The sequence below is a fragment of the Ciconia boyciana genome, chromosome 21 (genome assembly GCF_034638445.1).
Source record: "Ciconia boyciana chromosome 21, ASM3463844v1, whole genome shotgun sequence".
In the NCBI taxonomy this organism is placed as follows: domain Eukaryota; kingdom Metazoa; phylum Chordata; class Aves; order Ciconiiformes; family Ciconiidae; genus Ciconia; species Ciconia boyciana.
Window position 1 is genome coordinate 5,098 of NC_132954.1, and position 288,358 is coordinate 293,455.

The following is a 288,358-nucleotide window of genomic DNA, read 5'->3' on the forward strand; positions in this document are numbered from 1 at the left end:
ATATCAATGTTATTTCAATAAGGATCACCCAGATTAATGAAGAATGAACTTTGATGAAAACCAAGCAAAGTGCAGTGGTGATGGAACCAGAACTGGCTTCAGCATGCAACAATCCAACACCACACACCATCTCTCCCGCCCTGAGGGACTGTTATGACAGATGGAGCCCGAAGTCATGGACTAAATGAACTTAACAAACATTTTAGAAGGATGGCCCATAGACCAAGGGAATGATAGCTGTGTGTATATATATATCAAGAGACAGGAAAAGTGGTGGTGATTAATTGTATTAGAAAGGGTAGAACCTGGGCATGACGTAAATAGTATAGAATAAGGGGTGGGTACTGTCCTGGTTTCAGCTGGGATAGAGTTAATTTTCTTCCTAGTAGCTGGTATAGTGCTGTGGTTTGCATTTTAGTATGAGAATAATATTGATAACACACTGATATTTTGGTGTTGTTAAGCAGTGTTTACATTAGCCAAGGACTTTTTCAGCTTCCCATGCTCTGCCAGGTGCACAAGAAATGGGAGGGGGCACAGCCAGGATAGTTGATCCAAACTGACCAAAGGGCTATTCCATAACATATGATGTCATGCCCAGTCTATAAACTGGGGGGAGTTGGCCGGGGGGTAGCAGTCACTGATCAGGGACTGGCTGGGCGTCGGTCAGCGGGTGGTGAGCGGTTGTATCTTTTTTTCCTTTTCTTTTCTTTTCCCTCCCTTGGGTTTTGTTCCTCTCTCTCTCTCTTGTTGTTTTCCTTCTCATTACAATTCACTATTATTTTGTTCCAATTATTAACCTGTTCTTATCTCAACCCACGAATTTTCTTACTTTTGCTCTTCCCATTCTCTCCCCCATCCCACCGGGGGGAGTGAGCGAGCGGCTGCGTGGTGCTTAGCTGCTGGCTGGGGCTAAAGCACGACACCTAGCTTCGTCAGGGTGCAACACTGTGTACCTCACTCCTGCACAGCCCAGCTGCCAAATTCGAAACGTCCAGCAATTGCGCCCACACGAAAGCTGCCAGCACCGAAAGCTGTAGCTGGTTCTCACTGTCCCTTGGAACTGCATTCGCTGCCGCACAGACATTCGCACTCTGCACTTGCTTAGCTTCGTCAGGGTGTAACACTGTGTATTTCACCCTCGCAGAGCACAGCTGCCAAATGCAAATATCCAGCGATTGCGCCCACATGAAAGGTGCCAGCACTGAAAGCTGGAGCTGGTCCTCACTGTCCCTTGGAACTGCATTCATTGCCCCACAAACACTCAGACTCTGCACTTGCTTAGCTTTGTAAGGGTGCAACATTCTGTAGCTCACTCCCAGAGAGCCCAGTTGCAAAATCTGAAACGTCCAGCAATTGCGCCCACATGAAAGGTGCCAGCACTGAAAGCTGTTACGGGTCCTCACTGTCCCTTGGAACCGCATAAACTGTGCTACAAACGTTGCGGTTCTGCACTTGCCTAGCTGCCTAAGAGTGTAACACTGTGCATCTACTATCGACAGAGCCCAGCTCTGAAGTTCTATCGTCCAGCAATTGCGCCCACACAAAAGGGGCCAGCACTGAAAGCTGGAGCTTGTTCTCACTGTCTCCTGGAACTGCATTCACTGCCATACAGACACTTGGGCTCTGACAAAGCTTTGGTTCGTAAGGGGGCAACACTGTGTATCTCACCCTCGCAGAGCTCAGCTGCAAAACTCGAAACGTCCAGCGATTGCGCCCACACGAAAGCTGCCAGCACCGAAAGCTGTAGTTGGTTCTCACTGTCCCTTGGAACTGCATTCACTGCCACACAGACACTCAGGCTCTCCACTTGCTTAGCTTCATCAGGGTGCAACACTTTGTATCACACTCTCGCAGGGCCAAGCTTCGAAATGCTAAAGATCCAGCGATTGCTCCCACACAAAAGGTGCCAGCACTGAAAAGTTGTTGCTGGTCCTCACTGTTTCTTGGAACTGCATTCACTGCTGCAGACACTTGGGCTCTGCAATTCCTTAGCTTTGAAACAGTGCAACACTGTGTATCTCACTCTTGCCAGAGCCCAGCTCTGACATTTGAAACGTCCAGTGATTGCACCCACACGAAAGATGCCAGGACTGAAAGCTGTTGCAGGTCCTCACTGTCCCTTGCAACCGCCTTCAGTGCCCCACAAACAATGGGGTCTGCACTTGCCTAGCATCCTACAGGGCCAACACTGTGTATCCTGTTTAAAGAGGAAACTTTCCGTCCAACACTGTCAAAGAGCAAACTTTCAGTTGTTTGTATTGGGATGGGATTCATGGGCAACTGCCCTCAGGGATAAAGGATAGGAACAGAGCTGCCAGCTCTTTATGGACGTTTTTGCTAAAGAGCAAGAGCTCTCAATTCCCAGGTATAAGAAATAAGGAAAGGAAGGCAGGAGATCGGCATGGCTGAGTAAGGACCTTCTGGTCAAATTATAGTGTAAGAAGGAAATGCAAAGGCACTGGAACCAGGGACATGTATCCTGGCAAGAATTATAGGGATGTTGACAGATGTGTAGGGAGGGGATCAGGAAAGCTAAGCCACAGTTGGAGTTCTATTTGGCGAGGGATGTGAAGAATAATAAGGCCTTCTACAGGTACATTTGTCAGAAAAGGAATATTAAAGAAAATTTAACACCCCACCCCAATAAATAAGACAGGAGAACTAGTGATAACTGGCATGGAGAAGGCTGAGGTACTCAACAGTGTTTTGGCCTCAGTTTTCAATAGTAACCTCTCTTCCCCCATCTCTCAAGCCCCTGAACCTCAAGGCAGGGTCTGGGGGAACAACATTGTAAATGAAGATCAGGTTTGAGACCACCTGAGGAATCTGAACATACAGAAGTCCATGGGACCTGATGAGATGCATCCCAGAGTCCTGAGGGAATTGACTGATGTAGTTGCCAGGCCACTCTCCATCATATTTGAAAAGCTGTGGCAGTGAGGTGAAGTCCCCAGTGACTGGAAAAAGGAAAACACCACGCCCATTTTTAAAAAGGGTGGAAAGGAGGACCCTGGGAACTACCAACCAGGCAGCCTCACCTCCATGTCCGCTAAGATCATGGAACAGATCCTCCTGGAAAACATGTCAAAACCTATGGAAGTCAGGGAGGTGACTAGAGACAGCCAAAATGGCTTCACCAAGGGCAAATCATGCCTGACTATTCTAGTGGCCTTCTATGACAGAGTGACTGCATCAGTGAACAAGGGAAGAGCTATGGATGTCATCTACCTGGACTACTCTAAGGCCTTTGATACAGTCCCACACAACATTCTTGCCACTAAATTGGAGAGATATGGGTTCGATGGATGAACTATTAGATGGATAAGGAACTGGCTGAATGGCCACTTCCAAAGAGTTACAGTCAATGGTTCCATGTCCAAGTAGTAACAAGTGGTGTCCCCCAAGGATCTGTACTGGGACCAATATTATTTAGTATCTTCATCAGTGACGTAGATAGTGGGATTGAGTGCGCCCTCAGCAAGTTTGCAGATGACACCAAGCTCAGTGGTGCAGTTGATACGCAAGAGGGAAGGGGTGCCATCCAGGGCCACCTCGACAGGCTTGAGGAGTGGGCCCGTGCAAACCTCATGAACTTTAACAATGCGAAGTGCAAGGTCCTGCACCTGCGTCAGGGCAATCCCCAGTATCAGTACAGACTGGGGGATGAACTGATTGAGCGCAGCCCTGCAGAGAAGGACTTGGGGATACTGGCTGATGAAAGTATATGAGAAGATATATATATATCCTATATATATATAAAGGATATGAGCTGGCAATGTGTGCTTGCAGCCCAGAAAGCCAACCATATCCGGGGATGCACCAAAAGAAGCGTGGCCAGCAGGTGGAGGGAGGTGATTCTGCCCCTCTACCCTGCTCTCATGAGGCCCCACCTGGAGTACTGCATTCAGCTGTGGTGTCCCCAGTACAAGGAAGACATGGACCTGTTAGAGGGAGTACAGCGGCGGCCACAAGTACAGAGTACAACCTTCACGCCTATGGTCTCATGAAACACATTAGAACGCTTTATTTGGGCATTGTTTCTTCTAGAAATGTTATTTGCAGGTTTTTATGGGGTAGAAAAACTGCAATTTCTTTTTAGACCACTGATCGTCCAGCTCATTGGTCAAAGTATAAGGGCCTTTCAGTTGTGCCTTGAGGGTAAAACATTGCTGACAGAAAGACTCAAAGAGAAGGGCAAAGAGAGAATGAGAACTAGTCACCCCTCAGGAAAAAAAAAAAAAAAAAAGGGCTGAGATTCATACTGCATGCAGTTGCATTCCTGTGGCTCACCAGGGAATATGCCACCATCATTGGCAGTAGCAGCAAAGAAACTTCTGGGCTTCTGTGCCTGCAGATACACAGAAGAAAGGAACTGATGAAAGAAAAAAAATAGCAAAAGAGGCAGAAAGCAATCAAAAATGGAAACATCATTCAAACAAACAGTATCTTATACTTTGGCTTTTCCTGCCTGTGAGACATGAGTTAGGTGACTTTCCAGCAGCAGGCCATTGGTGTTATTGGATACCTACCGGAATGTCCAACCCTGATGGTAGCTCCCTGCATGGCATACAGATTCCTGACTCTTCAGCTGTACTCCTCTGGCAATGCACACTCCTGATTTTTAAAAGACTTTCTTAATGGTTGTGGTACTCTGTGCATAAGTGAATGAGTGCATATCTGGTTTTCTTCCCACTCGACCACACGTTTCTTCTCTAAAATCTTTTTGAAGCTAAATATCCATGACTGATGACAGAAGCAGACAACTGAAATTCTAGTTGTGGCATAACAGCCTGAAGTTAAAGTGAGCATAATTCCAAAAAGTCTGTAAATTCATACACGTTTTTCTTGCCACCACCTCGTGCCAGTGAAACACATATCACTAGACTGCTTTTAGCAGAGTAGGAGTAGGGAGGGAGGTTGGTTGGGCCTCTTGGTTACACTTACAGATGGGTCTCTCCTTTGGATGAACAAGGGTTGAGTGGGGGTCCCTTGATTTGTCTCACAGGACTGGCCCTTTGCCCTGCTCCCTCTTCAATGCACACTCACCCCAGACCTATTAAAGCTTCTGTGGCAGACTTGTAGAAAAGGTGGCCAATGAAGCCACACTTTATTTTTATATAATTTTCTTTCAGTGAATGTTTGCCACGGTTAGAGGGAACAGGTGCCAGCGAGGGCACTCAGCCTGTGTCTCTCAGATGTGCAGGGTACGCTGGGGCACAGCTGAAGTCAAACAGAGTTGAGCTAGGGGATACTGAGGCAATAGGAGCCAAGGGGGAAATGCCAGTGAAACACCTCAAAGCACACAAGGGGTGTTCTTCTATGAAGGAGACACAGACGACAGCCCAGCTGAAGTGCCTCTACACCGATGCACGCAGCATGGGCAACAAGCAGAAGGAGTTGGAAGCCATTGTACATCAGGAAAACTATGATATGGTTGCCATCACGGAAACATGGTGGGATGACTCGCACAACTGGAGTGTGGCGACGGATGGCTATACACTCTTCAGGAGGGATAGGCGAGGCAAGAGAAGTGGTGGGGTAGCCCTATACGTTAGGGAGTGTCTGGATAGTTTAGAGCTTAATGATGGTGACGATAGGGTGGAGTGTCTATGGGTAAGAATCAGGGGGAAGGCCAACAAGGCAGATATTGTGGTGGGAGTCTGTTACAGACCACCCAACCAGGATGAGGAGACTGACGAACTATTCTATAAGCAGCTGGGAGAAGCCTCACGATTGCTAGCCCTTGTTCTTGTGGGGGACTTCAACCTACCGGCTGTCTGCTGGAAATACAATACAGCAGAGAGGAAACAGTCTAGGAGGTTCCTGGAGCATGTGGCAGAGAACTTCCTGACACAGCTGGTGAGTGAGCCAACTAGGGAAGGGGCCCCGCTGGACCTCTTGTTCACGAACAGAGAAGGACTTGTGAGCCATGTGATTGTTGGAGGCCATCTTGGGCAGAGTGATCACGAAATGATAGAGTTTTTGATACATGGAGAAGTGGCGAGGGGAGTCAGCAAAACTGCCACCTTAGACTTCCAGAGGGCAGACTTCGGCCTGTTTAGGAGACTGGTCGACAGAGTCCCCTGGGAGGCAGCCCTAATGGGCAAAGGAGCCCAGGAAGGCTGGACATTCTTTAAGGAGGAAGTCCTAAAGGCACAAGAGCAGGCTTTCCCCAGGTGCCGAAAGACAAGATGGTGGGGAAGAAGACCGGCCTGGCTGAATAGAGAGCTCTGGCTCAAACTCAGGAAAAAGAGGAGAGTCTATGACCTCTGGAAGAAGGGGCAGGCAACTCAGGAGGACTACAAAGGTGTAGCAAGGCTGTGCAGGGAGAAAATTAGAAGGGACAAAGCTGAGCTAGAGCTCAATTTGGCTGCTGCTGTAAAAGACAACAAAAAATACTTCTTCAAATACACTAGCAGCAAAAGGAGAGCTAAGGAGAATCTCCAGCCCCTAGTAGATGGGGGAGGGAACACAGTGACCAAGGATGAGGAAAAGGCTGAGGTACTTAATGCCTTCTTTGCCTCAGTCTTTAATAGCAGGGCCAATTGTTCTCTGGGTATCCAGCCCCCGGAGTTGGAAGATAGGGACGGGGACCAGAATGGAGCCCCCATAATCCAGGGGGAAATGGTTAGTGACCTGCTGCACCACTTAGACACTCACAACCTGATGAGATCCACCCGAGAGTACTGAAGGAACTGGCAGATATGCTTACCAAGCCCCTTTCCATCATTTACCAGCAGTCCTGGCTAACTGGGGAGGTCCCTGCTGACTGGAGATTGGCAAATGTGACGCCCATCTACAAGAAGGGCCGGAAGGAGGACCCGGGGAACTACAGGCCTGTCAGCCTGACCTTGGTACCGGGGAAGCTGACGGAGCAGATCATCCTGAGTGCCATCACACGGCATGTAGAGAATAACCAAGGGATCAAGCCCAGCCAGCATGGGTTCAGGAAAGGTAGGTCCTGCTTGACCAACCTGATCTCCTTCTACGACAAGGTGACCCGCCTAGTGGATGAGGGAAAGGCTGTGGATGTTGTCTATCTAAACTTCAGTAAAGCCTTTGACACGGTTTCCCACAGCATTCTCCTAGAGAAACTGGCTGCTCATGGCTTGGACAGGTATACTCTTCGCTGGGTTAAAAACTGGCTGGATGGCCGGGCCCAAAGAGTGGTGGTGAATGGAGTTTACTCCAGTTGGCGGCCAGTCACAAGCGGTGTTCCCCAGGGCTCTGTGTTGGGGCCAGTCCTGTTTACTATCTTTATCAATGATCTGGATGAAGGGATCGAGTGCACCCTCAGTCAGTTTGCAGATGACACCAAGTTGTGTGGGAGTGTTGATCTGCTGGAGGGGAGGAAGGCTCTACAGAGGGACCTGGACAGGCTGGATCGATGGGCCGAGGTCAATTGTATGAGGTTCAACAAGGTTTAGTGCAAGGTCCTGCACTTGGGTCACAACAACCCCATGCAACGCTACAGGCTTGGGGAAGAGTGGCTGGAAAGCTGCCTGGCAGAGAAGGACCTGGGCGTGTTGGTTGACAGCTGGCTGAATATGAGCCAGCAGTGTGCCCAGGTGGCCAAGAAAGCCAATGGCATCCTGGCTTGTATCAAAAACAGCGTGGCCAGCAGGACTAGGGAAGTGATCGTGCCCCTGCACTCAGCACTGGTGAGGCTGCACCTCGAATACTGTGTTCAGTTTTGGGCCCCTCACTACAAAAGAGACATTGAGGTGCTGGAGCGTGTCCAGAGAAAGGCAACGAAGCTGGTGAAGGGTCTGGAGCACAAGTCTTATGAGGAGCGGCTGAGGGAACTGGGATTGTTTAGTTTGGAGAAGCAGAGGCTGAGGGAGACCTTATCGCTCTCTACAACTACCTGAAAGGAGGTTGTAGAGAAGTGGGGGTCGGTCTCTTCTCCCAGGTAACAAGTGATAGGATGAGAGGAAATGGCCTCAAGTTGCACCAGGGGAGGTTTAGACTGGGTATTAGGAAATTTTACTTAACTGAAAGGGTTATCAAGCATTGGAACAGGCTGCCCAGGGAAGTGGTTGAGTCGCCATCCCTGGAAGTATTTAAAAGACGTTTGGATGAGGTGCTTAGGGACATGGTGTAGTGGTGGTCTTGGTAGTGTTAGGTTTATGGTTGGACTCAATGATCTTAAAGGTCTTTTCCAACCTATACGAGTCTGTGATTCTGTTTAAAACTTACAATTAATTCCATTATCTCTCATTAAAAAACAACAACCAGTGAAACCTTTTATACCTTTTTATGTGTGTATATATATATATAAGTAGCTATACTATAAAAAGTGCATGTAAACAAAAAGGTTGGACTTCAGCTGGCAACCAGTGGCAAGGAGTTGTTAAATCCCAGGTACCCCTTGTGGGACAGAACATGGGCTAAGGACAATGTCCTGTCCCTAAGGGCCTTTAATGTTTCTCCAGGGTAAAGGAAAAGCTTTATCTTCCAACTACTTCAATGGTTCTCATACACATATATAAGTATAAACATATACTTTATCTATCCATATATATGTATGCATTTAAACTTGTATAACTAACACACACATATGAAGGTGTACAAACACATATAAAATGTATTTATCTCTCTTATATATACGGATATACATATAAATACTCCACTATCGTCCTCTACCGCCCTCCGTGCAATGTCTGCTATTCGCCTCCAGGTGTACTCAGATCCCTACTTCTTCCTCTGCGTGTCTTCAGTGCTCCGTCCTGCTGCTGGAGGATGAAATGCAGAGGCTTCCCTCTGCCCCAGCCTCACTTCAACAGGAGAGCAGAATTAAGACCCGGGGAGAGGGAAGAAGGTTAAAAACACCGGAGAGGAGGGATGGAAAAGAGGCCTTTCTACAAGGATCTGTCCTGCTCCCTCCTTTCCTAATAGCTGCTGGGAGACAGATAAGGCTCAAAGTTGTACGTACTGGCTCTCAGGTTGGCTCTTTGCTGCAGGTGCTCCATGTAATGGATGTCCTGCAGGATCACACAGTTGGCCACTCTCCCCCAGTGCCCAGGGGTGATGGGTGGGAGAGCTGCCATCATGCAGAGGGCCAGGCAGCAGGCTATGGTGGCCAAGTTAACAGAGAGAGTCAGATGTGCTAGGTCAAGTGTGCCTGGCAGGCTGCTGTGGTTCTCTCCTGAGCATGGTCTAAGAGAGAAACCAAGGACTAACATTCCCCAGGGGCCTAGGGGCCATCACAAGCCAGCCAGCTCTACCAGCTGATTCGATGATCTGGTCACTCTTTGTTGACTTTGTGGATCTGCCATGAGGAGTCCATTCTGGCCTACCCCACTGCCAGAAGAGGTGTCTGCATTGACAGTGCAGGCCTGGTAAATGTCCAGGGTCAAGGCCCCTTCCAGCTGAGAGGAAGGACAGCAGGACACGAGCAAGCTTAGAGGGGAGGAGGACAACCTCTCTGGCCATGTGCTCACCTTCTTGTGCTCCCGGCCCAGGACTCTGTACCAAACTAAAAAATGTCAGTAAAATGACAGAATAATTCCAGTTGGAAGGGACCCCGGGAGGTTTCTAGTCCAACTTCCTACTCAAACCAGGGTCAGCTATGAGGTCAGGTGAGGCTGCTCAGAGCTTTACCCAGTCTTGTCTTGGACACCTCTAAGAGCAGAGACTGCACAAGCTTTCTTGGCACCCTACTCCACTGCTTGGCCATCCTCACAGTTAAAAAGTTTTTCCTTATATCCATGGCCCCATATAACATCTTGTGCAAGGAGGGGACTTTTCCAGATTTTGGAAAGGGGGAAGGGTCCATTCTAAAGGGGGAACAATAGCCCCTCCCCAGCAGTAGATTCCTCATACTTAAAGACTGTTCACCCTACCATGCAATCCAGACTGGTGTGTAGGAGACACCCTCTCCCAACAGGAAAACTACAGAACCTTTTAACTTGTAGGAGAATAATGGGGATGTGCAAAAGCTCATGGGCAGATCTGTGGCCCAGGAGCTCCAGGCTCTTGTTTTACATCTCTTCTCTCCTTCCCAGGATACCTCTTAAGGCCCCCTTTGGATTTCAATCTGCAGGAGGATAGTTTTGCTATTCCTAACCCATCTTTTAGTATTTACCCATCTCTCCAAACATTAAGCATTCCACTTGCTTCATACCACAAAGCTATGAGCTGAAATCATACAACTTGCTTGCAACTAGGGAAAGCTTCCCAAATGGTTCCATGTAAATTCACCCCAGGTCTTCCTGACTTCTCCACTCCTCTCCCTTTCTCATTTGCCTTGCAGAGACTGAAGTGGAAAAAAGCAGGTCATTCTTACCAGGTGGACAGAGACATGTTTCCCTCCCACTGTTCATGCCTGATTAGGCAGAGTATGAAAAGGCAAAAGAGAGATTCCCATCTCACTCGAGGGTAGAAACCCCAACCATATGCTCATAAACAAGCCAGGGGCCTCCCTGACCTAAATTCTCAAATCAAAAAAGGAAATAGCACGCCTTTGAGCTACCCAGACTAAAACCAAAGGAAAACATTTTGTTTGTTGGCTTTTGGTTGTGCAGTTGTTTTATTTTTTTTTCTGCCGAAAGAGCTAGGACTTCACCCCGCCTCCTTCCTAAGCAAGACAAATGAAGGAAGCCAAAATGCTGGTCAGCAGATTTCTGGCCTGGGAGTTCCAGGCAACTGCACACCATTTCAGCCTCTACTTCTGGGTGGACTTCAGGGATTCCCTTTGCTGTCAGATGTGGTAAAAGCAAGCTTTACTGGCACTGATCGCTTCCTGCAAGGTTTCAGAACCTCTACTCCTGGGCTTGCCCTCCTGTTTTTTCACCCTGGCAGGTCAACTTGTCAACCAGAGGGCTCCATGGCAATGCACTGCAGAACTTCCTGACCACGGGCGTACCATCTTATTTCATGGGACATGCTGCAAGTTCTTTGTAAAAGCTATTTACTGTTCTCCCAGTTCCCATGTTTGGCTAGGCATCGGACCCTCCAGGGCTTTCCTCAGTTCACGAATGTTGTGCTTTCAACAACGTACTTTTAAACAAGATTAAAATAAACGCAATCTAAGTTAAAAAGGTGACTCTCACCGGTGTCCATCATTATCTTTCGGTAACCTTGCTCTGCAATTACCTTTATAACACATGGGTACCTATTGGCGCTAGTTCTGGGACCAGCAGTGGGCTGAAAACTTCCAGGCCCTCTCGGTGACCTTCTGCCAAAGCGTCGGAGGAACACCGGTGCCAACGACCACCGGGGTGGTGCGGCGTTTCCGCGTCGTAGCGAGGCAAGGAGGAGCGCCCGGGGAGACGCCCCAAGAAGCCCCGCTCCACAGACCACGCGGAGAGCCAGGCTCAAGCGACAGCCGGGCTCGCCCGCTCCCTGCCCGCACCGCCGCCGCCGCTGCCGCCTCGCCCCTCCCCTGCGCTCGCGTGCACGCCGCCTGCCAGGACGCCCCTCGCCAGCGCCGGAGCCGGAGCCGGCAGCGCCGCGCGGGCGGCTCCCAGAAGCGCGGCTGCCCCGGGCCCTGGCGCGGGGGCCCCGGCGCGGGAGCCCTGAGGCGGGCGGAGCGCGCGGCGGCAGCCGGCGGGAGACGAACAGCCCCGCCCCCGCCCCCTCCTCCCCGCCGGAGACCCGCGCGCACGCGCGCTTGCGGCGGGCTCCCGTCGCGTCATGTGACGCCACTCGGCAGGAGGAGTCCTCCCACTGCCCCAGATGGCGGGTCGCGTGGACAGCGTGGACAGGCGCGCCCTGTCACGTGGGCGTCACGTGACGCCGTCCCGGGACGATGAGGTCAGTGGAAGCGAGTCACGTGATCCTTGCCTACGCGCAGTGGGGCCGAGCGCAGATGGCGGACGCTGAGGCCGAGGCGGCTCCGCGGCCCGAGATGCAGCGGCTGGTGGCGGCGCTCCGAGCCCGCCTCTGGCAGCTGCAGACGGAGCTGCGCGAGCAGGAGGTGTCGGAGGCTTCGTCCCGGGCCTACTGCCGGGGCTTCTGCCAGGTAGGGGCCGGGCAGGGATGGGCCGCGGCGCGGGCTTGCAGGCCGGGTGCCGGACGGCGGGGATGGGGCCGGGGCGGGCCCGACCCGCCGGGCCTCCCCGCCGGGCCTCCCCGCCGCGGTGCGCGCCCAGCGCCGCCGGCAGCAAGGAGCTCCCGTTCCGGAGGCTCCGCTCGTTCCTCCGGAGCTGCCGCGCTGCGGCGCGGGGCTCGCGGCGGCGTGCGCTGCTGCCGAGTGGGGACGTGCGCGCCCTGCCCGAGGGGCGCCCCCGTGGGCGCTGCGCTGCCAGCCTGGGGCCGGGCCCGTTGCACCGAGGGCGCCGCTCGCCTTTGGGCTGCGGCAGCGCCTCGGGCCTGGACAGCTGGTAGCCCCTGGGAGGTTCTCTGGGGCAGGCGGGCCGCACCGCGTTTTCTCAGCGCGGTCTTGGCTAGGTTCCTAGACCTCCGCTTTTCTGTTCTTTACCTGCCTCGGGATCAAAACTACGTGTTCCACCTTGGTTGAGATCTGCCGTGGAATAAGCAATGCTTGCTGGTTTGTGAAGGCCTGCAGTTCACTTGAGTCACTGAATGAGCTTCTGTGGTCCAGCAATCTTGTCTGAATACTTGCTTAATGCAGTTCAGGCTAAGGATCAGCAATTTCTGAATCGAGACAAAAACTTCCAGAAGAAGAGCTGAACTTGATTAAAGTTGAGTGATGGAGATAACTTATTCTTAAATAAACTCTTTCAATGATTAATTAGTTTTTGCTTCCCTCACAGCATCATTTGCTGTGAGCTGTAAGGTTGAATAATTGTTGGTAGGTTGCTGGGTTGGGGAGCCATCCCTGTTGAATCTGAAGATATTGTGGTTTCTAAAATAAAAAATAAAAATTAAAAAGTCTGTTTTACAAGCTAGTTTAACCACACCTCAGCTGGTACACCCACTGTATTTGAATGGTGAAAAATCAGATGCCAAATGAGACCAAAAAATCCCACCAGTGTGTTATAGATAAGTGATATTACCCTTCACAGTTTTCCATTTGGCATCCACAGGTTGTGTACTTTGCCATACCGTTCTGGGAGGATGTTTAGCTCATCACTTACCGAAACAACAGAAGGAGTTTATTTGTTAGGTTTCAAAACTTGCTTCTTAAACTGCAGGATGCTGCTGCTGCATACTGCTATGTACGTCCCAAGTTAAGCATACTGTTAAGATCTGTGACCTTGCATTTATATAGAGCCCAGTACAATGCATGTGACTTTCTCCATGTTTCAGGTTTTGCTAAAATTGTTTCCAGTGGAATTAATTGTGTCAGAACATTGAAACAAATATTCAGCTAACGCTTAGTAGAGGTGGTCAAGATTATCAGTATATGTAGAGGTCCAGTTCCCCAGGTTAGTTTGGTACAGATAAAGCTTTAGAGGTACTTGATCAATGGAGTTTGATGGAAGACAGTTCTGTTACTTAAAAAACAAACAAAAAAAAAAACCCCAAACCCTGTCCCACAAAAAATGTAGACCTCTTTAGGTCTTTGTGCTGTTATTGGACGGTAGTCTTGTTTTAGAACACTGTGATAGATAGCACAGATAAAAATGAAAAAGATCTGTCTTGGGTTGCCATCAGTTTGCGACATTTCTGATTGTCATGACTATACACCAAGAGATACAGTGAAAACCATGAAATTGCTAGTCTGTCATGCAGCGACTTCGATAGAGTACGAATTTGTGATGTCATTGTGCAATCAAACCACTGTGCTTGGATGTAATTTTACATTTTGGTTTCCCCTTCTGACTGGGGATGTTTGTTGCACAGAGTTTCAGTGATAAAACTTAAAAATAACTTAAGGTCTGCCCCTAAGTGAAATTTAAGGAGCTCAACTTAACTTTGTATTAGTGACTTGGAGGGTACCACTGGTATCTTGTCATAAGCTTATTAAGCTACAGTAGAACATGCCTAGAGAGAAGCTGAATTTAACTGGGCTTAAATATGATCTTGGGAAGTAGCTGTGATGAGAGTAGCCGAAATGTTTTAGGGCAGCGATGGATTCACCATCCTGTGTGTACATCTGTGGCACAGTCCTGAAAGGTGCTCTGTTTTGCTGTGGAAGTTACCAAGGCTGTTGGGACACAACAAACTGTGAACCAAATTAGTAGCTTTCCTATGCTTTGAGCTGTCTGCATGTTATGTTTTACTACATGTAAACTTGTGCTGCCACGTGCAGCTTTCCAGCAGCTCTTCCTGGGAGTGGTGCTGGATGGCATGATTTCCTTGAAGATCCCTATTTTTGAGCAGGGGAGTAAGGTTGGTGTCCAGGATAACACAACAAAGAAACTCATGAAGCCTAAATAGTGGGTTGATTCTGCAACTTAATATTGTACAAGCGTGAATGCTTTTCATATTCACCTTAGGAAAAACATGTCTGTTGGGGAGCTCAATATATACCCAAACAGCCAACTAGAATGAACAGTGTGTCTGTGTTTGAGGTTGTGTTATTGTGAATATGAAGAACAGTTATCAGTAAAGCAGAGGTTGTAGGACATCAAAGCATCCCATCTGCCAATACCCAGAACCTGTTGGCTTTCTGAAATTATTAAAGGTGACACAGTTGAGGACTGTCAATTGCAATCAGGTATGTTTAAGAAGAGGTGGAAGTTTTTTTCTTAAACAGAGACTTAAAGCTGTAATAACAGGTCAGGTGACTTGGACATGTTTAAATTGGTTCTGAGAAAAAAAAAGATGCTTCAGAAGAAATGCAGCTAAGCAGGTATTCCAGCATTGCAGGACATGAGAATCTATGCAGTGTCAAGGACCTAGACTGGTCTGTAGATTACGTGGTAGGTGGATGTGCATGGCCTCTGCTCTTCTCACCCCACTTGCCAATTAGATATGTTATTGTAGTCAAAGGAAGGAGGAAAGTCAAAGGAGTGTAAGTGGATGTGTGTTAACCAGACTTAAAATGTTTGAATACTCTTTTCAGGTAATTAGACTCAAAGGTAGTAATTGCTTATAAAATTGTTACTTAACTGTTTGTTAAGCATGTAGATTATATATTTCTGACAAGTTAAAAATTGTCTAATTTTATCTTGTATATAGAATGCCAGGAAAAGTCTATAGTGGGCTACTAAAACTTCTACTTATATTGCTTGTGAAATAGCAGAAGGGCTTTTAAGAGCTTCTGTAATACAGTTACTGCATTTTGCTTATTTGTCAGTATGCTAATACTAATAGCATAATAATGTTCAAAACTACATATCTTTGAAGTTCAAGCTATTAATAAGTCTCTTGCCTTGAATCTCTTACACACTGAAACCATCATTGCTCATCTATTTGGGGAGAATTTTCTGATAAATGGCTACTCAAGAAATTGCTAATATTAGCTGTAAGACTTTGATCTCAGCGCTAGGATTGCACTCCAGCAAGGGTGCAGTGTTTCCTAGCAAATTTATTTAATCTTAGGAAATATTCTACCATGTTTTATGGTTTACACAGACCAGATAACTTATGATCTAAGTGTCTGTCAAAATAATTGAATACTAAATTTGGCTTTTTTAATATATTGGTTTTAATTGATGTATTTTTAGAAAAGTGCAGAGATTTGTATGTTTGATCTTCTATTTCTGTAGTCGCTATGATGATAGTGTTACTGCTGGATTTACTGAACAGTTGACTTTATGATAGTCATCAGTTGAGTATCTCTAGGGATTACAGCTTGACAGCCTTTGAAAGTAATTTAATGCTTCTAATGCCATATATAATTTGAGTTATATTATCAAATCCTTCATTAATCTGTTAGAGAAGCACTTAGACTGGTTAGTTACTACTCATTCATTTCTTCTGCTAATGGTCTTTGTGCTGTGTTTAAAGATGATTTCTGTAAACTTTCAGTCTTCCCTTCCCCCACCCTCCTATAAATAGTCTTTATAACTATTAATATTGTGTCATTTTTTGGTGAGTTTGTAACTTTCATTCACCTAGGATTTATATTACTAAGTTCTAAGAGAATAATCTACAAAACAGTCCTGATTTTTACTAATTCTCAGATTGTATTTTTAATAGACTTTTTTTTTTCTTAAATATCACACGTGGTTGTGCCAGTGTAGTGGATGTCTGCTTTTTTTTTTTGGCCCTAGGACTATTATTGTGTATTTAGATCACTGACATAACACTGGATAGTTCGCAAAATGGTGTGTAGCTGGCCACTTATTTCTTTCTGTGTTGGAAGTTAGGCTTCATCTTAGAAGTTTCTGGCCATTATAATGACTACACTTGGTTTTAGTAAGCTCATTGTAGGGTCTGTTCAGTAGTGTCCTCCTTCCAGTCATAATCTGATGCGATCATGTTTTTGTTTAAGGTGTTAAAATAAATTGTTTTTTCAGAGTCCCAACTTGAAGTGAAGTAATTTGAAGCCTGATAAGACCTGATCATCCTCTTAGGACAATTTGGCTTGTACTGCATTACAGTGTGGGGTACTCTGAACTTTTTTCCATGCAGTCTTGGCCCTAAGGGTTCCACAAAGCACAGGTGTTTTCATTGTTTTTTGTTTTCTTCACAGCCGGCCTTAATCAAGATTGATACTTTGTTTGGTGTAGGGAGGGTGCAACATGAGAGAGGGATTGTGACTGGTAAGAACACAAGCATAACTGGTCTGGAGTTGTAGGAGGGTGTGCAAACAGAGAAGGAATGTTACTTGTGAAGCAAGCTGTCAGTAGAGCTAGAGTGTCCTTAGCTCAGTGCCCTGCTTGCTCTTGATATTACTTTATAACCTGCAGGAAAATAACATGGTAACGTAGTGAAGTTTTAAAAAGGTTGGGAGATACTACTATTGTCCCTGTGCTGATTTTTGAAACTTACTGTGATTTCTCTTAAAACTGGCTAGATTTTACATTGCTTCTTCAGTACTATGCCTGGATAATGTAGGGTTGCTATGGTCAAGTAATAAAATCTAGGATAATTTTGCATTTGAAAAATGACTATGTAATGGTCTGATCTGGGTTTTGTATCCCCTTCTAATGGCATCATGTTTGCTGTATGGGTAATACATGTATCTTTAAAATACTACAGCTGGAATAATGTTCTTAATCTTGAACTTCTTGCCTATTTTTCTGCATTCTCACTAGTAATAAAGATTCCATTGCATATGTGGTTCTGTCTCCATGGCAGTTGTACAAAAGAAGCTGAGTGCAGAACTTCTCCCTGAATTTTAAACTTAACAGTTCACGTTTCTGCCAATTGCATCTAGCTTGCTCCTCAGTAGAAATTCTGATAACTTTATCAAAATAATAAAACAAATGAGAATATTTTTAAATCAAAAGGAGAACTTCTGTTGAAGAGAAAAGCTATCATTTTTAAATCTCCTTCAGAGTAAAACGTTCTTGCTTCCAGAATTCTTCCACTGTATATGCTTGATATTGCATATTTATATTTGTTTTTTAGACAAAAATGTGTTATGAGAACTTCTAATGATAACCTCATTTTCTTTCAGACACTACTTCAGTATGCTGGCAGTCGGGGTGCATCGGAACATATTTTACCTTTTTTGGAAGTATATCGAATCTCCATCCAAAGCTTTGCTAATGCACGACCTTACTTGACTACAGAATGTGAAGATGTTCTTTTGGTACTTGGCAGGCTAGTGCTGTAAGTTTTAAGTTGGTACATTAATATTAAAAACAAAAAAACAAAAAAAAAAACCCCAAAACCCCTGTACTCTATAAATGAAAGGGCAAGTTGTTGAAATAGTGTAATACCTAATTTGACAACTGTATTTGATTATTATCTATTAAATGTCTTTAGTACTTTTTTAATCATACCACAAAAATGTACTTGAGCATTTTGTTAATTAATGTGAACAAGTGGTAAGGCTTTGTTCTCTGTTTGGATAATCGTGCTGGTATTAGGAAGGTTCTGTTCTTCCTTCAACATTCTGTAAATTATTATTTTCTGTAGAAAAAGCTTAGTGTGGTCCTCATAAAACAGAACCTTTAATATTAGACCTTCATGCATGGATTAATAAACCTGTATCACTTGTTCTGCAGTTGCTGTTTTCATATGTCCTCTCACCTGTAATGCAGGGTAGTTCTGAACATGTCCCTTTCTGAAGAGGATAAGCTGTTCTGTATTTATGGCAATCTAAGTTGTATGTGGGGGTTGTTGCTATAGGATAACAACACAGAGTAGAGTGATTCAACCTGAGCTCTTCGACTAGCATCTGCAGACATGACTTAAAGCACAGCAATTCTTCAAACAAAAGAGAGGACTATTTTACAGTCCATCAGCTAAGTTGGAGTGACTTGTAGTTCCTCAAAGTCTGTTTTAAGTGCAAAGCAGCTATTTGTAATTGAAGAGTGTAGCCTGAGGGCTTTCGCACACATTGGAGTATAATCGGTTACTACCCTTAGCCTGAGAACGATAACTTGATGTGTTGGTCATTCCTTGCTGGTAAGGTTTCATTCGAGGGGGGAGGGTGAAGATCTAGAACCTTGAATATAAAGATCATCGTAGAATAAAAGTAATTCTGTGACAGTTTTTCAACGGGCTATTTTTTCTTTGTTATCAGTAGCTTACTTGCTTTGTGATCTGAAGTCGTGTTCTTTTCTAGAAGGATTTTGTAATGAACTCCTGGGTCAAATGCTTTTTTTGTAACGTACTAACTTGCAATATGAATCAACAGCACAGAACCAGTTATCTCCATGTGATGCCTTGAAATTTTTTTGGAGTTATGAGAAATATGTGAACTAGGAGTGATTTTTTTTTTTTTTAAAACCTTCTGTCAAGAAGAGAAAATGCATGAAATAGGAAAAGTCTGTCTTAACTTCTTAATATGGAAACTGAAGACTTTAAACTGCTACATCACTTACCTGGTACATAATACATATAATTTTGGCAAAATATCTTAATTGCTTTTGCAGACTGTCCCTTTATGGATAGAGTATTCTTATCTTCATCTTATTATCATCAATTAGCTTCTGTATTCTGCTGTTTCCTACTCCTGTCACTTAAAGTTTGCTTTTCACTGTCTTTGTATGCAGGTCATCCATAACTGGAGAACTTGATATATATCTTGCCGCTGTTATATACTTTGGGGCGGGAATCTCAATACTGTGTCAGAATTGCTTGTCAGAATTGCTTATCAAAATTGCTTTTCCCTTGTTGAGAAAAATCAGAATATTCCACTTCTGCTAATATGGTTTCTTCCGTCTTTCGGTGTGAGGAGTTTGTTTGCTGTTGCTTGTGTATTCAGAAAACCTTGTGGTGGAGGACAGTAGAGAGGCTGACTTCCTGGAATCTTCCCTGTTCTTGTTATGATTACATTTGAGAGGAATCTAAAGAATGAGAGACAATGAGTGAAGTCGCAGATACAGTGAGGTAAATGGCATACCTAACTGAACTCTCCCACGTTTTTCTTTTACATAAGAGTTTCCAAGGGAGGGAGAGAGAAGTTAGAGCAGGGAATTAAAGCTAAAAATTAAGTTCCATGAGGGAGGAAGACTATTACCTTGTTAGGGATGTGAAAGCGTACTGTTCCCATGTAACTGTGATTTTTGGGGAGACAATTGGGTTACCCGCAGCCGTTGTACACATTATGTATTTTCAGACTTGAACCCTGAGGAGAAATGAAAGGAGCACACTTCCTGTTTTAAAGCAAAAGTGCTCTACTTACTACTGAAATCCTCCTTCCTTTCCAACATCCCTCCTGGAGAAGGGGGGAAAGAACTTCTTCCTCCTGACATCCTTCTCAGCAGGATGAGCCAGTAACACCAAAACTCAGTATACTGTGGCTTTCCCTGCCACCTGACCAGGTCAATTGTGTGTTCACGATAAATCTGACATGTAGAGACTGCGCCCCCCCCCATAAGAAACATGATGCTGATGCAGTGTGAGACCTTGTTGGTCCACTATCTAACCTTGGGAAATAAAGGAAAGCTTGGAGTGGTTGCTCTTGTAGCTTACAGATTTGGCAAATGATTGTCAGGGAACAGGAATGTTCTTGGCCATGGCCATGAAAGGACATACCTGCTTTGGTCAAGTAGAACTCAGACTGCTTGTTTCCACAGCCACAAAGCACAACACATTCCCCACGCCCCCCAATATTACTATACCAAAGGTATTGCCTCTCTAGAAGAATTAATAAAGAATTAGCCATATCAAAGGTGTCTTTCATCAATATTTGGTTAGCTGGCTAGCCTCGTGAATCTTAGGAAGCCCTTGAAGCTGATTGTTCACTTGAGCTTCTGTGAGTGCTTTTCTTCTGAGGGTACTGGGTGAGGGGGAAGGTGCCATTCATGTTACCATCAGTATGAAAATTTTACTTCCATATGAAAATGGTTTATATGATCCTAAGATTAATAGATTAAAGTTAAAAAAGTAGAAAGAATGATTCCTAGTTCACACTGTGTTTGCCAGTAGCTAATATTTGACTGCGTTCTACTTTATCCTGTTTGCTATGATGACACTGGTCTGAAAGGGAGTTTACCATTTCTGTATCTTCGAGAAGGTATTTATATGCTTTTTCAACCATAAAAAGAGAAAGGAGATCTGGATGTCATCTGGTCTAAATAGCAAAACTGGATTCAATTGATAAGACCAGTCTACCTCAAACTTCTTGAACTGTATCTCACCTACTGGTTGTACTTACTGAGTCTAACACATGTTGCTTCCAGGAAGAGTGTGCTTACTTTCCATAATGCCTCTGTGAGGAGGCACATGTGACAGCTCCCTGCTTTGTCTATCTAACAAAGCATTTCTCAACCTTAATAAACTGTTGTAATTTGATTCGCTAACTTGCATTTACCACTCTGCTGTCTTATCGTTAAGAGCTAACTCAACTCTTAACAAATGCAGGACAATTCCTGGCAACAAGTGCACTGTTCCTGCTGATAATCTGATGTATAATTAGTCACCTTTTTAACTCTTTAAGAAGCTTAGGATAAGAAAAGTTTTCTAATACAATCTAAAGATGAACACAATTCTGAAAGCTTTTAAAATGTACTTTAAAAAATTTCTTTCTTAAAACAATAGTGAATGAGGTATAAAGTGATTACAGAATAATTGTATGCAAATACTATGTTGATTTTTGCCTAGTTATTCCTTCCAAAATAAAGAAATTCAAATCTAGGAGACCTTCTCCTAAAAGATGTTTTGAAGTTGAGTTTGAAATGAATGATTTTTTTAATAGTGGAAGCATTCAAGCACCCATTAGAGTTTATTTGCAAAAATAGTGATTAAAGTTTGGAATTGAGTTTTGTGTAGGTAGGTATTGTGGTGATACTGGTAGAGTGGGGTAGAAAGGCTTGACTTCATGAAGTGATCCTGGTATTTTGATTTGTGGTCTTAGCCATGATACCTAAATTCCGTTTAGTTGCATTACAATAAAGAAGGAAATGGGCTTTCAGGGTTAGAGGTGTGTTTTGAAGTGTTGTGTAATAAGGACCAAAAAGAAGAATTAAGCTAAACGGCCATTCCTCCCCCTTGCCAGTAGGGAAGGCTGGCTAGTGTTTATGCAGCTGTGTATTTGAGTCAATTCTTATAACAAAAATTTAGGCAATTGACTTAGAATTCTAATTATTTTTCTGCCAAGGAAATTGTAATTGGAATATCCTAGATATTACTTTTGCAGTTGTGCTGTAAGTTGTTTTACGTGGTAGCTATACACCTGGAGCCCCAGATTTCTCATGGAGTGATTTCCAAACTAGAGTGCTTGGGAAAGACTGAGAAAGACTTAAGGACTTGCAACAAAAGAATTTTCAGGACTTGGTTCAGCTCAGTCCTGTGTTACAACAACAGGCGATAACTCTTGAGGCATAAATTCAGCCCTCTTGTCCTCATAGACTGTCATCTCATTCTGTATACACAGTGCTTTGAAAATCTAATTTCAGATTTTGTAGAGTGTCCAAGTACCACCTTAAGGGTTAAGTACAGAAGAATGATTTGTAAAACCTTGCTTTGCCATTTTGTTTAAACCTGATATTTTATATAACCAATAGCATATATATATGAAAAAGTAATATTCTAGAAAAAGTATTTCCAGGAATTAGAATAGATAGGATTGGTTGACTTTGTTTAAGTCTGAAAAATGAGGTGTGCCCCAAAAGACTTTTCAAAAAGCACATTGACCATGAAGTTTGCAAATGTTTTATTTGATCAAAAGAGTATCTGTATGACATGCATGAAAACCGGATACACACCTAGTGATTTTTTTGGTTGGGGTTTTGGGGTTTTTTGTTGTTTATGTTAAAATAGAGTTCAGCTGCTGTGAGACTTTGTAAAGTTGTTTTTGATAGTCTAGTAGCAATCACCTGGATCTAGACATCTGGACCAGTAAATTAACTTGTATTGCCAGGCTTGAGTACAAGGCAAAAGTAAGTCCTGATTTTGTAACATTGAGACTTACGACAGTTGGAATATCTGATGATCCTGTTGCCCACTTTTTCATGGGCATGGTAATGATTGAAATTCCAGTGCCTGATGATGTGAATAATTACTGAATGACAGTGATGAAGGCTATTGTATTTTCTGCCTGCCTAATAGAAGTGTTTAGAGCTTTTGCAGGTCTAAGCCTCTATTTAAAGGAACAGGATTGGGCAGTGAAGGCAAACTTCTGCAATGTGAAAAGGATGGCCAGATGATAATTCAGTATTTTTCCATTTGATTTTTTTATATGTATGTGACTACTGAATCTGGCTAAAAGCTGATTAGGCATAGCATTTTGCAGGTAACTGTTTGATGTATTTATCAAAAGTCAGGAGGAAGGGGGAAAGGAAAGTAATTTTACTTGGGTACTAAGCAATTTTGAAACTCATGTTTGCTTTATGGTCATCTCTTCCTTTTCCCCTTCCCCAAGCTCAGCTCTTCTAGCTATGGTAAGACTGAATGTGTTGTCCTGTCATTCTTCTATTTAATATTTGGGAGTGGAGGTTTTGAAGAAAAAATAGCATGAGTTGGAACTATCTAACAATGTAGGTGTAGCTTATAGCAATTATTCAGTGCATTTATTATATGTGGAGTTTTAAACCAATTTTCTTTCCTTATATTCTCATGATTTATGAGAACACTTTTGCTGTATGTAAATCTTGTGAATCTGTAGACAGACTGTCATAGTTAACGCATTTAGTTTGATTAGGTCAGTTCCGTGCAGCAGTTGGCATGAACAATATAGGCAGTAGTTGTGCCATTGCTTTGTCTCCTAGAAAACGGTGATTCCTGTTCTCCAAGTCTTTTCCCTGAAATGAGATGGGTGTGCTAAATACATGCAGTTGTTTCCTTTTTGTTTCTGAAAAGGGATAGCATTGACCTGATGGTCTAAATGAGGGAATGTCAAGTAGGTATTGCTTCCCCCTCGTTCTGTATTTGGAATCTGAACTTACGCATGGAATATATAGGCCTCAAATTTGCTGGATATTTCAGAGATGTTAAAACTTTCTGAACCCTTCCCACTTCCCTGAATTTTCATTTGGAAGACATGATACACAGCAGAAGTTCACATGCCACTGTGATGGGGATGATTCATACTAACATTAAGCGTTGATACAGTTGAAAATGGGATGTAACAAACTTTCTTGGGTATAAAATCAAGACTGGGTAACTAGTGTCCTATTTTTAAGCAGGGCCTTGGCTTAATGAAAAAAAGGGGATGTTCTCCACCTGTGTTGTGTAGGTAACTGAGCTACACAAATACAGGAGCTCCCTGAATTAACAAACTGGGAATTTTACAATCTGATCTGTTTAACTCTGACTTTAATCTGAACAGCTTTGATATGCATATCAATGTGGGTGGGGTTTTTTTGGTTTGGTAAGCTCTTGAGCTTGTTGCAGTCTGCACCATGGGTATTTGAATGCTTACGCCCTTGCCATCAAAGACTCATAAGGTGTTTCTAGAAATCTATTCTGCGTGTCCATTTCTGTGCTGATGCACCTCTTGACATAGCTTGTCAGTCTGTTGCTTTTAGGATAGTTAGGGATCCATTTTCTAGGTCTGTTTCTGTGCTGATGCATGTGTCGTCTTCTGTCACGCTGTTCTTCTTTAGTTTTATTTTCTTACATATGTCAGCACTGCAACTTTAAATTAGGTAAAGCTGGCTTTCATTTTCACTCTAGGCAAAGACACCATGCTGGGTTCAAATGAGTTTTATTCAGAATAGATATTAGGATTCCCTTATGAGAGGAAAGAGCAGAAATTCTGTAATGCAACGTTCCTGAGCCACATTGAACACACTATCTTGGATTATAATAGTAGCTGCAATCGTATCCTAGCAAGATTGTGCATAGTAAAAGGAGCACTCTTACTATATGATGACTCATGCCTGATTCTGGGGCTTTCTGGCCTTTAACTAATTTGTGCAGTCAAACATGTTTCAATGTTACTATCATTTCTTATCTGAATGCTAAGTAATATGTGCCACAAATGTTATTTAATGTAACAACAGAATGTGTTCAGGTAGCTTGCTTACTTGCCTCTTACTTTTCCAGGAGTTGTTTTGAGCTACTGCTTTCAATTCCTGAAAGTGAATTGCCGCATGAGGTGTGGTTAGGATTCCATCAGTCCATACAGGTAAGTGTTCTGAATTTTTTTCCAATTTACTTTTTTTAAAAAAAAAAAAAAGGCTGCTGCTGTGCTCCTCTTCTTCTGCTCTTCTCCGGAATTCCACCTGTCCTGCCTTGCTGTTATCTAGGCAGCAATAATTTCTGAGCAGCAAAAGACTAACTGCAACAACAGTATTGTTGCAGTTAGGCCCAACAGCAGATTTATAACTACACGATCAATGGCAACTGCAGCAAGAGAACCGTAGCAAATCTTGAGCTGTCTAATGGTTTGTGCAAGAGAAAGACTGAGTGAGATGGAGTGATACTTCAGTAACAGCTCTGAAGTATTACTCTGAAGATGACTAAAAAAGTTTTTGTGGACATCTGAGTGGCAAGTTAGTGTCTATACCTGATTTGAGAGGGATGAAAATAGTAGGACAGGTGGTTCCTAGAAGTGTTTGTTCTGAGGTGGTGCTGAAATAAGCTCATACTACTACTATTCCTACGCTCAAATGAAGATGGCTACTGTAGACTATGTATCAGGAAGAGATGTTTTCAATGTTTTAGTCTGGAGGTAGTACCTAGTTGTCTGCAAGGACTTCTGTTCCTCGTGCTGAAAGACAGGAGTGGTAGTCTTGCTGTGTTTATACTAATAGACCCTTCCAGGACCAGGGACTGATCTGTTGCTGCTATTGCCTGTTCTGGCTTTAACTGTGACTGAAGTTGGAAGCTAATATCGGTTGTTACTGAAGTGAAGACTTTGGCAGGAAGTAGTTGGAAGGAAGTGAACTTAGACCTTGCAGCTGTCCTTGTGCAGACCTTATCACTTATACCCCTATGACTGGGGATTTCCTCAGTCCCTGAGGCTTGGCGGCTGCTGATGCTGCTGCAGTAGCTCTGAAGATGCAGGTGTAGAGGTTCTGAAGGAACTTCTTTTGTTTCACCTGCAGTCAGGGAAATTGCAGGTGTGGAAACTCTTCAGTAGACTGAAGATGAATAAACCTGGTACTTTAAACTGGGAGAAACAAACTAGTAGAGCTTTGTAGTCCTGCTGGTAGTGGAAGGGACAGAGGTGGTCTGTGACTGGTGACTTCAGGTGTGGACAGACCTCCTTTTCCTGAAATACCATGGATACTTACTGTCATGGCAACCCTAAAAACAGTTGGGTGTGGCAGGTACTTGGCAGTAGAAAGAAGTGCAGTAGGTGCAGTTTAAATCCTATGGTCTTAGTGGTGTCAAAGATTTGTCCTTTATTTTGAGTGCTGGTGCATAAGTCCTGTGACTCCCTTAGTGACTACAGCAGATCATAGTGGACATTGCAGCACCCCAGAAACAAGTTTGAAGGTGTATCAGTTTATTTTGACAATACCCAGCTATGCCATCTGTTACACATAATGTGTAGCTAGCCATGGTGTTGCAGAGGCTAGGTCTGTGCTCCCAACCCATTCATTTGTGGGGATGCCACAAATAAGGGTGGTCAGCCACAGGTTCATCTTTTGTGTAAGGGCTGATGGAAGAACTTGAAACTTGCTGTTTCCAAGGTAGCTCTTAAATTTGCTAATCTAGTCATCATTGAATAAAGAGGGGTGAATCATAGAATACCAGGTTGGAAGGGACCTCAAGGATGATGTGGTCCAACCTTTCTTGGCAAAAGCATGGTCTAGGCAAGATGGCCCAGCACCCATCCAGCCGAATCTTAAAAAAGTATCCAATGTTGGGGAATCCACCAATTCCCTGGGGAGATTATTCCAGTGGCTGATTGTTCTTATTGTGGAAAAATTTTCCTCTTGTGTCTAATCAGAATCTCCGCAGGAGTCACTTGTATCCATTACCCCGCTCTTTTCCGTGTGACTCCTTGTAAAAAGGGAGTCTCCATCTTCTTTGTAGCCACCCTTTAAGTACTGGAACAGGGTGATAAGGTCTCCCTAAGCCTTACAAGCTTATCATACACTAAAAGACATATAATAAGTTTGTAAATGAGATGGTCTAGACCTGAAACAAGATGTTATCTCTTATTCAGAGTATGGGAGGGCATATACAGGCTTTTTCCCATTATAGCAGAGGTATAAAGCAGCTCTAGGATTTCCTAGCTTTTAACTGTAGGGATCTGCAAGGAGAATTCTTGTTACCAAGTAGAATAATTTCTATGATGTAACAAGCATGTGTGTTTCTAGGTTTCTGAAGCAAGTGATTGAGCTTGGATACTTCTGTCAATAGAGAGCAAGTTTTTGGTCAGATGAGATAACTTTATTCAGGCTGAATATGTTGGAAGGAAACTATTACATTCCAGGGTTAGAAGGGTGACAGAAGCCCGGATCTCTTATGTCAACTTTTAGAACTAAGGGAAAATTCAAGATGTGCTGCTGCCAGGTGTAGTAATATACTTGGCTTTTGTACTGACTTTTTTGAAACTGTGGCTTCCAGGTTTAGCACTCATCTAACACTCCCCATAGTTCAGATAGTACAAGATTTGGGCAAAGCTTATTAAACATGGTAGTACTCTGAAACCTTGCTGAAGAGGTTTGTGGACTTTTATAAACAGGTGCTTCTAATGAGATTTTTGAAGTAGCACTCTTGCAGAAATATGAGAATGAGAACATTTGTACCCTGTCCTGGAATACAGTAGGAACCCACTTGTCATCGGAGAAGAAGAGAGTAACAGACAAGGAGCATGCAGTCATACAGAGGGCAATACAGACCTTTAGACAGGAATCATTCATAGGCCCTCATGTGAGGACTTGTAGGTTTAAAGCCTGTGACCATGTTAATGTGCCAACCTCCAGGCAAATCCAGTAGCAAAGCAAAATTATGTATTAGCACATGCCCCAGATGGACAGATGTGAATGTGCTTATTCCTTTCCTAACAAAAGGGGCGAGTGTGGCTGATGAGGAATATAACTCCAAATGTAACTGGTAGTTGCAGCAAATATGGGACAGAGGTATTTCTTTCAGATCTGCCTGCAGTAATTGTTGCTCTATAACGATCTGCACAGGTAGTGAGAGTCAGTGAAACTTCAAATAAATTTTAGTCCCAGGAGTGAAAAAGGTAAGGGCTTGCATTTCAAACCAGCAAGGTGTGGGGACTGTTCTAAAGCTGAAAATGGAGTGTCACTGAGGTCCAGCTTGTATACAAAATGCTATCAAAAGCTTTATTTGGCGTCTGAACCAGTTTGCTCTTTCATCCTAAATAACAGTAGTTATGCCCTGCAGTCCCCCATGAGTCCAGTTTTCCTTATCTCTAAGCAAGACCAGAGGCAGCCTGTGCAAAATGAAAACAATATGTGAGATTGTGTGGCAGGAGTCTCAGCACAGATTTTATACAGTGTCAGCAGGCAAAAGGATGTAGGCACAGGTGGGGAAATGCTGTAAATAAAATACAAGTGAAAGGATGGGGGCAGAATTAAAACAAGGCCCTTGATACAGGTGAACTCAATTAATCTGGGGGAGGAACTCAGTGGAGAGGTGCTGTGGGGATGGATGTAATCTGGCTGGTTGAGGAAGATAAAACAGTGCATACAAAGGTGGCTTTAGTGGGAGTAGAGATGTATTGTCGTGGGAATTGAATATGGATTGCGGAACAGGGTTCCCTTCAGGCCTTACAAAGAGCATGAATGCTTTCTTTAGAAAAGTTGTGTATTGAGGGTGAACATAAAATGAAAACTTTTGTGACACTGTAGTAGTTGCTGATTGCTTTAAATTGCCAGGACTAAAAAATCCTGGTATCTTCAGTAAATTGTTCCAAGGATTGTATTTCTCTTTAACTTTGTCCTTAGGCTCTTACTATATTATCCTTTCCTGACTTCATCTAGAATGAAATGCTTTGTGTCCCTCTCCTCAGGACCTGCTTATGGTGATGTCCTAACTTAAGGAGATCTGTATACTTAAATTTTGCATTAGATTTCTTCAAAGACTCTTGAAGCATTTGTAGTAGATTTTCATAAATATTTCCATTAATATTAGCCATATATTCTTCAGGAGGTCCAATAACGAATGGTTCAGCTAAGCATCTAGAATAGAGGTGGAGTGTATTGTCAGGAGTTAGTTACTTATGCTACATATGTTGGTGAATTTCATGTTTGGTATTTCAGTATTGATACCCTGAATTGCAAACACAGTGCTGACTCAGCAAATCAGTTGACTTGTATGATAGGCCCCTTCTTTCTCTCTTTCTAAGGTGGTTCTTTCAGCCCTTAATACAAAGGTGCTGAAATGTGAATGACCCTCATAATTGAACTGGGCTCTGCTAGCTCTGTACTGCTTCCTGAAGCCCTCAGATTAGGGAGGAGTTGCTGTTGGGAAAACATTGTTTACATTGCATGTCTGGATCACAGAATGTCATAATCTGAGGGACAGCAGCCTTTTCAGTAGCAGTAGTACCTCACCCTTGTCCAAGTTGTATGATTATTTTTTTTTGTCAGCTACGTCATTCTGGCGGTGGCAGCAGATAGGTGGTTTATTCTGTCTTTCTCTGAGGCAGTGGCTTCTAGCTCCTCAGAACATGTAGCTCGGTAGCAGAGGAACTTGGGATAAGTATCCCTAAGAGGCAACAAATCTCAGCTAGTGTAATGTGCCATTACAAAATCTGCTTGTATGGTCTTTGGCACTTGTTGGTTGGCAAGTGCTTGCTGGGGCCAGGATGTGTATAACCCTGTCCTGTCAATAGAGAGGGTGAATTCACACAACCAGGAGGTGGTGTTTCCTGTTCTTTGCCTATCAGAACTGTGCAGAGCTGAAAATCCTGTTTGTAATTCAACCTTCTTCACTGGTAAATATCTTGGAGTTTCTGGAACATATTTGAGTGACACCACTATATGTAATATGTGCTGAGAGCTCTCTCTGGCTTTGTAAAGCTATGGCTCTTGCAGTACTGCAGTACATTTAAGTACAGTAAAGCACTGGCAATTTAAGAGGTGATTCTTTGTCTCATGTTTGTTAAACTATTTCTCAACAGTAAGACCTGGGAATGTCTGAGTTATATGCTTTTATTTAAATGATGCCAGGAAATGGCATAAATTCTCAAGACTTGCAGTAAAATGGTTAAATTTTTATTGATTATTAATGCTTTGTTGAAGCTCTTTGTGAAGAATCTGAACATACAAACAGTACCCTCAAAGGAAATGTAGGCTGATTACCAAAGGTCTTCTGATAATGAGAACTCTTCTGATTCGGCTGCTGTTTTTCTTCAAGAAAACATGCTGTTTAAAAGATGTGGTGTCCTTTCTCTTCTTACAAGTCATAACTGTGAGGAACCTGGCACTTCTTGCCTTTATTTGATACAAACTGATTGGAAGGGCTTTGCTGGTCAGTTCCACCTCTTTCCAAGGTGTAACACATGCTGAATGGCCTCACAGAATGCTGTAGCTCAGTAAAGCTTATGGAGTTCAGTCTTCCAGGTGAAATTTGAAGTCATAGGCTGTTAAATGCTGATGGCTTTTTGGACTTAGTCTTTGACCTGATCTATGACCTGATCTACACTTGAGACTGATACAGGTTAAAGCTGTAATGTTAGTATATGGGAGGGGAATGCACAATGGATGCTCTGGCACCCTATTGTATTGAAAATACTTAATGCATGGTGCTGTACAGTTGAGAGAGGTCAAAAGTAGAGGTTGTCAAAATGGGCTTGTAGTTATTTTGTGGGTAACATACAGTATCCCTTCTATCTGTACACCAGTAATTGTTTTCTTAATCACCCAAGTCTGAGGATAAAATGATTTACATAGACTTCCTATATGATCATAACTGCCATGTACGGAAACTCTGGACTGTGGTTGCATACTTCATAGATATAAATTCAGATCAGCTTGTGTTTTCCACTGACTTTTTTTTAAAGCTGTCCTGAGGCTATAACTTGAGCATCTTTTGGCAGCAGCACTGACTTAAGCATTAAGTCTGTCATTCACCTGCCTGATTCTACTGGCATGCCATTTAGCTGTGTGTAAAGTGGGGAATTGGTCATGCTTTAATTTTTAAAAACAAAAACCCCCACTCCTTCCCTGAGGCTTTCTCCTGAATTTGGTTTCCTGATCAACTCACACAGGAAGGAAAGACTTGAGAGGAGGAACAGCTGTGTGAGCGTAAGGATTGCTTAAGTGATATTTTCAAATGCTTAAATACAGCCTGAAACCTTTGTGTGTTGTACCTCATGTATTAGTCTCTCAGTGCTGTTAGTTAAGAGCAGCTTGAGCTCTAGTTAAGAATATATAAAGTCACTTGCATTGTCACGGTGCAGCTGTGACACTCCAAATTTTTTTTCTTTGACCTTGTGAGCCATTTCAGGCTCAAGGCCAGAAATCAATCATTGTAAGCATCATACTTGATTATCTTTGCCTCTGCATATTAGCATCAACTCTTGTACTGATATCAACAACTGATTTTGAGGTGGTCTCACTGATAGGTCACTTGCTAGTTTTACTTTCTTTATAGTCATTTTTAGAAGTAGCTTAGTCTTTAACAATTGATTTTAGTTAGCAGGTATGCTAGGAGCTAAGACTTGGAACACAGTTACAGTAGTTCTCTAAAAATAAAATCAACCTTTGGGCAATAATTGCAGAAAATCTTGGGTACTGCTAAGGAAGATGAGATGGTTAACATTATCAAAACTGCTTGATTGTTGCATTCAGCTATGAAGCTTTTAACTTTGGTGCTCCTTAGAAGGTGGAAGACTGCACTACGGTTCTGCGTTTGGGAAGAGCTCCTAATGCGTGCTTTTTCACTCACTTGTGATGTTAGTTTGGTTTTGTTCTTGCAGTTGGAGAAGAGCTAATGTAGGGCAGAAGCACTGACTCCCACTAAGTGTGCTTTCAGTATGTCTAGTAAATGCATTGAATATGCAGTGCTCTGAAGGTGTCTATTGTGGAAGAATCATGAGGTAGCTGGAGCTGGAAGGTAGCTCAAGTTACCTGATCCACCTCTTCACTCAGAGTAAGGGCTATCTTGAATAAGGTTGCTTAGGGTCCTGCCCCACCAAGTTCTAAGTGTCTCTAAGAATGGAGATTGCACGAACTTTGGGTAGCCCTTTCAAAGTGAGGGTATTTAAACATTGATACACTTCCCACACACACTTTACAGAAGTTCCTTTTGTGTGACTTGTCTATTGACTCACTCACTAGTCAGAACGAAGAGTCCAGCTCCAACTACCTACTGGGGAGTATAGCGAAGATAAAGACAGCTCTAAAATATCCCTCCTCACCCTCTCTTCCTAGGGTTTGGGCCTAGGAGGAGTCTCTTCCTAAGACTGTACAGGCCCTCTGACGGCCTTTGCTGGACTTGCTCCGCTATGGCAAACGAGCCACAAACTTGAGTGTTGTACTCCAGTGGAGTCTCAAAAGTACCAAACAGAGGGGAATAAACACTTCACCAGCCTCCTGGTTATGCTCTGTTTTATGCTCTGTGCGGCATAGTTTGCCTTGCTTGCAGTAAGGGCTCACTGCTGACCTACGCTTAAATTGCAGACCCTAGAGGCCTGTTGTGCCAAACTGGAACCTAGCCAGCTGGTCACCAGCCTCTACTGATACTTGGGGTTGTGCCAGGTGCAGCAGCACTTTGCATTTGCCTATGTTGAACTTCAGTGAGTCCCTGTCAGCAATGTTCTGTGGCCTGTTGAATGTCTTTCAGAATGGCAGCCCTGCCTTCCAGTGTCAGCTGCTCTCCAAGTTCTGTATGAGCTATGCACTGGCAGAGAATGTGCTTTGTCTCATTATTCAGACAATTAATAAAGATGTTAAAAGTATCACCTCAGTGTTGACCCCTGAAAAGTCCTACTAGGAGACAGCTGCCAGTTGTTTTTTGTACAGTTGGTCACAAGCCTTCTGAGCCTGGCAGTAGAGCTGATTTTTCCACCCGCATTATTGTCCATTTTTCCATATTTTAACAATTTGGTTTTAAAGATAGTATGGGAGACTGTCAGAAGCCTTGCTAAGTCTGACTACTCTAATGTCATCTGTAGCCTGTTAATCACAGAAGGTAGTCAGGTTGATAAAACGTGACTTGTACTTGGCAAATCCTGGCTGTTCCCAGTCACGTTTTTGTTCTTCAGGTGCCTGGATGTGGTTTCCAGGAGAATTTGCCCCATAGTCTTTCTGGTTATGCTGACTGGCCTGTAGTTCCCCAGGGTCTCGTCCCCTTGGTCTTCAAAATGGGCATGGTGGTTTCTTCCAGTCACCAGGAACCTTTGCCCCGTGGCTGTGACATTTCAGAGCTAGTATTGGTCTTGCAGTGACATCTGTGATCTCCATCAACACCCTTGGCTTCTGTTTGGTACCATGGATGCTAACATGATTGTCTTATCTCATCTGTTGTGCTGCTTCATGCCTCTTCCTTGCCCCCAACTCTGCCACTAGTCATAGGGACCAGGAAGGCCAGAGTGCAGAGCTTAACAGTAAGACTTGAGGCAAAGTTATTGAGTACCTTAGCTTCTTCAGTGTCCTCGGTTGCTTGGTGCCCTGTCCTGTTGAGCTGTTCTCACACTATCCTTGGCCTTCCTTTTGCTTTCAGTCTTATATTTTCCTCAGCAAAGTGAAGAAAACAGATGGATGCTTGTGTCCTTCAGCTTGGCCCCCAGAGTCTTGCATTTACTCTGGATGTGCAGTGTGATTGGTGTCCCAGTGTGTGAGCGGCAAGTGGTGATAGTCTGAGGACAAACCTTGGCAGCTTTTCTGCAATATCCCAGATATAACTCCCTGTCCAGCACCAAACCCTGTGAGACATGAAGTCTGATTAGCAGCTGAAGTTGGTGAATGCTTAGTTAGGATTTTAACAATGGCAAGTGATAACTTGCTTTGTTTCATTCCTCCTTTCCCATCTTGCCTATTACATTAAAGACTGGTTATAGCTGGAAATCCTGTTTATTTAAAGGTTAGTCAGGACATCATGTTACTTTAATGTCATGATTAGTATAGGAAGAAGATTAGCCTAGCTGTGGAGTACAGTAATACCAGTTTCTGGAATCAGGAATACATTTTGTGCTATCTTACCAGCTTACACAGAAACGTACAAAATATGCTTTACTTTTTCCTTTACTTCCCTGTGCTTCTTGTAACAACATCTCCTACACATACTTAACACCTGCGGTGCAGAACACCACCCAGTGTTCTTGCTCATCCTCTAAACTTTCACAATTCATTGTCTGCTAGATGAGTAGGAAGGTGGTTGCTATAATGAGCTTTGTAGGAGTATATACATTTCTGTGGTCCCCTTTTGATTGTTGGAATCTTCACTTGGTATTTGCTGGGTATTATTTTCTCCTAAACTTGCCTGTGTTCTCAGTTTAGTGAAAGAATGCTCCAAGGAGCCTATGCATCCAGATGACTTTGAAGAGCCCTATACACTTAGTTTCATATTCTAGAGACTGACAGACTATCCAGGGGATGAGTAGATCTGTATAAACTTGCCACTGGACACAGACTTCAGTGGTGAAGTTAATACTCAAGTTTATTCCATATAGTACACAAGTATGCTATGGTACACTTGGAGCAGATACGTGTAATCAGGCAGCGAGGAGGGAAGAACCCTGTGTTAGCTATACTTCACTTTAATTTGGGATTTACCAAGTACCATGTCTGATAGTATGGTTTCATAGTTATTTGAGAGGAGTCCTTTAAGAAAGTTCTGAGACTATTACTTACGACAGCTATGGATCAATGTAAATGAAACCTTCACTGCAAGAATGTAGTTTTCCCCTTGTGAATCTTTTGCTGGGAGTAAAGCTTCACTCTTTAGTGGGTAGTTGCTTTGCCCAAGAGTTAAATCCAAGTTCTCCTGTGCAGAGATTTATGGAGTGCAGTTTGCTGCAGTATTAGAAAGGAAATAGATAGTTATATCAAAACATCAGTTGGTCTGAAATTAGCATCTGATATTGAACATCAGTATCCAATTTATTAAAAGGCATCTAATAATTAAATGCAAAGATGCCTTTTATTGCGAATGGTCAATGGGAAAGTCTTGGGTATTTTCATAGCAGATTCATTTGGTTATAGAAGGTAACTCAGGAACTTGAAAAAACACATCTTGTGTGTTGCAGTGTGGAATGAAGTTTATTGCTGTCTTTTGACAGCCCATGATACAAGGCTCTTTGGGAATCAATCCCAGAGTAGCCAGTGGTCATAGCATTAGCCCCATTTAATTCTGATAATTGTGAACATGGAATTGATTCTGAACATGGTATATAGAGAGGATACAACAGAGACTATCGAAAACAAACCTGAGGTTAGTAATAGTGTTAAAAGTGCTACTGACTTAAAACACAGCTCACTGTAACTAGGGGACATTGTCATGTAGCAAACTAATTCTTAAACTTAAGACGTGTTGTGACTGTTGTGAGAAGTGTTTTTACTGAACGTGTAGCAACAAATTGCCTGCAGTTAGTTGGCTTCAGTTTGTCAGTGTTCTGCGTGGTGATATTTTTACTTTTTCAGTACAAGTCACCCTAGATCGGTTTTCCTGCTGGGGACATTAAGTGCTGGAATCTGTTTCCAGTTGCTTTTTCTTCTGCGTTAGACTCTAGACTTCTTTCCATGTGTAATGTATAATTTTTTTTCTTCCCTCCTCAGATTTCCAGAATTACAAGCAGTAGGGCCTTGATTGCTCTGAGTATTGTGCTATGTATACAGGTTTGGTGGATAAACTTCATCTGGAGACCCATTCAGTGTGGAGGGTCTCTGGATCAGCTCTCACAGCATGTCAGGATCAGAAATCCCTGGATCTTAGAGTAAATGCACTGAACAAGGATTAATTTCTAAGCAAATAGTGTATCTGTATCCAGTAGAAGGGTGTTTTCATCTTAATAAAGGAAATTATTCATGATCCAGTTTGGTCTGGATTGTGAGTGTTGTACAGCAGTCTCTGCTGTGTATATTGTGTTCTGCTTTCTCTTTCTTAAGTTCCTGGAGATCTCTTCTTGTATCTCTAACCACAAGGAAACCTGCATCTTCATATGACCCCAATCTCACCCTTTTGGTAGATGAGTGTCCTTTTTGAGCCTGTCCCATTGCACTGCTTCTTATGTAGCTTAAGGATGTCCCTCCTCTCCGTCCGCCCTCCCCTTTCCTCAGACTAGTGAGTGACAGCTTTAATAATGCTCAGAGAAGTGAATTGACTGGCTCATCTCACTAGTGCTAGCACTAAATGTAAAATTTTTCACTCTCGGTGTTTTGTTATTAATTTTGAAAACTATTTAGTCTTCATTCCAGTTTCTTAAATTACACTAAATGCTTTGATACAAAATCATCCTTTGTCTTTTATACAATAATTTCTGTAATTTCATTTCTATGTACATGCGTACATGGAGAAACATAAAAATTGCAGAAGAGTTATAACTGCAGAATAGAATTTTTGAGTTAAGCCATTTCAGTTAACTTTCAGTACTTTGAAATTGGGAAGTTTTGCTGTAGGATTAGAGAAGTGAAAGGATATTGTACTGGTAAAATCCCAATGCAAACACATCAAAACAGTAATGACTTAGAAGAATGCTGTGAAATTATTAGAATACAGTCAAATATTAGGACAGATAATGTAAAATTACATTGGTTTAATTTTTAGCAAAGACTTTTTATGACTTTTTTTACATTTTGTAGGATTCACATGATGCGTTACTGGAATTTGGGAATAACAACCTCCAAATATTGGTGGATATCACAAGGGAAGGAGTATGGAAAAATCCAGTTCTTCTTAAAATTCTATCCCAGCAACCAGTAGAAACTGAGGAAGGTAAGAATGTGATTGTAGAGATTATATATGGTTATTAAGAAATTACTTGGTGCAGTTTTGGTGGGGAACCAGTGATTTGAAGTCAGAAGAGTTGTATTTTAAATTGCATTGTGCAGTAGTATTCATATGTTGGTAAACAGTATTTATGATGAAACTGTCTCACTGGCACTCTGAATAATGCGTCCTTGCTAATGCATCTCTGCCTGACCTATACTATCCATCAGTTTGAATATTTTGAAACTCCATTTTAAAAAATAATTATTTCTTTTTTTCTATCATAAAAAATACGGAAATTTTGCTCCCTGAGGTGGTTTGTTCTTCGTAACTCTGTGCTTTCAAATGTTTTCCTGAATGCGTCACAGGGAGCAATTGTGTCTGTCCACACCTTTCAGAGGCATAAAAGATGCATGTGGAGGTTTACTTTTATTAAGCTCTGGACTGGGAAGCTCACTGTTTTTAGACTATGGAAATAAGACCTTGAATCAGAAAATGTTAAGAGGTGAGGAAAAGGAGGTTTTAGTATCACTTTATATGATTTTTTAAATGTCTTCTCTTAAACTCTCTTCCTTTACTCACTGAAATTTTTTTGTATCTATTAGTGGTACCATTAAGTACCTGCAGGTATTTCTTAACTGTTCCATTAACAGTACATGAGACTGCAGTTTACCTCAGTGGTAATCTAAAGTTAAAAATAATATAGAGGGGAAGAGCAGCTTAAAATATTTTCTTAAAAATTAAAGGAGCACAAAATGCGATTTTAAGTCAAGCTTTCTTCCATAGCAGAATCCTTCTTTCTGGCTTTGGGTAGCCTCTCTTTGAGTTGTGGTGTTAGTACTTTTTGATAAATAAATGAGAAACATATTAGCTTCTTGAGAGGATATGTTGCTTCCCTTTGCTAGAAAGCATTAAAAAAAAGCAGCCAAGGGTGGACTGCAGTCTTTGCTAGCCTTCACTTCAGGTATTCAATAGTATGGCAGAAACATTTGAACTCTAAACAGCATTTAATCCCATCTCCAACATGTCTTGAAAAGAATTGCATTCCATACTAACATCCTGCCTTGGAGTCTTTCGTTTATAATATTGTTACGCCATCAAGTTGCACCGTTGCTGCTCTTAGTGCATTTCTACTCAAAAGGACTTGCATTTTAAAATTGGTCCATATTACTGAAAACCTTCAGCTATTGAAGAATCCCTTACTTGGAGAGTGGTATACTGGTGAGGGCTAATGATTAGCTAGCTTTGAAAACTCCCGTTACCTGTGGCAAGCCAAGAGCTGTTCTGGAGGATTGGTGTGAATTCCAGCAGGAGTGATTTCCTCATATATGTCTGTGTGGACTCCATTATAGATTACTTGCTTCTTACACACGACTGGTTTTATCAATGGTTGTATTACTAAATGCTGCTACACTTCTTTGTTCCACTGCAGGAGGACCTTGACATGTTTCAGACTACCTCTTGACTTCAGTAATGGGATAGAACTAGTTTGTTCAGTCCTTCTGGCTTTTAATTTGGGTTGACATTTCTGCTGACAAACTGATTGACTGACACATCTCTGACCATGTTGAACTGGGCTGAGTGTAGGTTCCCATTTCTGAGGTCACATGGTAACCTTGGAACTATTGATTTCTTAGTGTTCTTTATTTAGTACGTATTTGTCTGTTTGGCTAGATCTGAATACATACCCAGAAGAGTTGTCTTCACTGGTGTTTCTTTCATGTGGTGCAACAGGACGTTCATTGGAGCTTGTCTGGAAATTTTGTAACTGCACAAGTGCATTCTCATATAGTCTGGAGTAGTCCACAGGCGTGCTTAAACAGTCTGAATGTGACTTTGGAATCCCTTATTAGACCAGTCTGTCAAAGGAAGGTTTCTCAAATCATAAGGTAAAGAGTTAGATATTTTAAATAAAGGGCAGTTCTAAGAAGCCAAATATCTGCCTAAAACGTTGCTTCTTACCAAGTGTCTTGCTTTTGTGGCAGTCTTGGAAACCTTGGTTTGGTTTGGTTTTTTGCTTGCTTTCAGGGTATCAAAGAGCAGATAAACTGAGAAAAGTGTCATCCTTGTGGCCTGTTGACATGCAACATAGCTGCTTAGACATATCTAAAAGATCTTTCTACGAGCTTTCCAAGCTGTCTGAATGTGTCATCTTAGCACCCAAGCAAGATGTTTTAGATATTGGTTGAGTGCTTTCAACTGGCAATGCAGGGAACAGTAAGTAGTAGTAGAGCTTGTGTGGTATCTGTTGACATGTAGAAAGATGGCGAGAGCACCACGTGGGAGTGCTCTCCTGTTCCTGCTGTTCTGGTTTTCAGCAAATACTGTGAAAGTGGTAGATCAAAGTAGTAGCATTATTAGTAATGGAAATGAGAAAATAGCGAGAGGGGGAATGGGGATATTTAATAGCTACAAATACTATAAAATAATGCTTCAGTAGTTAAATAATTCTGTGCACTTACATTACAGAGGATGGAGGGCTTTTTATTTGGTTGGTTTTGTCCTTGTTAGCCTCTTGGGAGACTAAGAGCATGTTGAACAGGTATTGAAGATTTGCAGGGGATTGTAGGAGAGAGCGTAAAGTCAGGAAAGACAATGTAGGGCGTAGGATTCAGTCTCCTGTAATTGTTGCCAGCTATTCAGTAACATTTCCAAGAAATCAAAATAATGCATATTGTGAGTCACTGTGAGTCATAAAAATCTAAAATGTTACAGGAAGAGAGAAGTAGACTGAGGGCATACGTAAATTTACTCTTCTCAGAAGGCAAGATGAATGTGCCAGATTTGTATATCCTACACTGGTGCAAGGCAAAATGAAACTTAAAGAAATCCTACTCTCTATGCCAACAAATTATGGCGTGGAAAATCTTTTGACTCCTGAATTGTGCTGCTGATGTAACTGGTTTATCTTCTTGACCTTATTAGACAAGTGTAATTCAGTGACTGCAGAAGTTACTGCTGAAATACCAACTGATCCATGAAGCTGTATCATACCATGTGTTATGATTAGTAAAATCTTGTTGGCTGTGTTTTACTTCCATTTCTTTGTTCAGTCCGTTCTTTCCTCTGAGCTAGGAATTCAGATGCTGCTGTAATATCTTTTGGCTTGCAGAAGGTCTGTCTGGGTAGTGGAATCACTCTTTTGGCCTTGTGTAGGACATGGTTAGAGCTGGAATTAAGCAACTATCTCTAGATGTCTACTGGATTAACATAATCCTTTTTTACCTTCAGAATCATATCAGGTAAATGCTTATAGCTGCAGTAGGAGATCGTAAGTCACTGATTAGTTATCAGGTTTGTCTTTCTTCTTTTACTTGTGTCACTTTTTTGATCTCTGTGATGTCCTCTTCTGACTACCAGGCTTCATTTGATAGAAATAGCAGGAATCAGAATGTGCTTTCTACAGGTGACAGCAGGGATGACAGTTCTGCTGTTAAGCACATTGAGTAAGGGCTGCAGAAAGAGCTCTAGCACAATGGTTTTTCAGTTAATTTAGTCGAACTGCTACTTTGTCCTTCAGTACACCCAACGGTTTCACAGAGTATCTTCTGAAGTGGTGTTGTAAATGGATGCTATTTCAGTCATCTAAAACTTAGTTTCTTCGAATAGCTTGTGTTTAGTGCTTTTTGGCTTTTTATGGGGCGTGTCTGAAAAGCATTCCTAGTTTTTGCTGTTGTGGGCCACTGGTAAGCCAGATGTGAGAGTAGCTCAATGTGCCAAGCTGGAGCTTTGTTTTGTGAACTGGTAGTTCATGTTAATGATAATCAGATGCTTACTTGAATTGAAGATCCTGAAAATGTGACATGTTCTTGTCTCTCTTGATTAGAGTTCTTAATTTTTTTAATGTTTTTTTTTTAATGCACTGGCCCTGAAGAGGAACTGACATCAACTGTAAATATGGCTTCCCAAATTTGTGCCAGCAAAAGTTTCATAGCAGCTTAGATTCTGTCTGCTGCTTCTATGGCTGTTAATAAATTAAACTGCCATGTGTCTAGGGTGGTTGTTGCTGTTTTGTGCTGCTCAAGGTGGTTGTTTTGGGCATGAATATTTGCTTGAGGAAAGGACCACAAAAAATCATTGCTGCTTATGCCTTTTAGATTGCTAAATTAAATGAGCATCCCAAAGTGAACATAATAGATGCTGTTCGGCAGTCTTGACCTCTGATGTTCTTATATGCCTAAGGAAGCTAGCTTTAGTACTCTTATTTCAAGATTATTTTTTTTTGGCTTAACAAATACCATCATTCAGGAAGAACAAAGAGGTTAGGGTGAGCTTGTTGCTATGTGCAGCAGATGAATACCAACGTGTTGGTATGTCTCTATTGACATGAGCTGATTTGTAGGAAAGCTGGGAGAACTCTCCACCACACTGCTATTGTAAAATATACAGACCTCATTGTTGTTTGTGCATACTTAACATACTTTACTGCACTTAAGCACATTGTTGTCCTGTTCCAGAGGTACTTTCAGTGGAAATGCTCACCCAAGATGCTGTTTCTCTTGAACATTTCTCATAGTGACCCCAGTCTTTTCATGCCTTAGTGCCATCCATGCTTTATAAAGGTTGTATTCACAATATTGTGGTATAACTTGAATTCATCTTATACTGCAAGTGTTTTGGGTGAGAGGGGAATCTCTTATCCTTACTTTGTGGTCCTGGGATAAGAGAGCCCTTTAGATAGGTACAGAGTTTGAAACTGCACTGACCTTTTACTAGTCTAAAGGGCTTGGAGGAGGGAAGGGTTTGCAAGGTGTCTTTGCATTGATTTTTATAGCAAGCTGGTTTAGTCCTGTGATGCTTGGTAGAACACTGGGTCAGAACAGACAACGGCAGGAGGTCTAGAAAGAGAAGGAACAAGAAAATATGTTCATGGACATGTTTGGAAACATAGCAGATTTAGGACTGAGTACAAAATTAGGTTCTCTGAGGGGAAAGCAACTGTTCTGAGGAATAGGCAGCACAATGAGTTTTTGTTCCCTTTTCAGGGAAAGGGAGGTCGTTGCAGGCAGGCTGCTGGAAAAGAATAGATGCTTCAGAGGACAACTGAGTACTAAGATAGAAATAATTCACTAGTCAGATATCTAACTTTTGCTCCTACCTTCATCACTTACATCTGCATGACAGAGCAGCACAGTTTGTCATTTGCCTCCTTTGCAGCAGTTCCATACGCTTGGGTGTGGAAGAATTGGCCCAGGGGCACAGGCCTTCCACCCTTGGGGGAGGAGGGGGGTGCACATGCTTACTGGCCACTCCCAAAGATTGCAGCAAGTTGAGACCCTTTTGTCCATACCAGTAGTGAGTCCACCTCCTGTATTTCATTAGCAAGTTTCTCAACTGTGCTTAAAGGTAAAAGTGTGACCTGAAAATACTGAATTTGTCTGGCTGACTGCAGGTACTCTTCAAACACTTCCCATGTCTTGACTAGATGGCTCTGACATGTCAGTAAAAACTTCATTTGAGTAATTGCTAAGTGCGTGTCTAGCTGTGTAATAAAAAACAAGGGGAGTCTAAATCATTCTTGAGTAGGTAAATAGAATATCTTATTTTTTCCTAGTATTTCTTTTATTCTTCTCATGGACCTGAAAAACATTTTTAATTCTGTGGGCCAAGAGCTGCAGAAACAGGGACTACAGAGCTGCTTTGAATGCTTGTGGGCACTAAAAACCATTACTGACATGCCTATGAATAGTATGCTTCACCTGGATAGATTACTTCATTCTGGTATTGAGTAAGCAAGACTTCTTAGAGTTCTTCCTTAACAGTGATCTCTTGGCCACCTTGTTATGGTAGCAGTCTCTTGCATCCAATAGGATGGATATTGAAGCACTGTTAGTTTTCCTTGATAAATTTTCAAGCACAGTGTCATATATAGATGTAATTTTTAAGAAAGAGAGGAGGCTTGTTTCCTAGCAACTGGAGATCTTACTGCAGACTGTCTCTTGGTCAGCCAGCTTTTTTTACCTTCTCCGTTGAAGTCACTTTAATGTGAAGTGTCAGCGTCAGCTATGCCAAGAGTTTACTGCTCAGAGGTTTTCCCTGTGAATAATGGAAACCAGTACCATAGACTTGAATCTTAAAATGACCTCTAGTGGGCCGCTAAGCAAACTCTGCAGAATACTAGTAAGCCTCACTACAAGCATGTAGTATGTACTTGGCCCCTGAAATGAGTTTTCTGTTTAGGTGCACATTGTAAGCCTTCTGCCAACTAGTGTAGTGTCTGTTAGAACATGTTCTTTTCCTGTTTGGACAATAATTTAAGTGCAGAAAGCATGATAATTTTCTTGTTTTGTATTACATACAATCCTCTCTTTCAGAAATTTATATACTTCTGGTTTCTTAGCTACCCATCTCACATAGTAATAATAAGATACTAACATAGTGAAAATTTTTTTATGCAATGGCTCTTCCAATAAGTTGTTATTCTAAAGCAAACGTTCTTTTTTGACTAATCCAGAGTCTCTTGCAGGCTTTACAGGTAGCTGGTTGACTACAGCTGCTGCAGAACACCGGTTCTAGTATGTGTTTTATCAGCACATCTCAGGCATTTCCATAATTTCTTCTACAAATCATCAGACAGTTTGTTCCTTGGTTGATATGTATTATTGCATGCAGTAGAAGAATGTAGAACTCCTCTTTCTTAATTCTCAAGGGTCTTTTGAAATATGTACAAATCTGGAGACTGGTATCAAGCCTTTCTGTAGATATTTACGTTAAGCTGGAAATAGCACCATAGCTGTCTTGAAGCATACTATTTTGTCAGCTAAGGCAAAGTACATGTACTTTAGCAAAGCTTTTGATGCTGTCTCTCACAGTATCCCTCTGGATAAAATGTCCAGCGTACAGCTAGACGAGTCCATAATACATTGCGTGAGCAATCAGCTGCTGGGTCGGGCTCAAATAGTTACAGTAAATGAGGTTACATCAGGCTGGCGGCCAGTCACCAGTGGGGTTCCCCAGGGCTCATTTTTAGGGCCAGTGCTCTTTAATGTTTTTATAAATGATCTGGGTGCAGGAGTCAAATGTACATTAAGTAAGTTGGCCAATGATACTACATTAGGACAAGCTGTGGACTCCTTTGAGGGTGAAGAGGCCTTACAGGGAGATCTGGATAGACTAGAGAGCTGGGCAATCACCAACCGTATGAAATTTAACAAGAGCAAGTGCAGGATTCTCCACCTGGAACGGGGTAATCCTGGTTATACGTACAAATTGGGGGATGAGGGGCTGGAGAGCAGCCCCACAGAAAGAGATCTGGGGATTTGGGTTGATGGCGAGTTGAATATGAGTCAACAGTGTGCCCTGGCAGCCCAAAGGGCCAACCGTGTCCTAGGGTGCATCAAGCACAGTATAGCTAGCCAGTCGAGGGAGGTGATTGTCCCACTCTACACTGCGCTGGTGTGGCCCCACCTCGAGTACTGTGCGCAGTTTTTGGCACCTCAATACAAGAAGGACATCAACTTACTTAAGTGTGTCCAGAGGAGGGTGACCAAGATGGTGAAAGGCCTCGAAGGCAAGACTTAAGAGGAGCGGCTGAGGTCACTTGACTTCTTCAGCTTGGAGAAGAGAAGGCTTGCTGAGGTGCGACCTCATCACTGAGGGGTGACCTCATCGCGGTCTACAACTTCCTCAAGGGGGGCAGCAGAGGGGGAGGTGCTGATCTCCTCTCTCTGGTGACCAGTGACAGGACATGAGGGAATGGAATGAAGCTGTGTCAGGGGAAGTTCAGGATTGGACATTAGAAAAAGGTTCTTCAGTGAGAGGGTGATTGGTCCCTGGAACAGGCTCCCCAGGGAAGTGGTCACAGCACCAATCCTGTCAGAGTTCAAGGAGCATCTGCATGACCCTCTTAGTCATATGGTTTAGTTTTAGGTCGTCCTGTGAGGAGCACTTACCCGGGAAGAGAATCAAACTAAATCTGTGAGGTTTTCAGTTGGATTAAGTAAATTTTGCTAACTACTGACAAAAATAACTGAAGTTACATTTTTACTATTGAATTAGTTCATCAAGTCTCATAATGATTAGTTGTATTTGGTTGATCTAGAGCATAAGCCTAGAGTGTCTTAAACGCAATTCTTCCAAAGTACCACAAAGATAACATTTTCACCCTCAACTTCATTTTGTATATTTTGGCATTATGTGGGGTTTTAACAACTTGGGTGGGAAAATCTCTGGTTGAAAAGTACGTAATGCTTTGTTTGAAAATTTTTTTTGTTCTTTGGAATATGAAGCTACAATTAAAAGTTGAAGATTTTGAATCTCAGCTAAACTACTGGTATCTTGTTCAAAATATACGGTCTGTGTGGTCTTTAGCCACTGCTGTGGCATACTTCCTTATTGTGCTAATGGATACTGTCTTTTGGGGGGGTGGGGGGTGTCTGTTTTCTATAGCCCAACATTCTCTCCCTACACAGTTGGTCTGAATTTGTTTGGGAGAAAATATTCCATTTATTGCTGTCACTTTTTATCACACCTAGAGTTTCCTAAGAAAGCTGACCATACTTACACAAGTTTGTAATAAAATAAAGTGTGAATGCAGTGAGACAATTTTAAGTGTCAGCTGTGAATTAGTGTATTCTCAAAGGCTTTTTTCTTTTCCTAGCTAATAAATTGATTACACGAGAAGGGCCTTCCTTTCTGCAGATGCGAATAAAACATTTGATGAAGTCAAACTGCATCCCACAAGCCACTTTCTTGTCAAAATTGTGTGCAGATTCTCCAGAAATTGCAAATGTTTCATCTTTTCGCCAAGCCTACATCACATGTGTGTGTTCTATGCTGCCTAATGAAGACTCCATTAAGGAGGTTAGTAACCCATAGTCCCTTTTTAATGTATATTTATCAAGCATTTTAGAATTATTTCTGCGATACTAAGAACTGAAGCTGAAGAGTGAAACTGTTGCAGCAGCGTTCCGAAAGAGAAATGATCTGTTGCATACTGCAATAGGAAGGAATATTTGTATTAACTGCTGGTGTAGATGGGTATGTATTACATGCTTGCATTCGAGGTTAGATGTGTTTGAAAGCTTAAAATAAAGCTTGTAACTTCAGTTCCCCTTGTAAGCAAAATATAATTGGAAAGCTGTCTTTTCTGACTCAAATACTAGTACTAGAGCAGTTACTTCTCTTCTAGTTGTTCTGACCTAGGAAAGAGAAGCTTAAACAAACAAAAAGAACCAAACCAAAACAAAAAAAACACCAAACAAAAACCTCTTTAGAGTTGTTGCTCCAGAACTCTAAACTTGTATTTAGCAGTTAGTCTTCCTCTTACAGTAACATAGTAATGATTTGTGCTAACACATTGCAGTTGTTAACAGTGGTCATACAACTCTTGCCTCTGTTGCCTCTTGATCTCACGCATCTGTTATTTTATCAATCTCACTGTTCTTATTAGAGTTGTATAGGTTTGGTGTAGTTCTGAATGTGAGACACGAACATTTTGAGTAAGCCTCTGTGAAACTGGGGGAAGCTTCACATTTTAAAAAAAAAAAGCAACTCCATCTGCACTTCCTGAGTGATTGGCAGACTTGTTTGGAGTGTTCTTGTAATACATTTAAACTATTTAAAAGCATTTCTTTAAAAATACTTTTGAAAAAAAAAATATTTGGATAGGTATACACTCAGACAGTCTCTTCAGTCTGAGCCAGATTCCCCTCAGTTTGCTGTACTGTAGGAGCAATTAATGCATTTAACAGCCCACTGCAGACACGATCTGTGTACTGGAGGCGTTGGGGATATATGGGTAACTTGCAACATGTTCTTTGGTTGGATTGGCTACTAATGATGAATGGCATAGAAATCACATTAAACTGTGTTCAGTTTTTAGTTTCATTTAAGAGTTGCGAAGTGTAGCTGTACCTGTTTTACCTAGATACTCGCAAAAGTCTTTGCTTGCCAGTCAAGTGTAAAAGCTAGAACACTGATTGATTGAATTGAATCAAATTATGGTAATCACTTCATTAAACCTTTTATGGGAAAATGAAGCCACTAAGCATCAAAGCAGTATCTTAAAACAGTATGTGTTTTTGACTTAACTGGACCTGTAGCCAACACTGTGAAAAGTGTAAAGTCAGTGGTGTTACAGTGCCAGAAAGTTGACGTAAATAATTGGCAATATGAGGATTTGCATGTAATTTGCATGCTTGGTCACAGGTATTGTGTAGTTGGCACTCTTTACAGAATTGCTGAAATTTGAGACTTTTGAAACACTTTTATTTCCACCTTTGTTTTCAGAAGGCGAGAATTTTGTTCTATCTTCATGTTGTGTATCGTCTTCCTCAGGTAGAAAGTTATCAGGTCTAATGACAAGTGGGGAAAAGAGATGGAAAAATGATGAAGAACTCAAAGAATGGCAGCTGTTGGAGAACAAGAGCTGGCAATGACCAAAAACCCAGCAGGTGGAGAGGGAATTAACTGTAATAGTAGAAACAAGGGTTAAGTGAAATTTGAAGTTCAGAGTAGGATGGGGTAGATGGAGGAACAGCTAAGAAAGTAAATGTTACAAAAATGTGAATATGAGTGAAGATAGCTTGGGGAGGACTGGAGAGAAAAAATTTGTTTTGGAAGATTAGACAATGTATGGTCATCCTGTTCCAGGAACTGGAAGTGATTGGAATGGCTAGGTCAGGCTTGGAAGTTAAATTGCTAAACTCCTAAAAGTTAAGGCTGGTGAACTACTTCTATCTATATCTATAGGTAATAACGTACATATGTGTGTGTGTGTATGTATGTACAGATATATATACACATATGTACATACATACATGTGTGTGTACATAGATATATATACACATATGTACATACATACATGGGTGTGTATATATGGTTATAACTCTGTGTGTGTATATACACTATATATAAAGTTGTCCCTTGCATTTCTGGTACCTTCTGGTAGCTTGAATTGATCCTAAGGCACACATGTAACAAATAATATGACTATGTAATTACTTGTTCACAAGAATCTCGTGGTACTCTGTGAGACACAGAAAGTAGCAGAACTAAGAATTGCTGTCTGGCTTACTGATTCCAATGTTTGGCTTGAATTTGCCAATTTTATTGAACCAACTAAAATGCTAATTAAAGAGGTTGTCCTACACAGTAGTTAACAAGTAGTTAATAACACTCTTTACTATTGCAAAAACCATGAAGCCCCAAATATTCTCTAAGATGGCTTTCTCTGCAAGGTAAGTGCCAGTGACATGGAGCAATAAAACAGGGTTTTCAAATTAAAAAACCACTTAAAGCCAGATTGATTGTTTTACAATTTACACTTACAGACTCAAAGAGTATGTTGTCCCAACTCAGCCAGTGGGAATTTACAGTCTCTGAGCTAAAACTAAATTGCTTTTAGGTGAATGGTATATCTCTAGCTCCTGAAAGGGAGGGTGAGTCTCCCTAGATAAGCAGGTTGTGTGTCCCTTTTTTAAGGAGTATTAACATGATGTCCTACTAAAAAACTGGTAGAAGGCTTAGATTAATGGTAGGAAATCTTTATGATGACATAAAAAATGAAATATCATTGTAATATTGAAACTTTTTTTCCAAATTAAAATTATATGGAAGATAAAGACAAGATAAATCTTACATGGTTGTAAGTTCCATGGAATAACTTTGAGAAGTAAACTGGCATCCTTCTTGTTAATGGAACGTGGGGAGGATGAGAGCATTTTTCAGCAATTCTAATTTAAAATATCTTAGTACTGTTCATTCTGTCTCTGAACTTTCATTCAGCTGTTGGTCTTGTTGGGATTCTAACAGAATAACAGAAGCACACTTTCATTGAATAAATGTCTGTTTTTTCACTTAAGTGACTGACTGGATATTGCTGGATGATTTCAAGCTGTGCATTTGGACTTTTTGTCTTAAATAGTATTAAAAAGAAAAAAACAAAACAAAAAAAACCCCCAAGGTCTGAAACAAGATGGATCATTGACAAAGTTTGAAATAAACAGGACTTGAAAACAAATTGCCTTGTTGCTTTACTCAGTAGTTAATATCCTGAATATGAGTGAGTTTGGCCAAAAAGAATCAAATTTCTATGTGAGAAGGAGAGTGAATCCATCGTGCTCTGTGACTGTGGGCCGGTCCTAATGTGACAGTTGCCTGTTGCTGGAGCTGATGTTTGTGCTGTTCATGCTGGTCCAGCGCACAGCAGAAGTTCCAGGTCTTGTTACAGTGTGAGTCTGACTGAGGAGTAATTGATGGCTATTAAAAATGTGGGTTTTATCATTCTATAGCCTAAGAAACCCTAGTAAGTAGGTTTTAAGTTTGTAGTTTTTAAAACACTGGTAGTGTTGTTCAGTGATTGTTCCTTTAATGGAACAGGGAAACCGAGCATGGTCTCTGTCAACTGTTGCCTGGCCACGTAGATCATAGATAGGCGGCCATGTTGTCTTCAGATTTGTGGAGGAAACATATCCCATATTTACATACACTGACAGTTTTTGTTTTTCTAAAAACCAAGACCTGGAAGATCAGGCTTGTATCAAACCACTGCAGGCAGCCTCTTGCGTTATTTAAGAATGTTTCTGCAGTATTGAGGAGATGGCAGTGTATAATTGTGGAAATTATCAAAGACAAAAGTTTGGGTCACTTAGCTTTGTTTTCCTAATTTGCTTTATAAAATGGGCCCATGGAAATTGTAATCTATAAAGAATAAGAATAACTGAGTGGAGAGGGGTGGTAGAATACTCTGAGAAGACTGGAGTTGCCCAGCTATTGGACATGTACTCAACGAGGCTTTCCACACAAGCTGAAAGCCTGTGTGCCTGTAAGTACTGAAGGTAGATGAGAGCATAAGAAAGGTACTGCTGGCAAAGGATGTTGGAGGGAAATGGTATGCAGCAGTATCATTTTTTTTTATTTGTAAGCTAGAATAGCCGTGTTCTCTCCTGTGCAGTGATGAACACCTTCAAAATTCTTTCATGTGGCCATTGGTATGGGCTTGGTTTTTCATCTTCCCCAACCTGATGGAGGTGGCACTTGATTTGCAGATATTGTAAGTTCTTATTATCTCTGACATGCAAGGAGCAATGATGTCTGTCCCCTTAGTTAGCAAAGCATTGTCATTTAAATCAGTTCTTGAGGTTTCTCTCTTGCCAGAGGTGAGTCAGTGACAAAACCCTCAGACCAAAATAATCTGCTACATTTTACCTTTTTCAAATGTAAAACTGACACATCTGCAAGCACTTGCAGCTTATGAGTTGCTCTGAAAATGTCTGCTGCAAAAGGTCCATCACAGGTCTCAAATTGAACACAAAAAGTCAGTGGACCCCAGTTTATAGTAGCAACAGCTGATTAAAGTAGATGTTGCTTTAGTGCAACGTCTGTTCTATGAAGTGGAATAGATCTGGTGGAAAAAATGTATTAAAAATAGTGTTGTCTTAACAGTAAAAGCACTTCATAATTAGTGTTTGTGGTCTAAAATACTGGGCTTATAACTAAGGTAATGCCCTGTTTTGATACATGGATAGGTACTGCCTTTAAGTAGGCTTTCCAGAACTTCCATGGGATTTGTCTCTCCTCTAAATACTTCTATTTTTAACATCATGCTTTGGAGTATGATTGTTCAGAATCAGCACTTATGGCTGAAGAGGACAAGAGACTGGCTTTTTCAAGTGTCTTGACCTTTTTGGATCTGGATTTTAATTTTCAAAAGGAAAACAGGGATGCCTGCAAGTGCACAGAAGGAATGGGAAGTTTTAGATAGACTGTTGCCTGTGTATAAGTATTTTGCTAAGCTGCCCAAAATCGAAGATGGTCCCAAAGAAACCTTAATACTGAGAAGGGATCAGAATTAACATATGTGAACTTCTCATGCCATTCTGTAGCTGAAAGGTGTGGTATGAACTCTGAGTATTAAAAGGAGACATAGTGTTTTGTTCATGTGTTTGTGAGACCATTTCCTTTGATACAGTAAACATGCATTTCTTTTGTAAACATGCTCAGAATAAAGTGCCTTTTCTTTTAATTTTTTTTTCTTTAAGATTGCAAAGGTGGATTGCAAAGAAGTACTGGACATCATATGTAATCTGGAATCTGAGGGACAAGAAAACACTGCATTTATTCTTTGTACAACATACCTTACTCATCAGCTTCAAACAGCAAATGTGTATTGCTCTTGGTAAGTAATAATTACTACTGCTACTCCTAAGTGTTCCTCACTGGCTTCAGTGCAAGAGAATTGAGCTAATATAGTACAAAAATGTGTGGAGAAAGTGGATATATCTTTAACTTGAGAAGTACATCAGACTGAAGTACTTTCTAGATAACTTGTGTCAAAATAAATAAGGACTCATCTTGCTACAGTAACAGAGCAGTTAGAGAAAAGTAATGTTTAAATAATTTAAAAGTGAAACAGCACTCATATTGTTGGCATTAACAGTAATGCTTCAACAATATAGTAGCTCTGTAAGTAGTCCTGGATCAGTGCTGTCTGGGTTGATACTAAACCCCTAACCTTTGTGGTTCCACAAAGTATGTTGTAATTCAGTTCTTTGCTCTTGAACACTTAGACCCATGAGAGTTTAATGCCTTTTTTCACTTATTCCACAGAGATGCAAGTAGTAGGAATGTGCAGAGGCAGCATCCTTTAACTTCCACACGCACACACACACCCTCCGAGAGCCTTTTTATATTTTTGTAATTTTTATAACTGAGAATTGTAGTACTAGATCTTGGCCAAATTGTGACTATAAAACTTCTTTTCTCTCTTAAGTGGCTGGAGATACAAAACTTTTTGCATCTCTCTTTCAGCAGTGGCAAACTGGTAGAGCCAAAGCAGGGAAGCTGTTTTCTGCCCCTTACAAAATGGGTTTGTAGTTTGGGCTTTCAAAGCATGGCTAAATTTGTAGTTTTCTCCTGTTTAAACGCTGATCTGGATAAAACTTTACATTACCAGACATCTGAAGTATATCTTGGGAATTTGGATTTGGTCAGCTGTGGCATTGTTCATTTACTCCACATTTTAAAGCCATTAAGAAAAGTTTTCATAGCACTTAAGTGTCAGTAGGATGATTCATAGTTCAGCCTGGACCAATCATCTGTACCAAAAGGCCAGAAATTTTTGAGCAAAAGCATACCTTATAGAGAGAAATGAACTTGTGGAAGACTCAAGAGGGGAGAGTCCACCACACTTGGAAGTTCTAGAGGCTGACTGTTTTTTCACTACCAGAATGCGTCATTAGACATTAGAGTAGAGCCATGTCCAAAGAGATACGAGGCTGAAGTCCATCCCGTGATTTCTTTTTAAAGAAAAAATAAAAGAAACAAAAAAACCAACCAAACCCCAACAACTAACATTCTTTCAGGGTGAAATAAATGATTTGCTGTTGTCCAAGGAGACTTGTTAAGCAGTTCTATCTGAAAGCTGTATCCCTAGGGTGCAAATGAAGAGGGCTGGACTTCATCTGTAGCTGAGACTTTCAAACTTTTGGGACTGGGGAACAGACTTCAGTGATGTAGCATTTATTGTTACAGAATAACATCTTTTTTTTTTTTGTGACAACAGCTGTGGGGAGATTTTTTTTGCTTGCAGTACGAAGTCTGAACTGAAACTAGTTAGAATTTGAATGAAACTTTCAGGCCTGTAACTCTGTCTAACATACATTTTCTCTTGACTTGTTAGTCAGGAGAGATCAATTAGAGCTGTAGATTTCTCATCTCCATGCCAGTCTGGCCCATGATGGGGCCTGCCTAAGGCTAAGTCTACCCAAAACATGGTGCAGCTGTAACATGAGTAGGTACTTCCCCATCAGCTTTAAAATTGGTTAGCCTAGGTGACAAGCAGTGAAGGCTTGAAGATACAAGTGTTATCACAGTCTAGCAACACACGTATGTTCCTACTTACAGAAGATGTTAGCAGGTTTGTGTCATTCATGCTGAAGTCGTGTCATTATGTCTACACTGTTGTTAGTGGTTGTTCACATGAAAGGTGCTGGTTCAAACTGTGCTGCTATGTCCATGCATGCCACAGTTGCCCTCTCTGCTGCTGTCTGGTCAAAATCCTCAAGGTCCAGCTGCCTTCCCCCAGGGACAAGACAGGAGAATGAAGTCTTCTGTCTAACACTGAAATTGTATAGGTGTGTAATTCAAATTCTAGTACTGTACATAGCACTCCTTGAACAACAGAATTGCACGCAACTGATGTGGTCTGTACCTACCGAAGAGCGAAGCATCCGGGGTGCTGAAGCCCAGATTGAAGAAGTTTATCTTCTGATGGACTCTTGTCTTGTGAAACCGGTGTAATACTTCTTGACCATCAGATTACTTTCTCACTTTGAGGCTGTACCTCTAAGTCTGTTTAAAAAGTACAGTTGCTTGAAAATAAGGATGCCTTGCTCATCTAATGGTGAACTGCTGTTTGATGGAGTGGCCTTTTTTATTGACCTCCACCTGCTTTCCTTGTTGGCAGATGCAGATCTAGTGATTATTTAGCCACAAGATAGGTGAAGTCAAGTGGCTGATATGACAAAACTTTTAATTTGGAGGATTGCTTTTGTCAGATCAGCCAGCTTAACTGATGAGGCGTGAGATTACACACTACAGATGCAGTGGATATTATGGCTCACAAAAAATGAGGAGGCCTCTGCTCCATAAAAACTGTGGTGATCATTGAAATCATTGCGGAGCTGATTTGAATCAGTGCCTTGGAAAAGAGATAAGGTAATGTTGCTTTCTCTGCATTAGTAAGTTGAGCTCAGTCAAAAGCGTGACAAATGTCAGAGTTGGCTAGAAGGACAGGAAATGTTAAGATGGACTTGGTGCAATATGCATGTTTAGCCTAATCCTACAGCTAAAACTAATATGGATGAATCACATGCTAGAGGTTGCTTGCTAGCCATTATATTGGCTTAAGTACAGCATAAATATACACTTAAAATATTTAGTCAAATTGAATACATAAATTGAGATGTACTCCTTTCTGTGACTAACTGGTTTTAAGGGGTAGCGATTGCTTAATTCACTTCAAAGAAGGTCCTGTCTGGTTCAAAAAGACAGGATTGTAGTTGAAAGGTTATTTTACTCTGTGATGCTTGATCTACTGATGATTTGGACTCTACTTACAATTTTTCTAGCAATGTCATTAAACCTTTTGGATTTTGATTGTTAATAATGTAACTACTTCTTGTGTGTATTTAATCATAAGCCTGCATAATGGTGTTTCAAGCCAATAAATGATTTAAGCTTTAATCAGTTTTCATAGTGCACTTCTGGTGCATTATGTAATTTGATAGACCAGAACTGAGTGGTGACTAAAACACTTACTAAAGATCTTTGAGAGGAGAGCAGGGAGTAAGAAGAGCAGAGACCGTCTGGTACAGTGTCATTTGCAGGTCAGCTTCCCTTTATGGTGTTATGGATTCGGTTCAACAGGCAAGCCCTAGCATATGTCCTTGGAAATGTTCCACTCACCTGTAGAATCCTTAAATAAAATTGTTTCCTGCAGAATTTTCTGGATCATGTCCTTCTTGATTTTTAGCGTTGCAGTACATTGATGAAGCATTTTCTGCTAGCCCCTGGCTGGCCTTTAACAGACACTGTAAGCAAGCAGTGTTGTCCAATGCAATCCTGCTTGTTGCCAGCCACTCATTCCCATTATTCTGCTCCATATCTTGCTTTATGCAGTGTCAGAGTGAACCAGCATAAGTGATCCAGATTGAAAGTATTCTGGTTTAGATGGGAAAAGACCTGTTGACAGCTGTGAACAGCAGGTGAAAGTGAGGATGCTTTTGAGACTCTGTTAGTGTGGATGAATGTCTTACATAGTGGATGAAGATGGAGCTTTGGTGCCATACTCATACTTGAGCCAGTCCTAACAATTTGCTGCTGCTGAAAAGTGGAAGATAAATTCTTGCCATATTGTGGTGCTAGCTGCACAGGTCTGCCTTGTCTGTTGTTCTGGCTCTGGGCTCATCTGACCTGTAGTGAGCACATTCATCTAACCCAGCCAAAACTGTGTATAGCTTTCTACAGATTAATGCTTGATTAGTTTACCACGTGGTCAGACAAGCACCAGTGAAGAAGTGCAATGCTTATGCTTCTGGAAGTTGTAAGCTGTTAAACCTGTTCAGCTGTAACATCACTCTCAGTCTAGAAAGGGAAAATCTAACTCCCTTCCCTCCTGTCTTCACTGCTCTAGCATCTGCCTGATGGCACAGTGCTAACTCTCCAACCCAGCACAAACCTCATATTATTATTCTTGCATATTTTGAGAGGTTAAGATATTTCATTAGCTTAGCTCAGCTCATCCTGTAGCCTCAAGACTGTACCTCCAAGAGAAGATGAGTAAACCATGTATGTATGTGAATTGGTGCTGTTGGTGTGAAGCTTCGTTTCACAGCTGAAGATTAAAGCAAACTTAGGTTTGTATATGTTACTCCTCACCAAAATGGGAAGATTTTGCAATTATTGTTGCTGATAATCATAAAATAATGTGTAATGCTACTTTAAGACTGGAGGTATCTGCCGTGTTTGGAACTTTATCTAAGAAGTAGTGCTGCTCTGGGCAGTAATTCTGAGCTAGCTGATTGCCTTAGTCTCCAAGGAGTCAGGCAATTCATCAGTCCATAAAATAATGTAATCTTTAGCATTAACACAAGTGGCATTAAATATGAACTGTAGCTAAGCACAACTTCAAAAAACTTCTCTCTGGTCTGATATGCTAGTAAGATTTTTTTTTTTAACACTTCTAAGTATTAATAGTTATCTGTCTGTCTGGAGTTCTTTCTGTTCTCTGCACTGCCTCACATCAGTTTTGAAATGGAAAATTGCCTAAATACCGAGTTGTCCTTTCTTGCCTTCCCATATGTGCGAAGATTTTCTGAGGAACATAATCTACATCACCATCCTTGAGGACCCCTTCCAACAACATACTTTAGCTTTGCAGAAGGAAGGGGTGGGATGAGAAAGAGAACGGGGCAAACACTGAAAACTTTTTGCTCTGCCAAAAACTCTTAGCAATAAGGGATTATCCAGAGTGAAGCCCTCTGTCACTATTCTTCTGACTCCCAACTATGTAAATGTGCTCAATAGACAGACAAAATGACTGATGTCTTGCTAAACTACTTTTCAAGTTTGTTTTGTTTCTTTTGTGGTGATGCTGAGTTAAAATTTTTTTGTAATACTTTTTTTTAATATATATATTCTGTGCCTGCCTTGTGTAAGCTTCCCTTCATACAATTCTTCTATGTTAGTCATCCTGATGTTCAATTAAATTTTACCTTTTGTCAGTTTCTTGGGGCTAAAGGGCAGTAGAAAAAGTTGCTGATATTCTGGGTGTCTGTCTTTTTTTTCCTCTCTAGTTCTGTTTTAGGATTTAAAATTAAAACACTAGGCCTATCTAGCTTCTCAGCTATCTCTTCCTGACTATGAAAGGCTGTTAACTGCATTTCTAGACCTTTAAACAAAATGGACAAAAAACCCTAAACAAACAAAAACTGTAGAAAAACTGTTACCAGTAAATATCGTCCATTTTTGTGTCCCAGGTCAGATCCATAACAAGGCCTCATTCCCTTTCACTTGGCCTAGGGTTCAAGAGTAGGATTGCAATAATTCAAAGGAAAAACCTTGCCAATATTCGATGTAAAGTCTGCCTAGGTGTGTTCTCTTGATTTTTGGTTCTAGAGGCTATGACTGACCTTGCATCTAGAAACCTATATGTATAATTGGATGCACAGAGTGGTTAAGTTAGCAAAGGTGAAGCTTGCTCTACTAAAGGAACAGAAGAAAAACTTTTTTCAAGTGATAGAAAAGATATCCTATCACTCTGCTGATTTCTGTTTCTGCTGCACTCATTGTGATGGCAAAGCAACACAAAGTGACAGCTTGCATCATTCAATGGCTGCGTTGCCTTGGTTATAATAAATTGCATAACAGAACAGCTCTGTGCTCAGATGGTACGAGCAGTAGAGCAGATAACTGCTCAAAGACAGTAGACAAAGCCCTCAGCTTACATACCCCTTATGTAACACTTTGCGAAGTGTGTTCTGTAGAGGTGTCTTTTAAAGCACTGAGTGGCAGTTACATCATTTGAATGCAGGTGTCAACATCTGAGCTACTTGCCTAGTGGGAGAGAAGGGGCTACTTTACATTATGATTCATCTTACCTATTTTGAATTTCTATGTGAAAAGTTAAGGCTCTGCAAGCATGGGTTTTTTTGCTTGTTTAGAAGGGAAGTCTATGTAGCTATAGATGCATTAAGCAAGATGAATCCCATTGCTAATGTCTTTCCCCATTAAATAACAGGAGATACACTGTGTTTTGATCTGATGCTTGTTTAGGAGTAAGGCACAGCAACAGTTCTCTTCAGCATCTCTCAGAGATGGAGACCTGATTGAAGTGTGTGCTGTTTTTTAATAACACTTAAATTGTTGTGGCGTCAGCTCTGAACTAAAGTGTGTAGACTCTGGACATATTGTGCATATCTGCAATGTTCTTACATTCTGCTTTCAACTCTTTGCAGGGAACTAACACTTTTCTGGAGCAAACTGCAGAGAAGAATAGATCCTTCTTTAGATTCCTTTTTGGAGAGATGTCGTCAGTTTGGCATCATTGCCAAGACACTACAGCATTTATTTTTCTTGATAAGAGTCATACAATCAGAAGTAAGTAAGCTGCAGTCCAGAGTCTTCGGATACAGCCAGAACTGTTTACATTAATTTATTGTTTTCTTAATACTTCTACTGAAGTGATATGAAATATAGCTTATTTCATTATTCATACTTTCTGATTAAGTGCCTAATAATTTACTAATAAAAATCTCTGAAAAATGCCTGCCATTGTAGCTTTGTGTCGGCTTGACACATTGAAGTGACCTTCAATCTTTGTGGAATGGTTTGTTTGTTACTCTGAAAATACAGTATGACAGCATTTTGCAAACAAAGCATAGCTATGTTTTGATCTGATGCCTCTTTAGATATGAGGCACAGCAACAATTTTCTGCAGCATCTCTAAGAGATGGAAACTTGGCTGAAATGTCTCATATTTTTGTATTCTGAGAAAATACCTTTTCCTCAAAAATATGTGATACAATCACATCTGGACTTCTACCTTCTGTTCTGATGCCTATCTTTAGAAAGTTGCAGAAAGGTTCAAGAGATGCTTAACAGCAATTTTATAAACTTATAATCTCTGTTTCAGGAGTAATGGAAAGACTTTAATTGATCCATCTATCCAGGAGGCAAATCTAGCATGCTTTTCATAAGCAGAGCAGAAGGAGATAGCTATGGTTAATCTGGGTAGTTGCTCAATAGGATGTTTCTGTCTTCCTTTGATAGCTACTCTGACTCTTGGAATTGGTTAGACTGAAATTTCCTGTGTCTGGTTACTATATGAGAGTAGATTTGTGGAGGGCAATTATGAATAAAAATGAATCAGGCACACTTTAACGGAGGAAAAATAAGATAGCTGATAACAACAGGATTTTAACTGTTTTAATAACAGTATTACACGGATCATGGACCTTAAATTAGATACAGGATTTTCCCTTAGAAGTGTCACCATTTCCAAAAGATTTCAGATATTTCTTCCTGAAAAACAACATAGTTTTGCACAAGTAGAGTAGAATTTGCCACGTGAACTTCAGTTTTATGAATGATTCAATTAACAGTACCCTCCCAAATTTGCTCATCTTTTTGCATTCTTATATGGACATGAGTTAATTCAGAGTTAAGGAAGGCATCAAATGGATTATGGATAAAACAGACAAGGTTCATTTTTTCAATTAAATTTCTCTCCAGCTTCAGGTTTGTTTGCCTGGGAGTCTCTTTCACTGAGTAGAGTTAATCCTGTGAACCAAATGAGTCATCAAGTGTGATTTGATAAGAGAAGAGCAAGTATCAGAGCCCTGTTTTAGGGTCAAAGTAGAGATCAGAAACGTTACATGATTTACCTTTCGACAGATCATAGAGGAGAGTCCAGAACTCTAATTTGGCAAAGATTAATTCCGGTAGTGATTGCACAGAGAAATGTTTGCCCCTAGTTTCTCTAAAGTTGGCCTATTTCTACTTTTAAAATGTGCGTGAATGTGCACTTTATATATAAAGCATAATTGTTATTATGTTTGTTATTATGCACATTATTAACTATATACCAGTTCTTTCTGTGTTTCCTGCTAAACCGTGTTAAAATTTATTCTCTTGGGGAGATAGCTTTTGTATTGCTGTCTAGCAAATTAACACTGTTATTGAATAGGCGGTGCACAGTGAGTATAAGAGCTTGCTAATTCTTTTAACTTGTTCTTAGTTCTTTTGGATCTTTACCATCTGAGCTGGTGTGGATGTGGTTGTTAGCCACGTGTCATCTCTCTACACGATTCATAAATATCTTGACTGTTAACTTATGTTTACCAATAATGACTAAATAGTTACTTCATGCATTCAGATTCTTTATGGTGGAAAGTGTGCTTTTGGAACAAGGTAACTTTTCATTTTGTCCATGTAGAATTTGGAATATATTATTTTTTAAAATCAGTATGTGAATAATATTTGTAGGTATCTTTCTGATACTATTGAGCAGCACCTCAAAGTTGCATAGACTCCCCAGAAAATGTTTGGAAGTGAAATGCCAGTTATCTTCATCAAGAATCATTTCTGCTACTGTACTGCTTATGCTGTTGAAGGTTATTTTGTTTCAGGGTGTGAATTTACATTAATTTCCTTATTACACAGTACTGGATGTTCTGAATTAATATCCTGTGTGGATGCTGCAGGAGGAATGTATATGGAAGATTTACACCATTCTCTTTTAGACATCTGAGTTATGATTGAGAGTCACTCAATGAAGAGAGAGATGAGTTAGAAAGATGTTTTGCAACATCTAATGCCTAAACTAGTTTGTGTGACTCCTCCACAGAGCACACTAAATGTGCAGTGGCTCACCTCGCTTGAAGAGTAGAAGAGGTTCCTCACATAAAATAAACTACAACTTTTTTAGAGTATGCTCAGTGACTCAGGCACTTAGCACTCAGAAGCCTGAATACATTCTGAATGGGCTGTAGTCTGTTGGATGCCCTCCTTGCACGTTTTTTTCATAGAACAGTTCTAGAGAGAATGTACTTATCAAAGAAAAGTAACATTTGTTTTGTGGCTGTTTGTTGTTTGTTTTATTTTTTTTTAAACAGGCAGAAGAAGCAGGACTTGCTGTGTCTGTTTTGTTATGCGTGAGAGCCCTTCAGATCAGATCAAACGGAAGCGATGAAATGAAGACATCAGTATGTAAAACAATTGCATGCCTTTTACCAGAAGACCTTGAAGTTAGAAGAGCTTGTCAGCTCACAGAATTTTTACTTGAGCCAACTTTGAGTGGATTTAATGTGTTGGAAGAGCTTTATATGCAACCAGATCAAAAATTTGATGAAGAAAATGCACTGGTTCCAAATTCACTCCGTTGTGAGCTGCTGTTAGCTTTAAAAGCATATTGGCCGTTTGATCCTGAATTTTGGGACTGGAAGACTTTAAAGCGACATTGCCTTAAACTGTTAGGGAAAGTAGCTTCTGATTCTGAGGATGATGCAAGTTGTAATATGTCAATCAATGAAACTGACATGTTAGAAACTTTCTTTAGTGACTATGATGAAACAAAAGAACATAAATACTATGATGGAAAAGACACAATGAACCACCCTAAAGAAAAAGCAAGAGTAAAAAAACCAATTGGTTCCTCAGAAAGATACCAGAGATGGCTTCAATACAAATTTTTTTGTGTGCTCTGCAAAAGGGAGTGTATAGAGGCTAGAATACTGCATCATTCTAAGATGCATATGGAAGATGGTGTTTATACGTGTCCAGTGTGTACAAAAAAGTTCAAGAGAAAGGAATTTTTTGTACCACATGTAATGGAACATGTTAAAATGCCACCTAGTAGAACACACAGACCTAAAAAGAAAATAATACTGAAAAAAGAGAGATCCCCACAAAAGACAACAGCTTCCAGCAGCCCACCTCGAGCATTTCAGGAAAAGTCACATCAGCCACAGCTGCCTGAAAACTTTGACAATGACACACATGAATATGTCACATTTAGCCAACTGGAAAATTGCCAGCTACAAGACAGAGACATCTATCCATGTCCCGGAACGGATTGTTCTAGAGTATTTAAACAGTTTAAATACTTAAGTGTACATCTGAAAGCTGAACATCAAAACAATGATGAGAATGCAAAACACTACTTGGATATGAAAAACAGGAGAGAGAAGTGTGCTTTCTGTCGCCGACACTTCATGACATCCTTTCATTTGCGGGAGCATGAACGCGTGCACTGTGGACCTCAGCCGTATATGTGCGTGTCAATGGATTGTTATGCTAGATTTGGGTCAGTTAATGAGCTTCTCAATCACAAACAAACACATGATGATCTTCGTTATAAATGTGAGCTAAATGGCTGTAATATTGTTTTTAGTGACTTAGGGCAACTTTACCATCACGAGGCACAGCACTTCAGAGATGCATCGTACACCTGCAACTTCTTTGGTTGTAAAAAGTTTTATTATTCAAAAACTGAATTTCAGAATCACCTTGCAGTGCATAATATTGAAGTGTCAAATGGGGAAGTGAAGCAAACACTAAAACTTGAAGAGTCCGTTTCAAAAGACAAATGCAGTTATCTTCCAGAGTCTCAGCTGCTTGAACAATCTGAAAATTCCAGTCTGAATGATAACTTGGATCCCTCAGGCTCTCAGGAAATACCACAGATTAAGGAAGAAGCTCTCTCTGACAGTGAAGATCTAGACAGTGAAAGTAATTGCAGTCTTCATTGTGGGGACCACAGCACAGATGCTGCAGTAAACCAAGGCCAGGTGTCTCCTCTACTGATTGAAACAATGGCTCACAATCAATCAGTTCCAGGTTTTCTCATGTCCCAGGAAGGAGTCTTCCATCCAGCAGATGTGAAACAACAGTGTTCTAATGTGTCAGTTTGCTTTGATGAAAAAAAGCTTTCCTGTGGTTTTGAAGGCTGCTGTTCCACACACAAAAATTCCAGGAGTATGCAAAAACACCTTCGCAGGGTCCATCCATATAACTTTAAAGGTAAAAAAAATATGGAGGTGAAAACTAAAGACTTTCTCGATCTGTTGAGTGATGCTCAGGACAGTAAATCCCCTACAGACATTAGTACAGAGTTAGGTCATAATTCAGATACAAATGCTGACTCTCCAGAAAGCTTGTATTGTACTATAGATGCTAAAGGAAGCAATGGCCTGAAGGAAGAAACTTGTCCTTCTTCCCCAGAAACATCTTTTTATGACAGTTCTAAAGAATCAAATATTGAAGATAACATGTTGGAACTAATGTTAGGTTTGAAACATCTAAGCTTAAAAAATTCTAACATTCAGAATTCTTCAAGACACAAGCCTTTTTTGGGCTCTTTACAGTCCTATTCATCTAGGGATGCCAAGTGCCCTGAGTCAGTAGATGAAACTACCTCAAAATTTCAGCTTCAAGAGCAACAAGATAATTTACCCAGCCAGTACCTTACTCAACTGGCAGCTAAACCATTTTTCTGTGAATGTCAAGGATGTACATGTGAGTTTGTGACCAGAGAAGCTCTCTTAATGCATTATGTTAAAAAGCATAACTATTCAAAGGAAATGGTTCTTCAGTTAAATATGTTCCAGCATCGGTACTCACCATTTAAGTGTCATATTTGCCAAAGATCGTTTACAAGAAAAACACACCTTAGAATTCACTATAGAAACAAACATCAAATTGGCTGTGAGAGGGTAGCTCACAAGGTATGTTCTAATGAAAAATTTGATCATGTAAGTTTATGTACAGATGACATGCGTAAAAATAGCACTGTTCCAACACCTGTTTGTGCAACCAATGTTGAATTCATTGAACATTCAAACCACTCTGAACAGCTGTGTCATCCTAAAAAGGAAGACTGCAGTTCTGAGACCGATTTGGAGTCCAGTGAAGAGACAGACAATAATGTAACAAGAAAAACATCTAACATAGCTTCTCTGGACAGTCATAGGGAAGAACTGGAAGCAAGACAGGGAAGAGGAAGCAAAAGAACAGTTGCCAAAGGAAACTTATGTTATATATTGCATAAGTACCACAAACCATTTCATTGTATACATAAAAGTTGCAACTCTGCATTTACCAACCAGAAAGGTTTGATTCGCCATTATAGAACTGTTCATCAGTATAATAAGGAACAGCTCTGCTTAGAAAAAGACAAAGCAAGAACAAAAAGGGAACTTGTCAAATGTAAAAAAATATTTGCATGCAAATACAAAGAGTGTGGTAAGCGTTTTTTGTGTTCTAAAGCTCTTGCTAAGCATTGTAGTGACTTCCACAATGAACACTTAGAGGATCAAAAACTGCTTTCTGAAGCTGAATCTGCAAGATTTGCTTGTAACCAAGCCCAGTGCCCTGCTGTATTTTATACCTTTAATAAGCTTAAACAGCACCTAATAGAAGAACATGCCAATGAAGAAAAATTAAACAAAGATTTTGAAATCCATTGTGACCTTAATGGCTGTGATCGAATTTTCACAAATTACAGTCACTACTCTCAACATGTATATTTCCGACATAGTGAATATTATGATAGTCTCTTTGGAAATCAGAAAGAGGAGGAAGATAATCAAGATAAAGATAAAAGTGAACAAAGTTATTTGAAAGACAGTTTTGACGTAAGCAAGCAGAATGGGAAGCAGTTAAAAGAAAAATCTAAAAGGATTAGCAGAAGTAGAGAAAAGCATTTGATAAATTTCAAAACAAAAGAGGAAGCCCTACAAATGTGCAAAGAGACGTCTAACCAGACCCAGTACCCTTGCATGGTTCAGGGATGTTTGTCTGTTGTCAAATTGGAAAGCAGTATAGTGAGGCACTATAAGCGCACACATCAGATGACCAATATGTATATAGAGCAACGGATTCAGAAACTTGTTGTTTGTGTTAAATGTGGCATAATGATTGAAAAACAGTCCTGCTCTGAACCAGCTTTAGACTTGGATAAAAAAGGTGTAAAAGTTAAAGAGGATAAATCAGCTAATCCTGAGTATGTGCAGGAAAGTGAAAAACCTCTTGTTCCAAATACTGACTGTGATCCTCAAGATGTGAGCAATGAAGACCAAAAAAGATGTGCATCGAGTAGCGTGAGTTTTGATGCGAGTGCCTTCATGTATTCAGGCACTTTAAAATATAACCACAGTTCAAAGAACACCTGTTTTGAAGAGCATAACATCAGGGAGACAGTTATGTGTAAAACTGAAGGTTTTTCTGAAAATAGCGAAAGAGAGAATAGCTCTTACTTCTCCAGTTTACAGTTAGAGTTGCCAAGAGAGAGAGACCCAGAAGGATGTCAACATAGTGCAGTTAATCAAAATGTGAAAAGAAATGTACTTTGTGCTACAAAAGACAAATTTCAGAAGCCTCCAGTCTCCAAACCATTTGATTTAAAGACATATAAACCAATGGGATTTGAGTCTTCATTTTTAAAATTTATTCAGGAAAGTGAGGGAAAAGATGACGACGATGATGATGATTTTGATGAGGTAGTAGAATGGGACTCTCCTGAGCAGTTGCCAGTAGATAAAACCTTGCAAAAAGAGGGAGACGGTCAAGGGGATACACCAGTAAACAACTTAGTAAATGACAAAAATGTAATTGTAACCCAAAACAATCATGGGCAGCTAACAGAAATCCAGCCCTTGTTGTCAGAATCGTCATCTGCCCCTTCTTTAGAAAATTTGAGGGCGATCTTGGACAAGGCACTAACGGACTGTGGAGACCTTGCCTTAAAACAGCTTCATTACTTAAGACCAGTAGTTGTTCTTGAAAGATCCAAGTTTTCCACACCCCTCATAGACTTATTTCCAACAAAAAAGGCAGATGAGCTTTGTGTAGGAAGTACGTAAGTAGTTTTGCTTAGAGCAGATTGCCTCCACTACTGCTATATGGGGAGAACTTCAAATTAGAACAGTAATTGTTACAGTACACACTGTTTAGGTTAGTTTAGACTGTTTAATTCCATGAATGTATAATATCTGTCAAAAGTATTGGCCGAGTTAATTTAGCTCCCCATTTTTTTCAATGGACTATGCTGATTTGGTGCTATTTAACACATCAGAATACTGGGGGCTTCCTCTTGAAGAGTAAGTGTGCATGATTGTATATGGAACAAGTACTAGGGTACCAGGGTTTGGGGGGCGATGGAGTTATTACTTGACTTGAATGTGCACCCTAGGGTGCTTTGTGTAACATATTGTACACTACAGCATCTTATATTTTTTGAGTTATGAGTTTCAATAAATTACAGTTTTTCACCCATTTGTTTACTGTACAGTAAATCTTCAATGTGGTTTACTTGTAATTGAATTTGGGACCATTCTGAGTGCACTGGACAATGTTGCTTAAGTCTTACTCATTTGTAGATAATTTATCAGACTGATGAAACAATATAGATACAGAAAAGTAAAGTATTACATTTAATTTTATAATATTCTCTGTGCTTTTTTCAGACTTGAAAGAATTATGATTAGTACAGGCAGAAAGCACTTGCCACTTAGAGATGAGAAAGACCTAGTTATCTTTCCCTTTAAGGGAAGAAGATGCTTCTGAGAGTTTATGGAACAACATAAGTGTTTGAAGAGCGTTGCCAGACTTCCAAGAGAGTTGTGTCACATGAAAGTATCAGTGCATATTTTGGGTTCCCTGGTTAGCTTTTTCAATAATGAATAAAACTTAGCTGGAAGATTCACCAGAAGAGTAATCTAATATTTTAAGATCTGTTTCTTGTTCTTCTGTGTCTCATTTCTTGCCGTACTTCTGGATACATCATGAGGCCCAGAATCTGTTTCCCCTGTGAGTGGCATTTCCCAGTCTCTGTGAGGATGCTAATGAGCAAGCAGCAATCACAGCTTCTTACTGATTGAGGGCTTGGGTTTTGTTGGGGTGTTTTGGGTTTTATACTGTGATCTGAAGAGTAGCAGTGGAAAGGAAATGGAGAAGACTTTGGGAAATGTTGTTTAAAACACACCATGAATATTGGCTGGGTGCAGGAATGAAGAAGGCTATCTAAAAAACTATCTGAAGAACTGTGTTATGACCAAAACTAGGCAGAAATGGCATCTTTATACTACACTTAGAAAAGTTATTTGGGCATCCTTAAAATAAAAGTTAGATTAAAAGTCGTACACCAAGCAGAAGTGTAGTTTATTGCATATCTTTTCCTGTAATTTCCTTTCTCTAAACTATAAGCTTCTTGTAATGAAAGGAATATGGTGCATGAATCTTCTCACTAACTTTTTAAAATGGAAGTAAGTTAGGGTCAAAAGGTTAAATACTGCAACAGGGCCAGACACCTGAAGTAGCTAAAGTGTGTTCCAAAGTGATTTTTGTCTCTTTTTAAAAAAAAAAAGTCTACCTTTTAATGTCAAGTTTGTGTCATGTTCAAACATACTTGAATCTTCAGGATCTCAAAACAGGAAAAGAGATTAACTGCAAACTTAATAAACATGTGATGACTGCTTCAGGTAATGTGCCTGGAGAGGTAGCAGTACACTACTGTGTTTTTTGAGTATCCCACAAAGCAATCTGTCCCCTTCAGTGCCTAGAGAAAGAAAACTGGTCAGCATGAATAGTAAATTCATTCAGGTTTTGAGTCTTCAGTTTCGGGTCAAGCAGCTGTATTTCCACTAGATAACCAGAGCTTCCAATATGACAGCATTAAAGAATTCAAGCATTTAAAATACTTTGAATGAGAGAAATTAGATGAGAATGCAGGAATGAAATGAGATGGAAAATATGTATATATGCCACACACCAGAGAAGTGGTGAGACAAAGGCAGTGTGCAGGCTTTTGCTTTGTGTAGTCCTAAAAATGTACCAGATCTTTTAAAAAGTAGTTTTGATGTCATTGATTGCTTCCTACAACTTAAAATGCTGTGAGTACAGCCAGGAAAATGGAAATGATTAAATGCAAGACTAATACTAATGTGGTGATAAATTAGGTGAGTCGTAAGAGACCAGTAAAGATCTTTCTACATGGGGAGTAGCAAAGAGAAATAGATTCCACCAAAGCAAGTATCTGCAGACTTAAAAGGTAGGAGACAATTTTGTGATGACTCCTTAGGCTAGCTGAGTCCTCTTTGAAGGTAACAAAATTGTATGTTCCTGAGACAATTGCATCATATCTGATGCTGACTGCCACTTCCATCCATGAGCACACACTGATGGAAAGCTACTCTGTGCAAGGACCTGAAGTTACCTTGAGTGACCTGGGGACAAACTGGTTTTCATAAGAAATTTGGAAGGTAATACTCCTACATGTTTACACAAGCCAGAAACCAGAAGAAAATTTAAAAATTAAAAATGAGATTTATTTCCATCTGCTTTATGATGTAGATGCAGCCTTTGGTAAATGGGGTATTTAAGGTAGTATGTTGCAAATAATGTAATATTACAGGTTTTTTTTTTTTATAGTAGTTTTGGAATAGTGACAATGTCTTTGCAAACCTGAAGGCATTTAAACACAGACTTTTCGCTTTCTGTTTTCATTGGGTTAGTTGACAGTTGCTTAGCTGACAGATGGAAATTTGTTTAACTGGGGTAACAGTTCAGTGTGATCTTTTTACCTATATACACAAGAAAACTTTCCAGAGAAGTTTGCATTTATTCTTTTAGACTTCATTCACACATCATTCGCTAGACCTTCCTCTAATGAATGCTTGAGGTTCTTGGAGAATAGACACATTACTGGTTTTAGAAATGCCACACATGGTACAGCTCCAATGGCAGATCTGAGCTTCTCCCCCCATTGCCCATGCTATATTTTGCACATATTGTAACCTGAAGCTGGATAAGATTTCACGTTAACTCTGTGATCACAGGTTCCTTCTCTTTCTTTTTACACTTGACTGGTAGTCAAGTTTGATTGTACTTAAACTTTCTTCAAGTTGTTTTCTTTCTTTTCTGTGGTTGCCTCTTGGAGTCGGCACTAGTAACTTTCTGCTTAATAGGAAGCTATGATCACAGATTCCCAGTGAACAACCTTATGGAGTTTGTGAATTAATTCTTTTTATACTTAAAAAGATTCTGGGACCACAGAAGTTGTCCAGAAATAAGGAACAAAAGAGTTTCTGCCTGGCATGGGTGAAGCTTTTCTGTGTAAAAGATAAAAACTTTCCAAGAGTTTGCCTAAGACTGCTGGATAAATTACCACATGAATGAAGGCTTATTGCAAACATCCATCTTCTCCAGTGTAACTTGCAGTGGATCTGTCTACCTGTTCTGACATGAACGTAGGAATGAATGGGTTCACTTACAATTCACTGTCAAAAGCAACAATTCAAAGTGCAGGCTGTTTGGAGGTACCATGTGTCCTTGCAGTGTGACTAATGAACAAAATAAAATACCCAGTGGTGCAGCCTTGCCTTTCCCTTTGGAGCATAGCTTCCTACTTCCTTCTGTCAAGCTCCCAAGTTACGGATCATTTTAAAACTATGACTTTGAATGAGTTTGCATTTCTTGTATACTGTTCATATAAGCTCTGCTGCAAACTTGCCACCAAAGAACTACAAGATCATACAGAATCACCTTTATACAATCCTACTGTGTTTAAGCTGTGTATTAAAGTTCTTCAGCGTTCAGCTGTAGTTCCGTAATCCCACAGAAGAGTCATGTGTGAAACTTTTAATTCCTTGAAGGTATTGCTCATACCAAATAAGAGTTACTGCACATGTGTAAATTACCACCACTATACACAGGGGAAGCTTTTACAAATTACATCTCTGAAGTATTTTATAGATCCTGTTGAGTAGGCTGCTGCTGTTAACTTAAATTACTACTATTTCCATAGGCTTGAATGTAATGCAGGACAAGATAAAGAGACAGACATTGTTTCTGTCTGTCAGGTGTGGAGACAGGTCCTGCAATATTCTTCAGTCCAATAATTGTATTTGGAAAGTGGTGAGTGGGTTTTCCTCAGTGGTCGTATATGAGCACCTTGGAGGCATTTTCCTCTGGTGATGTGGCATGCCATGCGCTACTGGGATTTTTAATACTGTGGTCTCGAGTTGTATTCATACTTCTGTTGAAAGGTACCAATGTCACAGTGGTCTATCAGCTGCTTCCTAGTTATAGAAATAATGTGTTACCCATTTCAGATACCGACTGTGTTTCAGTCTTTGAACTCCACTTCTTTATAATCTACAAAATGCACTACTATCTCAGCGAGGTAATAGATGTTGCACCATCAAAACTATACAGTTTGAATCCCTATCCTGATCCTGATTTCTTCTTGGGCTTGTTTATCTGATCTTTCTAATTGCCTAGCACTGGTGGGTATCAGGGAAGGAGGCCACAAAAGGGTAAAGGTCTGAAGTTCAGAGTTTTTACTGTCTATTTCTGTTTTCATATCATTGAGTAGGCCATCATTTTTCCTTCCAAGTGCTACCAGAACTTGTCTTAGAGAGAAGATGTAACACTTCCAGCTTCTTGCTTTCAAACATACGGGAGAAACATTTTGTTCTGCGGTAAAGGACCACCATCACGTTGACTTGCTAAAAAAGGATTCTTACTGTAAACACTAGATACCTGAGAAAAAGTAGCAGCAAGTTCATAATCATGGTATGTTGCTTCCATTTTTTAAATTATTGTCTTCAGGTGTGTGGATTTTGTAGGAAAACAACATGTTTATTGGTTGTGCATGACTAAATTCCCCAAGGCTGTGGGCTGCCCTGCCATGTTCCCATGGGTAGTAAAAAAATGCAAATACCATTAGAGACCACCTAGGCTGACTTCTCTACTTCTGGCAGGGCTCTCGGCAGAGTGAACAGGTTAGTTCAGTGTTTTCACTTGTCTGTTTTCTGGCTATCTTTGTTCATGCAAGATCTTTGAATTTTATGATGCTGATACAGCCTTGTGACACTGTATTTCACAAATTCTGCATCTTGGCAGCAGTGAATTATTTGAGGGAAATTAAATTTCCAGTTAAGTCCTAGCATGTCTTGTCAAGAATCTGAACATGGTTATGGCAGAGAGCAGGGGAGGCTTAAATGAAACCACCTTGCCTTTGTCTGGCCCTGTCAGGTGCTAAACCTGTTCTCCCTCTCCCCTAAAGTTTACAGCTGGTGCCTTGAGCCCTTTGGCTCTTCTGACTCCCCACAGCAGTATTCCCCCAATTTTTTTTCCCTATGCCCACATGAGTTTGGAGGGGGTGAGGGTGGGATAAGAGAGCTGTTGCTCTTCCTTGAAAATGTCTTAAGATTTACGTTTATAGGGAAGGAAGTAGGTAAGGGATTGGTCAGGATGCAGTGCAGTGCTGGGGAGGGATTTGGCTTGGCCAGCTTCGATGAATTGCTAGAGCTTCCTCTAGGAAAGGAGAAAAGTGACGGCCAGTAACAGAGCTCAGCGAGAGGAGCACTGCCTTGTCTTTCATGGCAGTTGGCAGGGATAGTATTTCTTCTGGGGGGACATACCAGCTTACAGAAAAGATAACGCTGTTCTTTAAGTTATTTGATGAGTCATTCTGCCAAATAGTTACAAATGGTAACTGATAGAAAATGAGAAAATTAAGCTGGCATTATTTTATGAAAAGTCAATGATTAAAAATCCACAAACAAGTTCTGTTGTACTTTTGACGTAGAAATAAGATAGATGAATGATACTAAAATGCTGTCTCAAGAACTGGCTAAAAAGGAGCATTCATTAACAGCCCTCTTACTGTGTCTCTATCAAGTTAGATGTTCAATTGTGCTCTGCATGGTATGTGTGTCCCCAGTACTGCTGTAGCAAGCTCTGTGCATTTCAGCAGCACCTATGGTGTCTTCACTTAACATTACAGATACCAAATATGAAGAGAGTGTTTTGACTCTAAATAAATATTTGATTCCTTGTAGGGCTCTGTAACTTCATATTTCCCAAAATATTTTTGTTTTTTTCTGGTTCAGAAAGGAGGGGACCGGCTTACATTCAGAATTAACTGGCTTAGGCAAAAACCATGACAAGAAAGGCTTAAAGTATTTCAACACTGATGAGTTCTTCAGTCCTTACTACAAAACCATGTAAATGTGTGAGCACAGGAAGTGAGAGAGGAAGAGAAGGGGGCTGGTGCTCTGCTTTTGATGGCAGTGCTGATACAAGTCAGCTTCAAATGCTCACAGAGATGAGTGGGGCAGTACCTGTCTCATTGCTACCAAGAGGAGTCTCTGCTTCTCCTGCTCCCAGCTGTGATCTCCTGCTGTTTCCTTTGCGCCAGCTCCAGCACTTCTCTGAATTTATTTAACTCCTTGAAATGTTAGAAAACAAAGCCAGCAACAGTAACATACAATTCAATACCTTTCTACCATTATAGTGCAAGGAAATAGGGCTGCAACTCAGAGAAACAAGTTACTAATGCTATTGGGGCTACAGTTAATGTGAGAGATTCATGGCCCATTTGGATGCCCTTACATCCTTGCTCAGGCCTGCTGTTCAGTTGAAGTAGCGTGCCATCTCTCATTACCCCACTTTCCCAAACTCGCTATCCCAGTCCTCTAAGCAGGCTTCCCCTCTTCTGTACTCTGGTCTCTGTACTCCTTTCTTCCTGTGCTATAATCCATCTTGTCTTCCTTTACAAGAGTAAACCCAAGCTTCGTCTCCTTAACCAGAAGTGCAAGTCTCTTTGCTCACTCAGTGAGAATGGAATCACCAAAAAATAACAGTTCAGACTCTGGAATTGCAGCCTTCCTAATGTGAACATGCCTGGCTGTGCTCTGCAACGGTCCCCTTTACCCCCAGTTTCTTCCACTATCATGGTCCTTCACATGACTGAATTACTGTTGTGTACCAAGTTATTGCTAGCGCAGCTCATCTCCAGGGATGGTCTGTAGCAGCTGCTTGTCTCTGTGGCAGATCTCTGGTGGCTTGACCGGGAGGGGCCAATTACCTTGAATTCTTCCCCATTTTTAAAAAGGAAAGAACCCACATTCTGGAAATTCCCCTGCAGCAATATCTGTCTGTCTGCAATGGGGAGTCCCAGAGCAAGCAGCCAAACAAATGACTTTATGGAACATGTGTTGTGCCAGCCTGCTTTATTTTAAAAAGGACTTAACAGAGCTTACTCTAGTAGAATTAGAGTCAATGATACTGCATTGCAAGGAGAAAAAAAGCAGCTGTTAGGAGACAGTCAAGGAACTGCTTGCAATATATACCAGGGGAGAAAACCAGTCAAATACTCGTTTAGTCAGTATTAATTTTTGCACTTCCCTTCTCTTAGTGTGGCTGTGAAAGGATTTGAACAAGTACTAGTGAGTCTTCATATGCATTATTGTGTGCAGTCTGGGTAACTTGTACTGAAGAAAAATAATTTAAACATCTTGTGTACAGACTGCAGTACCTGGGGAATGAAAAGTCTAGTGGATGAAGAAAAACTAATGGCCCTTGGATTGGTCAGCAAATGCATGCTGAGGAGGAGTGCCTCTCCTGTCTTCCCCTCATGTAACACAGAGAAGCTGTGTGAGCTTACAGGGCACTGCACAGAGCAAATCAACAGGAACACTGTACTGGAAATCAGAAAAAAAAGTTGCAAATTCTTAGAGCAGTTCTGGAAGACCTTTTCTGTAGAAACAGTGAGGAAAGAGACCTCTGTGAGCTTGTGAAAGGACAGAACAGAGATGACCAGCCTCAGTAGCAAAAGTTGCATCCATCCAATAATAAAGGAACACCCTTCAATCTGTATGCTAAAGCAAGAGAGAGAAGATGTGTGACAGTCAGGAGTTTACTCTTTCGCATTTTAGGTCGCTAAAACTCCCTGCTTATACAAGCAGGCCTTCTGCTGAAATCCTTAGTTTTACTGGGGAGCAGGGCAGGCAGGAAGGAGTATGAACAGAGAAGCAGCAACATTGTGTTTGGGAAAGGTAATTCAGCTCTAGCGTGTAAGTTCATGTTGTGCAATACTGGGAAGAATGGCAGATGTAAATGGATGCAGCCAAGGATTGCTGAGTAGCAGCAGCAGGAACCAGCAGAAACTATCAAATAGCAAAGACTGGTGGAAAATATCCTAATGTTATCAGATGGAGCCAGTATTTGGGAGAGGTGGAGCTGGAGATAGGGCAGGATTTCAGATCTGTGCAGGGTAAACAATGCAACGTGAAAAAGATATTTTGATTTCATAGGATCTGAAATTGGAGACAACAATGAAATGGATAAGGCTTTGTATCAATTTCAGCACGAGATGTGCTTGTGTCAGAATAATACCCAGAAAACATTGAGTGGAATAAGGGATTCCAGATTCATAGTTACAGGAGGAGCAAAACTAGGCAAAGATAAAAACGTACAGCTACTGTACTCTCATCTGTGATGAGCACAAGTTGCTGCATGGCACTGCTGGCACAAGTGTCAGTACTGCCCAGGAGTCCTCAGGAGCACCGCAGGGTAATTGTTGCTAAACAGTACAGATGTAGGATGAGTTTTCTCTGGAGCCTTGTGCACCTCTTCCTTCAGAAGGGAGGGTGTTGTGTCATGTTCCTGCAGGACGTACACCATGGTCCAGTCACTGAACTCGGCTGTCTCTAAGGGTATAATGACCCTGCTTTTCCCCAGCCTATTGCCTTTGGGTTGCCAAGGTTATACCAGGTCACCTGCTGGATCTTTGGGACTGTGAGAAAACCTGATTAATTAACCTCATTACTGCCTGTGCCCTGATGCCAGAACCAGAAGAAGTGCAATTCCAACTATGCTTTCCTTGATGGTCTGGTTAACACTATGTTGATGGATTTGGGGCTGATGCAGAAGGGAGTAAGGCACCCTTTCTCTCCAGAGTTCATTTGCCAAACCTGTGAGAACAGGCTCCCCATAGTCACAGAATGGTTTAGGTTGGAAGAGACCTCTTGAGATCATCTCCCTCGCCCGTACCTGCTGCTCAAGCACGATCAGTGAGAGCAGGTTGCCCAGGACCATGTCCAGATGGCTTTTGAATATCTCCAAAGATGGAATATTTCCACAACCTCTCTGGACAATCTGTCCCAGTGTTTGACCACTCTCACAGTAAAAAAGTGTTTTCTTGTGTTCAGATGGAATTTAATGGTTTTTAATTTGTGCCCATTGCATCTTGTCCTGCCAGGGGGCACTGCTGAGAAGAGTCTGGCTCCCTCGTCTTCATTCTCTCACATTACATATTTACACACATTGATAAGGTTCCCCTGAGCCTTCTCTTCTCCAGGCTGAACAGTCTCAGCTCTCCCAGCCTTTCCTCATATGAAAGGTGCTCCAGTCCCTTCATCATCTTCATAGTCCTTCACTGGACTCACTCCAGTAGCTCCATGTCTATCTTGGGGGCCCAGCACAAGAGGGTCACTCCAGGTGTGGCCCCACCAGTGCTGAGTAGAAGGGAAGGATCACCTCCCTCGACCTGCTGGCACCAGAGATCCCCATGGATATAACTCCCCCCTCACTATGTCTGAGCTCAGGATCCCTCCTGTGTACATCTCCTAACAACTCTTCAGACATCAGTGGGCTGACATCAAGTTATACTGCACTTTCTAGAGCATCCTTGGTCCAAAACTCACCACTTTCTGGGTCACGTTTGCAGCCAATAATGTGCTGCTCCTGTTGTGCAGGGGTGGGGGCTGCCCAAGCAGGGACACCTCTGCACCCTACAGACTTGGTACCCAATATTGCTCCTGAGCGCAGACTGTAAGATCACTGTGAAGGCTATCTCAGTGACCTAGATCTGTGCTAGGCAACATGATCCCTCCTGACCAGACCTAGGTGGTCCCAGGTTGGAGCATCTTAGACAGCTGATTCACAACTTGCTCCACTTAGTACATGGTGCCAGTCTGTTCTTTGCCCTGTAGCAAAGACATCTGATAGGGAGGGACGACAGCTACCCCATGGGAAAACTGCAGGAGTTTGGCTTTGACCTCCACTATGTAAGGTTCCCATGGACGCTACATGTGGCTAGAAAGTGCTTGGGCAAGTTCAGAATTGTATTGACCTAGCTGATCAGACTCATTTGGGAATTGTATTAAGTTTGCCCTTGCCCAACCAATTCTGCTCCATTGCTATCAAGCCACTCCTCTGCCTCTTCTGGAGGAAGATGATGGGGTTGGTGCTCCACAAAGTGGGCCTGTTGGTGTACACTGTCAATGTTCTCTCTATGATTCAGGACATCTGGTGCATGTGGAAGCCCACAAAAAAATCTTCTCGGGGTCCTCCTCCACCTTGATCAAGGTGTGTCCTCATGGTTGGAGTCAGGTGGAGACAAACTTTTTCCTGCCTGTACTGCCCATCACTGAGTGGGCCCTGGCCTACTGCTGTCTCTGGGTACCTATGTGATCCCCTTTGGCTGAGTCAAACTGGAGGCTGGGGTGCCAGAATGGCTGCACAGATGCGACAGAACTCCTAAAGGGTCTTTTCCTTTGGAGGGATCACTGTTCACCTGGTCTTGTTCACGCTGTGCCCCTCAACATCCTTTGCCCCAGCCTTGCAGCCCTGGCCAGCCTCCAGAAGAAATAAATTTGTTGTGATCACAGCTACAGTTGGGTTTCTGAGTGGGCCTTGAGATTCACTCTGGAGAGCAGGGAAACCATGGCTTGCTCAGCACCACAGCTCAGTGTTAATGAAAATTTGCAAGTGGCCTGTGCCAACTGAGGAGAGATCAGAATGGAAAGTATAGAATTACAAGGGTAAATATTTATCCGTGCTTATGAGGTGCTTGACCCAGCCAAATTGGGACACCCCAAATGTGGTTTTACACAGGGTTCTTATACCCTTCAAATGTTCAGGTACAAGACGATCTGACGAGTCACTAACACCCACGATACCGATTACTAATCATAATAAAACTTTGCAAAGCAACTCTATTTCTGCAGCATTCTTGCTCCTTGTCTATTGATCCGGACGTCCCTGGAGTCAGTCTTGCTAGTTACTTATGTCCAGATGGTACTGGGATACTATGCCAGATGATGCTGGGAGGGTTTTAGGGGTTGTCCACAGGTATCCTTTATCCTTCATAGACAGCTCTAAGCCTCCAAGAAGTAAAGTCCTTACTTCCAGGGCTGGGCTGTCCTTTAGTTTGTTTTACTTAAGCATGTACAATACCAAAGTCTCTAGTAAAATTCCACTACCTCATCGCATTGCAGTGAACTAATGTATATATTAACAAAGTTAATACACTTTCATACTATAAAGACTGATTGATATAATAGTTAGGGAAGGCAATTTCCATAACATCAGTCCCTGCATCTTTGCACCTGAGCATGAGGAGAGGCTTCTGCGCAGTGTAAGGCATCCAGCATGAACACGCTGGCCGGTGCCCTCCTTGCTGCCGCCGCCACCTCCCGATGCTACCAGCAGCCCCTAACAGCTCTCCTCCGCCTTGTCAAAGTGCCCGCAGGAGCAGCGGGTCCACCAGGGCTACCCCGGGGAGTCTCCTTGCCAGGCCTCCCCTCACACGACGCTTTCCCAGCAGCAGACTTGGCCCAGTCCTGCGGGCTTCTGACCGGGACGTCAACCGGGGTGGTCGCCTTTCCTCCTCCCGCTGCTCCCCGGGGAGAGGAGCCCACCCCGCGGCTCCCGCGGGGAGGCCGCCCTCGCCGCCCTGCCCTGCCCTACTCCGCGGCGGGGCTCCGTGCACCGGAGCTACCCGGGGCGGCGGAGGAGCTCCGCGCTAGCAGGGGCCGGCTGACACGGAGCCCCGGCCGGTCCCGCTGCCAGAGCCGCCGCTCCTCCGCCCGCCTGCCCTCAGGGCCCGCCCCGCCCCGCCCCCGCCCCTCCCGCGGCTCCTCCGGGCGCCAGGCGGCGCCGCAGCGCGGGCGGCGGAAGGAAGCGCGGGAGCGGCGCGGGGCCATGGCGCTGCCCGGCGAGCTGTGGGCAGAGCTGCCGGCCGAGAAGCGCATCTTCTGCTCCGTGCTGCTCTTCTCCTGGGCCGTCTACCTCTGGGAGGCCTTCCTGGCGCACCGGCAGGTCGGCGGGGGCTCCGGCGGGAACAGGCGCCACCAGGCCGGGGGCTGTGCCGGGCCCGGCGCGGCCCGGCCTCACGTGGGGGGCGGCGGGCGGCTGTCCGGGCGCGGAGCGGCGCGGGGGCCGGGTTAGTCTGTCGCCTGCCTGGGGACGGCTTGGCCCTGTCGCGGCCGAGGCAGCGGCGCTGGGGCGCGGTGTCAGCCCTGCTCGCCCGCGACCTGTGGGGGGAAGTGGTTTGCCGCCGGCAGGCTGCGAGAGCGGTCTGAGAGGGGAAGGGACTTGCCGTGTCCGTCTGTGCACCCCGTGTGGGGGTTCGGAGCCCCAGCCGAGCCGAGGTCTGCCGAGCGGGGTCCTGCCCCACTCGGGCCTGCGTCTGCTCACACTTGCTCCTGCTCTGGAGCACGGCTCATCTTCTGTGGACCGGCTGCGCTGCCTCAGACGAGCCAAGGCACTGTACTCCGCTTGTTTTAGCGGGGTGCTGGGGACACTCACTGTCACGTCAGTGAGCTAGGTGAGTTCCTAGGAGGATCTGAAAAGTGCGGGTGCAGTGGGGTAACCAGCCGCCCAGCACCCACCCAGCAGCTCGATCCTCCTCCCCCAGGACAGGTGAGAGAGCAGGAAAAGCAAAACCGAGAAAACTCATGAGTCGAAGTAAAGACAGTTTAATAAGTGAAGGAAAGGGGGGCGGAAACCCATAAGAGCTGCAAAGGCAATTGCTCACCACCTCCCACAAACAGGCTGATGCCTGGCCAGTCTCCAAGGAACAGCCACCTTGGAAAGCAAACCCTCTACCCCCCCTTTCTTCTTCCTCTGCTTCAGTTTTTATTGCTGAGTATAACGTTATACAGCATGGAATATCTCTTTGGTCAGATCAGGTCAGCTGTCCTGGCTGTGTTGCCTCCCAGCCTGTTGTCCACCCCCAGCCTGCTCGCTGGGGAAGAGAGGGAAAGCCTTGACACTGTTCCGTAGTAGCCAGAACACTGGTGCGTTATCAGCGCTGCTTTGGCCACAAATGCAAAGCATACCACCATGCAAACTGCTATGAAAAAATTAACTCCATTCCAGCCGGACCCCGCACAGCTGGGGAGAAGGCTGCCAGGAGGGCAGGAAGCAATGCTGCATACTCTTGTGAGCCGTTGGATCAGCTAAGCCATCTGTGAGACTGCAGCCTGATACCCCGGTCAGAGGAAGAATATATTCTGAAGTGACAAAGGGTAGGAGCTTTTCCTTTCAGAAGGGATAAATATACTGAAACAAGACAAGGCAGTGGCTGGAATAAGGACTTCTAGTCTTTAAAAATTTTGAAGTGGTGAGTTCTCTACTGAAAATGAAATAGCACCTCATTTATGCAGCCACATCATAGATACGTTTTCTGAAGTGAAGTTGCATGGTTTGCATGGGAGGATATGGTGTTTAGTTTCAAACTCTGCTTAGTCGTTACTGTAGTGCAGTAAGCCATATCCTGTGGAAAAATGAGTTTGTGTGATCTTTATATAGTAACTATATTGGAAATAAATTAATAAGTAGGCAACTCAGTTTCTGGTTATAACATAACAATTATGCTTTATATTTGGGACTTGATAGAAAAAAGGAATTAAGGAATATTTGTTATTTTGTGGTTTGTTTCTTTTTTTCTAACCTTTCTGTAGCGGCCCATGGGATCATGTTATGTGTTACTTTTAAATCTTATTTATCTCCTTAAAAATATTGGACTTTAAGTTTTTTTTTCAATTTTTCAGAGACGGGTGTATAGAACAACAACACATGTACCACAGGAATTGGGACAGATCATGGATTCAGAAACATTTGAAAAATCTCGTCTGTATCAGCTGGACAAAAGTACTTTCAGCTTTTGGTCAGGCCTGTATTCAGAGGTTGAGGGCACTGTAAGTACCTGAGCTGCTCTAGCATTCATATGGTACCTTTCATGTACTTAACCTGTGAAATACTTTGATTCTTAGTCATCCCGTGCAGCTGCACTGTTGGCATTCTGGCGTCTTACGTCAAACACTGAAATTTGGAAGGCCCAGGATTCTGTGTTTCTTGTTTGGGGCTGTATTTGCCATATAAAAAGAAGGAATTATTCAGATGGCACACAATTTCTCTGTGCAGTGCTGAGTCATACTGCACAACTACAATGTATGTTATATTATTATGTTTTAGTGGCACAGCTGACCTATTATGTTTTCCACTGCCAAATAATTAAGCAACATTAGAATTATTTTAAATTGCTACAAATACAGGCCTTTTTCTGTGTTTGGAGGGATGCAACTACTTTCATTTTTAGATAAAATTTAAGTAGAAGGTAGAAAGAAAAGCCTGTGAGAACAGGAAGAGTACCAGTGGATACTTAAGCATAAGAACAATTACACTGGCCAAGTAATGTTCGCATATATGAAAAACCAGAGCCATTGAGTTAGAACAAAGTATTTACATGTGTGATATCAAACAGTCTTTAGAGAAACCTTTTCTGACTTACCGCTGAAATGCACTGCTCATCAGTAGCACAACTGGGTCAAAAAGCAATCCTGAAATGCCTGGCATTGCAAAACGTAATTAGAGTATGATCTACTACATGATGAACTTAAGGAAGCAAAAAGGTCAATTATGAAAGATAATGAAAATAGTGTTGTAAGATAGTGTAAGTCATGTAACTGTGTAACTACAATGCAAAACCAGTACTTAAGAATTGTGACCCCTCTTAACTTTCACATTTCCTGATCTCTTTTGTGCAGCCTAACGTGTACATTGTTTCATTTTGTATGAACTTGTAAAAATGTTGTTATACATGTGTCAGTATAGCTGTTATATTCTTCTTGTTGGGCTTTTTGGTATGCGGAGTAGAACTCAAGACAATTTTTGTGTGAATTTGAAAAGCTTCTATTTTTTTGACTGACTTTAGAGGCAGTATTTAATTTGAAAAATGAAGCTATCTTCCAACAGTGCATTAGTGGACAGGGTGAGATGGTACTACCTAGCAAGTGCAACAAGTCAAAAGGTTATGAAGCTTTCTCTTGATTTCATGAGGTTTAGCCAAAACAGCTTCCCTTGTTGTTTTTGAGGAAAATATACATGATTGGAATGAGCCTCTTTTGCCGCTGAATTTAGTGCCCAGCTAAACAAAGAGCTGTATCAGCAGTCTGTGCTTATCTTTACCCAGGCCTACTAGTGTTATGGTCCCCCACAACATTCTAGCTGCTAAATTGGAGAGATACGGGTTTGACAGATGGACTGTTAGATGGATAAAGAACTGGCTGGATGGCTACGTCCAAAGAGTTATAGCCAGTGGCTCAGTGTCCAAGTGGAAACCAGTGGTGTCCCTCAAGGGTCCATACTTGGATGAATGTTGCTTCATATCTTCATCAACAACATAGATAGTGGGACTGAGTGCACCCTTAGCAAGTTTGCAGATGACACCAAGCTCAGTGGTGCAGTTGATACGCAAGAGGGAAGGGGTGCCATCCAGGGAGACCTTGACAGGCTTGAGGAGTGGGCCTGGGCAAAACTCACAAAGTTCAACAAGGCCAAGTCCAAGGTCCTGCACCTGGGTCGGGGCAATCCCCAGTATCAATACAGACTGGGGATGAATGGATTGAGAGCAGCCCTGCAGAGAAGGACTTGGGGATACTGGTGGACGAAAAATTGGATGTGAGCCGGCAATGTGTGCTTGCAGCCCAGGAAGCCAACTATATCCTGGGCTGCATCAAAAGAAGTGTGACCAGCAGGTGGAGGGAGGTGATTCTCCCCCTCTACTTCGCTCTGGCGAGAGCCCACCTGGAGTACTGCGTCCAGCTCTGGGGTCTCCATTGCAAGAAAGATATGGACCTGCCAGAGCAGGTCCAGAGGAGGGCCACAAAAATGGTCAGAGGGCTGAAACACCTCTCCTGTGAAGAAAGAATGAGAGAGTTGGGGTGGTTCAGCCTGGAGAAGAAAAGGCTCCGAGGAGACCTTCTTGTGGCCTTTCCAATACTTAAAGGAGGCTTATAGAAAAGATGGAGAGAGACTGTTTACCAAGGCCTGTAGTAACAGGACAAGGGGTGACGGTTTCAAACTGAAAGAGGGTAGGTTTAGATTGGACATAAGGAACATATTTTTTTACAACGAGGGTGGTGAGGCACTGGAACAGATTGCCCAGAGAAGTTGTGGATACCCCATCATTGGAAGTGTTCAAGGTCAGGTTGGACGGAGCTTTGAGCAACCTGATCTAGTGAAAGATGCCCATGGGAGGGGGGTTGGACCAGGTGATCTTTAAAGGTCCCTTTTGACCAAACCATTCTGTGATTCTGTGATTGTGCCTGTGTAGGAAAAGCACAGCCTTTGCTTTCTCTCATTACCTTTTCTTTCTATTCTGTCCCTGTTACTGTAATAACAGGTCCACAATGATTTTGGCAGCTGATGGATCTGTTAAAGAAATTACTGTATCCAGCTGTCTTCCACAACTGGGCCACAAAACCCAGGCTATGGTGGTGCTTCCTAAACAGCGATCAAAACCAGTTATTAAGTCAAGCATTTTAGCTTATATGTTGTTCCATTGTTTCAGCTGCAATGGTGATAAACAGCTGCAAACGGTTGCGTCTCAAACTGCTGCTGCTGTTATCAAATTGATTGCGGTGCTCTGCTTTTTGTGTTGCAGTGACATTGATGAACAAAAGCCAAGGAAAAAAACATGGATTATGTGAGGTAAAGCTCCCAGCTAATTAATTGAGCACTGGCCTGAATAAGTAGGTCTCAGAGCAGTCAGCTGAGATACTGTATGCCCATATTCTACTAGTATTGTCAGTCGTTTTCATCTTCTGAATAAGAAGTTAGTGTTCCTACTTGGGCTTGATGGGTTGTATTCTTGGTATTCTGTATCCCAGAACTTCTTGAGTTTGGGATTGGGAGTGAGCTGTCCCAGGAGGGTTGCTAATGGGCCTGCAAGCTATTAGATGTCCAAGCTTTGCCTGCATTTGCAGATTTGCTGCAGAGGTTGCAGAGCTTTGTGGAAGCAAGGTAATGCTTGCAAGTCCAGTGGCTCCTAAATCTCATTTCTTCATTATGGCTCCACTAATATAAGTTTTGCTTAGCTAGACCTAAATAATCTACAACCATATAGTATCCCTGATACCCAGTCACCGCTGCAGCAGGGTTACTTCATCAAGTTCTGTAGATCATTTTACATTACTTCTCTTGGTGCTGAGCATTGGCTGGGCACTTCCTTTTTGCAGCATTGCCATAGACTTTTGAAAGGCTGCTGTTGGTAGAGTTTCTCTGATGAATTTTATGTTAAAGTTGCAAAATTTGTGTTTGTGGTTGAATACTCAGGTCCCATTTGGAATGATGTAAGGGAAGTATATCGTAGCCAGCTGTGAGCTTTGGAAGATCTCCACAGCTAGTCCTCTCTACTGCCCTTGTGTTTAGAATTCCTGTCCTTTAAAATTGTGTTCCTTGTCAACACACTTCTTATCTTCCCTTCTCCCTAGGAAAGCACACCCTTGGGTCTCTCTGATTATTTTGTTCCCGCAAAGGGAAAATTACACTTGAATGGAAATTTCACCCCCTCACCCCCCCAGTCCATTGCCATCCCAGGACAAGAGGTTTTCTTGGAAAACTGAGTTAGAAAACATCCTTATGGTACCTTTTTTTTGGTATGTTTTAAAGATCAGAAAAACATATAGGTAATAGCACTTTCCCAGCTGCAGTAACCGGTCTAAAAAAAATAGACAATCTTGGAGGCATACAAAGCTGCTTCTGGTCAGTAATGTCAACTATACACTGAAAAGAATACAAGCTTGGAATAAAGTTCAGAGCTGAATTAGTTAGCAGCTGGAGCACTTTGAGTGATAAAGTAGTCATTACCTTTGGAGTAGTCCAAATGGTAGGGACAGAGAACTAGGGTGATTATTTTTTGAGATAATAGCTTGTGAAACATTGAGAACTTCCAGCTGTGTACCATGGACTTAGCAGAGACACTGAGTATCCAGCTCACTCTAATCTTCCGTCTGCTGCTGCTAACACCTCTAGACTTGATACACATCTTCTTAGATTTTGAGAACTTGTTCTCAGTTGTATTGCAGTCTGCTGGCTTTACTTCAGACTTGAAGAAGAGTTTCTGTTTCCAAAAAAACCTGCCTGCTTGTTCCACTTACTGTGATCAACCTAATAAAAAACAGACATAATGTAAAAACATTTCCCTGCATACGCTTACGCTGTCATGGCTGCAGTGTGTTTCCTAATAGGGAAAATACCTCTGGTCTGAAGGCTGCAGCAATGGTATGGTTGTAACTAAAGCCATTATTGCTCGTTATATTTCAGACAGCTTCTTCGTACATTGCTCATTCCCGAGGTGAACTGTATGAGATACAACAAGGCTCGGTGCCGGGTCCTGCACTTGGGTCACAGCAACCCCATGCAACGCTACAGGCTTGGGGAAGAGTGGCTGGAAAGCTGCCCACTGGAAAAGGACCTAGGGGTGCTGGCTGACAGTTGCCTGAATGTGAGCCGGCAGTGTGCCCAGGTAGCCAAGAAGGCCAACAGCATCCTGGCTTGTATCAGAAATAGCGTGGCCAGCAGGAGTAGGGAAGTGATCGTGTCCCTGTACTCAGCGCTGGTGAGGCCGCACCTCGAATACTGTGTTCAGTTTTGGGCCCCTCACTACAAGAAAGACATTGAGGTGCTGGAGCCTGTCCAAAGAAGAGCAACAAAGCTGGTGAGGGGTCTGGAGCACAAGTCTTAGAGGAGCAGCTGAGGGAACTGGGGTTGTTTAGCCTGGAGAAGCAGAGGCTGAGGGGAGACCTTATCGCTCTCTACAACTACCTGAAAGGAGGTTGTAGAGAGGTGGGGGTCGGTCTTTTCTCCCAAGTAACAAGTGATAGAAAGAGAGGAAATGACCTCAAGTTGCTCCAGGGGAGGTTTAGACTGGATATTAGGAAAAATTTCTTCACTAAAAGGGCTGTCAAGCATTGGAACAGGCTGCCCAGGGGAGCGGTTGAGTCACCATCCCTGGAGGTATTTAAAAGATGTGTAGATGTGATGCTTAGGGACAGGGTTTAGTGGTGGCCTTGGCAGTGTTAGGTTAGCAGCTGGACTTGATCTTAAAGGTTTGTTGCAACCTAAATGATTCTATGATTCTATTCTACAATCAAGCTGATACCCCTGATGTGTAGGGTATGTGCAGCTTCTTCTCTACATGTATGTGATGATGAGTTATTGCTCCTTTCTGTGATGTTGAGCTGTGTCTTTCTGTTTCTCAGAATCTGTCCTGGGATTATCAGATTCCAGCAGAGCTAAAGTGAGGTGGCCTCTACTATCTGGGTTTGCCACTTCCTTAGAGCGTAAACTGCATCCTTTATTGGCTTTGGGAACTGCCTGAACTTGAAAGAGGCTGTTTTGGCCAAAGGTTATGAAGTTGGATGTTCGCAACATTTTGCTTTTAGTAGGTAGAAGTATGATTCATTAACCTAGCAAGTTAATTGAAGGGGAGATGCTGTATTAGAATTACTAGTATGCTTTGATTTATTTCAGCCATTAATTATGTGGGTTTCTTTTTAACTAATAAGTAGTATCAACTTCATGCTAATAGCTGTCTTTGTTCAGGGATTGGTACCTCTGGGATTTCAAGCTCTGAAACTTGCAGGTAGCCTGCAAAGCAGAAACAAGCTTGCTTTGGTCCTTGCCATCTCCTGCAGACACTCAAAATGCACCCTAACAGTTAGGTTATAAGAGTAAGCCTTTTAAAAATAAGTAAGTAAAAACCTGGTACTGTCCATACTGGAAGGTTGCCTACTTGAAAACTGATTTTTATATATATAGTGATGCATCACGTGCTAAGAAAGTAAATGTGAAACGTTTGGAAGTCAAGCTGTTTAAAAAGCACTACTAGCCCCTGCCTTGAACTACAGTTATCACTTGCTTCAATAGCTCTGTCTCAAGCATTTCTTTGATGACGGTGTGTCCCGAGTAGTCCATTCCCTATTCCTTAGCAACCTGTATGGCAGGAGACATTGCGAGGCAGGCGGAAGGAGGTGAGCTTGAAGCTTTCTTAAAATCGTTGAAGCAGCACTAATACTAAAAGTGAAATTACAGCCTTATCCTGAATGCCTTTCTCTTGGTAGGGAATGCAGGCGACACTGTCCCAGTGTAGTCAAGTTACTGAATCTTGCATACCCCTCCTGGAGATGGTATGTTATACAACCACAGGGCAAATGAGTTTTAAGGTCTTCTGAATAATATACGTTATATCTATTAATGTATAAGCCAATATAGCAGCAAAGTCTACAGTAAATAGGCTTGGAAATATGCTAGTGTTTCCCAGGCAAAAAAAAAAAGCTTGACCTGATCTTTACCTCTGTAAAGTAAAAATGAACCGTTGCCAAATATTCCAGGCATTCTGTATGCACTGCTAAGGTCAGAGGGGGACAAAAAGCCTAATTATAAAACTTTTCTCATTCACCCTTAAAAGGTCCTTATCGTGCTGAAATTTTAGTAGAATAAGATGACAGTCTGTTTCATATTGCCTCTGGTATGTATTTTTGTTTTCAAGATGATTCTCCTCTGTGGAGGAATTCCTTTTCTTTGGAATCTGTCTGGTCAGATCTCTGGTCGTGCTGGGTTTGGACCAGAATATGAGGTAAGCAGTCTTTAAATTTTAGTGAAACGTTTGGTCCATGAACTATACTGTTATAATAATTTTTATTTTTAAGCTTGCATTTACTTAAAGTGGGATTTAGCTACAGGTACAATATAGTAAAAATAACAGATATTTTCTGGTGAACACAGTGATTGGGTGAGTCTGAGAACCGATAACAGTACATGACTTCTAAATTAGCTTACTAATTAAAATAGTCTTGTATGTTAAAAACATACAAGTCTCAAAGCTACTTGGGTCAAACAAGGTGATGCGTTGGGTTTTTGGGGGCGTTTTGTTTGGGTGTTGTCTTTTTACTAATCCTCGATGTGATCTTCCTGCACAGTTAAAGGGTAAGAAATTTGAGGCTACTGCTTATGTTTTCTTTGTGCTGTGGATGAGGCATCTATCCAAATTCTTGTCCCAAATCCTTAATTTTTATTTAAATCTGTTTCATCAGTATATCTTTTTCTTTCTTTAACATAGTAAGCTATTCCAGTGATCAGTAATCTAATCATCACAAATGTGATTTTTTTATTTCTGTGAATTTGTCTACCTCCATCTTCTAACCAGTTTCAGTTAAACCACTGACATAAAATCCATTTTTAATGTCCAGAATATTAATGTTAGTACAGGTCAGTAAATATCAGATTTTTTTTTTTTTTTTTAGATTGTTCAGTCATTGGTATTTCTGCTGCTTGCAACACTCTTCAGTGCAGTGACTGGTCTCCCATGGAGTTTATATAACACATTTGTCATAGAAGAGAAACATGGCTTCAATCAACAGGTATTGTAGATAGCACTTATACTGACCTAACGTCTTCAGTAGGTATGGTTGGTTAGATGGACTGGTATATCCATATCTGTGCCAAAGATCATTAGTTTTAGGAACATTTCTACTCACACTGCATAAAAATAAGAGCAATGACCATTTGTGACTGTTGCAGAAGTACCCATGCTGCACCAGAATGTCTTTGTGTGAGCCCATGCCTCTGAGCAAAGAGAAGTGCATATTCTAGCAGTGGGACAAAGAACATTTCATACCTCAGCTGTTCATTTTTGGATGGACTATTCTTTGCCTTTCACATGCCCTTCCTGAGAAGTCTGGATCACTGCTTGACAGGGGTAGTTCTGATTCATGGGCACTGAACAGATGAAACAAAACTGATAAATTACTTTCCTCCTCATTTTGTTTCACTTATTGATGTCTTGTATCAGCCTTTACTAAATTAGAGAATTCAGCTCTTCATTTGCACTTCTGTTAGGTACTCGCTTGATATCAGCCCTGGCTTTCTTAATTTCTCTCAGCAACTTAGTTTAATCTGTTTCAGTATCAGTTTCTCATGGGATCAGATTTTCCTTTTGGGAGAGAAACCTCAATCTGGGACACGTCATTAGCCATTTCATGCCAGAGCATAAGACTTGTTTTCTGCTTTTGGACCCAGCTAGTGTTGTCTACAGTACTTTCTGTTCCAGGTCTATTAGGAACGTGTTTTTCTACAGTAGAATGAAATTTGGATGGGTAGCAGATGCAGGACAAAGCTGTTTGGCTCATTTTAATAAGGGTATTTGCCAGTTTCATCTTTCAGTTTCTATGGAGGCAGGAAGACTGAGCTAGACCTCAAGAAGTGGCATCAGTTTGTTTCTAAATTAATTATATTCCTGGTAAATTGATAAATTGATGTTTCTTATTCCTTTTTATAAAGCAAGTAAGAAAACAAGTGAGAAAAAATGCTCTATATGCAGTGATACAGTTTGTACCCTCTCTCAAACATCTTTAAAACAGAAGTGCGTAGATCCTGACACATCCTGTATTATTTTGGTTCACATCAATTATTTAGTGGCATACTATTTTCTTTCCAGGGAAGCCCAGCTATGAAAATTCTCACTGCACAGTTTTGCCTTGACATCTCTCTGTATTCCCGGAAACTGCAAGGCTTGTTTTATTCACCCCCTGCCCCCGATGTTTGGATACTGTGCCAATGGCAGCTCCTGCTCCAGTCTTTGGGAAGCAAATCTGAAGATTGTTCTAGTTAGTCGTAAGCCTTGAGCTTGTGACCAACTCAGAACTCTTTTTATACTCCATATAGCTCTCTAGTCTTACAAAAAAACCTTGTGCTTCTAAAAACATATGTGTAACTTCTAATGATCACTTTTTTCTCTCACCAGCAAGTAAATACTCGTTGTCAGAATGATGGCGCGCACGGCTATTCATATGCTAGGTGATTCTGATCCGTGGTCCTGGAGATCCCTTTCCCTTCTGCAGACTTTACAGTGAGCATACTGGCAGGTTGAAGTCCTGCTCCTATCAAGGGAGGAAGGAATGTTCCCATGTTTCCAGAACATGAGTCAAGCAATCTTTTATTCAGGGAAATACCTATTTGATGTATTTCGTTTGTTCTCTGACTATCACTTCTGTTCTGTAGTCCTCAAAAATTGTAAGGGCTGGCAAAGCCCTAATTCTTGCAATGTGCTTATGCTCCAGCCTAGCCTAGACATCCTTTTGACATTCAGAATCCTTAAATATGCATCAAAACCCATCTTTCACTGTTGTCTCTCATGTCAATCCTGAGTAGTCGCATCAGGCCTGCACCTTGATTGTCTCTCCTACCTTAGTGAGGAGTAAGTTCCATCTTGGTGCAGATCTACAAGCCCTTTATGACCCGGACACAAAAGTCTAAAGACTGTCAGTATTGGGACTGGTAAAGCAGTAGAATTAGAGCAAACGGGCAGACTAGCTGATGGATGGAGAGCTTGACTTGATCAGGCCCTACCTCTGTGCAGAAGAAGCAGAGGGTCGAATACTGAACTTAGCAGCTTGGGCTTCTTTAAAACTGTCTTGAGAGCTTGCAGAATCCATGTGGTTTCTTTGGTATGCTTTAGGGAGGGTAAGGAGGATTCTGTGTATATCCTCCGAACATTTTCTCCTTGGAGCTGTGCTCTCTGGGTGCTTCACTGTTGTCAATGCAAGCATTGTCCCTAATCAAATGAGAAAAGGAAGACTTGGCACTGACACCTTGATTGAGCTACCTGCATGATGGCTTTTACAAGGTTTTTTTCACCGCAGTGGTCCTCATGCCAAGAACTGAAGGCTGAGTCCAGCTGCAATCCAATTTGAGGTACCAAATGTCTTAAAAACACAGTCAAATCTCCATCTTTCATTTCAGACTGATGAGTTGGGTCCTTTAGTGAATGAGCCAAATTCACACCTGGTACCAGCCCAGACTTTGGAACTTCTAGCAGTGATTCTCAAATGATCTTCAGATAGACACTTTCTTCCATGGGAGTGGCTTGCTGAAAATGAGGATTTCTCTTGAAGTCACATCTGCCTTAGAAGGCAGGGAAGATGTGGGGCAAAGATGAAAGACACCATGAAATTTTATAGCTCTACTCCTCCTAGATTGTGGAGCTGGAAGTAAAGAAAGAGTTAAAATGAAAACTTGAGCTAAATGGATTGTAGTTGACAGTTTCAGAAAGCCCAGTGGAAACCACTGGCAGCACGCTTCTGTTAAGAGTTATTTTAGGTTATATTAAGTGACTGTTTCTTCAGCTGTTTACTAAGCTAAGAAATGAAAAAGCTATATAACAGGCCTTTTTTCTGGCTGAGCTGAGGACGTAATAAAGGAGGAAAGCACTGTTGTGTATTTTGTTTTCTCTCCTGGCCTTGTGCCAGTTTGAGAGTCTTGATCAAACAGAAACAGTTTTTCCTTTGTCCAGGATGACCCACAGAGTTTCTTTCATGCTTCTCCATACCATTTTCAGGAATGAAGTACTGCTTAATGTGAATGACAGCCACAAGTCTTGCTTTTCTAGTTACAGAACTGTTTTGCTGGAAAAGGTAGATCACACTACCTGGGAATATTAAAGGCAGGCAAGGAACAGTATCTTCTGGAGTGCTCCATTTGTGTGGGCATGTGTCTATACAGTCGTGTTACTCCTGATACTAATGGTCGCTTAGCAAGAATATATCACCAGAGTGCTCACTGTGTGACCAGAGTGAATATGTCTACCTAAAGAATAGTCTAAAATTGTGGGTTTATGTCTGATTTGTGTTTCCTATAGTCATGGAAGTCTGAGGCGTCTATCCAAATTCTTGCCCCAAATCCTTAGTTTTTATTTAAATCTGTTTCACTAGTATTTTTTTTCTTTCCAGACGAGTTTCATATCTTTAACATAGTATGGGCTTTTTAATACAACCTTGTGGGAAGGATCTTTACATAATAACCCCCTTACTTCTGTGCCTTGCAGATAGCTGTAAGAACTGAAGTAACAATTCCTGAAAGAGCTAGTTGGGTGTCTGTTGTGGTTTAGCCCCAGCCGGCAGCTAAGCACCACGCAGCCGCTTGCTCACTCCCCCCCGGTGGGATGGGGGAGAGAATCGGAAGAGCAAAAGTAAGAAAACTCGAGGGTCTAATCTCGAGGTCTAATCATGTTGCAGAGTCACTAGATCAGATTCATTCAGGTAGAGGCCTTTGAAATTTCTATTGCTTCTGTTAAAGTTATGCTAATTTTAAAACCTGAGACAGCTGCATGAGTAGTAACTGCATGTCAGTGGAAGCTTGGAGTAAAATGCCCAATATATATCTAAAAATCTTTAATAGGACTTCTGTATATTTCCAGTTAAGACAATCAGCTTAGTGGTAACTGAAAGTTAAGATGAATGGAGGCAACTGTTCAGAGACAAAATATTTTACAGTAGCTGTGTTTCTTTAAGAGTTTCTTGTTCTCTAAAAATCCCATAATGTCTAGGATATAGATTGGTAAAGGAATTAAGGGACAAATAAACTTCAATTTTTCTTTGCTCCTTTAATGAAGAATATATGTGCCACACAAAATAAGGGCTTGGGTCAGATCTTGCTAAGGAAGAATGCATCTGCATGGGCTTGGAGTCTGTGTGGATGTGAAGAGCCACAGCTACCAGGAGAGGAGGTAAAAAGGTTCTTCCACCTTTTCTTAACTGACTCTGATTTCCTTATCACATTGGTGTTGCTGTTTTGCTATTTGTCTTATTTTGTTTCTGTGCATCCACTGAAGGGATCAGTTAATTAACCACTGTGGCACATCAATATTTACATTTAAAATATCACTGATATCCTTTCTTTACAGACACTGGGATTTTTTTTTAAGGATGCTATCAAGAAGTTTATCGTGACTCAGTGTATTCTGTTGCCAGTGACATCCCTTCTGCTTTACATTATTAAAATAGGGGGAGACTACTTCTTCATCTATGCCTGGCTCTTCACATTAGTTGTTTCCTTGGTGAGTATGAAAATATGTTTGGGTTTCTTCCAAATGCTAGTTTACTTGCATGGCTCAGTGTGCTGAGGTTTAAAAACATAACTGAAAGGAAATGGAGAAAAATCTAAATCTCCTGGGAATTTTAGTGTCTACAAACTTTAACAGTGTGTCTTGCTCTCAGTGTACTTGTTCAGGATTTGGGTCAATCAATCCCTAATTCTTGTGTCAAGTTCAGACTTTCTGGTTGAACTGGAGTGCATCATCAAGAAAATTTTTAGGAATACCTGGGTAGGAAATCATGATTGTTTTCTTTCTTAAGCTTCTCTTTCATGACTTAAGTAAGTGTTACTTTTTTTTTTTTCCCTTCTCCGCACTGCTTCTAGATTCAGCTCACTTTTATAGCTTTCTTGGACTTTCCATTTGTCACCTTCCTTTCTAAAGTACAGGCATTGGCTGGCCACATTTGTACAAGAACGTGATCATAATGCTACATGGGAGGCCATTGCAATTAACGCAGGAAAATCTGATTTCACACTTACATATCCAGTAGCTTCATTGACTTTCTCAGACATGGCAACATGGAAGGAATTGTGGCTCAGTTTAAACCGTGACTGCAAAGTCTTTTCATGATCCTGTGTTTATGGCATACAGATCTCATTATCTGAATTGTATTTGTTGCTTGCTTGTATTTTTGCTTCACTAATGCCTAACATGTAACTGAAGTAAAACCCGTGTGGATTAGTGGATTTCTGTATGGCCACTAATTCTGCCATAGTGCAGTTACTAGTGATGTGTTTTGACGACAATAGTATAGTAGCAGAAGTGCCCCACTTACGTGGTAAGTCTAGCTTACAATTACTACTTTGAGTTCTTTCAAGCTTTTTTTTTTTGTTTGTTGGCTTAATTATACAGTGTTTCCTGTTGTTTTGTTGTCCTGGCTCCTGCTTTCTGTAGTCCGGGTGTCCTTCTGCTCTGACATCTTCCCTTTTTTTGTCTCTGAATGTATTCTGAAAAGTCAGTGTTAGGTCTCAAAAATGTCAGTTCACGTGTATTGAAATTACTGTTACAGAAAGATTTGTGCAGACTGTGATCAGTACTTCTTAAAGAATTGTTCTTTTTCTTTCAACCTTTGATCAGCAGTATACTCTTAAATCATAATTCAGCATTTGAGCTACTGCTCTGTCGACCTGAGTGAAACAGTCCATAATTACAGATTATTCTAGTGTAGCCTTATTATTTACAAAACTGGGGAGATATTAGTTCCTCATTTGATATCCAGTTCATATTTTAAGTCTTTAGTCTTAAAGGCTTTAAAGACTTGCTTTTTCATGGAAGGATTAAGCTGAAATTTTCAAAGAACTGGTAGTTTCAGGATTGAAAGAAGATACAGGATTTTCTGAACTGGCCTGCCCTCATTTTTATACCAAAAGTGAATTTTTTTTTTCCTTAGCTTCCTTTATACCAGTCATTTGACTGCTTTTATTCTTGCTATCTTTTCTTTAAAATATATATTGTAAAAATGTTGTGTGATCTCATATGAGAAACTTTCTGAGTGTCCATTTTATAATCTTTTATCAAGCAAGTTTAGTAGAAAGAAGAGATGTAGGTGAATAGTACCTAACACTAAATTTCAAGGTGAGAACCAGAACATATTCAGCTGATACCACATTTCTTTCTCTATCACTTTCCTATCACTAGTATTTTGTTTTTGCTTTGCCTGCCCCTTCCAATTGAGCTGTCCATGCAGACATTTTTTTCCCTGAGATTTTACAGCTACTTTAGAAACTCATAAAAACATGGGTTGGCTTATCGCTTACACAACAAAAGCTGGAAAATAAAACGTGTCCTGTCAGAGCTACAGACTTCCATACTGAAAGATTATGTAGCAAGACTGAGTGGCTCACTCTTCCCCCTACTACCCCCCCCCACCTTCTTTTTATTTTTTCCTGAGGGGTAAGTGCACACCCAGACAATTGGTGCTTTTTAGGTGTCTTGCAATGTCACTGCAGCTTTACAGGGTGTTGATCATGGTTTGAGGCCTTAATGTGTGGGTTCGAACAGTCTTTGACATGCAAAATAACCTTAAGAGGTGTTAGATTTACCCTTTAGAGTTCAGTTTAGGGAAAAATTCCAGTTGTAATCACATTCCATAACTGTGTAGTCATAGTTAGAGTTGCATCCTTCTACCAGTCTGTTATGCCTGCTGATATCAAGGGATTACATAAAGATCAGAGATAAAAACTTAAAATTAGTCCACACATACTACATGGTCTGAGACACTTGTCTGGTCTGAAAGAGACAGCTGATTTCTGCTCTATAAAATACCCTCCTGCACTTGCTGAAGAATATCTGCAGAGGTTTAAACCCTTGTCTTAACAGCTACAGTAATGAAAATAACTTTTATTTTCTAGTGGTGTTTCATACTGATGCCCTCACTTGCTGTGACTTTGGAAAATTCAGTTTCCCTAGTTATAGATTTCACTGGACTTTTTCAACAGTGCACACCCTTTCAAAAGTCAAGGTACTTGTTTCAGTGGGGAAAAAAACCTGTCAAGATAACTTCAAAGTTAATGTTGATGTTCATTTGCCTCTCATGTTCTGTTCCTTTTTTGCTACCAGAATTTAAACTTTTCTGCAGTCCTTTCCTTTAAAATAAATAAATAAAAATCACTTTGTGAAGGTCCAGAGTGTGAGGGAAGGCAGTTCAGCTTTCCTTCCTGTCACCGAAATCGGGAATCAAACTCCTTAACACCAACGTAGTATTAAGAAGCAGGCATTCTTTATTACAGCGCCGGATGCACGGGGGATCGTTCCACCTAGCATGCATACTGCAGGTTGCATCAACCAAAACTTATATTCTTCAATTACATACATATGCATCAAATTTCCTGGAATGATCATGCATATTCATTATATTTCCTGGAACTAATTATCATATTTGCATGGTCACTACGCATGCGTCCTTGAGCTCCGAGGGGCTTCTGTGGGGGTCTCTGGTGGTCCTTGGTGGCCATACAGGTGTGTCCTTTAGTTGACCTCTTCTTCTGGACGTGCGCAATCCCACCTTGCTTAGGTAACACGTTTTCTTTCTTCATGGTGCCTGGTCCCTAACAATGATTTGGCACCCTTAACACAAACCAATTATTCTAACTACCCTCGACTCGTTGTCAAGATGGGCTGGGGCTGTACTGGGAACATAGCAGCATGTCCGTACTACTCCTTGTCCAATTGTCTTTGGGCATAGTAGCATATCCATAGCCATAGATGTACAAACACAACATTAAAGTATTGTCTACCCCGCTCCTATCTCTATGTTGCTTAGTTACAAAAGAACGAACTAATCATTTTGGTTACGCCTGGTTACATTCCCATCACAATGTTATTCCACTCCTGGCTTTCTCATCTGGGCTGCATCTGCCGCCAGTTTGAAGAGATGCAGGTGCATTGTAGTGATTTTTGGGACATGGCTGTTAATCGCTGTGGACCAGAGGCATCAGGCAGTTCCTTAGCCCTGCATACAACTGGGAGAAGGGGAAGGAAATAGGGGACATGAAATTTCTTGCCTGTTTTAGGCTGTGGCTTTGCAAGTTAGCAGGAATTTGAAGAAGTGGGACTATCTCCTGGTTTCAGTTGGCTCTGCTGCTCATTATGAAACACTTCAGAGCTTTCCAGTATTGGTGAAATGGGTGAGAGTGACAGCCTGTCACTGAAAAGACCACTGCTATCAGCTGTCCTAGTGGCACTGCCTTCTGGGGTTTGATCTGTCAGAGCAAAAGCACTGTTTACAGTAATTCTGCTGAGGACTGTAGATTGTAGATTAACCTGCCCCCACCCCCATCTTGCTGTTGAATTGCTGACTGTCAACAGACTAAGTAGTCTTCGTAGATGGGATGACCCATTGAGAGCCTTGCTATAGGTCACACTTCATACAGGGCTCTGCCTTATCAAGTGTTTTTTCTGAAATCATGCCCTCTTTTTGTACTTACTCATGCTCCACCTTTAGTACTAAACACACATTTGTATGCCTTGTTTTTAATATCTGTATATGTTTGCAGGTGCTTGTTACAATCTATGCAGACTATATTGCACCTTTGTTTGATAAATTCATTCCGCTTCCTGAGGGAGAGCTCAAGCAACAAATTGAAACAATGGCAAAGAGCATTGACTTCCCATTGACAAAGGTGTATGTTGTTGAAGGTGAGATTTTTTTAATAAAAAGACTTTGTAATTTTGAATTTGTGGACTTTTAGCTTTGATTGTGGATGCTCTAGTAGGGCAGTTGCTTATATTCCTCAGCTATTGTAATACTTGTTAATGGCTGTACCATTTTCCTTTTTTTGCCTTGAGGCCAGAAAAGTGAAGCTGAATGTACAGCCTTATCTCAGCATCTTGGTGGAAGCATTGTCTTGGCTCTGTGGAATGGAAATACATACCACAGTCAGAAATGGAAGCAGCAATCCAGATTCCAATTTTAGAACTTTAAACCAGAGAGAAAAGAGTTTTTTATCTTTTCTAGTCCCAGTTTAGCATTAATTGTCTCAAAGTCCTTGGTGAAATAGTTGAAAAAGTTATGAAAGTTAAAAACACCTATTTCTTCTTAGAGTGTTCACATGGACAGTTTTTTCACTTTCTAGTAATGAATTTCTCATCCTCCTTTCTTAGGACATGGAATATAATATGGAGCATGCCAGCTGCCATGTCACTTCCTCTCCACTTCCGTGTTCATGGAGCACTTTACTGTTTGACATTTCCACAGTAACTGATTTTGCTTCCTTCTGAACTTGATTTCAGGGACGTTCCCAAATTTTGTTTTGGTTTTGTGAGGATCAGAGGTGTTTTTATTGCCTTGGTGAAAGCAGTATAAGATGGCATAAAGAGCTGAAGTGGTAGAATTTTGCTGTAAGAGAGGGTGATGAAGGCTTTGTCTGGCCTGGAAGCTGTGGCTTTCAAAACTTTGGGCTGGCCAAATCCAGCCAGTGCTCTGCCTCAGTGCAGCCAGGAACCACTACTATTGATATACTTGGGGCCCAAGAAACTCCTCTCTTTCCTAGAGAAGTTGAAGCTTTTCAAGCTTGAGAGTCAGTACAAAGGCTTGCCAAATACGGACATTTTTCCCATATGCACTGCTGGCTGTATCCTAGCTTTTAACCATGGTGTAAGTCCTATGAGCCAATTGTTGGTACTCTGGCACCTGTGTAGTGTACTACTGCATTGGCTTCTTCAGCATGCCTGCATTTAGTGGTAGTGATCTGCAGTGGAGGGAGGCTGCCAAACCCCCATTTTCTTTCCTGGCATCCTTAAGAGTGTTGAGCCAGCACCATTCCCTTCTCACATGGGGGACTGGATGTGTGAACATCTTTTTGCCAGTGTTTTTGGACTCTGTCGTGGCTCTTCCCACTCCAGAACTGACTTCTTAGTAACATGTGCAACCAAGTCCTTTAATTTCAGGGTTCATTCTGTAACAGGCAGATTACAAAGGCTCCTTCTCTACCAACACTTAGTGGAGGATGAAGTTTTTTATGATACGCAGATGAAAGGGAACATTGCTACCGTGTGGCTGTTCAGATTTCTTCACTGAGAAGGGACTGGATGCTGAGGCTTCATGCTCTGACCAGCCTCTTCCTCTGTTGATCTGTCTTGGTTTGGTGCTGAGGTTACCATGACCATGCCATGGATTGGCTTGCAATGGAACAATGGATATTTTGTGCCCTAAGGAGTTTATGCAGCTCACACATTTATAGTGAGAGTTGAAGGCAAATGCCTTCAATTTGAAGTATCTTATCTTTTGCTGCAAAAACCAGAGCAATCCCCCTCTTCTTTCATAGAGACCTCTTTCAGTCCTGATGTTGCAACAGCTCCTGTCCATAGGCAAAAATAGGGAAAGTTCTAACAGTTGCTTTGATCTAGACAGCTTTTTAATCAATTGAAACAGTCCATGTTCCATGGAAAGAGAAGAGTGTCTTGGCCCCGGGTATATTGATATTAGAAACATGATTCACCTGATCTAGATAAAAGTAGCTGTAAAAAATTGCCTATTTCAAACAAAAATAATTTTGAGGGACTGCCCGATATCTGTAGTTCATCTCTTCATCTTCTCCTTATCTAACATCTTCATCCTTATCTGTTTCGAATCATCTTTGCTGGCACACTGAAAGAATTCTAAACATATTTGTCACAGGTCCTTTGCCAGGAGGGCAGCACATGTTCTATGCAGAATGATCTTCCTACTCTGAACCTGAAATTGCAATATAAATTGCTTTTCTTAAGGATATTAGATCTTCGCATGACTGCTCTTATGTTTTTAGTGATTACATGTTACAGATGAAAAAAATTGTTTCTCTATTGGAATCAGTAAATGAGATCATCATTACTTAGACCATTTTAAAATATGCTTCAACCTGCAAACTCATTTGCTTGAGTTTGATAACGTTCATTTGGGGACTTTGAGAATTCTTTTGGAAGAATCTGTTCTATGTCATATTGCATAGTCTTCAGCGCATGGGATTATTCAGATCATGGTCTTTAATGTAAATTTTCCCCATCAGGTTCTAAGCGTTCTTCTCATAGCAATGCTTATTTCTATGGATTCTTCAAGAATAAGCGGATAGTACTCTTCGACACCCTCCTGGAAGATTATTCTGCATTGAACAAAGAGCCAGCAGAAGGAGAAGATGGTGAGAATGAAGAGACAAAGTCTAAAACTAAAGTGAGTTCATCTTTGTTTTTCATCATGTTATTTACATAAACTTCTTGGTGAGATATTTCCTTGTGTTTTCTTAATGTATTTTAAAGGTTGTGAGTGAGATGCTAAAACGCAAATCCTAATGATTTCAACACTGAAGTATCCCTGAGCTGCTAATTGGAATTTCTGAGGCAAAGTGGTGCAGATAGCAGCAAAGAGACTGTAGAAATCCACAGGGGCTTTAGCAAAACATGGGTTCCCAGCAGGTAAAAAAAAAAGGTCTTCCTTGTAATTGTTTGAATAAGGGACCTGTTCAGGGTTTTAGCTCATGTGCCTTCTCTTGGGACTGCCACACAGAAGCTTCCCTTTGAAGGAAATGCTTTTGACTCTCAGTGTGTCATTTGTGTGCCTTTTACTACACGCAAGAATTTTGGTGTAAGAGGCACACACATACAGATTGCACATGTGTATCCTCTCCTGCCCTGGTCAAGGATAGGATGATGGCCTTTCATTGTCCTTTCCATTGATGTGCAGCTGCACATCAAGAGTCTGCTGTAACAGCTTTTGTGGCTTCAGGAGAGCGTAGGGATGGTTAAAAATGATGGAATACTTTCTGAAGAGCCTGAAAGAGTGATTCTGAGAAGAAAGAATTGCCTCATGCAGCCTAGGGTTAGGCCAATGTATAGATTGTTGTTCAATCTATAAAAAGTTTATTTTTTTGCAAGTATCTTCTTGAAAAAGGCTTAATAAAAAACTATATGTGTGTATCTGCTGATAGAAGGGAACGGCCTAATGTAGGGACACTTAAGTGACCTAGGAAAAAACAAACTAATAAGTAAGAAATTTATTCAGTTGTGTTCAGTCATACCTGATATTACTTCTGCTTTGTTATTCCCTCAGAATAAGAAACAAGGATGTAAAAATGAAGAAGTTCTGGCTGTACTTGGTCATGAATTGGGTCACTGGAAACTAGGTCACACTGTCAAAAATATTATCATCAGCCAGGTAAGTTATGATAAACTGGTGGTTTTCCTAGAGCATTCTGTAATTATTGCTGTTTCCAAATGCCTGCTTCCAGATTTGTAAGTGTACATTCACACAATATACTTATGCTCTGTGACAGAAAGTTGGTTTGCTTTTTTTCTTTGCTGTACCTACAGTGAACATGCACTAGCTTTTCTGTCCCCTCCTTGCTCCATCTGGTTGGTAGAAAGCATCTAAGAAAGCATGTCTGCTGCCATTTTAATTCATCTTGGCAGCTTCCTGAAGTTGGAACACATTTTTCTTGCTCTGTAACACTTCTTCCTTGTCTGTTTGAATCTCAGGGCCTTCTCTGAGGGTCTGATTCCATCCCTGTGCTAGGGACAGGATTGGATGTATCCTGTCTCCCAGCCTACATTTTTTAAATGTGTTTGTCATTATCTCTGAGAAGGCTATGTGTCTGAGAGTTTCTATCAGTCTTGTTCCTTGGAGGGCTGCGAAGGGATGTGATTGAGGTTTATGAAATCTGACACAGGAGGGCATTCTTACTTATATTCTTGTACTTTGTGCATTGATTATTGGTAAATAACTTTATTGTGCCATTCTTGGTGCATGCCTGAATGGGGGTGAACATTGATGGAACCTCTAGAGACTGCCCAACCTCCCCTTTGAAGAAAAGGAGCCTGATGGTCTGTTTACTCATGCATATGCCTCTGGGATTGCACAATACAAGGGAATTCCTCCCCCAAACCTCCTACTTCAAATTGTTCTATTTGCAAGGCACAGCTATGTGTCTTCTGTTAAATTACTATCAGCAGTCTACTATATGCTTTGGTGTAGATCTGTCTTGTTCCAGGTATCGCTCACCCTTCTTTTCCCCAAGTTCACAGCCTTTTTCTTTTTTTTTGCAAATCTGTAATATGAATAGGCCATGTTTTAGACTTAGATGAAAAACTCATCTTAATCAAGAATGTTGTTTCCTTTCTCTAGATGAATTCCTTCCTCTGCTTCTTCTTGTTTGCTGTGTTAATTGGTCGAAAAGAACTCTTTGCTGCATTTGGTTTCTATGACACCCAGCCTACCCTGATAGGCTTGATGATTATTTTCCAGTTCATTTTTTCACCTTACAATGAGGTAAATTGTTTTCAAGACATAGATGCTGAAGTATCATCCTATTTAAATAATGATTTTATTTTGACTGGAGAGGAAAGTTTGAAGTTTCTAGGACTCTCTCTGGTATATCATTTTAATAAGCAGGCTTAGGGTTCCATGTTGGGTAAGACTCCCAGTTTCACGTGTGGCCTGGATAAACCTTAGTGAGATCATTCTACAACCACAGTGATGTGTGGGATGTGGGAAGGAAGATACAGGTGTACTTACTGATACTGTGAGGAACTTGCAGATAGCTGAATTTTAAAATAATTTTTAATATATTTCTCTCCACAGGTTCTCTCATTTTGTTTGACTGTATTAAGCCGACGATTTGAGTTTCAAGCAGATGCATTTGCCAAGGAACTTGGGAAGGCTAAAGACCTATATTCTGCTTTGATCAAGCTAAACAAAGATAATTTAGGATTCCCTGTTTCTGACTGGATCTTTTCAATGTGGCATTACTCCCATCCACCCCTTTTAGAAAGACTTCAGGCCTTGAAAGATGCAAAGCAAGAGTGACAGGAATCATTGTTGGTTCAGAGACAGTGCTTCCATCTCAGAAGCAAAGTTCAGAGCTGCTTTTTAATTTCTTTTTAAAAATGGATAATGCCAATTAAGTGCAATGTTAACAGCACCACAGATCTGAGAATCTGAAACAGGTATTAAATTATAAATTACTTTTTTAACAAAAACAAAACTGTGCAACTTAATTTAGAAAAAGTACTGGGTGAAGACCTTCCCCACACACACTGGCTTTTATCTCCATATCATAGTATAGACTTGTAAAGGGAGGAAAACAAAAGTATAGACTTCAAAGCACCTATTTCTTCAGTTTGTGTATGCCTTGAACATTGCTTTTGATCCTTTTCCCATTCTCAGTGTTCTGTGAACCTTCCTAGTCTCAACACTCTTCACAATGAAGAGGGTTTGAGTGACTTGATTTCTTGTATAATAATACTTGTACTTACCAATCACTGTTTTGTGTTTTAAAAAGCTGAATGCAAGTACAGGCCTTTCTCCTGGATTCACATCTGTCGTAATTGAAAATGCTACTTAATAAAACCTCCTTTCTCTGAAGTGTGGGAAGAAGGATGAATTACAGCTGAGGAAATGTACCATGGCTTCCTTGAAAATGAGCACTAGTCAGTCTTTAGTGGCATTATAGTGGGATTAGGCTCCTCCTCTTCTGCATTGTGCTGCTGGGGGTGTGGAAAGATGTTACGGAGAATCAGAACAGGACCCACATGTTGGAGAAAGTTGCTAATTCTCTGTTCTCCCTTTTGCCTGTGAGTGGAATGGTTAACAGCTTTTCCACACCTCAGTTGCTCCATTTCTGCTGTCCTTTGCCTAAATTTTTTGTGTATATGGATGTGTCCAGTTGCTCAGTGTATCAGAGCTGAACTTTCATTCTGAGGGGGTTTGTCCTCCACTCTGTGGAGGGTTTACCATTAATATGAAGCCAGCTGAAATAGCAGTGTTGGAATACTTAGAAAATATACCTCGTTGTTGTTCTGATATAAATAGCCCAAGACACAGTTTGTTCATATAGGTTAGTGAAGGACAAAGTGAATCATTGCGGAAATGGCTTTTGCATTGATTATCTCAGATTCTTCTGATGAAAGGTGGAATTAAATTTACTTTTGTTGAAATAAAGATAAAGGTTAAATATAAGTTTCTATGTGCCATACAAATGTTTTGGACCAGACAGATGCACATACTTCATATAAAAATCAGATTTTATAATCTGCGGTAAATTAAAAAGTTCTGCTCAGCTCTGTACAAAGAGAGACGTCGTCGAAGCAAATTCTCATTGTTTCAGATGTCAGAGTATTCTCAGAGACTTTATTGTTAGCTTAGATTTGCTTTTCTGATAATAGGGAAAAATGCCTTATAAGATGATGGGCATGATGATGTCTCAGGTGCAACAAGATACAAGATGTTGCTGGAAGCCCTTTGTATGCCTTATTCTAATTGTGTTTATACCCTAGTGAATATGAAGCTAAACTACAGATACAGACTAGGGAGACAGTTTTACAAATATGGGGAGTATATTTGTCATGTTAACCGCATTTAATAAATGGCCCTTAAAAATAAAGGATTAACTTGAATCTGTCAATTCAGAAGAGTAAATAAATGCATCAAGTTTTGAATTTGAGATGTTGGTTGGTGTAAACCTATGGAAAACATGTTAAATGTGCTCTGAGAAAACCATTTGTCTCACCCATTAGCTAAAACTTATACTCAAAAATTAATTTTGTGGCTATTTCAGAAATTTGGCTAAACACAAACAAAAGGAGAGTAAAATGGGATAATGAAGGAAATTTCAGTTCCTGTGGAAGCATGAAATACTTGAAATACTAAGGCTTAGAGGCAAAAATAATGTTGTTATGGCAATTGCCTGTTGCTTCCTTTTCTTCCCCATCACTGTTTAGAGTTGATCTCTGCAGTTCTCCCAGCTGGATTTTGTCATCTAACTCCTCTCCGAACAAGGGTTCAGAGTTGGTTCCAGCCTGCTCCAGTTGCTTCTCAGCACTGGCATTGTTTGTCAGTGTCTGCGGTTGACCTTCTGCATGTCCACATACTACTGTGCAGATATCTGGTATGCATCAGCTACATGTTGCAGACCTTCTACAGCCTCTGTTTGCTTCCTGTGTTCCTGAGAATGGTCAAAATCACACCTAAATCTTTCTGTGCAGCTGCTGCCTTCCCAGGTATCTAAATCCTCCTACAGTGTCTACCGAGCCACGTGACCAGCCAGTACAAACCCGCTTGATTACAAGGTATGTCTACTAGGATCAGCCACACATCCCTTCTGATTAAACGAGCAGTTTTGAGGAGAGAGGCAAGAAAATTAGCAAGAGTAGGCTTTTGTTTTCTATTACCTTTAGCTAATAATGTTCAAGGCAAGGAAACCCAGAGCAGAACATCTCTGGCCAGTAGGCATCCACGGGGCTGGTGGGCACTGATCAGCAGTGTCCTGCCCAAAGGCTGATAGCTGCGGTTTCCCATTCCCTGCCTCACCAGCTTTTTCTGGTGGTGTAAGTAGAAGCTTGAGAGAGGACATGGTGAGGAAAAGTCCAGCCCAGACCTTGGAAGGAGACAGGAGGAGGACTAAAATTGGGATGCTTTATGGAAATAGGCACAAACGTCTCCCTTTCGGCACTATTGGTACATTTCAAGGGACTCCATGAGTTGTGCCGTGGACATACCTATGTCCGCACGAGACTGCTGTGGCCACAGGGCTTCTCACTCTTCTTGGTCTCCAGTAGGTCCTGCCACTTTGTATCTGGATTAGATGTGTAGACAGGGAAACTGTGTAAGAGAGGCATGCGTAGGTAAATTTGTCTGATAGCACGAAAGTGGAGTGATGTGCACTGTTTCAGCTTGCTGAAGTCATCTGAAGGAGGCACTGGGAGGCTTGCCGGACACAGACCTGATAATGAGCTCTGCGAGGTGAGTAACCGGGTGCTCCCCTGGAAGGTGCCTGAGGTAAAAATAATGATTTGTGAACTCAAGGCAACCCTTATGTCTGTAGGAACAGCGAGGGCTACAGCACGCAGGCACTGACACTGAGACATGGGTCTCGTGGCCTCCATCTTTGGGAATCCTGCCACAATCCCAGGAGATGCAGGTTTGAGGTGGTCTCACAGCCGATGTTCCGCTTCAGCTCCTTCGCCGGCTCAGCCGCTCGTCAGCGGGCGATCTCATTCCTCCTGCCGGACTGGAGTTCCCGTTGCTGCAACGTGGGACGGTGCGCTCTCCTCCTCTGACTGTGCACCCCTGGAGAGGACGGCCCTGTGAGGGCCCCCCCGCCTCCCGCAGAGGAGCCCCGGGCCGGCCTGCGCACGCGCCGCTGCGGCCGGCATGAGCGCCCAGTGCGCGCGCGCGCCGCGGCCCGGAGGTGACGTCAGGAGGCGGTGCTGGCAGCCGCCTCGCGTCCTTTGTGCGGGGCGGCGCGGCGCGGCTGGGGCGATGCTGTCGGGGGGAAAGAAGGCCGCGGAGGCGGCGGCGGGCGGCGAGGGCGGGCCTGAGGCGCCGGTGCCGCCGCCCGCCGCCGCGGGGGCCCTGGGCTCCTCCGCCGAGAGCGGCGGGGCTGCGGAGCGCACTCCCCGCAAGAAGGAGCCGCCGCGGGCCTCGCCCCCGGGCGGTCTGTCCGAGCCGCCGGCCGCCGGTGCCGCCCCTGCGCCCGGCGCCGAAACCACTGGCATCGCCGAGACCCCCGAGGGTCGCAGGACCAGCCGCCGCAAGCGGGCCAAAGTAGGTGTGGGGGGGCTCGGGCTACGGGCCCGGCCCCGCCGGGCCCCGCTGGCTCGGAGCCGCGGCCGGAGCGGGGGTCTGGCGAGCGCCGCGGCCTCGGGCGGGACTTGCCCCGGCCGTTGGGCCGCCGGGCCCCGCCCCTGCTCGGGACAGCTGGCGCCGCCCGGGACGGCTCCCTGGGAAGGGGCCGGTGGGGCGGGCGCGGGCCGGGTGCCCCCGGGGCCGCTCTCTGCCTGGGGGGCGCTGGGCTGAGCAGACTGCCCGGCCTGATGGGGCTTTACCGGGCGGCGCTGGCGTGTGGGGTGCGGGTGCTGCCCCGGGGAGGCGAGTCCTTCTCCAGGATAAACATGCAGACATGCAGGAAGCTAATGTGGATTAAGGCCTCATTGTCACAGCTCACCTTCCTAAGGGCTGGGGGGAGCTCGTGCACTTTCACAAACGAGAGCGGTCTGCAGCAGTCCTGGTCAGGCACCGAGCAGTAGAAAAACCCGCTAGCATTGCATCTGAGTTCTTATGATCTTACGTTTTCATGAGCACGTTCATGTTGTTACTAGGGATATATGGATGCAGCTTCTCTTAAGGCTTACGTGTGTGGAATGATACTGGTATTGCAAGGTTATAAAGGCGATGGCTGTACTCAGACCACTGTTCTTCAGCTTCCCTCAGTTGGTATTGGAGAGTTGAGCCAGTGCTGTGTTAAGGGTGAGATTGCGCAATGACATCTAAAGGCCATAAACAGCTTCCAATAATTTGGACCTGTGGTATGTAATTCTCATATGTTATTCTGAACATCTGAGAATATTACCTTTTTTTGTGAAACTTTTTCTCGGACACCTTGTTGCAGAAGACTTTGAAGATCTTGGCTGTGCCCAAAGCTGGGTGTGCTTGATATGGAAGCTGAAATTACTTTTAGGAGCTCTGTTGTACTGTAGCTGCGGCATTGAATGTCTTGCTCTTCAGAGCCTTTAAGTGACATGATAGCTGGACTGGTCCTTTGCATATAGGAACTGACCTACTGGTCAGTCTGGTGCATCCTTTAAACTGAAAAAGGGTAGATGTAGATTGGACATAAGGAAGAAGTTTTTTACAACGAGGGTGGTGAGGCACTGGAACAGGTTGCCCAGAGAAGTTGTGGATGCTCCCATTGTTGGAAGAGTTCAAGGTCAGGTTGGACGGAGCTTTGAGCAACCTGATCTAGTGAAAGATGTCCCTGCCCATGGAAGGGGGATTGGACTAGATGATCTTTAAAGGCCCCTTCTGACCCAAACCATTCTGTGATCTTCAGAGGCAGTATACCTGGGTTTTACTTGCTTTATAGTAGTCTGTTAATGAGTAGGAATTAGTGTACTACCTGTGGGTCATATTTCGATGATGTTTCTCTGCATTGACAATACCCATTTGCTAAGGGTGTTAATCTCTTTTAACACAGTATATCCGCGTGATCACTTCAGGCTGGCACAAGGTTGCCTTACTGTGAATGTTTGTGGTGTGAAGTCAGTTAGGGAGGGCATCCAGGTTAAAGTAAACCTAGGGAGAAGCTTAGTTTTTTATTGGACTTGATCGTTCTCTGAAAGTTGTGCGAGCTCAAGGAGGATGGGAGACTTCAGAGGGCCTTAGGGCAGAACTAGTGTTGGTTTCAAATACCTGTGATACTATATTTTGATGCTGTGGGATGACTGTAACTTGCTTCAGAGTGATAGTTCACAAAAGATCCTGGTGGTGCAACATTTGCTCAACAGTCTGAAAAACTGAATGTGCTGGACAGGAGGGAATGTAAATATTTGAAAGACAGCAGATCATGGGAGTGTGTTAGTGTTTTACTGAATTTAGGCTTTCCTATACCTATTCCTTTGAATTTGAAATACTATGAATTTAGGCTTTCCTTTTCCTGTTCCTTTGAATCATGCCCATTAATGCCATTTCTTAATGACTGAAATTCAACTGTGAAAGATCTGTCATTCTTTTGATGAGAAATGCAGAGTTGCTTTTGTCATCTTGTGGTAGAAGCCGACCTGTAGAATGTTGGAGGTACACTAGCTGCTTTCTTTTTATTTTTCCCATGGCTGCATATTGTGAGAAGTGCTTTTTTCCTTTCTAGTAAGTGGGGACATTCAATAGCAATACACAAAGCTTTCTTGCTTTGGAAAAAAGCTTGGTTTATTAAACAGTATGAGATGCATCCCTTCTAGGTTATTTATTGGGGTTTCCATGTTTCTTTAAGTTGAAGTGAGTCTTTTTAGCTGGTAATATTATTTATTTTTACTGGAGAAGAGAACAGAACTTTTATGGCAATAAAGATTTTTTTTATTTTTTTTTTTTGGTCTTGTGTTGAGCCACTAGTGTGACCATCCTGGAAGGGAGGCAAATGTGATCCTCTGGGCGAGGGACAGATGGAATCTTGTGTACAGTTCTGGTCACCCATGTTTGACAGATGAATTCAAGTTGGAACATATGGATTGGACACAGAGGCAATTTGTTGTCCCTGAGTTTGACAGGGAGGTGAAGGAAGGGAAGAAAACTAAAGAGGTTAAATGATGATATAACAAATACGCATAACGTGTGCTCGATATGAGCAGAAAGTTCCTACTATTGGACAATTGGGTACTGAAGACATTTTTTTTTGGTGGTGGTAAAAACATGTGGAACTTGTTAAGCTGTTGAAGATTTTATAACATGTTAGCTGTAATAAGACTATGGACAAGGTAACTCAGGCCTTTTTGAGCTGTAAGGAATTTGGTTGCTTGCAATGTTCATTTTAGTAGTGAGACTTACAGACATCTTCAGTGTGTTTATCCTCTATTCTGCTTTTTACAGGTGGAGTATAGAGAGATGGATGAGAGTCTTGCAAACCTGTCAGAAGATGAGTATTACTCTGAAGAAGAGAGAAATGCTAAAGCTGAGAAAGAGAAAAAACTACCGCCACCACCTCCACCAGCTCCTGCAGAAGAAGAGAATGAAAGTGAGCCGGAGGAGCCATCTGGTGAGTAAAGAGAGACCTTCTCCTCTGACACTACTTACCTGTTTTATTACCAGAAATTAAGCAGGGTCAGGTGCAGCATCATGAATCCTGTGTTTGGTTTTGATCTGGTTTTGAATCATTGTTCTACAGTGTTTTCTTTGCTGGCCCCATACGTGGAAGGAGGGGAACAATGCAGAAGAGCAGCCTGATAAAGATGGGAATATGCATGATCTAATTTCAAACTAAGCCAAATCTCTCATACTACATTCTCATGATCCTTATTGACTTGTCTTTGGAAGCTTATTGACCAGAATAGCCTCTTGGCACTTAGCTGCCACACGTGCTTGCGTACCAATGTTCACTTATTCCTCTGAGAGAAAAGGGATTAGATTTACTGGAGGGGTTGCTATGCAGGAGAACAGATTTAATCTACAGTGATTTCTTTGGCTTTAAAATATGACTCTAATCTTAAGTTCTGGTTGGATACTGTTTGCTTACACTTCAGTGCTTTCCTCGTTACCTTTGACAGAGTTGTAAAGCTTCACTTTACGTTGGAAAGTTTTTTGGTCAGTCTTGCTCAGGAAGCAGCTTTTGAAATTTACAGTAGTAGCAGTACCCTATCCATTCTTTACCTCTGTTGTGTTTACAGCTACCACCATTAGTTAGGTCTGGTGTTGGTGTATCACTCTACTGTCTACAAAATCATGCTTTTGCAAAGTTTAGCTGTCGAAGAGATTTCATGATACAATGCGTGTGCTAGTTGGTTTTAGGCAATAGCTGAAATCTAGTAGTTGAACTTTCACTGGTTCATCACTGATGTTAGTCTTCAGTTCTACTGCTCTTTATTGGCTTCTTTTTGGCTGGCAGGTTTGAGAATGTAGACAATAGGACTAATGTCAGTTTGGGGAGACTTCAGTTTCAGAAAATATATTAAAAGCCACAGTTGTGTTTTATCTCTTAGGATTTGCCCCTGTAATCTCTCCTCAGTTGCGGCTGTTAGCTCCTGGCTTGATACAGGAATACTATAGCTCATATGCCTGACTGAAATATTTGCAATTATAGAAATCCTCCCCACCCCTAGTTATAGCTGCTCTATAAAAAAATGGAATTTTAAAAGATGTAATTGAGCAAGTATCTTAAGTTTACTATGTAATTTAGCTTAGACTTTGGGTTTAATCCTTGAGACCCAATATTAATACACTTTTGATATTTCTTAGGTGCCATTTTGTGCCTCTAAGAATGATTACTGAAATCAGTTTGAGGCATAATCAGTCAAGTACAGTGTTTTATCCCATGAAGGAAAAAATGTGGAAGGTAGGCAGTGATAGACTCATGCTATTCTATACACAACAGTCTGTTAAGTAGTTACTCTGCAGGCGCTATATTTAGTCATCTAAATACAACCAGTTTTAAAACCAGCTACGTCTAGTTGCCTAGAAAGAAGTAGATTTCAGGTCATCGTATCCTTTCTCCATTCCTAGAAATCCTGTGATACCCATGAGGCAGTGATGTAGGAAGATGACAAATTTTCAGTTGTCATTCCATAGCTAGTCTTGCTGTATTTTTAAAGGCTTCTGAAACTATATACATTGGTGGATCTCTCTTTGTCTTTATTAATGCAGGCATCAAGAGCATCAGGTCATCTTACGCTGGCTGTTAAAGTGCATTGAAACTTCTAATTCAAACAACGGTTAGCAGGAAGAGGCATGGAGTCTGCTGTATATAGAAGCAATGTTTATAATTGAGGTTTTCTCTCTGTCACTTCTTTGAAGCAAAATATAAGTGTTCAGTAAGAAATATTAAATAGGACAGTAATACTAGAGCAGGATTGCATACTGAAAATTTAACAAAATACGAAAAGTTAGCTTGTGTATTACTGTTAATTTATTCTCATTGCAGACCTTAATAATTTCCTTTGTGTGTTTAAAGGCTGCAAAAACATAGGTAACGCAGTAGAGGTGTAAAGATGTCATGTTATAGGTTAAGACCTTTTGTATTGAAAAGTCTAATTGTGCAAACTTAAAAATGTAATAGTGACAGTAGCTGGTATTTCATTAGTCTGTCCTCACAGACAGTTTACAGTAGAAGGAGGTTATTAAGTATCACATTTTATGTGACGGCGAAATGCTGGTCTTACTTGGGGTGGGTTCCATTAATGTGTTCAGCTGTGGGGAATTCCAGATGTTTTGGCTATGCAGATTGTTATAGTGTGGATTTGTAAGATTTACTGCATGTTATCACAGAGCAGTTTTAAAAGGCATAACAGTATTTCATGGTTAAGATAATTTCCTTAAAGTATATCTTCTCTTTTTTACTTGAGAAATATTGTCTGATAGCAAAAAACTTCCAAACTCACTTTCAGTGCTGAATGACATTTGTGTTCTTGTTTATCAATATCCCTTTTGAAATTAAGGAACTAATTGCTTTAATTAAATTGCTTCTTTCATTTTTCTCCTCTAAGGATCTTTTTTGTTTGCCCTCACCAAATTGGATTTTCATTTTTATAGCTTCCTGAAGATTTTCTTTACCAGCTCCTGTCTTTTTAGTTTTGTCAGTATTCTTACTTTGTGGTAATCTTATGTTTCTAGCTGCTGTTTTCCAAGGAAGTGTGAGACTGAATATGATCCAGATTAACGTCAAGTGAATAGTCAAACTTTAGTGGTGCTCTGTCTGTCTTTCATCTGACTTGTCTGTTTTCCTAATTAAATTCAGTACTCTGGTAATCATGTGCCACTAGTCTTTATTTTAAGACAGTGGATGATTGTATGAAATGGACTCCTTTGTAGACCTTCTTTCTGATTGCTGCTCAGCTCATGGCCCATTATTCTGTTGCCTTGAACCTTTCAGCGCATTCTGCTCCTGCACATGTTGTATTCAGCTGCAGTAATTTGATGTTAACATGGATCGGCAGTTTGCTTGCTGTGTTGTTCCTTTGCAGCTGGAACATGACTTTCTTACGGGGAAGGAGAGGCAATCTGTGCTAGCAGGCCTTGTTTCCATACTTCTGTACTCAGACTAGGAAGCGTTTAGAATTGTATCTGAGCAAGCAGTAATAGTGATGCTTTTTTTGACCTAATATTGAAAATGGTTTAGCTGTTATTAACAGAAGAGGAAAATACTGATTTCTTTTTCTAAGTAAACCAAGAGCAATTTTGTCCCCTCTACTCATTGTCAGTGCTAATTCAGGGGTAATGAATGCTGCAGGCTGATGTCAGCATCTTTTCAATTTCTTGATTTACGGAAGGCACAAGTGTGACTTTTCCTGCAAATTAATGGCCTATGCTGCAGTGTAAATATTAATATTTGAGTTGTGTTAGTCTCTCTCAGAATGGAAGCAGGTCTTGTAATGTTCCCAACAAAATAAAGTACTTACAATGTAGGTGAAGTGAGGAATTTTCTCTTGCTATTGCAGATATATTAGTTCATAGAATCCTGACTTTGGGACTTCTGAGGCCTGTCAAAACACAATTATTTGTCATGGTCTCTTTGTGAGTTTTTCAACTTCCCTGCTGGTAGACTGATTATATAAAAGTACTGACTATTACTCCTCTACCATAGCTGAGTGAAAATGTCTTCTTGTTTCAGTTCCTATTTTATTTTATCTGTAGATGTGTAACGTTACAGCATTCCAGATGTTAATGCAGGTTATCGAAGTATGAAAACATTCGGTTCACTTTCTGTGTCTTGCTTTAGGTGTTAAATTTGTAGTTCAGATGAAATTCTTTTAAATTAGTGTATCCCCTAAGAGCCTCAGATTACATTCTGGCAAAATTGTCCACCCAATCCCAAACTCTAAAGAGTAATCTCAACAGTTGTGTGTTCAGCTTCAGTTCAGGTTAGACCTTACTCTTACCTGTTTGGAGGTGACACCTTGAGCAGTTGTGCTTTAGGAACAGCAGTTTGTTTCAGCGAGGGTTTGTTTGGACTTTAGAAAACACTCAATTTGCTGACTTTTGAGGCACGTGGTTTGAAAGAGCCTTGGTATAGGAGCAGCTAGCCAAACAGCGCTCGGCCATCTCTGCAGTGTTCCATGGCTTCCTGCTCTCTGGAGGTGACAAGACTTTACGCAGATATCTGACTGTGGAAGAATACTGCTTACGAGCTAAACTTGGAGATAGCGTCTCCTGTGAAGATTGGCAGCATGTGAAGTGACCTTGTTCCTGCAGGACATCGCAGCTGTACTCATCTGTTCTAGAAATGCTCTGTTCCTGGTTTTGTTGTAGTCCTGTCAAGGCTGCTATTTAGGACTTACATGCAGGCTAAGGTAATTTTGAGACTTCTTCAGATCTTTCAGATGAGTGCTTTCCCTTTCCTCATGTTTCCAGCCCTGGATCCATTGAAAGACCGATGTCTTTCAGTGCTGGGTATTAATCACATTACTGATCAATGGTATTGACATGTACTTGGCTTCAAAGGTGCTCTTAGCATGTTAGAATATTGTTGGTGAATCAAGGGTGCTGGAGCCAAAATAAGTGGTCTGAGCCTTTCAAAAAAAGTTCCGTCATCAAGCTTCAAGGAAGGGTTTATGGCAAAAAAAAAGAATAGGCTCTCTTGAAAGTTAAGAGGCTTTTCAGAATAGTGCAAACTGTCCTCTTGCATATGGGGAGACTCGAGAGTACCAAGGGCAAGATTATCAAATTCTTATGGTTTGAGATCCATAGAATCTGATGGTATCCATCCACCAGATCTTGGCAGTAAGAAATGTAATCTTACTATTCAAATCCTAGTCATTAATGAAGTTGATCATAAGTATTTAGCAACCAGGAATGCTACATATTGTGTACTTCTTTATTTCCCATAGTCTGATGTAAAGCGTTCCAGTAACACGGATAACACTTTAGAAGACCACAGGGTTTGGTGCCCTGAACCTAAGTTCCAGAAGATGGGTTTCTCAGAAAATGGGTTTAGTTAGTTGGTGAAATTTAATACCTAAAACGCCAACTGCCGGGCCTTTATGTCCAGTATGGTTTAACTTATGGAGTAAGGTCCCTGAGTTCTCCTCTTTCCTTCCACAGGGCAAGCAGGAGGACTTCAAGACGACAATTCTGGAGGGTATGGAGACGGCCAAGCATCAGGTGAGGGTGGCGTTTGATGCTTGCCACTTAGTAGCAAGAGCCGCCAAGTTAGGGATTGATGCTTGCAAGTGCGCATGGGTGTGGTTGTCCAGAACTTAGCAAGAGATACAGGAGTTGTTTACCCACCTGTTAAAAAAGTGAGGGGTATTTTCAGATTTCAGTTGAGGTCTGTACCAACTGCAGAAAAGGACGCTAACCTATGTTGAAATGCCTCAGGCCGATCTCTCATCCCTCCACTCCTCTCCACGTTTAGAGGAGTCCAAACGTGCAAAAAGATACTTCTTACCTAGCCAGTTTCTACCACCCAGAATGACACAGAAAGCCCTGGGCTTCAGCACAGTAGACCTTTTTTTCTAATTTGCTGAAGAAACATGGCATGGAGTACCTCTTTGCTCCTTTGTTTTTTCTTTTGAAAGGGTTTGTGTTTGAGCTGTGTGCCAGTGGTTAGCCCAGGAGATTTATCTGTTGGGGAGATTCATAGTCTGCTTCTTAGTGGACTGGATTCTGAATTGCATTCGCCATTTGACCTAAGTACTGATGCTAGCAGTATGCACTTACTGCTTAATTCACAGAATTGGTGTCTTTACTCTTAAGTACTTGGAGTGCTACTGAAAATCTTCCTCCAACTCTGCCACTTCTGCTCTCACTTGACGATTGAGGATTAGGGTTTTAAGCAAAGGAGTCAAAGGCTCCAGAACCTATTCTGTGCCTCTGAGTTGCTCTTTTTGAAGCAAATATAACTTCAAGATACTCATCTGAGAGTGTATCCTTGATGTTCTAAGTAAAGGAGCCTAGTTATGTTTTGGATCTTACCACTTGCACAGAATTTCTGACTATTACAGATTGTGGGCTTAAGGATGCATTGCCTATTTCATTTTTAGGCAGGCATTGGCTGTTTGGAAATTCTGCATATTTTGCATTTTATATATATGCTGAGGGTATGCTTTAGCAATTGTCTGATTCAGCAGCCAAATAACTTTCCTTCAGAGTGTTTTTCATCTGCAGATGTTTCAGTAAGTCTTTTAATGAGCAGCATCCCTCAAGATTTCTTCTGTGGGGAAGAAGATAAGCAAAACTTCAGCACATTAGTTGCTGATGCTGAATGTCAGGAAGTGGCAAGTGTGTGCATGAACGTGTGTGAAGAGGAGATGAGAATCCAGTCTAGGCAGAGCCGTTCCTACAGTCATTAAAGAGTTGCCTGCCCCAAGGAAAGCATGTATAGTTCTGAACTGGTACTCCCTTTAATGCGTTGCTTTTATGAAATATAAGCAGTGAGGGTATGGGATGGGGGGATTTAATCAGCCTGAAATTGATTTAACTTTGAGCTGTGTAGTTGCAAAAGTAAATTCAAGGACATTTAGTTCTTAGAAGATCGTCTGGTGGTTGGGCCAAATAAAATGATATCTTCGCTAATAATAGCTAGGCTTTTTCTAAATTCTGGTGTCAACCCCTGCTGTGGCTTTTTATTTTTCTAAGTAGCAATGCTCATCCAGAGCTATTTTGATATTTTAGTTTTAAAGTTCAGGTATTGCCATAAAAGACATGTGGCCTTAAAAAACCCAACAACAAAAAAACCCCACCTTGGAGTTCTTTCCAAGGCTGTTAGGAGCACCAGTTTCTCTGGCTTCTCAATTTGAAGAAATAAATTGCAAAGCTTTTCAAGAAACTGGCAAGTTGCCTTAAATCCACGTCTGAGACTCAGTTTCCTGCTGGTTGATCACTGCATGACAGTCAATGCTTTTTAGCAAATATCTGGAGAAGGCACGCTCATTTTAGCTTAAGGCTGTAAGAGGGAGTCAGGTTCAGCATTTCAAATCTTTGTTTAACTGGCCATTCTCTGAAAGTTGTGCTGCTGAGCTTTTTGCTAACACTTTTTGATCTAGAACTTTAATTAAGATTTGTTAACATTAATAAAGTATCAGAGAATTGGTAACTTTGGTTTGATTTACATGCACAGTTTTACGGAGTTCATAGTTTAGCATGTGCATTCATATGTAGATGTTTGCACAGTTGGTCCAGTGTTAGACTGAAGGACAACAAAAGGGCTGGGATATGTTTATTACTGGAGAAGCTGAAGTTCTAGCAGAGCTATGGGTTTCTATTCCATAGCTGAATATGAGTGTCAAGAAGCGTTGCGGGTGTGTCAACTTTTCCTATTGTTAATTTCATTTTACTTTCTTGCAGTGCTCTGTAGCCTCTGTTACTAATTTCCTGTTGTTGTAAAATCCCTGTAAATTATTATAGACAGTTTTCTTTACCTTGAGTCATCACACAGTTAGATCTTCTAATCTTTGCTTGTGAATGAATTTTGTTAGCTTCACAACTGTTTCCTTGCTTAAATTTTTTTCTTCACCTTTGGGATGTAAAAATGCTTGGAAGTTAAAGGTGTGCGTGGTTGCAACAGTATTGAAAGAAGAGAATTCCTCTCCCTAATACATGTGTACCTCTGCGCATGAACTTCAAACTTTCAAACAGTTATCTTGGTTAGTGTAACACACTGCAAGCTTATATTTTCTTTGATATTTATTACAATCTTTTGACCAATTCCAGTTCCAGCAAATGATCTTAATCTTACTGCATTACTTGTGGTTTTTTTCCCCCGGGATGTATTGGCTTATATCTTTCCAGATTGAATGTCCTCTCCTTTGTCCATCCTGATCTTAAGTCACTTCCTAGGACATACAAGATTTATATTGTTCTTGCTGTATTTCACATCTCAGTATTTCATTTTGCTTGCTGTGCCTGCAAGATTCGCTTTCTGCACTCTACTTGTGCTGTAGCACTTCATGGAGCTGTGTCTTAGTTTGTTACTTTATATATAGTATAACATTCAAGTGAGATTGAGGAATGTAGGGTACATAACTATATTATTGCTTCATTGCCAGTGTTTGAATTGATAGAAGGTACAAGTGCCTTTATGAATGAAGTCTTTCCATAGAGAAAATGTCTCCTGTATATGTTCAACATCAGTCTTTTGCATGTGGAGCATTTAAAAGGAGAAGTCAGAAATCTGTAAGTGTTGATTGTAGGCAGCACTTGGGGAGGGGATGCAGGAAAAGCATAAGTAGGTGTTTATTTCATTGCACTGCCTGTTGCAAATATATAAAATATGCGAAAGGAGAGGCTAAGGTCCCTCTGGCTTCAGGAGTTCAGTGCAAATGAAACCTTGAAAAGCAGGTGAGAGAGGACTGTAGGCATTGTGCTTGTGTCTTATAGATCTTTTGGCTTTGAACGGGTTCTAAAATGTTTTTCTTATTCTGGTAGAAACTGGAAACCACACAAATGAAGGACAGCGTCTAAAGCAGTTATGTTTTATTGATATTATATATTATGTTGATGTGTCCTACCCCCCTTGTTTTTCAAGAGTTTTGTTTGCTTGGTTTTGGGTTGGTGTTTTGTTTTTTTTTCTTTTCTTTTCCCCCCCCCTGTAGTATAGCTTTTTCATTAACCCTAGATGATACCTCTAATTCAAAGATCTGTTGACTTGGGAACCTGCATGTCTTGCAGAAATAAATAAAAGGACTAAATGAAAGCATGACATGAAATTGGCCACCATATCACCTCAAGGCTAGATGCACTGGCTAGGAAGGGTAGTGTAAAAATACTTACTTAGCAGTTCATTTTGCAGTGCCTGTAGACAACTTGTCTTTTTATTGTAGGTGTGGAGGGTGCAGCTTTCCAGAGTAGACTTCCACATGACCGTATGACATCTCAAGAAGCTGCCTGCTTCCCTGATATAATCAGTGGGCCACAGCAGACTCAGAAGGTGTTTCTGTACATCAGGAACCGCACCGTAAGTTTATTGTAAAAGTATTGATGAAAAAAGGGTAGGACATTTGTGTACCTTGCAAAGACTTTTTGGCAGTTACCATGTCTAACAGTTGGTAGATTTTTTTTGTTTGTTTTGAGATGGTGGGGTTTCATTTCTGGCATCCGGTCATGGTCTTAAGTTGCTATGGAAGGTGTTACCCAGTTCTTGACTGAGGCAATGCTGTGATGCAGCATAAGAAGTCTCTGTAAAATACTTAAATAATATTCAATCAAATACATTGTTGCTTAGAATAAGGCAAACCTCTCAGCCTTTATTTTTTTACTTTGCTTAGCATTCAGTTACTGTAATACTGAGACATCAAGCCAGTCATGTGGCTTATTCTCACAACAGAATACTTACTTTGCCAGCTTTGATTTCATAAAAGAAATTGTAATGTTCAAGAAACGAAACTCTTGCTTCTGAATGTTTGTAGCATTTCTGCCCAACTCAAAACTTCCATGCAACTTAGAAAGAAGGGGCAATATTCAAATAATTCATTGGGGAATTCATTCACTTGAGTTCAGGCAAGCATACCTGAAGTTTAAACCTTAATAAGACTTAAACAGTAGTATTGTGTTTTGCAGATGATGCTTTTAAATTGTGACAATGCTTTTAGGTTCCTCAGCACACAAAGGGTTCAGGGCTTTCTCCTGTACTTAGAGTGTTTTAGAAAACTTAAGTCATCTTAGAAGAATTAACAGTAGGAAAGCAAGAAGTATTTTGAAAATTGCTTTGTTACCTTAGTTAAGAGAGAAAATACCTGATGCACCATTCAATTTTTTTCACAGACTTAAGATGATCAAGGGGCATCACACTGTATTAACCATGGTAGCACCCAATGCTTCATAACTTAAAGAAGTTATTTGAAATTTATGCATGGTGGACATCTTCATGCTAAGAGCGTGACTTTTGCTATTCCTGTGAAATCTCCCTCTAGTTAACCTAAGTTGTAACTTTTGGGAAGTCACAAGATGCGTAAAAATAGACCAAGGCAAGCCAAAAAGTTTGAAAAACAGTTTGCTCAAAATGTGTAGTGAATAATCCTTTTACAAACACATTAGAAGCAGAAAAGCCTTCCACTGAAACTAATAAATGACTGGGATTTAAAGGAATGCTTGAAAGGGGTGTTTGCAGGGCTGCACTAGAAAGGCTGCATTGTTGGTCTTCGGTCCCTATTTGCTATGGGGGAGCTTAGAGAAGTTCCTAAGCAGGAATCCCTTTCCAAGGAAGACTTGTGAGAGGATCTCCTCCAGTCAGGATAGCAGAGGTAATAGAACAGCAGATGAAGCAAATAGTACTATAAACCCAGTGCTCAGCAGAGCTCTGGAAGAGCTGTGAACTGCTGTGTGCATCTTCTACATATAGCTGGCACAGTACCAAGGGATTTGAAAATACAGGGCATGAACACCCCGAGTTTCTGGAGGTTAGAGGAGTTAGACTAGTAAGTCTGATATTTCCAATTTGCCTGGTAACAAATGGAATCAAGAATTGAATGAATGACCTGGTAAGTAAAAACTTATTTTGGAAGGCTCACAGTAGCTTTTGTAAAGGGAATTCACCCTTTACAGTCCATCCAAGTTCTTCGAAGGATTTACGAGAAAGTGAACAAAGGAGATCTACTTCATGTGATCTTCTACGTGAATCCTCCCCCCCAAAAAAACCCAAAACAACCAACCAATTAAAAACAAAACAAAACAAAACATAAAAAAACACCCCACAAAACAGTAAAAGCTCTTGCTGAATTGCTGTTGGTTAAAGCAGATGATGAAAATTTACAAAGCAGAATGTAGGATAAATGATCTGTTGTGGCAGTGCGGGGCAGTTGTGGTTTGAAGCCTTTAAAATCTTTTCAGGGCTGCACTGTTCTCTGTATTCACAGAGGCTCTAAAAATCAGAATTTGTAAAGAAATGGTCATTTGCTGCACATACTAAGTTACTTTAGGTAGTAAAATGAGGACTACAAAAGATGAAGACTCTTATGAGTAACTGGGTGATAACATAGCAGATGAAATTAGTTTTAAATAAAAGTAAACTAATGTGAATAATGGAAGTAATTGCATATATACATACATAGAGATTTATATATAAAAAATATAGATTATGGGCTTTGCACTCCTCCAGCTGAGAATGGAATCTTAGCATTATGGTATGTAGTACTAGGAAATGGTTAGTTCCACACTCAGAAATGATCAGAAAGAACATTGTTAAAAATTACTTGGAAAATGAGTAGAAGAAATTACTATGTTAAAGATGAAATTTGCCTCAAATGGCCTCCAAATTACATGGAAATTATTTCTTAATCTTTCCTATTCATTATACTTGTATGATTTCCACTTTAATTTGGTATCTGTGAGGAGCTGTGAAGTTCAGTAGTGCAATTGCATAGAAATACCCACATAAATGACTAGTTCTGGAAGGTAAAATTGTGTGGAGATGCTATGTATTACTTAGATCTAGGCATTGAACAGTAAAATGTTATTTTTTAACTATTGCCATCCATGCCATGAAGTAGGAGTTGTGTTGGGAAAACAGTTGTGATTCTATTATTCTGTGCTTTTTTTCTAGCATGAAGTGACATAATTAATATTTCACAGGCAGCTCTTTCTGCTTGGTTTTTGAACTGTAACTGTCCTCTAAATGTTCTTTCTTGTGTACACGTGGCCAGTGTAGTCCATTGTAGTGTCTTGTATCAGTGAAGATGGATTAGATGATTAAAGGTCTGAGATAAATAAACTTCATAAGATGACAAGTAATTCTGTAGCTTTTACAAAAGTAATGTGAAATTTTATGCTGAAAAGTCAGATGCTGGCTGATGTTGCATGCCCAATTAAAATATCACACAAATCACACTTGTCATGCAGGTGGAAGGAAGGCTGAAGCATTCTGGCACTTCCATTTTGTAGCTTTTCTTCTTTCAGTATATGTTTTCTTGTATATGGGATTAGAAGATTGCTAACTTGATACATTTCCACTTACTTGAAATGGTGTAGGAAGTTAAAATGGACTGTATTGCACCTTAAAGAACACTGGAAGATGAAATTCAGTGCGGCTTGGATAGCACTGACAAAGTTTAACTCATTAGAGGGTTTCATCTCCTAACAGTATTTGGTAACAAACGTGCACATGGAAAACACCTGTTTTGTAATGCTGAATATAATGTGTCTTATTGTTTGTTTAAATACAGCTGCAGCTCTGGTTGGATAACCCAAAGATTCAGTTGACATTTGAGGCAACTATCCAACAATTAGAAGCACCTTATAATAGTAAGTTAAGTCTTCTACTGCCAAAATCATACTGTATGTATCATTGCTATTCTTTTTCAGTTTTGGTGGGGGAAAAGCTGCTCAGAATCAAGAGAGGACTTCAAATGGGTCCTTTTGTTAGTGGAGCTCCATGTGTGTTTGTATACAGAATGGGATATTGCAGTATGCTCATGTTTCAGGTCTATTAGAGTTAATTTGTCTGGTAAAGAAATATATCCTCAGCAGAATTCAAAAAAGCTGGTAAAAAGATGGGTTGTTACAGAAGTTTCCTGCGAGTGAATTCACATGCAGCTTTTAAGGTTTGCTACAACTTCATGGTGGTTTGCAGCTGTGAGATTTTCTTGATCATAAGGTTTCTGAGAGGCATTAAGAAGTTGCATAAGCCTTGAACAGACTGGCCATGATGAAAGAAGGCAGTAGAAGAGCAAGGAGTTACCACTTGCAATTGTAGGGCATTCCACCCTTCTCAAAAAAGATCCCAATAAGCTGGAAAAGGGTGAGGGGGAGCCATAAGGAAAAAGTAATTAAAGAAGAAAATAATGCTGAAATTAATGTAGATACACTGTCAAGTATTGCAAAATAGTGAAATATTATGTTTATAAAAATAAAAATGAGAATTTGGTGCTCCAGTAATGGGTTGGCTTAATACTGGCAAATCGCGTTACAGTTCTGTGTAAAGATCCCAGATTTCTGCAGTCAATTTCAGAAAAGGTGTTCTTCCGCACTAGATAAATAGAAGCATTTAATGTCCTGTACAGCTTTTCAGGCAGTATTCAAAACTGCAGTACAGCACAGAAAACAGCTTGTGGTTTCCAGAAAACTTTAACCTCAGTCTTCTTCAAGAAGATGGATTCTTCAGTAGGGCAGCTGGGGATGCAGAAAGGGCTGTGTTCATTGTGACTTTGCTGGGTTGCTGCTGTGACATGTTTGCTTGTGAATATGTTTTCAGTACATACGTGTTGCCGAACATACAGAATAACTTTAAAATATTACAATTTTTAGGTGATACGGTGCTCGTTCACAGAGTACACAGCTATCTGGAGCGGCATGGTCTAATCAACTTTGGTATCTACAAAAGAGTGAAGCCCCTTCCAAGTAAGAAAGTTGAAAATTGTTTTTAACTGGAGTTCTGTTTTATTGTTCTGTGATTTGTTAGGACAAATTTTTGAGTGCTTTTTTAGGATTATGGTGCTGAGAAAATAAAAAAAGGCTGCCAAGCCATCTGGCTATAGATGTTCATGTTTTTTATTTTGGCATGGAGAAGCCGTGCATTTAAATAAATCACTTTGAGAGGGAAAATGTTTGCAAATCTTCTGTAGATAATTCGGTGGCTGTCACTGTTTAATGAGTTATCCTTGTTCCTCATTTGAATAACAAAAGACAGAAATACAATACTGTCCTTACATCTGTTATGCACTTACATGATGCTTGAATTTTACAAGTGCTGAACTTGTCTGTCCTTTCTACGTTTTATTCTTCTGGAGCAGAAAGAAATAAAACTGTGATACTTTGTCCCACAGTAATTAATAAGAATCAGTTTCTTCAAACAGTTGTCCTTCAGAAGTATTTTTTCTCCTGCATTCTTCCTTGTCACAGATACGCTACTGGTGTACTTTTCCTGTACCTGTCTCATTAAGAAAAATTGTAAAGTGTTTTACTGTTACCATATTATGTACATAATTACTTCAGTTTTCTTTTTGTGGCTATTTGTTTCATTAAAGAGTTTATTCTGTCAGAACTACCAATGAGAAGGAAGCTGCTTTTTGTTCTTGGTATCTCTTAAATGCAACTGTAACATGACTGCTTACAATGTAGTAATGCACGTATAGAGCTTGTAGCTTATTCTTCCCTTTCTCTAGCCAAGAAAACCGGAAAGGTGATCATTATCGGTTCTGGAGTCTCTGGGTTGGCAGCAGCTCGCCAGTTGCAGAGTTTTGGAATGGATGTCACAGTTCTGGAAGCCAGGGTATGAATTTCTGTGCTATTTTACTTCTATATGGAAACTTAACCAGTAACCACATTCAGTACTAGTATAAGGCTAAGTATCCCAGCAGCATGCCCAAGATGGGTAAGCTTGTGTGTAGTTACAGGCAGTCAGGGAATGTATTGCTGAGTACTAAACCTGTCTCACTAGGAAACAAGTGTATGTCTTCGCATTGGGAGTTGGCTAATGCTTTCTTGTGGGTGGACTGTGTAGTCAGGTGCTAGTGTCATATGCTTACACCAGTAACAGGGTGGAGCCTTCTTCCTTTCATGATCAGGAACTGATTTTTTTCACTGGACAGCAGAATGCAAGTCTGTATTTCAAGAACTTGCCCATTAAATAGAATCGTTGTTTGGAATTGCCATACAACATCAGGCAGGATATTCTTCTTGCACCTTTTAAGTCTATGTTAATTCTTTCCTTGTTCATTACTGTGTGCTTAACAGAGGCTTTAAAGTTATATAGAGCTATATTTTGTGGTGCGTGAACTAGCTTGTTGTTCTTCCAGTAATAACGTATTCTTTTATATCCAGCCATAAGTGGAATGTCCTTTTTTTTAAGGTTGAAGTTTTTTTCATATAGTCTAATCAGTTGAGAACAGCTTTTGATGCTCATTTAAAATAAATAAATCCATTGACCAGTTAAATTGGAATTTATCTTATGTTTTACTTCCTGGCTTCATTTTGTTTGGATATTTACTTCTGACACTTTTCTAGCACAGATTCAAATAATCTGCTTAAGTTTTTTGTTGGAGTAACCTTTCAGGCTATTCATTTTGCTATCTACTGCTCTTGTTGCTAGGGAGCAAGAGCTGCTGGCTCTGTGCTTCACAGGTTCCATACCACTACAGCAAAGGAGAACACAACAGTCTAACTGTTTAGGAGTCTCTTGCTCACCTGAATGTATTATGGGTTTTTTTGTTTGGTTGGTTTGGTTTGGTTTTGGTTTTTGGGGGGGGGGTTTTGAAGCTGGAAGAAAAAGATCCATGCTGTAACCTGGGTTTTGTTCTATGCATCTTTGTTATAACTAGTGTGTAGATCTGGCAAGAGGCTATTTTAAAATAATGCACAATATTTTTCAGTCATTTTTCTCTAGACTGCTGCCTCACTTCTTGAGTAGTCTGTATTTTTTTATTTTTATTTTTTAAAGCTGTCTGGTGTTTTCTTGCATTATGATTTCAGTGATTCAGGTGGTAGTTTCTTTGTGTCCACTCATTTTCTGTAACTTTTAGACTATTAGTTTACATGCTTCTGAATTGCTGATGTAATTACTAACAATCAAACTTTACATTTTTATATGAATTGGTAGCTGTTGGGGATCTTTGCCCAACTGTAGTTGATATTTCTCTCTGATATCATCCTGCTAGCTGGACTGAGAATGGGGGAAGGAGGCTTTTTTTTTTCCTTATTAAGTTTAAAGTGGTAGGAAAATAAGTGTCATCCTTAAGTCAGTAGTATGTGTCAAGAATCAAAAACTTTTTTTCCTGCTTCTAAAATGGGCTGTTGATTCGTGATTTGATTGATTGATAGCTGGCTCTTCTGTGGAGAATAGATAGAAATAATTGGCTGATGGTTTTTCTAACCCTAAAATTTAGTTTCCTCAAGCACAGCTGAATCATTTCCTATATAGCTATTGGATTTTGTGGTAGGAAGTGGGAGGAGGAAATTTAGTATGTAACTTAATCTATCCATGGACAATGAAGGATTGGTTTTAGAATCACAGTAGATCCTGCTGTAGATAGAGTTAAAACTGTCCAAATCAGGTTAGGCATCTTTTTTCTTTTTCTTTCCTTTTTTTTTTCTTTTTTTTTTTTAATGCAACTTAAACATTTTATTCCTTAACTTAGCAAATTAATTGAGATCAAGTGTTCATTTGCAGAGGTTCTTGGAAAAGTGTACATTCTGTTTATTGAAACTTTGGATAAGACAATACTTCTACTACATTCTATAGAAGTTGCAGTGATTATATTTAAGTGAGATGTATCGCTGAATGTTACCAGAGTTTTAATGTATTGTGCTTTTAAAAGGACCGAGTAGGAGGAAGAGTTGCTACCTTTCGCAAAGGGAACTATGTTGCTGATCTAGGAGCAATGGTGGTAACAGGACTTGGTAAGTTTTTCAAAATAAAAAGGAGCAGGGAGGAAAATAGTGGGACAAAATATTACAAATCTGAACCCTTGTGCTATTTCCTTTCATGGCCAAAACAAATTGTGTATTTTTAACTGTTAAAAAGTAGATGTTCTAGTTCAGCCTCTTTGGCAGTTAGCATTTTTCATCAGTGAATCTTCAGAACAGATGACAGCCCGCGCTAAAAGCTGGGATTTTTGTTGGTGCCATAGGTCTCATTGGTCACTGAAGTCATACAGGTGCTTGTCATGTCATCAAACTGTTGTAGATCCATTCTTTTACAGTTTGCTTGTGCTTAGTGGAATTCTTTGCTCTTTCCTTGGCATGCTCCCCTTTTGTGTGTCTGTTCCTTTGCCTATTCCTTCAAGTGCTACACTGCACTGGGTCTGCACTGGGTTCACTGCACTTGCTGAGCAAGTCTTTCTAAAGCTGCTTTACCCAGCTGCCAGTGGCCTCTGAGCTCAGGTCCGTGGACTGCATTTCTTGGTAACTCTCTTTGTTGTTCCCTTGGATCTTCCAAAGTATAAGCTGAAATTGAACATGGAGAAGTAGGAATGTAGTGAGGGGATTAGTTGTGTAGCTAAGAGCAAAGTAAATAAGAGCAAATAAATAGCAAAGTTGGGAGAGACCCCAAAGAGATGGAATGTTTCTTCATTTACATGGGGAAAAAAGGGAGGAGGGAGAATGAAGAGCAGAGCCATTCTAAAGAGAAGACCCTTCTTAAAGTCAGGATTTAAACCCCAAAAGTCCTTTCTCTAAGTGATTTCAAAAATAGTTGTAAAAATAATGGCAAACAAGCCGTATTTCTTCCTATTTAATGCTGGTTTATGGGATGGCATCAGCTACTGATACTAGTTACTCTGCTAAGAAGATGGGCAGGTGTTTAGCATGGAATACTGTTCAGTAATGCGGTGAAATGATAAAATATTATAAAACCTATAATAAAACCTAACTGAGTTTTACTGACTTGCTGAAACTTCGTGTCTATCTTATGGTTAGTCTTTATTAAATTGCATATGAAAACTGTTTCCAGACAAAGAGTACTGAAGTTGTACAGTCTTGGTAAAACAGATCTAAGGTTGCCTAGTGAAAGACTGTAATAGTTTTATATTTAATTCATCATGGGTGTTTCTTTTCCAAAATAATCTACCCTTTGTCTTGAATGAGACAGCATATCCTATGGAGAAGGAAAGATTCCTGTAGTGAAGGAGATAGTTTGAAGGGCATCCTTCATATTTGTGAATCTGGAAGAGATGTGAGGAGGGAAGACTACTGAAGGGGGCTGAGCTTGTGGTTCAGGAAGGTGAAAGACTGAAGTTATGGGATCTTTTCTGGTTTTGTTAGTAAACCATGGAAGAACTAGAATTTTTAGTAGGTTGTTGAACTTGAAACATGAACTTACTTAGACCTACTTCAAAACTCTGTTCTGCTTGTTCAGTCACCTCTGTAAAGACACGAAGGCATTAGGGTGGCTGAACCTCCCCCTCTATTTTGAACTAAGGCTCTGGGTTTGATTGGATTGCAGAATCAGAGAACATTGGGAAGCTAAGTTCCCAAAGTTAATTTTGTGGCGGAAATCCATGTTTCCTCTCCTCTATGCCATTTCCTATCTCTATCTGTTCTTTTCCTTTCCTCTGCTGTACTTACAGAGAGGCTTTGATGTTTAGTGATTTTGGATGCTTAAAGTCGATGCTTTCTGCCTTCCTCATGTTTCTATGTGGAATCTCCTAGATTGTTTTCTAATCTGTTTAGTAACACGTCTTCCAGGTGCAGTTGGTGTACGTGGTTCATCTTCACATATTGTATTCACTAGTGTCACTTGTTGGAGTTCTACTAAGTTTTTAGGGACTGAATTCTTCGGACTCCATCTCCATGTCACCACACTTTCAAAAGCTCCTGAAGTTACTGTGCAGCTGTGGGAACTTTCCTTGGCTTTTCAAACACTCTGCTCCCAAACGTTTTGAAGATATGTTTATAGCTGTAAACTCTCAATCTTACTAAGGTTGCTGCCACCCTAGGACTCTGCTTTCATAATCAGCCCTTTTTACATACTGTCCTTTAAGTGTTGGTGGGCAGGTTTTTGGTTTTTTTTTTCATGACCTCATTGCAAGAATTGCTCTGAAGAGTAAACCTTTGGCAGTGTTATACTACTTCACTGGAATGCATTTTGTACTGGAGTTGGTGTGTTTAGTCTCTGAAATAGTCTTAACTGTGGAATTTTTATTTAATTGCAGACAAACTGTTAACTATACAAAATGTTTTCCAGGAGGAAATCCCATGGCTGTGGTCAGCAAACAAGTGAATATGGAATTGGCTAAGATCAAACAAAAATGCCCACTTTATGAAGCAAATGGACAAGCTGTAAGTCTGATACTATTTTCATGAACCTTTTAAAAAGAAATAGTATTTCAAGTGTATTTGCTACCAGGCTATTGGTCTAGCAAGAGGTAGCTTCCAGGAAGAGGGAGAGGAGTAATGAGAGTGTGTGTCCATTTTTAGTGTGGTAATGTTCTAGCATATCTGCACCTATTTTTCTGTTCTTTCCACATGAGATTTTAACTTTGAATTTCAGAGGTTTTGTGGAAGCTAAGTTCCTGTTTGTTCTTCCCAAATTCATTACTGTTTTTCCTTAGACAGTTGTATGTCTCACTCCTCTTTGAAACAATTGTGTGCTGTGCTGGCACTCTAGCTTTTGTTGCTGTTGCTGCTACTTCTTTTTCCTGAAGTAAGCTCATTCTCCTACAAGGACAGGCTGAGAGAGTTGGGGTTGTTCAGCCTGGAGAAGAGAAGGCTGCAGGGAGACCTTATAGCAGCCTTCCAGTACTTAAAGGGGGCCTATAGGAAAGATGGGGACAGACTTTGTGACACAACAGACTGTTGTGACAGGACAAGGAGCAATGGTTTTAAACTAAGGGAGGGCAGATTTAGACTGGATTTAAGAAAGAAATTTTTTACAGTGAGGGTGGTGAGGCACTGGAACAGGTTGCCCAGAGAGGTAGTGGAGGCCCCACCCCTGGAAACATTCAAGGTCAGGTTGGATGGGGCTCTGAGCAACCTGATCTAGTTAAAGATGTCCCTGCTCATTGCAGGGGGGGTTGGACTAGATGACCTGTGAAGGTCCCTTCCAATCCAAAGCATTCTGTGATTCTGGCTGTTATGCTTACCTGTTGCTTTTTAAAGAATTGACTAACCAATGCCAGCTCGTTGAATGCATGCAACAGTTCAGCAATAATATTCTAGAGCTGGGATTCACAGGCTTAATTAGCTTTATTTCTTTCTGCTGTAGTGTCAAGGAGTGCTGTTAGAGATAGAAATGATAGGTCCTAGTTTAGTGCTGAATCTCACGCATGTATTGACTGGAACTGTTCCTACCTCCCGAATCTTAAAACATGGTACTAAGAGTAACTTCTGAAAGAAGACAGGTGAGGATACTGGGCTTCTTGCTAGAGGCCTGAAAAAGTGATTTTTGGCACAAACCTGTTATAACCTGGCACCTGCAGCTTTTCTTACTGCACATGAGTGAATAGGGTGTTACAGTAAGCTCAGGGAAAGCCTCCAAGGCATTGCAGACAGTTCTAGCAGTCAGTCTGCTCTCGTGTTGTGAAGCCAGTCCTGCATGTAACATGCTTGTCTCTGCATTGCTGTGTTCCCCCTCTCCCAGCTGTTACAGCGCCTGCCCAAGTAATGCTTCAGTATTTCGCAGTGGGGCAGATGTATCCCTGTGCAATTTGAAGGGACTCCCTCTGTTAACACCACCCAATAAGACACATAGTTCAGCTACTTTGAACTTTAGACCATGCTTTTATTGTCTCAGTAAGCACTGTGATGACTGCAGCTTGACCACACAGCTTTCCTTTCTGTAGCCCACTCCTTTCTGTTCACAGTATGCTGGATCACTTATATCCAGCTAAGCCCCTCAGGCATGTGCAGCTCCCACGTCCTGTGGTCCAGGAATTTCCCTTGCTCATCAGATAGGCACTTGCAGAAGAAGCCAGTGGGAGTGGATTGTTTGTCAGAAAAGGAATATTCCTTCTAATTACTCTTTGGTGTTTCCTGTACCGCATTCAAATGCTATTTATTCTCGGAGACCCAGTCAAGATGGAAACTGGCAATGTGGCTGCATGCTGCCAAGCACTGGGGTAGGGAGGAATCTCTCAGCACAGAAAAGGTTCTTACTGCTCCTTTGGCTAACCTTGTGGGACAGGTAACATCACCTCCTTGTGTTCGAAGATGGTTGCTGCAGCAAGGAATTGCTGCTGTTCAGATCTGTGCATTTATTAGTGTAATGCACGGATCTAATTTATTTATTAGGGTAATGCACAGGAAGGTTATAACACTAGTCATATTTTAAAAAGAGATGTCACAAAATTTTTCAGATTACCTGTTGCAAACAAAGCTTGATGTGTATAACTGGATATATTTTCCAGACTGAATTTTATCACTTCCTTGTATTGAATGTTGTCTTGGTGACTACATAATGAACCAGAGTGCTCTTCATTGGTTTAAAAATAAATAAATAAATAAGATTGCCTCTGTGTGCTGCTTGTTTCCTAGCATGCCTGTCATGTATAACTTCCGGAACATTTGTCTAAAAATGGCTTCAAATTAGATAGTTAATGATGACAGATAATTAGGAAGAGAAGTTGTGGTGTGAGTAATGATGACCAATATTTTAATCTTCTACCACCCAGATGCCACAAATGCCAACATAATCTTGATTATGTGACATTCAGTATCTGTGCATCTGTTATCATGTCTCTATATTGCCTGTGGCTCATGACCATCTAAACTGTTAAAGGTGGTTACTTCATATGATAAAAAGTAAATGAAAATGGAAGCTCTAGAAAGAAAATGTTGAATTTGCTTGCTCAGATGTGGTGCAGTTGTACCTTGAAAGCTGTGTGTTTTGACATGTACTGCTCATTTTGTCTTTCTCTTGTTTTTCCTTAATATACTCCATGATGCTACTTCCACCAAGGCAGTTACTTTATTAATCCTTTCTTTTCCTTTGTTGATGTTGCCACACTTTTTCCTTTGATTATTAGCACTGCTAAAAATTAAATTATTATCTATTTCTGCAATGTTTTCACATCTTAGTACTTTGATTTTCACCCCACTGTATAAAGGTTATCCTGAAATAGCTGTCAAGCTACTTATGTTATATTTCTTTCTGCTGCAATTGTTGAAAGGACACTGTCAAGGTACTACTTTATAAACAGTGAAAAATAAGTTTCATTTAAGCTGAAATCACTTTCTACAGGATATGCTTCTTCCAAAGGTGCATTCACATTGGGTTACTAATGAGTATTGGGCAAGGAACTTCCTTTTTTGCAAGCAAAAATTTTTCTCACCCTGCCAATAGAGAGTCTACTAACTTGATAGTGTCCCTTTACATTTTCCTTTCAGTTTATCCCTAAGCCCAACTCCATTCAGTGTCCCACTCCTCCCCAAAACCTTCTCAATTTGTGTCCACCAGTAATAGCCAAGAGCAAAGCCTTTCTTGTCTCAAATAAAAGAGCACTAATATTCCACCTCTCCCTGTGGCATTTTGGCAGACTTCATGGTTCTTGACAGGAGGCAAGTTGTAGCTTTTAAATTAGCTAATTCCCCAGCCATTCTAGGAAGTATCAAAAGTGTCCTTGGAAAACGATATACATCAGATAATTCAGACATTTAAAGCAGGGAATGCATCTAGAAGTCTAGGGACAAGTAACAATCAGATGTCTTTATACCTTGGCTACTGTCTTGACAGCTTTCCAGTATCTTTTCAATGGTTAACTGTTCCTGCCAGTCTGTCTACATCTTTTTCTCCACTGTCTGCATTTTACTGAAGGGCAAAGTACATAAGTTATACACTGAGTGTACATCCTCATCATTAAGCTCTGCACTGAAGGCATAAATCTCTCTTGCTGCTCACAACTGTATGATGACCCAAGATTGAGCAGTTTTATACCTTCAATAAGCACTCCTCTAAAGTGTGGTTATTTTAGTCTTTGCCATGGTGTTAGAGAAAGATTTCTCTCTGAGGAAGTGAAGATGGAATCAAATTCTCTGCATATAGGATGGGCTCTTAAAGATTGCAAGTTTCAGATCCTTTCTTTGTGGTAAGTTGGTTTCCTCCAAAAAATTTACCAATCTAGGAGTTCTGAATAGTCTTTGGGAAGTTTTACGGCCTGCACAGCTGCCTAAGGCATTGATGTCAGCTGTGAAAAGGTAGGCAATGTGAATATCAAAATGTCATTTCTCTTCCCTTTCTTCATCCTAACTTCACATTACTGGGAAGTGTGCATTTTGTAATGCCATCTTCAATTTGTTGTCCACCAGGATCCTCACATCCTTTTCTTCAGAGCTGATACCCAACAGTCAGTCCTCAGCCTGTCCTGATGCATGGGGGTATTCCATCACCATTTCAAGGCTTCGCCTTCGAATTTCATGAGGTTTTTGTCAGCCCATTCTCCCAACTTGTTGAGGTTACACTGAGCGGAGAAGAGATTGGGGAGGTCTGAGAGCGTCCTTACCCATAAAGTATGAGGCAAAGAGGAATTTAGTGCTTTAGCCTTTTCCATGTCCATTACCACTAGGTTCAGCAGCAGGTCTGCAGTCTGCATTATCCTTACTTTTTTGCTACTGTTGTGTTTGTGGAGAGCTCTTCTTGTTGCCCTCTTATGTCCAGCATCTCAGTTTCAACTCTGGCTGACTCCTGGTTTTCTTAATGGTCATCTCTGCATGCTTGGGCAATGCTTCTTCATTCATCACAGATGGCTTGTGGTGTAGTAATACATGCTTAAGCTGAACTTGGAAGATGAAGCTTAAATGGTAAAAGTGATTACCATCAGTTTCTTGAAACGGGGGCTGTAATTTTAATTCTTCAACCTTCAGGAGAGCTATCCCTACACCTCTTCATCCAGAAAAAGATCTTAGAAATCTAACCATTCAGTGGAGTCTGCCCTGTGGATCTGGAGAGCCTCTGTTCAGTCTTAAGGCAGTGCTTAGTAGTAGCAAGTCCTCTGTTTTCCACTGAGACTTCTACTGAGGACGTGTACCAAGTTCTGGCCCACAGAGACAGGGCTTTTACTTAAGCCAGAAGCTGCAATAGCATCCCCAGGCTCTTCTCTTTAGAGGCAGAATTGCTTATCCATGGATTGACTGTAAGGAAGTATCCTAGAAACCATGTCGTTTAATTTAGATCATGCCTTTTCATTTCCAGCTCTTCCTTTCTCATGATTAAAAAAATGGAAAGGGCACAGTAGTACATACCCACGCTGTTAAAGCAGATCCTAGTGTTCAGGTGTGGTACAAGAATGCAAAGGTTAAGCCAGCAGTGGGTGTATCACTGGAATGTGACAAAAAAGTTCGCATTTGGGAACTGCCATTTGAAGCTTTCATTATACCTGTGCTATGCTCAGTAGCCTTGTTGATTTTTTTATTACATTGTTACATAGCTGTGGAGTTACATAATTGTTATCAAATGTGGCTGGCAGCAGCTACTAGAGAGGATGGCATAGAGGAATCATAAGTACAGATCTGGCTAAAGAGGAAGGTTCAGCATGTAATTCTGAAGGGGAGCAGTATCAATCGGGGAAGGTGATACAGGTCTTTGGGATAGATTTTCAGTTTTTACACGAATGAGCAGAAATGTAAGCATGCACCTACATCTTGAAATTTTAGATTGGACGAGACTGGAGGTAAGTATAGGGGATGTTTGAAATACCCTCATATATAGTTTAAAAAAAAATCTTCAGATATCTGTTCTAGTCATCATATAATCTGTGTCTTCTGTAGTGCTGTTGCATATAATATTCCAGTATTTGAGCTGACAGTATCTCAAAACTTTTATCATGTTTTAAAAGCGCATGATCTTGAGAACTAAGTAGTGGATATAGTATCGAATATAGTAGTGTCAAAAGTGAGATAATTCATTTTTGAGACATAAAAACCTTGAGTGATAGGAGAATGTCAGTAATAATCAAGAAAAAAGGAGAACCTTGCACTGATTGCAGAGTAGGTGAGTCACTAATTTTTGGCAGCCACGGGGTGGGGAGGTATCTTCATTCTTAAGATTCTTTCAAAAAGGTAGATCCATCAGAAATAGAACAATTCATTTCATGATGCAGTAAGTCTCCAGGGAGATACTACCTGCAGAACACTATGGGATTTTAAGACATTTTACCACAAGAACAGTGGAAGAATCAACATCTTAGTATAGGCAGTTGGAAAAGTTGGCTGCTTGTGCTTATGATACATACCCAGAGATGAAGTATGACTATTAATTGTGAACCTCAGTCTGGGAAAATGCCCGACAAGAAAGATCTACAGAGCTAGAAGATAACCATTGGCTGAAGAATGAATACTTAGAGTGGCCAGCTGCAAAGTGGAAGAGGAATCCTAATTAGAACAATGGAATGCTGATATAACTTTACTGTCAATACAGGGTATACCTTGAGTTAGGGGTGAGCAACAATTGGAAAAGAGCCACCCGATAGTCATAGGGATAGGCTTAGCACTGTTAACAGCACCTCTCGAGCTCTTTCTGTTCTGTTTAGCAATCATCCAAGAGCTTTACCAGTCTTTCTGAAGTGTATACTTTTTTCTCCTCCTCATGCTGATCTTTCTCTTATACTCATCAGTGTTTTCTCTCTATCCTTTGTTTAACCTAGACTGGGTTTAATGGATGTTAATACCGTGTGATGCTTGCTTTTTTCAGCATGTGCAACCATCATCACCTAATTGGTATTTATTTCCATACTGGCAGCAGCACACACTATTTAAGAGTATCTTCAGTACAGTCAAATGCCACCATTCCTGAGGAGAAGTGGAGAGGGAGGTGCTTATCTCTTCTCCCTGGTATCCAGTGATAGGTCATGTGGAAATGGTTCAAAGCTGCACCAGGGGAGGTTTAGACTGGACATGAGGAAGCATTTCTTTACCAGGAGGGTGGTCAAACACTGCAACAGGCTTCCTAGAGAGGTGGTCGATGCCCCAAGCCTGTCATTGTTTGAGGCATTTGGACAACGCCCTTAATAACATGCTTTAACTTGGTCAGCCCTGAAGTGGTCAGGCAGTTCGACTACATGATTGTTGTAGGTCCCTTCCAACTGAAATAGTCTAGTCTATTCTATTCTAGTCACGCTGACTATTCCAAAAGATAAGTTACTGCCTGTCTACTTCACTGAGCTATGTGGAGCCTTCTAAAGCCTTGTGATTGCGGAGAGGCATCCTACCATCACAATGGTCTTTTGTCTCGTTGGCAAGCTTCTGGGAGCTTTGATGAACATGCCTTCCAGCAAGGAAATCTTCATGTGCCCATAAATTGGTTTGCTTTCCCCATGCAAGAGAAGTTGGTTGTTACGATTTGCCAGCTCTTGTAGCTCATTAGCCAGACATCCTGGCAAAGCGACTTTGTGTTGTACAGACCTTGGTGTCTGACCATTTGAGAGAGCTAAGGGTATTACATTTCTTTTTACAAGGGCTATTCTCAGCTCCTTTTTTGTTGTACTCTTGAAGTGTCACTCTAGTTTAGGGCATGCAATACTTTTTTTTTTTTTTTGAGCACTGCTCTGAGAATTTATCTGCATCCTGCTTTTCTCATTCCTTTGATTTGGGGAATGGTAGAATTTTGAGTTTGTTACAAGGTGGTGTGAATTTATACTGCACTAGAGAAGGTAATCTGTGTCATTGCTCTGGTTTCTTTTAAAATTGTCTCTGTACTACTCGAGTGTCTTGTCTCTGAGGCTTTGAGCTTTGGTGACCTATATTTTTTCTGTTTTATTTATGAATAGGTTATTAAGAAGAAAGTTTGTTCTTTTGACTCCTAGGTTCCAAAAGAGAAAGATGAAATGGTGGAGCAAGAATTTAATCGTCTGCTGGAAGCCACCTCATATCTCAGTCATCAGCTGGATTTTAATGTTCTCAATAATAAGCCTGTCTCCCTAGGTCAGGCTCTGGAGGTTGTCATACAGTAAGTGACCTCTCTCTTCGTTATAGACTTTCCTATTTTGTGGAGGATTTTCCAAAAGGTAACCTGAAACAATTGTGATGCTCCTAGGGTAAGCATTACCCACTCAATACAGCTGTTTGGTCTCTGCTGAGTTCTCATTTGTGTATGCATTTCTTGTTTATTGAAGCAAAATATGCCACAGATGGTTAAAAGAGCAAACATCTTTTCTTGAAAGCTTCCTGAAAATCAGTAGTACAGTAACTGATAGTGGGTAATTGACTTAGTATGAATTGGTGTACATACAGCCCACTTATGCTACTTGAAAGCTAATGGCATTTGTAATACGCCTTTTGATAATAGTAGGTAACTTCAGACTCACGCTTTAGCTAGTCAAGTATCCCTTATTTACAGAAACTTGTATTAATTTTCTGATTGCCATACGAGTATTTACCTAAATATCCTATAATGTGCTTTTATTGCATTACACTAATTAGATTGTGATAATGAGTTTTCTTACTAACATTAGGATTTTATGCTGAACTGACTCTCACTTCTCACCTTTTCCAGATTGCAGGAGAAGCACGTGAAGGATGAGCAGATTGAACACTGGAAAAAAATTGTGAAAACACAGGAGGAATTGAAAGATCTTCTTAACAAGGTCAGATGATGACATTTAGAACAAGAGGGATAGCATCGTGTTCCTTAGAAAGTGGCAAAATGTACAAAAACTTCCATGGAAAAATATCAGAAAGTTGCCATTAATGCTGTTCTTGAACATATCTGTTCATTTAAGACCTGCCTAGAAGCACTATGACAAAGGAGTCTCCATTTTTAAGGAGGAGCACATAAGTGATTAGGCAGAAGACTGCAAAACATAAATATGGGGAAAAAAAGGAGAGGACAGATGGTAAACAGCATTGTATCATAGTTTCCTTTAGAGATGTTGATAATGACTGAAGCTTTTGGGTGGTTATTTTAAAATGTTTACTTTCTTTACCACAGATCTGATTTGTAGTGTAGAAACAGTGTTTTAAGCCTACGTACAATGTTTTTGGTTGTGGTAGATGACATCTTTACTTCTCCATGTAAGTTTCTCAAATTAAAAATGTCTGAGGATAGCTCTCATATCCTAAGTTATTTGCAACATATCTTGTAAGAAATCAATACTGTTGGGTTTAAGCCATGTTGTTTTGGGGTTGGTGGTATTTATTGTGGTTTCTTGGAGGTAGAATTGCATATAGGTAACATCTGCCAAACCCAGGAAATCTCTTTGGTATAATGGCATAGTTTGAGATGAATATCCATTTTATACAGTAACTTGCATGAAATCTACCTTCCTTCATATTTTTTTTCCTTTCTTTCTCCCTTTTCCTACTCCACCTGAAAAAGATGGTGAATTTAAAAGAGAAGATTAAAGAACTTCATCAACAGTATAAGGAAGCATCAGAAGTGAAGCCACCTCGGGATATTACAGCAGAGTTCCTTGTGAAAAGCAAACACAGAGATCTGACTGCACTTTGCAAGGTAAAGAATGACATACATATAGCACTTCAAGTCAGTGGTTTCTGAGGACTTTAGCAACCAGATAAAATTAGCCAATATAAATATTTCCACATCTCTCATTCTGATCCAGCACTCTCAAGAGAATGTGATTGATGGTAACTCTGGGTTGTAATACTGATAACAGGGCTGCATTAAGTACCTTTAGGTACCTGTCTTTCATGGCTCATGATGGAGAGTATTAATGTGTTGAAGGCTCAATTTTAGGTAACGGTCTGTGCTGGCTCATGTCAGATAGCATTCAATGTTTTGAAGGCTAAATTTTGAGTCAGACTTCGTCTTTAGTACCGCTGGGTCTCACAACAGTCTGGAAATAAAATCTGTATTTGAAGAGAGATGCTCTTTCTCTAAGATAAAAAAAGGCACTTTCCTGAGTAAAAAGACTTTTTTCTATCCAAAGATTATCATTTACAGAGCTCTATCTTGACAAGTAGAGTTAGTCTCATCTCTCCTTCCCCCCCTCACCCCCCCCACCCCATGTATCTTGATGTAGAAATATGCCTTAAAAAGGAAACGTTAAAAAATATTCTTTCTACAATAGTGAAAGACACCTTGCTAACCCAGGTCAGATAGAACCAAGGATCGTTTTTCAGCTACTTGTTCCACAGAAGATACATACGTTTGTTTGCAAGCTCAATATGTTTCTGTATACATAAGTAGTAGGTCTTCTATTTTGTCACCAATTAACAGCTTTATGCTCTTGTTGCTATTATTGGACACTCCAAATTATTCTGCCTTGAAGGAAAATGATTGTTGCCTTTATACCTAGATCTACTAATGTTTTTTAAAACAAACAAACAAAAACCTCTGAAAGACGCTTGAATTAGATCATGTCTTTGCATTTTGCATGACTGCTTCTGCTTTGGAAAACTCTTATGTTATGTTCAATATAAACTATGATCTTTTAAGAGAGAAAGAAGAATAGAAATAACATTTTGTGCAATATGACAAAGCTCTCAGTACCATAGGGACCCTTAAAATACCAGGACTGTAATGGACCTTCATATTCTTCAGATCTGAGTGTTTAAATTCCTGAAATATTCGCATACTGATCTTTTCTGCAGTGTGGCATAGGCTTCTGTATATTCAAACAGCAGGAGGGCAAAATATGCTGGATTAAATGTTTAAAAAATAAAGAACTTGATTTAGATTCCACTAAACCCATGAATCGTCCAATGATTTCTTTTGAGATTAGGTCTAGTCTGATGCTACATGATGTCTTTAAGTCCTTTTACATGTAAACTGATTTTAATGTTTGCTTTTAATCTTACTAGGAGTATGATGAATTGGCAGAAACACAAGGAAAGCTGGAAGAGAAGTTACAGGAACTTGAAGCCAATCCACCAAGGTAAAGATACAAACTATGAAAATAAATACTCAGGAAAGCAGGTTTTTTTACTACTTTGCACTGAGTTTCAAAAATGCTATTGTATGCTTTCTTTTAATTATGGTAACTCAAGGGGTTAGTAAGGTACAAACATGAAGTTTGAGTTCCCTCCGTTTTAGAACTCGTCTTCTGCATTTTTAACCGTGACTTGGACAAAAAAGGTGGTTCTTAGCTAGGGTGCATTACAGTAGAAATCCTTACTGTAACCAGTACCTGATCTCAGGAAGCCTTTGAGATTTGAAATCCCTGTCAATAAGAATACTAATCCTGCTTATTTTGGCAGAATATTATTATTTTGTGCTCTGTGTGATTATACTAGGTTTTTAGTCGTCATCTTTATACGTGCTACTTAAGCCATTATTTATGTAACTTTTTTTTATTTCTAAAGTTAAGTTTCTAGCTTCACTTAGAATATTTTACATTAACTCTACTTTGAATATGTGAATTTGCCATTTTTTGATATTCAGCTTTCATGAAGGAGGTCCGAATGTTTGGAACAGAATCTGCTTGTGTTCTTTTTTTAATCTATTTCTCCACTAAGGAGAGGCTCAAACAAAAAAGATTGTTGAATAAATTTTCAAAAGTAATGCATTTGCAACATCCTACTCTACCAAACTAAATGTCTTTCTATTATGTTTTCTTTTTTTCTAGTGATGTTTATCTGTCATCAAGAGACAGGCAAATACTCGACTGGCATTTTGCAAACCTAGAATTTGCTAATGCTACACCCCTATCTACGCTTTCACTGAAGCATTGGGACCAGGTAGCTAATTAATGGATTCATTCAGCAATACACTAAAAACTTAAGCTATATTTATTTCATTCTCTATGTTAACAGTTTCTAAACACTTAAGTGCTATCTGCTTTTATGCAGATACTGAGCATGATTATTTGCTAATGAAATTCCAGACAGCTTTTTGTTAGTGATAAAACAATCTCTAATAACACTGTCTAGTGAAAGTTCCTGTACTTACTACTTGACTAATAAACAGAAAGGGTTTCAAATTTATTCAACTCGCTCTTTGAAAAAAAGGGTTTGAAAAAATTTTGCCATTGTGTAGAGTTGCTGATTATTTTCTATTGAATTATGTGATTTCATTATAAATGCATGCTTTTTATGCATCTTCATTTTAGGATGATGACTTTGAATTCACAGGCAGTCACTTGACTGTGAGGAATGGATATTCCTGTGTGCCTGTAGCCTTGGCAGAAGGGTTGGATATTAAATTAAACACAGCAGTTCGACAGGTTCGCTATACAGCATCAGGTAAATGAAACCACCTCCTCCAGAAAACTGCTCTGAGGGAGTATGATCATAGAAATTAGATTTCAGTGCTTCTGGAAGCAGACGTGAAGACTGATCTCGTAAAAACCCTCCCATTACATGTTTTGGGTTAGATAAACAGCCACATTTCTTAGCTTGATTAATTGTGTAGGAAGCTGTTAGAGATTTATTAATCTTTAATGGTTTTTGCTTATTTCTGTGGCTTGTTTGACACCATCCCTTTAAGTTGTATTTACTGATTCACAAGTTCACATTCATTCTCCCATTTCTTTATTTCATTGATTGAAGCATCTGGAGTAAGAGGTCTTGGACTGCTTAAGACTTGGTGCCACAGGATCTGGTATTAGAAGTATAAATGAATGTAATATGGACTCAAAGAAATGGAAGGAATATATCTTTTTGGTTTTCTTCAAAACATTGGACTCAGGAAACTGTCAACTGGGAGAGCAACTCAATGAGAGGCTCGCTCTCTACTTGCTATTTATTAACGCATATATTTAAATATAATTTCCTGGCCTAGATGAACCTTTAGGCTTATGGCCATATTCAGATGCTGTGGGAATTACACTTTCTGGAATTGAGCTATGTGGCCAATAACGTTCACTTGCCTACAAGTTAAGTAATTGTTAGTGTAAAGCTGTCTCCATAAATGAAATATTTTCTGATGTGGATATGTTTTCATGGTACTTTCTTTAATTTTTAATCCAATGCTCTTGCCTCCTGGCCTATTAAATGATTGTTTTTCTCTTCCCTTTCCAGGCTGTGAAGTGATAGCTGTAAATACCCGATCTACTAGCCAGACTTTCATTTACAAATGTGATGCTGTGCTGTGTACTCTTCCCTTGGGAGTATTGAAACAGCAGCCTCCAGCAGTACAGTTTGTGCCACCTCTTCCTGAGTGGAAAACTTCTGCAGTGCAGCGTATGGGATTTGGCAATCTTAACAAGGTGACTTGGTCATTGAGGGAACTGCAGCAGACCAGGGGTAGCGATAGGTAGAATCTGAAATGTGTATGGAATATGTATGGTGGATGAGAGGAAGAACATTTTTTCCACTGCTGTTTTGCTAGATTTTGATGCTGAAAATTATCTGAAGAACTGTAAGGACCTCTTCTCTATTTCCCACAAAATTTTTGAATAGTTAAATTTCAGAAGTAGGTTGACTCAATATGTCTGCTGTAGCTTGTTAACCTGCAAATTTTAAACTATGAGAGCATACTAACCTATGGAAGGCAATATAGGTATACACCTTTCTGTATTACATATATGCAGTACATATTCACCAAATTTTCCTTTCTTGACCTTTCCAGTGACAAACATCAATGAGTGTAATTGTCTTTATTTTTATTTTTTCTGTGTGCTCTTCCTAACTGTTGATTCTTTTTATTTCTAGGTTGTGTTGTGTTTTGATCGTGTTTTCTGGGATCCAAGCGTCAATTTGTTTGGTCATGTTGGTAGCACTACTGCAAGCAGAGGAGAACTTTTCCTGTTTTGGAACCTGTACAAAGGTAGCTGTGGTGCACGTCTACTTTTGCCAGTGTCTATTTGTGTAGTTGTACTAGTAGTTTGTTGTACTGTAGTTTGTGTAGTTGTACTACTATTTGTGTAGTTTCAGATCTAGAAAAGAGCACTTTTTAAGATGCTGTTAGTGTTCACATATGGATATGATAAGAAGATAGTATTTGTAGGAACACAAATGGAAGCAGAGAGCACCACTGACTTGCAAATGATTCTGTAGTAAATTAGGGTAGAACATGGACAACTATGCGTTTAATAATGCTGAATTCCAGGCATGTCTGTTAAATTGCATTGCTACCTATCTACTGTAACACTTGCATCTTTATAGGCTACTTTATTGTCTTGCACCTTGATGAAGTTGTCCTGTGACTTACTCAGTGTTATCTTGGTTGCTTCTATTAAGCATCTATTTAGTTGCAAAACTTAACTTTTTTGATTTTTATTGTGCTGTATTAAGAAAAAAACCCCAAAACCCTAATCTAACATGTTTATATAGTATTTCAGAAATACAGCAAATCATGTGTGCTCTGTTTGCTGAAGAGCAGTGTTGTCTCAGTTACGTATTTACTTTGTCAGGAGGCTGTATTGAGTTCTCCAAGAAAAGGGTGATTTGTCTTTGCAGCATTTCTGAATTAAAAGCTGTTTCTTAGTTCATAAGTCTCTTTGAAATTGAGTTTCTGGCCGCATGGAACATTGTTTGAGCTACTCCCCTCTTTCACTAAGCTTCTCATGCAAATGGGACTGGCATCCAGTTTAATCTTAGTTTTGAAAACCTCAGCTTCCTGGATGTTTTTCAAGTTGAACTGACAGTTTGAAACCAGACCTCTTTCATGGGGCTGTCTGTCTAATCTGGGATGATTTGATATCTGTAGATGAGCCCCTTTCATCTGCGACCTCAAGTCCTTTCCGGTACGGGTGACTTTGCTGCCCTGGATTTCAAACCTAGGTGTCTAGGAACTAACCAAGATAAATTACATTTTTTTCAGATGTAAGGAGTGCTATTGACTTGTGTATTCTCTTATGTGGCTGAGTTGCAGAACTCGATGCTTGTAGGTTATCCTGCTTCAATTTCTGAGGGGGGTGCAGCGCAGCCTTTATGGAGTATTGAAGACTCAGATTTCAGTGGAGCAGACTAGAGGCTTTGTGATAGCTCTGTTCCTCTTGCTGAGCATTACCGTTCCAGCTTAATGAGCTACAGGCCCAACTGTATGGTTACCCTAGAGGAAAGGCAAGCTGTGGTGTCTCCAGTTTGTTGAATGGGTGACCTTGTTTCCCGTTTTGAGCAGCAAAGCAGCTGTGACTGTAGACCGTGGGTCTCAGACTGACAGATAATTTTAGAACTCCTCTTTAGAAAATGCTTAACTAGGCAAAAGGTATTGCTCTGCCTGTTTCTACAGCTGGACTTTGCCATTAGTAGTTTTGTTTTATCTGCAGCTGTTGTCTGCCACAAGAGGTTGTCAGAAGATATTTTCAGTAAGCATACTGGTTTTGTTCATTGCCATTTACCATACTAAAAGCAAAGGTGTATATACAGTGAGCAATATTAAATGAGTTATTTTTATTGCAGATGACTGTTTAAAGTACCAGTGGGTTTTCTTCCACTCTATCATGGGCAGGCCAGATTTTTCTTTTAACTGGAGAAAATCGCTGCACAAGGAAGGTGCCTTTCTAGGGTATTAATTGTTAAAATGTTTTATAAGACTTGACTGGAGAAATACAAGTAATGAGCCTTGGATAACAAGGCTGTTCGTGTATCTGCTTTTGTGGCTTTAAGATGGCTCTATTACATACTTAACAAGTAGCGTTGGTGTTTTGGTTTAGATGGAAGGACCATCTCACTCACAAAGGTTCTGCTGCTAGATGTAAAACCTTCCTTCTCATGAAAATAGGCAGAGCGCACAGAAGCAAAATAGAAATGCAATAAAATGCTATGCTAAAGCACAAGTCAGATGGCTGAAATTGAAAAAATCAATTACCATTTCTCGTGGATAGTTAGGTGGCAGTTAACGTGATTACACTGTGAAATACTAAAGCAGACCTGACTGAACTTGTGAAGCTGTTACTTATTTCTGTCATATTCTCTATTTCTGTAGCCATAGCATTTTGGGCAGAGACTATTTAAACTGAACAGATGGGAGATCAATTATTAATCCAGAAACAAAAAAACTAGAAGTATCACAGCACCTGCTGTTATCAGCTCTGTGGAAGTTCTTTAAAGGTCTTGTGTTGGCAGAGACCAACTGGTCTCTGAGAAGTGTTTAGAGATAGGTGGGTGAATGGAATGAAACTCAGATGAAAAGACTGCACATGTTTGTACTCCTGTTGGGTGACCTGTTTTAGCTCAGATAGGAATCCTCCTAGTGGTTTAAGTGTAGTTCAGGTAATGACTGCTGAGAAAATGTGTAGCCTCAGGAACGCTTCATGTCCCGGAGCAGCTGGCCTGTGCTGTTGGTGCCTCTTGCTCCACCATGCTGTTGGATTATTGTTGTAGCTGTGTAGACACACTTTAAAATGGAGAGACTCCATCAGCACAGGGCAGAGGAACTCCTGTCAGAAACGCTCAGTGTTTTCTGGAAGTCCAATGACATTTCAGTCTCTGTTTTCTTGCCTGGCTCTTCTGTTTTTCCTAGAGACGTGATGAAAAAGATGAGGCCCTTTGTCATAGTTTTGTGGTTACTCACTCATCTCTGGCTAAACCACGTTCTCTGCTTCCTGTTTGGTATCAAGGCTCTGTAAACATCACTGCCTCAAGGAGAGAATTTTTTGTGGAGCAGTGACACATGCTCATCATGCAGGAAGCTTTTCTGAGCAGCAGTTGGGTATTTGCATAGCAAAATAGTCACTGTTCTGCTACAGCCTTGTGGCTTGCTGTTACAGTTCTGAATTAATCCAGGTGACTGAATAACATTTTCAGGTCTGGATAAAAATGCTTACAAAACAGGGTCTCGTGCCTGGAAAGGCAGGATTTCCATAAAAATATTTAGGGGTTGTCTGAATACAAGTTTAATGAACAAATTCACTGGAAGCTGTGTTTTGAATATGTAGTTGTTCCATCAAGAAAAAATGTGTTGACTGAATAATTGCTGAAGAGTTCAGGGATCTCATTGTGTCAAGGATGGCAAACTAGAAAAAACTTTGCTGCTGAAATTATTAAAAAAAAATTCCCAATGCCTATGGATGATAGGAAACCAGTTTTTTGTTCTTTCCTTCAATTGTTTGAAAGACTAGGCTTAATCTTTCAGAAAATTGAGTTTAACTAGAGGAGCAATCTTGTATCTTTTTTGTCTAATAAACTGCTTCTAGTCCCAGAGGTCCTGCATATTGAGGTGTCTTAATTGTATCTTGAGTAGTGTAATTATCTTTGTAGTAATAACAGCCTTACTAGTCTAACTTCTTCAGAATTTCAAATACTTTTGTTTTTAACCAGAATATATTATTGGGTCTTCCAGCCTGTATATTGCAACTGAACTTCAGTCAGTTTTCTTTAAAGAGCAGTAACTTGATGGGAATGTATACCAGGAGATCTCAGAATATACCAGGATATAAGGAATTCACTAATCATTTTTGAAACCTGTACAAAAGTTAAAGCCAAATTTTTAACAAGGACTTTATTTCCTGTTTCAATATGCTTGACATCTGTTTCTAGCTGTAGTGTTTCCTTTGCTAAATTTAGGAGTTCATAAATATCTCCAGGAGGAGAAAGATCAACTGAGAGAGTTTTCATTAAGTAACCGTGCTCAGGTCTGAGTCACTTCTTGTAAATGCATGTTTCTTGCCATTGGGTTATTTTGGTAGCTCTTCAATACTTACCTAAGGTTTTCCTTGAATTTGTGACTACCAAAAATGTATGGTTCGTCTTACCATAGCTGGTCAGAGGTAAAATGACCGTATCTATTTGTTTGTATATCCTATAATCACATTAACACTCTTCACCACAGCATCACATGGGCAGCTGAGTTATTTAATATCTGTCCTTTTGACAGATATTCCAAAAATTCTTCTGAGAATTGCTGCTTTTCTGGATATTGTTCTATTGTTCATAGTTTCCACTCCATTGAGATTATTTAATGTGAATGTGCATTGGTAATGAAGAAATCTAGATACTTTGTATGAGGGAAGTACTTATACAGGTAACTTAACTGCTATGCTGATGTTAATCGTACCTAAATTAGATTGTTTGGAAGGTATTGAGTTCCCTTAAATGTAGCACAGATGACTGTTAAATCCTAGTGGAAACTCCTATGTCAAACAAGTGATGTCTTCACTAAAGAAAACCTTTCCTTTGTTCTGCATGCTGTACTTCCTAATGTGTGTATTTAATTTTTAGTACATCAGTTCTCTTGATAATTCTAAATGGTACCATAGCATATATTAATTCATTTTCCGTTTGGTGATTTGACATGATGGTGGAAGATTTAGGACTACTTTTGTTGGGTTTGTTTAGTTTTTAACCTCATGACTTAGCTGCAGATCCACGCCTATTCAAGTCCAACTTGTCTGATTAAAATGTTCGATTTCAATAATTCAATTGTTTTTTCTCTCTCCTTCCCCGGCGCCCCCCCCCCCCCCCCCCAGCACCAATTTTGTTGGCCTTGGTAGCAGGAGAAGCAGCAGGGATCATGGAAAATATCAGTGATGATGTCATTGTTGGACGGTGCCTTGCCATCCTCAAAGGCATATTTGGTAGCAGCGCTGTGCCACAGGTTAGTACAGACAGCATCTTTGGGTAACTTCTCTGTACTTCAGGAAGTACTACAATTCTCAGTAGCTTGGCCGCAGTATTGAGCTGTTTGGTATATGTACCACCTTTTGGTCGTTCAGGGTTTTTGGGGAGGAGGGGTTGTTTGGAGTTTTTTGATTGTTGGGTTTGTTTGTTTGTTTGGAGAAGATTGTCTTAGACCGAGTAAGACTTTTCCAGAGTGTCAAATACTTCAGTTAATTTTCTACCTTTTACATTTCTGGGGTTACAGCAGAGCTGTCCATGGGTAGTGACAGCACTGCTTAGATACTTCCTGCCATGTTCTGCACCTTCTCTAAAGTATAGTAAAGCTCTTGACCAGTGAACTCCACAAAGAAACTAGTTTGGCTGGAAAATAACTGAAGGGGGAGGAAGGGAGTAAAGGCAATCTTTAATCTGGATCAGTTCCCTGTGCAGCTATCCAACGGTTATTTAGGCACAATAAGTGTAAAAGGAATGGTTAGTGAAGGGGGAGCTTAGAAAATACTTTAATATTACTCAAAAAAAAAAAAAAAGAAGCTTGTGTCTTTAGGACATCGATTTGAAAAGTCTTATAGCTGTTCAACCTACAGTGTGTGTGACTTAGTTGAATACTTGGTCTGTTCTCCTAACAGGCAGCATGGAAGCAGTTCTTACAAATGGCATTGGTTGTAAATAAATAGCTCTGCTCCACTGGGATTTCTATATAGTAAAGTAATAGAAAAAATATATGGTAACTTTAATATACCGGTCTTCTCTGAGCATTTGGCCAGGCGTAAATTGGACTGTTTACTTGCTTGGTATTTCATGCGAGGAATAGATTCACTTTGTCATCTTTATTGTAGAATAGTTGTAGAGCTCTTTTTTTGAACACAGCTTTATCATCCCCAGTATTTTACTGCTATCTATATGATGGACAAATCCTCACAGCTGACTGTAAGCATGGATTTTTAATAAATGAGTGGATCTGATATTTTGGAAATGCTCAATGACTTGAATTTTACCTCTCAGACTGGAGAACACAAGAGAAGGAAACCCCAGGCTTGCCTTTCTGATAAATCCACAGCTCCTTCTCTGAACTGCCAGAGGACAATTTCACTTCCTAATGAGCTCTCTCTCTGAGCTCTCCTGTCTACAGGTGCTGTAGAAATCGTATAGTGTGTAGATGTCACTCTAGAGTGAACCAAGAGGAAGGGAAAAACAGGGAAGCAGAAAACTTAAACAAAAGCAACACTTCATTGGAATGTGAGCCATCCTCCTCGTTCTTGTGCTGCTTCTTGTAACTGTCTTATTTTCTCTTTCTTGTTTGGTTTTCATTTCCCGAAGATAGATATAACCACTTTTTACCCCTGCTGTTCTTCAACACATGGAAACTTTTTCAGCCTTGCTGTGCAACTAACCTCTGCAAGCTCCATGTCCTCTGTAGAGTAGGATTCCAGTTTTGTACTACTGTTGTAGTATGTGTTTTATCCTCTAACCATCCCTCTCCTTGTTCATAGGGAATTCTAATTACAGCGTTTGCTTGTCAGGATGAAAATAAAAGTTGACTCATACCCATATGTGGGGGTGTGGGCACATGAACACCACAGTTGCTGTTTGGACTGGTGCAGTCTCAGTATTGGGGAACCAGTACTTTCATATTCTGCTCTACAATTGTGTCTGGGTTAGCCATACCTTCAAAACTACCTCAATGAAGTAACATTTCTATCTGGCTTTATTCCCTGTTAGACTGCAATGCTTCATGTGATTACTAGAGAGAATTTCAAAATTTATTAAATGCCTCAAAGTTTTCTTTGTCAGACATACATGTGATAACATACAGTGCTGTCACAGTGGTCTCCATCCAACAAGGAGGGAAATGTGAGGTTACTTTTTTCTCAGGAAGCAGTCAATATATGAGGGCTGGCTCATCACTCAGTTTCTTACCTTTTGGATAAAAAGGTGCTGAAGGTTGTGGTGAGGAATTTTCTCAATTAAGTCATCAGACCATATTGGGAAATGTGGTCTCCAACCCCCAGTGGTGTCTTACACCTTGGAACATGGCCACAGTCCTCTGTGGCCTTTCCACAGACTCAGCAGAAGGCATCAAATATAGTCCAGCTGAGGCCAGCCTCAGGGAGATCATCTCAGGTCTGGTGGGGTTGGGGTCCAGGATACTTCCCTTGCCATGATGTGGTATGGTGCCTGCTGGACTGGTTTCTGAATAACACCCTTGCCAGATAGAGCCTCTTTCTCTTCCTTTGTGGGAAGGTCTGTTCAAGTGGGAACAATTCCATGAAATATCTTCGTGCCCAAGGAGAGGAGATGAGATTCCTGTCTTGATGTTTGCATTTTTACAGGGTATGATTCCTGTTAAAACTCAGTTACGCATTTGGACAGAGTCTGGGCTATTTTAAGATTCACACCCATCACTTTTCAATGTCTGCAAGGTTATGAAGATGTCCCATTTTCTCTTGACTGCTGTCATGCCTTAGAGTGGTACTGGTTTGAGTCCTGGTGATGCTCTCACTGTTGCATCTTTCAGTGGAATATCTTTCATCATGACCATTACGTTGGCAAACCAGATAGATTGGAGAAATATACGTGTTTGTGCAGGTGCCCTTCACGCAGTCGTTTTCTCGGATGAGTTACAGACCTTACATAGGCCTATATCATAGTCAAATCAGAAGAGATACTCAGATGAGCCGTGGCTGAAAGAAAGTAAAGGAGTAGGAAGTGTGCATCGTCATTATGTTGATAATAGGAGAAGAAACAGAGCAAACAGTACATAGCATGCATGTACAGCTGACTACAAAGTTTGAGTTCCAGTGCAGAAGCTATGTGCAGTAGGTTCTGGTAACACTGGAAAGAATTAAGGTATTGCCACCAAAGACAAGTTATTTACCTTAGTATGTGTTATCACGGAATATAAACTTGGAGTTCCACCATTAAGGTTAGCCTAAGGACTGTGTGTCTTTTATTCTTGCAATTTGCATCTTTTGTATTTTGCACTAACTGTAGAACTTGTACTGTGTCAACAACTGAAGTTTCTGTGTTGTCTCAGCCTAAAGAGACTGTGGTGTCCCGCTGGCGTGCTGACCCCTGGGCCCGGGGATCATACTCCTATGTAGCAGCTGGATCTTCTGGAAATGACTATGATTTGATGGCTCAGCCAATTACTCCAGGGCCAGCCATTCCAGGTGCTCCTCAGGTGAGAGGTGGCTCAATTCATTTTAGAAAAACCTCAAACCAGGATGATTTTTCTAAGTAATTTGCATACATATCTAAACACAAGTTCAGATAACATGCATCTTCTGATGAATTATTAGAACTTGTAAAATAATTCAGTTTTCCATCCATGAATTCTGCCTTCCCAGGTTTGGTGTCATTTGTTTAGTAGAAAAAGCATGTTTTTATTCAGAAAGTCGATTTGGTAATGTCTGAACAGAGTATTATAATATTATACATTTATTGTGTTTCATACTCCATATTTATGTTGTTCATCACCATATTTAAGTGAATTGTAGTGATTTGAAAGAGGGTGAAGGCCAGAGTGAGAGGAACAGGAATCAAAAGGTCTCTCCCAAACTGGCAGCGAACACAATGAAGGCATAAGTCATCTCCAGTTCACTTTGAGAAGATAAAGTTTTGAAAGCAATAGCCATTCTGAAAGCACTAGCAGAGAAGGATGTATGGGTTTGGTTTTATTTAGGTTCTTTTTCTGGTGATACAAGTCATTAATGAACATAGCTATGGATAAAATGATTCTCTGCAGAGTATAATATGTGAAAGTCTGTTTTTCTCCTACTTTTTGTTATACTGTCAATAGTTGTTTTAGGTCTCAGTTTAAAGAGAAACTGCTAATTTAAGTGAATTGCTGAAGCTTTTGTTTGCTTACTGTGCTAGAGTTCATGTCCCAGGCTCAGAAACCATCATTCTTCTTAAACGTGTTTAACAGTTTTGCTGTAGAGTTGTAGATACAGCATTTGAATGCTTTTTCGGTATACAGCTAGGGATGTGAATCTCCCCTACTTATGTGGTTCTGAAAGTATTGTTTTTCAAGTAGAGATTTATTATCTTTGTATCAAAGCAAAGATATTGGCAAATAATTGCAAAATATTTCCTCATATTACAGTTGTTACAAACATGAAACCTTCCTGTGAAACGAAAGGTGTATATAAAGATTTTATTGGTAATTTGTAGGACAGGTTAAAATATTTTTAATATACACTATTTTATATGCACCACCTTCATGTTAATGGAGACTGTGGTGTGATTAGAGGACTTTTAATATTATTCTTAAAGTATCTGTTTGCTGCAGAATCTGAAAGAACATGAACAAGCCTTAACAGTGTTCTCTGTTCCCCCCCAGCCCATTCCTCGCCTGTTTTTTGCGGGAGAACATACAATTCGCAACTACCCTGCAACTGTTCATGGTGCTTTACTGAGTGGACTGAGAGAAGCCGGTCGCATTGCAGACCAGTTTCTTGGGGCCATGTATACTTTGCCTCGCCAGCCTACGCCTGGGGTCCCTCCACAACAAGCTACCAGCATGTAAGAAAAGTAGAAGGTATCAGAAGAGGAGTGCCAAGACCACAGTGCTGCTGTTGTCGACTCTTTGGGATGAAGATATTAACGTAGTCTGTAACAGTATCTGCTGAAAGGACTCAGCCATGAGTTACTGTATAATACTTCATTAGAATGGCCTTACAAAAACTTACCTAATTTTTGGCTTGGCATCCTTTTACAAAATCCCTTACAGTTGTTTGAAGTGTCAGTGTACGCAAAATCCTTTACTACCAAGCTGGTCAGGGACTTTTTTGACTGCAGATACTTTTTGAAAGTTAAGCTTATAGCTGGAGGTTTTTTAGGGTTTTTTTCTACCTATACGTGTATTTACAATTTGGTAATTGCACAAGGCTCTCTAGAAGCTGGTTGCTACAAATAGTAGCTTAGTGTAGAATGTATGTAAACTTCTTTGTTGTTGGTGGTGGTTTTTTTATTGTTTTGTTTTGAAGAATAATATTTTTTGACTAATTCTATTCTTATCTGGTATTTGAGAATTTGGTGCAACTGTTTCCCTACCAGTAACAGCAAATCACACCTCTCCAAAATGGTCCATTGGCTGCTACACCATATGCATCCTGTTTTAGAAGGAAAGCTGGTATTACTAAGAGTGTGCTAAGCACACTGCTTTGTTAAATACTTTCAACAAAAGAGATCATCAGAACTGGATATTTGTAAGTTAAAAACTAGAAATGTTAGTTGTATTTGTTTCTATAGAAACAGTTGCCTAGACAGTAAGTTGGCTGAAGGACCTAGTCTCTTGACTTCTGCCCACTGCAGGTCGGCACTCTGTGTACCTGTTGGTTTCATTTCTGCAAGGTTGATGAGATGATGTTGCAGCTGCTATTGGTATGCTTCTGAAAATCACTTCAGTTTGGCCACTTTTCCAAATATTTTCCTTCTTATTAATTCAGCACATAAAGCCTTCCTTTCATTGCACAGAGCAGTCTTATTTAAACCTTTAGGTCCTTTTTCCCTCTCCTGCTTTCCCCATGTAGCATTAGACTTTTCTTATTTCTTCCAACTTTTCTCATCCTCCTCTTTCTACAGTTTACTTCTGTCTCATCTAACCATGGTCTCTGTCCACACTGTTTTTTCTACTTTTCAGTTTTTCTGTTCTCCCTCTCTCACCCCATGTCTGTACATGTGCATTCTGTCCCAACTTCCTTCTGTCCTTGCACCTCCTGTTCTGCTAGAGGACCGGTACCTCCTCTTGTTCCATGCTCATCCCTCTACAATTACATTGCCCACACTTCTTCCTGAAGAAAATACACACACAACCATGACTGCAGCCTCTACTTGTTTATAGCTAGCTGTGTTGTCTTTGGCCACAGACCCTCCATCTTCTAGCATCATTGCTTCTACTGTTTTATTGTGTCTCATTCTTAGTAGCTGGAAATCATTCTTCCTCCTGACTATGTCTGTTATCTTCTGGTTGCTTTCTGATTAGATGTTGAAGTCTGTGAGGGTGTATCTCCATAGGCAGTCCTTTTGACAAGCTGTGAGAAAGGAGAGGGCTCTGACGTGGCAGGGTAATAGCCTGTCAGGGGGCACAGACTTGAGGTGACAAGGACTAAGCCCATTTGAAGTGGCTGGATTTGGTGTCAGGGGGACCCTCTTTCCCCAGCCTCTGTCTAAATTAGTGTTGCTTTCCTCCTATCTCTAACTTTGCAAATGTTGTTGCTACTTGAGCCCTTTATTGAAAGGGATGCTCCTCAGCAACACTACTCATCCTCGCTTTCCCTTCCAGGGAACAAGACAGGCTTTGTGATGGTTGGTTAGAAAACTGCCACTGAAGTGGGGCAGGAATTGGAAGCCCAGCAGGGCATCAAGGAGAGGTGTCCAGGTGGTGACTGAGAGTAAATAGAGAGTAATTTGAGACTCAAGACTCCCTGCCTTATGTTCAGGTAAAAGCCTATCAGCACCACTACCCAGAGAAATCCTGTTCCGGGATGAGAGGTGTGACAGGCCTGTAAAATCCACCAACAGCTGATCTAGTCTCTTGGCTAGTCTGACTGAAGATGGGAAGAGGATCTGAGAATTGGGGTTCTATTCTGTACCAGGGTGCTAAGTTCTGTAACCAGGCTTCCAGCCTCTGTGGGTCTCCATATTTGTGGGGTGGTTTGCTATTGGGATTAGTGATGGTGCTGTCTCTCACCGTGAGGACTGTCATCCCACTTGCTCTAGCAAAGTGTCAAAAACTCAGGAAAACACTCCTGGCCGACTGGAAAACAAAATAGTCCTCAACTTAACAGAGACCAATGGTGTCTTTTCCAGACAAATATCAAGCCACTTCTCCATCAGCCTATTAATGTTACTTTCAGCTGCTTTGTTCTGCTTTATGTTTGTTCTGACTGAGATTTAGCAGATTATTCAGCAGGCTAATTCTGTCAACACGCAGTAACTTGTTGAAGACATTCAATGTAAACAAGCTTCCTTTTGCACATTGCCCTTGGTTTGACTGAGTGGAGCTAATCTTTCACCTGACAACCAGACGGTCCTGTTTGCCTTTTCAAAAAGACATCTGAAAACTATGGTGACCACTGAAATAAGAAGATGGAGATGAAGCCCTGACAGTTCCCACCCTTTTTGAAGGTGTGCAAGGAGTTGGTGGGTGTTAGCTGATGGTGGTGATGGGCATGAGCAAAGGAATGGGAATGCCAGGAGAGACGAGGAGGCCCTGTGATTTGATGTAGCCTGTTCGTTGCTTTCAGGGTCTTCACTGGAAGATGAAGACCATGATCTGTGGCCTACTGCACCCTGCCCTCTCCGTTATCTCTGGGGTCTCTGGACTTATTCCTCAGCCAGTCTCTGCTAACAAGGCCTAGTAGGTATTAGAGAGTGAGCAGCGCAGAGTACTTTAAGCTCTTAGGGGTGTTTGAGGCTCAGCGAAGACACAGATAAGGCTGTGCAGCAAGTTGCTGGACACCTCAGACCTGCTGTGCTGCAGCTCCTGCCCTGCATGGCCCAGTTTCTCGCGGTCAGTGGCATTGGTGCACCCTAAGCAGAGGGGAACAGTGGTTTGGTGAAGGTCAAAGACTTCTCCCTTTGTTCTGGTTGTATCCTGTGGAATTGCTGGGATGGAGGGGGGATCTTGGGGGGAAGTGGTATCACCCCAAGGCCAGCTGGAGCTTGCAGACCTGGAAAAGGTGGCCTGAGCACGTAGTGATAAGTCAACTTAGTGTTGGGATTCAGCTCTGCCAGGCCACATGGTGAAACTTCCATTGTTTGTCCAGGAGCAGGATGGTCTCACGCTCTTTGCAGCACTACCAGTGTGTAGTGCTGCAAAGTGCTCCTCAAGCAGGTACTCTCCCAGCAGTTAGCAGCTCTTGCCCTGCTGTTCCTGTCATCCCAGGGGTGCCTTCTGCTGTGCCTCAAATGGTGGCTCCAAGTCCAGACTATCAGTGTATGTTTAGGAGCATGTTGCGCTCTGCTCCCTGTGCCAGGGTCTGTTAGATGGACCTTTGGTCTGACCCATAATGGCTGGTCCTATTTAAGTGCTGCCAGTGCAGTCTTCCTACCACTGTGACATACTGAGCAGGAGATGGCATTGTAACAAAATGGGTCACCAGGTCCTCTTCATCTTGGCATCCTTCCCCATGGTGTAGCCATTCTTCCCCTTGCTGCTGTCTGCTTGCCCTAACTTCCCTGTAGGGATTGCCTGATCTGTTTCAGCAGATCATGGATGACCTCTATCACAGATTTGAGGCTGCTGGGCACAGTCACACCACCTTGTGATCAAGTCTGGTTGCACCCTCTGTAGTCTATCTTTCCACCTATTCTCAGGGGCTTGCCACTTCTCGCTCTACTCCATGGGCAGGTGAATTGCATTTCTGACAACAAAACCGGTTGGTGCCCATTTTGGAAAGAAAAATGTTCTCCCTAGTTGGACTTCCCTTTCTGTACTGAAGATGAAGGACCACAGTAATCTGCCATGGGGTTCGGAATCCTGAGTGAATGCATGCATTCACTAGTCAGATTTTGGATGGGGTGAATCTGCAGGAAGATTTGTATTTCTCAGTTCTCCAGATGCCTGTGTTTTTGCCAGGTCCTAGCATCTACTTTGCCATAAACTGCTGTTAGCTCAGGGTCTTTGTGTTCAATCTTTGTATGGAATTGAGAATATTCACTGTAGTCTTGCATGTAGTGGAAATCAATTGCAAAGGATGGGTTCTCCCTGTTTTGTTATCTTAGTAATTGACTGGATCATAAACCTAGAGGAACAACTTCGCTAGGATGCTTCAGTTTCTTTTTTTATTATGGATCTTTTCATCTGATTAGGTCTCTCGCTGTATTTCTAAAATTCAGCTGAGGGTACTAGGCTCAAGAAGGTGCTCCGAGTTAACCTTGTAGCCTTTAAGCTATGAAGTGGCTCCATAAAGTGAGGTGACTAAACTTAATTTATTTGTATACTTCAGATTCTTTTTTAAAGGTGGTGATAATTCCATGAGTTACTTTTCCCAGAAATGTTTACCAAGGAGAGGTAGATGCCATGGGCTGGTTTGTTTTCAAGTTTGCTGCTCTTACAATGATTTTTTGCAATTTCCAATGTATCTAATTTCTGAAGGTGCAATTTTTTGTTCATTTGGAAGGGATATTGAAACTTACAGGAAATGCTTACACTGACATTCTTCCCCAAAGCACACAGATATTACAGAACTATTGGCATGCTTCCAGGCCTTATGCTCTGGGTGTTACCAGCATCAGCTGGATAAATACCCAAAAAACCCACAAGAAGTCACCTTTAGAAGGTCCATGGAGAGTGAAAGCATCCCTTTAATTACCTGTGCATATCAGTCATGGAATGTGTCTTTTCCAAAGAACAAATTGTCTTAAAATTAGTTTTTTCCAGCTTTGCTGATTCCTGGAAAACATCAGTCACAGAGGCTGAGGAATGCATAAAATACCCAATGCAAATATTCATGTCAGGAGTGCAGCCTGGGATTCACAGTCCTGCACTTCTGTGTGTGCAGCTTCATCACATTCTTACGTGTGCACATAGATACAGGGCAGAGTAGCTGACCAAATTCGCTATCACACATGGTTCTTCCCCATTTCCAGCCAACCAAAGACTGTGGTGATGTGGTGCTGGGAGCCTTTCAGTCATATGAAGTGTGACCATGCTTCAAAGAAACACAAAACAGGCACATATTTTCACTGTAGCTATAGGTTCAACCTTTCTGTGTCTTGCCTGGTGAATCAGTAAGGAAAGCTGACATCTGGACTGGCCTTGCTTCAATGATATTATTAATGTGCCTGTTCTTGCGCTGATCTACTCAGAGTAATTTTTGTAGTTTCTCATGTAAATAGTCTGCTTTAGTACACGCTTCATAAAATAACAAGCAAAAAAATAGCAGCGGGGTAACTTGTTTACAAGCATCCAGAAGTGCTGTTGAGCTGAAGAAATCACTTGTCATGTTCATGCTCTATCAAAGTATTAGAGGTGGACTCGGCTGCACAAGTAAGTGCAAACTTCGGACTACTGCCAAAGAAAAGATGTGCAAAGACATTTCATGGAAGATTTTGCAGAAAGAATTATGATAATGTTTGAAATATCTACTCAGGGTGGAGTTCATCTCCACTAACCTTATACATTTCTTCTGCACTAGTTGTCTAGACTCCCTCCAGCCGCACTTCTCTAGAGAAACTAATTATGTTCCTGTGTCCAAATAGTTTCAGGACATTTGAGTCTGTTAATTAAGGCTTTGAGTTCTGGTAATGCGGGACTTACATCCAAATCTTTCTTACTAGTATGTGGCCAAATGTGCCACACTTGCAGACCTCAGGTATTGTTAGTGCAGTTATATACCGTCAGCTCAAAGACCTTCTGAAGATGGTTTCCATTTACCACTTCCATGTTCCAGACCCAGCTTGCAGCTTTCCACTCTCACAGAAACTGCTTTGGATATATCCTATGCTTGGGCATCTGCTGTCTCAGAGGACCAAAACTTTGGATCTCTGTTTTATTAAATTGTTTGTTGGTCCCCATCAATGTAGTGTTAATTACACCTTTCTGTGAAGGGCCTTCTGCTTACTGTTATTCTGTTGTTCTCTTTCTCTAGACACTGTATCGCCACACCCCAATAACTAAGGCTATTTCACTTGAACAAGGGTAGATGACCTGTTTTTTCAACTTCACGCTTAAAAGACAGAGATATCTTGGCCTGCCAACCCAGCTGTGTGGAATTGTATTTGAAGTTACCCAAGGTTAGAACAGACATGTCGACCACAACCACCTGAAAATGGAAATTACTAACCTAGGTGCTGTATGACATAAGTACTCCATGTACTCAATACTTACCCTTTTTCTTCCTCATAGTCCCACATACCTTTTTCCAGGTTTTTTGTTAAGCCTTGTGTGCTCATGGCTTAATGCATGGGGAGGTTCAAGTCTCAGCCGTGATCCACTGTTATAGGACAGAAGTGTCTCCAATCTCAGGTTCTTGGGCAGAGTTAGAACTGATGTTTGGACAACATACTCCTGTCCTTAGTAACTTTTCCTCGCTCACAGAATCATATCCTCAGTTCTGACTAACGTGTAAAGCTTGTCAAACTGCTCAGTTTGAATGCTTTTTCCTGATTCACTGAGGATACTTCAGCTTGGTAGTCTCAGGTAAGTGTGAAAAAATACTACTGCAACTAGCAATGTATATATCAGACTACTGAATTCCTGTTCAGCAACAGAAGCCAACTTTTTCTGTAGCTGTCAATGATGGAGGATGTAATTTAGAATTGAGTGTGACTGGAGTACTCGGTGTACTCCATTTGCCTTCATTAAGCCTTATGCCCTACCTGATGTTTTATGTGTGCCTCTTAGCCCAGAGGGGCCGGAAATCTCACCATCTCCTCAGTACTCTATGCAGTATGCTCCTGCGATGCTCCAGTGTGCAGTGTGGTTTGGGTCAGCACAGGAGGTAACATGGTTTTTGAGTGGATAAGTATTTAGGACGTTATTTACCTAGGCTTCAGGGTGTCCTGGTCGGTACGATCCACCCAGCGTTCCCTTGTAGTTGAAATGTGAAGAGTTTGGGCACTGCACCTGTTTTCAGAAGCTGCTGAGATGCTGCAGCTTTTGAAGAAAACAATTCCCATTTATTGGCAACTCGTCGCAGTTCTGGAGGTAGCTGGTCCATTTGAGGAGACAGGATAGCCAAGATGCTCCTGAAGGGAGGTCCTGGAATTTGGCCTGGAAGGGCTGCAGCTGGTAAGATCTTGGTGGGCCTGAAGGTACCTGGAAAAACTCCAGCTGAGAACACTGAAGTAGTGCAGATGTTTCATGAAGGAAACTGTAAGGGATGATCTTGTCCTAGCCTTCATCTCCCTCTGGTTGTCATGCTCAGCCTACTTGTTTTTATTTCATTGTATCCTGTACAATCCCAGCTTTGTTGGATGCACCATAGCAGTATCCTGGATGGGAGCTTGAAGTTAATGGCTTCAACTTTATGGCTAATCCAGGCCTAGTTCTGTTATTGCTAGGAGGATGTTGGCTTATTCTCCACGGCACCATAACTGGGGTGATTAGCCCCAAGTATGCAGAGGCATTACCCATGGTGCAGCAGAGAAGTGAGAGCAGTGCTGGGCCCCAGTCTGGGGCAGTAAGAGTTAATATCAAATATGTTCACTGAACAGCCAGCGTTGGGGCTTCCTGTGCAGGAGGAAACAGCTTGTGCTCCCAATAACATTGTGGTTTTTAAAGAAGATAAGGGGAGTCCTGAGTGCCTGAGTCAGGGAGTACCGCTAGGGATGAAGGAAGGTGTTTGGCTGGCCCCAGGGAGGCAGTTTGGCTGTGACCATCCGGTTAGGGGGCTGGAGGGAAATGTTTGCCTTTGTTTGTGGTGTAGGGAGGCAATAGGGTCACGGTCTGTGAATCGAAGCCACATGATGCATCTTCGCCTTGAAGTCCTAGCTTGGAGCGGAGCTAGTGCAGATGAGTCCAGGGAGGCTTTGGACCAAGTTAGGCGATTCTCCTCCCAGCTGAGCTCTGCAATGGCAAAGCCTCAGTCTCAGCCTCCTACTTGTTCATTTATTTCCTCCTGACCCAGCTGCGTTCTTGCTTGTGCCATGGCTGCTTCAGCAGGAGGGTGCCTTCCACCCTGCTCCCCACTTGCTTTACCCTGGTCTTCTGAGGCCTGACAGATGTTGGCTTGAGTCCTCAGCAAGCTGAGGAGAAGGAACAGAGACCTTCCCTTCACTGTGATGTCTAGGCCACCAAGTGATACAAAATACGGCCGCTTTAGCTGGTGGTGTTTTTGAAGGGAAATAGCTGTGGCTGCTGTGCCTGACTTTGTGCCATCTGTGTGCTTGGATAGTGTGTAACAGAGAAGATGTCTTTGGGGACTGAAGGGTCTACATATCCTTAAACCTTGTTTCTGTAACCTCATGACAGCTACACAGAATTCCAGTTCAAGTTGAATGCAGAGAACATGAAAACAATTGTGTATGTCCATCTGTGCAAATGCCAAAAGCAAGGAAATAAGTCTGGGCTTCAGATGCCTTGGATGAAAAAGCATGTTAATAAAGATAGTAACAAGGATAAGCGCACCACGAAGCTGATGGAAGGAAGGCTGTTGGTGGGAACACGAATAGCTGGGTAACAGGCAGCATGCCCTGTGCCAGTGAAAAGCGATGCTGCACGCTAAAGGCATCCAAAGATCAGTGGGACTGGCTCCAGAGGCGGGTGGGTGCTCCCTTACCTGGCTACAAGGGTAGTGAGCATTAGGACTGGTTTTCTGGTAGGAGTGGTGGTAAGCAGATCAGTTTGCAAGGTCAGAAAACACAGTTAAGGGGAGCTGTCAGCTACCTCTGTAGCTTGGGTAAATGCTTTGGATGTGATGCCACAGTAAGACACTACTTAGAGCTTTGTGAGTAGCTGATCAGGAACCCACGGGAGAAGCAATGCTTGATCTGGGCCTGGGCAGCATACATGATCTGGCTCAAAATCTCACCAATAAAGATGATTTACAGCAGCAACCTTCTCACAGGTACAACTAAAGCAGAAAGGTTTGCAGCTGGAGTAGTAAAAGAGTACACTTGTTTGTAGGCAACATGAGGACTACTTAAACCCACCAAAGCAAGTAGATGTGACTGATCAAAAAGAACAGAGTAAAAAAAGGCTTCAGAAAAAGTGACATTTCATGGCTAAGCAGTAATGCTATGGTAGGTGGGCCATTAGTCCAGTATGCGTACTATAATGTCCTCATGTAGGCATGGTGAGCCTGGCCGTGAATCACAAGGGAAAGAACCACCCTGTGGTATGTCCTTAAGCTGTTGGCAGGGGAGAGAATTCAAGCAGATGTGGAAGCTATGGACAATAACTCTTCACTTGCATGTTTACATATCTCTGCTGTCCTTAGTAAGCCAGACACGGCAGCATTTGTGTTGTAGCTACAGTAATGGTCAAGAGGTGAAGAACCACCTCTTTAATGATGTTCAATAGCTGCCTATTTGAACTGGGATAGAAAGGGGTATCACCCAAACCAAAAGTCAGTTTTCTTAGACAAATGTTTAACAGAGGGAATGTTTGTAGGACTTCACCTCTAGTTAATGAGCTCTACCCAGAGAGTAGCAGCTGAAGTGACAACTATGGATGGCTCCTAAAATGTCAGTCAATACCAATAACCCATTTAATAGAGCTTCTGAAAATGCATCCAGTTTTGCAATCAAATAGAATAAACCAGATATAAGGAAAAGAGCTTTGTCTAATACAAAGTGTGGTGCCCAGGGCCCCTTACAAATCAACATACTTCTCTCCAAATGATGTGGTTATAGTCACAGGGGCTGGTCCTGCATATGACAGCTGCTAATTGTACCTGCATATTGCAGAAAGTTAGGAACTGTGAAGGAGACTTTGCTACTTGTACCGACCTCTGTATCCTCCAGCTTCTTCCAGGAGATGGCCAATGGATCTTGTTTCCATTACAATCCATACTGGCTGAGTGAAGGAAATCTAATGAAGCGGTGGCTCATTTCCCTCTAAGAACACCCTTCCTCCAACCCGGTCTCAGCAATGCCAAGTCCAGGTCATCCAGTCTAAGTGGAGAGTGGCTGTGTTCAACTTGATTTGCCACATGTGTATACACTGTCCGTGCCTTAAATGTAGCCTAGGAATGGCTGTATGAGATCTGACTGGATACAGGCAAAAAAACAAGAACAAGGTAGTTGGACTCAGCACTAACACACAGTGCTGCAGACTGGAGCTGCCTCAGCACTTCACCAAGGGGCATCAGTACTGCTGAGTAATGGACACTGTGCAGGGATTCAGCTGGAGCTATAAATACCACATCACAAACATGTAAAAAGAGTTTTTATTGGTTATATACTGTAGAGCTGACAGTGTTTGAGTCAGGAGAGACATGCAGATAAAAGTGTGTGTTTACATTTGGCATGCAGACTAAGAGCACTGTGTAACTGGAAGGAGGTGAGCACCATCTGTATCCACTGCATGGGCAGCCTGGGGAGGAAAGAGCTGGCTTCCCTCTATTGAGCATGCTGAGACAGGGAGAGTTTTGAGAGGGCGAAACAGTGCTGATAGCTCCATTGAACACAAAGTTTGTTTTAGGGAAATAGGCAATACTGTAACCCTGGAAAATTTGCTTAACTTGGATGAGTCTGTGATTATGAAAAGATTTCTTGCATTATTTGTCTTCTAACTAAGCTGTCCCAACCCAAATATATGTCTGCAAATACAAAAAAATAGATTTATTCTCTTAAAAATACATTCCATGCAGCCTGGAGTGCTGCTTCCCCAAGGCAGGAGCCTGCACTGCATGCTGGACAGCCTAGGAAGATGATCCTTTGGGTCCTTAGGTTACCAGCCATCAGAGGCATCTGCAAAAAATGGCTTCATGTTTCATCACATACAGAGCAGTGCACTGGAGGCTGGCCTTGGAGCAGTGCTTTGACCACTCCAGTGATGTGCAAGGGTGGCAGAGATGAGGTCTACTATTAGAGGTGACACCAACGTGACTATTGCTTCTATCTGTAGCTAGGAAATTGCTCATGTCAAGTGTCTCTTGAAGCACCAAGGTGCGCCACCCTGCCCTGTGCTTCCTGCCCTTTTCCTTTCCTGGAGGTACCGTCTGCAGGACTGCGGGTCTCCCTTCGTCTGTGTCCAGTGAGCTGCAGTTTGACAATGCACGGCACTGGCAGTTGCACTGTGAAGCTGTCACCCCTCTGTGCTACCCTAGCAGCTGGAGAGGTGTTGCTCTGCAGTGGTGTTTCTGGACACAAAGGAAGCCGCTCTGTGAAGCAGCAAGCTGCTGGCCCCCTCAGGCTGGTGCCAGCCATTGTGGGGAAAGCAACTGGCTCTCCAAAAGGGACCAGCGTCTCAGTTTCCTTGGGAGAAGCGAGCACTGACACACTTCCTCTGTACAGCAAATACATTTACAACTTTGGAATTACCCGAGTGCTTGATGCGCAGCCTTGTGGCATCATCAAGCCCACTGAAAAGCCTGTTATATTTATATGCTAAAATTACAAATACTTCTTCAGTGATGGCAATATTTACACATATACTCTATTTTACAGCTGTTCAAAAAAAGTGTGCAATTTGAGTAAAACACATTGTGTTTCCTGAAGTCATTGCTATAAGTTTAATAATACAATCAGCTCCTATTGCACTCATGATTAGAGGACATGGCCCCTTTCAATTTTAAGGAGGGTTTTCTTTCTCAGATTTAATCTCGGTTGTGGTAAAAACATCCCAGTGTACAGTTACTGAGTTGACATCTGCGTTCATTATTTACAAGCAGTGAGACTGAGTCTAGAGCAAGAGTTCAAGGTATGTGCTGTAAAATATTGAACAAACGATCGAGGCAGCTGGAGAAAGGAGAGATGTCACCTGTGAGAAGCACCTGAGAAGAGCAGACAGTGCCAGAAGAGCTGCATTGCTGGGTCAGTAGCTGGGGCTCCTGCTGTGTACTGTGAGCTGGCTGAGCAGCAGGGTGAAGCCTTCCGGTTGCCCATGGCTAAGGAAAAGCCTGGTCCTGGCTGACAGAAGGGGAAAACCAACAGCTATTGCTGACGGTGGTTTTTCCCTTGCACTTCAGACATGGGGTTGTGTTATTAGGGTGAGCTGTGCAGTTGAAAAGCCAATCAGTAAGCCAGAGTTTTATGGGTAGGTACAGGGAAGCCTGTGTTAACCCAGCACATCATGTCGTAGGGATGCAGAGCTCTCCTGGACAGGAATGAAACCAGTTCCCTTGGAAGGAGCTTTGGAAGCACCATGCTAAGCTGGATCTAAGCCAAGAATATGAGAAGGAGAGGGCTGGTGGATGTGTACGGGCACCCAAGTGTCCTGGGGGATGTGGAACACTGCCCTGCAGCAGGATGGGGCTCATCACTGGGAAGAAAGCCATACAGTCGCTGCTCAAAGGGTGATCCTTGTCCTCTTCAGTGCATATGTGCTGTCTGGCTGTTTGTAAAACTAAGCTGCAAGTCCTGGGCAGCAGTGAATGGGGCAGGGGGAGGCCCTCCTAAATATGCTGCTTGTCTGTGAGACTGAACTGCAATGCCAAGCGGGTTGTCAGCAGCAGTTCTTCCACAGATACTGTAACTGGGTATATATTATACAGCTGGAGAGCTGCTTAGCAGCAGGTTTGGGAATGTAAATGGAGGTAAATAATTACTGTGATGTCTGAAGGGGCAGGTATGTGCCAAGATGCCTCCAAGATGCGAACTCCCAGGTTCAGCAAGCAGGTACTGCAGGAGGCATTTGGGCCACTCGCTGCAGAGCAGCTGCACTGGCTTGGAGGAGTTTTTTGCAGCAGCATCTCCTGTGCAACGGATGGAAGAGGACCTGAGGCAGCATATTTAGTTTTGAAGGGAAATATTTTCTTTAACATGAAAATAAGGCGCAAAGAGTCAGAATGTAGCATCCAGAGGCTAGCAAGCAAGCCAGCCCCATGAGAGCACTGCTGAGATGTGGCACTTCCAGTCAGGCTGCAATTCTGTTTATCAGCTGTGGAAAGCCTGCAAAGATTGCACGACGAGGCAAGGGAAGCCGAGGCAAGGGAAGCTGATGCTGTTCAAGCAATTGATCTCAGTAATGTCTTTTTTTGTGTGGTGGTGGCGATCTTGCCATACAGTTAACCTGTGAGCAAAGCAGGGTGCTCAGGGTTGATATTGCAATTTCACAAGCTCATTTTAAAAAAAAAAAAAAATCCATTGTGGTTTCAGATTGCAAAATATGCACTAATTTTCAGTACTTCCTGATAAACTTGGGACGGGGGAAGGTATTTCAGAAACCTGAATTTAACTTCAGAATTTCAGTTTCTTTCACTTTTAGTTTGGATTTTGAGTTTAAAATTTTTTTTCCCATTATACTTGATGATATATTTATCCCATTCTCTACTAGCACTGCCATGTCATGAAACGGTAAGAGCTAGCAGTTGATATATTTTAATAGAATTTAATTTTAAGATTATTAGAGCTGCCACTTACTACTAATTTAAAAGCAGTATCTTTTTGTTTTGTTATGCAACTTGACACTTATACATGTAAGGAAATATAAAAGAATAAAATGAAGGGTTAAAAATATAAATTTGGGAAACCATCTAAAAATTGCAAAAGGAAACACTTTTTTTTCAAAAATAATTTTTCCCTTCCTCCAAACAATCTTTATTAAAAAGAAAAAAATTATGTAATTGAAAGACTTTCCTTTTTATATAAATGTTTTCATGGATATTTTCCATCTAGCTCTGTTTTTTTTTTATTCACTTGCCTCTCAGAATTGAGGCGTATAATTCCAAGGGACAGGGAGGAGATACGGCAGAGAGATATGCATGTATGGATAGTCACATGTGCACTGCTGTGGTAGCTGCTCATCTGGAAGGTGAGGTGTGAGAATGAGTGTGGGGTGCAACTCAGACATGGGACCTGCTGGGTCGCAGCTGTTCCCGCAGCACCTCCAAAGCAGATAAGGGACCTTTTCCCTTCTGCAGCATTGTTCTTGTCCCTCTGCAGAGAGGGGTGTCTGTTTCCAACAGGCAAAAGAAAGCACTGGGGAGGTCAGTGGTGTTTGTGTACGGGACAGGAAAACCGTAGGCCAGCCCTACAGCTGGGTGGTGGGATGTAAAGGAAGGACTGGTGGAGCTCCGACTGTGTGAGCCAGATGCCATCATCTTGTTCAGGGCAGATGCTGCTCCAACACCTGAACACCTCTTGGAGCTGCGGGGGTGGTGTCTCCCCTGACAGTGATGCCATCTGCACTGGGCGGCCTTGTGGGCACTGACAGGGTAACTGTACCTCTGTATTTGAAGCAGTCTCTGACCATACCTGGGTCCCAGACATTGCGGATGGGGTGGTCCTGAAGAGGGGCACAGACTGAGGCTGCCATACTGGAGCTCAGTTTAGGGTCCAATCCTGCTGTCTCCACCCTGTTTTTGGAAGGAACAAGGACATTCTGCTTGTCTGCGAGGAAAAGCACTTGTTTCTTTTTCCCTTAGAGCTCAACTGCTGAGAACGAGCAGCAGAATTGTTGTCTGCAGAGTGTGCTGGACATAAAGCTTCAGGTAAAAAAGCACCCCAGTCCAAGTCAGGAGGAAGTTGCACTGCTGCATTTACTGCTGTTGGTTTGGCTCAGATGATGACTTCTTGGTGCGAGATCTCAGCTGGTGACAAGTAGGTCATGCAAAGCTTGTTGCAGAGACTGACAGCAATAGGGAAGAAACTGCTTCTAAACAACATTTTCTCCTCTTAATGTGTAAAGCACCCAGTGGGGAATAGTTTCCTCCTGCCTAGAGACAGAGGGTGCTGGGAACACAGGTACTGAGGTGACCACAACCCAAGCCAACAAGGAGAATGCAAACTCTCACTAGGAACTGAAAGCTTTCAGTTGTGGAGCCGTGTAGGACAGCTGTCATGAGCTGGTGGACCACAGTCACAAGAATACTTCTGGGATCTTGTCTAAATGCAAGTGATTAACAAGAAGTCCAGGGAGTACCATCATTCAGAGTGGCTATGCAGTCAAGGTTTCCATATGGAGACAGACATATCATCCTATGGAGGAGATTAAGATTGCAGGAACAGAGATGAGAAGTGGGAGTCCCCTGAGCAAAGTCTCTGCAGCTGCCTCTTCAGCAATGAAGAGAAAGAATTCACTGGTAAAGCTCCTGTACCTTGCAAATTGCATTAGAAAACTGGTTTCAGGCTAGCTGAAGCCTCTGGAGAGGTTACAAACAGGTGTGATGCCCATGAGCTTGGTACTATCCTGCCTCTTGCTCCACTGTGCAGCATATTCATTGAGTGGAAGGGAATACAACTTATCTCCGAGATGTTGTCCGGCAGGCACGGGAAGCACCCTGAAAGAGACAACCCCACAGCATCACAGACTGGCCAGGACCTGCAGCTGCCTCTGGCAGCATTTTTGCTCTGGGGAAGAGTATCGTGATTGCCCTTAGGAAGCCATCCCAAAGCCCATCAGGATCCTAGCCCGATGGTGGGACAGGAGAGGGCAGTGGCAGGATCAGTGGAAGATACAGGCTCTGTCAGAGTTTACAGTGGAGTAAGCTCAAAGCAGAATGACCCAGCCCTGCCCCACATAGGTGGGGGCTATTATCTTTTTTTATGCTGTAGTGTACCCCACACCCACTTCCACACCTGGCATGTGGATCTGGCAAGTGAGATGCACAACACCTGACAGCACAGAGGAGATGGAGCTGATCTAATGTCAGAACACATCTCCATGTGCAAGGTGTTCAGGCTCCTGTTATGGTTGGCGGAGGTCTGGGCAAGACAGAAGATCCAAATGATGGTGTGTGTTACAGGGACCTGATTGTACCCAAGTTTTTATTTGTCATTTGACCCAGTCTGTGCAGACAAAGGAAGCACAGCACAGCCTCAGGTACAGGAGTCTGCATCTGGCCAGATGAATGTCACTGTGGGTCACACCTCTTGGTGACACAGAACATCACTGTGATGTCCCTTTCCTCAGCTACCAACAGGGACAGTGTCAGTTCACTGCTCTCTACTGCAAACTTTACCTATCTCTAAATGCCAGTCTGCAAAGCTCAGCTGGGACCATGTCCCTCTGGGCCCTTAATTTTGTGCAACTTCACCAAGAGGTACACCTATGTAGTGCTCTCAGCTGCCTCGCTGCAGTCCTGCTGGGTCTCACATCAAGACTCAGGAACTCCTGTGCACGTCCAGTAAGATACACTGACAACAGGTTTGAGGTCTTAAGATATTTCCTGCTGTGGATGATCCATAAATGGGAAGATGCACTTTGCTCTGGGCAGCTGTGCAGGCAAAGAGAGAATGCCAGGAGAAAAAGAACGTCTTTTGTACAGACATAAGCATGGCTGTGCACCTAGGAATTAAAGTCTGCCCAGACCCCTGTCTCCTCTGAAGGGAGCCCCCTGTGAAGAGGCTGGAATACAGGGGATGGTTTTTTTTCATATTTCAGGCAATAAGTCATAGTGGGCCATTTTCCACTTCTTTGTGTGTCCAGAAAGATGTGTTTTAGGAGGCAGAGCAGCAAGTATGTAGCAGCAGACAGCTGAAGCAGGTAAGTCAGGGGCTCTGATTTTGTCTCTCCAAATTTTTTTTTCCATCACTGACTGTCCAATGTGTGCCAGAGGATGACTAGATGCAGTGCCTGTTATTCCCTGGAGAATGTTTTTAGCCATAAAGCTAGCTGAATCAAGTTTAGAATAGAAAAATAATGTAGTACTTTTTTACCAGTATAGGAAATGAGTAGAATAATTTACTGAAGCAATACAGTAGACATTCCACCTCTGGGCAGTGCTAATTTAAGACTGGATTTCTCCTAAAAGGTTTACATTCATTTTGGACAAGTTCTCTAAGTTATGTTACTGGAAGGTCAGTTCAGATATTGGCTTCTTGCCTTGTAACTCTCTCTTCTGGATGGTCCTTGAACTCACATACCTGCTCCTCCACTTGGAGACCCAGTGGTGCATGGGGGTTGGATTCAGGATCCTGCAGGTCCATCTTGGTGGCTGGCCTTTTCCCTGGTGTGTCAACCTGTGAGAGGTACTCAGAAGAGCCGTATTGTTTTCTCCTGGAACTGGGCACGAAATCTTTGCTTTCATCCTGTGCAAAGGAAATAAAGAGGGTTGGGACTCAGGGACTGTGAAGGGGTCTGGAATAGCATTGGGTTCCTGGTTCTGTATTTGCAGTGCAAGGTGATGGCTTGAGTCCCTTTGGCAAGAAGGACTCAGGCCACCAGGCCAGCTCTGGCATGTCCTCACTTACGTGCTATTTCATAAAGATTTTTTTTTTTTAAACCATCCAGTAATTTTAACCCAAGTTATGGGTGCAGAGTCTTCTGTTCAGCTGAGTGACCTGAGCACAAATCTGTGCTCAGCCTGCATGGCTCACTGTGCCCAGAGTGCCTGTATCCATGAGGGACTATCAGCAGAAAATCCCATGGTTTAGTGACTGAAGCAGTTTCTTAAAAGTATTAACTCTGAGTTTTAACTAGCATGGGTGGGGGGTGGCCAGCAACCTGAATCTCCCATTTTCTTGGCAATGAGGATGTGATGTGGCAGTGTCCTACACTGTTTTCCTGCTATAGGCATCTAAATGGCACTTTTAAACTCACTAATGCTTTCTTGAATGTCTGCAGAGACATTTATGGGATCATACCCTGGGTTTCAGACACCTATGGTCTGTCTTAGGGCTGGCTGGGGCACCCGTCTCTTTTACTGAGGCTGCACCTGGCTGTGAGCCGTGGGGATGAGGAGTCCCTGTCACCCTCCAGCTCCCCGGGAAGATGGCAGTGCTTTTGCTGTTGCTGGCTGGAAAACCTCCTTATCCACAAGTTCCAGCACACTGTAAGGCACCATCACATCAACATCAGAAACAAAACAAATCATTACAATGTTGAACTTACTTACAATTGCAATAACGTAATCAGCTACTGGGCAAAGCACAACAGCTGCACTGTGCTACTGAAGGCTTTATCAGCTCTGCTTGCTTGGGGGATGGCATCGTGTTTGCTGAAACACGCAGTGCATGGCCCTGTGAAGGGGCTGCAGGCACTGGTGGAACAGATTTGGTCCCCACCCTGTGGCAAAAGGGAGAGCAGGGAAGGGAAAGGCAGCAGCCCCCATGCCTAGCAGAAAAGCATCTCTGAGATGGGCACCAGGCTTTGATGTGCTCTCAGAAAGGAGGTGACATCTGGTGGGTCTGGATGGGCAAATATCTGCTCTGAGCTGGCTCCGCTGTGGATGACATCCAGCAAACACTGGACCTGACCTCTCCCTTGTGATCCAAGCCCTAGAACAGAAGTGAGACATGAGCAGCAGCAGCACCTTGGTGAATAGGCACAACACAGGGACAGGTCGCACAGGGCCCTTCAACCAACCATGGGCCAGAGATAACCATGGTGGGCCAGGCTGCTTATAAAAGTGAGGTGATAATTTTAATTTAATAAATGGCAGTCATCTTGATGGACCTGGACAGCTTAGCAAGGGCTAGGCATCTCTGTGTTTCTGATACAGTAGTTGTCTTTAGAGATGAGGCCACTGGGTGAGCATATAGGAGCTCCATCCCCTTGGGCATCTGACAGTGTCAGTCCATCTCTGCTGTCAGGCAGCATGAATTTATGACTATCAACCCAGATGATACACTGGTCTCAAAGAGTTTCTTTCATAGGTAAAGAGCTGAGCCAGGGCCATCAGGCTGGCCACCCCCATGTGTCGGCGATGCAGACCAGCACCTCCTGGTACTGCACGAGAGACAGGTCAGCACAGAGCTCAGCATGCTCCATGGCACCCCAAAGGACAATCAGCTGGGCACTGACAAGCACCTGGGAAGCTGCTCTTAACAGACTGTGACCCCCAGGATTCGCACAAAACAGAATGGAACCCTTGGACAAAGTTACTGACATGATGAAATGAAAACACAGTGACGTGGCGTGGCTGGCTGCTTAAGCAGAAGCTTATGTGGAGTCAGTGAGGGTGAAATGGTGATGGATGCACTTTCTATTAGTCCCTAAAGCAGAGGAGAGAAGAGGCAAGGGGCAGCATATCCCTGGATACTGTCAGTGAGACTTTTCTATGAGACCTGCCCACCATAAGAAGGTACACATAGCTTCACTTGAAGAAAAGCCTACCTAATTAAGTTTTTACCTAATTTATGCGGCACACAGCCCAGCTCGTCGTATTAATGTCACAGTCACAAGAAAAATGAATTAAGTGCATTCATCTTGCATTGCTGCCTGCTCGCTGCCTGCCAGTGCCTTTGGACTAATTCGGGCATTGCAAATTTTCAGCAGTCAAACATCACACCAGAGAAATACCGACTTCATCATCTGAAACACGAAACCCAACAGAATGACCGCTTGAGGGCTTGCATCTCCTCAGGTCTTTTATGGGAGCCCGAGAAAGGCTGGCTGCAAGCACTAGAGGGCGCTGGTCCTCAGGCTGCAGCATCCAGCCATCAGCACCTACTGCTTTCTGGGTCTCCCAAAGCAGCGCTCCAGAGTAGCGCTCCAAAGAGCCGCTGCTTCTGTAGCACACGTATTGCTAACAGCTGCCGATACCTCCTGTAGCTTCATTAGGGACATTTGCCTACATCAGCGGTACAAAAACGGAAGGCTGAAATTACACCTTATGCCTTGGCATCTCATTGCAAGAATTATTTCCAGGTGCTCAGTTTGGGTCTGTCCCGAGGGACAGGCTGAGGCAGGGGCCGAGCCTCCAGCTTGCTTTGGCCTCTTGCTGTGCTGCAGCAAATGGTCAGACATCATGAGTATTTCACCGAGGAGAGGAAGATGTTATTTTGGCAAAACCAGCACAGACCCCGCGTTTCCCAGATTGCCTCAAGAATCCTATCTCAGACCTTGGATAGTGGAGCTGGGAAGAGGTGACAGTGATGCCTTCACAGGAAAGCTGAACGTGCAAAGTTACCATAGATCAGTGCCAAGCCTTCTGCCAAAGAAATAGCTACATCTTTAACTGAAACACAAATCCCAGCAGAAACAGACTGCTTGTGATATGAGGCATATTATAAGCCTGAAGATACCCTTCAAAGGCAGATACTTTGTTTTTTTTCCAAGGGCATAAGCAGTAATTTGAGCTGCCCAAATACATAAAATTTGGTATATCTGTGTATCTGGAGTCTTTCAGGGTAACTTCATGATCCTCATTTACAAGCTAAAAATATACTTAATTTATGACCAAGAATTCAGATTTGTGACTATGTGGTGTCAGGGTGATTTTACTTCAAAGTGTGATGCAGAGAGATACCTAACTCAATATTCAACTGCCCAATACTCAACTAACCACACGGTTGCTTTCCTGACTGCTTGTCACTGCAGACACAGGCAAGGCTGGAAGCCAGCTAATTCATCAGGGATACCCAGGATGACCATGGAGAGATCAGACTGCTCTTGTCAGGTACACTTCAGCTGCTGTTGTAGCATAGCTAGCAAATTTGATCTGACCTTGAGACCACCCGCAGAACCTACTGCAGAGCTACACTCAGCCCTGGGTGGGCTGCTAGGGGGAAGATGGGAAAGAAATATGTGAGTGCCCACTCTTTAGGGCTCCATGACTGACCACGCAGGAACCCAGCTGCAAGTGGAGGCCTCTTCAGCTGTGAGACTCGAGGCTGTGGATGCTGGGAATTTAAACTCCGGGTATAAAGGGAGGCCCAGGGATGGATCTCCCATTTGCCAAGCACATAAGCTGCTGTTATGCAAAAGGACAGCCTCAGTCATGTCAGTTCTGCCTGGATTCATGAAAGGGAACTACAGACTGCCTGTGACCCATGAGTGACCCTGGCCAGGGAGATGATGTCTTCTCAGTGTCCAAATGTAGCTGGAAGGCCAACCTGCACTTCGTAACACCAGGCAATAGACTCTCTGCAAAGCAAAGCAACGGTGCAAATTCTTCTGTGCTTCTCATTGCCAGAGAAGCAGAAGAGAAGTTTTGCAAATGTAAAACTCCTTTCACATCTTCACCACCTCATCTTTGTCAATGCCAGAGTCATTTGGTTATGAATCTGTCCCCTCTGCCACCAGCCCTGTCAGATTACTCAGCTGGGCTCCTCCTGGAGACTAGCAATGGCAATAGCTGCTTAGAGCAGCTCTTAAGTAAAGAGCAGAGGCAGGAGCTGCAGATGGAATCAGGTTAAATGGACTGGAGGGGCACTTGGTGCCAGTGAGCTGACTTGAAATATGCTGGAGCCTGCAGCTCCAGTGGCAAGTATAGCTCACCAGACCAACTGTCTGCATGCGTCAGCCCTGCTTTGAGGGACTCCGCTCACGGGTACCAGCCAAAGGAACAGGAAAAGAGCACAGCCATCCCCATGGCTCTTGCTTCTTTTCAGGTGGCATATTGACACAGACCATGCAGGGAGCAGCCCTGTGTAACCAGCCACCACTCATCTGTTTAGGAGATGCCCGGGAAGCATTTCCAGACCAGAGTCTGGTTTCACATGGGGAAATGGTGCAGCTCTTAGCAAAAGGAGCTATATCTCTACAGCTGCCGTTAGAGCTACAGCTCTGCCTGCGGCACAACCCTATTAAAATCTGCTCATTTCAATAATTTTTTCATTACTACTCCAAGTTGAAAGTACCATGCAAAACCACTCTAAAAAGCATGCCATGTCCTACATAAGCTGTGACCATGTCTTTTCTGATCTTGGCAAGACCAAATGCTACTATAAAGTTATTCATATGGCATTACAAGACCCAAGCAGATGGATATAATTTCAAGAAGTCTAAATCGGGTACTTCACATATGAGATGCTCGACTGAAGATAGCAGGAGCTGAGAGAGGGCAGCACTTCAGGAAATAAGCTGTAAGAATTTCAAATCAAATACCCTACAACTAAGAGGCAACTTGGAAAACCTCATCAACTGAAAGACAAGAGTGTTTAACATAGGATACTTACAGGTAGCGTGGTCCGGTGCCAAGCAGAAGCCGCTGTAGGATCACTTGCATAGCTCCTGCGTGTTAGCAGTTCAGATGCACTTAAGTTACTTTTGGTCCTTCGGGACCCCAATTCAGGGGCACTCCAGGAATTAGCCGTGGCACTGGTCCTTGCTGAGGTCTGCTCCAGGGAGTTTGTTCTTGCACTGTTCCCTTCCATTTCTGAGAGGTCCACTGAGGACCTATACATGTTTGTAGTACTGGAAGCTGCACTTTTTTCCACTTTGGTTTGAGAGTCCTCCAGGGAATGTAAGCCTGGTCTTGTTCTCCAGGAACTTCTCACAGTGACATGTTTTGTTTCTGATGAAGATGCATCTGAAGAGCCATGGTTCTTCCAGCTGATTGTCTCTGAAGGTGGCTCACTGTTCCTCTCCGTGAGTTCAGAAGTCTTTATCATAATGCTGCTTCTGGAGACCACTGTTTCTGCTTTACTTCTCGGCACTGCCTCTCCAGTTCTGTCTGTCTCAGATAATTTCAGAGCACTTTTATTAATCGATATCTCGAAGGGTGTGGGGAGATTGCTTGTTATTGGCGAAGGCTCATTTGGAGCAACTCTGATGTTGCTGGTGGTAACATGCCTTTCCTTTGCTGCTATATCTGCACTGGACCTTGGAGCTGTTGGCTCGGAAGGGAAGATTGTGATGCTGCTTGTCATTTTATTTGTTACCATTTTAAAAACAGACTTCTGTTTTTCTGACTCTGCCTCAGAAACCGTCCCTCCCATGACTGCCTTCATATCCTTTTCAACAATTGCAGGTTTAATGACAGCTTTTGATCTCAGAGCTTCTCTAGGGCTGAACGACCTTCTGGATTTAAATCCTCCAGTGCTGGTATCTGATGGTTTTATACACTTGGTGGAGTCTTCATCATTTACAGTGTTTTTGTCATTTTCAAAAAGTGATGCTCTGAAAACTCCCCTGGAATTGGAGCACTGCTTGGAACTGACTTTCTTTCTTGTCTCAAAATCTGACTGAGTGGTTATTTTTTTGCTTCTTCCCAATTCTTCATCTGAATTAAGTTTTTCCTGGTTACTCTGGATGGTTTTGGAGTCCGTTTTTAAGCCAGCATTTACATGATCCATTGCTGAAGTTGAAGACTGCTCCGTGTCTTCTTTATCAAGGCCTGTGAGAATCTGCAGAATGTCTTCCTGACTCCTGGAGCGATGGGAATGCTTTGTTAGTGTTGAAGGCTTTGCACTTTCAAGTGATGTGTCTGCGAATTCTTTTTCCTGGGAGATTATTGCTCTTTTAGCCCTTCCCTCCGAGGGCTGTCTGTGTGATGCAGCAAAAGTGTTCACTGCTTCTGCTTTCGAGCCAGTGGAATCTGATGCCAACACATGGGAGGAGAGGTGGTACCTGTACGCCGAAGCTGTGCCATTGGAAGAGGTGTGATTACCCCTGGCGAGCAGCGTGTCCCCCGAGCAGTCACTGACTTCTGCCTGACTTGTTTTCAGCTTCTCGGCCAAAGAAGCCACCGATTCTCCTTTGCTTGACTTTTCATCCCGTGCGTCAGCACTGGTTTGGCAGTTGCTACGGAGCACCTGAGATGGCTTCTCAGCCTTGGATCTCAGGCCTGTGTCACCAACAGGTTTGGAAGGTGCTTTCCAAGATTTCTGCTCCTGTGCAGCAGGAGGATATCGGCTGAGGACAGACGGCTGCTCTTTTGATCTCTTTCCCTCATTCTGCGTGACGCAGCCCTCCTTCTGACCAGAAGAAAAAGTGGAAACTGAAGATTTATCTTCCAGTCTTTTTGTATCTGTCACAGCAGTGTCTGAAAGGGCAGATGCACCAGATGCTTTTCCTGCTTTTCTGTTCATTAAGCTTGGACTGGGCACCTGCTTACCACCGTGGCTGTAGCTGTCGTTACTGACAGAGAAATCTCTGTTCCTTGCTCTTTCCCGGCGCTGCTGCGGTGAGAGCTCCCCTGGCTTGTGCTTGGCAGCTGTCAAATCAGCTGTGACACCTCTGTATTTAGGTCTGTCATGTTTTCCCCTGCTAGAAAAGCTTGTATCTTCATTTTCAACCTCTCCATTCTCCAGATCTTTCTGTTTCTTTATTTGCATTTTTATTTCTTCTAGCTGACCCGTTAAGAGTTTGTTTTTATTCTGTTCACTCAAGTAACTGTCTTGCAGGTCATTGTTTTTGGCTCTCATTTTTTTAAGTTCTTCTTCTAAAGATTCGAAACGTTTGATCTGAGTTTTAAGTTTCTCAATTTCTTGGGTAAGATCTTTCACTTTGTTGTCTTCCTGATTTTTATTCTTTTGGTTTTCTGATTTATTCCTGGTTTCATTTTCTACATGTTTCAGGTAATCCACACTTCCCTTCCTCCTGGTCTCCTTAGAGGGCAATGCAGAAGTCAAGTCATCTTCAATTCTCAAATCGTTTCTGTCCAGGAGATTATTTGATGACCTTTCTAGCAAGTTGGATGCATTTCTAGTTTGATCAGCCCTGTTTAGTTTATTGTTTTGTTCTAGTTTCTGTGTTAGCTCCTGGATTATTTTTTCATTCTGCTTTTCTCTTTCATTAAAATGTTTTCTTTCAGTGATAAAGCTCAGCGCTAAGGATTTCAGTTTCTCTAATTCACCCGTTAAGCTCTGCTCGGTTTTATCCAGCCTGTCCTCAGATGCTTCCAGTTCCTTCACTTTCACTCTAAGTATTTCTAATTCTGTAGATATCTTTTTGGTCAAGTTCTTTTCTTCATTGAGGCTAAGACACAGCTGCGTACAGTCATTCTTGCTCCTGCTGAAGGCCTCCTCCAGCTTCTCCAGCTCTGCCATTCTCCTCTGAAGGTGTTCGATTTCTGACTTCAGCTCTCGGGTGAGGCTCTCTTCTTCTTCAAGTTTTTCTTTCATTAACCGGCAAAGCTCTTCAGCCTTCCTAATTTCTTCATCCTTGCCTTCGATCTTCAGCACTCTTTTCCGCAGGGCTTCAACGTCAGCCAGCATGCTGGAGTTGCTGCCTTCTGCCTGGATAACTTTGTCCTGGAGGTCAAGCAGCTCATCCTCTGCTTTCTGCAGATTTTTGGTTGCTTCCTCCAGTTCATCAAGGCGGCGACTAAGACTCTGCAATTTGAATCGTAGGTGCCGATTTGAGGTTTCCTTGTAACCTGTAAATTCTGCCATGTTTATTTTTTATTCTTTTTAGGTGAAAGCTTTGCTTAGTCTGGGTGAATGGTGTGGTCTTTAACACCTTGTGTATTCCTGGTACGTTACCGTTTCTTTGAACAGAGGCAATGTCACCCTGAAAGAAAAAATGCTTAACATCAATATAAGAGCTCAGAATATAAATATTCTCACTGTGTAAGTTAGACTATAAATGTTTATATAAATAACGTTTTAATTAAACACATTTCTGAGTGCTAAATTAGGAGAAATGAAACTGTGGAGAAGAGCCACGGTCCATTTACTTTGGTTATACGGGGTTTCCAAAAATAGCCTGTTCCCAATAGCTGAGGGAAGGAAGTGCCCTCCTCTGCTGGTCTGCATCGTGTGTCGCAGTGTGTGCACAACCAGCAGACCCTCACCCCAGTGCTCAACAGTCAGTACAAGCTGCCCATGTGCAAGCTCTTGGGCTGCGGAGGTTCATGCATGTGCAGGACTTGGGTCCCTGTACACTGACAGGCCCACGCAGCAGACACCTCTCTTTTCAGCACTGCACCAGTCTCCTGAAGATGCCTTAGAGGTGGAGATTCAGGAACCATAAACAAGACCTGGAAACTAGAAAATGCAACCCCCAGCCATTTGGTGGCCACTAAGGAGGAGACGAGCCCCTGCACACCCAGCTTGCAGATGGAGGGTGTGAGCGCTGCTGCCAGTTGGCACTGCACATCGCTGCCAGTATTTCTCCTGCAGCCCAGGCTGCTCGGCAGAAATCTTCACCTGGATTGTAGTCACATCCTGAGGACACCGTGCCAGTGCAGTTTCAAGTTTCTCCCTCCTGTTTCAAAAGCTGTCATTGCCCTCAGCTGCCACCCAGTCCACGAGCAGTTGCAGACGCTTACACCTCTCTTCCATGCTGCCACTGACAATGAGCAGTGATTATAACACACGGGCATGCTCTGACGCACTAAATGTAGATCTCTTCCCAGCTCAGCTCAGAGGTGGCAGGGCTTTTTTTTAAACAGCCCCTCTGAGCTTGGCAGGGAGTAGCAGCGAGGGGGACCTGAGCAGGCCAGAATGGCTGCTGGGAGGATCTGAAGTCCCTCTTTGGCACTCAGCATTAGTTTCGCCTTGTCCTGGGCCTGAGGTATGTCCCCAACATGTGTGAGGGCTACTGCAAATTTGAGGGGAGGGGGGTGACTGCAGCTCTTTGACCTGCGCCCTTGCTCAGGCTGTGTGCCTTGAAGCAGGACTTGGCCTCCAGCATTTTTGTGGAGCTCCCTGCAGAGGAAATACTCAGGAGTTTCCTATTTCACAGAGCCAAGAAGCGAAGAGCAGGATGTGGGGAGGAGACAGCGCCAGTAAGAGAGACGGAGGGAGACTCCGGCACCCTGACGTGAAGCCTTTGACTGAAGGTGATTCATTTCCTGCCAGGCAGCGGGGCCCAGGCTGCCAACAGGCACCCACCATGCACACCGGGCACCCTGCGACCCCTCTCCCGAGGGACCTCCCTTACTCTGGGGGGATCACCAACCTCTTCGCTTGGTCTCATGCACCTCAGGCAGCTGAAAGGAGCACCACAAAGAGCACCCGGAGAGGAACCTCAGCGCCATGCGCAGTGGTGCGTCTGGCCTTGACCACACGCCTGTCTCCTCCCTCACCACCACGATCACATCCCGTTCCCGGGCCACCCTTCCTTGTGCTGCCCACAGACCATAAAGGCCACGCAAGCCACAGCCCTGCTGCACGGCTGTTTGCAGACAGGAAAGGCTGTTCAGACCCCGGCAGGATCACATCGAGAAATGTCACCAAAGCGTCGCACAAAAGGCCAAAGTGAGCAGCTTCACAGTGCCCTGAAAACAAAGCCCTGTCCCCAGCGGGCCTCAGAGCCGGGAGTTAATGGTTAACCCAGCACCGGCCACTGGTTGGGAAGTGAGAGCAGCCTTGTCCCCAGGACACAGCTGGCGGAGCGTGACGAAGGCAGACGAAGCAAGGCTGGTGTGCAGCACTGGTTTTCAGGCCGCAGCTCCTGCAGGTTGTTTCCACAGAGCTGAGGGGAGAGGGCTGTGCGTGGCCCGCGAGCATTGTGCCAGCCAGGGGGATGGCTCTGGCTCCCAAGTGACAGGCTCCTCACCACAGAGACCATGGTGGCTCAGCAAGCTCTGCCAGTGGGACCAGTCCCAATGCTCGTGGGAAGGGGTGGGAAATGGAGAGCTACCTCCACAGGCGGGTGGGCAGAGGTATGAGGCAGAGGGGCCACTCTTCCCTTTCCTCCCTCTTCCACATTGCAAATATTCCTGCAGCATCAGCTGCCACCTGGATGGAGTAGGACCCCCACACACACACACACTTGGTGCCCTGGGGAAGCCCCACTGTGGAGGCCAGTAGAGGCTCAAGCTCAGTGAGCAACTGGGTGCAGAGAGGTGACCTTGCCCTGAAGACAATGGGCTTCTGCAGACAGAAGAAACAATCACCCTGGGAGGTGACCTGGGATGGTCCTATGCAGTCTCCACCAGGAAGGAAGGGGGTTACGGGCACAGATCCCTGGGAAGGGACCCTGTATTGCTGGTGAACCACCCATTTTGTTGCTCCACCAAACCGTGCTCCTAAAGCTGGTTCCTACAGAGTCTGGACCATGGCGAATAACATGCCTTTGTGTCCGCAAAGGATAATGTTGTGTGAAGAGCTCGGTGTGGGCCATGAGTCAGGATTTAGACCCTCTGGCTACACGTCACAGTTCATGGGTCATAAAGAGCAGGAGAGGGATGTTGGGACTGAGTCACCGATCTCCTCTGTGGATGTCAGAGGCTGCTCAGAGGCCCAGAGGAAAACCTGATTTAGGAGGAAACACATCTTCAAATGAAGCAGAAAATTGAACTCAGCAATTAATTGAATTGAATTAATGAAAGTGGTGTCCCTCAGGGGCTGATGATGTTTAATGTCTTTATAAACGACAAAGAAGACATGGGATGGAGCATGCTCTTGGCAAGTTCGTGGATGATACTAGACTGGGACGTGGGGGGAAACATGGCTGATACACTGGAGGGCAGGGCTGCTATTCAGAGGGACCTTGATAAGCTGGAGAAAGGGCCTTAGCCTCAGCAAAAAGAAGTCTGAGTCCTGTTCCTGTGGCACCAGGACAGGCTAGGGATGATGGCTAGAAAGCAGCTTCCCAGAAAAGGATCCGGGGAGTCCTGGAGGACAAAAAGTTGAACAGAGGTCAGCAGTGTGTCCTTCTGGCTAAGAAGGCCAACCATAGACTGGGCTGTGTCAGCAAGTGTGCAGCCAGCAGGTCGAGGGAGGTAGTCCTTCCTCTCTGTTTGGCTCTTGTGAGGCCACATCTAGAGTGCAGTGTCTAGTTTGGGACTGCCCAGTGCAAGAAAGACACAGATGTACTGGGCTGAGTCCAGCAGAGGCCACCAAGATGGCCATAGGCTGGAGCAGTGGACATACAAGGAGACACTGAACAGGAGCATGTAGAGAAGAGAGTCAGGCTCTCCTCTGAGGCACACAGTGAAAGAAGCAAAAGATACAAGATGCAAGAAGAAAAATTCCAAGTAGATATTAGGACTTTTTTTTTCCCCCCACTGTGAGAGTGGTCAAACACTGGCACAGGGTCCCAGAGAGGGGACCCTGTAGGACCCCTGTAGGACCTCCATCCATGGAGGTACTCAGAGCTCTACCAGAGGCGGCCCCTGGACCTCCCCAATACCTCCCCAGCTGACTTGTTTTACTGCAAGAGATGAAAGAGGTTCAATCTACTTAGCTTAATAATAATAAGAAGGAAATGTAAAGCAACATCTTCTACAAATATGTGGAGAGAAAGTATGCACAAGAAGTCTTCTAGCAGAAGGCCTTTTAACTTCTTGGCATAGCCAGAACTAACTCCAGTGCTTGGAAACAGAACCTAAACAAATTAGTATTACAAATAAAGTGCACATTTATACGATTGAGTGGAATCAGCCAATATAAAATATTATCTTAGATGTAGTGGCTGCTTTTAAGCTGGTTATGCTTTGAGTGAAGGCTTGGACCAGAGACCTCCAGGGGTACTTCCAACCTAAATTACTCTGGCTGTTCATGACTGTTCTTCTCCAGCCTGTCGCTGATATCAAAATATCAGAAGGAATGGTGCAGGATGCAAACACTGGAACTATTATTAATGCTAATTAATATTGTTGGGGGATGTTTAAACAGGACTTGTTAAATAAATCTGATAAGGCAATAACTTGCTCAACTTGTGAAGGTACTGAACAATCTGACATGGATGTATGGACTTCAGATTTCTCTCTCTCTCTTTTTGGAAAGTAAGCAGTTCTCATCCTAGCTCTATTTTACATTTTTACCAAAAAACAAGAAGAAAAGTGGATGATAATTTTCACAAATAGCAAAAAAACAGTAGCAGTGGCAAATATGCTAAGAACAGTTCAGTTAGAGCCATCTGAGTCACTGACAAAGTGAGATCAAAGGCTCTGAAGGGCTGTATCCTAGAAACACTGAAGAGGCTTAAACGGTCACAGTAGAAATATCTGCAGAAGCAGCTGATGTACTGCTGCAACTCAGAGGCAGACCCTCCTGGCTGTATCAGCAGGAAATACTGAGTAGGAGTATGACAGTAGAAATGACATCATTTTGTATGCAGTACTGGACTGTGCATTTACACATGCAAGTCTGATGCATCTCTCCTTGCTTAAGTAGTGACACAGAGCAAGAGACACCTACAAATTGCTCTTGAGTCTTCTAGATTCAAAGAGAAAAAGATGCTTGAGTGTCTTCCTCTGACCTTCCCAGGGAGACTTTCCACAGGAGTTCCACAGAAGCATCTTACCCTACATGTCGTGTTCCTTGCTCTGATTTGGTTGTTGGTAAGAGTCCCACCAGCACCCACTGCTCTGGGTTTCAAGATGTCCCCAACATGCCCATGTGGGAATAACTGTTGGCACCCACTCCTACTGTGCTCTCTGCTACACCAAGATAAAATGCTGCCAACTGCCACGTGTGTCTGTCGAGTGCTACAAGACTGCTGTCTCTCATGAGCACATTTTGCCTTTAATCTTTGGTTTTTTATCTTTTTGCTTGCATTTTTATACTGATAATGCAACATCCCTCACTGTGGTTGGGGGAGCCCAGGCCCCCAGTGACAGCACTGCTGGTCTTCCACAGTATCCATCATCAAAAGGGTAACATCACATCATATATGTTAAGTTTCAGCCTTACCCAATCTTAAAGATGTATGAGAATTATTAATGCCTTGGCCTACAGCCACTTTTTATTCATTTCTTCTTTTGCTCTTGAAGCTGTAGGGGTTTCCAGGAGACCCTGGAGAGCAGCACTTATCACAGGCAATAGAAAATCAATAGATTCAAACACAGCTATAATCAGAGATAAGAATAGCAATTTGCCCCATTGCAGTTAGAGCCCTTGGGGTCCACCACACTGTCAAATCCACACAGGCTAGGAGTTCTGCATTCCTCAGCTGACATGTGGTCTAGTTTCAGGGGAGGAGCAGAGTGGGGCTATTGTCCATGCTCTTGTGGATGGGGCATACACCTGGTACTACTCCCTCCACCTCCCCAAATGCTGGGGTGAGCTCAGATCCTCCCTGTTCTGTTTTCTGCTAAATTATTACTCGGAATACCTGTGGGAACTGTATTTTTGCACTGAGCACAATGCTGGGAGTGTTTGCACACATCTGGGGAAAGGGAGCCTTAGGTGACACAGGTCTCCTGACTATTCAAATTGCATTAGGAGGCTGACAGTCACTTCAGGCATAAGGACAGCTCTGGAGACATACATCAGCAAAACCTGGGGTAGCAAGGGGGTTCCTCTTAGCAGTCCCAGATGGCCAAGCAGGTCAGGGGGGAGTTGATTAGACTAATGGTTCTGGTTCTAATGCATACTCTTCCACCTGAAGTATAGGTTAGGTGTGTTTGTTGGATTCTGCCCCATGTGCATATACATCTACAGTTTTAATTAAAGGGTTTCTGGTGTTGCATACGTATGCAAGGGAGTGTGAACATGTCATGCTCAAATGCAGTAATGCTGCTGACGGTTCATGCTTGTATCACAGCTCAACATGCTGAGAGCATCAGCAGGATTTTTCTTCCTGCCCCAGGGTGGAATGGGCTGGGAGGAGTCCAGCATGTCATTCTTCATTTGTAAAGCAAAATTTCTCTGCCATTTATATAGAAAAAGGACATGGGTGTCACAAATCGCAGCAGATGAGGATACAGTGGCCAGAGCCTTCAGTCAGTTAAAGAGAGAAGGAAGGAAAGTCTTTCTTAAGTTGATTTTGTCTTTTATGAGTTCTTTCCAGCACCTGGTTCTTGACCCCACACAATGATACATAGTCGTGGGAACAGGAGAAAAATACTCCAGAAAAAAAAGGGTATAAAACAAGATATTCAGACTAAATAAGAGCCAGAGTCCACTATGTGTCATCAACCCTGCATGCCACCTGCAAGCACCTAACAACCTCCTGGGGCAGCTGAAGAGAGACAGATGATGTGTTTGCTTACACAGGGTGGGGAAACAGGCACCCTGGCCCCACTGAACACAAAGGCAAAATTCCAAGTGACTTTTAGGGATGTCTGTATTTTGGGGGATGAACTGTCTCAGAAACGTCTGCATCTAGTGAGAGAGGAAATTCTCAAAGTCAGAACAAGCTAAACAATCTGGAAGTGGTTTGAATATTGAATACTACATTGCTAGACTAGAGACATGTGAAATAATGAGACGGCAGCCAAAAATAACCACAGCAACCACAATGTTCAAGGAGACTAAAACAAAGACACCAAATAGCATCTACAGCAAGTGTGGGAGAATGCAGCAGGCTCTGCAGATGCCAGAGAGGATCTGGCATGTCACTGAGTCACACCGACCCTACGCCAACACTCTGATCACCCACCGAACTCCTCAGCGCTGCTCTGCTCCCGGCATTATAAAAGGAATTTCTCTACACGGAGCTGGCAGGGCCAATGTGAAAGAAGCAGAGCATAAAGCCACCCCCAGCTGCTCACAGCAGATGCTTTGAGCAGCACTGAGGTTTGAACAGGCACAGACCACTTTACCGCACAGCAGAGATTTTGCTTTTCTCTACAAAGTTGCTACTGCTCTCCTCTGGCTCCCCTTTGAAATCACTGCTCGCCTTGCACTGGAAAGACTCACAAGTAAAGGCTCACTGAGACGAGGTCTGAGCATTCAGTGACTAGGTGCAGCATCTTCCTTCCAGCAATACATGATTGTGTTAACCTGCACAAGCGCCAAACACAGCCCTGCAGCTGGTAGCATCCTTGCCCTGGGAACCCCATGGCAAGGAGGATGTTACCTGTACTCTGGAGCTCTTGATCAGAAATGGATCGATACTTTCAAAGCCCCTCAGCATGCTGCTCCTATCTGCCAGGTATCAAAAAATGCTTTGTACGTGCAGAAGACAAGTTACCTATTTTGACAAGCTCTACATTTGCCTTATATTTGAATTCAGCAACACATTTTTATGTATTGTAGGCAAGCAGAAGAGTTGGTGGGACAGCTGGGGACCTCATCACATCATAGACCTCAAGAATTACCTTCCTGCCTTCTTCACGCTGTTTCAAGAAAAATGCCCCATCCTGTGCTAGGATCAAAGCTGAGGATGATGTTTTTCTTCTCAGACTCAGTGTCCCATGCTGCTACTTGTACTGTCCTCAGAAATAGATTTTACTGTCACATTTGATTTCACAAACACTATGCGGGCATCTCTCCAGTGAGTCACAAACTTGGCAGCATCCTGTGGATGGCATGGGAAAAGCAGCCACAGCTCAGTTGTGCCTTTGTAATATTTATTGGACATGGAGGTCTTCCACCTCCTTCACCCCTCCATCCCTCCCTCCCACCTCCATCAGGATCAGCATTGCAAGGGCTTCAGGGACCATGGCTGTCACATCACTTCTCTTCACCCCCATGACATGTGCTAGCGTCAAGGTGCTGCCTGGAGCTGAACCACGCACAGGCTGGCTGAAAGTTCACGGGATCCAAACTTTAGGAGAGCATCAGACTAACTGAAGTTTCACAACTGTCCTGCCACGAAGCCAGCATTTTGTCTGTTACTGTTGTCTACTTTGTACCCAGTTGTCATTGGTTTTTATCTGTAATTCTCCAGCATTGCCCCTTTTGAGGAAAGGGGCCTTGGACTCTTCATGGATACTGCAGTATTTATGAAGACATTGGTTCAATGTTAATAGCAGTACAAAAACCAAACAGAGTATTAGAAGAGGAATGTAAATCAGGAGGGAAAACTGTTGCTCAAGTCTCAAGTGCTGCAGGCTTCTGGCTCATCCATCTCAGAAAGGCTGTATGTAAGGATACTACCCAGGATCAGCCCCTCCAGCCTGAAACAGAGGCAGCTGATGGGGGGAGGAGGTACTAATACAGATTCATAAAAATCAGGAGAGGAGTAGAGGAAGTTGATATTTGCTGCCATCCATAAAACACAAACTGATGGGCATCAGCTGGAACGACTGCAGGGAGGTTCAGAGCAAGCAGCAAAACCATGGAAATCACAACTTGCAGGATATTATGGATGCCAAAAGTTCACACAGATCCAGAAAATTATTAGAGAAATTCATGGAAGAAAATTTAAAAGATTATTGAATGCAAATAACACAAAGTCCTATGACTCAGGAAGTCCCTGGAAGTGGGCAGAGGGGAAATCATACTGTATATTAGCTATTCTCATGCTCCTCCCCAACATCTGCTTTTGGCCACTGGTGCAGCTAGGATGCTGAGGAGACGGGCACCTTGGTCTGACCTACAGTGCCCTTTCCTCTGTTCCTTTTCTTTTCTCCCCCATCACTTCAGTCTACCTCTTTCCGCTTCTCAAACTTCCATTTTCCCCAGATATTTAGCATACGGTAAAAGCTCTTCTCAGACCTATCTTCCACATTGTCACTTTAACAAGCTTGCCTCCTACACTTGCTCTTCTAACCTCTTCATCTGGCCACCACAAATCTTACCCTTCAAGCACAGCTCTATTCCCTCCACCTTCTGTCATGCTTGTGCTGAAGGCTGGGACAGTAATATCAGCTCCAGTTCCTGCTGGTGTTTTCACTCCCTCTTCCCATCCTGTTGCCTTACGCTCGTCTCTGGACTCACTCTGTTCAGCGCTCTGCTTCTGCTTGTACATGGTGTTATGCTGGGGAACTCCTTGCTGCAGGATGATGTGGAAGCTAAAAGTCCTCGTGGGTTCATAAAGTAGCAATTAGACAAATTCATGGAAGAAGAATCCCTCAAGGTCATACATACAAGGACAGGGACCCACTCCTAGCTCAGTAAGTCTCTGAGCCAAAACTTGGAGGTTGGGAGAATCCTCTGGCCTGCACTGTTGCACACCTCCCCTTGTCCCTATCCTCCTTCCTGAGAGTCCATTTCTAGCCATTGCTGGAGACGGGATACAGGGTAGGTAAACCTTTGCTCTCATCCAGTAGAGTTCTTATCATCTTCTTGGGCTCTTGTCTCATCCGATCCCAGACACCAATCTAGCTCATATAGGACTAACACTGCACATCTGGCAAGTGCCACACTACAAATGGGCTAAGTACCCAAAAGCACAAACCCACACAATTATTGTCCAGCAACATCTACAGAGCTGGGAAAGGCATCCCTAGTACGATACACCTAATGAGATCAGCTTCAAGTACTCATAACCATCTCTGAATCATTTTGCTTATTAGGCGTGGGCAGCTTTAACCTTCACATTCTTCCTCGCATTATACCTGAGAGCCACATGGGCACTGATATATCCCTGCTGGCATGAAAATTATAGGGTATTGTATGTTTCTCTGCACCCCATCTGATACAGGGTATACTCCACTTTCCTAACAGAGTGGTGGAAGGACATCCGAGCCAGCTCCTTTGCAGGAATGCTCCTTTGATTGCTGGGAGCTTTCCTGGCCAAAAGCCTAGCTCAGCTATTCAGATATTTCCACGTGGATCCCTACAAACCCTGCAGAAAATGGGGATTGCTCCAAAAGCCCTCCCAAAAAAATGAGCTCATGGACCCAGTAGCACAGAAAACTGGTTATTCTTGCGACTTTCTTCCTGGAAGAACTCAATCAATGAAGTTTGTAAGTGCTAAACCGAAAGCTTTTTAGCTCCTTTAGATCCACCACAAGAACAGCTTGGGGAGTTGCCATAGCTACTGACTGCCGTGAACCACTGCAGCTACTGAACCATCTGTTTTCTGCCTTGGACAGAAATGAAAGGACAGACAGGCAACCAGCCCGTGTGTGGGTGCCTGCCCAGCCTTGGCCCAGAAATGCAATTCAGCAAAATCCCAGCAGATCTCAAAAGCTGGGGCAGAGCAGAGTTTTGGAAAAAGGAAGCGTACAGGCCCAAAAGAAGCTACACTTCACACCTGCACCAGTGTCTGGAGGCCAAGACAGCAATGTGGCTGCAGGGCAAAGCCATGTGGGGAGACTAAGCAGAAAACAACCACCTAACATCTCACAGTGTGCTGTTCAACAGTGCAATTAGAGAACAACAGGATGCACCTCTCATCCCCACCCACACAGTCCCAGCTATCCCCAGTGTTCAATGTGACAGTGCGTGCTCCTAGCTATCTAATGCATGCCCCATTTTTTTTTCTCTAGGACCAGCAGAGCTGCTGTCTTCATAGTTTGAAGTGTATTTCAGAAGAAAGCAGCAGCTCTCAAGTGCAGGGTCCCAGGCTGCCTGCTGCTGCCAGGGAGCAACTCCAAAAGCCACAGTGGCATGCTTGATTCACCTAAAAAAGGCTGTAGGGCATCACACTGAACCCCAAACCACTGCTATTGGGCTTCCCCAGCAGCCCTTACTGGTCTTCTGATGCACTGCTGCACAGCTAGTCCCATGGCTTATTTTCAACATTGTTTTGGACATCCCACTGAAATAAAGCAGCACTTGAAAAATCTCTTGCCACAGCAATGGCTCTGTGGCCCTCAGACCATATGATAACGCTCCACAAGGAAGCTGGCACTTTCCAGGTTTTTTGAGCTAGTCTACCCAAGGAGGTACCCTTTGATAGTATTTGTTCAAGGATTCCCCCAGGTCCTCTTTCTTCTGCTGCCCATTTGTCACAAAGTTTACAAGTTGTCTTTCCCGAGGTCCACACTCTGATGAAAACACAAGTTTCCCTGCTTCTGTTGCAATTTGGATTCCTACACTTTGCTCTTCTTCGGCGATTTAAACAAGTACTGGGTCTGTTGCCGCTTGCTCAGGGATGTCCCAAACTGTCCCAATACTGCAGCTGCTGGAGCAGTGTGTGCTGGCTGAGTTGAATCTGATGCCTTCTCACTCCCAGCTGCAAATTCCCCCCTGCTACGCACACTCACACACTCCTATCCCAAGCATTCATGCAGGACTTATCTGGGCTAAAACTAACCTCATTAAGGTAAGAAACAGACAGAAAAATGTTTGTCCCAGCACAAAGGAGTACAAGGTATGAACAAGGGTGAAAGTGAGCAGCACAGGAGCAAAGAAGGAAGAGGCAGAAGAAGTCATCATTTCTCCACCAGTGAGACTTCCGACTGCCCACAGTTGCCAGGAGCATTTCTTAAGGAAAATGGTGACAGAGCCCTTATTACCTCCCATCTACATAAGCACTTCAGCAGAAATGGGTTTACCTCCAGAAAGCTTCCTGGATCTGCATTTCAACTTTGAACTCACACCTTCCCGGAGAAGCTAGTCCCCCTGCATGACATTGGCAATGCAGGACCTGCCCTTGCTGCCACCCTACACCAACGCATTCCTCCACCATGTTAATAAAAGCAGCTGAAGACACTCTGAGCTCCGGGTCATAGAGGCAAAGGTTAATTCTGAAAATCTATGGAAGGACCTTCCAAGTCTCATCAGGAAAATGACAGATGATGTTCAGTGTAGATCAGCATTAAGTTACAGACATGGGAAAAAACATCCTAATTTTACATGTAAAATAACAAGCTTTCAGCTTACCGCAACCATTCAGGAAAATACCAGCTCATTGCTCCACAGTAGTCAAAAATCAAGTCTAATACTACGAGTTACTAGGAAATAAGTACAGCACAAAAAAAAGAAAACATTAATTTGCCACTGTATCAACCCACGGTGTGCCAGCATCTCCAAAGCTGTTTGCAATTCTGGTCCCATTTCAGCCTCTGCTGCCAGCTAGAAAAGATATGCAACGAAGATGGTCAAAAGTATGATTTCTGCAGAGGAAATCACTGACAAATTAGTACTATTTAACCTGGAAAATGAAATTACTCAGGAGGACTATGACAGATCTATAAAATTATGAATAGTTTGGAGAAGAGGGATATGATCAAATGTTCACTGTCACTACAGCCACAACAAACAAGGAGAGACGCTCCTCCTCATGACATGCTGTTGGACTCTGCCACAGGACACTGTGGACACCAGAAGTTTCTATGGGTTTGGGGCAAACTGATAAAGTAATGCCATAGAAGTCTTTTGAGAGTTAGTAAATCCACAGAAGCCCCATCCAGCTCTGTAAGTGCCTGTGCCACAAGGGGCCGGAGACTGGGAGAGCACGCAGGAACTACTTACCGCAGGTATTCCCCATTTCTACTCTCTTCCCTAGGGCCCTGTTCTTAGCCACTGCAAAAATACTGGGCTAGATACACTTGTGGTCTGATCCAGGACAAACATAATGGCCTTGGGTAGGAAAGTCGAGCCCAGCTTATAATCACGAAAGAAGGAAAAGATATGTCCTGCTAGATTTGCATCAGGAGCTGGGTGAAACAAGGATTATGGCAGAGATGGAGACCACGGATAGTGGCTCTTCATTGACAGGCTCTGCCGTCTCTGGCAGGCCAGGCAAAGCAGCAGCTATGCTTTGCTTTATGACTTTGACCAGATGTAAAAACCTTGGATCCCATGTTGCACAACAGTGCGGCTTAACAGTAAGGGTAAAGAATGGGTTCATCTCATCCACACGTCGGCCTTCAGCACACTCCTGGAGGTGGGCAGAGCTACATGGTGAAGCCAAAGCAAACCCAGCATCCAGGTCTGCTGGTAAATCCTTTGACCCTGACACACAAGGTGACACAGGTGACCTGCTCCTGTCCTTGGTATTTTAAATCCAAGAGGACTGTGCATGGCTAGACAACTCAAATACGTGGTCTGGGACTGGACCTGGGTAGCTCTGTACTCGCTTCCATGTTGTTCAGCATCTGCTGTTTCAGAAGGGCTTTGACTTCACACTTGCTGGGTGGTAGAGGCCCTGCAAGGAGGCAGCAACACGTAATTTCACAGAGGGAATGTTCTCATCTCGTGTCACAACCCAAGACAGAGCTGTCAACAGATTATTTAACAACCTAATTTGCATTTTTTTTTAAGTAGGTAGTTTTGTGCCAGCCTCAATGAACAAGACTCTGCTCGTTGTCAAGAGCAACATATAATCCTGCTAACTAGCATAAACTCCAATAGAATCATAGAATGGTTTGGGTTGGAAGGGACCTTAAAGATCATCTAGTTCTAACCCCCCTGCCATGGGCAGGGACACCTTCCACTAGACCAGCTTGCTCAAAGCCCCATCCAGCCTGGCCTTGAACACTTCCAGGAATGGGGCATCCACAACTTCAACCTGTTCCAGTGCCTTACCACCCTCATAGTGAGGAATTTCTTCCTTGTATCTAATCTAAATCTACCCTCTTTCAGTTTAAAGCCATTACCCCTTGTCCTGTCACTACACACCCTGGTAAAAAGTCCCTCTCCAGCTTTCTTGTAGGCCCCCTTCAGGTACTGCAAGGCTGCTATAAGGTCTCCCTGGAGCCTTCTCTTCTCCAGGCTGAACAACCCCAACTCTCTCAGCCTTTCCTCATAGGAGAGGTGCTCCAGCCCTCTGATCATATTTGTGGCCCTCCGATCATATTTGTGGCCCTCCTCTGGACTCACTCCAACAGGTCAATGTCCTTCTTATGTTGGAGGCCCCAGAGCTGAACGCAGTACTCCAGGTGGGGTCTCATCAGAGCGGAGTAAAGAGGGAGGATCACCTCCCTCGACCTGCTGGTTATGCTTCTTTTGATGTGGCCCAGGATACAGTTGGCTTTCTGGGCTGCAAGTGCACATTGCCAGGTCATGTTGAGCTTCTCATCAACCAACACCCCCAAGTCCTGCTCCTCAGAGCTGCTCTCAACCCATTCTCTGCATTTGTCCTTGGGATTGCCCCAACCCATGTGCAGGACCTTGCACTTGGCCTCGCTGAACTTCATGAGGTTCACACAGGCCCACCTCTCAAGCCCATCAAGGTTCCTCTGGATGGCATCCCTTCCCTCCAGCGTGTTGACCGAACCACACAGCTTGGTGTTGTTGGCAAACTTGCTGAGCTTCAATCCCACCGTCCATGTCGCTGACACAGACGTTAAACAGCACTGGTCCTACTACCGACCCCTGAGGAACGCAACTCATCACTGGTCTCCACTTGGGCATCAAGCCATTGACCAAAACCCTGAGTGCGACCATCCAACCAATGCCTTATCCACCAAGTGGTCCATCCATCAAATCCATGTCTCTCTCCAATTTAGAGACAAGGATGTCATGCGGGACAGTGTCAAATGCTTTGCACAAGTCCAGGTAGATGACGTTATTTGCTCTTCCCTTATCCACCAACGCTGTAACCCCGTCGTAGAAGGCCACCAAATTTGTCAGGCACGATTTGCCCTTAGTGAAGCCACGTTGGCTGTCATCAGTCACCTCCTTATTTTCCAGGTGCCTTCGCATAGTTTCCAGGAGGATCTGCTCCATGATCTTGCTGGGCACAGAGGTGAGACTGACTGGCCTGTAGTTCCCCAGGTTTTCCTTTTTTCCCTTTTAAAAAATGGGGGTTATGTTTTCCCTTTTCCAGTCAGTGGGAACTTCACTGGACTGCCACAACTTCTCAAATATGATGGATAGTGGCTTAGCAACTTCATCTGCCAGTTCCCTCAGGACCCGTGGATGCATCTCATCAGGTTCCATGGACTTGTGCACCTTCAGGCTCCTTAGATGGTCTCAAACTTGATCTTCTCCTACAGTGGGTGGTTCTTCATTCTCCCAGTCCCTGCCTTTGCCTTCTGCAACTTGGGCGGTGTGGCTTGAGCACTTGCCGGTGAAGACTGAGGCAAAAAAGTTTTTGAGTACCTCTAGCCTTCTCCATATCCCAGGTAACCAGCTCTCCCGTTTCCTTCCAGAGTGGGCCTGCATTTTCCCTAGTTTTCCTTTTATCACCAACATACCTATAGAATCTTTTCTTGTTGCCCTTGATGTTCCTGGCCAGATTTAATTCTATCAGGGATTTAGCTTTCCTAACCTGATCCCTGGCTGCTCAGACAATTTATTGTCTGAATATGGGTATTCCTCCCAGGCTACCTGTCCTTGCTTCCACCCTCTGTAGGCTTCCTTTTCATGTTTGAGTTTGTCCAGGAGCTCCTTGCTCATCCATGCAGGCCTCCTGGTGTTTTTGCCTGACTTCCTCTTTGTTGGGATGCATCGCTCCTGAGCTTGGAGGAGGTGATCCTTGAATATTAACCAGCTTTCTTGAGCCCCTCTTCCCTGCAGGGCTTTATCCCATGGTACTCTAGCAAGCAGATCCCTGATAAAGGATCCCAGGTTAGGGAGGTTCTCATCTCTAAAGCCAAGCTGAAGGCAGAGTCTGAAATACGATGAACATAAGTTTGTGAAAACGGAGAAGGAACAGAGACATTCAAATTCATAGCTGTGCTGGTAACTACTTGAACCCTTGTTAAACTGGGTAAGAGTTGCACTGAATAGCTGAAGAAGCAGTAGATGTAAGGTATCTTGACTTTATTAAGGCTTTTGACACTGTCTCCCACATGGATTCCCATAAGCAGAGTAGGGAAACACACATCTAGATGAAACCACAATGAGCCAGAAACCCCAGGACTCTCTGAAACTGTCCCCTGATTCAGTGTGAAAATGAGAAGCCTGTTGAATAATAAAAGAGAGAGATGGTAAGAACTCCTTTGGGAGGTCAGACAAATGTCTGTGTAGCCCAAAATCTGTCTCTGAACATCACCAGCAGTGGTTGTTGGGGGAAGAATATAATAAACATGACAAGCAGTGATCTTCCTTATGTTTTCCTAGTACAATCCCTCCATTGGGTCTGTTGAGCAGTCTCATTAGCAGCACGGGTAATGGAGTGGAAAGGAGACTGAGACAACACAGAGATGTCACCAAGCTGAAAGCAATAATGAGCCCAGAACAGAGCATGATCCTGACACACAGGAAAAATAGTTCAGAACCCAAACCGAAACTCAACCCAGGCCAAGTCCTGCACTGCAGGCAAGTGAACCACCTAAACAGAGAATGGGTGGACTCACAGCAGAAAGCAAATACAGAGGTAAGAGCGAGCTTCCACCTACCTACAAGATCATCTTTTGTGAAAAAGGCAAGTCATGCTCTGGACACATTAAGAGAAGAGCTGTACACACAGCAGGTGAAGTAATTTTTCTGTTTTTCGGAGGACTTTGGGGCTTGAGACACAATACTGTCTTCAGGGCTCAGCTACAGGGCCGCAGTCTGGAGTACACAGCCACACAAAGGGATCACCGAAGCATTGCCATGTTATCCAGGAATGGGCCAGAGACAGCAGGCAGCTCCATGCTGCACTGAAGATGCAACTGCAGTGCCACATGGGGCTCAGAGGCACAGGTCTCCTCACAAGCCGCCTGTGCTGCTCCTCACTGGCTCGCTCCCATGTCCTGCTCACAGCCCACCTGTATGCAGGGCTCAGACACCTGTGGCAGGGAGCACAACCTCAGCACCGAGTGCCCAGCTCAGTGCAGTGCCACACCATCACGGGTAGCCAAGCAGCCGCTGAAAACCGAAGGTGAGCGGGGAAGCCCTTTGGCATCCCTCCCAGCTCTCCTACACTGGGAAATCCAACTGCCTGACCTCAAGGTCCTACCCAGCCCTACCTTTGTACTGTTTGAGGAAAGAACCTGGCTTAGCTCTCTGCTTGAACGGTCCATCTCCTTGGACAGTACCTTGGAGTACCCCCAAAATTTAGCCTTCTAAAGCTGTGTATTTGATATAAAAGAGTCCAGGCACCCTCCACAGATAAAAAAAAGAAAGTGAGCAGCACTGTCAGATAATTGTTCACCTGATCCCAGTTTGCTGCCTAAGGCCGGGCAGGTGAATAGTCCCTGTGGGGCGGGGGGGGGCACTGTCATCCTGCTATAATAATAGCTCTTGTTAAGGGTACACCTATATCAGTAAGTGAGCCTTGCTTAGGTCTGTCCTCTGCCCCAAGGCCAACTAGTATGGAACAAGCCCCCCTGCCCTATTAAACCTGCTTTGCCTCCAAACGGGACAGTCCTTGCTAACTCCTGAGCCACCCCCAGGAGATGTCTGGGAAGGTCCAGGCCAAGCCATGCCAAGAACCATACAAACATAAAGCAGCATTGATGACGGTGACCCATGGCTCAGGATTGTCCTCTAGCACTCCTTAATACTAGTAGGGAAAATCTTTTGGGAACAGCTTAGACAAATGGCCAAGTTTTAGCTACGGTTCGGGAAAGGCACCCTGTCCTCTCTGCACACCTTGCCCTGCACTTCCTTCCAATCTGTGCATGCAGGAACTTGTTCTGAGCAGGCCCGGCAGGCACCGCACAGACCCTCGGACTGACAGCATGGCAGCACAAGGAAATGAAATGTGACCTGAATTAAAAATGATAATTCAGATTTAAATAAAAATATGAATTTTAATTTTTCATTAATCTTTACTGATAGCCCTTTAATTCAACAACCCTTAGCAGTCATCTAGGACTAATTACTCTGATAAAATTCAATATTCAAGCATAAGCCCAGTTTTAACTGTTCTCTTGTAGGTCCACTTTATAAACCATTAGCATTGCTATCCACCCACTGAATAGAACAGCCCTGACACTAGAAAGAAACATGATCATTAAAATCCCCCAAAATCAGTAAAAGTTTTACCCCAAGTCTCTGGAAGGTTGCTCTTGCTGGGGGGATCCCTCTGCAGGGTACACTGCTGTTTCCTTTGGCTCGTCTGCAAGAACCTTGCCCTGACCTAGCTGACATCTGACACAGCCTCCCCAATGTAAATTCAACACTTGCCCTGCTTAGTGCAGATGCAGAAGATGAAATTGGTGGCACCATTTTAGGACACTACACTGGGATGTATGGACAGCAGTGCTTCTGCAGGCATGCTCAGCAGTCTGCCCTGCCCTGCACTTGCAGCCAAAATGCACAGGGCTGAACGAAGACTGCAATTAGTAGCAATTCAGGCTTGTGGAAGGGCCCCTGAGGAAGCCAGGGAAGATGAATCAGGTTACAGGTGCCACTGCTGCTGCTCCCAGAGCAAACCAGCGTTTAGACTTGAACTGTAAACTTCTAGTGGCAGGGCTGTGTCTTTACAGGAGCCTGCACTGCACTGCGTGCATGCATGCTGGCAGTGACAGAACTGCAGCAGCTCACACATGTGCTGGAGCCCAGTGGCACCAGAAACACTGTGCGACTGCAGCTTTTGGACAAGCATTTGTTAGAGAGGGGAGAGACTAGCAGCATCCCTCAGCTCAGCTGGCTGGGGAATAGCAGGGGTTAACGCCGCTGGCACAAAGAGCCCAGAAGGAAGCGGTCAGCCATTTGAAAAATGCCTCTGGCATGAAGGCTGGCCAGCTTGGGTGTCACCATGCAGCCCGCCTGCATCGTTGCAGCTCAAAGTAAACCTTTCGGCACAGGGAGGAGACTGTCTATCTGCTCCTTTTGCAATCCATGAAATCCACCCTCTGCTCTAAAGCAAGACCTTGGGTGCTGTTACTAAACCGAGGCTCCGCTGCCAGGTTGGGGTCTCTTCCAGAGGTGCTCGGGGTGCTCTGCGGGGAGCAGCCAGCTGAGCTGAGCAAGCCTCTCGCAGGCCGAGAGCCGGCAAGACAGCAGGCAGGCAAGACAAGGCATGATGCATCAGCAGGAAGCCCTGCCGTTAGCGGCGGATACCCCACCCACCCCACGCACTGACTCACAGACAGGCAGCAACACAGGCAAAGCCTGTGTGATTTCTCCCTGAAGTCGTTCGAACTAGGGGGACCTCAGGTGCAGTGTTTCACAATGACTTGCGCAGGTAAACAAAGGTCTGCTGGCTAACTAATGCACTGCGAGTAATCTCCAAATCCTTCATGGCCTCCCAACACAAACTCTCAGGAACTCTGTCCCCTGGCTGTACCACAAATACTAATTGTGATCTTGGACTCCCTTATAACAACAGGCATTTTTTTTTCCCTGTGAGCTTCCATCCTGCAGCTTCAGAATATATCTTTTTTGTTCACTGGCAAGTGCGAAGTCAAATGAAAGGAGGTATTCAGAAGCTTATGTCACTCTCTTAAATATGATTTATTCAATGAAGACAGCTGGGTGGATTGGAAGACTCTAACAGGAGTCTTTTGTGTTCAATTTATTGCTGAAAATACCCTCAGGTAACAAAAAAGTAAATAAAATAACTTTTACAAACAGAGGACAGCCTGGATCTTTTAAGGAATATGCTGCCTTTGTGAGAACACACTTGTAGCTGTGGGGACTTAAACACATTAATCTCAAAATTAATGTTCCATGGACAATGGGGAGGCTCTGAGACAAGCTGCCTGGATGGTGTTACAACACTGTGCAGTCGTACCATTGAAAACAGCCCACTCAAAACCCTTGATGAATTTATGGACAAAATATTTTCACCTGCAGGCTGAGTGTCTCAAAAGGACAATGGGCATTTCACACACGGGACATACAGCATTGCACCAGAAGCTGGGCAAATGGCCCAAAAAGGTGAGCATGTCTCACTGCACTGGCAGGCAGAGACCAGCCACATGCACTGCACTACAGACCCTGTTCTGGGCTAAGAGCTGTGAGGGAAGACTTGATGCTCTCCACAAGTTAGAGGTCCAAGGTCTGGTGACTGGCTGGGGGATTCAGCAGCCACTGTTGGGATTCTCCTTAATGCAGAAATAGACAGCAGAGGGATACCTGGCCTCTGCTCCCTCTTCCCAGAAACGGGCTGGAGATATTCCCCATTCACTTGCATAAAGTCACTCCTTTGACTAGGATGGGCGCTGACACAACAGAAGAATAGCCATAACTTCCCAGGGAGAAGATCATCCTAAGCATCCAGCTGCCTCCTTCAATACGCAGCTAAGAAGCTGTTTGCAGTCAGAAGTGTGGGACAGGATTTCCAGCAGGAAGGTGCTGAGCAGTACTTCTCCCACAGACAGGGCTGAATACATCACTGACTTCAAAGTTCATCCAGCTCCTACCAGCCTCTTGTCCACAGGGCACAAAAGGGTTAAAGATGCCAACTAACTCCTGACTATCATGGGAAAACTTTGTTCCAAATTCTCAGTTTCATGCTGCTAGAAAACCAACAATCTTGAAATACCCTATATTAACAAGAAAGAGGCAGTTCTACTGGGCAGCCTGCATTTGCTTTTAAGTCCACTGGTAGATACCGGACTTAAATGGACAACAGACAACAGGTACTCTGGACAGAAGACAGACAAATTCTATTGCTCTTGAAGCACATGTATTCCTGCAAGCATTACACAAAATGCTAATGAGGAAATCTGCAGGCTTAATGCCAAGCATTAATTTATCTGAATCCCATCCTAAACGAAGATCAGAGCCAAGAGGGCATATGCTTTTCTTACAGCACATTTAAGAAGTGAAGAGTGAAAAATTGAGCATAAGCCACAAATGGCAGCAGAGGGTCTCCTTCCAGCACTTTTCCAGGGCATGGCTGGCTAACCTCGCTCCCTCATGTTGTTATTTATGTGTCCTTTTTCCCCTTGTACTCCCTGGACTGAAGGAAGGAAGGATGTTTCACAGGAAGGAAGGACTGTCTTGGCTGTACCGAGATGGGACCACACCGCCTCCCCCACCAGGCTGTTCCTTTCTACAGAGGAGGGAAGGAGTGGGAAATCCACGTTTTCTGTCTCATCTTGGTTGCCAGTAAGGGGATGAAGTTAACCCCAAGTGTCACAGAACCTAGTCCAGCTCCCACTCCAAGCAGGGTTAGTGTCAAAAGCTGAAGCAGGTTCCTCAGGACCACATGAAGTTGTGAAAATCTCCAAGGTCGGAAATGCCACAACCCCTGGGGCCCTGTTCCCATGTCAGACCAATCTTGCAGTGAAAATTATTTTCCTTTACGTCCAGTCAGAATTTACCATGTTGCAACTTCCTGCACCTGGGTCAGGGCAATCCCCAGTATCAGTACAGACTGGGGGATGAATGGATTGAGAGCAGCCCTGAAAAGAAGTACTTGGGGGTACTGGTGGACGAAAAATTGGACATGAGCCAGCAACATGCGCTTGCAGCCCAGGAAGCCAACTGTATCCTGGGCTGCATCACAAGAAGCATGGCCAGCAGGCCAAGGGAGGTGATTCTGCCCCTCTGTTCCATTCTGGTGAGACCCCACCTGGAGTACTGCATCCCTGTGGAGTCCTCAGAAAGACTAGAGTGGGTCCACAGGAGGCCACAAAAATGATCCAAGGGCTGGAACACCTCTTCTGTGAAGAAAGGCTGAGAGAGTTGGGGTTGTTCAGCCTGGAGAAGAGAAGGCTCTGGGGAGACCTTGTTGTGGCCTTTCAATATATAAAGGGTGTTTGTAAGAAAGACAGAGAGAGACTTTTTACCACAGCCTGTAGTGACAGGACAAGGCGCAATGGTGTCAAACAGAAAGAAGGTAGGTTTAGATTGGACATAAGGAACATATTTTTTTACGATGAGGGTGGTGAGACACTGGAACAGGTTGCCCAGAGAAGTTGTAGATACCCCATCATTGGAAGTGTTCAAGGCCAGGTTGGACAGGGCTTTGAGCAACCTGATCTAGTGAAAGATCCATCCAACTCTCATGACACTTCAGACACCACCTCACTGGTACTGCGCAGAAGAGAACAGCCTTCTCCCTTGACCTGTCAGCTGCGCTGTTACTCACGCAGCCCCACATGCAGTCACTGCCATGCCGCCGATGCTTTGCTGACCCTGTCCAGCTTGTTGCTGCCAGACCTGCTTTTGCAGAGGAGAGGTGCCCTGTGTGCCCCACCAGCTCACACACAGCACAGCTGGGCTCTGAGGCAAGGACTGTGCTGAGCACTCCCAGCCACATGCTCCAGCAGTCACAGCAGTCACTGGGGACACACAGGGCAGAGATCTCTAAAAAAAGAAGAAAGGAAGAAAAAAAGAAGGGGGGGGGGGGGTGGTGAAGAGCCCTGATCCGCAAATCAGCTCAAAACGTAGGCAGCAGAGGAAAAAGTGAATGAAGATGATCTGCGGGTAAGGGCTTGGGAGCACGTTTCTGTTGTAAGACAGTCTGGGAAAGAAAGCTAGAGAATGGGGCTTGCCACTACTGCTGCTCAGGGCAGATGCAGTGAAGGTGACCCAGGCTCAAGGAGTGTTGCAGTGCAATCAAGGTGCCACGGCAATCAAGGTGCCACACGGCAATCAAGGTAGTCAACAAGGCACAAATGTTTTTCTGCACTCGGCAGTTGTTGTTTTATTCTGCCTGTGCCTAAAGCCTCACATCCGTAGCTATTTAACACTCAGCTATCAGGAGGTCATTTGCTGTCTATGCTCTGCAGAGACGAAGCACCCAAAGAGCCCCCCACATCTTCCAATCACCGCAAGAAAACAGTCCCCCCACCTCCGCAGCAGGTTATAGCATTGCTGCCACATTCACCTTCAAACACACAGTTTCATAGCTTTCCCAAAACACTGATGATACTGGCTCTCCCCTTCACAGTACCTCTGTGACAGTTCGTTTCAGACAAAAAGGAGTGCCCTATTCTAAACTGTGCTTCTTGTTGCTATGCTCTGCCCAATGCAAAAAGCTACCTGAAGGCAACATATAGAGAATTTAAGAACATATGCAGCCAGTTTATAATATACTACAGCCAAATCTCACATAGAAACATCAACACCCACATGTTACACAGGATACCTTTATGCTAAGACATTAATTACACTCAACACTAAAAACAATCCCAAACAGTAGCTATACAGAATGGTATACAAACAGTGGAGCGAGAAGCTTCATTAGGATTTCTCGACTACTCCAAGTTCAAATTCTCACCACAATGCAGTACTAACAGCTATTTATTATCACACAGGAATTATTGTTCTCCAGTAAAAACAGACATATTTCCAAATGATTCACACTACCTGAGGAATTAATGTTTTTTCAGCTCTGTTCCAGATCCTAGGTCAGGAATCTCTATTCTGGTAAATTCCACTAAGATATCACATGTAACAACAAGTTCTTGAAGCAGTTTCATCAGATCTTCCCTTTAAGGTAACCCACTGCACTCCCACGTGAGGCACAGGCACCTCAAAGGCACAAGCAGCTGAAAGTGCTGCAGTAGAATCAGATGATCAGCGCAAGCTTGGAGCCTCTGCAGCCTCCTTTCAGCTTTGGAAACATATCCTGCGATTTTCAAACCAACATAACAGGGAAGCCACAAGCCAGTGCTGTAGCTTAAAACCCAGATAATACATATAAAAGCAATTTATATAAAAGCAATTTTGAGAATGAACGTGAAAAAGTCTGACAGATTCTGCTGCAACACGTAAGGAGGGTGCAGCACTGCAGCAAAATCTGTCATTCCCAGCTGTATTATGCCGTGCTGCACGCAGCACAGTGTGGCAGAGCTGACGACACCAGAAAGCAGAGAGCTACACTGCCAGAAGCCCACACTGCACAGCCTTGAGCTATTTTACCTTTCTGCAAGTGTCTGGATTGCATGTGACAACAGAGGAAAATGTGAAAAGTAAACATTCAAGGTAAAAAGAAACATGCTTGAGGTAACTAAAGACTTTTTAAATTAAAGTACTTTAAAGTAGTAAATTAACACTTTTTAAAGTTGCTTGAGCTTATGTTCATTGTAATCAGTCACGTAGAAAGGCAGATTTTCAGCTTAAGATGAAGCTACCACTTTAGAGGCCAATTAGAACACTGCAACACACATATGAGAAATACGGACACAGGGTCTGACCACGTCACACAATAACATGCTCACTCTTTCGCCCCTACTCCACCTTTTCCTACCGTGGCACTTGTACTTCCAATGCAGCATGCTTGCTGTCGCCCACTCCTGGAGTAGATGCGAGCAGCTGATGGGATGACCCGTTATGTGTTGCCTGCTGGGTCCCAGAGTGAGAGAGGTGCTGTCCTGCAGCAAAAGTGGTGTGCCACCAGAAAGCACATTCCTCAGCTGCCCAGCAGGACTGCTGTGCCATGACACAGGTCAGGCAGCACTCTCACATCACCTGCCTACAGAAGCAGATGCTTTTCTCTCCTACTGTGCAGCCTGACACATGAGCCCCAAGCTTCAGGGGTTTTGTAATATTAACCACCAAAGCCGATTCCTACCAGGGCTAAGAAAGTTCTCATCTCCTCCTGCTGCTCTGCTTTTTCAGAGGCGTGCAGTGCATGCTCAAGGATGAGTGTCCGGTCTTGGCCACAATGCTCTTTGCAGGGTGTTCGAATGAAATCTGTCCTGCTACTTCTGAGCCAAACGATCACAAATCCAACCAAGGAACATGGGTTTTCATGGCAAAAAATCTTATTTATATTCACCAACACCCCCCCAACCGTCAGGTTTGCAATTTGAAATTGCAAACCTCAAAAGTGGCTAAGTTAATGAGTTAATTTGATACTAAGTGAGGTTTGATACTATGGCCTGGGCTGTACAGCAGGTCAAACTATGACTTAATCTATGACTTAAAAACCAATTAGCTAAGTAAATTCAGAATTATAAATGTTTACATGCAGAGGCTAGTCCACGCAGTACTGATTCAAATCGTTAAAGCCTACACTTTCCCCGTCATGACTGGAAGGGGCAAAACCACCACACATTCCTCCCAAACCAGGGCAGATGGCGAGGGGGTGGTGAGGAAGCACCCACACTTGGTAGCGCAAGTCCCACCCCACTTCATCCTGGAGCACCCAGAAGCCTGCCTGTGAGAAGTGGGATCTGCCCACGGAGCCGGGCCAGCCTGCCCACATCTGCCGCCAAGGGAGGATGAGGGCTGGTACCGACTATGTCTGGGTTGTGGACAACTGGTTCCCTGAGGGCCAGGGGAGCACAGGGGATGAGGCAGCTCAGGATGGCTGGTATTACACTGTGACAGGCCAAGGAGCAGCAATACAGAAGTTTCCAGCTCACACGCAAGAGCAGTGCATTTTGCTGGAAGACCAGTGCATTTTGCTGGCCCAAGTTCAATACAGCTGATCAGACCCCAGATGATAAGGCTTGGAAGTTACTTTGTGAAGAGGTTTGCCCAATCCAGTGAAGCTCTGACAAACAAGGGCCAAAATTGTTGGGACTTAATAAATACAGGAACTTTTCCACTGAAGTCCTCTAAATGTGGTGTCTGTACTCCTGCTGCCCAAACCTGGGCAGAACTTTGTGTGAACAGGAACTTTGCAAAGGCAGCATGACCAAAGTCACCACGAAAGCAAGGTGGAGGCAGAGATACAAACACAGGCACACAGGCAGCAATGCTTAATATGCTCAGGGGATGCTATCACTGCACAAGTGACCTCACAGACTTTGGACCAGATCCTCAGACTGCAGCTTTACAGTCATTTTTAGGTGACCCTGCACTGTGCTTGCCCCCTTCTAGCCCCAGACTCCCCTCTCCTGGACAGACAAAAGCAACCGTGCAACCAGGCTGGGAATTAGGCAGGGCTAAAGGGGGTGGGGAGGAGGCTGATGGTTAGTTTTCACCCAGATCAGCTCCCTCCACATGGATGCACAGAGTTTGCGTCGGCTGGGGTAGGGCTGGAAAGGGCACCTGGAGGAGAAAACGGCCCGGACGAGGGGAAAGGCAAACCCACCTCCTCCAGCTACAGTGCCCACCTGCACTGACATAGCGCTTCCCAAAACTGTGACTGGAAACAATGTGAAAACCCCTGTCTCTCCTCCAAGCTGACAGATTTGCAGCAGCGAGCAGCAGCTCTCATCTCCCCACTGTCACACAGAAACAAATTTATCAGATGATGTTTCCTTACACTTCATAGCAGTCTATTTTGGCAACTTTGTTCCTAAGCGAATACATGACCCATTTTGTTCCTGGGGCTATTGGTGTGGATCCTAACAGGTTCCACCCATCAGCAGAGCTTATCCAGCTCTCATGGCAAAAGGCGGCATAGCAAGCTGATGGCTAAGTATAACATTAAAACTCATATTTTCTAAACACCCTCTCTCCTTTCAGCCCTTTACTGTAACAGTGCATTCACCTTTCCGGATTGTGTTTCTATGAGAATCTCAAACGTTCAGGAATGCAAACGTTAAATTTGCTGCACAACCACTGCAAAAAAGCACCAAAATAGTCTCAGCTCTGTTTTACAGAGAAGGAAACAGAAACTGCCTGTGCATGGTGTTTATGTTCCTGTACATACTGCTGGTGTGCTTAGGTAAGGCTGCTTGTTGCACCTGTGTATCTTACTCCACCCTGGCGAGGGTTAAAGAACACAGGGCTGAACTGTGCTTTACAACCCCTTATCTGCAGAGATTAGGGCCTCCTCAGGGAACATCACTGCCAAAACCTAGGAAGACAAAGCCAGAGACACAAAAAGATTAAGGCCTAAACTGCCACATTTTGGTGGCTGACATCCAATGCCACACTTCATATTTGATCATCTCAAAAAGTGCTCTAATTTTCAGGCTGCTGAATCAACCCAAACCCCACTGACTCCACGGGAATGGCATGCCTGCCAGTGCCTTCTCGGAGTCAGGGTGGTTATGAAGGCTCCTAAATCTGGACAATTAAAGGCAAACAGTTTGTGGGTTTTCCACCAAACTGATTCCGTCACCAGCTCTAAACCCTCAAATCCAGAGAGATGTGACTGTCCACAGTGTCTGCAGTGGGTGGCTGCAGTCACCACCAAAGGAAGGCTGCCTTCCCCTGTTACCCTGGCAAACAGCTGAGCTTGGACAGGGAGATGAATCCCACCTTTGGTGACTATGGAGAGAAGGGGAGATCAAATTAAAGGACTCAAAGCCCTCCAAAGATGCAGCCTGCCTAAAGCAGAGGGAATAACAGTATAGAAGGATGAAACAGACCACCAGGACCAGGGATGCAGGAAGTGCTGGCAAGCAACACTTGCCCATCAGCTGTCACCAAGTATTTGAAAACACTACTCCTTTCTACTTCACATGTGCAGATCCAAACATTTCCCAAGGCAAAAAGACTGTACCACAGGCCTTAGACTTACGAAGATGTAACCAACAAAGCCATAACCACCACAACTAGTGCTCTCTCTTCCAATACGTTTTAAGGGTTCCTATGATCTGCATTGCACTAGTTAGTGCAAAACTAACTGCTACTGCAAATTTGCTACTGCAAAAATTACTGCTACTAATCATCACCATCATGTGACTCTTCCCATCCAAATGGCCTCCTAAGAAGAATATTTGCTTCATTTTAATGTAACAATTGCATCAAAACTGTCCTATTTTGTCATTTGGCTCAGTCACGCCAGCCACACTTTCTGAAAAGCTTCCATGAGGAAGGAGGCATGTATCGTCTGGTTCCTCACTGACCACAGCCCTCGGTGGGAAGGAAAGGTTTCGCGGAGGACGAGCACAACCTCAGAGTGCCTGTGTACAATGCTATGGTAAGGTCATGCTCAAAGATGTAATCACCAACCCATTTTAACAAATGAAATAACATGGTCTAGATTGTAAGGCATACCGGGCTTTTAAACATTACCATTTCTGGTAATAGCCACATTTGAGAGTACTCTTTTTTTAACAAGAGCTATTTTTGTCTATACTTCCTAACTCACGTTAAATAAATACATTCAGTAACTTGTTCTCAGTTGGGCCAAATTTTCAGAGAACAGAGAAAGCCAGAGGGCTAGTGAAGAGCCCACATTGCCGTAACCTATTTTGGCTTCCTAGAAAGTAGAAATTGGTCAGATTGCCTTGTACTGAAGAAACTTTACCATGTATAGGATTATGGGGAAGCTGAGGCTGAAGAGCTGCTCAGATCAGAATAGAGGCATAGGGGTTAGTTAATGGGGACCTGCCTACTCTTGAATTGCTCTGTTCTCCCACACCCCCTTAGCCTGGATTCACTTCTGCCCACAAGAACTTTCAGCCACACATCCAAAAGAAACACAGCAACCAGCTCTCCATGTCCTCCTCCTCCCCGCAGTGCCTGGCCTGGTACCAGCCCCAGCTGCCAGGGCGCAAGCCCGGCGAGGGGGGCCCCAAGCCTGGGAGGGGTCCTGCACCCCAACCTGCACGACCATCACTCCCTCAAGCCTCTCAGAGCCCCAGGGTGGGGGTTCAGCCTGGCAGGCAGCACCGACTGTTTTCTGCCATCCTTACCACTGTGGAGACAACACAATGGAGGAATTATGCTTCTGCGAGTGCTGCGGATGCGAAACAGCCACAGAGCATGCTGCCCCTGCCGAAACGCACCAGCTGGCCATGGGCTGCATTGACTGACCAGAGCACATAGCTGTTGATTTTGTACTCACACAGAGAGCAGAAACACTGAGGAACACTGTCCCTCCTCACTATCCAGCAGGCCAGGAGATGCATATCTCTGCCAAGAGACTGTAGGCATGTGGTAAGTAACTGCATTTTTTCCCTAAACTCTGAATGCCTGAGACTACTCCAGGGTTGTAAAAATACTTCCCCCTTTCACTGTCATCGCTGTGTGGTACCGCTTGGTGAGGCACTCGCCCACCCAGGCGGCTCTCAGCTAGACACTTGATAAGAAACAACCCCAACGCATGCTGCAATGGCTAGCGCTCGTTCCTGTGATTTTTGTGGCAGATTTTAACAGAATTTATGCACCAATTAAAAGCTAATCCCACTGCCCCTAACTCGAATGTGCTGATTAGTTGGGATGGTCACTTTAACTTGTGTTTAATTGGTTTAAAGGCTTCAGATGTAGCATTAGAAGAAAAAAAAAAAAACGCAATTCGCAATGAAAGTGTGGTCACCAAGGACAACTACCAAAGGTCTGCTATTCCACTTGCTTCGCATCCCAGCACGTGGGACACCTGGCAAAGGCAAATGTGGTACTTTTAAGAAATTTTATGAAGAAAAAAAGAAAGGTTTTGTGACCCTCCATCAATGAATTCCCTCACGATGGGGGAGCAAAGAAGGCTAAAGTGATTAACAAAAACAGAGCATCGGAAAAGCTCACATATAAAAGGGAGAACATTATTAATTATACGATAAATGTGGGTGGGCTGCGGAAAGAAGGGGGAATTCAGAAAAAAATAATCAACAGGAAAAGGAGTATGTGGCTGCAGCAAGAAAAAAAAAAAAAGGTTATTCACAGAAATCCCATGCTTTGAGCGCCTGGAAACCTCCAAAATCTCAACTACACCAAAACCCAACGATACACACCGACGGGTTTAAGACCTTCCCCGATGGCAGCTCGCAGCAGCCCCTGAGGGACCATGCCCTTCCCGGGCGGGGACCGGCCGCTGGCGGGGCCGCTCTCCGGTCAGGAAAGCGGCTGTTCCGGTCACGTCGGAAGGAGCCCGACGGCGGCTCCATTTCCGAGCGGGAGCCGAGGCCCCGGCGGGCGCCGCAGGGCCGGGTCGCCCGCGGTGTGGCGGCGGCGGGATCCCCGCCGCCGCCACACCGCGGGCGACCCGGCCCTGCGGCGCCCGCCCGGGCAGGGAAGGCGGTCTGCCGTCCGCGGAGACAAAGCGGATGCCTCAAATTCCTCCCCGCTCCGCCGGTCTGGCGGGGCAGTGGCACCCCCCGCCCGCACCCTGGTCGCCCACCTCCGCCTACCTGGGCAGCGGGAGCGGCCGGGCCTCCCTCCCGCCCGCGGCGCGCTCTAGCCGGCGGGACAGCCCGGGCTTGGGCAGCCGCAGCCCGCGGGGGGCTCCAGGCTCGGACGGCGGGTGCGGGCGCTGACAATGAGGGGAGGGACACGGTACCGGGCGGTGCTTGACGTCAACGGGAGCGGGGCGGGGGCTGCCGGGTCCGGCCCGGCCGTGGTGCAGCGCCGCGGCGCCCTCCCCCGGCTCTGGGAGAAGGCGGTGAGGGAGCGTCGGCCATTTTGGGGGGGAACGGGCCGGGCGGCGCTCGGCGGAGGGGGGGGGGGTAATCTTGTGTTAGCGCCGAGGGGCTGCTGCCTTCTGAAGGACCCCTTCAGAAACGGGGAAGCCGGGGAGGGGGCGAGCAGCTCGCCGGGGGTGGGTGTGGTGGGACGGCTGTGGGACGGAGCCTAGGGTGCAGGTGAGGCCCTCTGATGACTGGTTTCATGGTGAGTTTGTGCACGAGAGCCTTCCAGACCGAGTCCCTCCCGTGGTTCCTCCCGGAGCTGACGCCAGCTCGGGCTCCTCCACCGCTTCAGGGCTCTGGAGGGGCCGGTGGCAGGTTGGGCACTGCCTGTGCCTTCGCAGGTGCTCCTTCCCTGCCCAATACACGAGGCATTTATGAGAGACCTGTCTCCTTAAGAACAAGGTAGAGAGCCGTATGGTACGTTTGTCCTCCAGGGCCTTTGTTGCAACTCCCCTTCTGTGTCATCTCTTGGAAAGTTTGGGACTTGGCGTTGAATCAAGGGGGGACCCAGCTGTTGTTTTGACCTCTGGTACGTGCAGCCCAAAGATGTTTAGATGGGATCAGAGACAAGAGACCTTCCAGCACTAACTGGGAAAAGCTGCTCAAAGTGTTACCCGGCTGTAAGCAAAGCCCCAGGACTCATGTGACGCTGAGCTGGAGGGTGGTACAGTGAGAGACGCAGAGGAGCGATGGCTCAATGCTTTTGTACAGCACTGGGGTGCAGTTGCCCAGCTGAGTCAACAGAGGATCCAGTCAGCAGCTGGTGAGCGCTTCCAGCCTCCTGGCCATGCAGCTGGGCGTGGCAGTCTTAGAATGCATCGTCCCCTTTTGCCAGTAGGTACGTTAGCTAAAATTGTATTTCCGACATTGTTTTATTTCAGACAATGCCAAGGGAAGATGCTTCAAGCCCTAGGTGATTTGTCTTGTAACACTCTCATAGAGTATTGTCCATGCTGTCATACTGAGTTAAAATATTACTCTTTGGTCTTGTTTCCATAGCACAGTCTGAAATACACTTGTTCTGAATGAAGTATCAACACTCTAAAGTGAATTTTCTAGGTTTACAGCTAAAATCCAAGCTCACACAAAGATACAGAATGAACAAGACCTTACTGAGGAGGTCTTGTGTACAGTCATTCTAACTGGGGAAAGTATTTGCTTTCCTGAAGCTCCACCTGCGCACCAGCGTCAGCAGCAGAGGCACATGTTACATGCGCTCTGTGGTGCAACCACATTCAGCAGTTTTTTGGTTCTCTGCTTTACAGATGCTACTTCTAATTTCCAAACTGGTATGAGGGTTTACTAATATAACGCCAGCTTGTGAAATCCATCTAGCAATGGCATAGCTGGGTATAACTGGGAGGTGAAATGGAAAAAAAAAAGGTAGTTTTTTATTTCAGCATGTGCTAAATGCATGTGCCTCAAGCTTGCCTGGAGTTGTGTACATTAGAGCCTAGGGTGCCTTCCATGTGCTTCTTGGATGTGCTGTGTTGGGAGAGGAATGGGGCTGTGCTTGGGTACTTTTTTTGGAGAGAGCTTATGGTGAAACTCATTGCTGCAGCATGATACTGGCACCAAAGGTTCATAAGTGTTTCAAAAAAGCATGAAACAAATGAGGGGAAGAAAATTCTGTCAGGAGCTGCCAGGGGATCACAATGATGCCTCCTCTGACTAAAGAAGAACCTGAAGAGAAGTGTCGTTATATGTCTGGCATATTTTTGTACCCTTCCTCAGGCATAATCTACTTGCCGTTGTCCTCATTGGTTTCCACAGTGCAAACAGGTGGAAGTGTATCAAAAGCCTAAATGCCCTCCTGGATATGCATGGGTGCAGCCAAATAGAGAAGATCCAACTCCATATCAGGTTCTCAATATGGAGAGCATGAAGGAGTTTAGAGCATCGAGATGTTTGGAGGCCAAAACCTCTGGTTATGAGGCCAGAGGTGAAGGTGGTCGGGTGGCATTGCTCCTGCAGAACCTGCTCACAGTAGGAGCAAAATAGGGGATGTAGGACACTCATCTTCTGGATCAGTTAGTTGAGAGATGCTGTGGGTGGGCCACCCTATATGCAAAGTCAGCATAATGGGATCTACTTGATCTTGCTGACTGTAGTTCAGGAAGTATCCAATGTTGATGACACTGGCCAGGTCCAGCATCAGTCTTCCAGGGACAGCCACCACTTGTATATGAAGGTAGGATTTTATAATGGGGATTCTTCAAGAAAATCTGTCCATCCCATTTTGTGGCTGTAGCAAAACTGGATCTGAAGAGTACTTCAGCATTCTGAGGAAGTCTGAAAGGATGCATTCTTGGGACAGGTCTTTCAGGTGGATGCAAAATGGCTGCCAGGCTCTGGCATGTGGTTAAAGAAAGGTATATACCAGCATGCTCCATACAGGCTGTCTGCAGTAGATAGATGTTTATTGGCAGTGTCTGAAAGTGTAGACCTGCTGGTGACTGCAAACACAGCCTTAGTGAGCCCTGGTCAGAAAAAATACAGCATTTCCTTTCTGGCTAGAAAGAACACTGTGCAAAGCCCATGATTTTCAATGGCTTTAAGTGCCAGGAGGTGGCATCTCTCTGGCCTGAAGTTACAGCAGCCATTGTGGGCACCAGGTGGGACCCATGAGGCAAGCCACCCTTGCACTAGAGGGGTTTAAACATCTTGCGAGACGTTTAAACTTAAAATATAAATTTACTCTATTTGGTAGAAAATCTATTTGGTAGAAATGTGTTTCTTTTGATCCAAACACGAGTATTCAAGTCTAGCTAGGCCAACATGCCCCAGAAAGCAGTCACCTGTAAGAGATCCTGAGTGTGCAGTGGCCAAGCATTTATCCCCCAGTGCAGTCCTGTCGACTCACCATGATAAAACCCCTGTGCAGGTTCCATGTGGATCCAAACATCTGTGGAAGGTGGACACCTGCTGAAGTGCATGTACCCTGGGCCTAGCATTGAGGTGTAGGTGTGTAAATAACAGCACACCTTTGTCCCTAGGTATAAGGAAAACATGTTCTCCACTTCCTCGCAGAGATTTTGGTGGAAGTGGCTTCTCTCACCTTCTAGCCTCTCCCTCGTAGGCTTAGGAGCTGCATTGACATTAGTGTCCTGCAGGAATGCCATGCTGAGAACATGATAGTTATGGGAGGTATCTATCTTGTTAGTACTGAGACCCTGAGGTGTTTAGTGATGCTGGTTTTTGACATTTCGTGGTGCACCCTTGTGACCAGGAAAACCATTCAGCCATCAGAACTGCTCCCCAAGGGCAAGGAAGGCATTGTGAAAGCTGTGTGCCTGCTGCTACCTGACAGCATGCCATGTGTTGGCTCTTTGCTGGTGGTGGGGCGCCTGGAGGATCCAGGCTAGGCAAGGGGCCCGTCTCTGCCACCAGGCTCAGCACCACCATCATGTGTACCAGGTGTAGAAGGCTGTATGTAATGAGCGGGACCAGCAGCAGGGCTTGGTTGGCACCCTTAACCATTGGCAGGCTCAGCTGATATGTGGTGGATGCTCACCAAAAGGCTTCACCATTCAGGGACATCCTAAAGGCCCAGAGCTCTGCTCTTGGGCCCTGGTTGCACTATCAAAAGTTCCCCTGGTTGGCAGAGGTCAGACTTTGGAAATGGCAGCTAAGTCACAGCTCTTGAAGAAGAGTCTTCCTTGCAGTCCAGGGGTGAACCCTGTTCCAGCACTGACCAAGGATTTTGAGACCTCCTGCACCATGGCCTCCAGGAGGATGGGGACAGTGACCTCCTCACAGCTTCACTCCTCTGATATGCTGTGGAGGAAGCCTCATCCCAGGGCAGAAGGGAGTCACAGGTCTCACGGTGTGCATTCACCATCCTTGTTCATAGTTCAGCCCCTATCATTATGAAGATGGAAGTTTGGGTGCTGAGATGGACGCAGGGGCTCCAGGGGACAACATTCAGGAGAGGATGAGATGAGGAGGGACAGAAGAGGGAATGTGTCTCCCCAAGGCAGGCCCTCTCCTGAAGGTGTATCCTTTGTGCCATCTGTATGGATCCCACCTGGTCATTGTCATTAGCAGTGTCCACTGGCTGCAGCAGTCTGTGCAGGATCTTTCCTGGCACCCAGGTGGGCTACTTACCAGCCATTGAGGGGACATCTGGGGAAGACAGGTTTCTACCAGTGGTGCTGGCACCCTGCTTTGGGTTTTGGAAACCCAGCACTGTCCTTCCAAGCCAAGAGACAGCCATTGTGACCATGCCCCAGGCCTTGGTGAGTCTTCATCATGCAGTAATGCAATCAAGGGCGGAACACTCACTATGGACAGTGAAAGGTGCTCCTCAGCCTCCTGTGCCACAAGATGCCAGCAGCATTTGGACAATGAACTGCTGCTGGAAGGAAAGCACAAGGCAGAGGGTAAAGTCCTTACCACCCAGCACAAGTGATGGGAGGCAGATGAGGGAGGTGTGGGGGAACAAACTGAGCTGAGGGGAAATAAAGGGGGAGAAAGAAGCCCTTCACCAAGGTGGCATCTGAACCGACTTCCAGGTGGGGAGTCCAGTGCGAGGCAGACACAGTGAGTGCCAGGGAATGACAAATGTCAGACCTCCGGATCCACGTGGGAGACACCCCGCCTGCTGTGGGTGCTGCGGAAGTGGCATGGCTGCAGCTGGTGATACAGTGGCTGTAGCAACAGGGCTGCAGCTGCCTAGGCAGATATCTCAGAGAGAAAAAAAGAGTGTTGTGGGGTTAGAGAATTAGAAAGTTCTGTCCTGGGAAAGGAAATGTGATACATGACCTGAAGGAAAAGAGGAGAAATAAGGAAGCTCTGGCTGCTCTGAGAGGAAGGAGCAATTTTTTTGCTTTTTATTCATGGGGACTTAGTGCAGTCAATGGAAGCACCAGACAAAAGGACAGAAAGAGACAAGTGGAATGGGGGATGTAACAAGGGGAGGAGTCAGACCCAACTCTTGGCTGGACTGGGGAGGTGCTGAACAAAAGGTATACAGTTGGCAGGGAAGACAGGAGCAAAGACGGGAGCCCAACTCACTCTGAAGAGTAAGGGGAACCAGGAGGGGGGAAAAGTACACAGGAGCTGTAGTGGGAAGAGGGGGCAGAGGCAGAGGGGAGTGGAGGAGGACGTATGCCAGAGGTTACACTGCTGGTGTTGTGCACTTGCTTAGGGTGGGCTGGAGAGGACCGCTCTGCTTGTGGGCAGATATGAATAGCAGGGTGGGTGAAAGCTGGGAGGAAAGCAGTGATCTCTTTCTTACCTGGAAAACTATCACTGTGGAGTGGCAGCCTCCTCTTCTTATGGTACTTGGTAGAAAGGTTGTTTAGTTCCAAGGGTGCAGGGTGTAAGTCATATGGGCAGATGTGACCAGAGATGATGGGGGGAGGGGAGATAACAAACACACATAAAATCATGAATAATATGGGGAAGCAACAGAAGCTGTCAGCATGTCTGACAACAGAGGACCCATATGGGTGTATCAGGTTTAAACAAACAAAAGTAGCTCATGCAGTTTATGCACAGCTTGATAACGTGAGAAGTGGATGGCCACAGGATGCCGTGAACACCAGAGTCATGAGGTTGAAAAGGGATTAGACAAGTTCACAGAGATCAGATTTCTCAGTGGCTATTAAAAATGTGTATCTGAGTCATCTTCCAGTTCATGATGTCCCTGAACTGACTCTTCAGATATTCTTGCTATTCTGTACTTGCTCTGTTTCTATGGTGAATTTAAATGAGGTGTCTAAGTTATCTAACAGCTTGCTGCTGATGATACATGCAGTTCTGATTCCCTCCTTCTGAAACTCCTTGTGCGTCTGTGCTGCTTCCGTTGCACCAGTTCTGGCATTTGTTCAGTTCATTAAACTGGCAGAAAATGAACGCAGAGTGAATACTTTTCTGCCAGTTTAGTGAGTTGAATCAGCCCACTGTTTTCAGAGCCAGTGGTATCCATAAAATCAAAATTTCTTGCTTCTCTCTGCAAAGTAAGATTAGAATTTTGTTTTAAATGGAAGTAGAGATTCTCCTGTTATTACCTGATTCCAGGTATTCAGACTTTAAGTATTTAGAACATCAGAGTCATGATAAGATCCTGATATTTATTGAATTAGTTTCTAAATGCTCCTGACAGAGATGGAGCCTTGGCTGTGCTAGGTGCCACACAGAGTTTAGGAATATTATTAAACACAGTAAGCAGGAAAAAAGAAAGAGATGCATGCTTGTTTGGGCAGCAGTGCTGCATAGCTTGCTAGTCTTACATCATTATCAGCACTCTATATGGCAGCCAACGTAAGTTTTGTTGGGTTTGGGGTTTTTTGTATGGGTGTGTAACTGTTTCTTGTTCCTAGGATCAGCAAGATACCACCATTACCTCCCCTAGGAGCCTGCAGCCATATCAAGGTACAGTAACAGCACCGAGAAGCAAGCAGCAACATCAGAAGCAGGTTGATGTCTTATTCAGTTCATACTGCTGCATATTCCTCTTAGTCAAAAAGCACATGCTATGGCATTACAGTGAGAACGACATGTCCTCCTCAGGCTGAGGATCTTTATATCTGTCTTCAGCTTCATAAGGAACCAGAACCTGACATATCTGGAGAACACCAGGATGGGGAGTGGCATTTGCTGGGAATAATAAACAGGATTTGCACACACTGAGAGCAGGGTTTGTCTGAATACATTAGGCATCTCCACTACAGATTCTTCCATACAAATCTCATTTCAGTCTTCCTTCCTAGATAGTGGAAATATTGTCATTAAAGTCAGTTGAGTTTAGGGGGTGTTTCATGCCTTCCTGGAGCAGACGTCTTACAAATGTCAGCTGAATTAGGCCTACTCATGGGACCAGAAAGGATGCATTTGAGGGTGCCAAGGATGAGGATGCTTGCCAATGTAATTTCAGGATTGCTTTCTATCATCTTTGAAATGTCCTGGTGATTGGAAAAAGTTCCTGATGATTGAAAAAAGACAAATGTCATAGCTGTCATCAAGAATGGCAAGAAGGAGGATCCAGGCAACTGTCAGCTGGTCAGCCTCAACTCAGTCCCTGGGAAGACTGGACAGCACATCCTCCTGGGAGCTATTTCCAAGCACATGAAGGACAAGAAAGTGAGTGGGAGCAGCCAGCAGGGATTTACCAAGGGCCAGTTGCACCTGACCCACCTGATTACCTTCTACAATGAGACAGCAGCTTGTGTGACAACAGGAGAGCACTGGGTGTTGTATTGATTGATTGTACCATTGACTTTATCAAGGCCTTTGACATGGTCTCCCACAGTCTACTTGTAGGCAAGTTGGTGAGATTTGGACTGGATAAGTGGGGTGTGAAGTGAATGAAAAACTGGCTGGATGGTTGGGCTGAAGGGGTCATATCAACAATATGAAGTCCAACTGGCAACTAGTTACTAGGGGCATCCTTTAGGGATGCACACTGATAGGTCAATAGTGTTTAATGTCTTTATTAATGGCCTGGACAATGAGCTATCTTGCACTCTCAGCAAGTCTGGGGAGATAACAAATTGGGGAGAACTATTGCTATGCTGTAGGGCAGGGCTGCTACTCAAATGGACCTTGGCAGGCTAGGGAAAAGGGCCTCCCTCTCAGTAACAGATGCTGGCAACACAACTGCTGTGAAAATGTGACTGTTGCCACCAGAAGCTGGAGGTGTTGCCACCAGAACAAGGCGGCTTAGAGGAAATCTGGCTGAGAGGGCTCCTAACTTCCGTACCTACTAACCTACATTTCCTCCTTCTGTTTCACTGGTGATGAAATCTAAATGCAAAATCTGTTATTGACAAGTGTATGGAATATGTGCCTGGTTATTGGCATTTTCAACAGAAGCATCATGGCTGTATTGAAACAGAATTCAGAAAAGTTAAATGAATTTTGCTGAAGCTGTTGGGAATTCCTCACCTCTGAGTGACAAGAGCTACTCAGCACCTGTAGCCGGCTTGTCATAATGGAAATTGCATGGGAACCATAACTACAGCCATCCTTCCTGACATTCCTTCAAGGGCTTTCAAGGTTTACTGCAGAGGGAGTCATCTTACACATACAACGTTTGTTCCTCCATACCCCACTCACAAGGAACCATCTTTGGATTGGTAAGCATGGCAGTATTGCTTCAACCCACACACTTTCCATGACCATCTTCCCTTCACATTGCAAGATTCAGGCTTGTCCTGGGAGGACTGATCAGCTTTCTCTTTTTGTTGTCTTGCCAGACTTCAGTCATGGTGACTCCTCATTGCTGACACTCGTCTTCTTCCCCAGTTGTAGGAGTAACGTGCACTGAAATTTAATTGCAGGGTGCTGCAGTGAACACACATGCTTTGACTTTTATTTAACTATTTCTTCTGTTTTCAATAAATTCCACATTATCATTGAAATAACTATCTGGGACATTAAATACAAATAAAATTAAATTTATTTTTTAAAAAAAAATTATTTTTATTTTTATAAATATAATATATTGTTATATTTATAATAATAATTACAAGTTTAAATCATCATAATGCAATGTATTTTAAAATATAATATATTTATAAATAAAATATTTTTTAAAAAAAAAAAATTAAATTTTATTTTATGGCATTAAATTTTCAATAAATTCCACATTATCATTGAAATAACTAACTGGGACAACCACAATATGTACTTCTATACAAATTAAAAATGTGTTTTAATTTACCTGTGTGCTCAATATTGCAAGAGCTTCACTGGAGAGGCACTTAGAAATCAGGCAGCCCTCATGTACCTTCTGTGAAATGCATTTGTGTACTACTGACTGTGATCCACAGAACATTAATGACATAGTAAATACAAACATTGACCTCTGTGACATGATAGCCGCCTCCTTTCAACTCAGAGGCTATGAGGTGTTATTTATCTTTCATTTATGATTCTTAGCTAGTGTTTTCCTGTGCCAGTTCCATATCACTGGTTTTTCCAATATGAGTTTCTGAAGCACTATATCAAATATTTACCAGCATTAAGAATGGTGTAATATTAGACCATGTGCCTTTTTTAATTAGCCTATAATCGAACCAAAGAAAGAGCCTAGCTTGTTTGCTGTTGAATTAAACAGTGTCTTTTAAAAGCCCAAAGAATAGTAGTGGATCATCTTCCTGTGCTGTATTTTGCCATTCTGTTCACCACTGGAAATCTTCAGGAGTAGGCAAGAGAGGAAAAAGACAAAAGCATAGTTGATCCAGATAGAGCAATGGGAATGGACTAGCTGGCCTCTCAGAGGTCCTTCCAGGACCATTATCTGTGGGTTTATGATTCACATTGAGTAGCTGAACTATCAGGAGAAATTCTGTGGAGACATTTGTCCTCCAGATCCCTGTGCGCAGGTACTTACTGTCCCAGGATTCTCAGCTGGGAACTTCCCTTGGCTTTGGGTATTGATGCCAACCCCCTAAGTCAATGACTAAAATACTCTGCTGGGAAGCCTGTTTTTAAACAATGTCAGTCCCCAGATACTGAAGGACAAAGTTCACAGTTTCACCTGCTACTGTGCATAAACCATCTACTGCTTATTAGAGAACACACTTGAGCCTGTGTCTTCTGCTTTCTAGGTGTGTTCTAACTAGTGGACTGTACTGTCAAGGTCTTGCTCTCCTTTCCCTCTTCCCAGCTTCATTTGTATATGTACAAAGAGGGCAAAATTTTCTAGTTAGGAACTATCACAGGGCTTGGGAAACTCAAGCAGCTCATGATCCAGGAGTTATGGGAAGGATGGTGGGTAGAAAGGTTCCAGATGCCTGTCTGAATAGCAGGAAGAAACAGAGGACACCAGGTCTTTCAGAAAGAGCAGGCTCACACCATTGGTATGGAAGCAGAGATAATATCCCTCAATCCAAAGGGATGAGATGAAGAGGAGGCTTTTTTCTTTAATGATTTCCCTAAGACTTGGGTTTCCACATACCCTGCTTCCATTTGCCCACTGGTCTTTAATCCATTTGACCCACCTTCTCCAGGACTGTTTGCAATAGTGAAGGAATCTCAATCCACTGACCACTTTAGAACCAGCTACAAAGATACAGCAGGGAAACATTATTTACTACAACTCCTCACATAGTAGACATAAACCATGTGCTCCCCTCTCTGAGACACTTTTCCCTGTGGTCTGTGGTCTAAAGCTACAAGGTGCTGCAGAGGTTACTCACACTGACCTCCTTCAGGCTCCTGCTTCTTTGCCATCCTGCCCAGAAGTTTTCTCTAACCAATCCTGCAAGAATCCTAACCAATCTAAGCAAGAGCATAGTGAAAAAGAAGGTGAACGGTCAGCATGGATTTGCAAAGGGTAAATCATGCCTGACCACTCTGATTGCCTTGTATGATACATTTACTGGATTTGTGCATGAGCAGAGAGGAGTGTAATTTACCTTGACTTTAGCAAGGCTTTCAACACTAACTCCCACAATATCCTTGTATCCAGTTTGGGATGTTGTGGTCTGGATGGGTGGACAGCCTGATAACAAGCAGAGTAGGGGGAGAGGGATATCCTAGGACCTCTCCTGTTTAACATCTTTATCAATGGCCTGGAGGAGGTGACAGAATGCACTCAAGTCTGCAGGTGACACTGAGCTGGGGGGTTCAGTGCATACACTCAGGGGCAAAGCCACTATTCAGAGTGACCTAGACAGGCTGGAGGAAGGGGCTAACAGGAACCTTATGAAATTCAACAAGGACAAATGCAAAATCCTGCACCAGGGAAGGAAGAACCCTTTGCAATGATACAGGCTGAGGACTGACTGGCTGAGTAGCAGCTCTGCTGGAAAGGACCTGGGCGTCTTGGTAGACAGCAAGCTGAACAGGAGCCAGCAGCAGAGAAGGCTATATGAGCAGAAGCATAGATAATAAATCAAGGGAAGTTATTATCCTGCTCTACTCAACCCTTGTTAGACCACATCTAGAATACTGTGTCCAGTTTGGGGCCTCTTAGGAAAAGAAAGACATACCTAAACCAGAATGAGGTCAATGGATGGACACCAGAATGGTCAGGAGACTGGAGAACTTGCCCCAGGAATGCAGAAGGAGAAGCTGAACAAACTGGGGTTGCTGAGCCTGGAGATGACAATGCTGTGAGGGAACCCGACAGCAGCTCCCCCAGGACCTATGGGGAAGTGATTGGTGGGAGACTGAGAGATAATAGACATAAGTTGAAAAAAGAGAAGTTCAAACTGGATATAAGGAAAATCTTTTTCACCATGAGGACAGTCAAGCACTGGAACAGGTTACCCAGAGAGGCTGTGCATCCTCATCTTTGGAAGGCTGAAGAAAACCTTGAGTAACCTGGTCTGATGTCACAGCTGGCCCTGTTTTCAGCAGGATTTTGGACTAGTGACCTCCAGAGGTCCCTTCCAACCTGAATTACTCTAATTCTTGCATGTCCCCAGATCTGAGCAAGGACTGACACACTTGCTATCATTGCCTCTATCAGTATTTCTAATGAGATGTTGGCATCAGCTGCTCCAAGGCTCTGATTTCAAGGTTAGAACCAGGCATGAGACCATCTGAAGGACACTGTAGAGAAGCCCCCTTAAGTGAAATGAAGGCCAAAATTCAGCATCATTTGGACAACCAAGTGACAGCCTTGCTGTCAAGTGTTTGCACAAACACTGTGACCTGAGGGCTCACTGCTAGCATGATGTCCTGAAACATGAAGTAGGAAAAGAATCAGTAGTTCATAAGGGACCTGGCTGAAGGCAAGCCCTGCCTTAAGCAGCATGAAGCTATATGGTGGGAAGGCCAGCCTATAGCTCTCAGCAGAGGCTGGTACAAAGCAGGAGGCACCAGCACTATGCTGGCCAGGCTGCTGGAAGGGAGGCAGAGAAACCATCTTCAATTGTCTTATTCAAGTCCCTGAGGAACCCAGACCTTCATTCTGGGTTCCAACTGTGACCTTGACTATCGTTTACTTGGTTTGTCCTTTATCCACTTGCCCTAGTTGGGTCTTTTTTTGTTTTCAAGCTGTAAAACAGGTATGTTTGTGCAGCTAAAGCTGTGTGACACTCTCCCTGTACCCTGGGCCCCTCAGGTCACAGGGCTGTGCTAGATAAGCACAGTAGACAAAGGGGTCCAGAAAGCACAGGGTGCAGGCAGGATGAACAGCATCAAAAGGGCATCTGGGGAAAAGGAGGGGAAACTTTAGAGATACCCAAACCTTTGCCTGTAGTGCAAAAAAAAAACTCTGCAGAGATCCCGTGACTTCTGGAAGTACACACTCTTCAGGCTGTGACTGTCTCCCAGGTTAGATTGTTGGGGGACAGGAAAGGATTCCCGAGGGAATGAAGGGGATCATGAGCACTCTCATACTAGTGCTTATTCTACATGGCTGCAGGAAACTTTCCAGGGTGCTCTTTCTTCTGGGGGTCAGCCACTGCAGGCAGTGCTGCTGGGTCATTTTAAAAGCAGTCTTGTCTTGCTGTGTCAATGTGAAACAGGCTCCTCAAAATCCTTGTACAGCTGGTAGAGGATGCAAAGAGCTCCAGTGTTTGGACCCAGGGGCATAAAGCCTATCTTTAAACATCGGCTCTTTAAACACATGAGCTTGATGGCTGACTGAAACCCTGATGTGGGACACTACTGTCCAGGAAGACCTGTATCACCCAGACCCATGATGAAAAAGATTAAGGCAGACTGTGTCCTCTGGGGAGGAATTGGCTGTTTGTCTGTCTCCTTTGAAGATGCCAATGTTCTGGAATATGCAATGTCTTATGTTCAGCTAGGAGACCTTCCCGCAGTCTCCACAAATGGTTCTTTGAATGACAAGACCCTGCAGGATCCTGGAGTTGTATCTCTTCAAATTTATGTAGTCACATAGGTCCCCTGCTGCAGGCCCAATATGAGACTGTATATCCCATTATTCTAGCAGAGGTGGTTATACCAACCTTTTGTAATGCCTACATACCTCAGCTACCACCAGACCAACACTGGACTGGTGGTGCCATACCATCTGTCCCACAATGGTAGAAGCTGGGAGTGGCCTGGACACAGGCATGGCAGCCCAGAAGGGAGCCTGGAGCTCCAAGTTGTACACTACCTCTCCACACAGGTTGTGTCTATAACAGCAAATTAAATAGTGCCAGGGCCTGGCCTCAGGTGTGAGAACTCAGTTGTCTACACTAGTTAATGGGCTCATGCCTTCCCCAATATGGCTGTGGCCCGTGTCAGCTCGCATGTCCCCAGGCAATGCACAAGCACAGTTCAGGAGTGAGCACAGGCGAGAGAACCACTGCTGCCAGTGGGCACTCTGGACGTACTCTGGAAGCAGACTGTGTGGACATGGCCAGGTAGTGCCACCATCAAAATCTCTTGAGCTAGACTGAGCTAGATCAGCTCGCTCTTGGGAGGGGAGAGGAGCTGTGTCTCAAACAGGGCAGCCTTAATTGCCCTCAGTGTGTACTGTGAGAGAGACTGCTACAATTCTGTGACCTACACAACTGCTTTGCTTGATTCTGCAGCATGAGGGTGGTCCTGGGGCATTACTTTATGGTCCAGTCCTCAGCAGAGGCACCAGCAACAAGAAGAAGCTGTAAGACTGTGCGGCAAATGCAAAGGAGAGGCTGAAGAGCTGTGGTGGACCTGGGCTGTTGGTGGAGTGTGTTGGGATGGCCACAGTAGTGGATAGTGGAGATTAATTTGGGCAGGCTGGGCAGAATGATGATGGGATAACTCTTTCAAAGCAATGCATGCTGCTCATATGCAGTATGGACATGACGTTTCTGCTGTAAAATGCCCAGAGACTCTAAAAAGTTGAATGACATTTGGGCTGCACCACTTTGTGTGCTGTCCTGTCCGAGACTTCAACCAGGACCTCCATGTGCCAGCTTCCCACCTGCCAAATGGGGGAAATAATCCCAGAGACAGAGAAGTGCAGGTTAGAGGGGACCTGCTCCACTCTCCACAGCCCCAGCTGACGTTGTGATCTCTGACAGATGTTTGTTTGACCAGTTCTTAAAGCCCTCCAGGGACAGTGATGTCACATCCACCCCAACAACCTTAATTGTGAAGAAAGTTTTCCTTGGTATGTCACTTCATTCTCTCCTAACTTCCCATTTCTTGTCGCCAAGGAGTGAAGCTTCTGGCTCTTTTTTGAAGTCCCAGTCATTCCACACTGGCACTAACCATATTTTCCTGTTTCAGTTTGTGCATGCAAAAAATTAAATAACAGAAATGTAAGATCAAGGTATTTTTCAATAATTTTCATGCTATTTATTTTGTTGTATTCCCGCACTGGCTATTCATGATAATTCTATTCATGATAAAATGTGTAAAAATTATTTCAAATAAATTGTCTTCTTTCTACAGTTCACCAAAAGCATAGCTTCAAATGCAGTATTTGTGAAATATCCACAGAACTTACATATGCACTATGCCTTCTATGCCCTGCTGCTTATAGCCAGGCTGTGTCACACAACTTCTGAAAAAGTTACAGGTTTTATCAAGTTCAAATAGATAGGATACATGCCATAGAAAACGTAGACATCAGATCCTGTTCTCCAGAAACTTTCTCAGCCTACATAAATTGTTAATAATATACAGCAGAAATACTGACGTCCTGCAAATATGCACGTTTTCCTCCCATCAGGTTACAAAGGCATGGCAGAATTGGATAATATGTGTCATCTCATCATACAAAGTCAGCTCTCTGGTTCACACTCCTTCACTTGTTACAAAGCTTACTTCATGTGTTGATCTTATGTACACAAACGATCACTCCAGAGACCACAGACAAGTTCTGTTATGGGATATAGAATTCCAGACAGAAAGTACCAAATTGGCAAGAAGTTCCCAGTTACATGCACAGCACGGAGTAGCAGCAGAGATGGCAATTACCACTCCGTACCTTAGGAATAAAAGCACAGAAAGTTTCCAGGTAGGCTGCAAGATAGCACGGGGGTCAGTAACGCAACAGGAGAGGCTCAAGACGAACACTTTTTGAAATGTATTAGTTTTTGGAAAGCCTGTTTAAACTCTTCATTAAAAGCTGTATAAATGACTGGATTGATCAATGAGTTTATGTAACCTAACCATGTAAAAAAGTCCAGTAGGATGGGATGAAACCAACAAGCATCTTGGCAAATTGGCAGGACTAGGGACATGACAAAAAAAGGCAGCCAGCAGAAAATGAAAGCTCCCAGAATAATGCCTAAAGTTTTGGTGGCTTTTCTTTCTCTTGCAGCTGAAATTCTTTTCCTTTCCAGGACACTATCTGCAAGTTTTATTTTAACGTGATTGATAAATATTGGGGATCCACCTGAATGGGAATGCCCTTCATGAAGGCTAGCATTAATGGAGCAGAGGGAAGACCCAGCAGAGCCGGTAATCAGGTGTGCAGTAGTAAATCGTTTCCCATATAATGAGGGTGGCTTCAGAATCCTGGATCGAGCTGCTACATAAATTCTACCGTACAATATCAGGAGGAGCACAGTTGGGATGTAGAAAGCTCCACAAGTGGAATAAATTGTGTATGAAATTTGATCTGTGTTCACAGTACACTTTGCAATTTCTTCATGAGCTTTCACTTGCCTCCAGAAAAATGGTGGCACAGAAATACTAATAGATATCATCCAGACCACAGCAATCATGAGCGCTGCTCGGCCAGCAGTCCGGCGTTTGGCATATTCCAAAGCATCTGTGATAGCCCAGTATCTGTCTAGTGCAATAACACAGAGGTGTAGGATTGAGGCTGTGCAGCATGTGATGTCTGATGATAACCAGATATCACACAACACTTGGCCAAAGGCCCATGTGTGGGTGACAGTGTAAGCAATACTGATGGGCATTACTAGGACAGACACTAAAAGATCAGTCACTGCCAAGGAGCCAATGAGGTAATTTGCAGGTGTGTGGAGCTTTCTAGTCAGAAAAATTGTAATAACAACAAAAACGTTTGCAAGGATCGTTGCCAAAGTTATAACAGACAGAAGGACTGACAGTGAAATCTTCAGCCCTAATAGTGTCCTTTCATCCGAAGCCAGTGGTGTTTCAGTGAAATTTAGTGACTTATTTGCTGAGCTCTGGAGAGAGAGCTCTGCGGAATGGTTATACTGAGTCATCCTCTGCTCTGATTTAACTTTTCACTTTCCAGTGTAATAGTTCTGGGATGATGAAGAAAGATGCTTACTTTTTTGCTGAAATAGAACTTTTCATATTAGAGTCCAACACTGAAGAAATATTAACTTGTTGAAAACTTCAGCTTACACAGTAGAAGAGGTACTCTCCTAAGCTAGATTTTCCATCATATCACATCAATGACATCATTGTTAAAGCAAAATGTTAACATAATTGTCCAGACATTTTTCTGGTGTATCACAATACAAGCAGTACTATAAGTGGTGGGAATTTAGTTGTTTTTCATTTTCATCTTGCAGATGACTAAATCATTCTTTATTATCTTTTATTCACACCTCCTTTCTGAACTAATCTTCTGCAAAGCTGCATAAATCAACACTGAGGAGTGAGAGGCCGAAAAAGAAACATCTGGGCATGTAATTGATGCCCCTGTGCTTGGGACAAAGCTATCCTCAAGAGTATTTTCCCTTCCTCTCTAATAGCTGTATGTCACGTTTTTGATATTTATAAAGGACACTTTATTAGTAGAGTACCCAAGATACAAAACAATACTGTCTGGATTCCTTCTGTAAACATAATTTCTGCCAGATTTGTAAATCAAGACCTCTTTTTGAAAAGTGCAGAGCTCCGTTTTCATTTATTCCTCCAGACCATTCAGGTTTTCTCTTCAACTTTCAGTCTTCAAATGCTGAAGTCAGGTGTTGGGTACCAGAATTCAATGCATTGGCACTGAAGCTCATAGCATGTTCCAAGTACTGAGATGTTCCTGATCATGCATATGGTGAATGATTGTAATGACTTGTGGAGTGGTGATTCCCTCAAAAGAGGATGAATAGACTGGTTAAGGGGATCTGGAAAAAGAAAGCAAATGTTTTAGTCTGGAATGGTGATACAAGTGTTGTGGAAGTTGAGGTATCACAGTATACGATCTACAGGCTTTCCATACTTTTCTTTAGATTCCCTTAGTGTAACCTGAAATCTTTACAAACCTGAAGAAAACATCCTAAGACAGATTTCCTTGAGACCTTTCACTCAGATCCACCCATGAGTACCAGAATGTAACTTACATTATGCCAGCCCAAGGTTTCTTGAAAGAGATCCTGAATATGGGTCATGAACGGCTTTGAAGCATGCTGTGAGGGCAAAAAAGAGAGACGCCAAACTTCTCCAAGAAGATAATCACCAGACCAGCCTCCTCCCAACCATCGAGGAGAAATGCCTTTATCAGTCATAACTGGTAGGGTTTCATGCCATCTGACACAGAACTGAGAGTCACTCGGTTAGGAATCTGTGGAGCAAGAGCAACATATATTCTATGTGAAACACTAACACTTTGGTGTCAAACAGCCTCTCTTGAGCTCCTGAATCCTAACATACAAAACAACACTTTTTGGTTTTGTGTGTTTGATTTTTTTATAAACATCCACCTTCTGTGAGTCAAACTTATTTTTAGAGATGCTTTTTCTTTTGAGGTGTGTTTTTCCAATAAGGGGACCTAGAAAAGTCTCATATTTCACACTAGATTATTACTTTCTTGATTTTTTTTTCCAGGAAGGCTAACTCTCTTCCTAATGACCATTTTTATGACACTGAGCAAAGGTTCCACTTAAAAGAATTTTTGAACATAAGAATGGCCATAGTGACCAAAGTCCCTCAAATCCAGTCACCTGTCTCCGACAATGGCCCATACGTTCAGCTCAACCCTGTTGCCTTTTTTCTGATGCTTTCCCAACTCTGATACGTTTTTTGAGACAGAGGGACCAGAACCACAGTGTTGAAGGTGTGGATACACCATAGATTTATACTGCAGCATAATGGTATTTTCTGTTCTCTTCTCAATTTCTTTCCTAATAATTCCTGAGATGTACTTTGCTTTTTTAATCATTATATAGCACCAATCTGAGATTTCCACAGAACAGTCCCAATTAATATAATTCCAAAGCCATGACTGGTAACATCATCATTTTTTCCTACTTGGTCACTTCCTGCATCTATCTGTATTGTATTCCTTCTCCCACTTTTTAACTAAGGTTCTTTGCAACTCTGCACAGTCAGTCCTTGTCTTGTTTCATCAGCAGATGTCATCACCCCACTATTCATGTACTTTCCATATCACTTAAAGTCTCCTGAGAGTCCAGGTGATTATATCAGTTGGACTTCTCTCAATCCATATACTCATCAGCTTTTCTTAATTACTTCAACAGATTTGTGAGGCATAACCTACCTTAAAAAAAAACATTTTCACAGTTCCCCAAAACACCGTATTTACTATGTGTACAGTAATACTGTTGTTTATTGTAATTTCTGCAAACTGGCTACGTACAGACATCAGGCTTATGGATAAGCAGTTGCCCAGATCTCTTTGGAAGCCAGTATCAGAGCAGCTGCTTTGCAGTTGGCAGGTGCAAAGGGAGTTTTAAGTAGAGGCTGAACACCCCCGCTGATACTGTTGCACTTTGGATCTTGAGTTGCATCGAACTCTTTAGCTGAGCATTGTCTGAAAGTGAAGATTTGTTGTTCACTTTGGCCAGAAATAAAGGTTCCACTTGTAAACATCCTCCAAATTCTCTTTAGTGAACAGGGATTGCTAGTTTCTCTTTGAGAAATTTCCTTTATCTTCTCTGGATTTTTTTCCCCATACCTTTACCATCCCTCTACCTCTCTGACTCAGTAATAGCTCACTTCAGAGCTGTCACTTTTAGAGTCTAAGAAATCTCTTTACCTGAACACTGAGCTGATCACACATCCCACGCAGGAGAAAATCTAAACCAAAAACACCAGACAGACTGATTAGCAATATTAAAGACAATGACTGTATTAAAAACTAAAGCCAAGTCCAGTCTTGATTTCAGTTACTGAATTGAGTTCAGTGATATTGAGCCTTTCCCATATATTGCAAGTATCAGCCATTGTTCAGTGTTTGAACAATTCCAGCAATGTGAAATAAAATGAATTGCACATCACCCACCCACCTGTATATGAACAAGCCTATTAGTAGTCCTATTGCTTCCAACAGCTGTCAATCACTGTGGAAAAAAAAAATCTGATGTGAAACATGGTATTTTCAGTCAATTGAACTAGTCTAGAGTTCAAATGAATTATGAATCTTCAACATACCAGTAAACAGGACAGCCTGACAGTGGGAGAAAGTCTTACTGAAACCAAACAATGCCTCAACAGATACTGAGTTACTGAATTAATTTTTATAAATAAATTATGTTTTCCTGTGATGTGATGTGATCACCAAAGGGAAAGAACCAATTTTTTACAAAAATGCTCCAATTGAGGTACTTATCATGTACTCAGAAAGAGTGAATTGGCTGTTTCCTGCCCCACAAATAAGGCTATCATGACTGAAAGTTACTTTTCAAAAGTAACTCCAGGTCAGGTTTCTAAACCCCACGACAGACACATCTTGTAGGATTTCTACTGGGGTCCTCAAAACCTTAAGTAGCATGTATTCTTAAGTTTAATAAAATCATGCACTTGTGCATACAGAAAAAGTCTTTTAATTGTGAGTCTTTCACCAAGAAATATGTATAGCACATTGAGCAGCTCTTATGCATTCTAATTGGCAAGGCAGCATCTATCAGAGATGTGTTAATAATCATGCAAGGCAGCTAGTCAATATTATTCATTGGTTTCAGATTAAAACAGAATATGAGAGCACATGGGCCTGACAGAATTTTTGTTCCCTACTTAGAGCTTTATCCTGGGTGTCCACTGTGCTGCCATTAAAATATATTCCCTATGTGCTAAATTATCACCAGGGGCTATAGACTTATGCAGAATAATTAGTCAAAATAATCCTTCCCTTACAAGCAGTAAGGTGCCACTACACAGTCTAACATATGGAATTGTAAATATGCAAAACTAAAAAAAAAAAAACCCAAACAGTGTCGTATCTAAACAGAACTGTGATCCACTTCAGCTGGTTGGAAGCTCTTGGGCTCCATGAACAAAACCGGCAGGCAGTGCTCTGCTTGGGGATGTGCGCAAGGTCAGATAGAATGGTCATAAAAGTTTCTTAAAATCTATAGCCCCTCTATTGCAGTGACTTATGCATCTGCTTAACGATATGACTTCATATACTATAAATAACCATTAAATTCAATGGACTACTGAGAACACAAAGTTACATGCTTACATACATGTTTAGGAATCAAGGACTCTGAATCTACTTTTAAAAGTTTGTTTGAATGTACTTTCCTGCAATGCCTGTTTTAGAGACTCTGTTACTTAATTTGTGTGAGCTGGTGATCACTACCGTTAATATAATAAAAAAAAATTAGTAATGGGACTCCAGTTAGAATTAGTATATTAGGATGTAATGAATTTTAGTTACCATCTAGATAAAATTAATGTCTTCCCAATGATTTTTCAATTCCGTTACCTTTTACTCAAGAAAAAATCCTGAATAGAGGTGAATGATTTTCCTGTTGAAAAAAAAAAAGAAAAAAAAAGTTCGTTTGCTTAAACTACACACACTGAAGAAAAATAACATTAAATCTCAAGCAGTCATTAAAATAAGTCAAGTACAAGGTCATACATATAGTTGCATATTAAGGAAAACAGAACACAAATGCATAGACATACACATCCTGAAACACTGGGAGCCCAGAATGCGGAAGAGGCCATCCGGCATGTTCAGCTGAGAGCAATCTCCCAGTGGGACATGTTGCCTAGGCAGGGTTTACATGATCTCCGGAGCATGAGGAGTACTGAGTAGAACCTGATGGTGTTATCACCTCTAGATAGTATTATTGTCTTCAGTATGTGCAATTTACAGCCTGGGTAATTGCAGACCATTAGCTGTGGAGCCTGTAGTTATGTTTACAGTGCTGAAAGCATCAGCCCGCATCATCTCTCTGGCCCCCCACCAGGCAGGACATGGTAGGTTTTTCACCCACACTTCTCAAGATCAAAATCCTCTCAGGTGAGTTGGCTGCATCAGCACTGTCCTTGTCTCACCTCTTCTTGAGCTTCACCTGGTGCCCTTGGCCATGGGCTGTGGGTAATTTTTCAGTTCAAAGTGCTTGAAATAAATTGAAGGTGATGTCACAGCCTACCAGAGTGAGGTTTTTCACAACACAGCACGTGTGATGTACAGTGCATAGCTTGGGGCAAACTGCAGGGTTCTGTTGGGTGCCTGCAGGCAAGGCTTCCTACAAGAGCAGTTGGGAACAGCACTGAGTAAAGGAGGCCAAACCTGTCCTTGGTTTATCCACACTACTGTCCCTAGGAGTTTATCCACACTACTGTCCCTGTGGTTTATCCACATTACCATCCCCAGAGTGGCATGCAGGTTTGGCAGTTGAGGGAGGATGGGGCAAACGTAGACCCATGCAGTGAGGATGATGAGAAACGGAGGCATAGAGTGACCCTGGAGTGAAGATATTTGACAGTGATGATACAACCACAGCAAGCAGCACAGTCACCAGAGTCACCTCCTAACTGCAGGACCACCAGACACCAGGACTGTCCTCTGCAACTGCCTCTCTCCTTTCACCCTTGATGTGATCGGGCTGACCATGTCCCTCATTTATACACCTCCAACAGTACCGAACGTTGCATAGGGGAGGGACCTTTTGGTCAGTTCCTGTGTCCACACATTCAGTGGTTCCTGGGAAAGTCCAGGAGGTGAGGAGATGTGTAATAATGTCTTGATATCATGGAGAGATTGGAGAGATTCTTTTTTGTTCATCAAAAAGAAGAAAAGACAACTTCATCACAGGAAAGAGTATTTAAATGGAGAGACAATTTTAGACAGTGCAGTGCTATTTAACTTAGCAGACAAAGAGAAAGCTCAGTTCAGGGTCTGGAAGGCGAAGTGAGGCACATATTCAATGTGAAAAGAGAACACACTTTAGCTGTTGATGACAACCACAACCACTTCACAGTTCAGGGTCCTTAAAACCAGGTACTTCTTTTGAAAAGATGCTTTGCGTTCCAGCTCTGCAGTTAAACTAACACAGCAAGGGCAAGGCAGCAGGGGAAAGTCTCTAGCCTGGTTAAGTTGGAGGAGAAACCAAGTGCCAAACTGTGCCCAGGCAGGTAAATGTGCAAGCAGGAGTCTGTGTGGCACTGACAGCCTGTTACAACAGAGTGCTGTCGTGTGGGCTGTGGCCACGGAGCTGCAGCCCTGCACGGATTGCCAAAGATATTCAGTCCAGAGTGTAAATGAAGTCATGCCACGTTTCTGTCCCTTCTGGAGCACAGCTACCATTTCTGGAGAACAGGGTGATTCTTGCAGACAGCAACTTTACAGTGCAGCTGACAACAGTTTCTGACAATGCTCAGCTGCAAAGAGAGTGCTTTGGTGCACCCCTGCAGATCTGTGTTGGAGTGAGGTAAATAGTGTACGCAAAAATAAGTATGTTGAAATGAAAATATAGAATTTGCTCTTTCAATGAATAGAACAGCAAGAAAAGAGAACAAGATGAAATGTCTTTTAATAAGTTGAATGTTTCCTTTAAGTTCACACTGAAGTTAGAGGAATTAGAGAATTCATTCTCTCCCCATGTAGCTGGGTAACAACCAGGGGAATTGCAAAGGGATGGCTGAGAACAGAGCTAAATTTCAGCAAACTACTGAAAATCCATTTGCTCTCCCATCTTTCTGTCACCAATTCTAATTTTTCATTTAAATGCAGAATCCACTACCTTCCTAAATAAAACAGGTATGTTCTATCATGCTGAAACCGTGACCAGTAATAAAGCTACTCCCTGTGTGAGCTGACAAACACCAGATGGCACTCCTAACAGGAATCACACCTTCAAAAGATACATTTCATAGGAGAGCTCAAAAGAGGGATAAATTTTTGAATAAGTTCTTGCATATTTGGGACAATTGACTCAAACATGCAGCATAAGAGTATCTGTGGATTCCAACCTGGAGAAAAGAACAAACATCATGAAATACATTTAGAAGTAATTATAGGAATCTGCCAGTCCATAGATCATAATCAAATCAGGATGCAGGTTCTGGGAGAAAAACAAGGCAATGCCATAGTGTATTGCACTGAAAAATGAGATCCACAGAAAAGGTAGAGTCTGTGTAAAAGTAAAAAATTGGTAAAATATGTAAAATGTAATGTGAGTAGGTTTGCATGCATCACTATAAAGGACTGGATATGCTGCAAAAGTAGTCACAGTCCTAACCAGTTTCCTAGCTTTGGATTAAGCTGCCTGAAATACATAACATTTTGCAAAGGCTATAAATAAGATAGAATAAACCTGACAGGAAATAAAATATATATGTACCTTGCACAATAAAGTAGGGTTAGGCTGAAAAGACTGTACTGAAAAGACTGCCACATTGCCATCACAAATAAAGGAGAAAAGTTATTGGGGGGATTAGTTTAAGAACTGTAATGGGAACTTGGTTACTTGCTGTCCATTATGCACAAGCTAATGTGCCATTTGAACTTACAGTCAGCACCTTAAAAAGAAAGCAGAGTAATCTAGAATAGAAGTGAGTGTCCTCATATGATGAGGAGATGATTTCAACATTGGCTACACAAGCTAAACTCAGAGCAAAACAAGAGGAACCTACAAAAGTGTCCCTGTTGCCCTGAGACAAGCTGCCGTGTCTCTGGGAGAAAGGGATGAGCACAACTGCAATTGCTCATTTGTTTTCCACTCAAACAAGGATCGCGAGCTGTAAGGACTTCACAGTTTTGGGGAGAAGCCAAGAGCACCTGCAGGAAGCAGCAACCCTCATGGAAAGCCATGCAGCACTTATGGCAAGGTCTTTCTTTGCTCCTCTATTCTCACCCACTGATGTGCATGGGCAGAGTGACGTTTCCTACATCTCTGGCTCCAGCTCCTCCACTGTCTCATGCTCCAGCCAGGGAGGACTGAGCAAGGTTCAGCTTTGCAGAGTGCAGGACCACTTTCACTGGCAGGAGGAGTCAGGTACTGGTCACAGCCTCAGCCTCCTCTCCCTCTTCCACAGCCTCTAACCAGGGCTGTGTGCTCTGGGCTGACAGGACAGGGTCCTGCCCCCAGTGCGGGCTCTCATTTGGCCACTGCTCAGTGGGTGCCTCTCGCAGCACAGCGTGAAGGGTGAATTCCTCCTACCTACATGCCAGGCAGATAGTGCACACACCTGTAGGCACCGGCCAGCGTAGGCATGCGTATCTAGACACATACCCAGCCCTACTCACACCTCCGTGCATATGGGGAGTAGTTTTCACTTACTGATTTCACCCTGACATTTTACACAGGATCCTGATTCCTGATTTTTGCAGGTATCTGTGTTAGTAGAATAAATGATTAAAAATTCTTCAGACTCTGAGCTGAATCAATAGGAGCATGAGTTTGCACCTGAATGCCTCATGCATTTAGGGAGTAGCAAGGCCACTGTGTTACTGGCTAGACTGGTTATTCTCATTATTCAAGATGCTTTTGAGATCTCAGGTGTACTTCACATCAACACCAAACAACTTTTTAATACTTTTTAATTCTGAATTCAGTGTGCTGTTGCACTTAATGAGTTGTCCAACCAATATGGGGAAACCTCAAATACCATAAGTATAGATTAACTGTTGATCGATAACACTGTATTGTATTAGTCATAATATAATGAACTGTACATTTTCTAAGCTTTTTATTAGAAAAAAGTATTTTCTTTGCTTTATTGCATTAGGTCTATACTGATGTATCAGTTCTGTTTGCTATGGATATAACATTGTCCACTAGTTATAAAATCAGTAATATGAGCACTGTTTTCAACATTCCTCTCCTTGCCCCCTACTTCAGTGATGCATCACAAAATAACAAAGTTAAGGTAGGATTCATTGCAGTCCACTTAGACATGTAAAACAGTCAGAGCTGGTCAGCCCCAACAGGCAGCTGAGCCCTTTAGGGCTGAGCATCTCTCTCTGTTGACTGTAAGGGGAGCTGGTACAAAAGAGTTCATGTTTCTAGAGAAGTATATGTGACACTGCATATGTTCACTCCAGCATGGTTCATGCAGCACAACTAAATCTCTAATGCTAGGATTATTGTGACTATTTCGAAGTAAATCAGGTATGCCTTTTTTGTTTCTTTGATATAGAGAACAGTACTCTATATGATAAATTGTATACAAAACATTTCCCATTTTAAATAAGCAACTATGATAACTGCAAGCAAATATTGGCAATGTTTAACACCTTCTCTCCCCACCTTCTATTTTTGCTCAACTTCAAGAAAGTATTGATGTTTTCTCTCTTGCCTTTGTACACAGCCAACATGTATTAGCTATCCAACCCATTGCTAACTACCAAGTTACAGCTGCTGTTGCACCTTATACCGAAATATTACTTATCAAAGAGAAAGGTTGGGATTTAATGGGCAGTGATGTTGGCAAATACTACACTGCAAAAACATACTCTACAGTATGTTACCAATAATTTCTCTGGAGGGAGCCGGGGCTAGAGCACTGAGCTCTCGCGTTACCTAGACTCCCTCAGCCATAAAGTCTCTAATGACAAACATGCACAATGCAAAATCTCCAATAAACTTTTTCTTTCTCACATTTCCTCTCCCATTATTATTCAGTGTCATATAGTAAGTGGAATTGTAAGAGCCAATGAAATACAGTGGGGTGTGAGACTGTAATGCAGGCTGTATCCAAGTGCCTGCAAGGTGGGATCTGGGACAAGCAGAGTGACATTGACTCTGATCTGGATGGTCTAACTGATGCAGAAGGCCTGACCTGGCACATCTGACATCTAAAGAGTGGCTAATCATCTCAGGCTCCCTCTATGGAGATTACTTTTCCCTCCTGTCTTAGAAGCCTGTTTTAGGTGGTGCCCATTTCTTTCTAGTACCTGCAAAGGAAGCCTGGAGTGACTCTGGCACTTAAAAGCCCAAGTTGAACCTATCAGCCTTGCCTGGAGTCTGGAAGCAGTGGTGGACAGCAGGAGCGCCAGAGCAGGGACAGGAGATCAGTCAGGGGTCTCCTGAGTACCTGCCCCCAAGTACTGGAGCCCATTTAGAAAAGGATGGGGAATCACTGTTACAGCTTCCTACAGAGTGCCTCTAGACTGTTTTCAGACTCGGGGACTTTTCCAAGTGTTTAATTATGTTCTAATTCCTTTAGTTTTAAGTCAACAATACGTTAGCATTCATTCAATGGAGCAATGGGAATTAGGCTCATACTGAGCGCTCTGGAAAAGCCCAGTGCATTCAAAGAAGTCCTCAGTGCTCAAACCTTGGCACTTGTAAAATCAGCTGGAATCTATAATGATAAACGCCGGAAAAGTTCTTGCAGGTCTCATCCAAACTATTCTTGCTCAGTTCAGCACTGCACTGTGCTCTGCAGATCACCCGTTGATGCTTTATTTAACTTGGTTTCAGTGTGCTCAGCCATTCCCACAAGATTTCATCTCTGAGCACAGTGATTTCTCAGGGCCATCCATAGGCATCAAGTTTTACTTTTGCGCTTTAGCCCTTTTTCCTTGCCTGACCAGTCCAGAAGTCAAGAAGAATTACATTTTTATCAGAAAGTGTCCTACAGCTTTGCCTATAGAGGGATTTGGAAAGCATTGGCTGATGTGCTAATACTTGCACTTAAATAAACAGTCAAGCCTTAAAAATACAAGCTACAATGGTAGAACTGATCTGCCTAACTATAGACTGAGCATACACCCTTACTGCCAACACAGAGAATGAGGTAGCTTCAGAAGGCAGCACATTGACCTGTCATGCAGCACTTCCTCACCTAGTAAATAAATTCAAAATGCACACTTATAGAAACATGGTCTTACACTTCTTGGAAGAAGCACTCATCCACCCTGCTTCCCCTTACTCTCTGTCCTGGAGGCAATTCAGGAAGAAACTGGGAACAACTTTTGCTTGAATGACCTGGAGCTGGCAGCTAGATGTGTCAGAGAGCACACAGGGATTTAACCTACCCACATGCAGAATTGTCCTGAATTCAAAACCACTACAAGAATGAAACACACAGCAATTCTACCATGATGGGAACAAGGAGGCCCAGTAGTTGGTACTTTCAGTAATGGTTTGGGTGATGAAGTGCATGGCATGCTTCATCCAGTGAAATGACACTGGAGGGGTTCCAGCATACTAGGGAACAGGATTAAGAAGGTTAAACTCGAGTTTAAGAACAAGTGCAAGTTATTTAGTTCAGGTAGAAATGAGCAGCTGCCCTACTGCGTGATGGAGTAACCAGCTAGGTAAAAGCTCTGCATAGTATAGGACCAACATGCACTGTCAGCAGTGTCAGTGATATTGTACGCCGGCAAAATGGCAAAGACATTGGCAGGTGTGTAACTAGGAATAAGACCTCAAATAGGTCTTGTTCTGTTCACCTTGGACAAGGCCAAATAGGAGCCCTGCGTTCAGCTTTGGGCACTGTTCCCAAGAAGATACAGACCACATAGAAAGAGATTGGAGGAAAGCAGTGAGAATCATCAGAAAAGCGAATGTATGGGAATAAACTGAATGTCTGGGCTAGAAAGGACACAGCTGAAGGAGATGTTCAACAGTCTTTATATGCATGAAAGCCTGCTGCAGAACAGGAAGGAATAGTCTGTTCCCCATGGCTGAGACTAATACACTGAAAGGAGAGGGATTTAAGTGCAGCAAGGAAGATTGAGCCATTAGGAAAATCTTGCAGATGGTAAGGGTAGTGAAACTCTTGAAGTATTGCTTGGGGACACTGTGACATCTCCGTCACAGAAAGTCTTTAAGGACAGGTCAAACAATCTTTCTGGTATGTGGTTTCCAATAACCAATTCAGCACTAGGGAAGCAAAATGGATTAGATAAGTCTACCCTGTGTAAAATGGTGCAAAACATTAAGAATTTTTTTTTACTGCAGTACAGTGTAAACTTAGTCAATTCTAAATGAACAAAAACCCAAGACAGTGCAAGCTTTGCAGAACATCACAGTTCAGATCTGGAACTGGCTCAGGACTCAGCGTTGTGGTACTGTGGTGCTCCACATGGGTAAAGGAATGAAAATAATTTTAATTGCCTTCAAGCACAGACTGGTGAGGAATGACACAGTTGATTATAACAACTGTCACTGGGTGTCATTGGGGCACCAGAGCCCCCAGCCTCCACCATTTCAGAGCATGAACAGGAGGAAGGAACTCCCCATGATTGTGCCAGGTAGGAGCACTATACCAAAATGTTCTCTTGACAGATGACTGCACCAACCCCAGCAGCATTTTTCACATGTCGCTTTCTGAGTGTTGCTCCCTACTAATTCTCTGCCCTTCTCTCTCACTGCAGTCTGGAATTTGTTATACTCCTCTGCCTTCTTATTCACTTTCTAGAATACAGACACAAGGTCCCCTGACATACAATGCTTGTTCCTTTTATTCCTGAACATTTGTAAGGCACTAGGAAGTAGCATTTCCATATATGACCTGTTAAGAGCTCTCCAGGTATAGAAACCCAGGCAAATAAGAAGCTGAACAGTTCTTTCTCTGACTACAGTATTTATGGCAATGATGATGCTTATTTTTCCCCTGGTTTAGAATAAACTCCCCTAGCCACCCCAATTTCAGTGAGCTCAGAGATGGTAAAATTTCTAAATTCTCCTCTGCGCAATGTCTCTGTGCTCATATAGGGTCACTAATGGGCAGGTTGGGAGCTGGCAGGACGGACAGAAGGAACATCTCAGATGAGTCCTGAACTGCAACTCTGAGTATCATGGAGGGTGGATCACAACTTGTGTGCACTCTGAAGGGTGTCTCTCTTTAAATGCATCTCTAAGTGCATCGCCAAGGGGGCAGAAAGGAGTCTTTACTCAAAAGGCAGAGGAAAGACCAGTCAATTTTTTATGCTAACTTTTTATATCAGGATGGTTCCCCTCAGAGCTGTATGTAGGACAACTCTAGCTAGGCAAACGCCTGCAAGACAACTGCATTGCCTTGCTGTGTATGTGCCAGAAGAGTATTATCTTTGCCATTGTTTTTTGTTCTGCATTTAGGTGAGGACAATGCACTGCCATTGTGCTTATGCTGTGTTAGACACTGAAAGTAGCCAGGCCCCTCACATCTTCCTGCATTTTGACACATCTCAATTTAAGAAATATACTTCCCAGATTTCTAAGAAAGCTGCAAACCAGCATTGTTCACACCACAGAGAAGGTTTGATTTTTTAATTTCCTTATTCTCTGCTATTTACTTACACATGCCTGCATATCATGTGCTCAATTTCTATCTCCTCCCAGCCCATCAGAAGTGTGATGTAGGGAGTGACCATCAGCTGCAAAGGAGACAGAACAAGCTGTGATTTCAGGAAAAATGAGTAAGTGATGGCTGGTGAGGATGCTACTCTGAGATCATCAGGATCTGGGGGTAAATGGGAAAACCAGAAAATGTTACAGGCAACATGAAAAACAACAGATTGACAATTTGTTTGATATTTGTTCATTTTAATATTTGAGAAGCATGTATGATGTACAGCCTAAATCCTTTGTTATGATGCCACCTTAACTTTGAAGGTGATGCCACCTTAACATGAAAAACAAAAGCAAATCTGTCTTGAGAAACCTCACAGATCCCAGCCATTGCTTCCTGGAATAATCTGTTTAACACTCCATTGACAACAGTTCCTGCAATGAGGAAGTTACAATTACTGGTAAAGTAGTTCCCACCACTCTGAAGTCAGTTGTCCACTTAGTTTTGTGAAGGAAGTTTCTTCGTTGGGGTTTACGTCAGGCTCACAAGTGGGAAAGGGCCAGTCTTTGTCTTTCTGGGGAAATGTTATTCTCCTTGAAGTCCTTGTTCAAGTCTCATGCCTGCAGTATCCTGGAAAAATCAGGACCATCTCATGATCGCAGGGCAATGCTTGGCAGTCCTTGTCCTTGGCTGGCTCCTGCTCTCTGCTGTAGCACCAAAGCTCATCCCAAAAGTGGTTCACATTCATGATTTGCTGCAACACGTGACATAGTGGCAGTCCCTTGGCTCCAAGTGAGAAAATGGTGGGCTTTGCCCTGGAAATCCTGGCTTGCATCCAAGCAGGTACATAAGCATGGAAGGGTGAGGACTCCAAGAGTACAACATTTCAGTGGAGATTCCTGGCTTTGTGCTAGCACCTAAATGGAGGTGACATTTGGTCACCATAGTACTTGAAGCAGGAGTGAGGAAGAAGCCAGGCAACTGGGTCACTCGTGGTATACAAACCAGGATGGTGTGGGATAATGCTGGGACAACCGTAACAAGAGAGATCTCAGAGCCGCGGTCACCCAAAGCTTACCCCAGAGCAATCCACATAAATTTACACTTTTAAAGCGGTCCCTTCATTTACGCAGTATCACCCTATACCTAGGGGAAGAGACCTGCAACCTCCATTCAAAACTGTAAATTGACTGCCAGAGCTTTAAAGCCTCCCTTCACGATGAACTTGCACGATAAGCACCGATGTCCGGCGCCGCTTGGATCCCCGCTCTCCGCGCTCAGCCGGGGCTCGGAGGGAGATGCCGAGAGAGAGCTTTGCCCGCCCCATCCACGGCCGCCCACCGAGCCGGGGCGAAGCCGCCGCAGGCCCCGGCCTCCGCCTCCGCCTCCACCTCCTACCCCCCGCTCCCCGCTCCCGCGCCGGCACCGGCCTCCGGCGGCGGGTCCCGGGGCGGCGGCCAGCTTGTCCCCGGAGCCGCCGGGGCCGCGTCCAGCCGCGGCCGCGGTGTCGGGGCGCCGGCGGGGAAGCCCCGAGCGCCCCTTCCCCTCTGGCGGTACCGCGGCACCGGCAGCGCGGGCGGCCCGGCGGGCTCCCGCCGTGGGAACCAACTTCAACCGGGGCCCCGCGGGCGCCCCCCGCCCGGCCGGGCCAAACGGCGGCGGGAGCCCGCCCCGTCGGCGCGGAGGCAGCGCCCGGCATCGCCCCGGCATCGCCCCCGCGGCTACACTCACCTGCCGTCCCCGCCGTCCCGCGCCCGCCCGCTCTCGCCCGGCGCTGGCAGCGCCCGCCCTAAATACCGGCGGCCCCGGCGGGGCTCGCCTGCGCCACCGGCGCGCGTCCCGCTCCGCGCCGCGCCGTGCCGCGGGGCCCGGCCGCTCCCCGGGCGCGGCGGCGGCGGTGGCGGCGGCGGCGGCGGCTCGCTCAGACCCGGGGGCCGGCCCAGGGCTCTGCCCGTCGGGCTGGGTCGGGGCAGCGGGGGGCCCCCGCGCCGCCAGCGACGCCGGCCCCAGCCCCCCGGAACGCGCCCACGCCGCCTGCGAGGGGAGCCCCGGCTCCGGGGGTGGGCGCCGGGGCTGCGCTGTCGCGGTGGGGGCGATGGGGATGGGGTTTGCACCCCTCCTCCTGGGTGGTTCTCGAATCGGACCCCACTAAGCCAGCCAGCCTGGGCCTTGCCCCGGTGCCGTGAGACATTGCTCTGGCAGGCTGCGGATTCGTAGACCCTCGCGTTATTTCAGGTGATTTGAAGATAAATAACCCAGCAAGATCATGATGATGCCCTGAAAGGCAACAGAGGCACCACCTATGGCCAAGAGCAGATGTGGGTTGAGGGTTCCGCTGGTCAAGTGACCAAGGTGCTGCAGGGAACACTTCTATTGGCTTTGGGCTCATAGCCCCTCTAGCAGTGCAGACCTCCTGCATCCAAAGCTAAGAGACCCAGAGTGTTAATTCCAGCTCTTTTGAGAGATGTAGTTAGTGGTTTTTAACTGTTTTTAGTCACTGCTGATAAATAAAAGCTGGTTTTTTTGGAGAAGCAGTAACTTTGTTCACGCTAGACAAAACATTTATATAAAAGCAATTCAAGTAGAGCCAAGGTCTTGAAAGAGCAATGCTAAAGTCACAACCCCTTTGCGGTATCATTTGGCCTTAAATAGATCTTAAATTAGCTATTGCCAACCAGCTGTCTCCATTTCCCTCTCGCAGCTAATTTACATATTGGATTATTTTCAAAACCCAGATAATCTCATGATTTTTGAACACTTACTACTGCCGATAGCCAGGCTCTGCCATCTACACCACGTTGTCTCAGTGTGATGGGTTGAAACATTAACACTCAAAAGGTTTGTGACTCTGAGCCCAAGACCTCAGGGCAGCTACAGGTACTGCCCTGAGGTCAGTCTCAGAAGAAACGTCATGCTCTCTCCAAATATTATAGAGGGTTTTGTCCCAACTTCAACACCATCAAATAGCTGGCTACTCCCAGGAACAGCAGCATTTCATCTATTCTCCATTGCAATTTAGGACCTGGAACGTGTTTTTAAACCCAAAGAGGCTGGGTATTGTGTAAGTCATAAAGCTACAGCCTCACTTAAGAACAAGAAGAAAATGGGGGCTTTTCCAACTGCACCACCATGGTGTGAACCTTATACAAAAAAATAATAATTCCCTGCAGCATCACTTCACTCCCAGGCTGGGAGAGGACACGTGGTGAATCTTTTGAGCGTCCAGAATTTCCTAGAGACAGACTGAGACAAGTGTAGCTGCAATAGATTTTCTTCGAAAGTCTAGAGAAGATGCCTCTCAGTTTATTTTCCTTCCAAACAACGTGGGTCTTGTTTCGTGGGTGGAAATGTGTTTGGTGTGATACAATGTGCAAGGAAAGAGGTTGGCCTTTTTATATCTCCAACTGAGGAATAAATTCCACCCTCGGGGCAAGAGATACCTCAGGGAATCTTGCAGAGCTTTGCAGCAGAGAGTGCAAGCTGGTCTCACGTCTGCTGCCACCCCAAGCCAGCTACTGCTGTCCTTCCAGTCACTCAGCAGGAGTGGGGAACTCACGTGCCATAGGCAGAGGCCAGATTTCTCATAGCACAGGAGAAACATTTGCTGTAAAGTCGTTGTTCTCCCATGCCAGATGTTAGGTATTATTCACAAACGTTAATTCAATGCAGAAAATGGAAGTGTCTGGTGGCTTTCCTTAGGCTCACTGGGAAAACCAAAGAGAATTTTGGGGTGCAAACTGTTCTTCAGATATTAAAAAAAAAAGAAAAAATACGTTTTTCTTCTCCCTCTGGCTTTGATCATCCAGACCCTCTCTTGCCTAATAACAGCTATAGCTTATTTCACTCATGCTTTATAAGGTCAAAATCAGTGTTGTATTTAATATCCTGTGTTCGATGTCCTGCTTAGAAAAATAATGCAACTATTCTTTTTTGAGATATGTTATCTTTTTTTTTTTTTTTTGGCAGGGTGGGTGCACAGAGAGAATTTGTGCACATGCCCAGAGACAGTGTGAATGTGCACCAGTAAGACAGGCAGATCTACAGATAAAGGAGCCTTTGAAACAAGTCTACTCTTTGGTTTAACACTAGGGAAAAAAAATATAGCTGTGTTGGCAAGGTTGACAGAGTCACAAAAAGTGCAGTGGTGATCCTCAGTCTACAGACTCCTGCACTGGAGCAGTTGTAGCTGTACATCAGGTACATTTGCAGCCACTTGGTGCTGTCTGAGGCAGGTCCTTTGGAGAACGTCTGGGCTTTTCCTTGGGCTGTGGGACACAAACACAGCTCATTAAGTTTCTTCCTTGCATCCATTTATTTGACTTTCACATGGCTGATTCCATTTTTCCTTTTCAAATCGAGCCCATCTCAGCAGTCCTACCTCTTTAATTTTGTTTCCTATCATGCATGACACTAAGAATTTCTCATCACTGTTTCTCACAGCTTAACAATTTCCTCAGCAGTCTGAGCCAAGGTTATGATGCAGCTGAGCCTTGGGTCCCTGGGACACCGGGAGGGAGTAAAGGTCACAGACACGTTACAAGGAGAATTAAACCTCATTCTTCAGAATCTCAAGTGAATGCCTCACCAGTATTGGCTAGACTGTTGATTGCTCTAAGGTGGTGAAGTGCATCTCCTGGGTGTTTGATTTCAAAAGGCTCAGGTTTTTATTCCCTTGCTGCAGAAGAAAGGCTGAAAACTTGAGATTTTTCACAGTGTGGGAAACAGTTTCCTTCCTTGGTGTAGCTGGAAGGCAATCAAAGACACAATGGATGCTTTTCTTCCCAAGGGTAGGAGATTATTGGCTGTACAGTCTTAGGAGTGAGCCCAGGATCCTTGGTTCTGAGCCCTGCTCTGGTCTGAGCTAGCACAAGATCAAACAAATATATGAGAGTGCTGTTGCTTCCCCTACTGTGACTACCGTGACTCCCCAGGGAGTCAGACATGCTAGGGGAGTGTTTTTACTTGTTTGAGCTGGCAGGAGGGGTGGCAATTGGTAATAAAGAGCTCTGCAGCACTGTGTATATGCACAAACGAGACTGTTTCCAGTTCACTTAAAGACTTCTGTGTTATATTGAACACCAGCACCACTCACACAGGTCGAGACAAAAACTCTGAGACTGGAATTATTTTGCTGCCCTGGTTGAAGCTCTCCAAAAGCTGGAACCTGTCACAAACCTGTCTCTGCTGGCAAAGTTGCATCGCCTAATGGATGGGAAGGTCAACAGACAGAGCAATTCAAGTGAATTCTGAACAGCATGGAAACCACCACCTGAACTGATCCTCCTCAACAGAAGGGAAATGACATTAAAATGGCTATGGCCTGGTTGGTGTCCCAAGTAAAAATACCTCCTTCCTCATCACCGGCGTGGCTCCCTGTGGATGCATCATAGTCAGATCCATTGCTTATGTGAACAGAGATAATGCTTTTTCCCACTGTAAACCTTGCCAAGCCCAGACTAGAGAAGAACGGCGGAGGCTGATGTCGTCCTGAGAACTACAATAAGTACCTCAAAACTGCTTTTGCTCACTGTTAAACTATGGTCAGAACACTAATACATAGGACCCTCCTAATTTTCAGCCTAATTTTGCCCATTACTAGTTTACATCTATTTCTTCTGCATCCAGTGGTGTCCTTCCTTGAGGTTTACCCTTGTGATTAACCAACCAACTCTTTTTTGAGTGAACAGAATGTACTGGCTTCTTGTCAAAGAAATTTACTTTGGCTAAGGAAGGCAGATGCAGCAAGTGAGGTCCCTCCTTGTGTTTCAGGAATTATTTCTGCTCTTTGGTATTTGATGTCACCTCACTTCTAACATTGAAAACTGAATTAAAGACCCAGACATTCCAAAAAAGGAGGAAATTCACAGTACTTACTTTTTCTGCATGAGTCATTTTCCTCTGAATTCCACGTTTTTGTCACATTCCAAACCTCACAGTTAGATGCTGGCATATGGAGAGTTCTTCAGGCACCGTTTCTCTACAGAAGGTGTATTTTGGCTTTACAAAGCTTTATTCTCAATCTTGCAAAGGACTATAGCCCAGACCCCAATCTATGCTTCCTTCTCCTGAGGCTCCTCACTTTCCTCTCTCTGTATCAGGCAGAGAAATGCTCAGAAATTGGTACAGTATCAAAATACAAAACCTGTCATAATTGCGAAGGTAACTTGTACCAGAGCCTGGAACTGCTTTGCAGCTGCCTTCCCCGAAGTGTTACTTGAACCTGTTGGAACTTTCTGATTGATTGAAAAGATGGCTGAGGAAGGCAGCCAGCTTCCAAGAAGTTGTGTTTACTCACTGAAGCTCCATGAGGTCACAGGCTGTATTTACACGTTAAAAAAATCTGTTATGGGTAAACAGTAATTTCCTTCTTCAGGGGAGAAGAAGTTTCTATCAATCAGCACTGTTCTTCCACTGATTTAGTGAAGCATTTTTCTGGACAGAGTATATGGTACTGGCATCAGGGCTGCAGATAACCCACTGGAGGGCACTAAAGCAGTCAGGGCATTGCTTGAGGAGAGGCTGAAGGACCTGGGCTTGTTCATCTTGGGAAAGATAAGGGAAAGGGGAATCTGACTGCAGTCTTCAGCTAACTAATGGGGTTATAGAGAAGAAGCCAGACTCTTCTCAGATGTGCACAGTGAAAGGGCAACAGACACAAGCTGCAGCAAGGGAAATTCCAACTAGACACTAAGGAGAGTGGCAGCTCCTGCTCATCACACTGTCTCACTGGAAAATTTCCAATTGTCATGAAGGAGTAAAACAATAAAAGGTGTGAATGATCATTACAGCTCTGGGAAGTGTCAGGAGTGTGGTGAGGACAGAATGGTGCAGATAAACTCATTGAGCGATGGAAGCAGATATCTGGACTTGGAGGCATGCTGCAAGTGTCCTTACCTGTAACAAGCCTTGTGATAAACTGTAGTACTGCAGTCAGAAGAAGAAGAGCAATAGCACTGCTTGGCATAGCAACAGCTTTGAATGATTCATGACATGAGAGCAGATTCATGAGCAAGCTCCCAGGCAGAGTCCCTCTCTCATGATTTCCAATAACTGCCTCTGCCAGTTCATTCTTCTGAGGCAAAGACAACCCAACTTGAGGCTCTCAGTACTGGCTAAAATGAAAATACATATGTCACACTGTAACTGAAGAACTGTGCATTTTGATCATGGCCATCTAGTGAGATTCACATAAGCTTTTCCGTTTGTCCTGTGGCTGATGTCCCAGGAACAAAATGATACATGCCAAGCTCTGTAAAACACATGTGGCTCCATGCTCTCACGTTCACACTTGAAAAGTGGATATTAAAAAATTGGAAAGGATTCTAAATGGTTTGAAGTTGAACCAGGAGCTCTGGCACTCACTTTGTCACAGATGTAGTAGACTCAGTCCCTCCAATGTCAGTCAAAACAGCTTAATGGAAAAATAGGTTTTGGGAAATAAACTTTATTTCATTCTTTAGGGAGATGCCATGATTAACAGCTATAAAGGTGCTGGCACATCAGTAGTACACAGCATTTTAATTTTGCATTATAGTTGCCCATGGCAGGGCTGTTCCACAGTCATGTATCCTGGGAGCCTTCCCCAGGTTTCCTAGCCCTTACGCCGCTGTGAGGAAGATGGACTGTCAGGTCTTGGTGTCCATACTGTTCTCCCAAGATATACAGGTTCCTGTTTCCAGGTTAACAGGGCTCAGGTGCTTGCCTTCTCGCTGCTCAGAGCCAAAGGTCAAGGCAGCAGTCCACCAGGAATTGAGGACAAAGCACTCATGATTCACTGAACTGATATATTTTTAAATTAATACTGTCATCATCTGTAATTGCGACTACTGCTTCCCCTCAGGTAAAACCCATCCAGGAACAGAGCAGCACATCCTCTGCACCCCACTTTCAGTGGGACAGAAATTGCATGAGGCATCCAGTGAGTTTCACTCTGAGAGAGATGTTGAGAACCAACACAGAGGAGTACCCAGCGCACATGCAACATGTCCATGCACAGTCTCGTTATTTCCATATCCATTGCTGGCTGGGTCTGGGCTCAGTGCACATAAAGCAATCATCAGTCACAGCATGGAAAGGAAAGGGCTATAAACAGGCTGAGTCAACATTTATTTCTTTTGACAGTGGTGCCTGCATACAACAGCCAAGAATCTTGGATTTTGGGCTGACATTCAGCTCTGATGTTGTGGTGAATTCTCTGTGGAGGAAATGTCCATCTGCTCCAGGTGCTCATTAATGTGAATGCTATTGACTAAATATTTGTATTCTTGATTGAAAGTGATAGATCTATGTCTGTTATTTGCCATCCTTCCCTTGCCTTACAGGCTGTTATGAAATTAAGTGTGAAGAGAAGAGCAAGAGAAAATACTGAATACTGAAGCACAATACACTTTGATTTTATTTACAAAACCACTTGTCCCTGTCAAATCCCATTATGTCCCTAACAATGTGTTTTTCTAAGAGAAATTCAAATATTCAAAGCTGTGAGAAAAAGCAGTCCATGGGAAGTGCATGTTCCATTACTCTACAATAAAAAGCTGCAGCACACAAGACTGTGCCAGGCAATGTGACAAGGCACATGAGCAAACAGCAGAGATGTCCTCTGTGGTGGTGGTATCTCAGCTCTGCTGTTATTTTCACAAATGTCAGAGACTCTGAAATAGTCCCTGTGTAAGGAAACACAAGTCAAATCACAGAATAACTGGAAGGGATCCCTAGAGGTCTCTAGTCCAACCTCCTGCTTAAAGCTGGGCCAGCCTGAAAGCTATAGATCAGGTTACTCAAAGCCTCAACCAGCTAAGATCTGAAAATCTCTGAAGATGGAGGTTCATAAAGAGGTAGATTCATAGACTGCCATTTGCTATGATAGCAGGGGATGAAAAAGAGGAGGGAAGTGTTGCCTCCTTGTGGAAGCAGTTCCCTTGATGGCAAACTACCAGTGATCCCAGTGGTCCCACTGGCACATTCCAGGGGATGGCATTCCTGCAACAGCACAATGGGCAAGCAGCCAGAAAGATTATTATAGACGGTTATATGTATATAGACAGAGGAAGGAGACAAAACAGATACTGAGGAATAATGCAGGCGAACAAATCAAATTGTGATGTCTTTAATGCATGTTTCAAAATTACACGGTTAATTGTTTCAGTGGCAAAAAAGTGGAGTAGAAAGAAAGGAGAAAGATCAACCTAGGAATGGAATATCTGTGATCTTCTGGTTCATGATTCATGTCGAAGAATCTGGCCTTGGTGTTTTTAGTCAAGAGAAAGACAGAATGTAAAAACAATGAGTAATTCCTCCTAATTTTCAAATTTAAAGGTAATTACAAATTAGAAACCATATCTGGAAAATAATATTGGGGGAAAAAATCTCAAAATAATTTCCATTTAATGCATTTGGAAAAAATACATTTTTCCAAAATCTCTTATGAAATTTTTGAACATTCGCGTTTCTAAATTTGTGATTGGCTATTATTTTTTGTTTTCTGCCTTTTTTTTTTTCCCTAAAATTTTGAATGGATTTTTGTTACATTTTGCTTCATCTTCTCTTCCTTGTATTTGGCATTATCTCACTGTGGGTTTTTTGAGGGGGAACTGAACAGTGAAAAAAAGAAACTATCTGTGCTGATCTAAAACCTGTCCAAAATTACACTGGAAAAAAGAAAATGAAAAAAAGGAGAAGATAAAACCCATCTGATCAGATGGAATATAGACTTATAAAGAAGAACAGACAGGAAGAAACTTCTGGAGGCCACTGGACCCACCTCCAACTCTGAGCAAATTATGTTGCTCAGGGCCTGGTCCAGCTGAGCTTCAAATGAAGGATCAGGAGTCCACAGCTCCTCTGGGCTCCTCTTCCACTGGTTGACTGTCTCCACAATTAAATTATTTCCTAATATCTCATTGGAACGGCCAGTGTTGCAGCTTGTGTCTGTTGCCTCTTGTCCTTTCACTGTGCACCTCCAAGTAGAGTCTGGCTATGCCTTCTCCCTTCCATTAGGTACCTGCAGACAACAATGAGATCTTATTTTTCTCTTCTCTTCTCCAGACTGAACAAACTCAGATCTGTGAGCTCCTCCTTGCACATAATGTTTCAGCCCCCTGATCATCTTGGTGGCCGCTGCTGAACTTGCATCAGTATATCAGTGTCTTTCTTGTACTAGGGGCAGAACTGGACACAGGGCTCCAAAGATGGAGGACACAAAGATGGAGACACTGGACACAGGGCTCTCAAAAGTGCCAAAGAGGGGAAGATTCACTTTCCTGAACTTGCTGGCTCCAGAATCACAAAATGATTTGGGTTGGAAGGGACCTCATGAGGTCATCTTGTCCAACCCCCCCCCACTCAAGCAGTGTCAGCTAGAACAGGTTGCCCAGGACCTTGTTAAGTCAGGTTTTTAATATCTCCAAGGATGGACCACCCTCATAGTAGAGAAGGTCCCTCTGAGCAGCGGCCATGCTCTAAAAGGTGTTGACCATCCCCCCTCCCATCTGTCATCCATGAGCTTGCTGAGAGTGTACTCTGTCCCGCCATCTAGGCTGTTAATAAAGACACTAAAGTGTTGGTCCCTGTATCCTTCCCTGAGGGACACCACTAGCAGCTGGCTGCCTACTGGACTTAGTACAGCTGATTACAACCCTTGGGGTCTGGCAATCCAGCCGGTATTCCATCTGCTTTATCACCCACTGTCTCACCAATCTGACTGTGAGGCAACAAGGGGAGATCATAGAAACACAGAATCACAGAATGGTTTCGGTTGGAAGGGACCTTCAAAGATCATCTAGTCCAACCCCCACACCCCCCAAAAAAAAAAGCAGGGACACCTTCCACTAGACCAGGTTGCTCAAAGTCCCATCCAACCGGACCTTCCAGGGATGGGGCATCCACAGCTTCCCTGGGCAAACCTGTTCCAGTGTCTCACTGCCCTCATCGTAAAGAATTTCTTCCTTATATCTAATCTAAATCTACCCTCTTTCACTTTAAAATGTTTACCCCATGTCCTGTCATTACAGGCCCTGGTAAAAAGTCTCTCTCCATCTTTCTTATAAGCCCCCTTTAAGTATTGAAAGGTCTCCATGGCGCTTTCTCTTCTCCAGGCTGAACAATCCCAACTCTCTCAGCCTTTCTTCATAGGAAAGATGTTCCAGCCCTCCAGTCATTTTCATGGCCCTCCCCTGGACCTGCTCTACCAGGTCCATGTCAAAGGCCTTGCTAGTGTTAAGGTGTAAAACATCCACTGCTTCCTCCCATGACAACACAGCTAGTCTTGTCACAGAAAGCAATCAATCATGTTAGTTTGGCACATTTTTTCCCTTGGTAAATACCTGCTTGTCTTTCACATGCCTGGACGGGAAGATTGCTCCATCACCTTCACAGAGACTGGCATATAGTTCCCTGGTTTCCCCTTCTTGAAGACGGGTGTAACACTTGCCTTCAGGAATCTCCTCTAAATGACTCTTCAAAGATAATAGTGGCCTCACAGTGATGTCAGCAAGCTACCTCAGCACTCTTGGAGACATCCATCCCATCAGACCCCATGGACTTGCGTAGGTTGAATTGGCTTCGATGCTCCCTAGGTCAATCTCCCTCTGCTGTGGGACATGCTTCACTCCCACGAGCTCTGAGAGAAGGGTCAAGGACATGGGAGGCCTGAGGGCAAACCTTTCTAGTGAAAACTGAGGCAAAGAGGGTACAGAGTACCTCAAACATTTCCATGTCCTTTGTCACCATGTCCTCTGCCTGATTAAGCAAGGGGACACAGTTTCTTTAGCCTCTCTTTTGCTGCCAGTGTACTTAGAGAAGTCCATCCTGTTATTCTGCACATGCTTTGCTAGTTCCAGCTCCAGCTGTGAGGGCCCTGATGCAGTGTGTGCCAGAGTAGTGGTTTTACAAGTCAGTGTTAAAGATATGCCCTGGACCATGTTGTGAGGTTGTGTCAGGGTGCCAAGGGGTAAAAGGGAAAAGAACCGGAGAACCACATGAAGTGTAGGGAGCCAAAATTGTTTGGCTTTTCTTTTGGTACTTACTTCCCAGTTTCCAGACACAGCTTAAACAGACCTTAAGAGGCTGCCTAAGTGGAAAACGTGACTGAGTGAGATAGCTCCTGAAAAAATTGGTATACTGTTGAGGGACTGCATGTTAAGGACACTTTACTGAAACTAATTAGATAGCAATGGCTATACAAAATGTGCAATGGAAAAGCAATAGCTCTCCTGCTTCCCTGGCTCTAGGGATTTACTGACTGCTAATTCCTTTCAAAATCTAACCAAAGCCAACTAAGACACAGATGGCAAAAAGACAGCCTGGAAAGCCCCCCCAGAGGACCTCACTGCAGAAGCTGTTTGCCCCAGTAGGAGGTTAAAAATCATGAGAGAATATTTGTACATGGCCCAATGGTCCATTTTGAATAGACCCGTTCAGTCAGAGCAATACTCCTCTACACAAATTTTAGACACCTACATCTTGCCATTCTGAGCTCCTTTTCCAGACACAAATGGCTTTGGCCAGTGGGGTGTTGGGTGGTTGTTAGGGTCTGTGGCATCATTCATCAGCCTTGGGGACATCTGCCTGAGGGTGAAATGAGCTCTAGGTCCTGCATTCTTCTCAGTATAGGGAGTAGATGTTGCTAATTGACTGTATTACCGACAGAAGAGCTTAATGTGGCTGCACAGCTAACAACTTCATTTATATCAACAAACCCCTCCTTGGAGTACCCACATTGTTCCATACTGCCCAGTGCTGACCAGTGCAGTCAGTCCCAGTCCCACCATCAGAGCACAAGCTCATTCTCCTGGGGCTCCCTGCAGTTCCTCAGCACAAAGCCACCCACTCATGGCTATGTGCATGGGTGACATGCTAACTCGTGACTATGTGGCTACATGCAGACCATTCATAGCCCTGGCTTCTTCCCAGAACTACAGAGCTGGCCAGACTTTTGCTGGCAGCTGAGGAGGAAATGGTGCTTCCACATCACTAGAAGCCCATAGAAGAACATGCAACAAAAATAAGGGGCATCAGCCCTCTCTCTTCTTCCAGTTCATTCTTCAAGAGCCAGTTGTAGGATATCTGTTCATGTGCTTAGAAATGTGCCCATAGTTAGAATATTTTTTAAAAGTCCCCTCCATCAAAAGCAAAATAAAGGAAAAACATAGGGCCATATGCCCAGCCAGAGTGGGACCAACATTTGGCAGCAGCGACTGTCCCTCCAGAACCATAGCAGTAGCCTCCAGGCATGACATTACCACATAGCGGCCTCTTACTCCACTGGGAAACTGTTCTGGGGCTGTCTGGCAACCAGAGCCCCTGCACCCAGAGGTAGGCAGAGCTTTGTTTAGTTCACTGAACAAAGAGACAGTCAAAGCAATGGGGTTGTTTTTATTGTGAGGTGAATGTTGACATAAGGACAACAGGCTACTTACTGAACTTTTGTGTTATGTTTGTATCATACCTTAGATAACATCTGAGTCTGGGCTGCTTTCTATTGTTCATGGATGTTAGTGAGGTTTTTTTTCTATTACTATCTCCCTTTTTATAATCGTGGAGCTACTTTCATTTTAATATCGTATTTAAATTCTGTGCTTTCAAAATAATTGCTTCAGTATCTGGCGTTGTCATTATAGTAAGGTATTTTGGATGTTTCCCCTGGGTCTGATCCAATTTTTTCCTGAGAAGTTTAGCAAGCACCCCCAACCATACTGAGGCAGTTCACAATGGAGCTTTAGTGCCTAAGGAATTTAGTAATTTACTTATTTTAAAATTGTAGCAGACAGCTAGAGTAGATAAATGCTTTGCTCATGAAGTTCAACAGATAAAGACATTGTTCCATTTTCATAGCACTGGATTAAAATACCTCAGAAACCTTTCAGCATGGCAAAAAAAAAGAGCTAAGCATTAAAATAACATTTAAATGTCAAATAAAGAAGTAGATACTGTTTATTTTGCCTTAGGCATAAAGCTGTTTGGCCCACAGCTCCTCAGGGCCATGTTGCCCTGTGATAGTAGCAGCTGGCTCTGCACAGCCCTTGAAGAGCAGCACCCAGGCAGGGCAAAGGGCTGCTCCTTTTGGAGAATCCGAAGACACTGGAGACAAAGTTGCTGGAGACAAAGTTGGCCCAAAGTGGATCCAAAACCAGACAATTCCAAAGCAAGGACTGGCTTATATTACATATCTTAAGGATTAAACACAAGGGGACCATAATCCAGAATGAGGTCTCCATGTGCTATTCTCAGAGAATTGCAATTGCTGAGCTGAACCTGGCCTAACAGTTCCTCTGATCACTTATATGTGAATATTGCCCAGGAGCAAGGTGAAATCCACAAAGCAAATCAGAGTGGGTAGCAGATAGACCATTGCCAGGTAAATGTCTAAAGGATATTTTCTAATTATTACTTCCTTCTTGTATTTGTTGTGCTTGCCCTAACACTTGCATGCACAGCAGGTGCCTTACCAACAGCAAAATCTGCTGGAAAAGTAGGTGAGTTGAAATGGCACTGCAGCTGCCTGGGGGACTCAGATACTCACCCATCACTCCCTCTTTGTGGGAATACTGAGGCTGCAGTCATGCATATTCAATGTCAATGGGCTTGATGCTATATTCCTAGAAAATGTTCACTTTGAAAATGCTTCAGATCTTCTGTGATGCAGGAAAGCTCCTCAGCGGTTACCTGGAAGTGTGTAGACACTTCTGTTCGCACAATGGAAGGATGCTGGCTCTTAGCAGGACTTTCTCCCACAGCGAGTCTCCTTACAAGTTGCACAAAGTAAAGAAAATAAGACTGGTGCTCCGTTTCCCTCTTTTGATTCCTGCTTCTAGCTAGGAACAGGGCTTACAATCAGTTTTCCTTTTAAAGTGAGCACTGGCATGTTGCTAGTTTCTGCTCTGTGTAGAGCACTGCTCTGCCTGCTGAGATTTTAATTCATCGTCCTTGCTGTGGGTGAAGTTGCACCCTCTTTGCTTCTGCTCTCCTTTTTTTTAGCTTTTCTTATGAAGCAGATTCACATCATCTGCTTTAAGCCTCTACATTGCAGCCATCTGAATGAGTCACCTAAACACCCTGGAAAGTCAGTGAGAAGTAGACTCTTGCAGGAAGTGACTGATCTGATCTAGGTCCTCCTTGGGTTCGGGTAACTGCACCTTCCAGTGAGTTCACTGCTAAGGGGAGCTCTGGACCGGACAAAACCACCAGTTTCATCCACTACTTCCACAGTACAACTGGGGCATCCTCCAGTGTGCCTCTGTCCCCAGCATTTCGCTTGCACAAGAGCAGAAAAAGCAACAGCCGCTTTCCTTTGGAGCTCTGTGTTTGTACCCCCGCTTTAATGTGCCAGCTGGGAACCACGTACCAGGGAGGGGATGCCACCAGGGCCCCGGCCCACCAACCAGCCTTTGCACCGCAGCAAGGGAGGATCGAGCCAGGATTGCTACCTCAAATGGGCTTCTCCCAGTCTTTCCGATCCAGGTCTACCAGCAAACACTGGCCACAGGAAAACACTGCAAGGCAGCAAGCAAACCTCCAGCTAGTAGGTTCAAGAACAGAGCACCAATATGCTGCTCAGCCTGGAGCATGGGTGGGTGTTTGGCAAGCTGGACCTTCACCCTGTCCCTCTGCTTCCTTTGCTGGACTCTTATTACATGGTGTAAAAAGCCCAGTCCATCCTTGTCTCCTGCTCATGGTGAGAGGAGCCACAGTCACAGTCTCCTCAGACATAGCCCCTCTGCTGGTCTTTCCACGGGAAGCAGGAGACTCCTGGTGGAAGTTTCCCTTGGGTGGGCTGAAGCTGCGGCCAGCAAAGCAAAGGGGATTCTGGCACGTGGAAGCAGGTTCCTGGATGGGGAAGGAATGGTGTGTATGAAGAACAGAGCTGGACCACAGCTCTCATTGAGTTAGAAACTCTGTGATGCCTGTGGACACGAGCTCTTTCCTGATGTCATGGTAACACTGTGATTCCAAATATACGTGACACAAGCACCACAGTTTGATTGGTGTTGATGCTTTCACAGTATCTGCCATACCAGTCGTCTTCTCTGCTTTACGCTTCCCTGCAGAGCCTAAACATGCAACCCTGCTGTGATGCTGGCTTCACCTATGATTGCTGTCACATGGTGTCTCAGCTGGCAGTGGGTCTAGAGGCAGACTGGGCTTTTCCTCACCTCCTCTGCTGCCCCAAACTAAACATGCTTCTTCCAGTTTCCAGAAAAGTTCCTGGAAAGAGGAGAGAAGAGTAGGGAGCAGGAGGGCAAGGGCAAGGCATAATGCAGCAGGTTTTGCTTGAACAGAGGTTCCAGCACCTCCTGAGTGCAGGAGTCTGAGAGCTACCTTGGCTTCATCGTGGAGCTTCGGGACAGGTTCCAGTCCCATAGCAAGAACAGTTCATCCAAGAAGAAAGGGATCAGAGGAAAATAAGAGCCCACCCACCAGAGGCACTGGGACATGCCATCTCATTGGTCTCTGCTTGCTTGTTCTTACTGCAGATGTAATTGCTCAGGTGAAAATGTCCTGTCTGCCACCGGTAGCTGTCCTGTGTGTGAGAAGCTGTGTTAAACGTTCAGGAGCAATTTGTCAATTTGGGTTTTCTTCCTACTGCTGAACCCTCTCATTAACTTCTGCTTCACTGGAACTAGCTGATCCACTGACTTCTGTACATAATTACTGTATTTCATACTCTGCATACAGAATGGAAAGAAAATCATGCTAGTATTATTCAGGCAATTAAAGATAGACTGGCTTATGCTTTGCACACTTTCCATTGCTCCCTCAAAATTTCCAGCACAGAGATTTCTTGCTTTAGAGTTAAGAACACACCACAAGCCCAGTTTTGTTGCTCACTACTGAACAGGTATTCAATAAAATGCTTTTCTGGTTGTGCACACACGGAAAAGAGAGCAATAATCCAGGCGAGCTGGGGAGACAGATGTGATGCCTTCCTGTTATACGACTCCTCTGAAAGTACTACGTACCAAAAACTTGCTTTAGCTGTGCAAATAGAGTGGGAAAGTCTGCTTAGTTTTCTGTTATCATCCCCAGGTCTGTTGGTCATGCTGTTTTTTGGGCTGCTTCTTATCACTGGGGTCTTGATTTGGCTTTGTGGTTGGGTAGAGGTTGGGAGAGCTTTGCAGTGAGGAGAGAAAAGGTAGGAGTGGGAATATCACACAGGAAACATGGTAAGGGGAGACTGGGCACTTATGCAGACCTGTCCAGGCCACCCGTCCTTCAAAGCCACAAAAATATAATTTTTTTTTATAATTATATGATCCCTGAATTTTAAGAGGCATAAACCTGTCTCACAGGCCATTTAGGGTTTAGCTGGAGGCATGAGTGCTTCTCTGCAGAAGGGGTGCTGGTTTGCCTGCACCAGTGGAAAAGCTTTTCTAAATCTCAGCTGATAGCAAAACAAAACTCCACTCTGCAAAGCACTGGGAAATACTCTCCTGAGCTTCTTTCCCTACTGCTTCTTCAGACCTGCCTACATGCAACTTTCCATGTTAATCTGCTGCCTCTGGAAATTACTTACTAGAAAAGACTGATCTAGTACTGTCTCAGGTCAGACTTACAGATGAATCACTGGAAACAAAAAGTTACTAAGAAAGCAAGTATAAAATGCATCTCCAATCTCTGTTTCACAGTGTGTCTCTCTGAGTGTCTCCATTTCTAGGATGCTTTTCAAGGTGCCTTCCTGGTGAGACCTGGGCTCAGAGAGCCAGCCTACCCTGCCAGCCATCCACTAAATGTGACTCTTTCTAGCAGTTCTGCCTGCAGGACTTCAGATATTTAGAACTGAACATTTTGGCTAGTCAAACCCTTCCCAGATCCACAGAGCTGCCATCCACCTCTTCCTGGGGCTCCTGGGTCACCTCTCAGCATCCATGGTAAAGAGCATGCCCCTTTGTTTGGATCCCAAATGGACTGTGATGGAAAATAGGCAACTCTCATTCAGGTCTAACCTCCAAGGAGGCACACATGTTCATGCATTTCTTTTGTTTCATGGTTTCTCTTGGTGAAACCTGCAGAATCTGTACAAGGTGTGCAAATAAGACTGCTAATAACCAGCTTGCTGTTCATTTAGACACTCAAGTAATGGACCTATGGGCTTATAATAATGAGTCAGAGAGTTAAGAACCTGTAGGAATTGCTTTGTCAGCATCCTCTTCTCCTGAAATAAATTTTTTATAACTATAGGAGAGATTCTGACGTAGTCATGCAGAAGCCCCAGCCTGCAACTAGCCATGCCCTTGCCAGGATCCTGCTCTGTTTCAAGGAATCACAGTTCCAGAACAGGTATTTTCCAGGACAAGAAATTGCACAGAGGGCTACCCAAGAGGGATGGAGATATATCGTTAGGGTGGGGAACACCAGAGATATTCTCAGCTTTAGCTTCTCTGAAATCTAGGATATGTGAACAAGAGAAGAGTCAAGACAATCATGCTGTTAGACAATGGCTGTGCTTCTGTGCTGTGTCAGGTTCACTTTCCTGAACAAGCAGGGTGCTGTCACTTCAGATGTGTTAAAGAAAATGGAAGCTATGGGGACAGACAGATTATGCCATCAGCTGTAGAAATCATCTGTGCTTGCCTAAGAAAACTTTCTTCTGAAGAGCAATTAGCAAGAAAATGCAAACCAGTCTGTTTTGTGTTACATGATCATTAGAACTAGAACAAGACTTAACAAAGCATGTAAATGACACTGCAAGTAACTGACAGGTCTCTGCTGCACCAAATGCTGCTGCAGTGAAAGCAGCATTCCCACAATGATAAAGCACATTGCAAGACTTTTGTGAGACAGGTGATGTTATTCTGTATTTCACTGAATTTCTAATAAGCTAGTTACACTACTGCATTTGTAGTTCTTGATTTTTACCCTAAATATTTGCTCCTTGAGGTGACTCACCAGTGTCTAGAGGGAGAGATCTTCAATGAGCAAAGCAAATATCCTTCTAGAAGAAGAAAGGGGCTACTCTTCCATGCTGGATCCTTGGGGCATCAAATGGATCTCAAGCAGCCCAAACCACAGTTCTTAGCAAAAAGCTGTAGCTTGAGCATCAGAAGCCTCTCATGATTTTGAGCTTCTCTGTAGTCCTTGGAAGAGGGGAAGTGCTAGAGAAGTGAAGGACAACATGGAATGGGTCTGCTGTTCGTTGTCCAGCCAACACAGTGTTAGAGACAGCTAAGGGATGAAGTAACTGATAACCACTGAAAATAGGGTATTTAGCTGGAAACAATTCCTCCATGAGAGGAAAGATCTCAATTTTTGCATTGACCATCTGTAGCAGAGCTGGAAAAAAATTGTTCCACAATTACTACTTCCTTTTCTTGTCTATAGATCACCCTTTGAAAATATTGGGGGGGGAAAGGGGGGAAGAAATTATGTACTGCTGTGACAGTGCATCTATATTAATAAATATTTTATTCTGGGATAAAAACATTTTTCTCTTTTAAAAAAGTCCAGAAAAATGACCTGTGGCAAACTCAAATGGACTCCAAAGCTGGATAACACAATTTGAAAAGAATGGTAAATGTGAGAAATGGTTAATTCAAGGTGGAGAGTTAAGAAAGAGAAGAATGCATATCTGAAAGGGCAAAAATTAATCTCTCTCACCCATTAAAAACCTTTTCTCTAATGCACATTCCAGTTATCTCACCATCATGCCATGCTTCACTGGGAGAAGGAGGTAAGTCAACAATATGTGATAACTCCTCTGCCAGAGCAGTTCCAGACTGTACTTTCTGTCTGGAAGCTGCTAGGCCATGGCAAAGTCCCTCCTCACAACCACAGACCACCCTCCTGGGCACACATTTGGCACAACCTCCACTGAACCTCCTCCTGCCCCCTTCACCTCAATCTTCATGAACAAGGCCAGAACAAGCCACTTCCAGTCTAAAGAGTATCCTGCAAGGGTCACTTTCCCAGGGCATTTTTTAATTTTTCTTGCTGGCAGGAGGGTTCAAAGCTGCTTCCCAAAGAACAAAACCCACTTGCCTCACAAGTAGTGGAGAGAGCTCAGTCCTTGCTGAGCTGCCACTAACACAGCATGTAAATTACTGAGAGGAACATCCATGGCAGCATAGCTGTCTCCCTGGAAGGGCGGGTGAGAGATTTGAATCATTGGCTGGAAGTACTCAGTCTCTCTCCAGTGTCTTAGCTAACTCAAGCACTGCAGTCAAGTGCCAGAGCAAATCCAGCTGTAGAGGCTCCTGCTTTTGGTGCAGATGGTCCTTATCCTGTCCCTGATGGTAACCCCAAGAAGCAGTGCAAGAGAAGGTCTCACCACAGCTAGCCACAGGCATCCAAGAGGTAGTTGTCTCAGTCTGAGCTAGTCTTCTGGGCTTGCTTTATTGTCAGCAGAAACAAATATATCTGAGGGGGTTACTTGGACATTCAAAAGCAGTCAGCTGAGCAACACTCAGGAGGATGAGGTTGATCTGTCCTTCTGGTAATCAAGATAGAGTTACATGAGATTAACGCCACCTGCTTTAGGAGGTGTGAGAAACAGATTCCCTAAAGAATCATGTAGCTATGTGTTAAAACTCTATCAAAATGCTGCCTTATGTCAAGACATTTGCTCTGCCTGACTTTGGAGCGGCAAACCACAAAGGCTTAATATATTTCATGGGCTTTCCTCCATGAGCAGATAGGAAAAAGAATTTTTACATCTCAATTGTTTTGGGATAGTAGCATTCAAAATATCATTCTTCTGCACACACTTTCAATCCCTAGGCTGCATCGGAGCCTCACTCCCACAAAATTCTTTCTGAATCACTCTACTACCAACAGGGTGTGAATATTGCCTATGCAGTGCAAACATGTTCCTGCAACAAGCCCATCCTTTGCTCTGACAGAGGATAAAAAAGGGATGATCAGCTCAAGTTAAATGTCAAACTCCAGAGTATCTCACTCTGAAACCATCAGGCTGTGCACTTGGTGTAGAAGTAAATGAAAAGAAGGCATAGCTGTGATTGCTTCCCATAGCTCTAATTCCATGAAAAATTTAATTCTGGTCATCTGACAGGTCCAGGTGCCACAGCATCCTGCATGGTGCAAGCAAGTCAGAGTTAGATGTAACAGGCCTGTGCTGAACAGAAGGACCATCCAAACGAGGGCTCTGGAGGTACTCCCTGCTGCTCCACAGGTGCTCTCCCAGGAGTGCATTATCATTTAAATGGAGATTATTTCTTTCCTGTCACTTGTACTCCTTTTATTTTGGAGCCTCTTCACTAACTATTTTAAAAAATATTTTAATCAGTAAAAAAAGGCTTTTAACCAGAAAAATTTTGGTTTTGCTTCAAGTGTGATTCCTGAGCCATTGTGGGGACTCATTATAATGATCTTGTCCCTTGTATTGATCAATAATGACTCTGTTTATAAATGCAATACTGTAGTCCATCAATAGCCATGGAGTGTCCAAAGGCCACATCTTGATCTAGTTAGTGCTATTATGTAATGACAAATGAGAGGTGCAGTTTTGGTACAGAAGGGGAGGTCTCACTGCAGCAACAGGAGGTGAACAAGCAAAGGCTCGAGGCAAGAGCTTGTGGTGGAAGGAGCTCTGCCACTCAGTTCGCTCCCCCTGGAGACAGCTGTGGTTTGCACCAGGCAAGCACTATGCATCAGCTTTTTTCCAGAGGAAAACATGTAAAGTACCAACAATAGGACAGACACTGATGTTTTCCAAAGGCTGTGTCAGCACAGCTTTTTTGGACATTCCCGATATCTGCTCCTGTGATAGCACACCATCCTGGATCTTTCTCTCCATAGTCCCACTGCTCAGCAAAGTATGCACATGTGGGGGCCCTGGCTGTGTCCCACCAGTCCTGTCCATGTTACACACCTAGCAGGGCCCCTTCTGCAGTCACATGAAGCCCACCATGTTGGTACCACATGCCCTGCCATGCTAATATCCCACCCACCTTTCAGCATGGATTTCCTCCTACAGGAGAGAGGTCATTTAATCCTGCCTAAATATCTACAAGGTGGATCTTTGCCTTGTCTAGACCCATGCTATGCTTCCTTTGCCACCAGTGGAAATCTAGTCACTGGATCTGGAGAATGAGTCCTACAGAAACAGATAGCTGAGGTACAAGAGATGAATCACATCCTTACTGTGCATGTTTCTCTCCCTGGATATGAAGGATGCCCGGGATGGCTGCCTGTGCTGCAAGTGTTTCTGCCCTGGTTATCTGAAGTTAGATGATGTGCCTGTCACCAGCTAAGGACAGGGAGACAGCAGTGGGACTAGCTGACATTGGCCTCAAAGACACCTTCCCCTGGCTCTGCAGCAGCAGGTCCCGCCTGGCCCAGGGGTGACAGGGAAACACAGGAAGAAATTGGTCATACTGCACCGATGCTGGCCCATGTCCTATAGGGTCAGTGCTGGTAAGTCTGCCATGGCTAGCACAGTGTAGTCTGGGCTTCATTTAGTCACGTGTAGTCTGGGCATATGTAGTCTAGGCTTCAGGTACCAAGTGGGCTCATTTCACTTTAGGCCTTTATAAGGGAATTGTCAGAGTAAGTCATTTGAGGTCCTTGTATAGTTACTGGTTAGAAACAGACCACACAGACCTAGTCAGTGATGTCAGGATGTCCTGGAAGTTCCCATTTTAAGCAACCCTGGCTGAGGTACCAGTGGGTCCAAGCTCAAAGGTTAGAATAGAAACTTTAATTACCTGCCTTAAATATGGAAAAACTGACGCATAAGAGGATGTAGTAGACTCAAAAATTTCAATGTGAGAGACCTTGGTTGCAAAAGATGTCAGGGTGTAGGATTATTATGAACTAAAAGAAGACATGCCTGGCATTTATATGGCCAGAGACCACTTGGTGACATGCAGGATCCATTGCTTTAGAGAATTGTGCTCCACCTGACTTAAAATTGCTCCCTATTCTTAGAGTTCATCAGAAGATGTCTGAGAGGAAAAGTGGGATTTTCACCTCTTTGTGAAACACAGCTGCATGTAGAAATGTGCAGCTGGTAGATGTGGAACTGTCCTTGTCTTACCCGAGAGTTGTTGGTGACTTGGCAGGGAATTTGTACTGCTTTAACGCAGGGGAATTTTTGCAACATTCAGTCCACTGAATATTCCTGAGAACCCATTTAATCTTTCCCTGTAGTTGTGCAGTCTTCTTCCTACTGTTAAATGGAAAGATGGAGATGACTGCATCTGTTACATTAAAAATACATTGACCTTAAGCTTCTAATTATACAATGATCAATTTACAGAAATGCTGTATTTTAATCACTCTTCACTATGCCAGAAAAAATCATTTTTAAAAGGCAGTTCTAACTGCATTTTTTTGTCAGTGGGTGAAGTGCAAGCCAACATTTTGTCAAATGTGCTAAACTTCATATGGCAGGAGCTGCATATAGCTTCAACTGAGGATACTGTTTGAGGAAGGGCCTGTGTGGAGAGGGCTCTGGCATAAGAGCAATGAGTGATGGCAATGCTTTTGGCAAGAACTACCGGGGAAAAAAACATACAAAGCAATGTCCGTCACAGCCTTGTATTCCTCCCAGTGCAACCCCTTGGGACTTCAGTTCAAACCTGAATGACCAATTCATTATAGTTTTCTTTGTTATTTGTTTATGAATTGCAGAATTACAGAATAATATAGGTTGTAAGAGATTTCTGGGGGCCATCTGGTCCAACCAACCTCCCTAAAGCAGGGCCAGCTTTGAAGCTGGATTAATTTTGAAATTAAATCAGGTTGCTGAGGGCCTTGCACATTGAATATCTTCAAGAATGGAGCCTCCACAACTTCACTGGGCTCCTCTTCCAGTGCTTGACACCCCTGCCTCAGTATGGAAATATTTGGTATTTAGAAACCTGGAGATGATCATTCATATCCCTCTAACAGCCTGAGCAAGCAAGTTCCAGCCTATTGGCTGTTTTACAGGACTGAAAAGTTCACAAGGCACTTGAAGTAGTTAATGAGATCAAAGCCTCCTGCTCCTTTAAAGCCTGTGAAAATCCCAATCAAACAAACAGCCAATTTTTCTCACATTTTGGAGTGTTTTTCAGCACAAACCAGGTGGCATGCATCCAAATTATCAGAGCAAGTTTTCTTGGGCACAACATGTTAGCCTGCACTTCTTGCTGTGTTCTCTGGAGATGCCTGATACAGTCTTGAGTCCATGTGCTCTGACTCACTCACTGGAAGAGACTGAGGGAGCTTTCATAGCTAGCTGATTTGCAAGCTGCTTCACTTCTTTAATTTATCCTATCTGCCTGAGAGCATGTTTGTATGCAAGATAAGACATCTTTGATATGAGATCCAGCTTTATCACAGCTCTGCTGTGGCAGAGAACACCCCAGATGACCAGATAAAGTCAGATTCTGGTATGTTACCCTTAGTGGCACTGAATGCTTTGCACCCAGTGAGAGAGGCCCATCTGTCTAGCAGTATAGGAGCAGACAGACGTTTTGTAGCTTAGGCAGATCCAGTCACTCTGAAATCATGTTTGTAGACTCTGGGGTGCATAGGTCTATCCATGTGCAAGTAATGAAAGCCCAGGGTGGCTCCCACAGGATCTGGTTGACTGAGCTTTCATGGGAGCATGACTGAGCTTTCAGTGAGCTGGGAGTTGAAGCAGGCTCTGCACCAGGTTTTCCTGGAGCCAGCAGTGCCAACCTGTCTTGCTGGGATAGTATCTCCTTTTGGGGGAGCCACGAGACCGTGCCACATCCATGTTGGCCCAGCTGCAGTATTTGTCTGCACAAGGTCCAGAGCAATTCCCAGTCCACCAGCCAGCAGGGAGAGGTGGGCAGCACCTGCCAAGGTTGGCTGAGAGGATGAGGAGGCTGGTGGCAGTGTGTCACAGGGTCTCCTCTGCCATGTGGCATCTCCTTGGGCCTCTGTCCATCCCTTCCTGCTGCCCATTGGCTCTGTTCCCTGCTCAGCACTGGGGTCACTTGTGCAATGGCTCGTTTCATGCTTGGACAGCCCAGCCTCTCTTTCTACTGAACTCTTCATGCAGCATAGGCTTTGGAGCTGCATCCCTTCCCTGTCTTGTTTTCCTTCACCACCATGACATAATTCTGCAGGCTCTACCACCATGGATCAGAGATATTCATCACAAATGGGGAGAATTGTGGGTGTCTTCTTCAGGTGCAGGAAGAAGATGGGAGTGCAAGGTGAATAGCAGAGGAACCCTTAAGACTGACCACCACAGTCTGTGAATGTGAGGCTTCTTCCAGTTGTTAGAAGAAGGCCTCATCTACTTCATCTTGATCAGGAGGTGTAGACACTACAACAGCATGCATGTTGGTCTGCCCACTAAACCTCACCCATAAGCTCTCAACTGGCTCCTGACCCATCCCCAGGCAGAGCTCCCTGCATTCCATCTGCTCTCTCACATAAAGGGCAAGCCCCTCCTCACCTTTCTGGCCTATCCTTCCTGTAGAGCTTCTATCCATCCATTGCAGCACTCCAGTCGTGTGAGCCATCCCACCACGTCTCTGTGACCCCAAGCGGTCATAGCCCTGTAACTGCACACACACTTCTGATTCCACCTCTTTGTCCCCTGTGCTGCATGCATTAGCATAGAGGCATTTCAGAGAGGCACCCAAGCATGCTGATTCCCCAGTACAGGCTTGAGAGCTTTATTTATAGACCTTGCTGGGTTTTTCCAAGTATTCATCTTTTACAGAACTAAGATGTTTGGTTGACATTGATTCTTTCTGGGTCTGACTGAACTGATAATCCTTTTCCCTCAAAAAGCTCCAGCTCAGTTTTGTGTATGCTGGGTTTCTTTGGTTATAAACTGATATTTTCAAGTCTAAGCCTTGTCCCAAGCCCACACCCAGAAAATCATCTCATCTGTTTGGGAACTCTGTGAACTACATGTGCTTGGGAGTGATGATGCAAATATTTTAACAAAGCAATGTGTTAGGGACAAGGAGAACAGGAAGATAAACAAGGTACTCTGTGATGAGCAGCTGCTCATCTTCCAAAACATAGCTGTAGCACTTAAAGCCTTTTTTCTGTTGATCTTTTGATTATGAAACTGTTTGGAGAAATAGCTGCTCCCCACATCCTGCAGAGTCACCATACTCATCATGGGTGACAAGCTATGTGACTGCCTGTACCAGATAGCAAGGCCTTCTCACTGCTCTGACCCTGTAGTGTAAAATTCCCAGTAGTCCTTCTGGATGCTCCAGAGACCCCCTCTTTAGTTTGAATTTCCCAATGCAAGGGACCACACTCAGTCTTTCCTACCTCAGGAATGATTCTCAGATAAAAGCTGCTCTTCTTCAGGTGGGAGATTTGCATCCCAATACCAATTATGTTAGGGTGATCACTTGCCTCAGCAATTTCAAAAGTCTGATTTGTCCTTTAAAACTTTCTCACTTTTATTTTAAGAGATGTGACTCCAAATATCACAAAACAAAATGCAAATAATTGGTTTTAAGCTCCTTTGAGTAGTCTAATGCTACACTGATGGTGGATTGTGAGGGCCTCTGGAACCCTCAGAAAACCAACCTTGGGCAAGTAGGTGGCAGATGAGCTTAAGCGTAGGTAAATATAAGGGAATTCATCTAGAGAAAAATAATCTAGACCATATTTAGACAATACAGAGCCAGGAACAGATGGTTATAACTCAGGAAAGTGATGCTGGGAACATCACTGATACCATAAGTTCAGTGTGCAGTGGCAGTGAAAAAAAAAAAAAATCTTGAGCATCATCAGGAAAGGCATTGCCAACAGGACAGAGGACATCACCCTGCCCTATATAAAGCCTTGTTGCACTCTCATTTCAATGCCTACACATTGCAGTTCAGGTCTCTGCATGCCAAGCAGGAATAGCGAAAGGCAAAAATGGTCTAGAGAAGGGAGCAGTTGCCTTCCAAGGAAAGGCTACAAAGGCTGAGACTCTTCAGTTTGAAGAGGGAAATGCTGAGGAAAGTGGTGTGATCAAGGTTCACAAAATCCTGAAGGCAAAGGATGTGCTGAAAGTGGAGCTGCTCAGCCAATCCTGCTATACTAGGACTGAAAGTACTTGGAAATTCATTGGACATGGGTGTAAGACAACCAAGAAGTTCTTGATGCGGCAGGTTGTGAGCTGCCCCGGGAGGTTGTGGGAGCTGCTGACCGCAGCCAGTTCAGAGAGGAACCGGACAAATTTGTGGGAAACAGGTCCATGAGTGGATGCCAGAGCATGAGGCAGGGATGTCCCCTCTGTGGTCCCATGCTTGTGGCTGCTGGAGGGGCGTGCAGGGGGTGGTGGAGAGTGGCCAGGCTCACGCTCTCCCTGTTGGTGGCATCTGCTATTGCTGCTGTTGGAGACAGCACACTGGGGCTGGGCAAGAGGGACCATTTGTCTGACCCAGTAGGGTGTTTCCAATGTTCTTACACTTTGGGCCTTCCCACTGGTCCCTTTCATTCATTTTCCAAAGAATGGAAAATTCTTTGCAAAGAGAATATACCTTCTGCTCCTTTCACGGGGGCTCTTGGTAGAGACTGCTCTTCTCTTTCAAGCCTCAGTCACAGGCTTACATCTGCAAGACCCTGCAGGTCTGAAGCACCTACACCATTCAAATAAGGTGTCATTCCAGGAGCATTATATTTGGCAGCAATGTTGGTGCAGGCAACACCACCCTCTCCTTTGGTTGCACCACAAATCCAGATTAAAAATAACCTATAAAAAAAAGAAAAAGATATTCCTCATTCCACCTTACTGCATGACTGCACTATACCAGCATTTCAGAAAAGGTAGTGTGGTCATTTGTGTGAATGGCTGAAAGGGAAAAGCTACTTAAAACTTGATGACCACTGGAGTGCTTATGAAATTAGGCTTGAAAAATATTATTTATTAAATATTTTATTATTTTAAATTATAATTAGGGTGATTAAATTTTATATTTTACCTAATATTTCATTAATTACATATATAATTACTCTATATTACATATAATTACATATATTAATTACATATATAATTACAATATGCAGACTAAATCCTAAGGTCACAAGAAGACAAACTGGACAAGTTTTTGGTGCAAAAATTTTATAAAGAAAATATTCAACATTCACTTAGAAAAAACAGCTTTGTTTAAAAATTGACCCAACAACCAATGCAAGTAATTAAAGTGAAAGGGCTAAATAACCCCAGAACACAAAGCTGAGCATTTATTATGGGTTGAGAAAAATATAGCAGGTTTACTCAAAAGTTTAAAATCTCCTTAAAATTTCTGCTTGACTTGTATCTATCTGGGTTGAATTTTCTATCAGATGCTTGGATTGCGGAGAGAAGTCTGAAAGCAATTGAAAGAGACTTCAGGGCACTGGGGTGATTGGTTGAGGGATCAGGAGCGCAGGTAGTGTTTTCCTCAATCCCATCAGTGGCAGGGAAGAATACTGAAAGGAACAGGGAAACTCACCTGCTCAACACATGGCTCAGAGGCTGGTGCCATCAGCGGAATTTTGGGGTTTTTGATCATGAGGATGTTTACACGGCACCAGGCCTGACGGCGACGGATAGAGTTCAGCTGTCTCAAAGGGGGAAGAGGATTGTCACCCATGAGTTGGCGGGGCTCACCAAGAGGACTTTAAACTAGGTTCGAAGGGGGAAGCGGATGTAACCAGGCTCACTAGAGAGGAGCCTAAGGGTGGCATGCCAATGTTGGGAGTGAAATCAATAGTCCAGGTCAAGTGCATCTACACCAATGCACACAGCATGGGCAACAAACAGGAGGAGCTGGAAGCCACTGTGCAGCAGGATAGCTATGACTTAGTCACCATCACAAAAATGTGGTGGGATGACTCTCATGACTGGAGTGCTGCAATGCATGGCTCTAAGCTCTTCAGAAGGAATAGGCAAGGAAGGAGAGGCAGTGGGGTGGCTCTGTATGTTAGGGAGTGTTTTGATTGTGTAGAACTCGGCAATTAGGATGATAAGGTCAAGTGCTTATGGGTAAGGATGAGGGGGAAAGCCAACAAGGCAGATATCCTGCTCGGTGTCTGTTATAGACCACCCAACCAGGATGAAGAGGCAGATGAAGCATTCTATAAGCGGCTGGCAGAAGTCTCACAATCACTAGCCCTTGTTCTCGTGGAGGACTTCAACTTACCGGAAGTCTGCTGGAAATACAACACAGAAGAGAGGAAACAGTCTAGGAGGTTCCTGGAATGTGTGGAAGATAACTTCCTGACACAGCTGGCAAGTGAGCCTACCAGGGGAGGTGCCTCGCTTGACCTGCTGTTTACAAACAGAGAAGGACTGGTGGGAGATGTGGTGGTTGGAGGCCATCTTGGGCTTAGCGACCATGATATGATAGAGTTCTCAATTTGTGGCCAAGTAAGGAGGGGGGTGAGCAAAACCGCTACCATGGACTGCTGGAGGGCAGACTTTGACCTGTTCAGGACACTGGTTGAGAGAGTCCCTTGGGAGGCAGTCCTGAAGGGCAAAGGCATCCAGGAAGGCTGGGGATTCTTCAAGAAGGAAGTCTTAAAGACGCAGGAGAAGGCTGTCCCCGTGTGCCATAAGACGAACCGGCGGGGAAGACAACTGGCCTGGCTGAACAGGGAGCTTTTGCTGGAACTCAGGAAAAAAAGGAGAGTTTACCACTTTTGGAAGAAGGGGCAGGCAACTCAAGAAGAGTACAGGGATCTTGTCAAGTCATGCAGAGACAAAATTAGAAAGGCAAAAGCCCAGCTAGAACTCAATCTGGCTGCTGTTGTAAGAGATAATAAAAAATGTTTTTACAAATACATTAACAACAAAAAGAGAGCCAAGGAGAATCTCCCTCCTTTATTGGATGCGGGGAGGAACATTGCCACCAAGGATGAGGAAAAGGCTGAGGTACTTAATGCCTTCTTTGCCTCAGTCTTTAATAGTCTGACCAGTTATCCCCAGGGTATTCAGCCCCCTGAGCCAGAAGACAGGGATGGAGAGCAGAATAAACCCTCTATAATTGAGGAGGAAGCAGTTACACCTGCTACACCACCTGGACACTCACAAGTCCATGGGGCTGGATGGGATCCACCCGAGAGTACTGAGGGAGCTGGCGGAGGAGCTTGCCAAGCCACTCTCCATCATTTATCAGCAGTCCTGGTTAACAGGGAAGGTCCCAGACAACTGGAGGCTTGCCAATGTGACGCCCATCTACAAGAAGGGCTGGAAGGAGGATCCGGGGAACTACAGGCCTGTCAGCTTGACCTCGGTACCGGGGAAAATTATGGAGCAGATCATCTTGAGTGCGCTCAGCAGGCATGTGCAGGCCATCCAGGGGATCAGGCCCAGCCAGCATGGGTTCATGAAAGGCAGGTCCTGCTTGACCAACCTGATCTCCTTCTACGACCAGGTGACCCACCTAGTGGATGAGGGAAAGACTGTAGATGTTATCTACCTGGACTTTAGTAAAGACTTTGACACTGTCTCCCACAGCATTCTCCTAGAGAAGCTGGCTGCTCATGGCTTAGGCGGGTGTACTCTTTGCTGGGTAAAAAAACTGGCTGAGCCCAGAGAGTTGTGTGAACAGAGTTAAATCCAAATGGCACAAACAGTGTTCCCCAGGGCTCAGTTTTGGGGCCAGTCTTGTTTAATATCTTTATCAATGATCTGGATGAAAGGATCAAGTGCACCCTCAGTAAGTTTGCAGATGACACCAAGTTGTGCAGGAGTGTCGATCTGCTGGAGGGTAGGAAGGCTCTGCAGAGGGACCTGGACAGGCTGGATCGATGGGCTGGGGCCAACTGTATGAGGTTCAACAAGGCCAAGTGCAAGGTCCTGCACTTGGGCCACAGCAACCCCATGCAACGCTACAGGCTTGGGGAAGAGTGGCTGGAAAGCTGCCTGGCAGAGAAGGACCTGGGAGTGTTGGTTGACAGCTGGCTGAATATGAGCCAGCAGTGTGCCCAGGTGGCCAAGAAGGCCAATAGCATCCTGGCTTGTATCAGAAATAGTGTGGCCAGCAGGACTAGGGCAGTGATCATCCCCCTGTACTCGGCACTGGTGAGGCCGCACCTCGAATACTGCATTCAGTTTTGGGCCCCTCACTACAAGAGAGACATCGAAGTGCTGGAGCATGTCCAGAGAAGGGCAATGAAGCTGGTGAAGGGTCTAGAGCACAAGTCTTATGAGGAGCGGATGAGGGAACTGGGATTGTTTAGTTTGGAGAAGCAGAGGCTGAGGGAGACCTTATCACTCCCTACAACTACCTGAAAGGAGGTTGTAGTGAGGTGGGTATCAGACTCTTCTCCCAAATAACAAGTGATAGGATGAGAGGAAATGGCCTCAAGTTGTGTCAGGAGAGGTTTAGATTGGATATTAGGAAAAATTTCTTTACTGAAAGGGTGGTCAAGCATTGGAACAGGCTGCCCAGAGAGATGATGGAGTCACCATCCCTGGAGGAGTTCAAAAAAAGGTGTAGATGTGGCACTTCAGGACATGGTTTAGTAGGCATGGTGGTGTTGGGTTGACAGTTGGACTAGATGATCTTAGAGGTCTTTTCCAATCTTAATGATTCTGATTCTATGATTCTATGATTCTATGATTCTATGATTCTATGATTCTATGATTGACCACACATTCAAAAATGTAGTTTTGCCTGATGAGATCTAGGTGATGGTGACTCATAGAGGGTTATGCAGGGTTAGAAGCAGACACATTTTGGGGAATGATTGTGTTGGCTCTTCTCTCTTGTGGGATGCTGCCACTGTGAGAACCAGACTTTAGCATGAGTCTGGGATGTCTAGAAGAAAGGATGGCTCTGAAATGCAGCTTATATTTGTCACAGTGGGTATGCAAGCACATACAGAAAAAGCAGTTGACACACACGACGCATTTAGGTTTTCTATACATAGAGTGGATGAACTTTTCTATCTATGCACAAATATAGATCCCAATGCTGCATCACAGGGCTTTCTTCTGCTAGAAAGCTGCTCTGCAAGACTCAACACTTACTGACACTCAGGAGTTAAGTGGCAAGATTTTCACTGACAAATGTCTCTCTTGGAGACCTGTGGATACCTTTGGCCTGATCCCAACAGCATGAATGGGCCTGTATCCCTCTGAGTGCTTTAGCTTCTCCACCCAGCCTAAACCTGCTCTAGAGGGGCTCAGTGACCATGCTCTGGGAGGGTGCATGTGGTGGCAGGCAGGTAGGTCATCACAAGAGGAACTGGGCCAAGCTTTGCTGGCAGGTGGGACTGAGATCCCTACTTTCTCAACCAGTAATTCACCCAGGCTGGAAATGCTGGGAAAGAGTGACAAGATGAAGAGGGAATCAGCAGTCATTTTTACCAGGTACATCGCACTGCCTTCACCTGGCCCCAAGTATCAAACTGTCCCTTGCATCAGGGTCAAGGTAGAAATGAAAAATTTTGCAGCAGGCAAATATGAACAGTTGTGCGTGGTGCACACTCCTTCTGTGGATTAAAGAGCAATATAACTCCATGTACAGGGCTGTAGGGAGAGAACCAGTTTGGAGAAACAGAGAAGCTCTCAAGCACTGAAACCCTCCTGGGATCTCTAGATGCAGCTGTGTGCAGCCCATGAGGGCAAGTTGTGTATTCCTCTTTAGGGATCTTCTCACTTTCAAGGTTCAGCCCAAAGGCACATGGTTTGATCTGGTATGGCTGGGGCAATACTGCTGTAGATAGATTCCTGCACCTTTCTCTGAAACATCTGCACCTGCACAGGGTGGAATGCAGATATTCTAGTTTCAGCAGCATGGAAAACCAGAAATGTTTATTTTGGACCAACAGAAAATATTCTGTTTGATCTGAAATACAGTATTTACCTTCTGCAGGAGTGGTGGGGTGGGACAGATGCACAGGTGGAGGGGAGGGGGCTTATTTTCCCATTTTTGTTGACAGTTTGCTTTCCACTTAGACTGATTTGTAATTAAAAGTATCATTTGAATGCAAAAAATGGGGAAAAAAGCCATCATTCTGAAAAATGTCAAGAAGAAATGCTTCTGTTTCAAAGTGTCAGGAAAAAATCACTTGTCATGCTGAGGCTCTGTTCCAAGGGATCTATTTATCTCTGTTTCAGAAGCTGTAAGAATTTGCTGCTTAATTTTCCATTTCAAGTGTCCAGTCTGAGCCCTGATGCAAGGGAAACAGCACAAACTTGAACTACCATGCTGGGAAAGGAAAGACCATTTTATGCACCTCATGCCACTGCCTTGGAGCTGGGTGCCTTGGAGCACCTCTACATACAGAACAGGAGATTTGCTCTGTGCCATCCATGAGGGCCAAGAAAGTCTGGTGTCAGAAGCACAAGTGGCCTGTACCTGTAGAGATTTACCCCCTGGTCACAGGAGACCAGCACAAGAGGTGTTTCATGAATGAGCTCTTGGCATGCAGGGAAGATGTTCAGGAAGCAGGACAAGTAGCATCTGCAGGGCCACCAGTGTGGGGCAGGGTATCTCCTCTGCCTGGCTGGAAGGGGGTGCAGCCCCGGGACTCCAGATCATCTCCATCTCTCTCAGATGATCTGATAATCTTTCTACATAGCCAAGAAATAGCTGCTATTTCCCAGCCCTGCCATACAATCCCACCAACACAGTGCTCCCACCCAGGACATTGGCTGTACTGGCTCTGATTTTCCTGTGGCTGAGTGATACGGTTTTCTCCTATTATAGACTGATGTGACAAAACTCAGCTTGAGATCCTTCTGAGGAGGGGGATTTTTATTTTGTTTAGCTTTTCTAGGTTGACTCTGCGTAGTCTCACTCTCACACCCACACTCACAGGCACCAAGACATATCTCTCAAGGTGGCCTGGACAGGATCACTCATCCTGAGATGGAGGACAAGTGACACTATTACATCCTCACTGTGTCTCTCCTTTCTCCTTGGTGGGCAACAGTGAACTAAGTTTTAGGCAGTTCTTTCACACCCTTTAAGAGTAAACAGTTATTGTGCTGATTCCATTCTCCATAGATCTCCATCAAAGTTGCTGTCCTTTCTTTGCGCTTCCTCATTTTGGGTATCTTATAGCAGCTGTCTGTCTTCCAGTCAGGATAACAGGAAGAGGAAAGGTATATGTGATACGTGGTACCTTGTTGCAATCCTCCTGTTGTTGGAGTGCATGTGATCTGCTGAACTCATCTGCATCTTGATGAGTTTGATGTTTTGATGTTTTGATACAAATGACACTTTTCCCAGTGCTAACCAATTTGATTGCTTGGTTATCAGTACTCTTAGTCCTTGCCCTGGTTTTCTTCTGATGCTTTCACACACAAACATTCCCATTAATTCAGATCAAGCTCAATATTTCTATTACAAATCTCTAAACCAGGATGTATTTCACAGCTGCCCAGACCCAACTTTGTCATTGTCTTGCTAGTCTGTTTACAATTCACTCATCACCAAAGGGCAAAAGCCTCTTAGCCAGGTTGGAAAGGGCTGTGATCCACTACTGGTGTTGCCTTCAGAGGAGTTGGTCTTCAGAGGAGTTTTGGTATTTCATTCAAAGCAGCCTTTACCCTTTGTGTCAGCATTTATCATATGTGTCTAATAGATGATGACAGGTGACTTTCAAGCACTTGGTCCTGGAGCAACTATTTGTACATTCTAGCAAGTTTTGTCTTCCTGTAAGTGAAAAGCAAGACCGTCATCTGTCTGCTGTGTTCCCTTGTCACTTCTGTGTACAGCTGCCTCTTTTAAAGCTTCAGCATGTAGCCTGTTGTGCTGGTTTTGGCTAGGATAGAGTTAGTTTTCTTCATAGTTGCTAATATGGGGCTATGTTTTGGATTTGTGCTGGAAACAGCGTTGATAACACAGAGATGTTTTAGTTACTGCTGAGCAGTGCTTGCACAGAGTCAAGACCTTTTCTGCTTCTCACACCACCCCACCAGCGAGTAGGCTGGGGGGGCACAAAAAGTTGGGAAGGGACACAGCTGGGGCAGCTGACCCCAACTGACCAAAGGGATATTCCACACAATATGACGTTGTGCTCAGCATAGAAAGCTGGGGGAAGAAGAAGGAAGGGGGGACATTCAGAGTGATGGCATTTGTCTTCCCAAGTAACCGTTACGCATGATGGAGCCCTGCTTTCCTGGAGATGGCTGAACACCTGCCTGCCCAGGGGAAGTAGTGAATGAATTCCTTGTTTTGCTTTGCTTGTGTGCGCTGCTTTTGCTTTACCTATTAAACTGTCTTTATCTTAACCCATGAGTTTTCTGACTTTTCTCACTCTTCCGATTCTCTCCTTCATACCACCGTGGGGGGAGTGAGCGAGCAGCTGTGTGGTGCTTAGTTGCCAGCTGGGGTTAAACCACAACACCTGTGTTTTATAGCTCAAAAATTTAAAAATGAGTCAAGGTAATCCCACTCTGATTCTCGTTCCATCCATTGACCATGTAGGAAACACTCAGAGAGCACTTTCAGATCTGAGTTAAAACCACTGTGAAGGTATGAGCACTACCCTGCTGTGCCTGGCTTTGCAGTTTCCCTCAGCAGGAACCTGGGGACTTTTCTTGACGTTAAGAGTTGCTCTGGGGACAACGGAGTTGGTGTCAGTGATTTCCTCAGCAAAGAAAATAACAAAACCATCATGGCTGCTGGAAAAGCAGTAAAGGAAAAGTCTTTCAAGGCATCTTCCTATAGTTTTGTTATTTTAAAATGTTGTAACACATATTGCCTCGGCTGTAACTCAGCAGTTGGTGTTCAGTGGAGGAAAGTTGTGGAAAGGCAGACAGAGTGGGTGGCCTTCATTCAGCTTACAACAGGTGTTTAGGGTACCTGAACACTGAGCAGAGATGGAGGCACTGGTAGGGCATACATCATCTCCTCTTGGAGTACTATCTGTAGCTGTTGTTGAGCTGTTGGCATTTACATTATAGATCCTTAGGGCATCTACAGATTGAAGCCCGTTTGCATGCAGTGATGGCTGGAGACACAAGATTAATATGCTACACTGTCTGCCTTCAGGGGATCCCAAAGGGTTGCAGACTACGAGCAAAGCCCAGCTGGTTTCAGCAGTCCTGCAGAGCTTCCAGTTAGTAAAACTGCTAGGGCAACTCTGTAAGACTAGAAATGTGTTTTCCTGGCATAGTAAGGTAAAACAGCTGAAGAAGGCAGAAGCAGAAGAGGATCATATGAAATCAAGAAATGGATGGAGGGAATAACTGCAGTTCTGGAGACTGTAGGATCCTTGAGTGCTTCTACCCAGAACAGCTCAGGGAGCTGTTATCAGCTAACTCTTTGGACCTTGCTGGAGGTTTTCTTTGGACCTTGCTGGAGGTCTTGGTTTTCTTTGGACCTTGCTGGAGGTTTGGTTTTCTTTGGACCTTGCTGGAGGCTGACCTGGCACCCAAAGCTGGGTGAAACTCTGTTGTGGTTATTCTGGGGATGACATCCAAGCTGTCACCAAAGGCAGGAATTGGTGCTACCTTCCTTTGCAAAGCACTGTTCATCTGATACACATGGCTCTGTGAAAACCAAGGTTATTTGCAAAACTGATGTCCTGTTTAGCCACTCACTGCCTCCGTCAGCAAATAGTCATATTCCTTCCTGGTAGCACAGACACCCTCCTACTCGTCTTTGCTTGCAAATCTTCCTATTCACATCCTCACTAAGTCATTATATTGCACTTGACTCTCAGAAAATAGGATGCTAGGAAGCCTGATGGTGTCCTTGGTGCACTTCTTTTCTTTCTTGGGACTTTACAGCCATATTCAGAGGAGTTCTCAAGTGGCTTCGATAGGTGACATCATGTATTTTCTAGGGAAATATTTCTCATCTGGTGCATTTTGATAATAGTAGTTACAGTTAAATATATACTTTTAAATTTAGGCTGAAGGTTGTAGAGTCAAAAATCACTGATTTTGGCTTGGATATGTGAAAGGCTTCCTCTGTCATTTGAGTGAGTTGCCACATAGATGAAATGGCCTCTCAAGAGGTCCCAACTGGAAAAAGTCCCAAGCAAACTGTTACAACTGGTCCCTTCCAGCTCATTCCATCCTATATTATCCCATGATTCCACGATCTATTAAATAATCCTTTACAGTTTGTGGAATAAACTGACAGGCATTTTTGCTAGCATTTCAAATGCAATCCTGAATTTTCAGCAGCCAAGTACTCATTAAAGCCAGCTCAATGAGTGCTTTTGGTATTTACATCAGCAAAACAGGAACATTGAAACCTTGCAAGGAGAAAATGGAAAAGGGCACAGAATGCACAACACGAGTGCTCAACTGAGAATGTACTATTTTCATATAAAGTAGCACTCAGAACTGGTCTTACACAGCATTTTCCACCCAAATGAACCAGTGGCACCCAGTCAGCATTTCTGGAGCTCTTATTGCTCATCCTTGAAGCACTCTCTGAGGCAGCTCTGTCCCTTGGACTAAGGTGGTGATGTGATGCTTCAGACAGGCCAGCTAAACCTCGTGCCACCACCAAAGACACTGCCTCTCTTTGCATCAACACAGGTGTTGGTCTGTTCCTGCCATGAGACAAGGCAGGAGCCCAACCTGCAGAAAATGGTTCAATCTTTTGGATAGGCTTATATCTCTGCCAGTTCAGCTGCCTGCCCTGGTTCCCTAGGGATTGGAAGAGCAGCAGTGCTGAGGAGGGAAGCAGCAGGAGGGAGGGGGAATAGCACAGCTCCGCTCAGTGGCACCCTCTCTGTAGCTTTCAGGAGTACCTGGAGTGATGCAGCTGCTGGAACAGCTGGAACATTTCCTGACATTATATGTTTAAGAGCGTGTCCAAAGTCCCATGTCAAGGTAGGCTGCAGGGAGAGGAGGTCCCTGCTTCTCACTGAGAGTTTGAGAGGTGAATAACATCCTCAATCCCGAACCACAGTGTTTCTAAGCCTCAGCCCATCCTTCAGTCAAATGTTCCCACAAAGACTGCATTGCTAATTATTTCCTCCTGAAATGCTACACTACTAATAATAGGTATTGTCAGGAAAAGGAGAAACCAATTGAACCAAATATTGGCAGATGATGGGGAGCGAGTGAGCTCTGCTGCCTGAGATGTACTGCTGGTGTGAGAGGAGAGCATGACACCATGGGGACCACTGTCTGACCGGTACCTGAGTCACATTAGGATACTGTCTTGGTTAGCACTGAAGCTGTTGTCACTTGTCAGAAGAAGAGGACAGAGTGTGGAAATGCTGGTCTTACCATTAATTAATATGACTCCTAGTATCATTTTCTCTGATAAATTTTCAATAAATTGGGCATGTGCTAATGCCATCTTCCCTGATGACATGAGGGGTTCAAATGCATTTTTTGCTGTGCGTTTCCTTGTTTCATGAAGCAGCTAAATTTGACTTGAGGGCATGTGTGACAGTCTTCCACAGCTTGCTGCTCAATCCTGCTGCATTTCAGCTCAAATGCATGTCAGCATTACAACACAGAGCAGTGCATACATGCAGCACGGGACACCCAGTGCAGTACAGTTCTGGGTGACAACATAAGCATCCTTCCAGCTTTGATCTGGCTTCCTCAACACTGGGGTGAACATGCGATGATCAGGGCATGTACCACTATGGTTGCATGGTGGCTGACCATTCTATGTTCAACATAGGGAGCCAACCAAAGTAAAGGAAAGACACTTGGCACAAGCTGCACTGCTTAATTTACATACCTACTTTGACGGAAAGGCATAAATCCTTCACTCAGGTCCTTTGATAAATCCCTCACTCAGGTCATGAGCAGGAGCACAAGGCCTCCAAGAGCCATTCAGTCTCTACTCAGTTGACTTGCTCAGACAGCTTTGTGGCCCCTAGTCCTGGCTGGTCTCTTACATCATTCTTACTACATTATTCCTGGCTTGAAAGGGTAGATTTAATAATTTTCCCAAGCATGTAAAAAAATTCAGAAGTTACTCGGCTACTGCTTGGGCCTCTTCCCAGCAGCATCTTGTTATAGGTCCCATAAAATTTATGTTGGGGGAAAGGAAGGCCTCACAAACAAGGTGAGAAAACTTGCTGGTGATTCAGAGTAACTGATGGTAATCCCAGGGAGGCACACTGAGAAACACTGCCAGAGCACATCACAACACAGAGTGACAGGTGATGAAAACAGCAGTTGAATTTAATTGGCCATGGATGCAGAAGTGACAATTCTGAAGATCTGCAATGGAGAGAAATTGTCTACTCACATGTAGTTTGTGGGGGCAGTTTTCTGCAAAAAGGAGCTTCTGTGCATCCCAAATCCCAGGCAAATAACACCCTGCAGACAGCCAAAGGACACTCCCAGTAGGAAAAGCTGAAAATAAGCAGAATCTGATTGGTACTTACCCTGTGGGCCTTATGTTCCTGGGTCACAGATCATGGTCCAGGTCTGGCAAGAAAGAGAAAATTAATTCATGGTTAAACGTGATTCCAATTCACAGGCCTCTGAGAAAAACGCTGTACAAGGAGGCTTTCTGGACAGCAGGGTTAGAAACCTAGAAACCTCCTCTCCAGAGACTGTCTTGCACTGAAAGCTAGTGAACAACTCCACACTAACTATGGGTCCTCAGCCATGTTTGGTTTTTCCTTTGACCATATCTGTTCAGGAGAAAGCTGATCAAGTTGAGACAACAGGACATTTGCTGACTTTGCTGCCAAGTGAAAATAAATTATCACCATTTTTTTCTAGTCTTGAATTCTGTGAATTACAGAGACCTGGATTAGAGTTAGCTCTTAGGGCTCAGTCTCTCAAGGTGGATTTTTTGAGAAATGCATGATTGATTTTCCATGTCCTGCTGTGCTGTATAAGGGGAAGAGCAAGGTATTGGCTGAAGGCTGGGAAATGCTAGAAAGGTGATTATAACAAGGCAGGCTTGGCAAATCACTTCAAGCTGTTCTAAAGACAAACTATCTATCTATCAGCTAGTCATAATGCATTATCTTTTTCCAGTCTGTCAGCAGAACAAGTACTTATGTTGTACAAAATGAACAGGCAGCACCACAGAGAGTGCATTAGGAGCAGATACTGGAGGTTTTTAATTCATCTAACAGCATCGCCAGCACAGGCTCTTGCCTTTTTTTATGGAGCCAAGGCTTCTGGCTGAAACACTGAGCACTCTTCTCTCCTTAAAATCCATCTTGCTGGCAACCTGTGAGCAAACAGGATTCAATAAACTTATATCTGATTCTTCTGCATACAGGAATGGACTAGTCTCTTCCTCCCACAGGAAATGAAAGAGAACATTTTGAGACAGGAAGATGAAGGCCAGACCATTAGCAAGATCGAAGACGAGATGAAACCATGAATGTCCTGTGCAGCTGTGCCAGCAGGAAGAACGTCGTGCAGCAATTGGGAAACAGCAGCCACTGCTTAGTTCCTCCTGTGCTTCAAAGGAGCCATCACAGCCCTGGGAATAATGGTGCCCCGAAAGGGAGAGAGTAGCACCTGGATCATGGTTCTTCTTTTGGGTACATCAGATGGGTAAGCAGAGAAAGGCTGAGCTACCTTACCTAAAGGACAAAGATGACTCAAAACTCATGGGTTTGAGCTCATGGGTTTAAGCTCAAAACTTACATGTTTGTGGCTCATAAATAGATTTACACTAGAAATCAAATGTGCCCTGCCACAAGATCAGTGAACACCCAGAACCGCCTCACCGCAGGGTAGACAGGAATAAACAACAAAGCTCGATCAAGGGTTTGATGAAGAGGAGGATGTGACACTGTTATGTGTGAGCTCTGGGATTGAATGGTTGATCCTGGAGATTCCTTTCAACACCACTTCTTTTGATGAGAAGTGTGACAGACCAGATTTGAAAACTGCCCTCAAAAGATCCATCCCAACACTACCACCAGCAGTCACTGCTTTGGAAATTTCTTTTGGGTCCTGTTTCCTCTGTATCATCCTAGATATGACCCCCAGTCCAGTGAATAACACTTGACAAAAGTGTCTGGATGCATGGGAAGAATACGTATGTTTCAATAGTGGGCAACAGTTTCATATGTTCAAATAGTGTTAAAAATATTTAAGAAAACTGATTTTTCCAGTAGCCCTACTGAAGCCTTGATTTCTTTTACTATAGTTGTAGTATATTTAAGCATTACCCTTTTTCCTACATCTCTAGGTTGATGCAAATCATTTTAACTGCAGGAAAAAAACTGATTTGCTCTACCTGAGCACCCAGCACCCAGTGTTAACCCATGACCAGTGATGGGCAGCTTCAGCTACCTGTAGGACCCACAGATCAAAAAATGATCCAAAACTTCTCTTCAACTTCTTGGCTGCCTGGGGAGCCAGAATCAAATTAAGTGTTATTGCAAGGACTGGAACAAAGCAGGTACAGTAAAGTTTTTTTGCTTACAATGGATTTTTTTTGTGGTGGTGCAAGGGAAGCAAAATCCCAAAGATAACCTCCAAAGATAACCTCCAGACTACGGGAGGCATCAGGAACTGTCCAGAGGGAAGAAAGTTCATTTGTTCACATTCAAAATGCTACAGATTTCCACTATCTCTGCAGAAAACTTGCTTAGGTGTCTAAATCCAGATACTCTTTCAATGTAGTTTATTTTGAATATGATTTCCTACCCATTTGAAAAAAGCAACCTGAAAAAAAGAAATGGTGATTTGCAGAGGTTTATCTTCTTGACACGGACACCTGCCATTCAAGCTAACAGAGTTTGGCAATAGCGGGAGTTTTCTGTTTCTGTTTTTAACATCCGAGATAGGCACTTCACCAGATTTCATAGTTCATATGGCTGCCTGCTTGCCTGCAGGTTTTGGAGAAGATGCTGCTTTCTGAGGGCCAGTGTGCCAGGAGCTGAGGGTGACCCCAGCACAGGCCATCCCCTCGCTAACAGAGTGAAGTCTCACAAGGTCTGAACACAGTGGGCAGAGCTGGGTACTGGTAACTGGGTCCTTTGTGACAGACATGGCAAGTGGTGAATGATGTCCAAGGTCCATCCCTGTAGTCCAGTCAGGAACAAACACAGACGGAGCCAGAGGCAGGGCTGGAAACAAGACTACATTATGGGTCCACTGTCCATCCTGGAGTTGGATGCTTCAAGCGGGGCTAGCTTGGAAGAAAGAGCAGGTTGCTAAGGACCCAGTCAAGTTTTGAAAACCTCCATTGATGGAGACCCTGCAGCCTCTTTAGGCTTCTGCACTTGTGCTTGGCCACTCTGAGTAAAGTCTATTTTCGGTTCTGTCCATTCAGGCTTTCCCTTTCTGCAACTTGTGCCCATTGGCTCTTGGCTGCTATTCAGCCAGAGTAGCCAGTGTGTGAAAACACTACCTGGTGAGGCCAGGAGCTGTGGGAAGCTCCAGTAGATCAGAGAGGATGAAACCTCCCCAGAGCCACCACTTAGCATGATACAAAACTTTTCCTGACTGAACTTCCTGGCTCTTCACCAAGGTGTGGGATGCCAGAGGTCTTCCAGGAAAAGATTGGGAGAACTTACTGCCAAAAAAAAATTTTCCTATATTGCTGCAAATTGCTCTGGAATATATTCAGGCTATAGAGAACCACTTGGAATAAACAGGATTGTGCAAGGCATATAGAGCACAGAACATTTCAGAAAAGGATCAGTGTGTAGGATTACATGAGGTATATCCAGCTTTAAAGTGGGAGAAGAAAAATAAAGTTGCTAGTGCAGGTAACTTGAATTTTCCAGCAATATTATGTTGACAGCTCGGATTTGGAATTGAGCTTGGAAGCTTGAGTATGGATGAGAAAAGCCCTGCACAACTCACTGCTCATGGCTTTTAGTCCTTCTTGCTGTCTTTGAACAAAAGAGTTAGGCCAACACGTCAAACTCAGATACTCACAGTAAAGATTCAAAGTAACTGCATGTAAATACTTAGACACATGACTGGATTTCCTACAGTATGGAGCAGCCATAATTCCAGACCATCCACGGAAAGTGTGCTTGCTTGGTGCTACTAATAACTTCTCAGCATCCTGAAGGAACTGGCCTTCAATGTTTATGAAATACTCTGAGATCCTTGGTTGCACCACTCGCTAGAGCTCTTGAATTTTGCTATGGGGAGGGTCCTAAAACATCCAGAGCAAAGGGTGCAAAAGAATTTGAAAACTATTTTCCCTTCCTCATGATAGTTCATCAGATTCAGGGTGGATTTTTAGTGATAACTCAGTGCTAAATTACCCTTAACATTTAGATGTCCTAAATCGGCACACAAACCTATAGGTTTGCATCACTCTAACCACTCACATGCCCACTGCCAGTCATACATGACTTTGCCCAGCCCCTGCAATGATGCAAATGCAGCACCTTTTTCATGTCATGGTCTTGACAGGATCCACAAATGAGACTTTCCTCCCATCTCATCTCTGGGACATGATTTGTCAGATTTTGAATTAAAAAATAAGGACTGCAAACTCCACCACATGTGGCACACATCTCTCCCCATTCCTGTGAGCCTACTGTCTCTACGAAGCCTTTCCTGTGCTCTGGGAAGCACAGGTCAGATTTATTGAGAATAAACACTTTGAAATGCAAGTGAGTAAAGCCTGGCATAGGGGATTTAAATCTATGCTCACTGCCCTGTGGGAAGCTACAGCTCGAGCATGAGGCAGAAGACAGTGGAGTAGAGCCCAGTGAAAGCTGGCACAGCTACGCTGACGATCTCACACGAGCTATTAAAACCAGATCCACTTGCTTTTGACTACTGAATCTGCCAAGCAGAAGAAGAGCACATGCTGATGGGCTCACCATGGTGCGACCAAAGCTGCCATCCTGAGAACATACCTTCCTATTGAGAAGCTGTCATCAAACTCTGCTAAGGTGGGCCAGGAAGGAAAGCCCTGTGTGCTTTAGTATATGGCTGAGGCTTTGTGTGCCTAATATAGAATATTTTGTATTTTACAGACTGTCTAGCAACCTGTATCTCCTGCAACATACTGATGTCATCCATAGGCACAGAACTTCAGTGTTCCCAGACAAACACCTGATTTACAAAGATGGCTTACAGCAAAGCTCAGCTTGAATATGCCAGTATCAAAAAGACAGTCTACCTCTCTTCTGTGAGAAAGAAACAGGTTTTCTTATCTCCTTCCCCAAAAGGTACTTACTGAAATACACTCACAGAAGGATACTGTGCAAGAACACCCTGATTGTAAAAGTAGCTGACCAACAAACTCTGGGAGCTCAGGAAAATTTCTGTTAGCAGAAGATAAATGGAAAACTACTGTTTCAAATAGGAATAATAAACACTATGGAAATCACTTCTGCTAGGAGATGAGGAGTGCCCCTGTCTTTTGTGAGATGGAAAAAACTGGCATCCTCTCATGAAGAAATGGAGGCCATAGCCTCTCCTGAAGACCTGGGCTATTAAGCATTTGTAGGAACTCAGCCCATCATTGTTTTTTAATTATACTTCAAAAGCAAACACTTTATTTCAGGTCAACTGGAATATTTTTTGACTGCCCAAAGAATCTGTTTCACTATTGCACATTGTTATCATTTCAGATTAACTTCTTTGGTGACTTTCTGCCACCCCAAAATATAAACAAATATAAATTTTTATATTCCAAATATAGAAATATAAACAGACTAAAGCATAAATCTGTTAAGCTCTAATTTCAATACAGTGATCTAAATTTGTATTTTTAATTCATTTGAAACACCAAGCAGTGTTCCCAACACAGAGTATGTTCCTGCATTGTTTATCCTGGCAGCAGAGACATCTCAAGGAACATTGTCCTCCTTTAAACTTTTAGGACCTGTTTTTTGCTTGCTTTGGGAGTTCCAGTGAACCCAGTTAGCTTTTAGAGCTGCACTGATGAAAAGCATTTCAAGAAAGACAGGAAAAGGAAACTGGAGCCCTCAAATGGAGCCAAACAGTCTTCCTGACTGTAAGGCTCATTCATTAAATACTAAGAACAGTGCCGTGAATACAAGGAGTCCAAAATGCTTCGCACAGGTGGGCGAGTCTCATGATGTGCTGTGAAGAGAACTAATCTCTTGTTCTCCCTGCTGAGAAAACAGAGAGGCATTCGGAGCCAAATCCAGAGCATACTGTGGCGCTGGTGCCAGGCGACATCTTAGATGAGTCAAGGCTCCCTTCTGGCTCTCTGACAATTACCATGGAGTTATCAGGAATATGGTCTGGGTGGCTCTGGAGATGCCACATGTGGTGGCTTGTTCTTTCTGCCCCATGCCTTTGGTTAAGATAACCAGGAGAGCACCCTCCCTTGGAGAACTCCCTAACTATTGAAGTCCTCTAAATATGTCAGAAGACTGGACATCTCATCCACATCTTGGTGCAGAGTCTCAAGGACCCTCCATCCCATCTTAAGGTGCTGCTTTTCCTAAATAACCTTGTGGCCTTTGTGTTGACCTCTGCCACCCCATTAACAATAAGAGTAAACCCCTGGCGCAGCATCACCCCAGACATGAGCCAACCTAACATCCATCCCAAGGGGACACAAAGACACTTCTAAAGGATCACTAATGATGAAGGAGAATGATGATCTTAGAGGCACTGATGGAGGTCAGGGGTCTGGGTTGAGGTGGGGTCCTGAGGGTCCAGGCAATGAGGACCCTTCCTAGGTCTACCTGTATTAAGTGGGCTTGGTGTTCAGCTGTCTCTGAAGATTGACTTGTACAAGGAGGACTGTTAGGGGAGACTGATTCTGAAAAGGAATTTCCTCCTTTTCTCCCTGCCCACAGCAGGGCAGCCTCGTGTGTGTTCAGGGCAGGACAGGCACTTTGCAAAGAGAGAGCTACTTGTAGAGGACAAAAGGGGTGAAATATCAGAGGGATTCACAGGTGTGTGGTTGTAACTGTGTGATGGAAATTAAAAAGGGGAAAGCTGCTCCTCTGGCTCTGCCACTGGTGACAGAAGGTTTATGGGGGCTGATAATTGCACTCAGGGGAAAGGGGGGACAAGACCAAAGCAAAAGGAACTTCATGAGGGACTAGGGTGGTATAATCACAGAATATCTCAAGTTGGAAGGGACCCATAAGGATCAGTGTATCTCCCTTTTTAAGATGCAGACAATGAGCCTCCTCTGTAGGGCCGAGGAGAGAGAAGGTGAAGGGATAAACAGGGATAGCAAAGGTCAAGAGTGGATGGAGGAGGCCCTGCTTTCTCTTCCCCTCCCTGAAGCCTTTTGCCGTGCACTTGGTGAAAGTCAGGGAGATCCCAGCTGTCCTGGCAGGCAGGTGGGCTGCTCTGCTCCGAAGTGTTGACAGGGCAGCTGTGAGTCCTTGGGTCCTACCACGTCCTGTCCAGCACAGGTCCTGGGAGACACTTGAGGCTGTCAGCAGAGGAGACAGCGACCAGGATAACAAGGGTGGTTCCTGCAGTAAGAGTCATGAAAATGATGTTGATACACTGTGGTAGGATCCATCTCCCTCTGAACATCGGTGGTAGCCAGCAGCCCCAGCCCCCAGAGGAAGCAGATAGCAGGCAGTGCTATCCCATCTCCTGTGTTCCCCATTCATGCAGAAATCCCCAGCACCTCCATTTCCTCTCTCAGTAACTTCAGGAGAAGACCCAGAATAAAGCCACCCCTCTTTGCTCTTTCTCATACCGGGTCCCATCTGCTGCATATCTGCTGACATCTGCATTTGGCAGAAAGAGCATCTCAGGGAAATTAACCTCTGGCTGAACCTGACACATCCACTATTTGATTTTATGGTAAATATCCTCTGTATGGACTTCACTAAAATTCTTGTTAAAGTAGAAAATTAATAACAAAGCTGGAAAAGATGGGGGTTTGTAGAGGAAATGCAGAGTGGGCAAGGAGCTCACCCACAGGGACTCAGTGAAGGTAGAAGTGGAGGTGATGGGCTGAAGGTACATGCCTAGTGTAGCTGTTCAGTGGTCAATATGGGGAACTGTCTCCTTGTGGGGAACACTCCTCTGAAGCATTTCCCTTCAGTGCCTGCCAGCAGACAGACTGTGGAGGTGGTCTTCTGGGTGGGACCTGCCCAAGGTGGGAATGGGAAAACTTAGAAAAAGAGGAATCCAAGATCACTATGGAGGGGGCCAGCTAGGGACACTGCCTGAGAGCCAAGGGGAGTTCTCAGGAAATTCTGAACTTTGATGGCCTCTGCCTTAGCTAGCTACATTTAGCCATTGGCTTTTCAGCAGACTAGGTGCATTTGAGAAACGTCTTCCTCCTCAGTGGGCCTGTCTGAAATACAAGCAAAACTCTACCTTGAAAAGGCATCAAAATAGATGTTGAGTCACACAGGTCTGTATAGGGCACGTAATGGAAAATGATGCATGTTGCACTGCAGGAAAAGAGTGGACTTAAGGTATGCAGCACAGTCAGATGAGCTGGATTGCTCACTCTTCTGTTCCCATTAGCACATCCATTCTGCCCATCTGTTAACACTTTATTGTGCTATCTTATTCCATTCCATCCTTTTCCAGCCCATACTCCTTCTGCAGTGTAGCTGATGTGTTGCCTTCAGAGAATATTAAATGTCCCTCCTAACCCTCATTTCTTTTAAAGTCAAAGGGGCTGCACTATTCAAAGCCAGCACTGATGAAGAGTCCTCCTTTCATCAGAGAGCCTTTGCAAACTGACTCATCCACCCCAGTTTGGGCACTAGATGCCACCTGGGTAGGTGTCTTGACTAGCCTTTTTTTTAGTCTTGCACTGAATACATCTCCACAAGGCCCAATTGTATGCAGAACTATCAAGGAGGTTCATCGGGCTGGGTGAATGGTCATTGCAGCCTCATCTTTGAGTGGTGCAGTTATGCATCTCACAGAGTTTCAGTTCTGTCACCCAGAGGGTTAAAAAAACAAAGTGTGCGTGAAAAATCATGTTACTCCAATTCACAACGTCTCATCCCTGCCAAACTGAATTATGCTATGTGCCTTCCTATGCCTTGTTTTTACTCTTGCAGTTATCACCTGCCATCATGACAGAATGGAATGACTGATGCCATGTATATCCAAATGATTTTGTATTTAATAAAGAACCAGTCATACACCTGGATTTCCCATGCTTACGGCATTTGGATCTCATAATCACAGAAAGACTTCAGCTGGAAGGGATCTCTGGAGGTCACCTCACACAACCTTCTGCTCCAAGCAGGACTAACTTCAAAGCTAGAGCAGATCTAGCAGGGTTTTCCCCAGTCAAGTTGTTGTGGTTTAAACTCAGTCAGCAACTAAGCACCACACAGCTGCTCACTCACTCTCCCAGCTCCCCAGTGGGATGAGGGAGAGAATCAGGAAAAAAGTAAAACCCATGGGTTGAGATAAAGACAGTTTAATAGGACAGCATGGGGGGGGGGGGGGAGAGATAATAGAATGTACAAAACAAGTGATGCACAATGCTCACAATTGCTCACCACCTGCCAGCTAATGCCCAGCCCATCCCCGAGCAGCGATCACTGCTCCCCAGCCAACTCCCCACAGTTTATATCCTTAGTGTGACTCCATATGGTATGGAATAGCCCTTTGGGCAGCTGGGGTCAGCTGTCCTGGCTGTGTCCCCTCCCAGTTTCTTGTGTGCCTGGCAGATCATGGGAAGCTGAAAAGTCCTTGACTAGTGTAACCACTACTTAGCAACAACTAAAATATCAGTGTGTTATCACATTATTCTCATCTTAAATCCAAAACACAGCACTATACCAGCTACTAGGAAGAAAATTAACTCTATCCCAACCGAAACCAGGACACAAGTTTTGGAAATCTCCAAGGACAGAGACTCTACCAGCTCTGGGCACCTCCTCCAGTGGCTGATGTCCTCTTGGTTAACAATTTTTTTTCTGGTGCGCAATCACAGTTTCCCTCGTTGCAATCTGTGTGAGCTGTCTCTTGTCCTTTTGCTATGCACCTGTGAGATGAGTCTGGCTGCGTCTTCATTATGACCCTCCTTTCAGGTAGTTGAAGACAGAAGTTTCATTGTCCCTAACACCTCCTCTTCGCTGGGTTGAAGAAGCCCAGTACCTTCAGCTTCTTCTTGGACATCATGTGCCTCCATTCCCGATCATCTTACTGGCCCTCCGTTAGATTCTCCAGTTTGTCAGACCTCCCTTGCCCTGGGGAGCCTCAAGGTGGGCACAATGCTGAGATGTGTCTCAGAGGTGATGAGTCAAGGGGATGAATCACTTCCCTAGACCTCTGGCTGTTTTCTTGCTAAAACAACTCAGTATGTGGCTGGCCATCTTCACCACATGGACACACTTCTGACTCCTGTCAAACTTGTCTACCAGGTCTTTTTAGGGAGCTGCTCCCCAAGTAGTTGTCTCTCACCTGTTTGGTTGCATGGGGTTATTCCATCCCAGAGGCAGGAGCAGGCATCTGTCTGTGTTGAACTTCATGAGATCCCTCTTGACTGATTCCTGACATTTATTGATATATCTCTAAATGGCAGCTGTCTTTCCCAGGACTGACTGCACCACTTTTGAAACATTCCTGAACTACTGGCATGGCTTCCCAGATTTAAGTCCATATTAACACAGGATTTGATACTAGAAAGCAGCAAGGTTTGTTTAACAAATCCAGCTCATGCCCACGCGATGATACAGATGGTCATCATCTCTAAAAACAGTGGAGTCAGTCATCTGCTGTGCTGAATAAGGTCACGTCCCTGGGGTGGCTACAAGAATTAATGCAACTGCACAAACTCAGCAGGGCTCACTGCAGCAAGGATTTCTTTCTTGGCTGTGTTTTAACAACATGTGACAGTAAAGGCTGGGATATTGGCAATATCTGTCTGACCAGGGTCTCCCAGAGTGACAGCAGATGGAGTAAAGACAGTCTGCCCTTGAGGCATGTCTGGGATTGTCCCTTATTTGCTACTGGAAAAGTATCGAACAGTGTCCAAAGAGGACATGGTCTTCACCAAAAACTCAGAATGGACAAGAGGCCCACAGAGGCAGGACTGCACTTGCTGTAGGTAGGAGGGCACTTGCTGGATCAGAGCAAAGGCCCATCTCCCCAGGGTACCTGCCATTGGAGACACCACAGTCAGGAAGGTGGGTCTCCCAAAATGAGGTCTGCCTCTTATGTTTCAGATGTGCTAGACCTGGGAAATCAGAGCAATTGCACAGAATCAATTGTGGCAGTGGGGATGGGGTTCTGCAGAAGGTGCTGGACTACAGATGTGGCACTGGAGGGTGCTGGGCTGTACTGGGGTACTAGGTCTGCACAGGTGATCCCCAGGCACCAGCACCAGGTGGAAGCTGTGAACCAGAATGACATTGCAGATGGAGAGGCCACCTCCAAATGCTGCAAGAGGCACCCACGCTACATTAGAGCGTGCCATGTGGAGCTGGCCACAGCCACAGTGGGGACCAGCACTACATCGTCTCCCTGGTCAAGGCTGGCCAGGGAGCATTTGGGATGTGGCGAGGTGCAGACAGGGTGTGCTTTGGCAAGAAATTCTGGGAGGATGGGGTGGTGATGTGCCTGCTATGGGGACTGAGGATGCCCAACCCAATGTGGAGTACCAAGACTGGGTGGGGGGAAGCCCATAAGCAAAAGAGCAAAGAACACACTGAAGCTCTGAGCTTCAAGGGAGCTCTCCCTTCTCCCGGCACTCATCTCAGCTACCCCCATTCCCCTTTTGTGCTGGTTTTGGCTGGGGTAGAGTTAATTTTCTTCATAGTAGCTAGTATGGTGCTGTGTTTTGGCTTTGTGATGGAAACAGTGTTGATAATATAAGGATGTTTTCGTTATTGCTGAGCTTATTGCATGTTCTCAGCAGCAGGCATCCACTTTCCTCCATGAGCATCCAGTCCTTGGCCAGAAGGGAAGAGGCACTAGGGAGGACAACCCCCCCACTCCCCATGTCCTGGTTCAGGCAAGCCCTTCAGCTTACACCTAGGTTTTGCTGGTTTTCAGAGACTTGGCAGTTGTGTGGTAAAGTAAAACAGGACTAACCTGGAGATTAACCTGGGGAAGCTGGATGTGGAGGTGCTGTCAAACCCTCTGTCCTTCCCTGCTGGGAAGTCACTTCTCTCCATTTCAGAGAGGATTTACAGGCCAAAATTAAAACCAACAACAACAAAGTGTGGGACCCCTGCAACCTGATTGTGTAGCTGTGACAGGTACGCTTCATCCCCCCGCCCCCCCCCCCCGATAAAGATCGGGGCTTTTGGCATGGCGATCACCGGCTTTTCGCGCCTTTTGTGCTCTGCAGTGCCCCCAGACACGTACACGCCTCGGCAGGGGAGCAGAAGAGGCGGGACCCCTTGGTCACCAGACAGGGTCCACAGCCACCGAGGCGCCTTGGCTCGGAGAAGCTTCTAGGTCATGACCAGTTATAACCACAGCTCGGATCCGACCCAGGCTATAAATGGGGCTTCGCCGGAGACCCCCTTTGAGCGTGGTCTTCTCGAAGCAGGAGGCTGTGTTTGGGACTTCTCCCCTCGGGTTGGGATGCCACCTGAGGAAACTGTCCGGGATTGAGTGCCCTCACCTCCTGTGGTGAGTGATTTCTCCTGGATATATCCTTGAGTGATATCCCCACACACCCCCCGGGGTGAGCGATTATATCTTCTGGGGACCCACGAGAGAGAGAGTGAGTGAGTGTGTGTGTGCACTTTGGATCATCGTTCTTGTGTGGAATTCTTGCTGTGTAGTAACAATACCCCAACTGACACCTCGAACCTGTTCTATGTTAAATGTTATTGGAGTGTTGATTGCTTTCGGTTTACCCCTGTTTCTCATTGGTTTCTGTTGTGTGGTTTGGGCTGTTTTGTGACATGAAGTTGTTTGAGCTTGTCCCTCATTTGAGTTAGTTTTAGTGTACCTCCGTGACAGTAGTGCCATGTCATCATTAAAAAGTGTGGGGTTTTAATAGCATCTGGCTGGTCTGGGGGAAATTCAGTGTCCTGTTACTGTGTTATAAATAGTGATAAACCCGTGTCTTGCCATATAAATCTATCTTCTAATATCTTTAGATACTTCACAATCATTAATGAAATGCAGAGGAGAAGGATTAAATTTGTACTCTATGCTTTCTAAAGAAGGCCTGAAGAGATTAGAAAAATCAGTACTTTTTCTGCTTGTTCTTTTATTAGAAATTCTGGCCCTGTGCATGCAGCTTTTCTTGGAAGATGCTAGGGTCAATTGGAGAGCTGGTTAGACTGTAATAATAAAGATTTCATGCAAATGAATCATAAAAACACCATCTCCAGATATTTTTTGTCGAAGTTTTGAGTATAATGAATCGGATCTTGTTTTCAAATAAGGAAAATTTTCTTAAGTATTGTGCTATTAGTGCGTCTGCATTGCTGCTTCTTTTCATTGGTGTTGAAAAATCTATATCTGATTTTGTACATCCTGTGATTTCCCTGAGCAATCAGAGAGACCAAGAGACATTTTAAGCCCTCCTTTCTTAAAGTGCTGCGGTTACTTCGCAGAGACCTTGCTTTGTCCATTCAAGTGTGATTTAAAGGGAACTGCAGCACCTAAATCGAGGAAAACGACCAAGACATTTTCCCTACACTGGCTACATCTGAGAGTGAAGACGCTTACCATGGTGTGAGGCCCCTGTTCAAGCCCAAAGATTCCCACCCTGGGCAAAGAACCAAAGGATTACTTAAAAATACATTTTTGTCAAACTAGCTGTATTCTGTTCTGGGTTTTATTGTGCGGGTGGATGACATAAAGTGTCTGTGCTTCAACATGTTGAACTCAATATTTCGATAGGCCTTGAGATGCCCTGTGGTGGCAGAGATGATGCAACAGCCTGTTGGGTAGTGCTGATGCTGCTGCACGCCTCCCCAACCCACACAGGCTGAGCTGTCCAGGGACAACCCATGCCATGGCACAGGCATCTCTGTGGGGCTGGGGAGTGATAAGCTTGGTTGTGGCATTTGTCCTCTCCAGCACCAATGGCAGGAGCAGGTTAGAAGAGAGATGTCCCCTTCTTGCTCGGTTCATGGCCATGAAGTCGGAACAGCCTGTTGGTGTTGGAGACCTGGGGGGAGATCACACTTTGTCTCAGGCAGCAAGAGGTGAGGTGCCAGGGTGGATGCAGCCCCAGGGTGGAGAAGGGGCACTACAAGGCAGCCTGCAGCAAGGGGGAAACCCTCCTACAATGCCCTGACCCTCTCTGTCTCCTCACCTTGTCACTGTCCCTGCCAGAGGCTCTGTGAAGCCCTGGCCAGGCTCAATATCCCACAGGGTCAATGTGGGCAACTATCTCCAGCTACCTTTGCACATCTCCAGTGCTTGTTGCTCAGCCCCCTTGATCTCCAGAGACCTGCAGGGACTTGTGCCCTGTCATACACCCACCTACTGCCCCCAGCCCAGATCCTGCACTTCTTAACCTTTGTTCTCAGACTTTTTTTTCATCCAGTTTCCTTGCCCCAGACTACCATCACTTGGCCTCCCTACTCTTATGTCCCCATCCTTTCCCTGGCAGGATCCTTTGGGGTTTTTTTCTACTGAAGGTGCCAACCTAGTCACCGCACCTCAGAAACACTCTGAATTTGCTGCAGCTGGCTGTCTAGGGGACATGCAAGCTGCAAGTGGCAGGCTGGCCTGTCATGTAGCTCCAGTGACCCACCCACCATGACTGCAACTGATTCTGCACAAAGACTGTCCTTTTGCTCTCCAAAGAGCCCTTCAGAAGTAGCTGCTAAAATTGAACCATGTGTGCCATGAGAGCATCCCTTGACATTTGCCTCTGTGCAGGCACCTACCATAACCTCCCTGCAGGTATCTCGGGTCTCCTCCCTTCTCCTGTTGCTTTCTCTGCAGTCCTGTGGGGCTGAATAGTTAGCACAGCCATAATATCTGGCATAACCATAACTGCAACAACAGGGCTCTGCACTGTGTCTGTCTTCTGCTAATGGCGAGGGCAGCCCCATCTCCAGAGCTCAGCCAGGAACCTGGCCATGGCAGCTACAGCCACCTCCTGCATGAGAGGGGGGGCTGGTGCAGCAGCCTCATGAGATTCCTGCCACCTCCTGGGTGCTAGGGGCATGAATAATATGCCAAAGTATTTTCTGTAACATGCAGCAAGGTCGTTGTGTGTCAGGAGCCAAGCAAACCCCTGCTTGCAGGGCCCTTACCTAGACTTAGCAAATTAACCAGATTCTTCCCTCTGCTCCTCGCTACCAGACAATAACATATGTTCACAACTCAGCACATGGTGCTAGTCTCTGACTAAAAGCCGTCCCATCCCATATCCAGGGCTGATGGTTTAGGTATCTTTCCCAGTTTGCAATGCAGTATTTTTTTTTGACAGAAGAGTTTCTTAAGGTTTTTTTTTTTCCCAGGGTCATAACCACTGCTATTGAGGACATCTGGAAGGGTGAAAGGGCAGGCAGCGGGGCTGCATCACCCAATGGTCTTTAAGACAATTGCATCTGAAAGCTACATGACAACATCCAGCCAAAGCCAGCTCAAGGCTTCTCAGCAGACCAGGCAAAATCCACTTTTGTGGCTGTGGGACAGTTGTATGGAAAGACAGGGGTGAGCAGGGGTTATACCTGGGCTGCTGATTGAAGCGAAACGTGGAAGGGGAAGGAGGACTGTGAGAGAGCAGGGAGAGATCTGCATGGGCTCTAGGAGGGGCTTCCTCCTCCATTCAGCAAGCACACACATGCACCCTCGTTCAGCCTTCCTGCTCACACCCCCAGTGCCACCCCGGCTTCTGGGGACAATGAATGACAGGACCACAAGGATCAAAGAACCTGTCCTACAACCATGATCTCAGGATATTAGTAACCTGATCAATCTACGCCAAGAGAAATTATACCAGTGTACTGCTTATAATTAAAGATCAACGGACTGTGCGGTGAATTTCTGCTTAGCAAAGAGTAGAACAATTACCATCTATCAGACTTTTTTGCACTGTACTTGTCATGTTCTGAAGGCCTAACGCTGTACTTTAAATGAAGAAATTGCCCACCCTGGAACATGGTTTCTCGTGTAACTGCTTTGATATTTAACTTTTCTATGCCTCCATATTAAATCATTCTGCACTTAAACAGACAGCCAGTGTGAAAGTGCAGGGGAGCAATGCCTCCTCCCCAACAGCTGAAGGACTCTGTGAGGTTGGCACAAGGTAAGATAAGTGTACATCAGGACTAGGGGAGTATGGGGATGATAAAGGTCTAATAAGGTTGGTTGAAGCCCTGATGTAACCAGGGAGCTGTGTCATTTGCTGCAGTGGTGTGTGCGTCATGGCCAGCAGTTTTCCTGAGCTGGTGCACAGTGATGCCACTGCTGAGGCTGGGAATGGCATGGCCAGGCATAGAGGAGCAACAGACCTCAAGGACAACTCAGCTTGACAGCCAGGAACTCTACATGCAACACAGGGCGATATCAAACCCTGACTGACTGTGGTCCCGAGTCTTCCCTGTCTGCAGAGCAATTTTACTTGGATTACAGACCTTTCCCCACTACTGCAAAATAGCCCCCACCAGTCACAATGTTGGACAGAAAGTTGATTGTCCCTTTAACCAGCGAGCTATCTTCCAAATGGCCAAGCACCAGAGACACGTCTCTAATCCCAAATTCCCTGTCATCTCTCTCCATCCTAGCACTTTCCTCCACATCTAGTTCACCAGCACTAGTCTTTTCACACTCCTATGATCAAAGGAGACTAATTTTGCTATACTAAAACCCAAGGATAAACTGGAGGACATTCCCAGAGCTGTGCTAAGTTTGCAGGAGAAATCCCAGAAGCAAAGAGACCTGTATGTGAGGAGCAGGAGCAACCGACACTGGTCTTCACATGGGATTTCACCCCATGTTGGCAGCCACAAGAGTAACAGAAGAGAAGCAAGAAATTTGAGTTAAACCTCACTTAGGAACAGCTGCAGTGAGATTAACACCATTAATTACTATAGTTAGTGTTATCAAGAGAACGAGGATAAATTCATAATGTCGCGAATGCCACCGCCTTGCAGGGTACCACACTTACTGGCTGCAGCTGGCCAGTGCAGCTGTGTGGAGAGGACAACAGGGCTGATGCGGTGCCTGGAGGGTGGTGGGTGCCACTGCTGGGCACTGCCTCCCTCTGGGTGTGGCAGTGCTGGTCAGGGTGGTCAGTGTGGACCAGGCCTCTGAGTTTCCTTTTTAGCTGGTTTTCAGGAAAAAATACGTGTGCTTTAAATACACCTTAAGCTGCCTGTGAATTCAACCCAAACCTGCCAGCACTGCACCTGAGCTGAGCTGGGTTACCAAAGCAGGGAGAACAGCATCCACCCAAGGCACTTCTCCCAGGCACAGGTAACAGCTTCATCCAGTTCCCCGCCCTCTCTGCCCACAGGATCTGACCCTCCAGGTGTGCCTCAGGCACCAGCTGTCTAAATATTTATGTTGTGCCACTCTTTTCTGTGTTGCCTCTCTTTGCCTGTATTTGCCAGTCATCAAAAGAAGGGCTTCATGGTTCGCCCCACTGAATTCACAGGTGATCCTGGTTGCAGCCTGCTCTAGGAGCTGAGACCAACCAACCACACCTCTGCTGCTCACACTTCGATCTCCCTGCTCCTTACAGGGCAACAGCCAGCACATGCCCCCTTCAAGGACTAGACTGTGAGAGGTAGTCACCTTTTCTCCCTTTTTACTGGGTTTTTGGTTTATATATCTGCTGTCTTTACTACTCAGACTGTGTTCTTGGTTGCCCACCGTACAGCCCTCCACAGCCCAGCCCTTAGCCCAGGCCCCCATGGACCCCACCCAGGAGAAGCAGGCGTTCCTGGGCAGAGATCGCTCTGGCCTCTTTGGGATGCTGAGTCAGGAGGAGGTGGGCAGGGTCCTGGAAGCGCCTCTTTCTCTCCCATGGATCTCACCCCAGGGATTTTTTTCACCTCACCGTCTCCCAGACACACTCTCTCATATTCTGCCCTCATGGTGGTTACAGCTGCCTTGGTCACAGTTTTTCTCTGGGGAGAAAGGAGGGTGAAGCACAATAATTTCTACCCTAAACAAGAAATGAGTCCTTGGACCCCAATGCTCATGTATCACCTAAATAGGAGTGGTTCAGTACTCGGTGCTTGGTCTTCTCCCTACCAGTGTCCCCTCCCCCTTGTGAAAACCCTTGGGCCATACAACCTCTGCTAACCTTCTCCACTGCCAATCCACAGGCTATAACCTGGAGTATGTGGCGACTGAGCGATTGGTCCATGCTTTCCAGAGTTAGATTTAACTTGGAGACACCAAAGCCAGTGTTG

At 43.6% G+C, this 288,358-nt stretch overlaps 5 protein-coding genes and 2 long non-coding RNA genes across 9 annotated transcripts; 3 read left to right on the forward strand and 4 right to left on the reverse strand.

Moving 5' to 3' along the window:
• Nucleotides 1–11,740: 11,740 nt before the first annotated feature.
• On the forward strand, nt 11,741–64,867 carry RLF (RLF zinc finger). The gene is made up of 8 exons (XM_072884950.1): nt 11,741–11,968; nt 17,426–17,580; nt 24,409–24,490; nt 36,036–36,168; nt 44,762–44,964; nt 50,145–50,281; nt 56,622–56,763; nt 59,280–64,867. Exons 1-8 carry the CDS (start codon nt 11,756–11,758, stop codon nt 64,023–64,025), a joined length of 5,811 nt encoding a protein of 1,936 aa, XP_072741051.1. The 5' UTR covers nt 11,741–11,755; the 3' UTR covers nt 64,026–64,867.
• An 11,010-nt stretch (nt 64,868–75,877) lies between these two features.
• On the forward strand, nt 75,878–100,768 carry ZMPSTE24 (zinc metallopeptidase STE24). The gene is made up of 10 exons (XM_072885437.1): nt 75,878–76,053; nt 77,790–77,936; nt 84,572–84,658; nt 85,326–85,442; nt 89,762–89,914; nt 93,949–94,090; nt 96,439–96,599; nt 97,476–97,580; nt 98,547–98,690; nt 99,003–100,768. The coding sequence occupies exons 1-10, from the start codon at nt 75,937–75,939 to the stop codon at nt 99,225–99,227; spliced, it is 1,398 nt and encodes a 465-aa protein (XP_072741538.1). The 5' UTR covers nt 75,878–75,936; the 3' UTR covers nt 99,228–100,768.
• Nucleotides 100,769–100,832: 64 nt separating this feature from the next.
• LOC140662225 (uncharacterized) lies at nt 100,833–102,549 on the reverse strand. Its single transcript, XR_012046018.1, has 3 exons — nt 102,277–102,549; nt 102,142–102,192; nt 100,833–102,020 (listed from the first exon to the last, which is right to left on the reverse strand). It is a non-coding gene; the product is annotated as an uncharacterized lncRNA (long non-coding RNA).
• Nucleotides 102,550–102,632: 83 nt separating this feature from the next.
• KDM1A (lysine demethylase 1A) lies at nt 102,633–147,285 on the forward strand. 2 transcript variants are annotated; one of them, XM_072885435.1, is made up of 20 exons: nt 102,633–102,965; nt 105,780–105,945; nt 110,940–110,999; nt 114,659–114,792; nt 117,995–118,073; nt 119,076–119,168; nt 119,933–120,039; nt 122,084–122,165; nt 124,450–124,544; nt 131,999–132,141; nt 132,688–132,778; nt 133,510–133,644; nt 134,955–135,028; nt 135,719–135,830; nt 136,202–136,334; nt 137,112–137,299; nt 137,745–137,859; nt 142,445–142,572; nt 145,630–145,776; nt 146,938–147,285. In XM_072885435.1, exons 1-20 carry the CDS (start codon nt 102,681–102,683, stop codon nt 147,121–147,123), a joined length of 2,553 nt encoding a protein of 850 aa, XP_072741536.1. In that variant the 5' UTR covers nt 102,633–102,680; the 3' UTR covers nt 147,124–147,285. The 2 variants fall into 2 exon arrangements, with proteins under 2 accessions (XP_072741536.1, XP_072741537.1); XM_072885436.1 differs by lacking the exon at nt 110,940–110,999.
• A 10,134-nt stretch (nt 147,286–157,419) lies between these two features.
• Nucleotides 157,420–202,046, reverse strand: LUZP1 (leucine zipper protein 1). 2 transcript variants are annotated; one of them, XR_012046017.1, is made up of 5 exons: nt 201,908–202,046; nt 168,993–172,269; nt 164,016–164,180; nt 161,406–162,430; nt 157,420–160,221 (listed from the first exon to the last, which is right to left on the reverse strand). XR_012046017.1 is itself a non-coding variant. In XM_072885433.1 (4 exons), exons 2-4 carry the CDS (start codon nt 172,149–172,151, stop codon nt 162,392–162,394), a joined length of 3,363 nt encoding a protein of 1,120 aa, XP_072741534.1. In that variant the 5' UTR covers nt 172,152–172,269; nt 201,908–202,046; the 3' UTR covers nt 157,420–162,391. The 2 variants fall into 2 exon arrangements, 1 of the variants encoding a protein (XP_072741534.1); XM_072885433.1 differs by having other exon boundaries at nt 157,420–162,430.
• Nucleotides 202,047–216,999: 14,953 nt separating this feature from the next.
• HTR1D (5-hydroxytryptamine receptor 1D) lies at nt 217,000–218,298 on the reverse strand. Its single transcript, XM_072885145.1, has one exon. It carries the CDS (start codon nt 218,227–218,229, stop codon nt 217,093–217,095), a length of 1,137 nt encoding a protein of 378 aa, XP_072741246.1. The 5' UTR covers nt 218,230–218,298; the 3' UTR covers nt 217,000–217,092.
• A 1,134-nt stretch (nt 218,299–219,432) lies between these two features.
• LOC140662018 (uncharacterized) lies at nt 219,433–222,681 on the reverse strand. Its single transcript, XR_012045969.1, has 4 exons — nt 222,639–222,681; nt 221,218–221,271; nt 220,968–221,008; nt 219,433–219,533 (listed from the first exon to the last, which is right to left on the reverse strand). It is a non-coding gene; the product is annotated as an uncharacterized lncRNA (long non-coding RNA).
• Between the last annotated feature and the right edge of the window lie 65,677 nt (nt 222,682–288,358).

Excerpts from the sequence above, each read along its gene's own strand:
- RLF (XM_072884950.1), top strand. The coding sequence starts at position 11,756 with ATGAGGTCAGTGGAAGCGAGTCACGTGATCCTTGCCTACGCGCAGTGG. Across the intron at positions 17,581-24,408 it reads GTACTTGGCAGGCTAGTGCT|GAGTTGTTTTGAGCTACTGC; the intron begins GTAAGTTTTAAG and ends TTACTTTTCCAG. Across the intron at positions 36,169-44,761 it reads ACCAGTAGAAACTGAGGAAG|CTAATAAATTGATTACACGA; the intron begins GTAAGAATGTGA and ends TTCTTTTCCTAG.
- ZMPSTE24 (XM_072885437.1), top strand. The coding sequence starts at position 75,937 with ATGGCGCTGCCCGGCGAGCTGTGGGCAGAGCTGCCGGCCGAGAAGCGC. Across the intron at positions 77,937-84,571 it reads ATTCAGAGGTTGAGGGCACT|ATGATTCTCCTCTGTGGAGG; the intron begins GTAAGTACCTGA and ends TTTGTTTTCAAG. Across the intron at positions 84,659-85,325 it reads GGTTTGGACCAGAATATGAG|ATTGTTCAGTCATTGGTATT; the intron begins GTAAGCAGTCTT and ends TTTTTTTTTTAG.
- KDM1A (XM_072885435.1), top strand. The coding sequence starts at position 102,681 with ATGCTGTCGGGGGGAAAGAAGGCCGCGGAGGCGGCGGCGGGCGGCGAG. Across the intron at positions 132,779-133,509 it reads TGAAAGATCTTCTTAACAAG|ATGGTGAATTTAAAAGAGAA; the intron begins GTCAGATGATGA and ends CACCTGAAAAAG. Across the intron at positions 137,860-142,444 it reads GTTTTGGAACCTGTACAAAG|CACCAATTTTGTTGGCCTTG; the intron begins GTAGCTGTGGTG and ends CCCCCCCCCCAG.
- LUZP1 (XM_072885433.1), bottom strand. The coding sequence starts at position 172,151 with ATGGCAGAATTTACAGGTTACAAGGAAACCTCAAATCGGCACCTACGA. Across the intron at positions 164,181-168,992 it reads GGCACCGGACCACGCTACCT|GATGAAAGCAAAGATTTCGT; the intron begins GTAAGTATCCTA and ends TCCTTTGCACAG. Across the intron at positions 162,431-164,015 it reads GTCTCCAAGTGGAGGAGCAG|GGTGCTTCCCGTGCCTGCCG; the intron begins GTATGTGAGTTC and ends TGTCTCTTTCAG.
- HTR1D (XM_072885145.1), bottom strand. The coding sequence starts at position 218,229 with ATGACTCAGTATAACCATTCCGCAGAGCTCTCTCTCCAGAGCTCAGCA.